Source organism: Danio aesculapii, chromosome 23 (assembly GCF_903798145.1).
Source record: "Danio aesculapii chromosome 23, fDanAes4.1, whole genome shotgun sequence".
Classification (NCBI taxonomy): domain Eukaryota; kingdom Metazoa; phylum Chordata; class Actinopteri; order Cypriniformes; family Danionidae; genus Danio; species Danio aesculapii.
This window is the reverse complement of record NC_079457.1, coordinates 49,271,043-49,496,529: the sequence shown is the minus strand read 5'-3', so window position 1 is coordinate 49,496,529 and position 225,487 is coordinate 49,271,043. Positions and strand designations below refer to the sequence as shown.

Sequence of the window (225,487 nt, the reverse complement as noted above, 5' to 3'; positions counted from 1 at the left end):
ACGACTATATAGAACAACTCCATATAGAATGACTATATAGACGACTCTATAATACCAACGACTATTACTATACGACTATATAGAACGACTCCATATGGAATGACTATATAGAACGACTCCATATGGAATGACTATATAGAACGACTCCATATGGAATGACTATATAGAACGACTCCATATAGAATGACTATATAGAACGACTCCATATAGAATGACTATATAGACGACTCTATAATACCAATGACTATTACTATACGACTATATAGAACGACTCCATATGGAATGACTATATAGAACGACTCCATATGGAATGACTATATAGAACGACTCCATATGGAATGACTATATAGAACGACTCCATATAGAATAACTTTATAGAACGACTCCATATAGTATGACTTTATAGAACGACTCCATATAGAATAACTTTATAGATGACTCTATAATGCCAATGACTATTACTATACGACTATATAGAACGACTCCATATAGAATAACTTTACAGACGACTCTATAATACCAATGACTATGACTATACGACTATATAGAACAACTCCATATAGAATAACTTTATAGACCCACTCTATAATACCAACGACTATACGACTATATAGAACGACTCCATATAGAATAACTTTACAGACGACTCTATAATACCAATGACTATGACTATACGACTATATAGAACAACTCCATATAGAATAACTTTATAGACCCACTCTATAATACCAACGACTATACGACTATATAGAACGACTCCATATAGAATGACTTTATAGACCCACTCTATAATACCAACGACTATGACTATACGACTATATAGAACAACTCCATATAGAATGACTTTATAGACCCACTCTATAATACCAACGACTATGACTATACGACTATATAGAACAACTCCATATAGAATGACTTTATAGACCCACTCTATAATACCAACGACTATGACTATACGACTATATAGAACAACTCCATATAGAATGACTTTATAGACCCACTCTATAATACCAATGACTATGACTATACGACTATATAGAACAACTCCATATAGAATGACTATATAGACGACTCTATAATACCAATGACTATGATTAACTACATGACTATATAGAACAACTCCATATAGAATAACTTTATAGATGACTCTATAATACCAATGACTATTACTATACGACTATATAGAACGACTCCATATAGAATGACTATATAGACGACTCTATAATACCAATGACTATTACTATACGACTATATAGAACGACTCCATATAGAATGACTATATAGACGACTCTATAATACCAATGACTATGATTAACTACATGACTATATAGAACGACTCCATATAGAATGACTTTATAGACCGACTCTATAATACCAATGACTATGACTAACTATACGACTATACGATATAGAACGACTTTATAGAACGACTCTATATAGAATGACTTTATAGAACGACTCTATATAGAACGACTATTTTAGAATGACTCTTTATAGAACAACTATTATAGAACGACTATATAGAATGACAATTATAGAATGATTTATAGAATGACTCTTATAGAACAACTATTATAGAATGACTCTATATAGAATGATTATTATAGAACAATTCTATATAGAACGACTCTATACAGAAAGACTATATAGAACGACTCTATACAGAAAGACTATATAGAACGACTCTATACAGAAAGACTATATAGAATGACTCTATACAGAAAGACTATATAGAATGACTCTATACAGAAAGACTATATAGAATGACTCTATACAGAAAGACTATATAGAATGACTCTATACAGAAAGACTATATAGAATGACTCTATACAGAAAGACTATATAGAATGACTCTATACAGAAAGACTATATAGAATGACTCTATACAGAAAGACTATAAAGAATGACTCTATACAGAAAGACTATATAGAATGACTCTATACAGAAAGACTATATAGAATGACTCTATACAGAATGACTATATAGAATGACTTTATAGAACGACTCCATATAGAATGACTATTTTAGAATGACTCTATATAGAATGATTATTATAGAACAATTCTATATAGAACGACTCTATATAGAATGACTATTATAGAACGACTCTACATAGAATTACTTCATTAAACAACTCCATATAGAATGACTTTATAGAACGACTCCATATAGAATGACTATTTTAGAATGATTATTATAGAACAATTCTATATAGAACGACTCTATACAGAACGACTATATAGAATGACTCTAATTCAGTCTGATTTTACGTCACATACACAGTCATGCACTGTATGACTAATGTACTATAACAGAATGTGATCTGAATGAGCCGCTGCAGGGAAAGAGCATAATCCAATTAGTCCTAAACATGCATCATGCTTTATATTAAGAGCTTGAAATAATGCATGATATGCAGTCCACATGTAAAGCAGACACACGTGCTGTAAATACATTTATTCAGCTTTTACATTAACATCAGTAATATTACTGACTAATCTGCAAGTGTTTATTATTATATGAGAGACTTACTTTGTTTACCAAACAAGCGGATCTAATTGGATTTGTATTGTCAGCCTTAAATGAAAGTTAAATGTTTTGTTTTAATGTTTTATATATTTTTGTTTGACATTTTTAATGACTATACTCACAAAATCACTCATTAATCATTAATACTTTAGCTATAGAATAATACAAGAGTCAATCAGAAACAGCATCCTTCTAATGACAAGCCTTTAATGGACTGAAAAATTATTATTTAATTATTTAATAATTAAATAATCATTATTACAAATATCTGCGCGGTTTTCTGTTCGTTAAATGATCGTCATTGTTAATGATCCTCAAGGAAACCCAAATCCACATCATGATCTCTTCAGTACATAATAATGAATCAACAAAAAAGCAACAGTGAATGATTTTTGGCTGCTGTTTCATTTCCTTTTCAGACATTTGATGCTAAGAGAAATCAGTAGGAGAAGCTGTTAAATGAAAAGCATGATGATGTGTCTGAATAACCCTCAATGCGTCACAGCAGGAGAATAAATGCATGAAAGTCTCTTCAAATTATGCAAAACGAGAGACAAACGCTGTCGGCTTTCCTCTGGGGAAATCTCAGACAATACAAAGCAACCCTGAGTGATAATAATGAGCCCGGTACAGGTGCACATGAATATTCAGATGCATTTACTCACATATAAATAAATAAATAAATAAACAACAGCTTTAGAAAAGGACGGTCAGTGAAAACAAAGAATGCTGTAAACACCATTAACAAAGCAAATCACCAAACCGCATTTATGCAGGGCTATAGATGTGTTTCTTAAAGGTTACAGAGCTACTGTTTACATGTATTATTAATGATTATAACTCAGTGTGTGTGAAACATCCTATTATCCTCATGTTTGCAGTCATATCCTAGTATAATGTTAGCTTATTAGTGTGAAAAAAGAAAGACGGTGGTTATGACTGTTCGTTAACAGTTCATTACATGTTTCTAAACACCTAGAATGACTTTGTAACTCAATTAAAATGTATTTGTATTGATGTTAAGTACATCTATATATGTCATTTTTCCATATTCCTACTGTCAATAATATAAAATATTAATATAAAATATGAAATATAACGAGCACTATCTAATATAGCAGAATGTAACATGTTTTATTATAACATTTAAGATCATATTTTAATATAACATTATATATATATATATTTAAAATGTATTAGTAAGAAAGTTACAGTTTGTAAACGTAAAATATTAAATGACAAATCTATACTCTATTATAGAACGACTCAATATAGAAAGACTGTTAGAGAATGACTATATAGGACAACTATATAAAACGACTCAATTTAGAATGACTATAATAGAACGGCTCAATATATAATGACTCTATAGAGAACGACTCTATAGTATGACTATCAGAGAACAAATATTATAGAACGACAATTACAGAACAACTATTAAAGAACAACTCTATATAAAACGACTCTACGTAAAAAGACAATTATAGAACGACTATACAGATCAACTATTATAGAATGACCATTATAGAACAACTGTCATAGTATGACTTTATATAGAATGACGATTAAAGAACGACTCTATATAGAACAACTAATATATAACGACTCTACATAGTATGACCATAATAGAACAACTATTATAGAACGACTATCATAAAACGACTCTATATAAAACTATTAAAAAAGGACTATATAGAACAACTTTATATAGAACGACTATTAACGAACGACTATCATAGAACGACTCTATATAGAACAACTTTTATAGAACGACTATCATAAAACGACTCTATATAAAATTATTAAAGAAGGACTATATAGAACAACATTATATAGAACGACTATCAAAGAACGACTCCATATAGAACTATTAAAGAACGACTATAGAACAACTTTATATAGAACGTCTATTAAAGAATGACTATTATAGAATTACTGTAAATAGAACGATTCTATACAGAACGACTCTACATAGTATGACTATTATAGAATTACTATATAGAACGACTCTATATAGAACGACTACTATAGAAAGACTCTATATAGAACGATTCCATATAGAACGACTCTACATAGTATGACTATTATAGAATGACTATATAGAACGACTCTATATAGAACGACTATCATAGAACGACTACATAGAATGACTACATAGAATGACTACATAGAATGACTATTAAAGGACTATTAGATTTGATTCTATAAAGGTCTGAAAACATTTCTTCTAAATTTTAATTACATTATTTATTTATTTAAAGTGAATTTTATTTTAACTTAACTTTATTTTAACTTAATGTAAGTACACTATAATAACAAAACAGAAATCTGTAACCAAACATTGCAAACACAATTGAAAAATACAACAGCATGCAGCGTTTCTCAATTCAACTGTTCTGCCTACTGTAATTCAGTCTGTAGTTTCTATTCATGCTGAATGAAGCATGCTAAATCCCCACACCAGAAAAACACTTTGCATTTCCATCCAAATTTACATTAAAACCCAGTTATTCATCAGCAGTTATTGATTACGTCTGTGAATGTGGTTAATCTGCAACACACACACACACACACACACACACTGCTGTACTGATTCACTAAACACACTCTCTGCTCAACATTAACCCAGCGCAGACCATCTGAAACACTCTAAGACATGTTATGGGTTAAAAACGGCAGCTATGAAATCTGACAGTCACTGAACTCATGTGTAGCTTTAGAGTGTAAATGAGAGCAGTGTGAAGAAGAGGAAGCAACTGTTCGACTGATAAACTGCTGCTATTCTGGAGATGAGTCAAAAGAAACAACATTGAAACTACAGACTTTACACACACGCACGCACACACGCACACACGCTCCCTCACTAGTCAACGTCCTGCAGAGCTCCACTGCTGATCTCAGAGAGGGTCAGTAACCGCAGTATCTACAGTAGAGATGGACAGCAGCTGTATTCTGACTCTCAGACTCAAAACACTGCAGACAGGACATATTAACATATTAAAATAGCTGCAGATTGCATGTTTTAACAGTAAAACCACAACATTACAGCAGTGAAGGCTTCACAAGTGGTCAGTGATGAACAAACAGTTCATTACTGCTGTCAAACCATTGCTCAATTTGTGAGTTGTTTTTCTATTCGCGTGCATTCAAGCATTTTTAATCAACAGCAACACTCCAGAATGCATGATTATCTGCTGTCATGGCTTGGCAAGCAATAAATGTGTTTATAATGGAAGTCAATGGGGTAAAAACAGCCCCAAACATCACCAAAGGGGAGTCAGTCTGAGTGTGTTGCTGAGTTCATACAAACTTTCAAAGCATTTTCCCAAAATATGCATAAAAATAAGAGTTGTCAGCTAAAATCATCACATCTGCTGAAACACAGAGAAAGCTGAGGTCAAATTAAGACTCAAAATCAGCCCAGAGTGGATGAAAACGACCCAACAGCACACAAGGGTTAATGTTAAGTCTGAAGCACACTGTAGATTAATTCTGTCGGTTTATGCAGGGCTAGTAGTACACAAATGTTTCTACAGATACACACACACACACACACAGGTGTGGGTTCAGGACTGTGTGTGTGTGTGTGAGTGTCAGACCTGTTCGTTGAGTTTAGGGTGCGATGGCCCCTGATGGATGAGCATTTTGACGATGCGCTGGTCTCCTTTCCAGGCCGCCAGATGCAGAGGGAAGCAGCCTTTATTATCAGCGATGTTCGTCAGAGCTTCATTACGCAGAAGCAGCTCCACAACCTCACTGACACACACAGATGAAGACACAATTATTATTATTAATTCTTCTTCAGATATTCCCCAGATGATGTTTCTCAGATTGAGGAATTTCTCAGTATTTCCTCTAATATTTGTTCTTCTGGAGAAAGTCTTATTTGTTTTATTTCAGCTAGAATAAAAGCAGTTTTTAATAGTTTTAAAGCCATTTTAAGCTCAATATTATTAGCCCCCTTCAGCAATATTAGAGTTGGATTGTCTCCAGAATAAACCACTGTTATACAATGACTTGCCTAATTACCCTAACTTTACCCTAATTACCCTAGTTGATGTTTTAAATTGACTTTACACCCTGTACAGTTGTCTGCACAACAAAAATAGATGTTTCATTTCCCCTATAAAGTAATCACAAAGCATTGTGCTTATAATAATGTTTTACAGGGTGCATATACAATAATCTTAAAGCCAAATAAGATATACAGCTTACGTTTCTGTAAATAACAATATTTATTAAATAAAATATGGTGTATTTTTATGGTGATGAATATGGTGATGCTTTTTAGTCGACGTAACCTCGATGAACTTGCATATAGCGCTGGATTTGAAGACTAGAATCTCAAAGATCTTCAAACTCAGGGCATCTGGTAGTACCCAGAATAGCAAAGTCCACTAAAGGATTCTCATTTATGGCTCCTAAACACTGGAATAGCCTTCTTGATGATGTCTGAGGCTCAGACACACTCTCTCAGTTCAAATCTAGATTAAAGATTACAGCACATAACAGTATGATGAGTGTGTGTGCTCCATGCAGGTGAGTGGGCTTGACAAACCACCCGTAGGACACACTCCTCCTGTCTTAATGCAGCAGACATTCTGTTAGAAACACTCCTGTGCTTTACATGTTTGTTTATATAACTTCTATTCCTCTAGAGATGTGCAGCACCATTGACGTGATTCAAAATCTTTGAAGAGATGATGCCAACCATAGAGGACTTCTAGAGGTCTCCATAATCCTGGACCAGGCCGTATCCTGAGCAGATGCTGTGGTGGTCATGGAGGAGTGGGGAGCATGAGATTTCTGAAAGCCCCCAGTGACAGACGAGTCTCTGCATTGATCCTGTGGGTCAGCCTGGACACTCGCCGGTGACCTACTCACACCAGCAGCTTCTCCATGATGGACGTCCAGCGCTCTCCAGCCTCCGGTACCAAGACTGCAGCCCTGCACAGGTAGTTTAGCCAGAGGAGAAATGGTGGTGTCCAACTGAGCCTGGTCTCTCTCCAGATTTCTCTCCTTCACTTTGGTCAATCGGTGAAGTTTGTTCCTCCACTGGCTTGTTTGGTTTGGGCCTTGTGGAGCTGCACATGGATGGATTTGCTCTTCAGTGTTTGGACTTTCAGCAGTGAAGATTAAACCACTCTGAACTGAACTGAACACTGGACTGAAACCGCTTCAGTTTACTAGAACTTCAGTGTTCAGCTGCTGACACACAACCTACAGTGTAGAGGCACTAGAGAAATACAGATGAACTGAACTGAATGTGGTCAAGTGTAAATGGATCAGCAATCAGAGAACTAACCAATCAGGAAAAACACATCAGGTGAGCAGGTGGAGACAGGTAAAAGGGAATCAGCTGTCTTTGAGTCTCACCTGTGTCCGTTTAGAGCCGCGTGGTGTAGAGGAGTGTATCCAGTGCTGTCCACGCAGTTCACATTCGGGCCCCTCCAGATACTGCAAAACAAACAGCACAGTGTGTGTGGATTACAAGATGCACAATGCATATACTTAGAGCACTATAGCTGTGTGTAAATCTAAAGATGCTAATTAAATTATTGAGCAAAACTGGAATATCGCATAATATATTCTCGAATAAATCAACAGAAACTACAGCACTGGAGCACACACACTGATGAAGCTCAGACTTTACTCACTACAGCAGAGCTTGTGTGCATTTTTTATTGGATAAATAGTTTATACACTGTTGTGTGTATACTGTATGTTTATGATGCGCATTTTCAAAACGTTTGCACATCTTAGCATTTTCCTTCTGCATTTTGTCATGCAATATTACAAATCGTGCATAAGAATAAGTGGATGGACACACAGCTCTCTCTTCAGCACTGAAGCAAACACTACAGACCACACTACGACACAACAGCTGTTATTTACACAACTCTACAATCAAACCTAGAGTCACCGGCTTTACTTCAGGACTACAGCAAGTGTCTGAGCTCACAGAAGGAAAGGATGTAAACATGTTGTGCTGCTGATAACAGAGCTTGAATAAACTTGCATGAGTTTTTGGAATATCTGTATATATATAGTCAAATAAATAAATAAATAAATAAATATAGTTACATTGAAGGACGCACAATGTCAAGTTGAGATTATAGATGATGAGTTTGAAACTCATGAAATTTGTAGATTAACTGCAGAGTTTAGCCATTATGGAGTTCATAATGTGCATGTGCTTTTTTCCTGTTAGAGAGAACAGTATTTATTAGCTTTAACAATGATGCATTGCATTTTACTCACATACTAAAGACTGTGAAGTGTTATTTTTACTGTTGATGTTTCAATATCTGACTATTAAGACTCCACATCAAATATAAAGCTCTTTTTTCTATGTTGTATCATTGTTTAAATCTGCTTATTATATTTTATACAGATTCACTGTACTACAAAAATCGCTCACACTTTATTTTGATGATCTGTTTGTTGAGTTTAAGTTACACTGCATCTACATGCCAACTAATTCTCATCAGATTATAAGTAGACTGTTGGGGTTAGTGACATGTTGACAAGTACTGTGACAAGTTGACATGTACTTGCACAGTCTCTTCTAGTCAGTGAAATGTCTGTTGAAGGAGCAGTATAAGCAGATGTTAAGCAGACAGTCTACTAATACTCAAATAGACCATCTAAAATAAAGCGTTACTCAAAAAAATCCCTGCAGATATAATGAACTCTTGACGAGCTTTTCAAGCCAGCTGGTGAAAAAGATTTCATATCGCACTATATAAATCACAGAAAAGCACATGTTCAAAGTGTCAGGCCTATCTGATCAAATCAGCACTGTTAACTGTTTTACTGGAGTGCAGGGTGGGCAGACTTGGCTCATGGTCTGTTTTGACATGAAGAATACATACAAAAAATGCTGGATATATTGAAACTTAAGCTACAGCTGTCAAAATACTTTCTCTGTGAGAAAAAAAGAAAGAATTTAAGTAACACACCCACTGAACATGATGTTTTTAGCTAATACTGACCTGTGTAAGAACACATGGGGCTACACAGACGCTGTTTGATAAGTTAGACTAGTAAATATTGCAGCATTAAAAATAAATCATCTTTTTAATCTCGACATGAACATATTCTGTTTGAAAACTCTCCTGAGCTACACTAATGTGGATAAGTCTGAAATCAACACAGTCATTTTAAGACGCGATGCTTTTATCTAGTCTTGTTTTTTCAATATTTATTTACTTGAACTGTTTAATTCATTAAATCCCTTCTGCACACTTACTAATTAAAGAAATGTTACTGATCAGACTCTGAAAGCTTTGAGGGTTAAAACATGATGCTATTTTCACTTAAACATTGCAAGTTTGATAGATAGAGAGATATAAATCTGAGATAGAGAGAGATAGACAGAAAGAGAGATGGACAGATCAAATGATGAACGATAAAATGAATGAATGAATGAACGGACAAACGATAAAGAGAATAAACGAATGAAGGATAGATAAAACGAACAAATGATGAACAGAATGATGGGATAGAACGATTGATGGATAGAACTAACGATAGATGTGAAACAAATGAATGAGTGGATAATAGACTGAAGAAGTGATAGATAGAACGACAGAATGAATGATAGAATGAACTAACGAATTATAGATATATACAGTAGATACAGTCGATAGATAGAACAAACGAACAATCGAACGATAGAAGGAATCCAACACTAATATTGCTGAAGGGGGCTAATAATATTGAGCTTAAAATGGCTTTAAAACTATTAAAAACTGCTTTTATTCTAGCTGAAATAAAACAAATAAGACTTTCTCCAGAAGAACAAATATTAGAGGAAATACTGAGAGAAATTCCTCAATCTGAGAAACATCATTTATCAGCTGTATTCCTCCATATAATAGTGAAGTTATCCTTTAAGATTTTCCTGTACGAGATTGAAGACTCATTCCCACAGGGAGTTATTTTCAACTCAATTACTTGTCGTCAGCCACATCCACTCAAATCTAATTCCAGCAGGAACATTCACAACTCACTCTGAATGCTAGAATATTTACTAAACTGACACACACACACACACACACAAACACACACAAACACAGAGGAAAACACACATGAGGAGCAGTGATGAGGAAAGGAGACAGCAGCTGAAAAAGAAAAGCAGGAGCACATGCTCACCATCAAGACAGACACACAAATGAGTCTGTATAACATCAGCATCTAAAATTCTTAATATTTAAATAAATAATTAAATAATCTATGCACATATTATATCATTTTTGTAAATGTCATGTGTATTTATATAGTGCATTTATTGTGTATAGCCATACACCCAAAGCCCTTCACAATCATGAGGGGGGTCTCTCCACACCACCACCAGTGTGCAGCTCCACTTGGATGCAGCCACAGGACAACGGCGCCAGTGCTTCACCACACACCAGCTACAGGTGGAGTGGAGAGACCGTGATAGAGCCGATTAGGTGGATGGGGCTGATTGGGAGGCCATGATGGGTAAGGGCTGATGGAGGGAATTTGGCCAGGAGACTGGGGCTACACCCCTACTCTTTACCAGAAGTGCCATGGGATTATTAATAGGCACAGAGTCAGGAGCTTAGTTTAATGTCTCACCAGAAAGACTGCGCTCACTGACAGTATAGTGTCCCCTTCACAATAGTGGGGCATTAGAACTCACACAGACCGCAGGTTGAGCGCCCCCTGCTGGCCTCATGAACACCACTGCCAACAGCAGCCTAGTTTTTTCCCATGTGGTCTCCCATCCAGGTACTGACCAGTCTCAGCCCTGCTCAGCTTCAGTGAGGGACCGCTCCTGGGCTGCAGGGTGATATGGCTGTGGCTTGTTTGTAGTTTATTAACACATGGCTCATGTTAGAGGAAGTGTTCGTCTCCTTTAAAACTGAGCAGTTAAAGTGTTGCATTGTTATTGCAGAAGTGGGCAAACCCCTGAGATGAACTGCCAACCAAAACTTGCCACAAAGAGGGTTTTTAACTAACTAATGTTTCCTATTCTTTTAATCTGAGTTTCCACAGCCTTAGCTGGAGAATGACAAGTCAAATATATTTACCCAAACCAATTTACTACTGTTACCCTAAATGGGAGAATATTAATATCTTAGAAGGGGAATATAGGGCATCACGGTGGCGCAGTGAGCAACACGATCGCCTCACAGCAAGAAGGTCTCTGGTTTGAGTCTCGGCTGGGTCAGTTGGTGTTTCTGTGTGGAGTTTGCATGTTCTCTCCGTGTTGGTGTGGGTTTCCTCCGGGTGCTCCAGTTTCCCCCACAGTCCAAACACATGCGCTATAGGGGAATTGATCAACTAAACTGGCTGTAGTGTGTGTGTGTGTGTGTGTGTGTGTGTGTGTGTGTGTGTGTGTGTGTGTGTGTGTGTGTGTGTGTGTGTGTGGGTGTGTGTGTGTGTGTGTGAGTGAATGAGTGTGTATGGGTGTTTTCCAGTGATGGGTTGCAGCTGGAAGGGCATCCAATGCGTAAAATATAAGCCGGATAAGTTGGCGGTTCATTCTGCTGTGGTGACCCCTGATAAATAAAGGGACTAAGCCGGAGGAAAATGAATGAATGAAAATAAAATAAAATAATATGTACTTGATGTGTTGGTTAACAATTCCATCACAAATAATATTATATAAAAGTGAATAGAAATTAATCTGTAATTAATGTGTTAGTTAACAAAACAATCACCAGTGACACAATATATAAACTAAGTTAAGTTAAGTTAAGATAAGATAAGAGATAAGACATAAGTTAAGATAAGATAAGTCAAGTCAAGTTAAGAGATGAGTTAAGATAAGGTAAGAGATAAGACGTAAGTTAAGATAAGATAAGTCAAGTCAAGTTAAGAGATGAGTTAAGATAAGGTAAGAGATAAGACATAAGTTAAGATAAGATAAGTCAAGTCAAGTTAAGAGATGAGTTAAGATAAGGTAAGATAAGATAAGACATAAGTTAAGATAAGATAAGTCAAGTCAAGTTAAGAGATGAGTTAAGATAAGGTAAGAGATAAGACGTAAGTTAAGATAAGATAAGTCAAGTCAAGTTAAGAGATGAGTTAAGATAAGGTAAGAGATAAGACATAAGTTAAGATAAGATAAGTCAAGTCAAGTTAAGAGATGAGTTAAGATAAGGTAAGATAAGATAAGACATAAGTTAAGTTACTAATTAATAAAATAAAATAAATGCATGACTGTATAGTTGATGTGTTAGCTAACAACTCAATTGCAAATAAAATAAAAATGTATATAAATTAATATAAATTAAATTGTAATTAATGTGTTCGTTAACAAAATGTTATCACCAGAGATGCAATAGAATAAAATAAAATGTACTTGATGTGTTGGTCAACAATTCCTTTGCAATTGAAATATAAATGAATATAAACTAATATATATATTAAACTGTAATTGATGTCACCAGAGATGCAATCTAAAAAATAAAATAAATGTTAAATCGATTGAAATAACATTCTTATAAACTTATTTACTTATTTAATTCTTATCAAGCATATATTAAACATCACACATTAAACTCAAACCTTTCAGTGTTCAGGGTTTCATCTGATTATGCAGGTTCAGGACCTCATAATATGAAGATAAAGAAATATCCTTCAATTAAATCTGACATCATGTCCACCATACGGGCATCTCCGGCCCGCTGTGCTCTATTGAGCAGGCGCCATGGCAACCGCAGAGCGGAAACGGCTTATTCTCCTGTTTGATTCTGCTTTTGAATTGATTATGGGATCTTGATCTTTACTCCAGCAACTTTCAACTGTGAAAGAAGTGTGAAAAGACTTATTTCTCTACATATTATCTCTGATATTATTTATAATGACTAAAATGTCAGTAAAAGTCTCTTTATTAAACTGTAGAGTTGAATATTCATCATCAGAAGCAGAGACCAACATCCCATAATGCAGTTCACCACCACAAATACATACACAATACAGAAGAAACTGCTCATTTACAATGTATAATGGCTTTCAGAGCTGAAAACAGCAGATAAATAGCATCCGCTCTTATTAACAATGCCTGTCCGAGCCCTAGAAACGGCCAGGGAGGAACAGAGATGTCTACCCAGCATGCTGTGCTGTTAAATTGAATTCTTGGAGTAGTTTTGGAAACGGTTGGAAATGTTGAAGGGCTGAAGAAAGAAGAGATGGTGGAATATTTCTCACATCAGATCATTAAATATAATAAATAATCAGTGGTGGAAAGTAGCTAATTATAAATACTCAGATTACTGTAATTGAGTAGTTTTTCTCAGGAGTTGTACTTTACTCAGTAGTTTAAAAATGAGCTCTCTTACTCTCCCTTGAGCACATGTTTAGTGCAGTATCGGTACTTTTACTCCACTACTGTCCTTCAACCTGCATCACTGCTTTATGTTATCTTGTCTATGGGGATTAGAAGAATCAGTCCTGTGATTACTAAATCTCACATAGAAGGTAAATCACATCATACTGATCTACCTCAACACATGGGTGATTTATAATCACAGCAAACTGTTTGGAAGCATTAAAAGTGTCCAAGAAGATCTCCAAAATCTTCACACACATTGACCCAGAGACTGTGTAGATGCAGGTCACTGATGAGAAGATGATGGATGTTTACTGTATGATGACCGAACTGACCTTACACACCCAGCAGGCACAAGACGTCAACATGACGTCAGATTGACGTTAGACCCCAGCGTCGTAGGGACGTTGCATTTTGTTTGGAAATGAAAATCGAGTTGACGTCAGAACCCAACGTCCAACCTAAAATCACCGTCTAATGACATTGCCTGACGTTGTGTGGATGTTAACACGATGACGTCTATCAGACATTGGATTTTGGTTGTCATACCTGACAAATAAATGTCAGAATTTGAGGTCAATATGACGCTAGTTTAAGATCTTATTCTGACGTTGGATTTTGGAAACTTTCCAACACAAGCTAAAAATCACCCAAATATCAACGGCACTTGATGTTGTTATTGGACATCAAAATAACGTTGTTCTTACACGCTGACTACATATTGAATTTTGGTCGCTTGACATCACGACCTAAAGCTAACCTATTATTACGGTCTTATGATGTTGTGTGCCTGCTGGGCAATAACTAAATGCACTACAGAATGTTACGTTTACACACATGCACAGATTAGATGTAAAAGCATCAGCTTTACACAGCGTAATACTCACTACTCTTGAGTACTTTAGAAAGGTCTACTCTTTACTCATACTCTGAGTAATATTCACAACAGACACTTTAACTCTACTTGCATAACATTTTTAGGTAAGTAACAGTACTTTTACTTAAGTTTGATGTTTTTAGTACTCTTTCCACCCCTGTAAATAAGAAACTACAGCATTTTAAAAGGGGTTTCCAAATGGAGAATAAAAACTAGGAATACAATACACAAATAAACACTTGCACATTTTCAAAACTGTGCTAACGCTGTAAACACTATCTGCTAATGAATTAGATCTGTGGAAAAAACTTCATCAAAGGCTTTATTTTCTGCATAGGTTAAGGTTTTAAAGTCTTTATAAGACTTTTATTTATTTATTTTATTTAATCAGTCCGTATGTAGCATGTGTTTGTGCATACTTCGAAAGCTTTCATGAGTGAACGTGAAATATGAGTGAAATATGCTGTTTTGAGATATTATTGGCTGATCTGGCAGTGGGCGGAGTTAAAGAGACCAAAACAAAGACAGATGTTCCAGTAAAGCCGAATATCTGACTTCAGCATTGTTTCTCAGACAAACAAGAATGTTCAGAGCATGTTTCTAAATATCTGCAAACATACTACGATATTTATATACTTTAGAAGAGTCCAAATCTGACATACAGCAGCTTTACCATGTAAATCACTGGCCCTTCATCTGCGTCTGGTGTGAACGCACCAAAAGTCAACAGCAGAATTAAGAAACCCTCCGATGTTGAAGGAAAAAAGGCTTATTTGGCCTGAAGTCACATCTCTGACTGGAAGCCAGCAGGGAAACACATCCATTCAGCACCCGGATTAAAATAATGAACAGACAGAGAGAGCCACCTTACATAAGAGCTCTCATAATGTCAACATTTAAGCCATTACTGGGGGGAAAACAGCTCTGCATGTGGGAAAACCGCAGATGCTGGTGCAGTGCTGGGAAAAGTGCACATCCACTCATCACTTAAAGTGGCCAAGATCAGCTTCAGTCAAGAAAATACAAGTTCTTTTAGGAGGACATCATAATAATTTAATGTAAGAAACAGTTCACAGCATGAACTGCTGGCTTCACTAGCCTGTTATTAAGATATGAGCTGTATATTAGCACTTATAGTTTTTAAATCGCATGTGTGATCTTTTATATTAGCACAGTATGACCTTTTTTACATGCCCAATACTATGCAAAACCTAAACCCAACTACTAACTATTAATAAACAGCTAATTAGTAGTTTATTAAGCGAGTAGTTTTAGTTAACTGTTTGTCAGTCGTGTGAATTATCCATACAGTGATGAGCATAAATCCCTCAACCTTCTCTTTAATATTCAGATTTCCTATAGGATGCCTTATGATATTATATTTGTGCATTCACATTAGATTATTCAGTACCAAAGACAAAACTGATGAACTTATTGAACAAAAAAAACCCTAAGAACACAGTCCAAATATTAGCACTTATATTTAGACGTATATTTATATATATACATATTTATTTGCGTAAATAAAAATCTGCTTGTTGACTAACTAAACACTGCTTCCTGCGTCCTGTGTGAAAGCCTGAACACATACATCCTTGTGTGCATTTGGATAAATATCAATTAAACAGCTTTATTTTATTCTTATATATAGGCCTAGATACATTTTGCAGCACTATTACAGATAATTTGATGCATGTTTAAACATACAATAACACTCCCCGAATGGAGAAAGGCCTTATAATAGGCTTGGAGCACAATGAGAAGATGAAAATCTCGCTAAAAGAAACGAAGGAGACAAAATGTTCCATCAAATGAATCTGTGAGTCCTTCAATCAGAATTAATGAGATATCCCACGGGGAGATATGAAGCTTCAAACACTTGAGGAGTCTGGAAGACCTTAATAAAGTGTCATAATAATAAGCCTCAACTCAAGGGTGTGCGTCACCAGCACTGGAGGATCATCTTCATCCTCTTACGCTGCTGCCAACATGCACTCGACACTACAGAAATTAACACGAGGATCAAGCGAATGGGCTTTTAAAGGAGGGATGTGGGAATGGCCAGTAGTTGGACTATATTTAAGACTCTGGCGGTAATAGCTAATCCTTCATTTCCTATTAAGCCTCAAATGTTTGAAAATAATCATAAAAAATAGAGCAGTACAGCGCAATTTGGTGTTACTTAAACCAATGGAGGTGAAGTACTGATGGAAAGAGGAATTAAAGGAAGGAGATGACTAGGGCTGAATAATTAATCAACAACAAAAAATCATATAAAACCAAATGTGCCCTAAAAACACAGGAAATACCAGTCTATAGGAAATCCTCATAGCGTTTGTAGGATAACAGAGCATTAAACTGCTTTCAATTATTAAAAGTTTGAAAATAATAAACAAAAAAAGACTTGTTCAATACGATTGGTGTAATTCAAACCAATGGAGGTGAAGTACAGATGGAAAGAGGAATTAAAGGAAGGAGATGACTAGGGCTGAACGATAAATCAACGTTTAATCAACATTAAACCAAATACACACAGAAGAAACCCAGTAAACATCACTTTATAGGAAATCCTCATAGCGTTTGTAGGATAAACAGAAGATTAAACTGCTTTTGTTACTCTAAAGTTTTAAAACAATTAGAAATACACTAGTTTGGTACAATTTGGTGGAAAATAAACCAGGATTAGGGCTGAACGATAAACTGACATTAAATTCCTATAAAACCAAATGTGCCCTAAAGAAACACCAGTCTATAGGAAATCCTCATAGCGTTTGTAGGATAAACAGAGGGTTAAACTACTCTTAATTATCAAAGTTTTGAAAATAATTATAAGAAAAGGCTTGTTCACAGCAATCTGGTGTAATTTAAACCAATAGAGGTGAGATACTTATGGAAAGAGGAATTAAAGAAAGTAATGACTATAGCTGGATGATAAATGACAGTATACTGACATAACACCAAACATGCCTGAAGAAACCCATCAGTCTTCGGGAAACCCTTACAGCATTTGTAGGATAAACAGAAGATTTTAAACTACTTTAGTTTCTCAAAAGTTTAACATAATCATAAAATAGAGCAGTTCAGCACAATTTGGTGTAACTTAAACCAATGAAGGTGAAGCACTGATGGAAAGAGGAAATAAAGGAAGGAGATGACTAGGGCTGAACGATAAATCAACATTAAATCAAAATAAAACCAAATATTCCCTAAAGAAATCCAGTAAACATCAATCTATAGGAAATCCTTGTAGAGTTTGTAGGATAAACAGCAGATTAAACTGCTTTCGTTACTCAAAAGTTAAAAATAATCATAAAAATAGACTAGTTGAGTAATTCAGTTCCTCCTGTAGGAGCGCGCTTCTGTTATACAACACTCACAGGACATTAATTTGGACAACTATGCGGATATTTTAAATAGTGCACACAAAAATACACAACTTTGACTTCACGCCTAGTTTATGAATGAACAGACTTGCATGTACTAGTTGCAGACGTGATCATGAGGCTGTTTTTGCACTGAGTTTGAAGTAATCAACCAGTGAACAGGAGAAAGTGCATTACTTTGATCATTTTAATATAGCATATTATTAATGTAATCCACAAATTACAGTATAATATTGAGAGTTCATTTTCTCTCAGCCCACCTGCAGGATCGCTGAGGCCCTATAGTATAGTGCTGTAATGCACTCTTCATTCAAAAATCTCTCACTTGTAATGTGTGAGCATATTTACTGTACAAAACCTGTCAGTGAGGGTAAACAATAAATAAATCAATAATCGTTCATTAATTGTGAGTCAATTAATCAAGATTTTGACTTTATGCCAAATTGCTCAGCTCTAATACTGCATATTTGTCCCGTATCATGCAGCACTAATGTACACCAATAATATAAAGACAATACAAGAAAGGGAACAGGTGAAGACATGTTTAGCACAGAAATGGATATCTTCTTGAGCCAATCAGTGTAGTGGTGAACACTGTACAGGGGATTATCCATATCCCACGGCACAGCGCCAAACGGAGAGATACACGCTGCCCACTGCCAGGCCATTGGAGTTTAATTAAGTGTACAGAACCCAGTGCCAAAAGCAGAAGCATCCCTGGCACACGCTCATCAGAACTCCCTTCATCATGCAGTCTCTGTGTGCTGTGCACAGATTAACCAGAGGAGCATTGGCTTAATAGGATTGGAGAATGGCGGGAGAAGATTATTAATACGATAGCACACCGAGACATATAGCTGAGGGCAAAAATATTAACCCCCGCATATGCAATATTTATGCTTCTTCTCAAGTGATATTTCACATATTTCTCACAGTATTTCCTCTAATATTTGTTCTTCTGGAGAAAGTCTGATTAGTTTTATTTCAGCTAGAATAAAAGCAGTTTTTAATAGTTTTAAAGCCATTTTAAGCTCAATATTATTAGAAATTTGTTGTCAGCGAATGCAGTTATTGGTTTGCTGGACTGCTCATGTGACGACAAGAAACACAGCTGTTCCTGCAATGGAGGATACAGAACTGGTGTTGTTGAATTCAGCTTCCCCTGTGTTTAATGTTAAATAAAAAAAACTAAAGTGTAAAACACTGAGCCTAAATCAAATGAAAAACAGCATGCAACTGTTAAAAACAACTTTTATGCATAAATAATAAACAGATTTAGTTTTATACAGCTATAATAAGCAAAACAGCAAAGAAAGAATTTCGTTTTTATCCATTTAATCGATAAAATAATCATCTTATAATCAATTATTCATTTATTGCAGATCAATAAACTCGATACGTGTCTCTTGTATATTTTTAAAGTATACTTTAATGAATAAATAATACCGTGATTTATGGTTTTATACAGTTATATTAAGCAAAACACCAACAAACTCTTTTGTTTTCATCCGATTAATCAATAAAATAATTGCCCCACTAATCGATTATTGATTAAATAAGTTTCATTTGTGGCTTTTGTATTTTTAGGTATACTTTTATACATAAATATTACTCAGATTTACAGTTTAATACAGCTTTAATAAGCAAAATCCCTAAATAGTGTTTTGTTTTCATCCAATCAAATAATACAATAATCACCCAACTAATCAATTAACAAATGAATTAAAAATCAATAAAGTCGATACGTGGCTTTTGTATTTTCAAGTATACTTTTAGACATAAATAATACCCTGATTTGGTTCTATACAATAAGCAAAAACACCAAGTATAGTGTTTTTTTCTGATTATTCGATACAATAATTGTCCAACTAATCAATTATTATTTTAATTACAGATCAATAAACTCGATATGTGGCTCTTGTATTTTTTAAGTATACTTTTAGACATAAATAATACCCTGATTTATAGATTCTATACAGATATACGCAAAACACTAAATAATATTTAGTTTTCATCCCATTAATCGATTAAAATAATCGATTATTAAATTAATTAAAAGGTCATTAACCATTTGTGGCTTTTGTATTTTTTAATATACTTTATACATAAATAATACCCAGATATATAGTTTTATACAGTTATAATAAGCTAATAACCAAATTAAGTGTTTTGTTTTCATCTGATTAACCGATAAAATAATCACCCAACTTACCGATAATTCAATGAATTAAAGATCAATAAAGTCGATACGTGGCTTTTGTATTTTTGAAGTATTTTTGAAGTATACTTTATACATAATTAATACCCTGATTCATGGTTTTATACAGTTCTAATAAGCAAAATGTCAAATAATAAATTGTTTAATCCAATTGATCCAATTAATGATTAAAAATCATACAATAATCGTTAGTAGCAGCTCTAATTAGCAGATTGCGAAGTCAAATTTCAGTGGTTTTTAAGTTTATTTCAGTATGTTAATGTACTGAATAATGAGTAGGGGCGGGGTTTTCTTTATGCACATCATTCACTGGTAGTAAACTAAAGGTAAGAGGGGCGTGGCTAAGAATATTGTGGGTGGAACTATTAAACTAACCCCTTCACAGAAGGAGCCAATCCAAATGCAGAAGCAGATGCTTGGACTATTATTGAGCATTAATTAAAGAATACATTTTATTAAGTGGATTAACTTTGTTCACCTAAAGAACAACAATGCTGGCAAAATAAACATTACAAATGCAAACGATACGGTATACTCTGTAAACCAATACTGGCACGATGAAAAACAGCGCACGAATATGCAAAAGGGGAAGCACCTTTGGAGAATTGAGTATCAGTGGCAGACTTGCAAACACATGTCTAGTGTTAACCGAATTATTAAAAGCACTAATGGGTTATTATGAGCCCAACAGCATCTGTGAGTGTGAAATAGGCCACGGGTGACAGTTTTAGTAGTGCTCGAGCCAGAAAATAGATAGAGTGACAATTCCAGAGAGAGATACAAACAGCCAAAACACTGGCATTAATATTGTTGAGCAAGCCAGAGCACATTCACTCAACAGACCTCACAACTGATGCCAAGTATTACTCTTTCCACAATGTTAGCTTATAAATCAGCAAGCTTTAGTGATCTAAACTAATCCATTGGTATTAATCAAACGTGTGTTGTTTTGAAGGTGTAGAGCACATGTTATATCATAAGAGATATCCCAATACTCAACAACATGCAGCGCTTATATCCCACCATACTCACTACATCTCCTTTCCTTTCTTTATTATATTTGGAGTGACCACAGGTGAGAGTATGACCGTCAGGATATTTGTAAGAATAAAGCGACCCACTTCTCTCCTCTGGAAATAGAAAGCTTCTGTTCCAGTTTACAGGCTACAGCTAGTCCAGGTTTCAGGTTTTAGTGCCGAGAGACTCGAACTAAGTGTTACACGCAGACTAAAGTTGACCTCCGAGTCCTCAGACGAGCACTGACACAATTCAACAAGCGGCAAACCAAGAGCCAAACAAGATGAAACAAATATGAGCAAACAAACATGACGTTTATTTTAGCAGATATCAACAGAGATGGCAGGAATACACACATCCCTTACTCAAGGAGAAGTCCAGATACTCTGCTGAAAGCTGAAGTACTGATTTTATTCAATATTATTCAATATTATTAGCCCCCTTCAGCAATATTAGTGTTGGATTGTCTCCAGAATAAACCACTGTTATACAATGACTTGCCTAATTACCCTAACTTTACCCTAATTACCCTAGTGAAGCCTTTAAATGTGACTTTAAGCTGAATACTAGTGTCTTGAAGAATATCTAGTCTAATATTATGTGCTGTCATCATGATGAAGAGAAAAGACATCAGTTATTAGAGATGAGTTATTAACACTGTTATGATTAGAGATGTGCTGGAGAAATCTGCTCTCTGATAAACAGAAACTGAGGAATAAATATACAGGAGGGTGAATAATCTTGAAGAAATGAACGTGTTACTCAAATATTTGAGGTGTATTGCATTACCGCTCTGGAAAGTCCATTCAGAGAACAGTGTTTTCACAACTGTTTCACAAAATCCGACACTGAGGATGGCTTTCCAGGAGCTCAACTAAACTAGAACGTCCTCTTTTTCTTTCTAGGAGTGAGAAAACAGGAGATTTTACAGAAAAACAAAACCTTTAACACACATGGCTCTGCCTGATGAATAAATCTGAAACCAGCTGACTAATCTTGTGAGTCAAATGTGGAGAAATTAGTTAATAAGAAGTCTTCAGAGTCTGAGACTATATATATTTTAACTTCTCTTTCTGCTTTCAGTATAAAAACAGCATGTTGATAACCGATGTTGTGCAGATCAGAAAGCAAACCACTTACATACACTCAATTAACTGTGTTTTAACAAGCAGACATATGAGAAAAGTGCACTGTGACCATACACACTCACCGGCCACTTTATTAGGTACACCTTACTAGTACCGGGTTGGACCCTCTTTAGCCTTCAGAACTGCCTTAATCCTCCGTGTTCTAGATTCAACAAGCTACTGGAAATATTCCTCAGAGATTTTGCTCCATATTGATCATGATAGCATCACACAGTTGCTGCAGATTTGTCGGCTGCACATCCATGATGCCAATCTCCCGTTCCACCACATCCCAAAGGCGCTCTATTGGATTGAGCTCTGGTGACTGTGGAGGCCATTTGAGTACAGTGAACTCATTGTCATGTTCAAGAAACCAGTCTGAGATGATTGGAGCTTTATGACATGGTGCGTTATCCTGCTGGAAGTAGCCATCAGAAGATGGAGACACTGTGCTCATAAAGGGATGGACATGGTCAGAACAATACTCAGGTAGGCTGTGGTGTTGACACCATGCTCAATTGGTACTAATGGACCCAAAGAAAATCTCCCCCACACCATTACACCACCACCAGCAGCCTGAACCGCTGATACAAGGCAGGATGGATCCATGCTTTCATGTTGTTGAGGTCAAATAACGAGTGCTTATTTGAGTTACTGTTGCCTTTCTATCAGCTGGAACCAGTCTGGCCATTCTCCTCTGACCTCTGGCATCAACAAGGCATTTGCGCCCACAGAACTGCCGCTCACTGGATATTTCCTCTTTGTCGGACCATTCTCTGTAAACCCTAGAGATGGTTGTGCGTGAAAATCCCAGTAGATCAGCAGTTTCTGAAATACTCAGAGCAGCCCGTCTGGCAGCAACAACCATGCCACGTTCAGCGTCACTTAAATCCCCTTTCTTCCCCATTCTGATGCTCGCTTTGACCTGCAGCAGATGCTCTTGACCATGTCTACATGTCTACATGCAGTGAGCTGCTGCCGTGTGATTGGCTGATTAGAAATTTGTATTAACAAGCAGATGGACAGGTGTACCTAATAAAGTGGCCAGTAATTGTACTTCTACCTTGATATGTACAAGGCAAAATGACCATGTCAGAAAAGTTGAACACACTGTGAAAAATCACATGACAAAACTTTACGTTACTTTAACAAGTCAATCAGGTTTCAACTAAATGTTTAACTTGTTAAAACAAGACTGTTTTACAGTGCATATGGAGATATATTGGTGACACAAACGCATTCAGCTACAGTGTTTATTCTGGAGTTGTGTGAAGAACTGCACCACACAATAATGCTTTATTAGTCCATAATATGTTCCTGTAAATATCACTCATGTAAAAAGGAAACGGTTGTGTACGTCACAGCGCCCCCTACTGTTCAATTCTCCCAGAAACGGCAGTCACAGTGTGTTTTTGTTGGGTGATGTAGGCTGCAGAATTTCCTATAAGCCTGTGTTAAAGTTACTGACTCAAATCTGCAGCGTTCTGTGAAATGTATTTTAGAAATGGGGAACTTTATAAATGATGTGTTCAGATTCTCTGAAAATCAGTTTCTGTCCTGTTGGTCTAATATAAGCGCTTGAGTTTTATTCTGACAGGAGCTTTTCATTCTTCATCCGTCATTACTTTATAAATGTGACAGGGAGGGTTCAGGGTTCAGATTTAAACTAACAACACACCTCAGGCATGTGAGATGCTGCATAACTGGTCCATTTTCTCCAGAATTAAATCAATGGTTTTATTTTCTGATTCACTAATGCAATACTTTGCTCCTCTTTATACATTCCCATTGTAATGTCCACCCATGCATTGAAGAGTAAGTAGCAGTAGTAGTAAACTGTATGTGTTATGGGCATCATCATATTGCTCCATTAAAAGAAACAATAAAAACAATACAAAACACAATCATTATTATGCTAATTAAGATAAACTCTTGTTAAATGAACCCACTGAAACAGGCACAAAGGATTTCTGATATCAGTTTAACCTACACTAGGGACTCTATATCTCCTGCCAGAGGGAGGACAGTTGAAATGAGCTGGATCATTCAGAATCCTCTCCACCTGACTGAGGACGCAATGCAGATATAAAACTGGAGGATTACAATATTCATCGTGCCCAACACTTCTCCATCCTGTCTTTAAGAGATGCATCAGCTAGCATATCTAACAAAGCTTTCAAGAACAGCATCATAGGCATCTTGTTAACTCCAGAAACCTCTGTAAAACACATTCTCTGATGTAAACGAGAGCAAGAGCAGTGTGCTAAAGGACATTTATTTTATGCATTGGTTATCTAAATCTGACCAATCGGATGGGGCCTTGCTATCTTTAACCCAGTAGCTGGTGTTCTGTTATTGGCTGGAAGCTGAACCAGGAGCTGAAAATAAACACTAGTGGGCGGAGTCGAGATGAGAGAGGAAAATGACAACAGCCAATGAGAGTCAGAATATCTGCATATCAGGTTTACTCTCATTCAGAGCGTTTTAAAGACTCAATATCTGACAGTTTTATAGTCGGAGTTAGAATTAAATACATCTGAAGAACATCTTTACCTGCTTATTTAAATATTATTGTGTAAATATATGATTTAGCAATTTAAAATGGCGTTTTTCTAGAGAATTGTCAACTTGGTAGCTATATCGTTATCATAATACTCAACAATAATATTGCATATTAGTCCAGCAGCATCACGGTGGCACAGTGGGTAGCACGATTGCCTCACAGCAAGAAGGTTGCTGGTCTGAGCCCTGGCTGGGTCAGTTGGTGTTTCTGTGTGGAGTTTGCATGTTCTCCCCGTGTTGGCGTGGGTTTCCAGGTGCTCCGGTTTCCCCCACAGTCCAAACACATGTGCTATAGGGGAACTGATCAACTAAACTGGCCGTAGTGTGTGAGTGTGTGTGTGAATGAGTGTGTATAGGAAGGGCATCCGCTGCATAAAACATAAGCTGGATAAGTTGGCGGTTCATTCCACTGTGGCGCCCCCAATATAATAAAGGGAATTTGTCCAGTATCATACAGCAGCACAGCTTTAGACATCATGATGGGCTGCTAAACCCAGTTTAATCACAGATGAGCTGATCTGACTGTCAACTCCAAACACACTTACAGGGAAAACTCACGCCTAGCTTCAATTTATGTGTTCAGTTCCTGATAAACCAGATTCCAGTGTGTGTGAGAGACAAGAGAGGGCAGAAGTGATTCAACAGGGTCAGTTCAGTCACGCCCAGTGCATTCTGGGTCACCACTGACAGTCAAACGAGTAGAGATAACACAACGTCCTATAATGATCTTATCTTAATGCTTTACAGGAGGCCTGTTATGCAGAAATCACTTCTGACATAGACTGACAGAAGACTGAACACACACTCACACTGAAGCACACATGCACACCTGACAACACACACTGCTGTTTTACATCTGTTGCACAGCCGTCTGTAGCTCCGCCCTCCCTTGAATCTCATTTGCATTTAAAGCGACAGTCACCAAAACACCACGATTAGGATGAGAGCCTGAAAGGGTCAGTTTCAGAGAGCTGGAGAACATTATCTGTGTGTTATTCTCAGCTCAAACACACACACACACACACACACACACACACACACACTAAAGATAGCAGAAGAGGTGTTTTACAGCTTGTTAACAGGGCCATAATAGGTCCCCTTTAAGATGCATTTAAACACAGATGAATAAATGAGAGCGGAGAGCTTTAACTGTGAGAGAGAGGAAACTGAAAATGACTCAAGAGTGTGAAGAGTGTCAAAAGTAGAGTGTGGGAACCCTCAAGCAGAAATCACCCTCATTTAGCCTAGACAAGTCAATTTAATATAAGAAAAATGACCAAAAAAAGACCAAAATCATTTCACAAGGCAATTTATTTAATTCCATATTAAATCAAGATGCCTTTGTTCATATTCTAATACATTAATATTAGGTGTGAGTTATAACCAGTGTCAATTTCACCAGTTTTGGCATAGATTGAATGAATGAAAGGCACTGATAGATACAAAATCTAATAGCGTAATCAATGGAGTGTGAACCTGTTAAAGCACAGAAGGCCTAATTAAACATGAGCTCAGTGTGTCTGTGTGGATTAGAGCTGGGCCAGTCATTCAAAAGAAAATCAGCTGAGATTCACATCTCATCAGGGAAAGAAGTAGTAAACCTGATGCGTACTGTTCATATTTTCACCAGGCAAGTTATGGACTTACATTTTCAACAATTATGTGTGCAAAAGATCATGCTTTTAGCATGCACACTGCCTTGTTGCAGGAACATTAACAATCCTGTGCACAAAATATCATATCTTAAGCATGCAAAATGGTTTCTTGCATGCGAATTAACAATTCTGTGTAAAATATCATGTTTTGAGCACACAAAATGCTTTGTCGGGCGTGCATTAATTCTGTATGCAAAAAAAGAAATTGTTTATAGCGTGCAAAAGGCCTTTATGCATGCGCATTAACAATCCTGTGCTCAAAAGATCTTGCTTTGAGTGCAGAAAATGGTTTGTTGCATGCACATTACCAACTCTGCATGGAAAAGATCATGTTTTGAGTGTGCCAAAGGGCTACTTGCATGGGCATTAACAATTCTGTGTGTAAAATATCATGTTTAGAGCGTGGAAAATGGCTAGTTGCATGCACATTAACAATTCTGCATGCAAAAGATCATGTTTTGAGCAAGCATTAATTCTATATGCAAAAGAAAGACAACTGAGCATGCAAAATGCCTTGTTGCATGTGCATTACCAATTTTGTGCTCAAAAGATCTTGGTTTGAGTGTGGAACGCGGTTTGTTGCATGAGCATTAACTATTATTTATGGAAACGATCATGTTTAAAGCGTGCAAAATGCCTTGTTGCATGCACATTAACAATTATGTGTGCAAAATAACATGTTTTAATCATGCAAAACAGCTAGTCACATGTGCAATTTAGAATGCAAAAGATCATGTTTTAAGCATGCAAAATGGCTAACTGCATGTGCGCTAACAATTCTGTGTAAAATATCATGTTGAGAGTGCAGAAAATGGCTTGTTGCATATGCATTAACCATTATGTAGGCAAAAGATCATGTTGAGCATGCGAAATGCTTTGCTGCATTCACATTAATTTACACAATAAAAACTAATCATGTTTAGAGTGTGGAAAATGCCTTGTTGCGTGCAAAATAACAATTCTGTGTGTAAAATATCACGTTTTAAACCTGCAAAACAGCTAGCTGCATCCACATTAACAATTCAGCATGGAAAAGATCTTGGTTTGAGTGTGGGAATTGGCTTGTTGACTGCACATTAACAATTATGTAAGGAAAAGGTCATGTTTTGCGTCCACAGAATGCCTTGTTTAAAGCATGTTAACAATTCTGTGATGAAAAGATCTTGGTTTGATTAGCATTACATGAACAGAGCATGCAGAGTTACACACATTATTAAAACAAACTAATCAGGCATCAAACACACCCGGGTGTGTATCAGAAGTGCTACTGTGAAAGCCCCTGAAGAAACAAAGAGACACCAAAGGGTTCCTGAACTGGTAAAACTGGAGCATCAAGCTGATGAATATCAATAAAAAGGAAGAGCTGTCGTTTCTGAACAATGAACCACAGAGGAGAGAAGAGGGAAAGCAGGAGTGGGTAAATGTCCAACACATGACCAAACTTAATCCAGAGGAGGTGCACTTTCAGGCCAAACACACACACACACACATAACACACACATAACACACACATAACACACACATAACACACACATAACACACACATAACACACACACACACATAACACACACACACACACACACACACACACACACACACACACACACACACACACACACACACACACACACACACACACACACACACACACACACACACACACACACACACACACACACACACACACACACACACACACACACACACACACACACACACTTGTTGGAATCAGTCCAAAGCAGGTCAGGGGAACTTCCCTTCACTCCAACACACATTTTAACCTACTTTTACCTCACACTTACTTTGTTGAATACAGTTCCCGTGGGTTATTAAAGGGATAGTTCACACTAAAATGACGGTTCTGTCATCATTTACTCACCCTTCACTTGTTTTAATCTAGCTGGAGTACAAAAAAATGATGTCTTGAAGAATGTAGGAAACCGGTAACCATTGACTTCCATAGTAGGAAAAACAAATACTGTGGAGGTCAGTGGTTACAGGTTTCCAACATTCTTCAAAATATCATTTTTTGACAAAAAAAAAGAAATAATGATAATAATAATAATAATAATAATATATTAATAATAATAATAATAATAATAATAATAATAATAATAATAATAATAATAACAATATAATGATAATAATAATAATAATAAAATAATAATAACAATAATAATAATAAAATAATAATAATAATAAAATAATAATAATGATAATAATAATAATAATAATAATAATAATAACAATATAATGATAATAATAATAATAATAAAATAATAATAACAATAATAATAATAAAATAATAATAATAATAAAATAATAATAATAATAATAATAATAATAATATATTAATAATAATAATAATAATAAAATAATAATAATAATAATAATAATAATAACAATATAATGATACTAATAATAATAATAAAATAATAATAATATAATAATAATAATAATAATATAGTAAAATTATAATAATAATAAAATAATAATAATAATAATATTAATAATAATAATAATAATAATAATAATAATAATAATAATAAAATAATAATAATAACAATATAATGATAATAATAATAATAATAAAATAATAATAACAATAATAATAATAAAATAATAATAATAATAAAATAATAATAATAATAATAATAATAATAATAATAATAATAATAAAATAATAATAATAACAATATAATGATAATAATAATAATAATAAAATAATAATAATATAATAATAATAATAATAATATAGTAAAATTATAATAATAATAAAATAATAATAATAATAATAATAATAATATAATAATAATAATAATAATAATAATAATAAAATAATAAAATAATAATAAATAATAAAATAATAATAATAAAATAATAATGATAATAAACTCAGGCTGGTTTGGGAAAAAGGGAAGAGTGAATAAATAGCAGAATTTTCATTTTTGGGTGAACTAACCCTCATTCAAATCTACAATTGGGTTATAACCAGGGCCAGACAGAACCTGCGGACATTTTTCATTATATCTGCAGAGAATTTTGTCAAACATCTGCAGAAATAAGTGTGTAGAATAACAGAACATGTGCTGCAGTTTATTACAAGCTTTCTGTAGTCTAATATACAACACCAACACACACACTATACAGCAGAACACACACTTCTACTGTCACTTTTTTATTAACTGAACAATAAAAGTTTACAAAACTAAAAGTTGTATAAAAGAATCCCATAATGCAACTAGGCATGGGACGATAACCAGTTTCAAGGTTTACCGCGGTTTGGAAAAGTCGGGTTTTCTGTTATACAGATCCTCTGGTATATGTACAGTAGTGTTTTTTAGGGGTTCGAGTAAGAAGCACTGAAACCCTCTTGTTTTTGTTAGGATTTTTATTATTATTATTATTATTTTACTTCTGCTATAATTGCTATTGCCCAGGCCAAACTGTAAGGCCTAGAGGCTTCAAAATTTGTCAGACGGTAGCGGGCCTTACTGCTTCTCACATCCAAAGACTCATCCAAATCAGCCCATAGGTGGCGCTACAGCACTAAAAACAAACTAATGTTAGTATTATGGCCCACACTCGTACACCGTTTCTCGTAGACTCAATATACATATTAGCAGTCCTTGGGTCAGCCTGAACAAATGAGGAGCACACGTGCAGATTTTGAACCGTTTTTCCGCTACACCAATCTTTGTCTGAAACATACTTTAGCCAGCTAGTGCTAGTTTTACATGTTTTGTTTACATGTTTTTTAGGGCAACCGTATCCCCAGCAGAAAAAGACCCTCCACATCTAAAACTTAAGATCAAATATATTGTGTTCAATGGGGGAAAAGCTGTTGTTTCTCTACCCAGACATTAAAGTAGAATATATTGATCACAGTACCGCCCAAGGTTATCATACCATCACAATCTGATACCGGCCCATGCCTAAATACAGCTCAGAAGCAGAAATAAATAAATAACTAATAATAATAATCACAAAATATGGAAAACTGCTAATTTACAGCTATTATTACAGTGTACCTGTGAGCAGACCCCCTCATGACTACATATATTTGACCCAAAATAACCTAGCTAGTCTGTGAAACGAAATCAGGAAGTGATAGAGATGGGTCACACAGTTCACACTGTAAAGCAGCCACATCAAACAGAGCCGTGTGTGTGTGTGTGTGTGTGTGTGTGTGTGTGTGTGGTGTTATTCAAACAACACGAAAGCAGAAAACAGAAGCTAACCTCTATAAAGCCTCGATTATCCTCGCCAAAACCCAAAACATGCTCTGTTCTCCAAACACTTCATGCTTAATGGACTACTTTGCAGTGATTTGAGCAGTTGGGAGTGGATAAATGTTTCCAGATGGAGCTTACCATGACTGAAGCTACTTTAAGACGCATTACACTATTATTTGATGATGATGGAGGAATATTTGGAGAATGTGTGTAGTCAGTAGGCCTGTCGCAATAATCAATATATCCACTACATTCACTCATTCATTTTCTTTTGCTTAGTCCCTTTATTAATCTGGGGTCGCCACAGCAGAATGAACCGCCAATTTATCCAGCATATGTCTTACGCAGTGGATGCCCTTCTAGCTGCAACCCAACACAGGAAATTACACACACTTATTCACTAGACAATTTAGCTTACCCAATTCCCCTATAGTGCATGTGTTTGGACTGTGGGGGAAACCGGAGCACCCGGAGGAAACCCACACCAACACGGGGAGAACATGCAAACTCCACACAGAAACACACACTGACCCAGCCGGGACTCGAACCAGTGACCTTCTTGCTGTGTAACCACAGTGCTGCTTATTAAGAATTACTATTTTTTAAAATTATATATGCAATAATGACCCTGTTATTTTACATTTGATTGTTCAATTTCTGTAGTTGAATACTGTTTATTTATTAAATTTAGCTTGTAATTTATTATGATTTATGCATAGAAAAAGGCTTGATCATCCCAGTCGATCTAAAGGAATGAAGCTGTTCAAATCATCTGGTGAATTTAGATTCATATTGATATATATCACAGATAAACTAAATATCCCAGTGTCAGATTTTTCCAACATCTAATTAAAATGTGCTCACTGTTTACTCTCCCTCAAGTGGTTTTAAACCTTTATCCGTTTTTATGTTGAACAGAAAAGCAGATGTTTTGAAGAATGTTGGAAACCTGTGACCATTGACATCCATTGGAAGCAAAATAAATACTGTGGAAGTCAATGGTTACAGGTTTCCAGCATTCTTCAAAATATCTCCTTTTGTGTGTGTTCAGCAGAATGAATGAAGTCAAACAGGTTTGGAATAAGTACACGATGATGTAATTTTCATTTTTGGGTGAACTGCCCCTTTAAGCTGTAATTAGGTTTAAAACGTGTTGTTATGTTATTTAAAACATGTACTTTAAATGGCACAGTTCACCCCAAAATGAAAACTCTGCAGTTTACGTACTGTTAAACACAAAAGAAGATATTTTAAAGAATGCTGAATACCAGTAACCATTGACTTACACAGGATTTGTTTTTCTTATACTATGGACGTCAATGGTTTCCAGCATTCTTCAAAATATCTTCTTTTGTGTTCAACAGAATAAAGAAACTTAAAGGATTAAACCCCTTGAGGAAGAGGAATAAGTGAGTGAATATACATTTTTAGGTGAACTATCTCTTTAATTTTCCCTTGACTGCTTGGCCTGTTGGGATAAAGATATATAAGATATATATATAGCAAGAAGGTCGCTGGTTCGAGTCCCGGCTGGGTCAGTTGGTGTTTCTGTGTGGAGTTTGCATGTTCTCCCCGTGTTGGTGTGGGTTTCCTCCGGGTGCTCCGGTTTCCCCCACAGTCCAAACACATGTGCTATAGGGGAACTGATCAACTAAATTGGCCATAGTGTATGAGAGTGTGTGTGAATGTGAGAGTGTATGGGTGTTTCCCAGTACTGGGTTGCGGCTGGAAGGGCATTCACTATGTAAAGCATATGCTGGAATAGTTGGTGGTTCATTCCGCTGTGGTGAGCCTAGATTATTAAGAGGGACTGAGCGGAAAAGAAAATGAAGGAATGAAATAAACAGAGCTGTATAGTTTTTATAGTGTCTAACAGTAGTGAGGTACAGTAAACGAATAATAAAAATAAAGATAATTCAATGGATCGTCATTATAGTTTCAACAGGACCGTTCCCTACGCCTGAGTGCTGTTAAAATCCTCATACAGTCACAGGCCTCAAAAACACATCATCATACACACGCTACATTGCAGATCCTGTGATGTGACTATTGGGAATGAACACACGGCGAGATCGAGACTGCAAACACATGATGTACAGCACTAATAAGCAGAAGAGCAGACTTTAGCATGCAGATACAGCAGCATGTCTAAATCTGCAGACGGCGCCATGTTCAAACAACATTCCTTCAGAGAGAGAGAGAGAGAGAGAGAGAGAGAGAGAGAGACAGAGAGAGAGAGAGAGAGAGAGAGAGAGAGAGAGAGAGAGAGAGAGACAGAGAGAGAGAGAGAGAGACAGAGAGAGAAACAGAGAGAGAGAGAGAGAGAGAGAGAGAGAGAGAGAGAGAGAGAGAGAGAGAGAGAGAGAGAGAGAGACAGAGAGACAGAGAGAGAGAGAGAGAGAGAGAGACAGAGAGAGAGAGAGAGAGAGAGACAGAGAGAGAGAGAGAGAGAGAGAGAGAGAGAGAGAGAGAGAGAGAGAGACAGAAACTCTCAGACTCTCAAAACAACATGACATGTCTCAACATGACGCCACGTTCCACCCAGCAAAGACAGAAAAACACATTTCTTGTGTTTCTCTTCAGTTTACAAGCATGCGGAAACCTTCTGGAGGTGTCACTGTCCTGGTGTTATTATATTATTATTATATTAATCTCATATTAATCTTCCATCACAGCACCGCTATGTTCACCTCACAGCTGTAACAGCTGAATTCCTCCAAAAGCCTGACCATTCTCCCTCATTTAATCATCTCTTTCAGTCAATCAGTCAATGTTTCCAGACAGAATCTGTTTTTCATACTCTGTATCGTCCAAAACTCAAGTTTATTTGATGTGTTGGTAAATATATTTAGTCATATTCTGTACAGACCTTTATTCTGAGATTAAAATAGGTCAAAAACTCATTTCATATTACAGTTTTCCATATTTTGTGCTTCATGTCTTTATTTTCCCTCATTTATTTCTGCTTCTGAATGTCATTATGGGATCTCGATCTTTCATTCAACAACGTTTAACCTTGAAAACGTGTGTTCTGCACATGTATAGTCGTCTGCAGTGCTGTATTGTGTGTGTCGGTGCTTCATATTACGCTACAGAAACCTTGTAATGAACTGCCAGTTTTGGGTAGTGAGTTCATCAACTCCTCCAGAAGCTGAGACTGGATATGACTGGACTGCACATGCTGATGTTTACATACTTGTGTACATATATACAGTTGAAGTCAGGATTATTAGCCCTCCTGAATATTAGAATTTCTCCAGCACATCTCTGATCATAACAGTGTTAATAACACTTCACCATGATGACAGCACATAATATTAGACTAGATATTCTTCAAGACACTAGTATTCAGCTTAAAGTGACATTTAAAGGCTTAACTAGGGTAATTAGGGTAAAGTTAGGGTAATTAGGCAAGTCATTGTATAACAGTGGTTTATTCTGGAGACAATCCAACACTAATATTGCTGAAATACTGTGAGAAATTCCTGAATCTGTTCAACATAATTTGGGGAATATTTGATAAAGAAAACAAAAATCCACAGGAGTGTGAATAATTGTGAAGTCATCTGTACACTCGCGCAGAGTAAGTCACACTCGCAGCACAAAAGACTATTGACATGTTCATTAGAGAGCTGCATGCAAACACAGCACTCCCCTTAACACCTGCCAATAACTCAGACTCTGCTGAGTAAATACAGATTGATGCTCTTAAAGATCTCTGGACGAGGACAGACAGAGCTCTCTTTTCTTCTTCTCTTCCTCCTGCTGCTGGCAGCATTTCCAGCCGATCATCCGTTTATATTCCTCCTCCGACACACACACACACACACACACACACACACACACACACTGATCTGCTCTGCCAGACACACACACACATAGATGCAGCGAACACAAAGACATCTGACTGAAGAAAAGCTGGGCAGGATGAGTCAATGGCATGATATCTGGACTCCAAATGGGGATTTATTAAGCCCAAGGTATAAAAACTATCCAGTGCAGATTAATATTTTACACTGTATAACACCATTTTCATAAAAAATGATAATAATAATAAAGAAGTAATGATATACATATATATAAATATGTAATAAAATAACAATAATAATAAATAAATAAATAATATATAATATAAGAGAGAATAAATACTTGATGAAAAACTGCATGTGTTTATATATATATATATATATATATGTTAGGGATGTGCTGTTTGGGGAAAATATCTAATTGTGATGTTTTTTTGATAGATATTGTAATTGTGATTTGATTTATGAATTAATTCAAGCTTCAAGCTGATTTTAATTTAATTCAAGCTTCAGCTCAATAATCTGTGTCAACAATTCAGCGACGCTCTTAAAAATGCCCGATTTTTGTTTGGTGTCTGTGACTTCGAAACCAACAATATTCCTATATTACGAATGCTGTTTTTCTTAATTCGTCTATTAATGCTTGTGAATCAGCAGATGTCATCATCACACTTGTCAGCACTTTCCTGTGTGTTTTCTGTTGTTATTGTGAGTAATTCAGTTGTGCGATTCTGATTGGGCAGAATGAAAGTGTGCTCACTCAGTAGGTTAGTTATAAAGCCGAGGTCAGATCACATGATTTCAGGCATAGGGTGTCGTGGGGAGTCGTAAACGACAAATGGGCATCGTGACACAAGATTCAATTGTTTCTTCTCGTGTAATGGCATAGTTCAATTAAATTGTATTAGGGCTGGGCGGTATATCGAGCTCTGGGGTTATATTGATATGATTCCCCAACACGGTATTATCTAATATCGTTCATATCGATATGGTTTAAGGCCACATGTGCGCATTCTGACCACTCCAATATAGCACGCGAGCTCCTCTTGCACAAATGTGCGCAAAGACTGATTCACTCCAAGAGTCATACAAAAGATTTGTTCAAAATGAACGAATCGTTCAAGAATGACCCATCACTACACGCGACATGGAGGAACATTCAGTGCTGGTGTGGTGAGAAATCTCTCTGACTTCCCGGACAAATTTGACTCCCCTTCACGTGCAGCACGTCACACAGCGCCTGCAGCTGTCACAGCGGTTTATCAGTAACCTTTTATCGATAACTTCTTCCGCAATTGACAGCAAGAACGAACGTAGAAGCCTTGTCAAACTGACAAGCAGCACCTGAATGTGTTCACAAGAATTAAAAGCGCAAAAATGGGAGGAATTTATATCGCATTTCAACAGTGAAACCAGCTGATATTCACTGATAATGAGTTCAGTATTTATTACACGACGCTCTCTTCTTTACATTTACTCTATAACACTCTATAACAGCTCTGCCTTCTGCTCTGTTATAATGACTGTTTACATTTATATACTGAACCAACACTTCATCACAGCACTCTGAAACGGTTTCATTACATCTCATATCTACAGTCTATTCGCTTTCATCTCCTTATTTAATATTCAGTAAAGCAAGTTTAGTCAAAACTAAAGAAAAAGTGCAGGATTTTATTACATGGAGGGAAAGACTGATCTTTAGATATCTTCAATATGTGCACTGTTTAATTATTGTGCACAATACACACATGTAAATGTGTAACTAATAATACATACAGCTGATTTAATTGCTTATAAATCACATATTATCATTCGAATGTTGTGCGACAGCTTTAAGCAGGAGAAAAACCTGTACTGTATTTATTTAATCAAAGATGTAAGCAGCTGTTCATTTCTGTGCAGATGTTTACTTGTAAACAGAGAGGGAAAGCCCTGTGTTTGAGTTATATTTTGCTCAAAAATGTTTAATAAAGTTTTAATAAAGGCTTTAACAATCAATTAACCATTTATGGAAAATACTGGATAAAGATCGTATACCGTCATTCCTCCTAAAAATACCGGGGTATGATATTATGCCCATATCGCTCAGCCCTAAATTGTCTATACATTTGTTTGCTTCTCTTGATTTTTCCTCCTTTTTAAATCCTGTATTTTTCTATAGCGTATACATTTAACTGTACTAGTTTTTGGACCGTTATTTTAAGTTATTTTGTTAGATGAGCTCCAGATTTGGCTTCAGTACTGACTAATCTAATGTATATGCACTAATATAATACTGTAGAGCTTCCTATTAAACATTAATTTAAAAGAGAGATTTGTGGGGGGTGTACCTATATATGCTGAGCACTGTTCATATATATGCATATATAAGGTCACGAGCACTTTTATAAGCATTTTACTACACATGTGTGACTGTTTATGTGACAAATGACATTTTAATTTCCATTTAAAATAAACTATTCTTTCCAAAAACACATCCTACTGAGCTCAAAGCTTGAAACACAGATACTACACCTACTAGAAAACTGACAATACTTCTACATATCAAGCCAGACCGCCAACTCTCAACACACACCACCCAAACGTCTGTATAACTCTTCAGATCAGACATGAAAACACACACTCAGCGGACAGCTCAGTTACTCTGAGATCTGTTATTCACACTGCACTTTTTGATATGCAAAATAAATCAGCAGTCATCAAGCGCGCGCAGATGTGATCAGCTGTCCATACACACACTGAGAAAAATCTACATTTACACACACACACACACACACACACACACACACACACACACACACACACACACACACACAGATTACACTTCTAAATGGCTGTGTAAATCACATGCAGCAGGAATGTACAGTGTGTGAGTGTTACGACACTGCTGTATTTTGCTTTGTAGCAGCAGAGATGATGGCGCAGTTACTCATGCTTTCATGATATAAAGAGGAACATCGTCATGTTTACGTTGAGAAAAACACACTTCCTTATGCTTTTTTAATAAAATACATGCATTTACACAGAGTTTTTAATTCCACAGGGTTTAGTAATGATGAAATCTGTTCTCCACACTAACATTTTTATTTCATCATAAGAAACTAACACATTCTGGATGAACATTTGAGTCACACTAGCTGTGTTTAAATCAGCCTGTGTGGATGTGCATTTCCTAGTATCGCATGAGAAACGAGTGATGGAGATGACTGAATTCAGATAAATTAAATTAAAAATATCATTAGAGTTGGAACTAAACTGTGCAGAGCTGTGGCCCTCCAGGAACTGTTTGAGACACCCCTGGCGTAAAGTGAAAATCCCTTAACGTGGCTTAATATACCTAAAAATCTACCAGAGAAGCACGAATGCTTAACATAACAGTTCTGATTTTATTTTCTGAAATTCATGTTTATTTGAAAGGTTTTTGACAGGTAAAATGTGAACATTCAAACAGTTTCTCTGGATAGGGGGAATTATTTTTTGCAGTTCTCTAATTTGATGATATACAACCCTTTTGAGAAGTAAATAGTAGCAGAGTCGATTTCTTATAGCTGTCAGCTGAGTAAAATAGTGGCAGAGTAAACTTGTAGTTCCTCTGAACAGAGTTAAAACATTTGCAGAGTCGTATTCGTATAGCTCTAAATGGAGTAAAACAGTACGAGAGTAAATTTCAAAAACTCAAAATAGAGTCAAATATTACATGAAAGAGTCAAATATTTCCTCAAAATTGAGTAAAATTAACTTTTAATAGAGTAAAATGACTCTATTAACAGAGTAAGTTTCACTCTCTCTAGAGAGGGACCAAATGTTATCTTTTATAGAGTCACATTTTCTTCAATTTGAGTCAATTTCACTGTGTACTGTTCCTTTAGCTGTGGAAGCAGGGCTCATTCTTTTGATAGTAGTGTTAATTACAAGTAAAATTTGATAGAAATTGGGGTTTCCCTGCTTCCTGTTAAGGTACATTAAGACATGTTAAGCTTTCTTCTCAAAATAGACTTCAATGTGGGAGTAAATACCTAAAGTCTGACACCGCTTTTTTTTTTCCATATTGTGACGCAGTTCCTATAGAAATGGAATATTAAGTGAGTAAACAGTGGGCGTGGGAGTACTGCGAGCTGATTGGATGTAGTAAAGTAGGCGTGTCATTCAGAAAGATGGGGAAAAGGGTTTTGGGTAGAGTTATTACAACCTAACAGACTCCTCCTCCTGCACACCGTTTCTGTTTGATGTCATAGCGATGACAGCTGGAGGGGTGTGGTTAAGTGTGTTAGCCCCGCCCTATACCTCAGCCACACCTAATAAAGGGTAAACTATTGTTTAGTTAATGACCTGCACAGATGAACTGTTCAACACAACACTGTGAGCTCACAGCATCACTATGGTCACTTTTCATGTCTACTTTATTGTGGTATTGTTGACTTTATAGAATAGGGTCTCCTTCTTTTTACAGTAGTTAGTGTTCATTACTAGTCAAGTATGACAGAAATTTGCGTTTCTCTGGTTGATGTTTAGATACATTAAGCTAATCACGTTAATGCTTCCCATTCACTTTGAATGGATTGACTGCATTGCGGATCTGTTGGCGCCGCTTCAGTGGCGTTGCTTGCTGCAGAAGTTGGGAATTTCTCAACTTTTCACGTGCAGCTGACACGTCAGCCAATCCGATCGCTTTATGCAAATACCCCAGCTCAGACAGTAGCCAATTGCGGACTAATTTCATTGGCTGGCGCTGCTATGACGATCACGTCAGCCCCAACTTCAGACACACCCTCTGTCAAGCGTTGACGCTGAAGCCCCGTGTGAATTGATCGTAAGCGTTTTAGGGGCCGTTCACACAGAATGCATTTTTCCTCTCCATCGCACTACTTTTCTATTGTTTCTCAATATAAACACGTGCTGACATGTGTGACCATTACGCTCGTGTCTTTTAAAGCAGCATACACATAAGTGCTGTGTCAAATTAAAAGATCTTAACTTTCACACGCAGCACAGCTCACAGTAGTGGACCAATCAGAAGAGCTTGGAGGCGGGGCAACCGCTGTGAGCTTCTGTTTAAAGTAGAAAGTTGGCATGACAACCGTATTATTTACCGTTATATCATGGCGGAGGAGGCGCTCATTGTGGCTTTGTCCAGAATATCTTGAGCATTTTGGAGAGGATAAACACATTCTGTGTACCTTTCCGTGATATTGTTGTATCCTGCGAAGTGTCCCATTTTTGGCACTGTTCACACTCCATAATTTGCATCCATGCATAAAAAACATGCTAAATTGATTAAATAGTATTCTGACAGTCCAAACAGGTTAATCTAAAACCAACGTACACCACAATGTACACCTACAGTTATTGTTGTGAATTAATCTTCACAATAAACAGCCTTCTGTGAAAACAATCCCTGCTACAGAAAAACACCGCGTTTTAAACCCTTCCGTGATGTCGTATCGTGCGAAACGTCCATTTTTGGCACAGTTGGCACTCCATAATTTGCGTCCACACATTAAAAACAGGCTAATTTCTTTAAATACCGCTGTGGAGGGAAGCGTGTGGGTCTCCAGCACAGGGTTTCTCTTACCTGAGCAGACTGGAGAGCGTATGGGAAGAGCTGTGTCCGCCAGTACCCACATTCCCGGAGGATCCCGCTCCACCGGCGGAGCCCGAGCCGGCCGATTGCCGCTTCCCGGACAGGAGCTTCTCAACGGCGGCCAGATTCCCAGTGCGCGCCGCCTCCAGCAGCTCCTGCTCCTTCCCCATCCCTCGGCGGAGAGGCAGACGATCACACGGACACACGGATCCACCGCAGCCCCAAACCACATCCACCCGCCGCTCGACGCGTTTTTTCGGCTGGTGAGCTCCGGTGCAGCAGCGGCGGCTCCGTCTGGATTCTTCCCGCTCCAAGCGTCTCAGCTCCGGGGAAACTTTCTCTCCCTGCGCCCGCACAAACTTCCTCTGGCTCTCCTCGACACGTCACTTCCTGACGGGCGCGCTCCTTGGTGACGTCGCGCGAGAATTATAATTATTATGCACGATCATTTAATTACACTAATGACGGCGGAGGAGCATTTAGGGGATTGAAATCGATGGACGGCGGCCGTATGTGGGGAAGTCTAGAAGGGATACAGCTGCGGATACTCACTTCAATACAGCACTGTACAACAATGATATTTTTACATTACTGTGAGGAAGATGTTAATAAAATACAATTTAATGTAAAATTTACTATATAATATGAATAATACTCTGCATATTTCTTGTTTTTACATTACTGTAAGTGTTGGGGTAGGAGTAGATGTTAATAAAATACAATTTAATGTGTTATTTCATCAACAATAGGTATAATATTCTGCATAATTACTGTTTTTACATTACTGTGAGGGTTGGGGTCAGTGTAGATGTTAAAAAAATACAGTTTATTGCTTCATTTAATAAATAAAATGAATAATACTCAGTATAATTACTGTTTTACATCACTGTGAGGGTTGGGTTTAGGGTTGGCGTAGGGGTAGGCATTAATAAAATACAAATAATAGATAATTTCATAAATAATATCAATAATTCTGGGCCACATAGCTTCCAGCCACAGCCGTATCAAAATATGGAGTTTGCATGTTCTCCCCGTGTTGGCGTGTGTTTCCTCCGGGTGCTCCAGTTTCTCCCACAGTCCAAACACATGCACTATAGGGGAATTGATCAAGTAAACTGGTCGTAGTGTATGAATGTGAATGAGTGTGTGTGGGTGTTTCCCACTACTGAGATGCAGCTGGAAGGGCATTCGCTGTATAAAACATATGCTGGAATAGTTGGTGGTTCATTCCGCTGTGGCGACCCCAGATTAATAAAGGGACTGAGCTGAAAAGAAAGTGAATGAATATTAAGTGTGGGCCTGGTGTAAGCAGCATGATAGCCCCTCTATTGGTGATTGGGTAAATTGTGAAAGAAAGAAGCATTGTGGAGGAATCTACTTTACTTTTGAGGTGTATCAGACTTATTTCTGAATCATGAATGGATTGATTACTGCAATGTTAACAACTGTTGAATGCACTGAATCTGGAACAATGTAAACCCCCAATATAACAATGTAAAACAATGTAAACTAATTTATTTTTGTTTTTATTTGTTATTTAATGTTGAATATTGTAAAAGTTATTTTTGAATGTAAAATATTCTGTGCAAAATGTCAACAAAGAGCCTAAAGAAACAAAATAATCTTTATTTGTAAAACTTTATGTCAGTTTTAGGGTTTTGTAGTTGGTGTGCATGCCTCATGAGAGTAATATTGGGAGATCTGTGGCATCTACAGTACATATTGAAATGATGCTATAGATGGATAGTGCATGACCGGATGATAAAAGCAGTACCTGACCTTTGGGTCTTGAGTGCATTGGTCAGGAGATATAATGTTGTGATTGATTTTGATGAAGCTTTTATGATGCTGGAGTACCTGGATCACCTCTGAACACTGATTCATCTCTAAAATATGATATGACAGATCAAGTTAAACTACAGGAGGAAACATGCACCTTTAAATTGATTCATGTTTTGCCTAAATGTTTTAAAGATTTACTATTATTATTATTATTATTATTATTATTATTATTATTATTATTAGTGGCTAAAAATAGGGTTTTAAGTAGTCAAAAACATTTTAATAAATTTCATAATAAAAGAAACAAACCAATAAATAAAATTTTTATTTCAAATTATTTAATTGTGTTAAATCAATACAAATATGCATGATTATATGTAATATAATTAATTTAATATTAAAATAAAACAATTAAATAATTAATATTTGATATGAATACATAAATTGGCATTATATTCAAACAAACAAAAAAACAAACAAATCAGTATAAAATTCATAATAAAAAAATAGATTTAATCAAGAAAAAAAATGTAAAAGTAAGCAAAAAATAGATTTAATCAAGAAAAAAAATGTAAAAGTAAGCAAAAATATTTTTTAAAGTTTTAATTAAAATTGGATCATTTGAAATTAATTAATTAGCCTATATTATTTAAAACTAAGCATCAAAATGTAATTATTGTATAAGGGGTAAATTTAAATGTGATTTAATCATTTGAGAATATCAATCAAATAAATACATAATTATGAATAAATAAAGGGTTACTGCAATTAAACTAAAAGCTCGAGTGAGTTGTAATGGATTAAATCAGAGTTATTAGTCCAGTTGAGGCGTATTCTATAGTCTTTTTTATTCTTAGTATCGTGCGCCACCAAGTGTTTAAAACTAAGACACTGCTTTCTATGGCTGTAGACTCTTGTGCGGACTCTTATTTTGTAGTTGACCGGATATGCTCATGTTTACAGTGTCGGTCTGATGCGCTCGTCAGATAACACTCCTTGGACATCGTGTTTATAAACACTATTTTTTACGGGGTTTTCGGTCTTAGGTATGTTTTGAATCATTTCTTTATGAATATTCGACTTTATTTGGTCTAAAACGTGTCAAATTCCTAAAGCTGCACAGCATCGTATGACTGTTACCGTTTTCACCTGAGTAAAGCGTCATTACACATGACCGAGTGTAACGTTAATACAGCCTCTGTACGTTAGATGGACTCCTGTTTAATCGCGTTTTTCACGATCAATAATAATGATTTATAGAAGACACCCACTAAAATGTCAACAATGACTATGTTAAGCAACAGTTCACCCTAAAATGAAAATTCCCCCACCGTTAACTCTTCCTTGTTTCAAACCTTCATGAGTTTCTTTCTTCTGTTGAAGACTAAGGTAGATATTTTGAAGAATGCTAAAAACCGGTAACCGCTGACTTCTGTAGAGTTTGTTTTTCCTATTACAAGTCAATGGTTACCTGTTTTCACATGTTTTCCCTTAAATGTTCCCTAATTTTTTTTCTTAATGGTATAAACCAATAAAAAATTCCAATGTTTGTTTGTTTTTCAAAGATTGTAATTAAATATTAAACTCAAATTAATAAATAATCATTTGATTAGAATAATAAATAAACGGGCATTATATTCAAACAATGAAATCAGCTGAAAATTAATAATATATCATTATCGTGAGTAGAAAATGAATATGTAAAAATATTTTTATAATATTTAAATAATGTTGTGTAATGTTTGCTCTCTTTTTTGTAATATAACAAGTTGTTCTTCATAATTGATTTTTGTATAGAGGGAAAGTTGGTTTTATATTGAGATATTCAGACTTTCTCCTTAATAATATAATGTCAGAAGTATTATTTGCAAATTCTAAATAGGGGAATCATAGCAGCAAATGACTATCAAAGTACAGCATTCACAGTGAATTAGACAGTGTTAATGTTGTTTAGAAGTCATAATTACATGCTAATTCAGACCGAATATTCAAAGTAACATGGTAAACAATATAGAGACGGCTAAATGAACGAATGTGCGAATATAAAACCAACTTTACCTCTATTATATTGTAATTTGCCAGGGTTTTTTTTACATTCAATCATGTTCATCCAGAATAATTCTTGCATAATTATATATATATATATATATATTCCAATCATGAAACACAAGCATAGAAACTCTGTTAAACTCTGGTTAAAATGTAAAGTTCCAAAGATGAAAAATATGGAAAATGTAGGTTAAGAATTGATTTGGAGTCAGATTGTGACTCCACTACACTGCAAACAAGATTATTAGTCTTGTTTCTAGTCTAAATATCTTCAAATCAAAAAGCATTCTCTTGACCAGCACTAAATATAGTGTTGTTTTCAGAAATACTGAGTCAAAATGAAGAGAGTTTCTCAATAAAACAAGCAGAATAATCTGACAATGGAGGAAGAGAAATGATCTTATGTCAAAAGGAAAAGCTAGATTATTCTGCTTCATTTCATTGTAGATTGTATTTTGCTATTGTCAGATTATTCTGCTTGTTTTAATGAGAAACTCTTTTCATTTTGACTCATTATTTCTGAAAACAACACTATATTTAGTGCTGGTCTAGAAAAGGCTTCGTTAGACATTTGGACTAGGAACAAGACACAAACTCTAAGTAAGTAAAGCATTATAGCAGTGCTCAATTGGAATCAGATCAGAGACTCACTCATCACAGAAAAACAGAATACATCAATGTCAATAATTTCCATATTCCATATTCCTTTCTACTTTTGATCCATCAGCTGAAAGCATGGCAGACCCGGCCCGCGTGAAACCTGAAACGGGCACATCAGTGGACAGACCCAAACCGGACGAGGGGTCCTGTGAGGGTCCGGAGGGCAGCAGTAAGACCTCTGACTCTGCTGTAAAAGAGGAGGACAAGATGGTCAATCAGGTTTCTGGCTCTCCCTGCACATTATGAACTGTCTGTTGTATATCATTAATTTAATTCACATGCAAATAACTCAACCATGCCTCACTGTGTTCTTCAGAGGTCTGCTGAAGATGCTGCCGCTGGTGAAGAAGAGGAGGAGGGATCTTCATCTCTTCATCCTCCTCCTGCCAAAAAACTCAAAGTGGAGCCGCACGACAAGAAGAAGGAGAAACGGCAGAAAGTGGATGAAGATGAAATCCAGAAGATGCAGTAAGCTTTGTGTACATGCTCTACTGCAGTGTTTCCCAACCCTGTTCCTGGAGGCACACCAACACTACATATTTTGGATGTCTCCCTTTTCTGAGCCATTAACTTCAGGTGTTGGAGTCTCTCCTGATGTCCTGATGAGTTGACTCAGGTGTGTTTGATTAGGGAGAGGTGGAAAATGTGTACTGTTGGTGTGCCTTCAGGAACAGGGTTGGGAAACACTGCTCTATTGTGTGTGTTATCATAATAACATTAATAATCGATCGTGTTCCAGAGTTTTAGTGTCATCGTTCTCTGAAGAGCAGCTCAACCGCTATGAGATGTACAGGCGCTCGGCCTTCCCAAAGGCAGCCATTAAAAGAGTAAGTCTTGAACATAACAGGCTCTTAAAAAGAATTAAAAGTTGATTCATCAATTTAGAGAGAGGGTTATAAAGTCTGGTACAGGGTGGTCATTTTTGATTAGTCAGTGTCTACTTAAGTTTGCCTGAATTTAATCTGAGAATATTGAGCTGCTGTGTAGTCCTGCGGGTGACGCGGTGGCGCAGTGGGTAGCACAATCGCCTCACAGGAATTTTAAATGTGGTCAAAATTACTGATTAAAACAAATCAATTCTTAAATTAAGAAGCGTTTTCAAGACAAGAATCAAATATAGTGTTGTTTTCAGCAATAATGAGTCAAAACGAAGAGAGTTTCTCCTTAAACAGGCTAAATGTTCAGCTCACTCCATTCATTGTCAGATTATTTCACTTGTTTTAAGGAAAACTCTCTTCATTTTGACTCATTTGTTTATATAAGACACTACTAGAATGCACTACTTACACTAATATACTACACAATACCATAGAATAGTGCATGAGTACAGTTATTTCTGTCTTCCAGCTGATTCAGTCCATCACAGGATCATCGGTCTCTCAAAACGTGGTCATCGCCATGTCAGGGATCGCCAAAGTGTTTGCTGGAGAGATAGTTGAAGAAGGTTGGTGAGACGCTCCACTGCTGAAACTCTTTCTTATCTTGAGTTTTTGTCTTGTTTCTAGTCCAGATGTCTAAAGCTAAGACTCTTTAGCTCAGTCAGAGTTTAATTCAGTAAAGGTTAAATGTGCTCAGTGTTCCCGTTGAAAACAAATGTCTAAACTTTCTAAAATCGAGAATAAAACGTCTTGTTTTCAGAACTAATGAGTCAAAGTTAAGTGAGTTTTTCCTTAAAGAAGACCTATTACACGTCTCTGATGTCTCTAGAGTGTGTGTTGAAGATTGAGCTCAAGATAGCAAGGCAGGTTTATTTCTATAGCACATTTCATACACAGTGGGAATTCAAAGTGCTTTACATAAACAGGAGTAAAAGAGAGAAGAAAATCAAAACTACCAAAAAAAATGATTAAAAACAGATGAAAATGTGTTAAACAGGTTATAAAAGAATGAAAGAGAACAGAGAGACACACTAGTGTGTGTGTGTGTGCCGCAGCACAGTGCTCATTCAGTAAAGGCACAGCTAAACTGATGTGTGTTCAGTCTTGATTTGAATGTGCCTAATGTTGGAGCACATCTGATCATTTCTGGAAGCTGATTCCAGCAGCAGGGGGCGCTGTTAGTAGCTGATTCCCCCTGCTCTGACTGAACTCTTGGAGATTCTATATGATCCTAAAGATCTGAGTGACCTGTTAGGTTTGTGTTCAGTGAGTATATCTGTAATGTATTGAGGCCATTCAGTGAATTATAGAGCAGTAATAATACTTTAAAATCTATTCTGAATGTAACTGAGAGTCAGTGTAGAGACCTGAGGACAGCTGTGATGTGCTCTGATCTTCTCCATAATGTATTTCTTTCTTGTTGGTCTTCAGCTCTGGATGTGTGTGAGAAGTGGGGGGACACTCCGCCTCTGCAGCCCAAACACATGAGAGAAGCTGTGCGGAGACTGAAGAGCCGAGAGCAGATTCCCAGCTCCAAACACAAACACATCCTCTTCCACTGAACACCATGTCGGAGAATCTAATGGAGACATGGCTGAGCAGCTGATGTGGTGATCGTCATGAGCTTTAGATTTGGTCTGCTCTGTTATCTGCATCATACGGTGGCCACGAGAGATTGAAACTGAAGTAAACGCGTTGAACTACAAATAACAGCAGCAGATTAAGATTTGATCCTCTTGGGTCTGACAGAAAATTCTCATAATGTAAACACAGGAAGAAAATGCAATGTCACGATGCGAACAAATGAAGAATCCGCAATGCAAATAAATTGTGCATTGTGAGGACTTGCTGTCAAACCCATGAGGATCTCGTCTTAATCTGCTGCTGGGTTTGTAATTGCAGCACCACTGGAGGATCAAACTGAAGTGAATGTGTTATACATGCTGAGCTAAGATTAATCACATCCCCAATAAGAGAATTTAAGTGTGTGTGGGCTGTCTGTTTATTATCTATATATAAATACACACATGGATATGAGAAAATCTTGATATTTAGATATAAAATGTGTGTGTTTATTATATGAATTGAATTACCTTTGTTTCTATGTGTGCGTGTGTCTCACATATACTAATTAAATATAAATAAATATATATATATAATACACACGCACATATATATTGTGTATGTCAACACAAACTTTTATTTTGGATGTGATTAAGCATTGCCCAGCACTGATATCTACAATTAATGCATGCTAGTGAAGACATTACATGCAGTATATTTCACATCTCCTCGCTGTAAAATATAGAAATGAGGACTCTTTTTTTATTATGAAATATTTTGTAGCCTGATGTTGCTTTAATTCTGAAATCAGTGTGTGTGATGCCAGTTTTGATGCCGTGTGTGTATTGGAAATGTTTAGATTAGATTAAAATTAAATATTTGTACAAAACCCTGCAGTTTTTCATTCTTATTAGATGATTATTTCATTCTCAGGACTGGGTGAAACTAACTAAAAGGCATCAAACTTAAAGACATCAGGCAAAACAGAGTCGGATGAAAAGGAATCAGACGTCAGGTGGAGTGACGTGTCCCACCATACTTGACGTCCTGCAACTCAGAACAAGCAGCAGTGTAATACAGTGGTGAAAGGGGGGGAGGGGGGGGGGGTCAGCTGGTGATTTAAAGAAGTCAAAGAAATGTTATGAAACTATTAGGATGACCATATTTTACCCCTAACCTACAGAAGATAAAAAGAGTAGATTTTAATAGTAAAACAACAACATGCAAGTGAAAAGCCATCAGCCTTTACATTATTTTCACAGGATCTGTGGGTTTACATTAGATTAACAGCACCACAGTAGCAGCAGATGGAGCAGACTGATCTGAAAGCAGCAGGTTAAACTTCCTGACACCTTTATGGCACTCAAATACATTCAAAATAACCACAGGCCACAACTGAACACTGAGAATGATCCTGAACATTCATATAATTCCCATTCTCCTGCTCAGCTCTCTAGAAAGGTGTTTTATTCATGTCTATTTAATATTCAAATGAAATGAAGTAGAATAACACTGTTGTATAGGAATCTTAATAATCATCATGAGGGAATGATGATTATAAATAAAAGCCACACCCCCTACTTAATATTCAATCTCACCTGGAAGCACATCAACATACTGAAATAAAAGTCTCTGCAACTTCTGGGTCACAGCGATGACTTCTTTATATTTACAGTAGGAATATCACAGTAATGTTCAAACACAGAAAAATAAAAATGATCAGCATTCATTCATTATCTTTCGGCTTAGTCCCTTATTTATCAGGGGTCACCACAGTGGAATGAACTCTCAACTATTCCAGCATGTTTTACACAGTGGTTGCTTGTGCAGCTGCAACCCAGTACTGGGAAACACCCATACACACTCATTCAGTCACACACTCTTACCTTCGGCCAATGTAGTTGATCAGTTCCCCTATAGCGCATGTGTTTGGACTGTGGGGGAAACCGGAGCACCCGGAGGAAACCCACAGCAACACGGGGAGAACATGCAAACTCCACACAGAAACACCAACTGACCCAGCTGAGACTCAAACCAGCGACCTTCTTACTGTGAGGCCACAGTGTTAATGTGCATTATATGTCATTATATGTCATAGATCTTGTGCAAGATGTAAATGTACGGTTTATAAATGAAGAATTCCTCTGGTTTTCTGTTCATTTTCTGAAAGCAGCACAGCACAGTTGTTGAAATAACACCACACACTTTAAATTCAAGCACCTCTGTTTGTTTTCAACTACTTTCCAGGCCTTGAATTCATATGTCTGAAACTCAAGCACTTTTAAGACGCGTGTAAACCCTAAACACTTAGTTTTATTAAAACATGCAAGTGTTGTTTGATAAAAGAAATGCAGTTTTAACCTTTAAGAAACATTTTATTGATGATAATCATTGATCTTGACATATTTTCACACAGTTATGGTTCACAGAACCAACAAAATATCAGTTTTGTTTGAATGTTTTGTTCCAGGACTTCAATAGTGGTGATATAAAGCATGAGAGAACACTGAAACACTGTAATGAAGCAATCACAGGTCAAAATAAACCTCAGAGAAGCAAAACCATGAGGACAATCCCTTCAGAATCAACTCAGACTTACAGAAAACGCCCTGTAATCCTACAATCCCACACTGATCTGGGTGACAATCCACATTGACTTCATCTCAGATGTTTCTCTAGAAACTCAGTTTAATAGCTGTGTTTCCATCCAAATATGCAAATTAGATGCAAATTATGCACAAAACTGCAATATTGCTTAAATATTCGCAAAAATATTTTATCTGTTAAAAACCGAATCACTTTCCCAGAGATGGGTTGCAGCTGGAAGAGCATCCGCTGTGTTAAACATGTGCTGGATAAGTTGGCGGTTCATTCCGCTGTGGCGCCCCCAGATTAATAAAGGGACTAAGCCGAAAATAAAATGAATGAAAACCCCAATCACATCACACACACTGATGAAGCCCAGAGTTCATTCACTAAATGTGTTTACGGCAGACTTTATGCGCATTTATTCTTCTCAAATGAAACCTTTTATCCTACTAGTTGTGCACATATGTTTTATATGAATGTTTTCCAAATGTATGGACATCTCAACATCTAGATGAAGCCATTTGTACGCAATAAACATGCTGGATGGAAGCACAGCTACTGCAGATTCACATTAGTTGATGAATCTGATGTGAAATCTTCTCATTGGTATTGGAATGACAGACTTTGGTATCTAATCTGAGCTGATATTGTTTCTGATCTGTTCTGAAACATTCAATTACTGTGAGCATTACTGAGAAATATCCACAAAACAATCATCCAACAAACCATTCAGTTCATCTGCGCGCACACACGCACACACACACGTCATAGTTTAGTACCAAACACACACCTACAAACCGCAGTTAGTCAAATCAGAACAAAGCACACTCAGTCTGACCACTCATCTACAGTTAAAGTCATTAAATAAAGCGTCGACATTAATGATGATGATGATGAGGATGCACTTGTGAAAGAATTCAAGTAAACTCATGCATAAACACCGAGGTTGTTTTCTTCCATGCACTGAATGAAGTTGTTTTGGTATTAATTCTACACTAACATCTACTGACATGTCTTCATACGACTGTAACCTGTTTCCCACAGGATTCTGGAAGACAGAGGAGTCTAAATACACCAACAGAGAGAGGGAGAGAGTAGTGTATCTGAACGCTACACATTTGACTGAGAGCTGAAGCACAGACACGCTCCAGGTCTTAAACACCTTCAAAATAAAAGTACCTTCACATTTATAGCTATTATTTTCTCACATTTGGATGTTTGCTGATAGATCAGTCCAGATGTGCACCGCAAACAAAAAACTCATACATCAAGAAGCATTTAGACATGAATAAAATACTGTGCTGTTTTCAGAAATAATGAGTTCAAATGAAGAGAGGATTTCAGTAAATTAAGCAAAATAATCTGACATTCGAGTGAGCAGAATAATATTTTCCTTTTAACAAAAACGTATGAAAAAATAATATTTAAATTAAAACTAAAATAGAATAAAAAACTAAATTAAGTAAAATAAAAAAGGAAAATAAAAATACTATATAATAAATTAAATGTCCATTTCTGACACTGAGGAAACACATCATGCTTTAGTAAATCGAAAACTGAGAAACAATCAAGTCTTACAAATAAAATCACAATGTAAAAATGATAATAAAATAATTAAAAACTGGCAAAGGTTATTGCAACAATTATTTGAGTTAAAATAAAAGAATAGGATGTGGACACTCACCGGCCACTTTATTAGGTACACCTGTCCAACTGTTTGCTAACGCAAATGTCTAATCAGCCAATCATATGGCAGCAGCTCACTGCATTTAGGCATGTAGACATGGTCAAGACGATCTGCTGCAGGTCAAAGCGAGCATCAGAATGGGGAAGAAAGGGGATTTAAGTGACGCTGAACGTGGCATGGTTGTTGCTGCCAGACGGGCTGCTCTGAGTATTTCAGAAACTGCTGATCTACTGGGATTTTCACGCACAACCATCTCTAGGGTTTACAGAGAATGGTCCGACAAAGAGGAAATATCCAGTGAGCGGCAGTTCTGTGGGCGCAAATGCCTTGTTGATGCCAGAGGTCAGAGGAGAATGGCCAGACTGGTTCCAGCTGATAGAAAGGCAACAGTAACTCAAATAAGCACTCGGTATTTGACCTCAACAATATGAAATGATCGATCCATCCTGCCTTATATCAGCGGTTCAGGCTGGTGGTGGTGGTGTAATGGTGTGGGAGAGATTTTCTTGGCACACTTTGGGTCCATTAGTGAGTTCATTAGTACAATGAGTTCACTGTACTCAAATGGCCTCCACAGTCACTAGATCTCAATCCAATAGAGCACCTTTGGGATGTGGTGGAACGGGAGACTGGCATCATGGATGTGCAGCCGACAAATCTGCAGCAACTGTGTGATCCTATCATGTTAATATGGAGCAAAATCTCCAGTAGCTTGTTGAATCTCTGACATGAAGGATTAAGGCAGTTCTGAGTGCAAAATGGGGTCGACCCGGGACTAGTAAGGCGTACCTAATAAAGTGGCCAGTAAGTGTATATTAAGAAGAAATTATTACATTAAAGTCAAAACTATAAATTAAGTCAAGTTTCAGTCAAGATGAGCTAGAAGACGTACAAGCTAATATTAAATCAAGTCAACTTTTGGCAATTTCAACATCAAAAGCAGCTGAAATGAGAAGTAAACGAGGATGTTAATTATTAATTCATTAATTAAATCATCTCGACTCAGTGTCTCCGCTGTTATGTTTGACTTCTCTTAATTCATTGATGATTTACTAAAGTGTGATGTATTTTCCTGCACTGTGGAGATGGACATCCGTGATGCTCAATCATGACTAGCTTTCAATTTATAAAGTCCAATCAATAAAATTAACCTTCTGATATGGGTTATCTTCCAAAACAAGCAACTGAAAAACTCTAAACAGCATTATCTCCAACATTTCCTAGTAAAAACATTAAAACACATCGCCTCAGAGCAAATTAATATGAACACACACTAGTTTTCCTCTACACACCAGTCTCAGAGTTGATGACTGCAGGAATACTGTAAATGAAAGAGTACAACACAACACATCTGGAGTCGTGTGTGCGACGGTAATACTGAAGAAATGTGCGCAGCGGCTCATATGGCACTGATGTTCAGAGATCTGTACACAAGCAGAGTTTAACCACTGACGGGGGAGTTACCGCGGTAAAACCGGTTACTAGACTATAGTACCACAGTAAAAGCTCAGAGGACGGCTGATCTTCACCACTGAGACAGTGCAGTAACAGCAAAGAGCTTCTGTTCAGCTCAATTCAGGAACACACACACACACATGCATACACACACACATACACACACATTCGGTTGCGTAAACAAACACGCACTCATGCACACACGCATGCACACAAACACATGTACACACGCGCTCGCACACACAAACACGCAGGCACACTAGCACAAATGCATACACGCGCACATGTACACATGCTCACACACACACCAGCATGTGCAATCAAACGCATGCACACACTCTCGCACACAAACACACGTATACACACACTCGCACAAATGCAGGAACACTGTGATGTGTTGATCTTCAGGCATGTCTGGACTATGGTGCAGTCACTACATCCACAGCTCTCTCCTAAAGCCTGTCTGCTGCTGCTGCCCTCCACCGGCCCTGCTTGACCCAGAGTCACTGGGCTTCAGAACACAGCCCGTACGTCCAGCAGCACTACACAGACAACACTCACACACATCTGACAGCACCAGAGTCCTGAGAACAAGAACCAGTAATGTGCGCGAAGCTCACTGATCAGAAGTGAAGATCCGCCGGGCAGTGTGTGTGTGTGTGTGTGTGTGTGTGTGTGTGTGTGTGTGTGTGTGTGTGTGTGTGTGTGTGTGTGTGTGTTTCACTGCTGACCTCAGATCAGATCTGTCACAATGAAAGTCTACTATACAGGAAGACTGAAGAGGATCATTAAAGGAACACTGCAGTTTCTGGGGTGAGATCGGCTCATTATACAGAGTTAATTACCCCATTACACACTGATGATCAGGCGAGGAGTTCATCTTTACACTGATGTTAGTTTGTGGAATAATTAAGAAACAAATAACGTCTAATTAACTAATAAAAGGTTTAATAAAGTCAATGTTTTGAGGGATGTTTAGTGTATTCTGACCTGCGGTCTCCTCTGAGTAGTTATTTCAGAGGTTACTCTACACTCTTCAATATATATATCCATATCCATTCAGTATTTTGCTATTCATATTTTAATTTTTCCTCATTTACGATGTCGATTCAAGAGTTCTGTCCCGGGAGAGAACCCTGAGCTCGGAGATGATTGATCCCAGAGCTCCCGCCTGGTCGATGAGCATGTAAGGGGAGTACGAGATCAGGTAGTTCTCGAGAGCTCCCCCTGGTAAAGGAGGAGATGGGGTGGATGGGGGGTTCTTCACAAAACGAAGATAAGGGAGGAATGATAGAGGGGCTATTATAGTAAGTTTGAAATGATCCGATCGGCTTCCTAAAGATTACAGATGAGAGACCAGCCGCGATCAATAATATCACCTCTTCAGATTAGTTTGTGAAACTTCACCTTAAGATTTTTTTTCGTTGCACAAACTAATTGGTACGATCATGTATTCACAATGGTATGAACCCTTATGGGGTGGTCGTATATATATTATCTATTACTTTCATTGTTAACATTATTATTTATTAATAATATTAAAATTAAGGTACAGCTCAGAGAAAATCATTCCTCACTATTAAAGAGCTGACCCCTCCATAAAACTAGTTTTGACGTCCTTCAGGGGGATCAACCATTAATTTAACCCCCCTGTAATTCACATATAATTAAATGTGACCATTTTTAATCCATTCAGCTGATCTCTTGATTTGCTCAGAGCACTTTTAGCTTAGCTTAGCATAAATCATTGAATCGGATTAGACCATTAGCATCTCTCTCAAAAACATAATTAAGTGATTTGTAAAATGAGCCTCTAGTGTCTAAAAACTCTAGTGTTCCTTTAAGGCACTGTTTCCCAACCCTGTTCCTGGAGGCACACCGACAGTATTGAAGATATCTCGCTGATCTGACCCATTAACTTCAGGTTTTGGAGTCCTGATGAGTTGATTCAGGTGTGTTTGATTAGGGAGTGGTTGAAAATGTGTACTGTTGGTGTGCCTTCGGGAACAGGGTTGGGAAACACAGGTTTAGACAATCTAAAGAAACAACATGGTAAAGTTCATGTGCATCCCATGTTTAGATGATCTAAATCATGCTGTTGGTGTGCCTTTAGGAACAAGGTTGGGAAACACTGCTTTAAGATGCAAGAAAGGATAGATGATAACTTTTGGGCCAGCAAATGCTCCTTTAAGGCAGTATTTCCCAGCCCTTTTTCTGGGGACACACCAACAGTAGATATTTTGGATGTTTCCTTCATCTGACCCATTAACTTCAGGTTCTGGAGTCTCCTCTGATGTCCTGATGAGTTGACTCAGGTGTGTTTGCTTAGGGAGAGGTGGAAAATGTGCACTGTTGGTGTGCCTTTAGGAACAGGGTTGGGAAACACTGCTTTAAGGATAGGATGGATGAGAACTTTCTAGCCAGCTAATGCATGTGTGTGTCTTGTTCTTATTTACAAGGTTATTTTCCTCCTGTGTTTTTCCCTTTGTTCATCATCATAAGGTGAAGGACGGGTTGTGTTTTCTGACTTCGTGAAGCAGACGCTCGCGGTCACACACAGCTTTATCCAGAGCCGACTGGACATCAGCGAGTCTGGACTCCAGAGACTGAAACAGAAATTAAAAATACTTGGAAACTTGTGTTCGATTCAATTAAATAAAAAAAATCAGGTGTAAATAAACATAAGAGAAGATATAAACAGCAGGTGCGTTCATGAATAATAAAAGAGGTTTAGGCTTCAGACGTGTAATTAAAATATCCAATGGCACTCAAGAGTCTTCTCATGTTCTTGAGTGAAATCGTAGTTAAAGCACTGGGAAAATCACGATCACGATCACTACACACATGATTTACAGTTGGATTTAATGCTGAATCAGTGTATTGTGCTGCACTAATTCACTTTCTGATCCTCTGACTATAGACTGAGAAAATAAATCTGTCTTGAGAGATTGAGGGAAAGCTGGATTATACATATATCGGACTTTCTCATTCAGTAAAATAGTGAAGCAGGGTTTAATAATACTAATTAATAATAATGTTGTGAGTTATGAGATGATATTGTTGAATATTGTGTCTGAAATCACATGTAAGAATGACTTCAGACAACATCAGCACTGTGTCATTGACTGTCAGCAGTGTTGTGTTCTGACAGTCACTGGCTGATCATGTGATTTACCCGTTTACAGTTTACCAGCAAGACTTTTCATTATATTAAGAAGGTGACATGCGTAAAACCAACTATGATGAGTATGATGAGGTGTTAGCAGGATATATCAGTATTAAACATGCGCATGGATGAATCAGATCATACCTTGTTCTTCTCCCGGTCTCCAAAGCAGGATTGGTCAGCATTTTCTTTCTCAGCTCCTGATTGGTTCTGAGCAGCTGTGAAGCGGAGGGATCAAATATGATGGAGACAAAACTAACAAACAAATGACATTACTGTACACCTGAGGAGAAATGCCAATTAAAGAATGAGCGCAAAAGTACATGACTGACAAAAACAAACACCAATAAGAGACTATTCTGAGAGATGTAAACATCAAACAATGGTCCCAACGTATTTCCTGTTACATTTTTAACTTCTTCAGCTTCTGAGAATTTAAAAAGAGCCACACATTGATAAATAACGCTATAATAGCTGTTTTAACATTAAGTTATGACTGAATTGACTCTTGTTACAGTTCTAATATTGTTTGATAAGCAGGAAATGTAAATGGGCCAATGACATCCCATTGAAATGGTCTCCATGTTGCACTTTCACTGTCACACATGATAATAATGTATATAATTAGTACTGTCATCATTTAAAATGCAGGGAGCAGATCCCACGAGGAATTAGCAAATATTAACTCTGGAATTTCAAGTTGGGGCGGGACCAAACACAACACAAATGCTTGTGCTGACAAATGCTATTGGCTGCTGGCTGGCCAAATCCTGTGCTGATTGGCTGCTGGACGTCTCACAGGCTGTTGATTGACAGTTTTTGGCCTGACCGGATTAACAAACTGGAGGAAGATGAAGAGGTACATTTCCTTTATTTATAAATACCGTGTTAATATCTGTGCTAATGGAAATACTGAATTTAGATTTGCTCATGTGTGTGGGTTCTGCTTGCTGTGTTTGTCCTCACAGTCATGTTTTTGTGCTTGAGTTTGTACATGCATGCACACAGACTTCCGTCAGCCAGACCAAGCACCTCCGGGGAACTGTCCTGACATTATAAACTCCTCATGTTTAAGATCAGATTTCTTTATAAATCACTGATCTTCACAGCCTGATTGATGTACGATATAAAGTGGGTCTCAGAATATACAAGAAGCACTGCATTAAATCACATTGTTCAGCATCATGTCTTTAAAACATGGACGTTTATGTTACCTCAGTATTTTCAATGGAGTTTCTGTGCTCTCCTGACGGTGCTTGCTTGTCTTTCATCTCGTTTTACACTTGAACAACTAAACGAATGCCATAGTCTATTTAACAGATCATATATTAATGACATTACAACATTGATCCCGTAAAAGGAACCGTATGATATAGTCACATTAAGCTTTCTGCATAAGTTTATTGTGCATATTTATTTATGTATTTATTTACTGCCACATCAGCAACTTATGGCTATTTCATGATGGGAATTTCAATAAGAGATGATTCACAAACAAATATATAAGAATAAATAAATAAATAAAATTTACAAAAACTGCATATTTAATGTTAAATATGATTTCTAAATTCACTATTTGATAACTTAACGTCCTGGTGATACCTCTTTAAAAACACCTATTAAAGTGATTTAGGGTTGTCTCGATACTGGAATTCGATACCAGTCGATACAGAAGTTTTAGAAATGTCTATTTCCCGCTTACATTTGAGCGCTGTTGAGCTCGTTATTAAACGCCGCTGATTGTCCATTGTGTTCACATGCTCAACCGAAAAGACTGTGATTGGCTGAGAAGGTCATCAGTTCACCGAACTCACTGCTGTTTACTGAGTGTAACCACAGATAAAGGGACACTGGAGTGTTTTAAGACTGTGATTCATCAGCGGATCGCTCGTATGTAAGCTTATAGACAAACCAGCAGATCGACGTTACTTTGAACCACTCCAGTGTTCCTGTATCTGTGGTTACACTCAGTAAACAGCGGTGAGTTCGGTGAACTGATGACCTTCTCAGCCAATCACTGAGCATCTGAACACAATGGACAATCAGCACCGTTTAATAACGAGCTCAACAGCGCTCAAATGTTAGCGGGAAATGGACGTTAAATTCTGATTGATACTAAATTCCAGCATGCAGTGTTCCAGTGTTTTCAATATAAAAATGTTGTCTAATAGTGAAACTTACACTTCCACATTCTAATTAACTGTGTTCTAGCTGTGCATATAGAGCATTTGCCATTATCTTCAGGTGTCATGTAATGCGTTTGTGTATTTTTGTCCCATATTTGACACCATACTCCAACATGAACATTAGACGTCACAGAAGTCTGTAAGCCACTCACGTCTGAAGCGCAGCACTCCATCATCCAGACGCTCCAACACTACATTATCCAGAGAGAAGAGCACCGGGACGGGCTGAGGAGCGGTCGGGTACACACGAGGACCGTCATCCTGACACAAACACATAACACAGTAATAAACACAAGATAATTACTGCAACATCATTTAAACAGGAAACAATAGCCGAGATGTGATGATGAACAGATGTGATGATGGACTGAGAGTCAGCTGAACATTTAGTCAGATGAGTGATGATAAACATCGCTGGAGATGCCAAACAAATCAAGCCAAATCACATCGGTTGAGGTATTGGGCGGGGCTAACTCACTTAACCACGCCCCTCCAGCTGTCAGTTTAGACGTCAAACAGAAACAGTGAGCAGGAGGAGTGTGTTAGGCTGTAATAACTCTCCACAAACCCTTTTCCCCCATCTTTCTGAATGAAACACCTACTTCTCTACATCCAATCAGCTCGCAGTAGAAAAAACAAGCCACGCCCACTGATTCCACATTTAATATTCATACACTTTGAAGCATAATGGTGTGTTGCATTCACCTTGAGAGTGACAGTGGTGTCCTGCAGGCAGATCCTCATGGGCTGGGGGTCCGCGCTGAACTCGTCCTCCAGGAAGGGCCCCAGTGTGTTTAATGTGGAGGCCAGCAGCTGAGCTCTGCACCCGCTCACACACACCTCCATGAAGCCCAGACTCTCAGACTGAGCACAGTGTCTGCCAGCTGCAGGGCCTGACTCTAGCCGGAGGGACAGCACTGCTGTGGGACAGGAGACAGAGCCAGGTCCTGGAGAACCAGCAGCACTGGGGGACCACAACCCAGCTGAGAGAGAGAGAGACACAGAGACATCTATTATTGCTTAATATTCAGAGAGGGAAAGGAGACTATCAGCACCATGTGTTAAAACTCTTTGGATCCTGATTTACATTTTAGCGCACAGACTAATAGCACGCATTTATGTGTTCACCTGCAGATTTACAATACATTTTCAGTTATGAGCATATTAAACATCCAAACCTTGTGTCAGTGGCAGTCCTGCCAGCAGGTCTGAGATCTTATGGTTTCCATGTTGTTTGGGCTGAATATCCTGTGATTCCAGCGCCAGAACCACATTTTCTCCACGCATCTCCATCAGACAACACATCCGGCTCAGACACACACTCAGCACAGACGCCTGGAACAATTCAAGAGTTTTATTTTAGTCACACATCTCTAATCATAACAGTGTTAATAACTCATCTCTAATCATGACAGTGTTAATAACTCATCTCTAATCATACCAGTGTTAATAACTCATCTCTAATCATAACAGTGTTAATAACTCATCTCTAATCATAACAGTGTTAATAACTCATCTCTAATCATACCAGTGTTAATAACTCATCTCTAATCATAACAGTGTTAATAACTCATCTCTAATCATAACAGTGTTAATAACTCATCTCTAATCATAACAGTGTTAATAACTCATCTCTAATAACTGATGTCTTTTCTCTTCATCATGATGACAGCACATAATATTAGACTAGATATTCTTCAAGACACTAGTATTCAGCTTAAAGTCACATTTAAAGGCTTCACTAGGGTAATTAGGGTAAAGTTAGGGTAATTAGGCAAGTCATTGTATAACAGTGGTTTATTCTGGAGACAATCCAACACTAATATTGCTGAAGGGGCTAATAATATTGAGCTTAAAATGGCTTTAAAACTATTAAAAACTGCTTTTATTCTAGCTGAAATAAAACTAATAAGACTTTCTCCAGTGTGAAACTCACCATATCTTGTGCGATGTCTTCAGTGCTCTGGGACAGAGAGCTGCTGAGTTCTGCTGATGATCCTTCAGTTCCTGCAGCAGGACTAACACACCTGCCCGAAACCACACCTGTACCGTTGGGACGCAGAGACTCCACACCGGACTCTGAATCACAACAACAACAACAACAACAACAACATATGCATGACTTTAAGAGCACCTATAATGCTCCTTTATACAAGCTGTAAACTGCTTCTCTGCTGTGTCTAGAGTGTGTGTGTGTGTGTGTGTGTGTTTGAGCTGAGAATAACACACAGATAATGTTCTCCAGCTCTCTGAAACTGACCCTTTCAGCCTTTGATCCTAATTGTGGTGTTTTGGTGACTGTCGCTTTAAATGCAAATGAGATTGTGCTCTTTATAGAAGAGGGCGGAGTTACAGACAGCTGTCAGAGTGACAGATGTAAAACAGCAGTGTGTGTGTGTTGTCAGTGCTGGTCAGGTGTGTATGTGTGCTTCAGTGTGAGTGTGTGCTTCATGCTTCTGACAGACGGCTGCTTCTCACTCAGGGCTGCTGTTTATGCTAATGAGATGGAGAAATGGGCACTAGTGGGCGGGGCTTTCCCCCTCTGATGACACGTACAAAGAGAGAATGTCAATCAAAGTGTTTCTGCATCAAGAACAAACACAATTAATTACTGTTGACCATTAGAGACTGCTGGAGATACTCACACTGATGACACTGTGATATCTACACAATAGGTGGAAGGTTTAAGTTCATATATACGTGTTTTAAATACAAATATGACGCTGTACCAGAATCCATGAGGATGACGAAGTTTTCACTCATGTCACTGTCAATGGATACACCGTCATCCGCCAAACTGCCCTCTAAAATGGCACTGTCGCAGGAATTCTGGGAAGGCGAGTGTTTCATGGTCTGAAGCCGCAGACTGCCCATGAGAGAAGGACTGGACTCTTCTGAACGCAAACTCTGATCCCTGGAAAAACAAATCAACACCGGTATCATGAGATGAGGTATTAAAGGGTCAGTTCACCCAAAAATTACAATCTACACTATTTACTCTCCCTCAGGAGTTTCTTTAATCCGTTGAACACAAAAGAAGATACTTTGAAAAATGCTTGAAACCGGTAACTATTGACTTACATAGTAGGAAAAACAAATATTGTGGAACTCAATGGTTACATCATTCTTCAAAATATCTTCTTTAGTGTTCAACAGAAGAAAGACTCTTGTAAATGATTGAAGCATGTTAAAAGTGAATAAATGATGATAGAAACTTTATTTCTGGGTGAACTGTGCCTTTAATAAGACTGCAGGAAGATATAATGACCATGACATGATTAAAGGTTACCTCACTTAATGTTAATTTGATGTGTGTTGATCAATGTTTTTTGGGGAATAGAAATGAAAAGGATAAAGCAGCAAACCTTTTACATTAGTGTAATTTGATTACAGGTACTAAAGTCAGAGTAATTGTGTTACATTACAAATCTAATATCTAGAAGAAGAAACATTAATGAGCATGCGCTTCTACATTGCTGGAGAAGGCGAGCTGACAGGGCTGCTGTCGACAGTGGTTAGGGTTATTCTATTCTATTTTCTACTGAATTATGAGGTTTAATTCTGCATTTAGGGACATTTTAAGCATTAGTTTCAGCTGGATCAGCTTGTCGGATGGTCATCATAACCACACTTTCTGATGTACCAAGAATGTTTCCTAAAGATTGATTTAAGATTTGGAATAAAAGTAACCTGTAAAATGTTTTCTCTGTTTAAATACAAAGCAGTAGCGAAAGATGACTTCTCTCACGTCAGTTTGTCAAATGACAATATTTGTTAGCATTGGCCAATACTGATTAGCTGAAGTCACACAGAAGCGACAGACAACAGAAGGTTCTGCTTAATTTTCACTATTTATGATGGCATAGCAGTCAACAGTAGTAGTAGCAGTAGGACAAACCCTAGGAGGACAACCCTGCTCCAACACACTTACCTGTAGGTTTAAAACAAGCCTGAAGGACTCTTGATCAGCTGTGTTAGAATTGAAGCTGAACTCTGCAGAGCTTCGGCCCTCCAGGAACTGAGTTTGACACCTGTGTCATAGGCCATTGACTTCTGCAGGATAGACTGTATAATTGGTCATCTTTTCTGGACGCTGTATTGATTTTAGTCTTACTAATCCAATGTTTCCCAGTTTGTTAGTGTGGGAAATCGTGTCTAATACAGTACTTTTCAATAGGAAGATCCTCAGGGTTCAGTTTTGGGTCCATGTACAGTACTGTACTACCTTGTTATGAATATGCTGGCATTTGGGCAGATTATCATTATGTATAGCTTTGAGTTTCACTGCTATGCGGATAATACTCAGACATACACTACCTGACAAAAGCCCTGTGGTGGATCCCAGCTGTAAGAGCAACACATAATACCTTGACTTCTAGTTGATCATTTGGAAAAGTGTCAGAAGGTGGATTTCTCTGCTGAATCATCTGTTGAACTGCATCCCAAGCGTAATCCAGAGGCCTTTGCCTTTCATATAAGCCACTTCTGATACCAAGTGATCAACTAGAAGTCCAGTTATTATGTGTTTTTCCTAAAACCTGGATAGGCCATAAGACTTTTGTCAGGTGATGTACATGACTAAAGTCCCTCAGGGTTCAGTGTTAAGTCCAACTCTATTCAGTCTTATGTAGTGCAGTGCTTCTCAACCATGTTTCTGGAGGACGCCCAGCTCTGCACATTTTCCCTGTCACCTTAACACAGTGGTTCCCAAACTGGGGGTCGCGACCCCTGCGGGGGTCGCAGAATAATTTCAAGGGGTCGCGAGAGTTATTTAAAAATTGTGTAATTTTCAGTGATTATAATAAATATTTTTCAGTATTAAAAATGAAAGCTAATATTTTCAGATTTTTAAAAAGATATCACTGATAAATTCATAAAGTATTTAGGACACATTCGGGCAGAATGCATCTTTGTACTTGGAACGCAGCGCTCAGGAACAGTTTAAAACTATTGTCATGTCAACTTGCCGCAGTAAACAACGCCTTCAACGCTTGCCCCGCCTTCGCGCTCTTCTTATTGGCCCACTGCTCTAAGAACTGAACACGAATGATTGGTTAAAATCAGCTGTCAATCACTCAGTCAACGCCTCCTGTCTTCAGATGACAGGAGCTACAACCGCGAAAATGTAAAGCGCTGAAGACGAGAGAATGAAAACAACACTGACAGATTTTGTCTTAGAAACACCTAAAGCTACAAATATTGGCACATCTGATTACTGATCATGTGCTGAATGTTAATCCACCAGCTATACTTATTGAAGAGTGGATAAAAGACCTCCATTGGCTTCAAGTCTGCTATGAAAATAACTAGCATTCACTGTAAAGTCTGTGGGAAATCTTTTGGGATATCCGTCCGTGTATCTTTTGGTCACTCAATTATGTTATAAAAATGTCTTTTCTTGTGATAACGGGATTTCATTGAGACATATTTTCCTCACGCATACATATTTATTTTTTTGCTTGTTAGTTTTGATTAGTGTTGATTTTCAAATGCAATAAATCTGTTTATAAAACTTGTAGTAACAGTGCGATAATTGGTGGGAGCCACAAAATTTTGGCTGGTGCGCCTACATTTTTAAAGTTAGAAGCACCAGTGTTACCAAGCAAAAATGTTAATTTCGAGCCCTGTAATCTATAGTAAATATAGTTAAAATATTGTGAACAGCTTAAAAAAAGCTATTTTTATTGTTTGTATATGCTTTGGTAGTGGGGGGTCGCGAGTTCTTGACGATCTTACAATGGGGGTCGCGGGTTTAAAAGTTTGAGAACCACTGCCTTAACACACCTGATTCATCAGCTCATTAACAGAGACTGTAAAACCTGAATTAAGTTTGGTAGAGAAAAGAGACGTCATAAATGTGCAGTACTGATGGTCCTGCATGGTTGAGAAGCACTGCTGTAATGTATATGATGCCTGTTGTGCAGATCATCATGATGTACTGCCTTGAGTTTGACTGCTATGCAGATGAAACTCAAATCTACCCCACTTAAACTCTTCAGGGTTCAGTGTTGGGTCCAAATGTAGATTTGAGTATCATCTCAGTATCGAGTATCATATTAGATAATAATGACACTGCCTCGATCTCGAGGTGCTCTTACTTGTTTTGAGGTGTGAAGAGTTTGTTCATGCCAGACCCTCGGCTCAGCATGCTGAAGGCATCTTTAGTGATGGACAACGCTCCTTTGGTCAAATCCAGGGAGGCACTGAGGGCGTCTTTGGTGACCCCTTTAGTGGCATTCAGAGCACTGGAAAAATCCCCCTCTATGCTGAAAGTAGAGCTGTGTCTGGACAATAACGCCGGGTTCCCAGGAGAAACCGGAGGAGTTGTAGAAGGAGCAACACTTTTATCCTCATCATCATCATGTGTAGCTTGATCCATGGCTTCCTCCACTGCTTCACAGGCCTCCTCTACTGATCCCTCCTGCTCCTCATCTTCTGCATCCTCATTCCCAGGATCAGCACGGTGGGATGGTGAGAAATCAGATTCGGTCAGGCTATTAGTGTCCGTTTCTCCTGGAGAATCAGCTTGCTGTTCTGGCTCACATGTTGCAGGTGGAAGCAGCAGAGAAAGCTCAATGGCCTCCATCAGGATTGAGACACAGACCGATGGCGGATCTGACCGCTTGTTTTCGGATTCACCTTGGGAATCCCTAGTCAAATCTTCGGCGAGCCTGCCAAGGTAGTCCTTCATCCGTAAAAGAGCTATAAACTGATAATGATTGAGCCACATTTTAACCGGAGTAATAGATTGGGCTAAAATATGAATTGATGCTGCTGGAGAATTGATCAGAGATTCTGTCTGCTTGGTTTTATTAGATATAAGGTCATTTGGAGCACGTGAAAACTCCTGGCTAAATCTAGAAGGAGATATTGAATCATCTTCTGAACAATGAGAGTCTTTTCTGAAGGCATCAGGATGGCACATCCATAAAGACATGGAAAAAGGCTCTACGAATGGAAGAGTTTTCCCTCGGAGTCCTCGACGAGCACCGTCAAAACCAAGAGTCACTCGGGACAGACTGACAGACCAGACGTCCTGAGAGCGAGACGGACGCCTGTTCGCTAACAAGGACTCATTTTCTAGGGAGAGTTGAAGAAACGCGGATGGCAGGGGGTGTAGGACGCTCTGATCTCGTGGGAAAGGTTTGCATTGGGTTGGATTGAAGAATGTACGGCTGGAGAAGCTGCTGTAGGTGCTGTTGAGGTCCGAATGGGAGCCGTGCGGAGACTGACGCGTGTTGCTGAGGATAATCTGAGGAAAACCGATGCTCAGAGACTGAGGACGGTCGGGGTGATCCAAAATAGAGGACTCCAGGGGAACGACCAGCTAAAAATGAAGAAAGAAGATTTAGATCAAGCATGCTTAGATGACATTTTAGTTTAGGTCACAATTTACAGAATTAACAAACTCTTAACGAACTCTACTGCACTGTAGGAAAGGCAGGGATCCTTACGATCCCTTCATGTTGTTGCAACACAAATTGATTAAGTTTGCTTATTCGTTTTTATGGATGGATGGATGGATGGATGGATGGATGGATGGATGGATGGATGGATGGATGGATGGATGGATGGATGGATGGATGGATGGATGGATGGATGGATGGATGGATGGATGGATGGATGGATGGATGGATGGATGGATGGATGGATGGATGGATGGATGGATGGATGGATGGATGGATGGATGGATGGATGGATGGATGAGCACACCCTTCAAGTAACCCAACATGTTCTTGGTTTACCTTCAGCTGTGTTGCATCCAGGCGCATATCGATGTGTTCGTCAGTCTTGCTGCTGTCCTGGAGGTGGTAAAAAGCTTTGACCTGATCTAAAGTCCTGTGTAAACCCCGTGTAAACAGAGTCATCCATAAGACACTCGGAGCGTCCACACACAGCTGTAGACCATTGAGCTGCGCGTACAGGTTAGGGGAGGGCACTACAAAGACAAAGAGCATTACAATCTCCATAAAGACAACTCCTCTTCCATCAGGACATCTAATAATCATGCAAGTTAATATCAGCGAGTATGTTTACATGCACACCAATACTCTGATGTTAATGTGATGAAGGCAATATTCTGATTAAGAGTCGGCCATGTAAACAGTGATTAAGATGACCTTAATCCGACTAAAGATATTTGTATATTGCTGTTCATCCTGTGTGTGTTAAGCAGTGTGTAAGCTGCAGAGGTGCATAACTCTGCTGGACTTTAGAGCGGCTTTTAGTTGGTCAATGGTGCTGTTGGTCTATTTCAGTTCCTCAAACACGCCTCCTTAACACTAGACCAGCACACCCCCGAGTCCACAAAGTGGCACAAATGGATTTGCTATTTAAATATTTAGGATATTGATGGATTTTACAGTATGCTTTAATTGTTATTTGTGACTGTATTTAATTTTATAATGTAGTGTCACAGTGTAGCTTTCACCGGGAGCAGAATAATCTGTACTTCACATCAAGGACCACAATGGAAATAAGTTTTGTTTTTAATACATATATATATATATTGTGTATATCCTTAACTAATTAAGTATATTCACTTAATTTCTGTCAAATAAAATGCCTAAATCATATTAAAATCGGAGTATTGGTGTTCCTGGAAACGTACTCAATGACATGCATAGTGATCAAAACATTATAGCTAACGCACCAGGAAGTCCGGGGTTGTCAGGAAAGTAGTATTCGGTGAACTGAAGGTGGATTGCAGGAGTGTTTTCTGGCAGATGCAGGGATTTGCGGTTGCAGGAAAGAAGAGACTGTGTTTTTTTGCTGTGTCGGCCTCCAGTGGACACCTAAAGCAACAGTTGAGCTTTACATTACACTTTAAGGTAATTCAGCTTTGTGTTCAGCCCGTACAGCATGCCATCACTGTGGAGTTTACTGCTTGTTTGTTATTACTGATCTCTAGAAGAGTAATTAGCTGTGTTTCCATCCAAAGATGCTGATTAAATTTATCCACAAAACTGAAATATTGCAACCCAGTACTGGGAAACACCCATACACACTCATACACTACGGCCAGTTTAGTTGATCAGTTCCCCTATAGCGCATGTGTTTGGACTAGGGGGGAAACCGGAGCACCAGGAGGAAACCCACACCATCATCCTCAGTAAAGTGAGCTATTAAATAATTAGATGAAGTGTTAATTCCACATTTTATATGCTTGTTGTACTTGATATTGACAGTTTTCTCTCTTTTGTGCTGCCGAGACCACTGTAAACACAAGAGAGACATGCGTTCCTGACTGAATGATGCATGGCATTAAAAATTAAAGCCTTTATTGTCATGTAGAGCGTACTGTTCTTTAATTTATCCAGCAAACATGATGATTACCATCCACATTATGCATAAGCAAGTCATCAGAGATGCTGGATTTATCTTAATGAAACTCTTTTCATGTTTTGCACACTTTCATCTGTAAACAAAAGCATAACATCAGCACATGCTGCTTTACCCTTGTGATGGACAAAGGGATGACACGTGCAGATTTCCAGGATAATTTTGGACAGAACTGACATGTGTTCTGTGCACATCCATGATGCCAATCTCCCGTTCCACCACATCCCAAAGGTGCTCTATTGGATTGAGATCTGGTGACTGTGGAGGCCATTTGAGTACAGTGAACTCATTGTCATGTTCAAGAAACCGCTGATACAAGGCAGGATGGATCCATGCTTTCATGTTGTTGATGCCAAATTCTGACTGCCAGCAGATCGTCTTGATCATGTCTACATGCCTAAATGTTGTCACCATGTGATTGGCTGATTAGAAAGTTGCATTAAATATACCTACAGGTGTACCTAATAAAGTGGCCTGCGAGTGTATACTAAATGCACTAGGTCTAATAGATATTTGCGTTAATTTTCAGTCGAGTTTCTTAACAAGCTTTACTGGCATCTTATTCGATCTTTACAAATAAAGAAATCCCATATTAATACGATCCAAAGCAGTGGACAAATAAAAAAGCCGACTCAGTGTCAAGACTTTGCATGATATATCAAGTAACATTATACATTTCTGGGACTCAAAATCTCATATAATCTTGGAAATAAAACTAATAAAACAGTAATAATTTCAAATGGATTTTAGAGATGTGATGGGGAAAAGGTTTGATCAGTTTGTCTGTGTATGAGAGGATCAGTGTGTGATTTGTTTATGTTTGTGTGTAACAGATCGTTTATTTACCTGATGGATGTCCAGATCGTCCACACGGATTACCATACAGCTAGAGCGCAGCTTCTTCAGGGCGCATCCTTGAGTCCGCTCGGGGCTGAAACTGGACTGGGATTCCCCGTCTGCTTAAATTAAACACACATTCGCTATTATCAAGTGTTGAAGAGAAAGCTGACTTTAAGATAAACTAGACGAATACATGACAAACGTTTCCATTTCTGAGGAACGAATGCATCAGCGTTAGTGTTAATGTCGTCAATGAAAATAAGAGGGAAAAATGTGTTAGTTAGTTAGTTAGTTAGTATGTGAGTAAGTTAGTTAGTTAGTTACTAAGTTAGTAAGTTATTTACTAAGTTAGTTAGTAAATTAGTTAGTAAGCTAATAAATTAGTTAGTTAGTCAATAAAAATGTTAGTGAGGTAGTTAGAAAGTTAGAAAGTTAGTTAGTTAGTTAGTTAGTTGGTTGGTTGGTTGGTTGGTCAAAACGTATGTTAGTAAGTTAGTTAGAAAGTTAATAAGTTAGTTAGTTAGTATGTTAGTGAGTTAGTTAGTAAGTTAGTTAGAAGGTTAATAGGTTATTATGTAAGTAAGTTAGTTACTAAGCTAGTAGGTTAATATGTTAGTAAGTTAGTTAATTAGTTAGTTAGTTAGTTAGTTAGTTAGTTAGAAAGTTAATTGGTTTTTAGTAAGTTGGTAAGTTAGTAAAATAGTTAGTATGTTAGTAAGTTAGTAATTCAGCAAGTTAATTAGTAAGTTAATAAGTTAGTTAGTTAGTAAGTTGGTATGTTATTCAGTAAGCTAGTTAATAAGTTAATGAGCTAGTAAGTAATTTGGCAATTTAGTAAGTCAGTTAGTAAGTTAGTTAGATAGTAAGCAGGTAAGTTAGTATATTAGTAAGCTAGTTGGTTAGTTAGTAAGTAAGTTAGTAAGTTTGGACCTAGTGGTATGTTTTGAGCAAGTAAATTAAGCACTTGCAAAAAGCGTGGGAGCCATGTAAGAAGGCAGCGCTCCAGGACACACCCACTGATTGAATAATCATCATTAACTAATGGCAGCTCAAAGGTGACCAAAACAAACTCCCTCAAAAGGCTAGCTTTGGTGAGCTGTTTCCAACTGCAGAAACAAGATCTTCATTTTGGCCGGATTTAGTTTAAAATGGCGTCATTTCAGTTCTTTCAATTTAGTCTGAAGTGAACCAGGGTCTTTAGTGTTGGGCAGGAGTGTCCAAACTCGGTCCTGGAGTTTGGGCACTCTTGGTGTAGGAGTTGAGATGGGAGAAAGCGTACCCTTGATTTTTTTGGCTGGAGAGTCTTTAGCCGACACGTTTGCTTCAGACTGAGGTCCAGGGATGCCCAGATCCTCCATCCTTCTCTGGAAGTCCTGCAGGAGTTTTGATGCCCACTGAGCCCGAGAGTCCATCGCCCCGCAGTGACGCTCCCAGTGCTGACAGCCATCACCTGAACACATTTACATTTTAAAGGAGACCTATTATGCAAAAAACGACTTTTATTTGGGGTTTAACACCAGTAGTGTGTGTGTGTGTGTGTGTGTGTGTGTTTGTGTGTGTGTGTGTGTTAGTAGTGTGTGAGTATCTCCAGCAGTCTCTAATGGTGAACAGTAATTAATTGTGTCTGTTCTAATCAGACTTGATGAATGAAACACTTTGATTGACATTCTCTCTTTGTACGTGTCATCAGAGGGGGAAAGCCCCGCCCACTAGTGCCCATCTCATTAGCATAAACAGCAGCCCTGAGTGAGAAGCAGCCAAAATTATATTATACAATATTTCCGCTCTATTTTGCACGATATATATAAAATGAATTATAGGAAAACATACAGGGGGAAATAGCAGACATTGGAAATAATAATAATAATAACAATAACAATAATAATAATAATAATAACATGTAGAGTTGAATTATTTGAGCTGGAATCTGTGACAGAACAGTGAAATGTGACGGCGGTCATGTACTCACCTGGTCTATGAAACGGGTAATAGTCAAAGCCCAGTTTCCTGAAGGTCAGCTGCATTGCACCCTGTGTGCCTGGAAGAGGGGCTTCATCTGTGTGAGAAACACATGCATGCGTCATTATTATGATCATATACTAAATCATAACTAGATAAGCGTGAATGCTTCATCGATAAATGTAAATTCTGATGAATCACACAAAAACTGCATTTATTTGAATGTAGAATTCTTGTTAACCCTTGTGTACTGCTCAAATTTACTAGCCTTCGTTATGTTAATGGCTCTTTTTAGCCCCATTGACTTCCATTATAATCACATCAGGGGAGTCAATCTGCCCAGAGTGTATTGTTGAGTTTCTGAACATTTTCAAAGCATTTTCCCCAAAATATGTGTCAAAATAAGATTTGTCAGAAAAAATCATCCCATTTGCTGAAACACATAAAGTTGTGACCAAATTAATACTCAAAATCAGCCCAGAGTGGATAAAAATGACCCAACTGTACACAAGGGTTTAGTGTCTTAGTTTTGTTTGTTTAATTACTCATTTTGTTTGCATCAAATTGTGAAATGTAAACAATATCAACCATACTTACAGAAAAATGTGTGTGTGTGTGCGTGTGTGTGTGTGTGTGTGTGTGTGTGTGCGTGTGTGTGCGTGTGTGTGTGCGTGTGTGTGTTTGGTTGTTTCCCTGGGTTGAGGCTGGAAAGGCATCCACTGCATAAAACATATGCCTGAATAATTGGCGGTTCATTCCGCTGTGGCGACGGAAAATTAATGAATGATAATATAATATAAATACATATATACATAGATTTTTTTGCGGAGTGCTGTCATGTATAAATGCATTAAATGACAGAACTTAATGTAATCAGGTGTGTCAGATGTAGACTGCTGACCGGGCTCTGAAGAGCTGTCGTTGCAGATGTGCAGGTCGAGGCGGGAGATGAAGGTGTGGTAGGAGGATTCCTTCACATCATGCAGATCGAAATACTGAGCCAGAGTGCAGGAGCCGGACGCCTCGGGAGGAGCAGGAGCATCCGACCACAGAGAGTGTGTGCTGGGAGAGGGAGGAGCAGTCTGACACACACACACACACACACACACAGATAGATAGACTTCAGTCACGCACAGGCTAAGGCAGGCAAATAGAGAACGGAGAATATGCTGCCCGTGGGTAAACTTGGGATTTAATATCTTACAGAGGGCTTTTCACTACCTTCACAGTGTGGAGTTAATGACAGCTGTGCTCAAAAGACACACTAAAACCTTTGCCCAAAGCCTGGAGCATGAGGTCAGAGACAGAAATAGCACAGGCTAAGGAGTTTCACTGTGCGTTCAATCTTTTAACAGCACCAGTACTGGGGCTTTCTCATGGTCACTGAGGAGGCCAAACTGTTTGGTCATCACTAGGCCCTCACAGAGTCTGTGCAGATTTCCACAGAATTTCCGCCCATCATTGAGTCTGTTTATTTACTGTGTACATTTATATTTACTCAGTTTTTAAATTAATGTCAATAATAATATTAAACAATATGAAAGTGCTCATCTGATTTATTTACACCACAGTCATATTTCTGTCATTTATTAGATATATTATATGATAGACTTGATTAGTTTACCAAATAACTGGATCTAGATGGATTTGCATTGTTAACATTAATAAAACACAAAATAAAACACAAACATCAAATAAAAGTTCATATTTTTTATTAAGTTTTTAGTTCCTCCCAAAATTATTCCACATAAATCCACAGATTTTTTACAAAACTCTTCGCAGAAATAGCAAAACATGTCTGCAGATTCTGTCTGTGTTATGAAGCGGACAGGAGACAGAGGTAAGGAAACGTTAGGGTGTTTATTAAATGACAACAAGGAGCACATGAAGGATAGCCAGGAGGATCAGGAATGATGTTGGGGTCTTTTCCTCCGTGGCTGGGTAACAGGAATACACGAGGATGGACAGCACACACCAGATACAGCTGACAGAGGATGACACAGACTTGGAAGGACTGGAAGACAGGACGATTCGGGAGGACCAGGAAGACTAGGAGGAATACAAAGAGAACAGGTAAGTAAATCGTTTGTTTTAGCTGAGGATGACTACGCTGAGTGGTCGCTCAGTTGTCCGCTTTCGTCGAGACGAGCCCGGACAATGAGCGACTGGAGTGCTGTGCTTTTATCTGGTGCTCGTGAATGTGATGCAGCTGTGTGCTCATTAGAAGTCAGGTGATGGTGATCTTCGTGAGTGGGGGTCGTGAGAGCCTGACCAATCCATGACAGTACCCCCCTCCCCAGGGCCCGCTCCTGAGGGCCGACACCTCCGACGCCGTGGTGGTCTCCCTCTGCCTCTAGGCGCTGGGAACTCAGGGTGGCTCTCATGAAACTCCACCATGAGACTAGGATCGAGAATATCAGCTCTGGGAACCCATGTCCTTTCTTCGGGGCCGTACCCTTCCCAGTCCACCAGGTACTCCAACTGGCCACCACGACGTCGGGAACGCAAGATCTCCTTCACTGCGTAGACGGCTCCTTCTTCTAGGAGCAGTGGAGGAGGGGGTTCCTCTTCGTGGTCAGGCTCTGTGGAGGGAAGAACAGGATCGTGATAGGGTTTCAGGAGTGATACGTGGAATGTAGGGTGAATACGGTAGTGAGAGGGTAATTGTAGTTTGTAGGTGACGGGGTTAACCTGTTCCACGATGGTGAAGGGACCAACAAATCGGGGACTTAACTTGCGAGAGGGCAGTCGCATGCGTATGTCCCGGGTGGATAGCCACACCTTTTGTCCGGGTGTGTATCTGGGTTCTTCAGACCTTCTCCTATCGGCGGTTACCTTGCTTCGACGGACTGCCCTCTGCAGATGTTGATGAGCCTCGTCCCAGACTCTCTCGCTCTCCCGGAACCAGTGATCCACTGCGGGGACATCAGATGGTTCGCCATCCCAGGGAAAGAGCGGTGGTTGGAAGCCCAGGACGCACTGGAATGGCGTGAGTCCGGTGGAGGGTTGCCGCAGTGAATTTTGGGCATATTCTGCCCAGCCCAAATACTGGCTCCAGGAGTTCTGGTGACCACTGCAGAAGGTCCTCAGGAACCGTCCCACCTCCTGAATCTTCCTCTCTGTCTGCCCGTTGGTTTGGGGATGATATCCAGAAGAGAGGCTGACGGCCACACCTAGGAGCTTGAAGAAGGCTTTCCATAGACGTGAGATGAACTGTGGACCTCTGTCCGACACAATATCTTCTGGAATACCAAATGACCTGAAGACTTGATTAAAGATATTGTCGGCAGTTTCAAAGGCTGTGGGAAGACCTTTCAGAGGGATTAGTTTGACAAACTTTGAGAATCTATCTACTATGACTAGAATACAGGTATTACCTTCTGACGAAGGGAGGTCAGTGATAAAGTCCACTCCTAGGTGTGACCAGGGACGGTTCGGAATCGGCAAGGGATGGAGCTTTCCAGCGGGTAGATGACGTGGGCTCTTGGATTGGGCACAGTCCTTACAGCCCTGAACATATTGCCTCACATCCCTTGCCATGTTTGGCCACCAGAATCGTTGGGATACTAGCGAGAGAGTATTGTTGATCCCTGGATGTCCAGTGCCTAGCGAGGTATGTAAGGAGTGGATCAGATCTACCCGGTGTTCAGGTGGTATGAACTGCCGATGAGGAGGGCATCCCGGCGGAGCAGGGGCTTCCGGAGTGGCAACGACTGGAGGAGCGTTCCAGGTGATCGGACAAATGGAGATGTGTTCGGGAAGAATCTTCGTTGGGAGTTCTTCATGATCGTGATGCTCGTGTAAACGAGAGAGAGCGTCTGCTCTTAGATTCTTGGGTCCTGGACGATAGGAAATGGAGAAATCAAAACGTGAGAAGAAAAGTGACCATCTGGCTTGACGTGGACATAGTCTCTTGGCCTCTTTGATGTATTGGAGGTTTTTGTGATCTGTGATCACCTGGAACGGATGTTTGGCTCCCTCCAACCAGTGACGCCACTCCTCCAAGGCTAGCTTGATTGCTAGAAGCTCCCTGTCTCCTATGCTGTAATTCTGCTCCGCCGGGCTCAACTTCCGAGAGAAATAGGCACAGGGATGCAGTCGGGGCGGTGTATCATGATGTTGAGATAATACTGCCCCGACGCCGGTGGTGGATGCGTCCACTTCCACCACGAAAGGAAGATTTGGGTCAGGATGAGTCAGGAGTGGGGCCCTTGTGAACTCCTTCTTAAGAAGGCGGAAGGCTGCGGCTGCTTCTTTGGTCCACTCCAGTCCTTTGGGTTTACCCTTGAGGAGATTAGTGAGAGGTGATGTAATCCTGCTGTAGTCCTTGATAAACCGTCTATAAAAGTTAGCAAACCCAAGAAACCTCTGGAGCTCCTTAATGGAAGTGGGTTCTGACCAGGATAGAACAGCCTCAATTTTCTTCCCATCCATACGTATACCGGTTTGGTCAATGATGTATCCCAAGAAATGAATCGACTTCTGGTGGAATGAGCATTTCTCCGCTTTGAGGTAGAGGTGATGTTCTCTCAATGTGTGTAGGACCTCCGCAACGTGTTGGCGATGTTCGGCCTCACTCCGGGAGTAAATGAGGATGTCATCTATGTACACTATTACACAGTGGTGAAGAAACTCCCGGAGGACTTCATGAATGAAGTTTTGGAATACGGAGGGGGCGTTGACCAGACCGTAAGGCATGACCTCATATTCATAGTGGCCAGTAGGGGTCACGAATGCTGTCTTCCATTGGTCCCCCTCACGTATTCTTATCAGATTATACGCGCTGCGGAGGTCCAATTTAGTGAAGACTTTAGCTTCTCGGAGCTGTTCCAAAGCGGCTGGTACCAGAGGAAGGGGATATCGGTATTTTACTGTACCGTTATTTAGGACCCTGTAGTCGATGCATGGACGCAGCCCTCCGTCCTTCTTGGCCACAAAGAAGAAGCTTGAGGCGGCTGGTGATTTTGAGTGACGTATGTACCCCTGACTCAGAGCCTCCCTTATGTAATCTTCCATTGCCTGATTCTCTGGAAGCGAGAGCGGGTAGATCCTACCTCTTGGCAACTGGGCATCTGGAACTAGGTCGATCGCGCAGTCCCATGGCCGATGCGGCGGTAGCTGGGAAGCTCTCTTGGGGCAGAAGACATCATGAAGGAGCTGTACTCCTTAGGAATGTGGATAGACTGCTTCTCAGGAGGGCTCTCGACCGATGTTGCAAACAAAGAAATGGGGTTCCGACCTTGAAGAGGGAGATTTGGAAAACAGGCAGGTGTACATCCAGATCCCCATTTCTTTATCTCTCCTGTGCCCCAAGAGATGATGGGATCGTGCTTCACCAGCCACGGGCGCCCTAGAATGATGTCCATATTTGCACCCTCCAGAACCAGAAATTGAATCCTCTCTTGATGTAACAACCCCACTTGAAGAAGGATGTCTTCGCATTGTCGATGGATACGGGTCGAAGATCGAGTGCACTGGGTTATCGGTTGTATCTGGTATATATGCGAGGACGCCTCAGTACGGAGGTGGAGTTGACGACAGAGGGATTGGGAGATGAAGTTCCCTGCTGACCCGGAGTCGATGAGGGCTGTGACAAGGAGAGAAATAGAGGCAGTAGTTATTTGTACGGTGGTAGTAAGTGGTTTACATTGTTCAATATTCGTACTGAATACACTCACTGAAGTCCGAATGGGACGAAGGGGACACTCCATACGGGTGTGTCCACTGACACCGCAGTATAGACACAGACCCCGGGTCAGCCTCCTCTGTCGTTCCGCTGATGTCAGTCTTCCAGACTCTATTATCATGGGTTCTGGTTCTGGAGAGGCTGTTGACTCAGGCGATTGGAGGAGTGCAGACGAGGGGGTGATGGTGTCCTGTTGATAGGAACGGAGACGATCGGAACATCGGAGAGAATGTTGGATGAATCTCTCCAGACCCATAGTATCATCTAATGTGGCCAGCTGGATTCGGAGAGTGGGTTCCAAGCCGAGCCGGTACGTGGTCAACAACGATCTCTCATTCCATCCACTTGCAGCTGCTAGAGTGCGAAACCGGAGAGCATATTCCTGTGTAGATAGAGTACCTTGCTTTAGATGATACAGCTGCTCTCCAGCGGCTACTTCCCCATCAGAACGTCCAAACACCTCTTTGAAATACTCCGTGAAGGTAGTGATGGAATTCATGACCGGCCCGGCTTGGTTCCAGATCGTCTCAGCCCATTTAAGTGCAGGCCCAGAGAGTAGTGATACGATGTAGGCGATCTTTGACTTATCTGTGGGATATAGAGAAGGTTGCATTTCGAATATGAGGGAACATTGTAACAGAAAACCATTGCACTCCCCCGCTCCGCCTGAGTAGGGCGCTGGTCGGGCCATGGGACTGGAAGGAAGGGCCGAAGAAGAAACTGTGGAGGCGGAAGTGCTCGGTGCTGGTGGTGCGTTGGAAAGTGGAGCTGGTGGCTGTAGAATCCGCTTCAACTGGTCCACCAGCTCTTGAAAGTGATCGGGGGTGCTCATGTTGTCGTCGTTATAGGTCCGGGCTTCTGTTATGAAGCGGACAGGAGACAGAGGTAAGGAAACGTTAGGGTGTTTATTAAATGACAACAAGGAGCACATGAAGGATAGCCAGGAGGATCAGGAATGATGTTGGGGTCTTTTCCTCCGTGGCTGGGTAACAGGAATACACGAGGATGGACAGCACACACCAGATACAGCTGACAGAGGATGACACAGACTTGGAAGGACTGGAAGACAGGACGATTCGGGAGGACCAGGAAGACTAGGAGGAATACAAAGAGAACAGGTAAGTAAATCGTTTGTTTTAGCTGAGGATGACTACGCTGAGTGGTCGCTCAGTTGTCCGCTTTCGTCGAGACGAGCCCGGACAATGAGCGACTGGAGTGCTGTGCTTTTATCTGGTGCTCGTGAATGTGATGCAGCTGTGTGCTCATTAGAAGTCAGGTGATGGTGATCTTCGTGAGTGGGGGTCGTGAGAGCCTGACCAATCCATGACAGTCTGGCCCTCGTCATCACTTCACAGAAGAGAACATACATGAACAAAGGCGAGGAAATGGAGAAAAACCAAGCCTCAATTATTAAATAACACATGATCTGTTTATTTTTATTGTTAATAAGAGATTCAACAATTAATTAAATATTACATCTAGGTAATGTCTTCAAGAACTTATTTGAGCGATGTTAACACAAAGTTATATGAAGGGCTGTTCATAAGCCTTTATAATCATGGTAGGACATGTGACATGATTGTGAATGAGATTTTACACATGACAATTGTCATTAGGTGTCATTAACTCAGTTATAATATTTAAAATGCAAAAATGACATGTTTGTTATGATGACAACCTGTTTTTGTCTATTTCATGACAACTTGACGTTAAAAACACAACAAGACTTGTCATAAATCCATCATAAACATGACTGGATGACCTGTGGGTGAGTAAATCAACTAATTTGGGTGAACTATCCCTCTGAAGGAGACCTATTACGCCTCTTTTCACAAGCTGTGCGTGCGTGTGTGTGTGTGTTAGAGCTGAGAATAACACACAGATAATGTTCTCCAGCTCTCTGAAACTGACCCTTTCAGGCTTTGATCCTAATTAAGGTGTTTTGGAGACTGTCGCTTTAAATGCAAATGAGATTGGGCTCTTTTCAGACGAGGGCGGAGCTACAGACAGATGTAGAACGTGTTGTCAGTGTGTGTGTTGTCAGTGCTGGTCATGTGTGCTTCAGTGTGAGTGTGTGTTCAGTCTTCTGTCAGTCTATGTCGCTGCTTCATCTAAAACTCCACATCTAGAATCCTCTTAGTCTATGCTGACATTATCTTCAGCAGCTCAAACACTCTAATGGCTAATGGACAGACGGCTGCTTCTCACTCAGGGCTGCTGTTTATGCTAATGAGATGGACACTACTGGGCGGGGCTGATTTTTGCTTAATACGCCCTCTTTAAGTGGTCTCAGTGTGTGTGTAGGATAGTGGAGTGTGTGTGTGTGTGTGTGTGTGTGTGTTATACCTGCAGTGTGTCCGCTGCCATGCTCTTTCTCTGCTGTCCAGATTTCTCCATGGCTTCGCTCAGAGATTTGGCGTAGTGTATGATTGCCTTGAGCTGAGAGTCTGTCAGCACCCACAGCAGATCATCCAGAATAAACAGCAGCTTAGAGGCCAACACGTTACAGTCCTTCACCTGAGACCACAAAAAGATTACTGTTAACCCTCCGGTTGACATATGGGTCAAAAATGAGTCAAAACAGCAGATCAGAACACCTAAACACTGATTTTTCTGCTTAATATCGTGTCACAGAAGTGTGTTTCTCAGCATTGAAGTGGTCAAAATTAGTAAACTCAGAGCACAGTGAATGAAAGAGCACAACAAATCACTTCATTACAATCTTATTAGCTGAAATAATGAGAGAGAAACTACAGGATGGTGTTATCAAGACTTTCAGAAAGAGGAAAACACTAGTGTGAGACTGATAACGGCAGATTTACTGTCCTGCACACACACACACACTGCATTACACACACCTCACACAGGGGGTCATTGAATTTTTTCTGTAATTTGATGATTTACACACATAAACACATATAAATGTTCATTATTTTAAATAAAATCTACATATGAAACACTTTGAGGATTTAAGATGCTGAAGAGTGTTAAACACATCATAACAAAAGGGTGAAAAGGGTCATATTCTAACCTTGGGAAGTGTACAGGAGTCTGCAAAACACTCGCTGTTAATATAAAGCGCATCAACACACGTGTGAAGGTGTTGTGAAAGTGAATGTGTAAGCTGTACCCTGCGCTTGAGAGCGATGCGTATCCTGCCTTGGTTAGTAATGAGACGCAGTGGTGTGCTTCCCAGATCCTGATCATCGCTCTCTATAGCGTCCGCCTCGATGCGCAGACTCTGCCAGTTTATCTCCTTAAACGTCAGCACCTGCACGACATAAGACACTTTTAACATTTTCTAAAGGCATTAAACATCTCTAAACTGATTCATCTGTGAGACGTAGGCCCAGAATTGTGAATTTTAAAATGTTATCAGGTTAAATGTAATTCAGAGCATCTGCTGTAGACTTCACCTCATCTACTGACTGCTTCTATATAATATTAGAGAGCATGAGAGGTCATCTGAACGAAACCTCCATCCTACATCTGCTGTACTTGAGGATCTGGCAACCCGCATATCTGTTCATACATCAGAATGACTGGCCTGATTTCATTAGCTAATGCTGGTCTGGGGACATGAGTGTGTGCTTCTGTGAGAGGAAGAAAAGCAAGTGAAAGAGGAACAAGAGCAGGAGAACTGAAGCGGAAAACACTTTGATCTGACAGCTGCTCACGTCTTCACTCTCACACACTCTCGTGGAGCTGTTTATTCACTATTTGGAAAATGTGACGCTTTTACTCCATAATGTGTTCCCTCACACTAATGAAGAGATGGTTATTACTGAAAGGTGTTTTTATCTGGGTTTCAGCACATTAAATCTACTATAACGCCACTTGACCCCTGACATTTGTACAGTTCTTCAGGGCGAAAGCGTTGCACAATCATGTGTGTTTCTGCTGGATGACATCAAACATGACAAATTGTCTGGTCATTTAAGTGCAGTCCACAATGAAGCGCTCACACGCACACACACTATTGCACAGGACTCTTAACACACCCCTGTCCATTAAGCCATGGTTTTACTTTCAACTTGACTGAAAGGGTTGATTCATGAATCCACTCTCTCTAAACCCCGCCTTTCAGAGAGCCTACTCAGCTCTGATTGGTCCGATTACTCTACTCCACTCTGACTGGTCAGGTGACTTTACTCCGCTCTGATTGGTCAGATGACTCTACTCCGCTCTGATTTGCCAGATGACTCTACTCCGCTCTGATTGGTCAGATGACTCTACTCCACTCTGATTGGTCAGATGACTCTACTCCACTCTGATTAGACATATGTTTTTACTCTGCTCTGATTGGCCAGATGACTCTACTACTTTACTCTGATTGGTCAGATGACTCTACTCCACTCTGATTGGTCAGATGACTCTACTCCATTCTGATTGGTCAGATGACTCTACTCCATTCTGATTGGTCAGATGACTCTACTCCATTATAATTGGCCAGATGACTCTACTCCGCTCTGATTGGTCAGATGACTCTACTCTGCTCTGATTGGTCAGATGACTCTACTCCATTATAATTGGCCAGATGACTCTACTCCGCTCTGATTGGTCAGATGACTCTACTCTGCTCTGATTGGTCAGATGACTCTACTCCATTATAATTGGCCAGATGACTCTACTCTGCTCTGATTTGTCAGATGACACTACTCCACTCTGATTGGTCAGATGACTCTACACCGCACTGATTGACCAGATGACTCTACTCCACTCTGATTGGTCAGATGACTCTACTCCACTCTGATTGGTCAGATGACTCTACTCCACTCTGATTGGTCAGATGACTCTACTCTGCACTGATTGGCCAGATCATTCCTGAGTCAGAATATCTGCATATCAGGTTTACACTCATTCATAGCGTTTAAAAGGCTAAATATCTTCCAGTGTTTCAGTCTGAATTAGAATTAATTACATCTGAAGAACCTCTGTTACCTCTTTACTTTAATATCACTGCATACCTTAATGATTTAGCTCATGACAATAGCATTTGTCTAGTGAACTGTTATATCATGAGAAACATCACCAGCGCAATACTCAACAACACCGCACATTTCTCCAACACTGTAAATCAGGTAGTGCTGTGTCTGTGTGTGTGCGCGTATGTATGAGTGCGAGTGTGTGCGGGCTTGTGTGTATGAGTGTGTGTGCCGTACCTCTCCTCGTTTGGGGTGTGTGACGCGTGTGTACCGCAGGTCGCTCTTCTGCCATTTGGGGTTGAGGCTGCAGCCCTGGAGCTGCCAGAGCTGGAAGGAGGCGTGAAACGCTCGCGACTGCACTTTAATGGTGATGGAGTTGATGATCACAGACATGCCCTCCACTACCTTCTCCGCGAACCCATACTCACTGCAGAGGCCAGAAACACACACACACACACACGCACGCGCACGCGCACGCGCACACGCACACGCACACGCACACACACACACAGTATTTCCTAAAATATGTTTTCTTCTGGAGAAAGTCTTATTTGTTTTATTTCAGCTAGAATAAAAGCAGTTTTTAATAGTTTTAAAGCCATTTTAAGCTCAATATTATTAGCCCCCTTCAGCAATATTAGTGTTGGATTGTCTCCAGAACAAACCACTGTTATACAATGACTTGCCTAATTACCCTAACTTTACCCTAATTACCCTAGTGAAGCCTTTAAATGTGACTTTAAGCTGAATACTAGTGTCTTGAAGAATATCTAGTCTAATATTATGTGCTGTCATCATGATGAAGAGAAAAGACATCAGCTATTAGAGATGAGTTATTAACACTAGTATGATCAGAGATGTGCTGGAGAAATCTGCTCTCTGATAAACAGAAATTGGGAGAAAAGAAATATGCAGGGGGGCTAATAATTCTCAACAGCAAGGTCAACGTGCATAATGGAGATGATGCAGGTTTGTAAACCACAGAGCATTTAATACACTAAAAGTAATCATCCTGACCTTTGACCTGCAGTAATTGCAATTGGAGAGGGTCCGTTTGGGGGTCTGGGCTCCTCACACGTCCTCATTTCAACCTCCACTTTATCCAGGAACTGAAAACAAAACACAACCAATCAGAAAATACCCACAGTCTCTAGTTTGATGATGAACTACACTGATAATCCATAAACTAACTACAGAAACACAAATGCTGAGGTGATCTCCAACAGGGAGAGCTGTCAGGGGCCATGAGCTAACATCTACTGCTTAATCCAATATTCATTCATTCATTTTCCTTCAGCTTAGTCTCTATTTCAGAGGTTGCGACGGCGGAATGAACTGCCAACTATTCCAGCATATGTTTTACGCAGTGGATGCCCTTCTAGCTGCAACCCAGTACTGAGAAACACACACACACACACACTCATTCACACTCATACACTACGGCCAATGTAGTTGATCAATTCCCCTATAGCACATGTGTTTGGACTGTGGGGGAAACCGGAGCACCCGGAGGAAACCCACACCAACACGGGGAGAACATGCAAACTCCACACAGAAACACCAACTGACCCAGCCGGGAGTCAAACCAGCGACCTTCTTGCTGTGAGGCCACAGTGCTACCCACTGAACCACCCCAATCAAATATTCATTTATTTATTTATTGAGTTAGTTCACCCAAAAATGAACATTTTCCACTGATTTTCTCCCTCACAACTCATCCCCTTTTTCTTTAGTTGAACATTAAAGCAGATTTGGAGCTGAATCTGTGGTGTTTGGTGCATATAATGGCAATATAACAGTATATTAAATATAGTAAGGCCCCATCTGATATGACTAGACTTAGATAAACAAACAATCCATAAAATAAATGTAATTTATCACATGTAAATTGCACAATATTGGAAAAATCTGATATTTTGTTATATATTGCGATATGAGTCTAAATTCACTAGTGGGAAATATTTAATAAATTTAGGTTGACTGAGGTGATCAAGTAATTTTAAAGCTAATTAAACAGTGCATTGTGGGTTTTCTGGGGAAACTAACAGTATTCGAATGCAATCAATTGTAAAATAACATGGTCATCATTATATAAGTAATTTTATTCAATAATATAAAATACAATTTAATAATATCTTTATCTTTTAATCTTTAATAAACCCTCTAATCTAATCTTGCGCTGTGACTATTGCGATATACTGTATACTATATGAAATATTCTACCTACTCTGGTATATTGCATATACTATTACAGCACTAATGGGAATTGTGCAATATATTACGTAGCTCTAGCTCATAGATAAGCTCTTAAAAGTGTGCAGTCAGTGTCATACTCTGTTGGACACACCATACCCCATTAATGCACTATTGCAGAAGTGAAAAAGCGCAGAAGATCATGTGAACATCAGGGGAGGACAGAATGTGATGCATGATGTAAGACTCATGCAGATGAGGAGATTCTTACCAAGCATATGGGGCTGGTCTTCAACTTTGTCCATTGTATCTGAGGAGGGAAGAAAAGCTGTGGTCATTCCCACTGATCTTGATTTTTCATGCTCATTTCCAGTTGCTGATTATTTGACAAGCCAATACTGACTCCTGATTTATTTATCTTTTTTAATTGATTTATTTATTTTTATTATATTTGGACTGTCATCATACACTCACGGCCACTTTATTAGGTACACCTGTCCAACTGCTCATTAATGCAAATTTCTAATCAGCCAATCACAGGGCAGCAGCTCACTGCATTTAGGCATGCATTTAGGCTTGTTGAATCTACGACACCAAGGATTAATGCAGTTCTGGAGGCTAAAGGGAGTCCAACCCGGTACTAGTAAGGTGTACCTAATAAAGTGGCCTGTGAGTGTATATTGCAAACATTAACAAAATGAAATTATTAATTATACTATTCAACAATATTATCATTAATTGTAAATGTTAAAAACTAAACTGTGTGTGTGCGTGTGTGTGTGTGCGTGTGTGTGTGTGCGTGTGTGTGTGTGTGCGCGTGTGTGTGTGTGCGTGTGTGTGGGACACTTAGGGAGTGTCTGTGTAGGTACACAAGATTTTGAAAAGCATGTGATTTGAGGCTTAGCTCTAATTGGCTCGTTACGAATTGTCCTTGGACCCGCCCAAACTTAGTTGTTAGAGCGAATCAATATAGTTTTTCTATGATTGGCCTTCTGTGATTGGCCCGTTCCGGTCTGTTAACTCACAGAGATTAATTTATGTGGAAATAAGTGCAATTTCTCCAGATGAAAGAAAATCTGCCTTCATCTTTACTAGGATACTCGTTCACAAGGGGTTTGGATGAAGAAATAAAAGAACCAAGGAGCTTGGAGCAGAAAGACTGAGATGACTGACTTTAACCTGAAGCTCATTGAGAAATCCAGAAAGAAAGGAGATCGGGAATGCTACTGGCCAACAATTGTGCGTGTGTGTGTGCGTGTGCGTGTGTGTGTGTGTGTGTGTGCGTGTGTGTGTATATATTTTACCCGTATAGCAGCTTTATTGCAGTATACACGTGTGACGGCCAGCCAGGTGGGCAGCTCCAGCATGTTCTGCAGTACCTCCTCATCTAGCTCCAGGTTGGAGAGCTGACCTTCTCCCTTCAGCGTGCTCAGGTTAATCTTATCTGGAGAGAGGTTCTTGGTGAACCTGCACAGCACAACACAACATGACATGTAGTCAGTATAGAGTATAGCCATGTTTATGTATTATTGCTATTATTAATCCCTCCAGAACCGTCCTGAGCATCTGTCATCTCACGTCTCCAAAAGCCAGCGCATTCACCATCTCACTCTCTCATTACTCTCACTGCAATATTTCACTGTAGTGAGATCAGTAACACTGTAGATTAGATCACAATTCACAGTGTTAACAAATCATTAACTAACACTACTAGCTTAATAGACTACTCATTAGCTGTTTATTAATAGTGAGCAAGGAAGGCAGTATTTGGGTTCAGGTGTTGAGTAGGATTAGCGATGCAGAATAAGATTTATAACCACTAATAAACAGTTCATATCTTAATATTAAGCAGGTAATAAGCCAGTAGTTAATAACATGAATAGTGACCTAAAGTGTTACCGTGTGATCTAAACAAAATAGACGAACACTGACTAAGGCTGCGTCTCAATCTGCACACTAGCTCATGAGGGCGTCCATCAGTAGCTCGTGTGAATGAATTACCACTATTAAGGGCACTGAAGAGCTATCTAGCTGTGAAAAAAATGAATAATTAGCAGATTATTTTTAGAGAACAGTCTCTCGTTTGTTGTTATATTGATGATATAAGTCATAAGATTTATATTTCGCACTTCCAAACTTGTTTTAAGGGTGCATAGTGCGCATCGAAAGGGTGAAATATGAATCACTTCACCCAAATCATCAAACATAATGACAAAGGAGAGACGTTTACCTAAAGAATAATCTGTTATCATTCATTTTTAACATGAACAGACATAGCTAGACAGGAGTGTGTTTATTAAACAACGATGTAACTCGCGGCTGAACTATCATAGTATGATGCATCGTTTGGGATAAGAATGATGTAGTGACGAGTGTTTCCCAAAACCTGTAGTTTCTCTGTCGCAGATCCATCGCTTGAACCACGTTAGTTATAATGTAAAACACCCATAATGATGCTCTAAACTGGCTGGAGGAACTACTTTAGAGAAGAACCCCGTAATTTCTCTTATGCAAATTATATTGTTTTACACAAACAAGCATTTAAAATAAATCCAATATTAGTTTTGGTAAAAACATGCACTGCTGTCCATATTAATAAAAATATAGGTAAATATAGGGCCTGTGTTTGCTTTAATAATATTATTGAGAACATTACATACTTATTATAAAACAGAAAACCACTTACAAAAGCTGACATCTGTTCTAATATCAAATATAAATCAATAAATAATGAGGCGATTTATTAAGAAATGAAATGTATTATTCATTATTTATTAGGAAATGAAAAAATCATACATTAATATTAATATTAATGATGATGATGATGATGATGATTATTATTAGGTAGAATATTGTTTATTTATTTATTTGTTTATTTATTTATTTATTTTGTTGAAAAGTCTACTTTTACATTTTGACACATGTAAACCACTGCAGAACTGTTGTAACCAGCAGGCCCATGTCATATCCAGTACAGATACTTCATAAATAACCCACTATAAATTAAAAGCGTTAACGTATGCTGTGGTTTTTGTTTTCACAAGCTTTGGGGACGTAACATAAATTCTGCTTTTAAATAATAGCTCACCTATAGCTTCCGTCATGAGCCACGGCTGTGTTCAGAATGACATCAGTGTTTTCATAGTGCACTGCGAAGGGAGCGTAATTGTCAAGATCGCTAAATCTGAGCTGTAAAAACAGTTTGAAAGCAAATTACACCTAAGAGAGATGACCTTAATGCTTTTTTTAATAATACCAAGTTTAAATGTTCTAAATGAATAGGGCATAGGGGGATAAGTGGGAATAAAACACAGCCAGGAACTGTGTTTCTAACTACAGCTCCGGAGTTGTAGTTGCGAGTGCTCAAGTTTGCGAGGCAGTTTGCGAATGCTTGTTGTAACGATGGATTTGGGAAACACCAAATCAACAAACTTTGTTTGTAACAACGCAACTTACGACCTTAGAAGGCTAACGATGGTGTTCGGAAACGCACCCCAGGTTATGATCAAATCTCGCAAACAAGTATGAGTGTTGAATGGATGTAGTGTTGCTGGAAAATGAAACTATCAAATTATTTAGCTCAAATTTGCTCTTAATATACTTTTAAAAACTTATTATAAAATGTTAGTTCTGCTGTTGTTTATAAACTTCAGTTTTGATGATGAGTACGTTTTCACACTCAGAGTGCCCCAATGTGCAGTGAACCAAGCTAATCAGTGCCCTAACTAGTGCACAAATTCATAAACACGACCTACACAGTAAAAATATCCCTAAATTAGCAGTTTTGCATATTTTGTGATGCATCTTTTTATTTTTCCACATTTATTTCTGCTTGTGAGTGTCATTATGGGATCTTGATCACTCTTCCAACAACTGTTAACCTTAAACAGTAGTAAAAGGGTGTGTTCTGCACATGTGTAATAGTGTGCAGTGCTATAATGTTGTATATTACACTACAGAAGCCTTGTAGTAAACTGCAGCACATGTTCTGTTATTCTACACACTTATTTCTCTACATATTATCTCTGATATTATCTCAAACCACTAAAATGTCAGTAAAAGTATCTTTATTAAACTGTAGAGTTGAATATTCATCATCTGAAGTGGACAGAGCAGAGGTCAACATCCCATAATGCAGTTCACCACCACAAATACACTTAAATCTGTTCATTGGCAGATATATTTTACAGCACACTGATGAATGGGAGCTAGGAAGCTGATTGAGACACACCCGAATAATTCTGTGTTTAAGACAGCACTTTAAAAGTCTATCTCCCTGATTAGTGCACCAACTACAGCACAAGGGAGCTGATTGAGACGCACCCTTGGCTAATAAGATTACAACAGTAAAACCGCTTTAAGCCCACGGGAGCGTCTCTAACCCCTGCCCTCAAAACATGCAGGAATCACAGACACAGTATTCACTGCAGAGCCTGAATTTACGCATCTTAAGATGAAATGAGCACATTATTCACTACGAACGCAGAGCTTCAAAAGACTGAAGGGTTTCACGCATCTGAATGGGAAATCTCCACTCGTTCAAAGATTAATGAGGCCTCAGAAGAGCACAGAGAGAGAACATGCTGTCAGAAACACTTCGGTCACGCTATAATAATGGCGCAACAGAGGGATTGTGACACTCCCTGATGCTGTTCTTGTGTCATCAAGTGTCTTTCGCTGAAGAAAAAGCACAAATGAGAACATCTGGTGTACAGAACATTGAGAAAACTGACAACAATCTATGGTCAGAAGTAAAGAGCAGTGTGAAGCAGGGCTATTGTGGGTAATTAAAAAGAAAACGGACAATATTACAACCAAACCTTGTTATTAAAATATACAAAATCAAAGAAAATAACACAATTATAAAATCTGAAATAAAAAATGCATCTCAAGATAACAGTACAGAATTATTGAGGATTTCTCAATATGAAGCACGGTGCTGAAATTAAAAACATTTAAATATAATAATAATAATAATAATAATAATAATAATAATAATAATAATAATAATAATAATAATAATAATAATAATAATAATAATAATAATAAATGAAATGATCTTATTGCTAGTTGCTATGACAGTCTCATTATCATTTAGCTCAACACAATGCTCTAAAATCTTAAAGGGTTAGTTCACGCAAAAAAGAAAATGTCCTGTTGATTTACTCACCCACAGGTGATCTAAAATGTAGCGGACTTTCTTTCTTCAAGCTGATTGTGTGGTGTTCGGTGCTTCATCTAATGGCAGTGAATGGCGACAGGATTATTAGATTAAAACAAACACATACACACCAGTCCAATTCAATAGTCTTGGCTCCTGATGACACCCTGAGCTCTTGTGAAGCAGAACCATCGCTCTGTGTAAGAAACTGAATATTATTTAAAATATTATTAGCTTTAATCCACAGCCTGGCCAAACAGTTGCGTGTCCAAACGTACACCAAATGTAGTCCGATAGTAGTGCGCATGATTGTACTTTGATTGTGGACCAAATGTAGTCTGGAAGTAGACTGAATGTAGTTCGATTGTAGTCTGGATGTAGTCCAGATACAGTCTCATTGTAGTTTGATTTTACTTAGATTGTACTTCGATTGTACACCGAATGTAGTCTGGATGTAGACTGATTGTAGTTCAATAGTAGACCGATTGTACTTCGATTGTAGGACAAATGTAGTCTGGATGAAGTCCAATTGCAGCCCAATAGTAGTCCAATAGTAGACCAATTGTACTTCGATTGTAGACCGAATGTAGTCTGGATGTAGTCCGATTGTAGTCTGGATTTAGACCGATTGTAGTCTGATTGTAGTCCACATGGAGAACGATTGTAGTTCGATTGTAGTCTGGACGTAGACTGATTGAAGTTCGATTGTAGACTGAATGTAGTCTGGATGTAGTCCGGATGTAGACTGATTGTACTTCAATTGTAGACCAAACGTAGTCCAGATGTAGACTGATCGTAGTCCGATAGTAGACTGATTGTACTTCGATTGTAGACTGAATGTAGTCTGGATGTAGAACGATTTTAATCCGGATGTAGACTGATTGTAGTCCAATTGCAGCAAGATAGTAGTCCGATGGTAAACGGATTGTACTTTGATTGTAGACCAAATGTAGTCTGGATATAGACCTGATTGTAGACCAGATGTTGAACGATTGTACTTCGATTGTAGTCTGCACGTAGACTGATTTTAGTTTGATTGTACTTAAAATGTACTTCGATAGTAGACTGAATAGTCTGATTGTAGTTTGATAGTAGTTCGGATGCAGACTGATTGTAGTTTGATAGTAGTTCGGATGCAGACTGATTGTAGTCCGATAGTTGTGCTATTGTAGTCCTATTCTAGTCCTTTTGTAGACCGAATGAAGTCCAGTTGCTTTGATGACAACATGAACCAATCATTTCCCTTTGCAAGGCCTCAGCGTGTCATGGCTATTGATTTGGACTGGTTTGTATGTGTTTGTTTTATTCTAATAAACCTGTCACCATTCACTGCCATTATATGAAGCTCCAAACACCACAGATTCAGCTCAACATCTGCTTTAATGTTCTACTGAAGAAAAAAGGATGACCTGTGGGGCAGTAAAGTAACTGGACTTTTTCAGTTTTGGGTTGAACTACCGCTTTAAATGAAACAAAACACTAATTCAAGATATCACGGAGTTAGTAATTTACTATAATAGTGTTAGGATTGTAGAGAGGGTAGAGCTGTGTTAGAAGAGGTTGCTTTTTAAAAGAAGAAAACCTCTTCTCTGAGGGATAACGCTGCGAGAGCAGAGAGGACTGTGGGACAAACAACACACTGACGTCTGGAAACTCAGCATCTTTCTGGTCTCCTGAGAGAGCAGCAGCAGACAGGTGTGTGTGTGTGTGTGTGTGTGTGTGTGTGTGTGTGTGTGTGTGTGCGTGTGCGTGTGCGTGCGTGCGTGCGTGCGTGCGTGCGTGCGTGTGTGCGTGTGTGTGTGTGTGTGTGTGTGTGCGTGGAGAGGGGGGTCTTTCTGTTCTTGCAAGAGGGTTAGATGCTTCAAAGTAGGGCTGGGTGACAACAACAAAATAAATTTAAAAATCATAATATTTTCATAATATACAGCTAAAGTCAAAATTATTATTATTGATTTTTATTCTTTTTCAAATATTTCCCAAATGATGTTTAATCAACCATTATAAAAAATTGTAATCAAAAATTTATTAATGAAAAAAAAAAAAAAATAAATATATATATATATATATTTTAAAATTATTATTATTATTATTATTGTGATCATTATATTACATAAATATATAATAAATTTGTTCTGTTATTGGCTGGAGCTCACAAAGCTAAACCCAGGAGCTCAGAGGAAACGTGAAAATAATTAATATGCAATGAATCTACAATGTGCAAGACAAGGCAAGAAAATGAAAACCAAATAAGACTCATCTCTTTAGATTAAATTAAATCTAAAAATATATGACCAGTCAATTTTAGAATGATCATTGTACAAATCATTTTTACGAATAGCAATCATCAACTCTATTTATCAACAAAAACAAAACCTAAGCCTAGCTAAACTTCAAACAAAAAACAAGTAAACCAAAACCAACTAAATTAAACTAAACCAAAATATAACTAAACTAAACCTAAACTAAACCTAACAAAAATAATAAACTAACTAACGTAAACTAAAACAAAACAAAACCTACCTTAATATTGAAACAAAATACATAAAACCAAAATTAAAACAGTAAAGCAAACCTAAACTAAACTAAACCTAAAACAAAACCTAAAACCAAAACAAAACACAACTACAGCAAACTAAAACCTAACCTAAACATAACCTCAAAACAAAACAAAACTACAGCAAACTAAAACTTACTAAACATAACCTAAAAACAACCAAACTAAACCAAAAATAAATAATAAATAAACTAAACCTAATCTAACTAAACTAAAAACATCTAAACTAGTCTAATCTAATAATAATCTAAACTAACGTAAACTAAAATAAAACCTAAACAAAACAAAACCTAATTAAGTCTAAAACAAAACACAAAGCAAACCTAAACCTTTACTAAACCTAAAACAAAACCTAAAACTAAAACAAACTAAACCAATACATAACTAAACTAAACTTCACCAAACTAAACAAAACCTACAAAACAAAAACACAGACCTAATGCTGCCCACTTCACACAACCAACACAGCACAAAACAGATTCAGCCAAAACAAAGTGGACAAGCTTGATCTTCCTATAAAGTAAAATACTAATTTGGCAAATCCACAAGACTGCAAGTGCACATGAAGTGGTCCCAAGACCAGAAAGAGCCGAGTCAGATAAGAGACACATCCGAAATATCCACTGCTGATATGGCTGGGAAACACTGTCTTATAAATAGAGCTTTAAAAATCAGTGAGCAATTCATGATGTTGAATTATATATCGCAACCAAATCATCCTGAATATTTAATGACATGACCCAGTCTTACTTCAGAGTGCAGTAAATCACTGGAAAGCACACATCTACCCTGTCTTATCCACACAGAATTACACTCCTGTAGCTCCTCCGTTTACATCTATAGACATTACAGTGTGTGATCCAGGGCTGCACGATATCGGAAAAAACTGACATCGCAGTATTTTATTATTCTGTGATACATGTCGAGTATAACTTTAACAGATTAAATGAGCAGCTCTAAATGAAAAGGAAGAATTTATCTTTTTAGATTGATTAAATGATTTTTGTAGTGGAGTGCATCTGCAGATAATGTCATAAATCACACCACAAGCATTGATAAATACAATAAAGCACACATGAAATAAATGCCTTGTGCTTTTTTTTCTAGCAGCACTGAGGTACACTAGTTGTTCCAAAATTAATTAAGTACAAATAGTAAACCAACAGAAAACACTAGTGAATCACAACATACACAAACTGTTCATTAACATTACTTTACAGTGTAGTGTGGTGCAGATTGTTCAGAGCCATTTAATTGGACAGCAATATGAACAGATCCCAGGTCTGTATTATTTATACTCTGTTTTCTAGAAAGAGCAAGACTGTATGCAAGATTACCTTTTTTTCAAGTTTAGACAGCACAAAGGCATTGCTATACACTTCAAAGCTCTCCCAAATATTGGATTAGATGAAACAAGAGTCTCAACACCCTAATAACCAGAGGAATGTTGGTCCAATCTGCAGAGTTTGGTCATCGAAATCATTGAACAGACGAGGCAGACTTAATCTACTTTGGTTTTAGCTATTCAGTTCCACTCGCACGTTGATTAAACTGCAAATCAACAGCTATTGGAAAAAATAAAATAACGAAATGTACAAAACTATAAGCTATGTTTCCAGAGCAATGATGTAAATTGGAGTTTAACTTTCCTAGACACATGCAATACGAGTTAGGGATGCACCAGTCCCAGTACTTGGACAAGAAATTGGTTCAATACTGCGTCTTTTTGCTTTATCAGGTATCGGGTATCTTGCGCATGCGCTATATTCTGTGTAATTTATAAGCTAACAAAAGCCCTGGAGGTAGCCTATTATAAGGCACTAGAAAGTTGTCATGCAGGCCTACTAAATCCAAATGTTCTGAAGCCGTTCTATAGTTTAATGTGAAGCACAGATGAATATTCATGTGCTTAAACTCATGTTCAGCTCAGCGCTTCCCTCCGCTGCACCTGTCAATCTTTCTCCATTCATTCACAGCTCAAACTGTGTGTGGCGTTCATGACAACTCGAAAACTCTCTCCAAGACTATTTCTTCCTGTTAGTTTAAATAATCAGTGGAGAAATGCTTTTAGTTTTGCACTAAATGGCTTCATTTTGACCTGCAGCAGAGTTGATTGCTGTTTCTAAATCATGCTGCGCTGTGTCTGTTAGATCAGCAGATCACATTCACAACACTGGAGTAGAGAGGGTTATTACCTGCTCTTCACACACAAAGTAGGCCTGCCTGAAACTTTAAATGAGAAAAGGCTCAATAATACACTGGAGAGATCCTCAACGCACTGATTTCTTCCCTTTGTGCTGCTCAGTTTTGAAAGTGTCCGCTGATGCCGGAGGGCTGCGCGCTGTGTCTCAGTGAAGCATCAAACGCTTCATTCATGCACCGGCTGCGCAGACGCGACGTGCGCCGCTCTGTAAGATTCTGTAATATTAAATGTTTCTGTTCTTTCATCCTCCCAACTGAGTTTATTCTAGCGAGGGGAATACTTTCAGTGCTGCAAATAGTTTGTAAAGCCTGGCTCATTGTGGTCAAAGTGGTTGATTAAATTAATAAAAGTGAAGCTGACAGGTGCAATATGGATTGTCTTTAACAGTAACTTATTTAGCCTAATATAGGCTACTCTGAAACTGTGGATATTTCACTGTCATTTTATTTTAATTAATATATTATTGAACAGACCAGCTTGTGTTTTGATTAGGGTCAATAGTGGTAGCCTATTACAGATCTTAATATTAAAAAAAGAAACATAAACTGGAGCACAACAGATCAATGTCTTAGTGAATGCTCAAATAATGCAGGCTAGTTTACAGCAGGCGTCATGCTTCAGTTAGATTGTGTCGTCTGTCATATACAGTATGATATTTGTACTAAAGAATATATATTATTTGAGTTTATCACAAGAACTATAGAAACTGTATTATGCTTAAAAAAGATTTGAAATCACAATTGGGATTGTGGATCACAGTATCGGGATCAGATCTGTATCGGTCGATACTCAGGATTTTGGTGTTGGGATCGGATCCAAAAAAATGGTATCAGTGCATCCCTAATAGGAATACAAGAAACAAAAGCTGACAACAGTACAAAAGGAATTTCTAATATTTAATATTTAATTCTAATAAATGAGTAGATATTAATTATGGTAACCCATGTTCAATTGAATATTTTACATGTAACAATGTTGTAGCAACCAAGTCAAGAGCCCAGTCTGATATGCGGGATAATCACAGTGTGTGTGAAAACCAGAGATTGCTGGATTGACTGACTGTCTGGCTTTCAGTCAATTAAATTAATTAATTTACTGTTTAAAGAGACAGGAGGGAAGAAATAAAGTGAACAAATCCATTAATATGTTTGTTTTTATTCTTTTTTTTCTTGAAAGATCAGCAATGATGAAACAGCATTGTAAATATGATTAGTTACTGTAGTAGTGGTAGTAGTAGTAGTAGTCATAGTGCAGTGCCTGTTTTTGAAAAAAAAAAAAAATAGGTTAACAGTCACCAGGCATAGGCAGGTTTAGCAAAAATTTAGTTTCAGGCCCTACAACAACCCAAGACCTTCAGTATGAGCACTAGCAATAGTGACACTTGCCTTAGTAAACACCACTAAGACGAAGGTCCGGGAGTGTTTGACTGTGTGGCTTTTTGTGCGTGTGTGTGTCAACAGAGCACAACATGAAGGCTTTCTGACACAGTAAACAGATGACAGACTGATCTGAATGAGGGAATGTTGGCAGAGCTTCAGCCGTGTCTGAGAACAGCAGAACTAGCATGTGCTTTAACACCCACAGAGAGCCTGCTGGGAAATCACAGCCAAAACAGTGGACTACAAGGCCTTTCCAGCTAAAACAGTGGACTACAAGATCTTTCGTGCTAAAACATTGGACTAGAAGGCCTTTTGGGACTCAAAAAATGGACTACAAGACCTTTTGGGCTTCAAACAGTGGACTACAAGGTCTTTTGAGCTAAAACAGTGGACTATAAGGCCTTTCTTGCTAAAACATTGGACTAGAAGGCCTTTTGGGATTCAAAGAATGGACTAAAAGGCTTTTTGGGCTTCAAACAGTGGACTATAAGGCCTTTATTGCTAAAACAGTGGACTACAAGATCTTTCCAGCTAAAACAGTGGACTATAAAGCCTTTTGAGCTAAAACAGTGGACTATCAGGCCTTTCTTGCTAAAACAGTGGACTATAAGGTCTTTTGAGCTAAAACAGTGGACTATAAGGCCTTTTGAGCTAAAACAGTGGACTATAAGGCCTTTTGAGCTAAAACAGTGGACTATAAGGCCTTTCTTGCTAAAACAGTGGACTATAAGGCCTTTTGAGCTAAAACAGTGGACTATAAGGTCTTTTGAGCTAAAACAGTGGACTATAAGGCCTTTTGGGCTTCAAACAGTGGACTACAAGGTCTTTTGAGCTAAAACAGTGGACTATGAGCCCTTTCTTGCTAAAACAGTTGACTATAAGGTCTTTTGAGCTAAAACAGTGAACTTTAAGACCTTTCTGGCTTCAAAACAGTGGACTACAAGGCCTTTTGGGCTTAAAAACAGTGGTTTTAAGGCCTTTCAGGCTTCAAGTATTGAACTATAAGGCCTTTTGTGCTTCAAATAGTGGACTAAAAGACCTTTCTGGCTTCAAAACAGTGGACTACAAGGACTTTTGGGAATCAAAACAATGAACTACAAGGCCCTTCGGGCTTCAAAAAAAGTGAAATAAGGGATTTCGGGCTTCAAAGCAGTGGACTACAAGACTTTTCAGGCATCAAAACATTGACTATAAGGCTTTTGGGCTTCAAACAGTAGACTAAACTGACTTTCAGTCTTCAAAACAGTGGACTACAAGGCCTTATGGGCTTCGGAGGAAGAAGCAACTACAACTGTTTCCCAGTTGTTGCTAGAAGTGATACAGCTGAGGCCGTGTATTATTTATTAAATATCATTATTGCAATAAATACCAGAAAATATCATTATATCATTTATCTCTCATCCCTATTTGTATCTAATGTAATGAGAGATTGTGTCCCTTCTCCAGTATATGACCGTGTGAACACTACAGGGAAGGACTAAATGTTTTATTTTCTAGGCCAACCTTTGCTCTAAATATGAGTTAGGGGAAAGAGCTTTCAGACCAGCCAAACCTCAGTGAGTGTTTCCTTTAGCAGATGCTTCTGTCATGATAACATCAACATAAACACCCTCAGTAAGAAGACATATATTATGAGCTGTTTTATACATTTATATTAAACATTGAGATATATTAAACCATTATTAACTGCAAGATCAAAGAGAAGCGAATGGTTATTTGTCCATGCGGCAACATTTAGCTCAATCCACAGAAGTTTTAATATCACCGCAACGAGATGTCGGAGTGCAGATTTCCCCACCCATCGAATTGATTGACAGGCATGTATTATAATGTGTCCATAGTAACACATATAAACATGTCCACAGAACAGGGTTTGCTAAGTGTTTTTACAGCAGTATGAACTTTGCTTTTAAAGCTCTGTAATTTACAACCACTGAAATCAGCACATCTGTACACAACAATAAACGAGGACGCTTCAATCACACAACAGGAGTCCTGCGGTATGGAGGATAAATCAGCCTTATTTTCTACAGTAACTGAGCTAGAAGGATCTCTACAGTAGCAGATTCACTGTTTGGTGGCCATCCTGACACATCTGACAAGAGAAGATCAGCAAAAACAGCACAGTGTGCAGGTGTGCATTAAATGTCTCAAGAGTGGGCAGGGAGAGCCAGCTTATTCGCATTATTTGCAAAAAACAGCTATAACTGTGTTTAATCTGATGGGTATTATATATATATATATATATATATATATATATATATATATATATATATATATATATATATATATATATACATACAGTTGAAGTCAGAATTATTAGCCTTCTGTTTTTTTCCCCAATTTCTGTTTAACAGAGAGCAGGTTTGTTCAACACATTTCTAATTATATTAGTTTTAATAACTATTGTGATGTATAAAGCTATTTATTTATTACTTTACCACACATTATGCCATGTTGAGTCTCCCAATATTAACATGACACTGTCAGGCCCAGTGTGTGTGTGTGTGTGTGTGTGTGTGTGTGTGTGTGATGCTGCAGTCCATTAGCCTGTCCGCTAACTCACTCAAATCTGCTTGTATATCCCTGTCAAATAAATAAACCCCTGCTATGTGCTATGTGTGTGTGTTTGTGTATGTAACACGGGCTGTGTGTGTTGTGTGTGTGTTTATTAGCAGTGTGAGCCCCGTGATAGTCCTCTTCTTCTTCTTCATGCAGACAGACACTGACATTACTGAATAAAAGCCGCTTCTCACCGGGACAGATGCTTCAGGATCTGCTTCTTAATTATTCCCGCCATCCCGTCAGATGAGCCTCCTATTCTCCAGCATCTTCAGAAATCTTTCGCTGACACACACACACTCACACACGCACACAAACACACTCTCACACACACACCGCTCACGACTGTCGCTCCTGCAGATGATGATGATGACAACCGGTCTAGCCCCGCCCACAGACCGGCTGCATGTCAAAATCAAAGCCCTCAGAGAGAGGGGATACAGCTGCGGATACGCACATCATTCATTCATTCATTCATTCATTCATTTGTTTAATTTCTTTCGATTTAGTCCCTGATTTATCCACGGTCACCACAGCGGAATGAATCGCCAACTACTCTGACATATGTTTAACACAGTGAATGCCCTTTCAGTATCATGCTAGGAAGGGAAGGACACTTACATCAATATAGCATAATTTTTGTGACACTGTACAACAGTTATTATTACTGTTTTTACATTACTGTGAGGGTTGGCTTTAGGGTTGAGGTAAATGGTGAAAAGGGTGACTTTAATGTGTAATTTAATAAATAATATAATCCATTCAATTATACTGTATTTTTACATTACCCACCGAGGCAATTTTGTGTTTAATAGGCATCTAATAGACAACTAACATGGGTGTTTTTGCTAAAACGAGGCTGTCAGTGAAGAATAACCCAAAATTAGAGTAATCAAATACACAGATTACACAGACTTCACATGTGTAGTTATTTAATGCTGTTTATTTGATGACTTTATGTCTAGTTTTGGGCTGTATTTACAGACTTCTATTAGATTTTCACTGACAGCCCCAATTTAGCCCATTGTTTAGTGGACCAAGTTTAGACATCTATTAGACATCTACGAGGCATCTATTAGATACCTAATAGACATCTATTAGACATCTATTAAACATCTACTAGACATCTATTAGACATCTACGAGGCATCTATTAGATATCTATTATATATCTATAATACATCTACTAGACATCTATTAAACATCTACTAAACATCTATTAGACATTTATTAGACACCTATTAAATATCTACTAGATATCTATTAGACATCTACGAGGCATCTATTAGCTACCTATTAGACATCTATTACACATCTACTAGACATCTATTAAACATCTACTAGACATCTATTAGACATCTACTAGACCTCTATTAGACATCTATTAAAAATCTACTAGAGATCTATTAGACATCTTTGAGACATCTATTAACATCTAATAGACATTTATTAGACATCTATTAAACACCTACTAGATATCTATATATTAGACATCTACTAGATAGCTACTAGACATCTACTAGACATCTATTAGATACCTATTAGACATCTATTACACATCTACTAGACATCTTGTTAAACATCTACTAGACATCTATTATACATCTATTAAACATCTACTAGACATCTATTAGACATCTACTAGATATCTTTTAGACATCTACAAGACATCTATTAGACATCTACTAGACCTCTATTAGACATCTATTAGACATCTATTAGACATCTTTTAGACTCAACTCAACTCAATTTATTTCTATAGCACTTTCAACAAACCACAATTGGTACCAAAGTGCTGTACATAAAACACATAAAACGCATGCAAATATACACAAAAACCAAAATACATAAACTCACATCACATGATTAAAAGCTAAAGAAAATAAGTGTGTTTTCGGTGACCTCTGAAAAGACTCAAAAGTTGGAGCTGTTCTTAAGGAGAGTGGAAGATCATTCCAGAGTCTTGGAGCTGCTACCAAGAAAGCTCTATCACCTCGACATTTTACCTAGACATCTATTAAACATCTACTAGATATCTATATATTAGACATCTACTGGACATATACTAGACATCCATTAGACATGTACTAGATATCTATTAGCCATCTACTAGACATCCATTAGGCATGTACTAGACATCTATTAGACATCTATTAGACATCTATTAGACTTCTATTAGACATCTATCGTGTGTGTCTGTTTTTTAAGGTTTAATAAAGGAGAAAGAAAAAAAGTGGATTTTGACAGAAAAAAATACAGAGCTAGAACTAACAATTCAATTATCTATTCCTAAATAATTAATTAATTAAAGAACAAACATAAAAAAATTTAATTGATATTTCAGTTTACCCACTCGATAATTGTTCATATGTGACTTATTTACTTGCTTGATTCAAATAAAGTGAAGTGTGATGACATTTTGAATTACTTGATATTTATATCATTTAATACTTTCAGTTTATGTTTCAGGTTTTTTTGTAATTTTGTCATTTTATTTAATGTTTTAGTGAATTATGAAATTTTGAACAATATTCATATTAGTGTTAGTATAGGTTAATTGTTTAATGTGTGTTTCTCTATTGTTTTATTTGCAACACAATTTATTATGCAACAGGATAGCAATTGTTTTCATGCACCAAAAATAAAACTTTATAATGTTTTATTTTATAACAATTTAAATATTAATTAGAAGATAAATATTTTATTGTTCAGTTTTGTGATTGTTTTAAAATATCCTAATTTACTATAACAGTGGTGCAGTTATGATGCATAGACGCATGCCATGCAATATGTGCCAAAGAATTTAATACATGCAGTTTATCCACGTTTTCATGATTTATTGCTGATAAAGTATTTACATAAACGTCAGTGCCATCATAAAAGAACCATGATAAAAATGTTCAACGAGACTTTTATTTGAACTCTCACAACGTGTTGTGAAAGGAAGTAAATGACGGAATTTGATTCTGACTTCGCGCTTTCTGTTTGACATAAACAGAGTAATCATTGATGCTGTCTAACATTAATGTTCATTTTTAATCATTATGTTGCTGTTTAGAAAGTGATACAGAAGGTATGTTACGTTTATTGACGTTATGAGTGCTAAAAGCGTATTTATTTTAATAAAGCGAGTACAAGCGAAGCAAAAGTATAGTAATGTTTAATGTATTTTATCCTGACCTGTAGATTGAAAGTGGAATATTACTGTACCACTATATCTAATTATAGGCTGTATTTATATTAAAATGTATTCTGATTGTTATTAATGATTGTCATATGCTCATTAACATTGTTTTGATAGGGCTGGTTTAATGTGTGTGTTACTGTACTGTCAGACTGACCTTTATTATGACATGCAGTGTTTGTTATGATTAGGAGACGTCATTAAAACTATTAATTATTTCACAGAGACTCAGAAAAGACTATATTGGGCTTGTTAAAGGCATAGTTTACCAAAAAAATCTACATTATCTCATCATTTACTCTTCCTCAAGCGGTTTTAAACCATTATGAGATTCTTTCTTCTGTTGAACACAAAAGAAGATACTTTAAAGAATGCTGGGTAGTTGGAAAAACAAATACTATGGACGTCAATGAGGATGTTTTTCTAAATATGTTGTTTTGTGTTTAATAGAAGAGAGAAACTCACAATGGTTTAAAACCACACGAGGGAGAGCAAATAATGAGGTAAAGTTCTTTTTTTTTTGGTTAGCTATGCCTTTAACAAACTCAGTATAGTCTTTTCTGAATCCCTGTGAAATAATTTAATAGTTATAATGACGTCTCCTAATCATGACAAACACTGCACATCATAATAAAGGCCAGTCTAACTCAAGTGAGGAGTGAGTAAACGATGACTGAATGTTCATTATTGGATGAACTCTCTCTTTAAGATTGTGTTTCTCTGCTGTTTTCTTTTGTAACGGACCTCTGAAGAACCCAGAAAATGCCTTACTTTGGTTCGGAGGAGACGGTAAAGGAGCTTAAACGTGCTCTGTCCAATCCCAATGTTCAAGCAGACCGTCTCCGCTACAAGAGCTACATCACTAAAGTCATCAGGTCTGTGAAGGGATCATTAGGGGATTATTAGTAGGGCTGCATGATATCGGCCAAATCTGACGTTGCCATATTTAGTTTTACTGTGATTCATATTGCGATATGAGTATAATGTCACCAAATTATTTAAAGAGCTCTATTAGGAAAGATTTCCTTATTTTAGATCGACTGGGATGATTCTATGCCATTGATCTGCATAAAGTATAATAAATTACAAGCAAAAACAAATAAATAGAGAGCTTTATGGTTTTCTGGGAAGTCTAACAGGATTCAAGTACAGAAGTTTAACAATCAAATATAAAATAACATGGTCATCATAGTTTAAATAATACAAAAATAATCATTTTTAACAATATCTGCATCTTTTAATCTTTGTTAAATAATCTAATCCTGCAGTGTGACTCCTGTAGAGACACACATTGCGATATCGATGCTCAAGTGATATATTGTTCAGCCCTAATGATTATCATCTGCTCACTCTCATATGTTTTATAACTCTCTGAAACTGACCCATTTAGGCTTTGATCCAAATTGCATTTGTTGCATAATAAATCCTGTTTAAAGGGTTATTATCATCTACTTACATGTCATTCATTCATTCATTCGTTTTCTTCTCAGCTTAGTCCCTTTATTAATCTGGGGTCGCCACAGCGGCCACAGTGGTTAGGGTAATTAGGTAAGTTATTGTATAACAGTGGTTTGTTCTGGAGACAATCCAACACTAATATTGCTGAAGGGGGCTAATAATATTGACCTTAAAATGGCTTTAAAACTATTAAAAACTGCTTTTATTCTAGCCCAAATAAAACAAATAAGACTTTCTCCAGAAGAAAAAATATTATCAGACATACTGTGAACATTTTCTTGCTCTGTTCAACATCATTTGGGAAATATTTACCAAAGAAAAAAAAATCAAAGATATATACACACACAGTGCTCAGCATAGATGAGAACACCCTCTTTTGAAAATTAATATTGTTATCTGTTTCTCTGTGAATCATTTTAAAGTTTCTCTTGATTTAATTTAATATAAATGTAATGTAATTTACCCCTAACATATTAATTTGTGCATAGTAATGTTTGTACTGTGATCTTCAGCGTTTTTGTTTGATTAGTTGATCAGTTTTGACTTTAGTACTGACTAATCTAATGTATCTGCACTAATATATGACTGTAAAGCATCCTGTAGACAATACTAGTGTAAAGAGAGATCTGTGAGGGGTGTAGCGTGTGTGTGTGTGTATATATACATGTGTGTACGTCTGTATATACAGCTGAAGTCAGAATTATTAGCTCTCCTTTTATTTATTATTTTAAATACTTCCCAAATGATTCAGGATTTTCTCACAGTATTTCCTCTAATATTTGTTGTTCAGGAGAAAGTCTTATTTGTTTTATTTCAGCTAGAATAAAAGCAGTTTTTAATAGTTTTAAAGCCATGTTAAGCTCAATATTATTAGCCCCCTTCAGCAATATTAGTGTTGGATTGTCTCCAGAATAAACCACTGTTATACAATGACTTGCCTAATTACCCTAACTTTACCCTAATTACCCTAGTGAAGCCTTTAAATGTGACTTTAAGCTGAATACTAGTGTCTTGAAGAATATCTAGTCTAATATTATGTGCTGTCATCATGATGAAGAGAAAAGACATCAGTTATTAGAGATGAGTTATTAAAGCTATTATGATTAGAGATGTGCTGGAGAAATCTGCTCTCTAATAAACAGATAAATAAATAAACAAATAAATAAACAGGGGGTGAATAATTCTGACTTAAATAATAAAGTGATTTCCATGTAATGTTATTTGTTTATATCCTCATAGGTACATGACGCAGGGTCTGGATGTCTCTGCTTTATTCATGGACATGGTGAAAGCCAGTGCCACGGTGGATATCGTTCAGAAGAAACTTGTATATCTGTACATGTGCACTTATGCCAGCGATAAGCCTGACCTGGCTCTGCTGGCCATCAACACACTGCGGAAAGACTGTGCTGATCCCAATCCCATGGTGCGCGGCCTGGCCCTGAGAAATATGTGCAACTTCAGGTGTGTATTGTCTGACTCTTTCATTGTTTTGACCTATGCTGCGTCCCAATTCACCTACATATACTACACTCTGGCAATCACCTAGTAACACTCCTAACAACCTGGATCAACCTGACAACCTTGAGAACAAAACAACAGCCCAGCAACCATCTAAGACACACTGGCAATCACCTAGTAACGCCCCCTGACTTCCTGGAATACAGCTACATCCAAGCAATGACCTTGAAGACTACCAGTTGCCCTTGAAACACTCTAATAAGTAACACCTTAGCGACTACTAAGAAGAACATCTTATAAATCACTTAGCAACACCCTAGCAACTATTACAAACACAGCTGCCTAGCAACCGTCCTAGACATCATAGTAATCATCTCCGGAACAACACTACTACAACATTAAAGCAATGACTCTGAACAGTCTAACTGCTGGCCTTACAACACTCTAAACAAAGCAACACCCTAGTAACCATCTAATATACACTGTCAATCACCTAGTAACGCTCCTGACAACCTGGAACACAACCACAACATTCAAGCATTGACCTCTAACACTCCACCAGTTGCCATTGAAACACTCTAATAAGTAACACCTTAGCAACTACCCAGAAGAACATCTTATAAATCACTTAGCAACACCCTAGCAACTATTACAAACACAGCTGCCTAGCAACCGTCCTAGACATCATAGTAATCATCTCCGGAACAACACTACTACAACATTAAAGCTATGACTCTGAACAGTGTAAATGCTGGCCTTACAACACTCTAAACAAAGCAACACCCTAGCAACCGTTACTCAACTAGCAACGCCCCTGACAACCTGGAACACCACAACAACATCCAAGCAATGACCTTTAACCCTGCAAGTTGCAATTGAACTTGCTGCAGGTCAGATTTGACACCACATAAGGAGTGCTTATTAACTCTAAACATTCATATGTTTGCTTATTATTACTGTTTTAAGTTTGTTTGTTGTTTATGTTAGTTTCGTTTATGTATTTATTTCATTTCTTGTGATTTAAAAAAATAAATTGTTACAATAATTATTTCAGTAAACAAATTTGTTCTTTGCCCCATAAGTTGTAGTCTTAGTTTTGGTTTTTGTTTACTGAAATAGCAAATTAAGATAATACAGAGCAAGTTTTATGTTTAAATAGAAAAGACTGAAGCGTTTGGCGCCATCTACTGCCCCAGCTCAGATTTCACACCACAGAATGAGTGCTTATTAACTCTGAAAGACATTAGTTTTGCTAATTATTATTTTATTTCACTTAATTTTTTGGCTCTTGATGATTTTTAAATTAGTTTGAGTTTTTCACTTATTGTGATTAAAATAAAATGAGTTAACGTAAATGTTTTTGGACCAATCGTTTTTAGTCTTCATTTGGATTTTCGTTTACTGAAATAACCTTTTTGGCAAATTAAGAAAATATAGAACAGGTTTTCTGTTTTTATAATGAAGATGTCTATATAATCCTGCTCTTTTATCATGTGTTTGGCGCCATCTACTGGTTTTTCTAAACAGCCGCAGCTCATATTTTACACCACAGAATGATTTTTTTGCTTATTTTTTTGTTAATTCCAGTTAGTTTTTTCATGTTAGTTTAGTTTTAGTTTTTTTATCTCCATGAAATACTGTAATATTACAGTGTTTATAAACAAACATATTCTCATGATGTTAACTGATATTATGGCAGTGAGATTTGCATCAGCATTTTGTTTTCAACAACATATTCTAACCATATTAAAATCAAGGTAATGCACATGCCCACAGTGTTTCTGTCTTCTTTAATAAACACTGACAGATCTGCGTGTCCTGTGTTTACACTCGATTTTTGGCTTGTTTTTCCAGAATGCCAGGAATGACAGAGTACATAGAGCAGCCCATTGTTGCTGGTCTGCGGGACAAAGCCAGCTACGTGAGGAGAGTCGCTGTGCTTGGTTGTGCCAAAATGCACAGTCTACAGCCCAACACGGAGATAGGTGAATTGTACCCCATATTATGATGTGATAATTATTAGTTAATCATTTTTAATCAATGACAAGACACACGAATAATGCAGCATTTAGTTTCTCAACAAGGAATGGTGTGGGCTCAGCAGCATTCCATTGATTCTGACCTAAATATATCTTTCTTTCAACGTCGTGTTTTGGTGAATTCAAACATTTTATCATCAGTCAAAACAAAGACTACTCTGTTTGTTCTATTAATACTGAGGTATTTCCTGTCCTAGGGACTTTACATGGCCTTCCAATTAATCTTTCCCTAGCGTTTCTGCATTGTTTTACAGTATGAGAGGCCCTTCCGGTTTGAGGAAGTTTTATTAAAGAGACAGGAACACATATTCTCTTATCATGTGGTTGAGCTACATAACTCTGATGGTGAAACAGTATTAGAATATCTATATAAAGAGCTCAGACTGCACTGTTTTCAGACTGCTTTAGTCTTTTCTTACTGGTTATCTTCAGTTTTCAATCGTATTCTTGTGTAACAACATGAAAAAGACTATCTGACACACAATAATAGCCTAAGCACACTAACAGTCACTTAGCAACACACACACAAACTCCACAAAACCACAACAGCATCCATGCAATGACCTTTAACACTCTACCAGTTACCACTGAAAGTAACACCTCCGCAACTAGTAAGAAGAACACCTTGTAGTATTATCATGAGTAGTTTCATCCTAAAATAGAGACTCTAGAGACTTTAGTAATCACTAAGCAACACAACAACCTTGAAATCATTCAAGATACCTTAACAGTCTCTTAGCGATGTCCTGACAACCATTCAGAACAAAGCGACAACTGTTGTGCAACACCCTGGCAATCTCATGGCAACACTCTTGCAACCATTTACAATACAAGCAGCAGTATAGCAATTACACAGAACACCTTACAGTTGCCTAGCAACACATTACAACCACTCACAACACAAAAAAGCAGCCTAGCAACACCCAATCAAGCAACAGCCTTGCAGTCACAAAGCATTCCTTTAGCAACGCTTGGAAAAAGCAACCTAGCAACCCATCAGAACACAAATAAAAACATCTTAGCGACACTCTAACAGCCTAGCAACAACCACACAATCACCCAGGACACCCTAGCATCCCTTAGCAGTGCCCTAGCATCCACTCTAAACACAAAACTACAGCCTAGCAACACCCTAACAAGCAAAAGCCTAGTAACAACCCCACAATCACCCAGGGCACCCTAGTATCACTTAGCAGTGCCTTAGCAACCACTCTGAACACAAAACTACAGCCTAGCAACAACCCCACAATCACACAGGATACCTTAGCAGCACCTAACAGTGTCTTAGCAACCACTCTGAACGCAATACAACAGCCTAGCAACACTTGAACAAGCAAGAGCCTAGCAACAACCCCACAATCACCCAGGACACACTAGCATCACTTGTCAGTGCCCTAGCAACCACTCTAAACACAGAAGTGCAGCCTAGCAACACCCTAACAAGCAAAAGCCCTGTAAAAACCCCAGAATCACCCAGTGGTTGCTAGGCTATTGACACTCTAACCAGCAAAAGCCTTGCAACAGCCTAGCAACAACCCCACAATCACCCATGACACATTAGCATCACTTAGCAATGCCCTAGCAACCACTTTGAGCATGAAACAACAGCCTAGCAACACTCTAACAAGTAACAGTCCAGCAGTAATACAGCACAGAGCAGGAAGAGTGTATGCAGTGTGGTGACTGACTGTACAGTGTGTGTGTGTGTTTCAGATGGCAGTCTAGTGAACGAGCTGTATGCCCTACTGAGGGACCCAGATCCAGTGGTGGTGGTGAATTGTCTGCGGGCCCTGGAGGACATCCTGAAGAATGAGGGTGGAGTGGTTATTAATAAACCCATCGCTCACCACCTGCTCAACAGGTCAGACGTTTCCCCTCACAGACACTCATGCTGTTTAGGAAATGTGAAAAATCTACACTGTAAATAATATCTGTTAATGAAGCAGAGCCATATTTCAGGATTTAGTGTGTTCTGTGTTTATTTACGGTGGTGAACTGCATTATGGGATGTTGATCTCTGCAGAAATAAACAAATAAAATAAACATGAATCAGAAAATAGGGAAAATTGATCATTTAGGGTTATTTTTGACTGTGCAGTTCATGCCAGGGAATCTTTTTTATGTTGTTTACATCTTTGTTTTGAATATGTGTAAGGGTACAGATGGTGATTGTTTCATACGTCTATCAGATATCACTGTGTAAAGTTTCACCAGTGCTGTTATTTAGTATCTGTATTACTATCTGTGCACTGTAATGCTATTAATATTGTTTATATTAATAATGATAAAAGCACATAATAATGACTAACTCTTCATATTAAAATGACACCATAAAATAATACAAATATTAAACATTTATACATGTTATTAAATTATATATATGAAATTATTACTCTAGTCATTATTGCTTTTATTACTATTACCATTAATAGTAATAGTTCATTCTTTCATTTTCTTTTCGGCTTAGTCCCTTTATTAATCAGGGGTCATCACAGCGGAATGAACCGCCAACTTATCCAGCACATGTTTTATGCAGCGGATGCCCTTCCAGTTGCATCCCAAAACTGGGAAACACCCATTCACTCTTGCACACACTCACATACACTATGGACAATTTAGCTTGTTCAATTCCCCTATAGCGCATGTGTTTGGACTGTAGGGGGAAACCGGAGCACCCGGAGGACTCGAAACAGCGACTTTCTTGCTGTGAGGCGATTGTGCTACACGCTGCGCCACCGTGCTGCCCTAATAGTAATAATCATAATAATAAATAATAATATTAGAGTGATTTCTGAAGGGGGCGTCACGGTGGTGCAGTGGGTAGCACGATCGCCTCACAGCAAGAAGGTCGCTAGTTCGAGTCCTGGCTGGGTCAGTTGGTGTTTCTGTGTGGAGTTTGCATGTTCTCCCCGTGTTGGCGTGGGTTTCCTCCAGGTGCTCCGGTTTCCCCCACAGTCCAAACACATGCGGTGTAGGGGAATTAAATAAGCTAATTTGTCCACAGTGTATGTGTGTGAAGGAGAGTGTATGGGTGTTTCCCAGTGTTGGGAAGGCTGGAAGGGCATCCGCTGCGTGAAACGTATGTTGGCGGTTCATTCCGCTGTGGCGACCCCTGCTTAAAAATGGGACTAAGCTGAAAAGAAAATGAATGAATAAATGAATGAATGACTACAAGGGTAAACATGAACTAGTCGAACCCTCAAACAGCCCCACACCCCACCCATCCCCTAAAAGGAGAATAAAACTAAGTGGTGCATAAAAACATAAATAAATAAGCCTGATATCATGAAAATAAAACTTAAAAACAGGTGTTTGGACGCATATTGAATGCTGTTCTGCTGTTTTCTACACTCAGACTAAAGGATCTGGACAGCTGGGCTCAGAGTGAAGTCTTGACGTTCCTGCTCCGCTACTGTCCTCGAAATGACGACGAGCTTTTCGACATCCTCAGCCTGCTAGACCCCTTTCTCCAGAGCGGCCAATCACATGTGGCCATCTCCACGCTCCGCCTCTTTCTCCATCTGGCCGCCACCCACCCCGCAGTCCAGGCCGACGCCCTGCTGTGCTCCAGTGCGCCCCTGCTGGCCACGTGTGGCGCTGCGTCCCGGGAGCTGCGCTTTGCTGGACTGTGCCACATTCAGCAGGTGATGCGCAGCCAGCCTGCGTTATTCAACACACACTACAAGCGCTTCTTCTGCGGGTACTCAGAGCCCAGTTACATTAAATTCAGGAAGATGGAGATCCTGGTGGCGCTGGTGAACGATGAGAACGTGGCGTTAGTGTTGGAGGAGATGAAGAGCTACTGTACTGATGTGTCTGCTGAACTGGCCCAGGCTGCCATCGCCGCTATTGGTAAAAATACACCTCACTGTTACAGCGAATACATGACTAGGATGCATCAGAGACACTTCTTTAGCTGTTACAAGATGTCATTATTATTATTATCACAGCGGAATGAACTGCCAACTATTCCAGTGCATGTTTTACACTGCGGATGCCCTTCCAGCTGCAACCCAGTACTGGGAAACACCCATACACACTTATTCACACTCATACAATACGGCCAGTTTGTTGATTAATTCCCCTATAGCGCATGTGTTTGGACTGTGGGGGAAACCGGAGCACCCGGAGGAAACCCACACCAACACGGGGAAAACATGCAAACTCCGCACAGAAACACCAACTGACCCAACTGGGACTCGAACCAGAGATCTTCTTGCTTTGAGGACACAGTGCTAACCACTAAGCCACCCTGTTGAAGTTGTTATCAGTTCATCTGCTGGCTTTCTGTTTCTCCTAAGTGTGTTTTATGAACTGCACATGTTTCTTTCTGGTGTCCAGGGCGTATAGGGCGAACATACAGCGAGAAGTGTCTGGATATCCTGACCGGCCTGCTGGCACTAAAGCAGGACCACATCACATCCGGTACGAGAACAGACACACCTCTGCATGATTTTATCTAATAGTTAGAGGGACAGTTCACCCAAAGATCATCATGTACTCTCCTTTTACTTGTATTAAACCTTTATGAGTTTCTTTCATCTGTTCAACACAAATGAAGATATTTTGAAGAATGTTGGAAACCGGTAAACAGATGAAAATGTGTTAAACAGGTTATAAAAGAATGAAAGAGAACAGAGAGACACACTAGTGTGATGTGTGTGCCCCAGCACAGTGCTCATTCAGTAAAGGCACAGCTAAACTGATGTGTGTTCAGTCTACATGTGAATGTGTCTAATGTTGGAGCACATCTGATCATTTCTGGAAGCTGATTCCAGCAGCAGGGGGCGCTGTTAGTAGCTGATTCCCCCTGCTCTGACTGAACTCTTGGAGATTCTATATGATCCTAAAGATCTGTTGGGTTTGTGTTCAGTCAGCATATCTGTAATATATTGAGCTCCTTTAGTGAATTATAGAGCAGTAATAATACTGTAAACTCTATTCTGAATGTAACTGTTAGTCAGTGTAGAGACCTGAGGACAGGTGTGATGTGCTCTGATGTCCTGCTTCTGGTCAGAATCCTGGCCGCAGCGTTCTGGATGAGCTGCAACTGTCTGACTTTATAGGTAGGCCAGTGAGGAGTAGTCCGTTACAGTAATCCACCCTGCTGCTGATAAAAGCATCAACAAGTTTCTCTGAGTCGTCACTGGAAACAAAGCATCTGATTCCTACTATAGAATTTTTCCTATTATAGTTATCCTACAATGCAAGTTAATGGTTACTCTGGTTTTCAGCATTCTTCAAAATATCTTCTTTAATGTTCAACTGAAAAAAGAAACTCATTAAAGGTTTGAAACCACTTTAATGAGAGTAAATAAAGAGTAATTTAAACAGTTTTGGTGAACTATTCCTTTATTAAATTACAAAATAAGTGACAGATCGGTCCAGTTAATAATATTTCAGTATTTTCTTCTTGTTTTTCTCATGGGAGGATGTACTCTTAGTGTTACTGGGTAACCATTTACCTCCACAGTATTCGTTTTTCCTATTATGGAAGTCAATGGTTACCGGTTTACAGCGTCATTCAAAATAACTTCACTTGTGTTTAACAAAAAAGAAAAAAACTCATAAAGGTTTAAAAACACTTGAGAGAGAGTAAATAGAGAGTAATTTTTCATTTGTGGGTGAACTGACCCTTTATTAAGTAAAAATAAGTGACAGAACCGTTCACTTAATAACATTTCAGTTTTTTTCAGGAAGAAGGACGAACTGTGTGTGTTACTGGGTAACCATTGACTTCCACAATATTTGTTTTTCCTACAATGGAAGTTAATGGTTACCGGATTTCAGCATTCTTCAAAATATCTCAAAATATCATTTGTATTTAACAAAAAAAAGAAACTCATAGACGTTTAAAACCACTTGAGGGAGAGTAAATAGAGAGTCAATTTTCATTTTTAGGTGAACTGACCCTTTAATAAGTTACAGAATAAAGGACAAAATAGTAATGTGTGTTACTGGGTAACCATTGTCTTCCACAGTATTTATTTTTCCTACTATAGAAGTCAATGGTTACCGGTTTCCAACATTCTTCAGAATATCTTCCGTAGTGTTTAACAGGTGAAAGAAACCCTTAAAGGTTTAAAACCACTCATAGAAGCGTATATAAGGAGTGCATTTTTACTTTTGGGTGAACTGACCCTTTATTATATTACAAAACAAGTAACTAAACAGTTCACTTAATAACATTTCAGCTTTTTCTTCTTCTTCCTGAGGGACGTACTGTATGTGTGCTTTACGGTTTGCTTTCCAGAGATATTTTAACAGGCTCTTTCTGCCTGGATGCAGGCTTTGTTTGCTAACAGACATTATCAGTTGACAGTATGGTCTGCTGCTTCCCTCTCGCTCTGTGTGTGTGTGTGTGTGTGTGCGTGTGTGTGTGTGTGTGTGTGTGTGTGTGTGTGTGCGTGTGTGTGTGTGTGTTTAGCTGTGATCCAGACCTTCAGGGATCTGGTGTGGTTCTGTCCTCAGTGTACAGCCGCTGTGTGTCTGACTGTCGAGTCCTGTGTGGATTATCCTCAGGATAGTGAGGTGAGGACATCATTTATTATCATACAGATGATTTTATTTTACTCTACAACAACAGCACATTTTCCTTTCACACTTTCTATTCAAACAGTCAAGCCTGAAATTATTCATTCCTCTGGTAAAATCTGATTTAAAGTCACTTTTATACAGCCAGCAGGGTTTTTTACCATAAATGACACACAGAAAATAAGACGATGTACAAGAGGCATCACTGTGGATATTAAAAAAATAATATTTCTAATAACTGATGTCTTTTCTCTTCACCATGATGACAGCACATAATATTAGACTAGATATTCTTCAAGACACTAGTATTCAGCTTAAAGTGACATTTAAAGGCTTCACTAGGGTAATTAGGGTAAAGTTAGGGTAATTAGGCAAGTCATTGTATAACAGTGGTTTATTCTGGAGACAATCCAACACTAATATTGCTGAAGGGGGCTAATAATATTGAGCTTAAAATGGTTTTAAAACTATTAAAAACTGCTTTTATTCTAGCTGAAATAAAACAAATAAGACTTTCTCCAGAAGAACAAATATTAGAGGAAATACTGTGAGAAATACTATGTTTATATAGTAATGTTTATATTTTAATAAATTATATGCAGTAATAAACATGTAAACGCTGCAAAATATTTCCCCACAAACTCAACTGACAGGCACACAATAAAAAAACACACATAAATAATGTAAATAAAAGTAATTAATAACACTAATATGCTTTTAATCAATGATTGCACTTCATCTGTCAGTATTTTAGTCTGTCTATCTACAGTGTTTGCATTTTTAAGTATGCTATGCTTCACACTAATATGGTCGCATTATGTTTAAATGTATGAATTTTAAATATAGTCTACAGTAATTTAGACAAAAGTTTGCTTTTGCCAAACATTTATAATAAAAAAAAGGTCAAATGTGGAGAATGCAAACATGATTTATTAATTTAATTACATATATCTGACTTTTAGCATCAGTTTATACAATAAACGTGTCGTAAAAATAAAAGTTTATCCATTTGTGAAAGTCTGGTCAGAATTCACAGTTCTTTATTTTTATGATTCAATTTTTATTTTCTTTTTCTTCAATAATTTCACAATACAATCAGTTTACACATTTTACCTCCTTTTAACATCCCCTTATCCCTCCCCTCCCCTACAGCGGCAGTGCTGTCATTAAATATTGCCATCATTAACGCAGTAAACACAAATACATATTTTAGACTCCATAGGTACAGTAACAATACAATAAAACATAAATAAATAAATAAATAAAACATAAATAAATAAATAAATAAAACATAAATAAATAAATAAATAAATAAATAAAACATAAATAAAACATAAATAAATAAATAAATAAATAAATAAATAAATAAATAAATAAATAAATAAATAAATAAATAAATAAATAGATAAATAAATAAATAAAACATAAATAAATAAATAAATAGATAAATAAATAAATAAATAAAACATAAATAAATAAATAAATAAATAAAACATAAATAAATAAATAAAACATAAATAAATAAATAAAACATAAATAAATAAATAAATAAAACATAAATAAATAAATAAAACATAAATAAATAAATAAATAGATAAATAAATAAATAAATAAACATAAATAAATAAATAAATAAATAAAACATAAATAAATAAATAAATAAATAAATAAATAGATAAATAAATAAATAAAACATAAATAAATAAATAAATAGATAAATAAATAAATAAATAAAACATAAATAAATAAATAAATAAATAAAACATAAATAAATAAATAAAACATAAATAAATAAATAAAACATAAATAAATAAATAAATAAAACATAAATAAATAAATAAATAAAACATAAATAAATAAATAAATAAAACATAAATAAATAAATAAATAAATAAAACATAAATAAATAAATAAAACATAAATAAATAAATAAAACATAAATAAATAAAACAAATAAATAAATAAATAAAATAAATAAATAAATAAATAAAAATAAAATAAAATAAAATAAAATAAAATAAAATAAAATAAAATAAAATAAAATGAAAATAAAAAGATAATTATATTTTTGGTATGCCATTGGTTAAGCCATTCTTGAAATGATGGTGGACCTACTGAACGCACAGTTCTGTATGTTTAAATAAAGTGTACTCACTCAGGACTGGAGACCATAAGCATTCACAATAAGCATTCATCTATTTACTGACATGAAGTAATTTTGAACAGTTCTTGTACAGCATTTATTAATCATAGATCAACATTTACTTATGCATTATTAACACCCAAATTCATGCTTGTCAGCATTAGTTAATGCACCATGAGTTAACATGAACTAACAAGGAAAGACTGTGTTTTCATTACCTAACATGATCAAATACTGCAGTAAATGTATTGTTGATTGTTTGTTGATGTTTGTAAATGCATTAAAAGAATACAACCTTATTGTAAAGTGTTACCTAATAATGAAATCACATTGATGTAGTTTGCATGGAGATGGTACAGTACGGTATGGTTTAAAAAAGCATGCTCTTTCATACCTGTTTACAAAGCTTTGTGTTTTCCACACCCTCAAAACACACCAGAGTCATGCACAGTAAATAATCTGCTAAATTACATGTAAAATACACAGTTGTGTAGATGTAAATGGTGTAAATGTCCCCTTCACACCTCATCGAAACACACATCTATCACTCAGAGTCTTCAGTAGATTATCAGGTCAGAGTCTGCACATGGAGCTTAATCAACTTCCGCCAGAGAGAAACAGATGCCTCAAATTAGCTTCACAGAGCAGAAAGAGCAGCAAGCACAGAGCAGCCTGTCATACATGTCTTCAGAATATTCATTTAGGCCAAAACCCAAACCCAAGCATGTCTAATTGAGTAAATGTCCACCAAATTAATCTAATCTGACCATACATGCGCTGCAGAACACTTCAGGTCATTAGAGAGTAGCAGTGTATGAATGCTGTGATAAGTCTAAGGTGCTAAATAAGAGTTATTATTGTAGTCTAATAGAAATGCAGTTGTTGTTACCCTTTACTCATCATTATAATCATGCAGGTTTACTGTGTGCTCTTATGACAGCTTATATAAACAAATAGTGGAGCATTATAATCTAAATCTGCTCCGTAAAGCACTAAAATCAGGAAAAGTTCATTCATTTTCCTTTGGCTTAGTCTCTTAATTATCAGGAATCACCACAGCGGAATGAATCGTTAACTATTCCAGCATGTGTTTTACTTCCAGCCACAACCCAGTACTGGGAAACACCCATTCACACTCATTCACACTCATACACTACGGCCAATTTAGTTGATCAGTTCCCCTATAGCGCATGTGTTTGGACTGTGGGGGAAACCGGAGCACCCGGAGGAAACCCACACCAACACAGGGAGAACATGCAAACTCCACACAGAAACACCAACTGATCCAGCCGGGACTCAAACCAGCGACCTTCTTGCTGTGAGGCCACAGTGCTAACCACTGAGCCACTGTGCCGCCCCTGGAGAAATCTACATAGAAAATAATGTCACTTCTAAAGACTTCCTAGGAGAAAATGAACCCCTGAACCACATAATAAACGAACATTACTAGCTTAATAAACTCCTCATTAGTATTCATGAGTACTTTAATAATCGGCAGTAGTTCAGAGCATGAGCTGTGAGCTAATCTAAAGTGTCCCGGTGAGGGTAAGATGTGTTGTGTTTCTCAGGGAAAGCAGGCTCTGTTGTGGCTGCTGGGCGAGCATGCGGATCAGATCAGCAGCGCCCCCTATCTGCTGGAGGTCTACATCGACGGGCTGAAGACGGAGCTGTCTGCGGCGCTGAAGACGGAGATACTGACCGCAGCACTCAAGATGTTCCTGAGACGCCCTGCTGAGACTCAAGACATGCTGGGCCGTCTGCTGCACTACTGCATAGGTGATAGAGGAGGACATGTCTGCCTGTCTGTGTGTATGATGATCTGTCTGTCTGTTGTTCTGTCTCTCTGTGCACATTGATTCATAAAGCCACTTTCTATCTAATTTGACCCACACACTGAAGTGTCTTCTGAGAAATGACCCTGAGATCCCCTCATTTCCTCTTCCTCTCACATATTTAGTCAAGAGCTTCTTGCGCCTGTGATTGATTTACTGTGAGTGTGTGTGTGTGTCTTCAGAGGAGGAGAGCGACATGTGTGTGCGGGATCGGGCTCTGCTGTACTACAGGCTTCTTCAGCGTGGAATTGAAGAGACAAGGAAGGTTGTGACGGGCCCTAAATCAGACCCATCTCTGAGTGTCCTTACTAGTGCACACGAGGAACCCGTCAGTCAGTGGGTCTCGACGTTCAACACACTCGGCCCTCTGTCTGCAGCAGACCTACAGCTTCACAACACTGCTGTATCAGCACCTGAACACGCTGACGACACTGCAGACACAGAGCTGCTCACAGGTACAGTGCAGAATCGGACATTCTCCCTTTGTACATGTCATCAGAGGGGGAAAGCCCCGCCCACTAGTCTCCATCTCATTAGCATAATCAGCAGCCCTGAGTGAGAAGCAGCCGTCTGTCCATTAGCCATTAGAGTGTTTGAGCTGCTGAAGATAATGTCAGCATAGACTAAGAGGATTCTAGATGTGGACTTTTAGATAAACAGAGACAGGAACGACATAGACTGACAGAAGACTGAACACACACTCACACTGAAGCACACATGCACAGCACTGACAACACACACACTGCTGTTCTACATCTATCACTAATGCTTGTAGCTCCGCCCTCTTCTGAAAAGAGCACAATCTCATTTGCATTTAAAGCGACAGTCACCAAAACACCACTATTAGGATGAGAGCCTGAAAGGGTCAGTTTCAGAGAGCTGGAGAACATTATCTGTGTGTATTCTCTGCTCAAACTCACACATACACACACACACACACACACACACACTCGAGAGACATCAGAGACGCCGTTTACATTCTCAATCCACCCTAATCATTCCTCATCAATCTTTCATCTCTAGTTTTGTGAAGTTCTGAATAAAACCGTAACGCTGCTCTCCACCATTGTGTCTCCGCCTGCCAGAACACGTCCCCGTCTCCATGTTGGACATCTCAGAAGCGGGTGTCAGCCTGTGTGCGGGTGCTGCTGTGTCCCCCGAGGCCTTTGAGCAGATGTGGCAGCAGCTGGAGGTCCTGCAGCGTCAGACAGTGTGTTTCTCTGGATGCGCGGCGGACACACTCCAGAGCGCCCTGCAGACGATGCACATCCAGACTCTGGCCTTCAGCCCGGCCCGCGCACTGCCCTGGAGGGCCTACATCTACAGCAGGGGCTCCGGGACGCTCATCCTGGCAGAACTGCTGCATGATGACCCGGAGGCGCTGATGGTGACTGTAAAACAGCAGCCAGAACACCAGCAGACCGTCACTGCATTCATCAGTGTGGTGCAGAGCGTCCTGCAGACTCTCAATACAGGACACACATGAGGATGCACAAGTGTTTAAGTGATGAGTTGTTTATTTGCTAAGAGGCGACTCTAATAAAAGAAGTAAACCTTTGGATCAACTTTAAAAAACTTGTTACTGTAACAGAGGAATGGGGGGGGGGGGAACTGGAGCATACAGGTAATCCAAAGAGTAGTAAGATAACCAGGTGAATGGTCAGGACAGGCGGCAAAACAACATGAACAATAAACTAAACTAGGATCAAAAACACAGACAGACAGGAAAAATGCTTAAGTAATGCTCTACTAGGAAACAAGACTCAGCAAAGATGTGTGTGCTGGGTTTAAAGTGCAGGCAATCAGACATCATGAGACTCAGCTGTGTGAGAGTAATCAGGGGTGATCTGGAACTGGTGTGTGTGTGAGGTGCATGATGGGATATGTAGTTTAGTTCAGTGGCAATTTTGTAGTTGAGAGTGTATTCCAGCAATCTGCAAAGGCTAATCATTTTTTCATTCATTCATTCATTTAGTTGATCAGTTCCCCTATAGCGCATGTGTTTGGACTGTGGGGGAAACCGGAGCACCTGGAGGAAACCCACACCAACACGGGGAGAACATGCAAACTCCACACAGAGACACCAACTGATCCAGCCGGGACTCAAACCAGTGACCTTCTTGCTCTGAGGTGTTAATGCTACCCACTGCGCCACCGTGATGCCACTTCATTATTATTATTATTATTAATAATGTTAAAATTCTTCCCAAAAGCTAGCACAGCATCCCAGCATTCATCTGTGTGCTGCAGAGCATCCTGCAGACTCTCAACACGAGATGAAGATCCACAGGCATTCAAATGCTGTATTGTTTATTTAGATCATCTAAAACATATGCTGGATAAGTTGGCGGTTCATTCCGCTGTGGCGACCCTAGATAAATAAGCCGAAAAGAAAATGAATGAATGAATAAACATGGGACGCATATGAAGTTTACTATATTGTTTATGTAGATAGTTTAATCTATTGAGCGCCCATGAGGAGACATAATCGCTCCGCTATTGAATTGCTTACTTAGACCAGGGGTGCCTGATCAAACTTGGAGGGCTGGTGTCCTGCATAGTTTACTTCCAACCTCAATCAGACACACCTGAACCAGCTAATCAAGCTCTTACTAGGTATGCTAGAAACTTTCAGGCAGTTGTGTTGAAGGAAGTTGAGGTAAACTGTGCAGTTTGGACATCCCTGACTTAGATTGTCTAAACTAAGAGACGCCCTTGAAGATACACAAGTGTTCAGCTGTGGTGTTGTTTGCTTAGATCGTCTAATGGTGTTTCAACAAAAACATTTGAACATGTGCAGTAAAGAAAACAGGGATGGAATAGGATCAACTTAAAAAATCTAATTAATATTAAAAAATCTGTCCTGCAGACTCTCAATACGGGACACATGTGAAGATACACAAGCTGTAACTGTTGTATTGTTTTTTTTAGATCGTCTAGACACAGGACACCCATGAAGTTTACCATATTGTTTACTTAAACTGTCTAAAAGCGTCTCAACCAAAACAAACACACACACACACCACTGGAAGACTGGAACTGGAAGACTAGTCAGGATAGAGGGAAAGATGAATGACAGCTGTGATAAGCATACATAAAATCTCCTTCATCTTCACGACACGTGTCATATCATGATTATAAAGGTGTCATGACAGTCTTATGAACACCCCTGCAATTAAAGTGTTACCAACATGTCCAGTTGATCTCTTCAGTGTGTTTATTAATGAATAATTCCGATAATAAACATGTGCAGGCTTTCATTTAGCATCTAATGCATTGCTTGCCTGTTCAGTGATTGCATCTTTTTCCATGTGGATATGATGTGTCACTTCAACACATTATGTCATGTCAACATGCGGTCGTGTCATAGATATGATCATTTTGAGATGATGTGAAGTTGTTTACTTGTTCTGAAATGTTTGTTTGTGTCTCGTTGCCCTAAAGGTGCGCTCTCAGCATTTCATCAGAATTACTGGAATTACAAGACTCTGACTGGATTCTGACTAGAGTTGTCAGCTCTGGTGTCATTAGTCTGTTTTTGGTAACACTACAGTTACTAGAGTTCGTTGTGTAAGGAAGAATTGGGTTGCTGCTAGAAGGGATACAGCTGTGGCTGGAAGTTAAAGAGAATTATATAAATATTCTTTCATTCATTTTCCTTCGGCTTAGTCACTTTATTCATCTGGGATTGCCACAGTGCAATGAACTGCCAACTTATCTAGCATATGTTTTACACAGCGGATGCACTTCCAGCTGCAACCCATCACTGGTGCACTTCCAGCTGCAACCCATCACTGGGAAACACCCATACACACTCATTCACTCATACACTGTGCCCAATTTACTTCATCAATTCCCCTTTATATTCACACTTTATAACTCAGAATTACGACTTTAACTCAGAATTACGACTTTATAACTCAGAATTACGACTTTATAATTCAGAATTACGACTTTATAACTCAGAATTACGACTTTATAACTCAGCATTACGACTTTATAACTCAGAATTACGACTTTAACTCAGAATTACGACTTTAACTCAGAATTACGACTTTAACTCAGAATTACGACTTTATAACTCAGAATTACGACTTTATAACTCAGAATTACGACTTTATAACTCAGAATTACGACTTTATAACTCAGCATTACGACTTTAACTCAGAATTACGAATATAACTCAGAATTACGACTTTATAACTCAGAATTACGACTTTATAACTCAGAATTATGACTTTATAACTCAGAATTACGACTATAATTCAGAATTACGACTTTATAACTCAGATTTACGACTATAACTCAGAATTACGACTTTATAACTCAGATTTACGACTATAACTCAGAATTACGACTTTATAACTCAGATTTACGACTATAATTCAGAATTACGACTTTATAACTCAGAATTACGACTTTATAACTCAGCATTACGACTATAACTCAGAATTACGACTTTATAACTCAGCATTACGACTATAACTCAGAATTACGACTTTATAACTCAGCATTACGACTATAACTCAGAATTACGACTTTATAACTCAGCATTACGACTTTATAACTCAGAATTACGACTTTATAACTCAGAATTATGACTTTATAACTCAGAATTATGACTTTATAACTCAGCATTACGACTTTATAACTCAGAATTACGACTTTATAACTCAGAATTATGACTTTATAACTCAGCATTACGACTTTATAACTCAGAATTACGACTTTATAACTCAGAATTATGACTTTATAACTCAGAATTACGACTTTATAACTCAGAATTACGACTTTATAACTCAGAATTACGACTTTATAACTCAGAATTACGACTTTATAACTCAGAATTATGACTTTATAACTCAGCATTACGACTTTATAACTCAGAATTACGACTTTATAACTCAGAATTACGACTTTATAACTCAGCATTACGACTTTATAACTCAGAATTATGACTTTATAACTCAGCATTACGACTTTATAACTCAGAATTATGACTTTATAACTCAGCATTACGACTTTATAACTCAGCATTACGACTTTATAACTCAGAATTATGACTTTATAACTCAGCATTACGACTTTATAACTCAGAATTACGACTTTATAACTCAGCATTACGACTATAACTCAGAATTACGACTTTATAACTCAGCATTACGACTATAACTCAGAATTACGACTTTATAACTCAGCATTACGACTTTATAACTCAGCATTACGACTATAACTCAGAATTACGACTTTATAACTCAGCATTACGACTATAACTCAGAATTACGACTTTATAACTCAGCATTACGACTTTATAACTCAGAATTACGACTTTATAACTCAGCATTACGACTTTATAACTCAGCATTACGACTTTATAACTCAGAATTACGACTTTATAACTCAGCATTACGACTTTATAACTCAGCATTACGACTTTATAACTCAGAATTACGACTATAACTCAGAATTACGACTATAACTCAGAATTACGACTTTATAACTCAGAGTTACGACTTTATAACTCAGCATTATGACTTTATAACTCAGAATTACGACTTTATAACTCAGAATTACGACTTTATAACTCAGCATTATGACTTTATAACTCAGAATTACGACTATAACTCAGAATTACGACTTTATAACTCAGAATTACGACTTTACAACTCAGCATTACGACTATAACTCAGAATTATGACTTTATAACTCAGAATTACGACTATAACTCAGCATTACGACTATAACTCAGAATTACGACTTTATAACTCAGCATTACGACTATAACTCAGAATTACGACTTTATAACTCAGAATTACGACTTTATAACTCAGCATTGCGACTATAACTCAGAATTATGACTTTATAACTCAGAATTACGACTATAACTCAGCATTACGACTATAACTCAGAATTAAGACTTTATAACTCAGCATTACGACTTTATAACTCAGAATTACGACTTTATAACTCAGCATTGCGACTATAACTCAGAATTACGACTTTATAACTCAGAATTACGACTTTATAACTCAGCATTACGACTTTATAACTCAGCATTACGACTTTATAACTCAGAATTACGACTTTATAACTCAAAATTACGACTATAACTCAGAATTACGACTTTATAACTCAGAGTTACGACTTTATAACTCAGCATTACGACTTTATAACTCAGCATTACGACTTTATAACTCAGCATTACGACTTTATAACTCAGAATTACGACTTTATAACTCAGAATTACGACTATAACTCAGAATTACGACTATAACTCAGAATTACGACTTTATAACTCAGAGTTACGACTTTATAACTCAGCATTATGACTTTATAACTCAGAATTACGACTTTATAACTCAGAATTACGACTTTATAACTCAGCATTATGACTTTATAACTCAGAATTACGACTATAACTCAGAATTACGACTTTATAACTCAGAATTACGACTTTACAACTCAGCATTACGACTATAACTCAGAATTATGACTTTATAACTCAGCATTACGACTATAACTCAGCATTACGACTATAACTCAGCATTACGACTATAACTCAGAATTACGACTTTATAACTCAGAATTACGACTATAACTCAGAATTACGACTTTACAACTCAGAATTACGACTATAACTCAGAATTGCGACTTAATAACTGAGAAATATGACTTAATATCTCAGAATTCTGACTTTCTAATTTTTTATTATTATTTATATATATATATATATATATATATATATATATATATATATATATATATATATATATATATATATATATATATATATATATATATATATATATATATATATATATATATATATATATATATTGGATTTACCAGTCCCCACCAATATCAAGTGCTAACCTAAGCCCTTGAGATAGATACATACATCTTGTATTTCTGTCATTGTGGTTTTCAGTTTAAGTGCTCGCCCAAAGATGTGTGCCCTCACACACACAGACACACATTGGTCTACTAAACCCACACCCGTTTGAAACCTGTATCATTCATTTAGCGATTACAGCCTGCGCTTGATAAGGAAATCACTCTCCCCACAGTCCAACCTTTGCTCGGCTAGCATATAAACTTCCTGCAGAGCAGAAGTGTTTAAAGAGGAACATCACTGCAGTAAACAGCTCAAATCTCCTGAAGGACAGCAGACAGTGAAGTACAGCCGCCAGACACGCGCGTCGGTGTCTCTCTCTTCAGTCCGCTGTGAATGTGGACCGCACACGGCTACAGCTGATACCAAGGTAAGCCGGATTCATGCATTACTGTCAACTGTGTGTGGAAATCCACTCATATATCCCATTTCCAGCCGGTTAGTTCTCGAAAATAGGCTATATGTGTACTTTTTAATATCTGTAAAGCGAGTCTAAAATGTTTAAATGGAAAACATGGGCTTATTCTGTTCACCACACACTCCTAAAGTAGCATTTCCAGCGCGAATTTTCCATTTGTGGTAGTTTTATACAGACAAACAAATCAAATCTATGTGAAATAAGCACTTACTAGTGTTCAGAGACACTCTTTCGGGAAAGCAGCCACACTTGATATACCTGTGGATGTTTCATATCAGATATGTAGTCACTCATTCATTTTCTTTTCAGCTTAGTCCTTTTATTAATCTGGAGGCGCCACAGTGGAATGAACCGCCAACTTATCCAGCATATGTTTTACACAGCGGATGGCCCTCTAGCTGAAACCCAGATTATATCAATATTTTCTCAATTTTACTCTCCCTCAAGTGATTCCAAACCTTTATGAGCACAAAAGAAGATATTTTGAACAATGTTGAAAACCAGTAACCATTGACTTACATTGTGGGAAAAATAAATATGTCGATTATATTCAGATATTCATATATATCAGATGTTTATTTATTCATTAATAAAAAATTTTCTTAGTCCTTTTATTAGTCTGGGGTCACCACAGTGGAATGAACCAGCAACTTATTCAGCACATGTTTTACGCAGCGGATGCCCTTCCAGCTGCAACCCAGTACTGGGAAATCAGATATTTATATATTATATCAAGATTTTCTCAGGTATATGCATACCTGTCTATTTATAAATACATAATAAGTACACACAGTACACACACATATATTATGCCAATACACACTTTTATTTTATATATAATTTGTCATAGTGTTGACTTTGTTTCTGTAAACATTGTAATGTATTTTCAGAGCTCTTTAAGGGTTAGTTCACCCAAATATTCAAAGTTGTAACCAGTATCAACCATTGACCTCTATTGTAGGAAAATAAATACGTCAATCAGGTTTTCAACATTTTTCAAAATATCTTTTTTTTCCCCGTTCAGCACAAATAAGAAACACTTTAGGGTTCGGCAGGGTGAGTAAATGCTGATAGAATTTTGTGGTTGAACTATCACTTTAACAGCCGTAGATAACGTTGGAAAGATTACATGTCAAGTTTTATCACAGCTGTCAGTGTGTGGAGACGGTTGCTGGACTAAACCTTTATCACAGCACTGCAGTACAACATCAACACAGCAGAACATTTATATATATATGTGTGTGTGTTCTATATAATTGTACACACACACACACACATATATATTTGTATTTCTAGATGTACACTTAATAATATATTCCAAATGTTTGTTTAAACTCATTAATAATTATAATAGGCGGCACGGTGGCTCAGTGGTTAGCACTGTGGCCTCACAGCAAGAAGGTCACTGGTTCAAGTCCCAGCTGGGTCAGTTGGTGTTTCTGTATGGAGTTTGCATGTTCTCCCCGTGTTGGTGTGGGTTTCCTCCAGGTGCTCCAGTATCCCCCACAGTCCAAACACATGCGCTATAGGGGAACTGATCAACTAAACTGGCCGCAGTGTATGAGTGTGTGTGTGAATGAGTGTGTATGGGTGTTTCCCAGTACTGGTTTGCGGCTTGAAGGGCATCCGCTGTTTAAAAAATATGCTGGAATAGTTGGTGGTTCATTTCACTGTGGTGACCCCGGATAAATAAGGCACTGACCTGAAGGAAAATGAATGAATGTTATTGTTATTATTATTATAATTATATTTTTACTAGTTTATATAAATATATTTATACAATATATTATTATTAAAATACATTATCTCACACTTTAAATGTCACTCATACAATAAAAAGCCACAGAATAATGTTAAAGAGTTACTTGATTAAGTTTGCTGTGTCTCTATTGAAGTGTTGTGTGTGTCTATTGAAGTATAAACAGACCATATATTAAATATCAGCGTTTGCTTTCTAATTCAAACAGTAATGAGAAAGCCCTGCGTTAAACACAATGCAAACGTTCACTTTAAATGATCCTAAAGAATAATATTCTGTATATTTTAGTTTCGTCAAACAATGGTCAGGTTAAAACAAATGTCCCTTTCACCCTGCAAAACCTTATAGAGGCTTATAAACAAAACCACCTCCACAACCTGTTTGAATAGCAAATGTACTTCATTTAAAGCAGCATTTTAAGGTCTCTCTCACACACACACACACACACACACTGACATATCCTGCTAAACTGAAACCCGTTTGCCCAGCTTACGCTCTCATTCTATGATTTGTTTACTTAAGCTGAAGCCATTCAGAAATATGATGTATCTTTAACCAGGTGTGTTTTCATGCAGCGCAAACAGAGGCAAAGTTCAGCTCACGAGGAAACTCTCCACGCTGTCTAGCTTTTCAGACCCGCTGCTGTTAACACACAGTGACCAACGGCTATTCTCCGCTGGACATTTAATGATTGCAGCACGACCAGCTGACTCTCTTACATCACATTTCTGTTTTAAGGAACTTTCAAAGATTGTGTTGTGTTTTTTTGCACATGATGAACTGTGTGATACTCTAAATCTGGGTTAAACTGAAATATAGGCTTTTAGATTAAACAGAGTCTTGGAATTAGCTTAGAATTTGATTTCTTAAATATATATATATGAGCAATATCACACTCATAGCAGTGCAATGTGGCTGTATATCAGCACTGATGGGAGGCGTGTATATAAGCAGCACAATCATATGTATAAAAAAGAAAATCAAACACAGAGAGTCTCAAAAACCCCTTTGTATGAGGACTTTCTTCTGCCATTCATTCACATCTGCAGCTGACGTCATAATATGGAGCTAATAATATGCCAAAACAATCTGAATTTGAATTGTGTTCATTTGAATTATTGACGATTGTAATTTAATAAAGCTGAATATCCATATGGTATTAAAATGTTTTGAATTTCTAAATTTGAACTAGAATGTCATAACTTGAATATTGAATATCTGAAATTTAAGACTGTGATATTTTCAGACTTCAGATTGAGTGTGCTCTGAATTCACAGACTGCAGATATCCAGTTTGTAATTGGACAATTTCAAGTTTTATGAACTTTAAGTAATGAAATTTTAATTCAAATTAAGTAATTCAAATTCAAAACAATTTTTTTTTTAATCCATTAAAAATTTCAGCTTTATTAAAGTACAATTGTCAATAATTCAAATGAACACAATTCAAATTCAGATTGTTTTTGGCATATTATTAGCTCCATATCAGAACAGCAGAAACCGCTGCTCATTCACTAACGTCACTGTAGAGCTAGTGTTTGAATGATTCTCTAGCGTAATGTCTAAAGTGATGACAGAACAGCTGATTTTGCTCACATTTTAAGATTATAAGGCTGAACAGCATGAAATGCCATCAGTCTACAGAGATTTCCCAGTGTTTCTCTGCTGTAATCAGGAGATCACAATAATTAACCCTGAACAAGCCAAAGCAAAGCAAACACTAGCAGATTACTGTTGTGTTTGCCATAAGGAAAAAAGCCAAACACATGCGGGCATTTCTTCTGTCTTTCTGTTTACTGACCTAGTCTGCAGTATAGCGAAAACAGGAAACGCATGGCCAACCAAAAAGTAACTCAGGGTTATACAAAGAGTGGCTAACACAAAATACACACATTCCTGTTATGTGAGTCCCATCTCACACTCAATACACTACAATTATTAAATTAGATTAGATTAGATTAGATTAGATTACCATATACCATTAGAAAATACACAGTTTTGGTCCTCTAAGGGCTTATTATGTGGTCTCTGTTGCCATCTTGTGGATGAACGTCAACCATCTTTTATCTACTCAGACAGGCTGATGGCCGCTGACGCACTGACTCTTAGAATCGATAAATATTTAAAATAGGCACCTCCTCGTGTTGATGTGGGTTTCCTCCCGGTGTTCCCAGTGATGGGATAAACATATGCTGGATAAGTTGGCGGTTCATTCCGCTGTGGCGACCCCTGAATAATAAAGGGACTAAGCCGAATAGAAATTGAATGAATAAATATGGGCACTATCCTTATAAATAAACTGCATAGTTGCATATATATATATATATATATATATATATATATATATAGTTTAATTAAACACTATATATATTAACACTATAGTTAAACAGTTTAGTTTAATTAAATTCAATCAGTGATGACATATGCATATTCACATCAGCATCATTCATTCATTCATTCATTCATTCATTTCTTTTTGGCTTAGTCCCTTTATTAATCCGGGGTCGCCACAGCGGAATGAACCGCCAACTTATGCAGCACGTTTTACACAGCGCATGTCCTTGACATCAGCATTTAGTTAATAATATCACATTGTATAATTTAAACAGATAAATTTCACAATCCCCAGCGATGTAGTCCATACAGATCACTGGAGAACTACAAATCTGCCACCAAAGGGACTACAAATCCTGTCATGCACTCCACACACACACCTGTTCCAGTTCTCCTTTGATTACACACACAGCTGGGAGCAGCTCAAGGACTGATTATATAGATTATACAGCACAGTCTTGTTTATCTGTACAGTGATCACTGTGATGTGTTGCTGTGTTTTGACCCTCGCTCTATTTTGTTTGTTGACGTTGTCTGCTGCCCGTACTGACCATTCGCCTGTTTATTGACCACGACTCTGGGTTGCGCGTATACACCTGTTTGGTCCTGTGTTGACTGTTTGCCTGACCATTCTCTTGTAATAAACCTGCATTTGGATCCGCACTTCTTTGTTCAGCGTCCGTCACATCAGAATAAAAGTCCAATAATCGCCTAAATTTGAGCTATAATGACAATGACCTGAATATAAATGTCAGATCCATGCAGTCTTATTGTGTGTGGAACAGTGCTGTTTACAGAATGTATATTATGTTGGACACCAGGAGTTTGTGTTCAGATATACAGGTTTATTTATTTATTTATTTGTTTATTCATTTAACAAAGAGATACCCCAGCCACTGGCCTGGCGTGAAGCATATACAGCCTTTTCCTTCTTTGTCAGAGTTCTGTGTATACAAATATTGTAGCCTGTATGCAAAACTTTTCAAACCTCAATGCAAAAGCTCTTGGATTTTAAGAGCACCGTGATCTTGTAAACATTATACAAACAGTGTGTCTGTGTGTGTGTCTGTGTGTGTGAGATGCTTTCAGTTTGTTTTAACAATTGTCTTTTACATCAACATATGTTTTGAAATGTTAACTAAACTCAGCTTTTTAAAGGCAATTAATACAAATTCAGAATATAGACATTAAAAACGAACGTTTTCAAGATTAAAAACAAACGCTAGATCAAATTCAGGGAAGATCAATGATCTTCCATATAGCAGTGTGGTACAAATCTTCCTCCTTAAACCTCCCAACATTGTCCATCACTCTATAATAATTAAATTATGGGTGTATTATAGCTTTAATTATGCGTAAAAAACAACACAACTTCCGGATTGGGGCGGCACAGTGGCTGAGTGGTCAGCACTGTAGACTCACAGCAAGAAGATTGCTGGTTTGAGTCCCGGCTGGGTCAGTTGGTGTTTCTGTGTGGAGTTTGCATGTTCTCCCCGTGTTGGTGTGGGTTTCCTCCGGGTGCTCTGGTTTCCCCCACAGTCCAAACACATGCGCTATAGGGGAACTGATCAACTAAACTGGCTGTAGTGTGTGTGTTTCCCAGTAGTTGGTTGCATCAGGAAGGGTATCCACTGAGTAAAACATATGCTGGAATAGTTGGCGATTCATTCTGCTGTGGCTTGACTTTTTGTCTTAGTGTATCTTACTAATCAGCGTTTCTCCTGTCCTGCTTGTGTAAATACAGAAATCCCATGATTCAGGAGGATCTTGTTTTGACTGATAATAAAAGCAGCTTCACCAGAAAAACTATTTAGACAGCATTACACACTCTTTAAAAGGGTGTGTTAAAAACAACCCAGCATGTGTTATTTCTTATTACGCTCATGTGTTGAATTAGGGACAACACATTCTGTAATACTATTATTATTATTATTATTATTATTATTATTATTATTATTATTATTATTATTATTATTATTTCCTTTATTTAGCCAGGAGATCACTTTGAGACAGAACTGTCTCTTCTTCCAGTGAGATCTGGTCAAGACGGCAGACAGTACATAAAGTTTCACATAAAAATCACAATAAAACAATACCCAATATTACAAAATCTCCATTCATAAAAAACAATTACAAGTATCCTTTAAGACGTGTTACAGATGTTTAAAACTCCTCTACTTTTAACTCAACTAGTGTGTTATTTTAACACAAATATGTTTAAAGTGTTAAACTATTTGAATTCCACTAGAACTGGAAATGCGCAGTAATACTGATCCTCTAATATTAATCTATCCTTTAGCTTTAACTTATTTTAATTGGGTTTCAGTTTAATTGTTATTCAAAGTTTACCGTAATAAGTTGAGATAACTAGAAAAGTCAATTGATTGAGCCATTTGAGGAGACAAATGTCATCTGCTTTCCATTAATTACAGAAACAGCACTGCAAGAGACTTTTAGTCTTAACAAACAGAACTGAGAAGCTGTAATTTATTAAAAATAAGATGAAGAAATAATGAGCTGAATAAAGATAAACTGTAGAATATTCAGCGCTGTGATAAACCCACTGTACTGCTGCTGTTGCTGATAACACTACATGTAGAAATCTAACATTAGCATTATTATAAACCCATGTTTATTTTAGTCTCATCTTCAATAAATCATTCAGTTCCTCTCATTCATCTTCATCTTTCATTGCTGGATGATCATTTCTCAAGAATTATTCACTGGCAGATTTCTGATGGCTGGTGTCGCCACCTACTGGTGAAATCATGTAATTGCTGCCTACAACTTTCATTTTTGAGTGTTGTTAAATGCATACGACGGTGATTTTAATCTTCACCATAAACATCAGTGGTGTTATCTGAACTATAAACTGTTCTCCCAGTACTGCTGTGTTATTTGACTGTTTTTAGACTAAAGACTCAATCTCTTTCTCGATTGTTGCACTTTCACATTTGAATGCAGCGATTGGACAGATTAATAAACATATGCAAATCACCATCATTTATAGTTTATGTTGCATGGTTGTTTAATGGTTAATCGTGCACCTTACACTGAATGCATTGATGCAGGCTAAACAAGTATTGACAGAAAACACCTTTAATAACCTGAGTAACCCAGCACATCTCCAATAACCCACCACAACTTCCTCATTCATCATTATATTTTACTGAAACCCTAAATGCTTTCATACATGTGATCTGAATGACACGTGAGGCGATCTCTCTGTGATCGTTACACATTTGGGATTAATCCACAAGTAACCATGTATTCATATGAGGGTCACGTATGTTCCGAATCATGGGTTGTGATTCGCATGAGATCAGCCGTGTTCTGTTACACCCCTACAACTAATGATGGATTCTGAACACTTTTGCTGAAGTGCTGTGTTTATTAATCACTGCTGCGTCTTGACCATAACTAAAAAAGTGCAATATTGCATCATTTGAAGATGCTGAGTTACATATTATAATGTGTGAGAAGTTCTTCAGCATTTATATAATCAGCACACTACAGATAGAAATATATACAGTTAAAGTCTGAATTATTCCTCCTGTAAATTTCCTCCTCAATTTCTGTTTATCAGAGAGCAGATTTCCCCAGCACATCTCTAATCATAACAGTGTTAATAACTCATCTCTAATAACTGATGTCTTTTCTCTTCATCATGATGACAGCACATAATATTAGACTAGATATTCTTCAAGACACTAGTATTCAGCTTAAAGTCACATTGTATAACAGTGGTTTATTCTGGAGACAATCCAACACTAATATTGCTGAAGGGGCTAATAATATTGAGCTTTCCCAATTAAAAACTGCTTTTATTCGTAATATTAGAGGAAATACTGTGAAAAATGTCACTTTCTTCTGTCCCGCCTACTGCTGTTCCTGGTTGGCTGTTTCACTCTACGCTGCTCAACCAATCCCATCACTGCTTTATCCTGATTGGTTCCAGCTCTACAACTCTGTTCCAGTTTCAGCCAATCCCCTCACTCCAGCTCACCTTTAAAAGCTCTTCCTCAGCAGTCTTCAGGATCCCTGCTTTTGTGTTTGGTAACTCTGATAGTTTTGGTATCTCTGTTTGATGTTGTTTGTCCATGTCTGATTTACGCTGTGTGTTTGTTTGATTTTGGTTGCTGTCTGTTCTTATCCTTATGTTTGTCACTGAGGTTAGAAAGCCTGGTAGGTAAGTCACATGGCATGCATCTTAACACTAAGAATTAGTCCAGAGCAGGGGTGCCCTAACTATTTCTTACGAAGTGCCAAAAACCAAACTTGATTGAGGCTAGTGGACCGAAGGTAAATAGGTGCCATGTGGGTGATTTCCTAGTCTGATAAATAAAGGGACTAAGCTGAAGGAAAATGAATGAAAGTTCCCAAACATGTTAATCTCCACCTCCCTTGCACATTTCCCCTGCATTACTAATAAGTGCTGATCTGCAGCTCTAAATGACTGACAAGATGAACGTGTCGGCTGAATGCTTCATAATCGGCCATCAATTATTCATACTGGGTCATGTGAATAATTGAAGAACTCCACTACTGATTGAACACAATCAAACATATGGGAAAGAGCAGTGTTTGGAGCTACAGGCGAGACTTATTGTGTGTTTAATGTGTTGTGTTTTGACAGATAAAGGTGTGTGATGAGATGCCATCTGAAAAAATGGGTCGGGGTGGCAGCTGGACTCTCCATCCTGACCAGCCTCTACGTCTACATGCAAAGAGCACAATCTGGCAACCTCAAGGTAAAAGCAGATTATTACAGTGGAAATAGTCATGAACAGATTAGTTTCTTGGGCATATTGTGGTAGTTTCTGCTGGTGAGTGGTGCTGAAAAGCATGTTGTTTCCTCAAAACACAGATAAAAGGTCATTTTCACCACTAGAGGGCGCGTGTTCACAATAAACAAAGGTGTAGCTGTCGTGTGCAAGGTTTTAGTTTTTAATTTTTGTTGTTGTTTGTTATATCTTGTCAGGTAAAAGAGAAAAGCTTGATTTATTTTTTTAATAAGTGTACTGTGTTGGAAAAGACATAAAAATGCAGGCAGATTTAAAATGTAAACGTTGCCAAAAAACTTGTGGTGTTGACACCATGCTCAATTGGTACTAATGGACCCAAAGTGTGCAGAGAAAATCTCCCCCACACCATTACACCACCACCACCAGCCTGAACCGCTGATACAAGGCAGGATGGATCCATGCTTACATGTTGTTGAGGCCAAATTGTGAGCCGAGCATCCGAATGTGGCAGCAGAAATGGAGACTCATCAGACCAGGCAACGTTTCTCCAATCTTCTATTGTCCAGTTTTGGTGAGCCTGTGTGAATTGTAGCCTCAGTTTCCTGTTCTTAGCTGACAGGAGCGGCACCCGGTGTGGTCTTCTGCTGCTGTAGCCCATCCGCCTCAAGGCTGGACGTGTTGTGTGTTCAGAGATGCTCTTCTGCAGACCTCGGTTGTAACGAGTGTTTATTTGAGTTACTGTTGCCTTTCTATCAGCTGGAACCAGTCTGGCCATTCTCCTCTGGCATCAGCAAGGCATTGCCCATCGTCTTGACCATGGCTAATTGCATTGAGTTGCTGCCATGTGATTGGCTGATAAGAAACTTGCGTTACAGAGTAGTATCTCCTCAATGTTAGCCATTTAGCAAAGAAGCTAGATTCACCGGGCAGACAGAAGCCCTGGCCACGAAGCCACCTCTTGTGAAGTGAATTTCACACACAAATGAAGTGCGTCAATGTTCACATGTCTATTTATGCGTGAATATGGTGCTTTATTCATGCATGCTGAGTCTGGTGGGAACACAACATAAAAATGGCTAGTTTTCTCCTTTTGAGAGTAGTGTTTACACTTTTACTCGCACGTCATTTTCATATTTCATAGTATTTTTGCTTGAGTTTGACTTCATTGCTCTTTCCACTGCTTTTGTCTGGGCCAGTTTGTTTCAGCTAGTAAACACCTTTAAACTATCATTATAAATATCTAACCACCATTATCCACTTCTTATTTTAGTCTACTTTAAAGCTCTGTTAATGAATTCATTCTGACATCTCATGTGGTGCTTCACATATAGCAAGAATAAAACAATAGCGTCAAGTGTGAGGAAATATTCTGGGGTCTAGTATGTGACTGGTATGTGTAGGCCTTCAACCTAATTCTTATCAGCAGAGTTTAATGAGGGCTGACTGGAAATGCACGACTGCCTGCATTTCTGAAAATCCTGACATCAGTTGCTTCATCTGCAGTTCACAGCACCTTCATTTGTACTGTTTTAAAGATGACGCATCCACAAGAAACGTTTAACAGCTGTATATTTCCCACGTGATATTTCTCAGATTGATGAATTTCTCACAGTATTTCCTCTAATATTTGTTCTTCTGGAGAAAGTCTTATTTGTTTTATTTAGGCTAGAATAAAAGCAGTTTTTAATAGTTTTAAAGCCATTTTAAGCTCAATATTAAAGCTGTATCGTTATCCTCCAGTGTAGATGGAACAAGCACAGCATCATGATCAATTTACAGTATGGTTGCACATTTATTGTTGTGTTGGTTGTAGCCAAATGTCAGGACCTATTCTCTGAAACATGTTAAATAGGCCAAAGTGTTTGTGGTTGTGTGCATCATTTCAGGTGGGCGGTGCTAAAAGAGAAACGCTTGACTTTTTCCACACACCAAACACAAGTGTACTGTGTTGGAAAAGCCATAAAAATGCAGGCAGATTTCTGATGCAGACTTTAAAATGTTTAGTTAACAAATAATACTCTATGGTAAAAGCATAGTATGCTGAAAAAAGTTATTCAAAGATGATTCTTTGGATTTACTCAATTTTTTTTTACGTCAAGTGGTTGTAAACATTTTATTTGGGCTCAATTTAAACAAACAAATGAAGTTGAACATTGCTCAATTTAATTTGTTTGTTTAAATTCAACACAAATAAATAGTTTGCACGTTTTGCATGCAGCTCTTTTTTTTCAGTGTACCATGCAGAAATGCGTGCTGGTTAACTGATAATGTGCCATTTTAAGAAGAATCATGAGTTTGTTGTTTTAATGCTTGTAGTGTTCACTTAATCTGACATCTGCAGCGACGTACACTTCTACATTAGACAATTCCACACAATGCCTTCGTGTCCCTTCATCACAACAACTTGATCGCTAACTTAAGGGTTTTTTTTCCCCACATAAAATAAGGCATCATGGTGGCGCAGTGGGTAGCACGATCGCCTCATAGCAAGAAGGTCGCTGGTTCAAGCCCCGGCTGGACCAGTTAGTGTTTCTGTGTGGAGTTTGCATGTTCTCCCCGTGTTGGTGTGGGTTTCCTCCGGGTGCTCCGGTTTCCCCCACAGTCCAAACACATGCGCTATAGAGGAACTGATCAACTAAATTGGCCGTAGTGTATGAGTGTGTATGGGTGCTTCCCAATGCTGGGTTTTGGCTGGAAGGGCATCTGCTGTGTAAAACATATGCTGCAATAATTGTCGGTTCATACTGCTGCGGTGACCTCTGACAAACAAGGGACTAACCTAAGGAAAATGAATGAATGAATGAAATAAATTAAAAAAACATTTATAAACAAGATATGTTTGAAAAAATAAAAATCATAGATAGATAGATAGATAGATAGATAGATAGATAGATAGATAGATAGATAGATAGATAGATAGATAGATAGATAGATAGATAGATAGATAGATAGATAGATAGATAGATAGATAGATAGATAGATAGATAGATAGATAGATAGATAGAGAGCTAGATTTTTGTAATCATCCTACTGTAAGACAAGAATGGGTGTTGATCAACAGATTTAGGACATCTTTGATAATGTTTTTGGTCCATTTCAAATGTTGATTACTGTATATTTTAATATATTTGAATATATATGTACATATTTGTAATTGCAATGGTTAAAATAAAATATACAGCCTTACTATATTTTGAACTGAATGTTGCATGTATGACTTTTATATATGTGAAATTGTAAGTCATATTTCACATATTTCCATTTATTATTTCTTTATGGGAATTTTCCTTTGCAAGTTCAACTTATACAGTATCTAATTCAGATCATCAGGTGAAAATAATAAGTAATTGGTATTTTGAAAGCTGCAGCAGTTTGTAACTTAGAGATGATCAGACAAGTTGAAAATCTATGGACATAATAAATGATTCTTTGATTAAACATTAAGATCAGCTGAATTAAATGCCTGATTAAAGTGACTGATGAGGCATGCACATCAATAGTTTGATAGTGATATAGCTTTATATGAAAGGCAGTAACTGTGAATGAAGCATTTGTTTAGGTGAAACACTTATATTTTGTGTAGTGATGCAGAGATTTTGTGATTGTGTTAAATGTACTAAGATGCTGGAATGTTTGAAAGAAGTGCACTTGATGATCTGTTGTGATATAAGGACTAAGAGTATTAAACCTGCATCAACTGATTGTGAAACTTGTGCCAAACCAATTAGGAAACTGTAAGGAGTGTAGGTAGAGGCACTTTCATTTTGAAGCGACTGCTAGCCACTATAAAGATTTTATCATGATTACTTGCCTTTATCTTTGTCTTTGTGAAACCGAAGAGTAATGTTGACAACCACACAGATAGCATCGACTTGCATTACCTTTTAATTCAGTTTGACAGAAGACGGAGAGTTAGTGGAACAGGTTTGAGATCAGTTAGCAGTGGCAGAATGACCTTTTACACGTTATTCATTGTTTCTTGTCTTCAGACTTCTGCTTGTATTATGTCAAAGTGCGGCACACCACAAGCTCCACAATAAGCTCGACTTCCTGCCAAAGCACAATGTGTTTGCGTAGTTTCCTGTATGTTTGAGTCGCATGTAGTTTTACATTCATACAAGCATGATTTAAAACAGATGATTGCAGGATGTTTTTACACTAAATATTTCCCAAAGTGAAGAGTGTTGTGTGTTTGTCCAAGATATGTGTGTAATAGACATCTACACATACTCTGTGAAAACAATCTGTTAATCAACTTTTTCCATATGTATGTGTTTATTTGTGGTGGTGAATTGCATTATGGGATGTTGACCTCTGCTCTGTCCACTTCTGATGATGAATATTCAACTCTACAGTTTAATAAAGAGACTTTTACTGACATTTTAGTGGTTTGAGATAATATCAGAGATAATATGTAGAGAAATAAGTGTGTAGAATAACAGAACATGTGCTGCAGTTTATTACAAGCTTTCTGTAGTGTAATATACAACATCTAACAGATGTCTATAAATAGCCTTTAAATAGATGTAAAGTCATTCATTCTTAGTGGACTATTCCTAGACGTCTATTAGATATTCACTGACAGCCTAAATTTAACTTAACCCAAGACATCTACATCTAGACGTCTATTAGACATCTAATATACATCTTTTAAACTCTCGCTGGTAGATCTATACAAGATATAACCCATTTTAATCTCCACTCTACATGACTTACCTTGCTAATGGAGTGGTTATGAATTATGACGCATGTAACATTAATAAGGGCTGCACAATATATCTCAAAACTATTATTATTGTGATAATAGTATCGCAGAGGTGATGCATACATTTATTTTACAGTATGTGTTGGATCTATCTAAATTTGACCAATCAGATGGGGGAGTATTATCTTAAGCCCCACCCCCTTTAGCAGCTGCTGTTCTACTATTGGCTGGAAGCTAAGATGAGAGCTGAAAATAAACACTAGTGGACGAGTCGAGACGAGAGATGGGGCCCTAAATGTTTGACGTTAGTTGGAATAATTACACCTGAACAATATCTTTTACCTGTTTATTTTAATATAAGTACATAAATAAATGATTTAGTTAATAAAAATAGCATTTGTAGGGCATCACGGTAGCGCCGTGGGTAGCATGATCACCTCACAGCAAGAAGGCCGCTGGTTCGAGTCCTGGCTGGGTAGGTTGGTGTTTCTGTGTGGAGTTTGCATGTTTCTGGAAGGGCATCCGCTGTGTAAAACATATGCTGGATAAGTTGGTGGTTCATTCCGCTGTGGCGATCCCAGATTAATAAAGGAACTAAAATAAAGGAAATAAAAGTTTATTTTTATACATAATAAAAGTTGAAATGAAAATAGCATTTAATTGTTGTTTCATTACTGCGATACTCAAGAACATCATCGCGTACTTGCTCCACTATCATACAGCCTTAACATCTAAATCATATAAATGCCTGAAAACACCTCGTGATAAGATATGAACAGAGTATTTACACTTGATTCTGTGTTTATATCTCTCCACAGGGGTCAGTGGTCTGGACCTGGGATCGTGAATCTTGGATGGAGGATATTAAAAGCCATTACCTGCATTTCAACATCTCCATCAATGTTCTGGGAGGAGTTTTACAGCCGTCCAAGAGTGAGTTTATTTCTTTACCACCAGCAGAGAATATATCCCTATAGATCTAGATCAGCAGACGAAGCAAGAAGATTACTCAAGGAATTGCATTTCATTCATTTTCCTTCGGCTTAGTCCCTTATTTATCAGAGATCGCCACAGCGGAATGAACCGCCAACTATTCCAGGATAAGTTTTACACAGCGGATGCCCTTCCAGCTGCAACCCATCACTGGGAAACACCCATACACACTCATTCTCATGCGCACACACACACACACACTCATACACTTTGGCCAATCTAGTTCATCAGTTCCCCTATAGCACATGTGTTTTGGATGATTTATATTAGATGTAGTCAAAGTAATGACTATTTTAGTGCTGTGCTGGCGTGTGTATTATTAGTGCTTCTGTCCACATGAATCCTCTGCAAATGTGTTGAAATGATGCTTGATGTTTGTGCTTTCGATTAGACTCAAGTCTCGGTTCTTAGAAAAACCCAAAGTTCCTGTCATGCCGTCTTTCTTGAGGGCTTTTCTCGTAAGGATCAATCTTGTCTGAATGCCTTGCAAAACCTGTAAGTTTTGTTTACCAGTAGAAGTGCCTACTGTAACTGGAGCAGATTACCTCAGAACATACTGTATACTGTATCCTAGTCAGGCACGAAATGATTTACACCCCTGGCAAATTAAATGTGAATAAAAGCTGAGAAATGAGGCCTCTGTTAAATGTTCTGTTTAATGAAGAGAATGCATCTCTAATCATAACAGTGTTAATAACTCATCTCTAATAACTGATGTCTTTTCTCTTCATCATGATGACAGCACATAATATTAGACTAGATATTCTTCAAGACACTAGTATTCAGCTTAAAGTCACATTTAAAGGCTTCACTAGGGTAATTAGGGTAAAGTTAGGGTAATTAGGCAAGTCATTGTATAACAGTGGTTTATTCTGGAGACAATCCAACACTAATATTGCTGAAGGGGGCTAATAATATTGAGCTTAAAATGGCTTTAAAACTATTAAAAACTGCTTTTATTCTAGCTGAAATAAAACTAATCAGACTTTCTCCAGAAGAACAAATATTAGAGGAAATACTGTGGGAAATAGTTTTCAATATAGATGATAACGGTCATATATGTTTGAGTTATTTCAGTTGTTAAACACCTCAAACTGAAGATGCTGAAAATTCTGCTTTTAATCTTAATAACAAAACCCACAAGAAGTAAACACGCACACCTGCGCCATCTTGTGCACCTAGCCCATTGGTGAGGAAAACAAATCAAAAACTCTTCAAAATAGGATTCAAGAGTTAAACAACAAGCCTTTTATTATTGTAGGGAAAACACTGCCCTCTAGAGCTGATGACTTTAAAGTACAGCCCCATGATTCAATGACGGAAAAGAGCAGAACACTAGCTTACATTGAACAAACCACACACACTCACTCAAATGAGTTTAATTTTGTGCAGTAATCAGGGGGAAATGTTAAAGGAGACCCATTCTGCCCCTTTATACAAGCTGTAAACGCATCTCTGCTGTCTCTAGAGAGTGTGTGTGTGAGTTTGAGCTGGGAATAACACACAGATAATGTTCTCCAGCTCTCTGAAACTGACCCTTTCAGGCTTTGATCCTAATTGTGGTGTTTTGGTGACTGACTTTAAATGCAAATGAGATTGTGCTCTTTTTTAGAAGAGGGCGGAGCTACAGACTAGGGGTTGAAGGACTCTAGATTTTTGGAGTCGATTTTTATCTAATGAAAGTTGAGTCGACGTTGACTAGTCACATCATCAATAAAACACAAGACGCTAATATTTTACACGCCACAATTTTAACTACCAAGACCTGTTAATGTATAAGTCATCATGACTTTACTTGAAGCGGCACTACTGTATTATTAAGCAAAATAAGTATTCTGGATCTCAGTAATCCCTCTGTGTGTTGTTTTTATTCAGAGTACCTCACGGTGGGCTTGTCGTCGGTGAAAAGAGAAAAGGGTTTTTATCTCCATGACACTCTCCAATCCATCTTCTCGGAGTCCTCAGAGGAAGAGCTGGATCAGATGGTGGTGGTGGTTCTCCTGGCAGACTTCGACCTGCTCTGGATCCAGCAAACCATGGACCAAATCAGCCGAGAATTCGCCGTTCAGCTCTCTAAAGGCCGTCTGCTGGTCATCCAAGCAAATAAAGAGCAATATCCTCCGCTGGCCGGTCTAAAGAGGAATTTTAACGACGCTCCAGACCGCGTATCCTTCCGCTCCAAACAAAACGTGGATTATTCCTTCTTGCTGCACTTCAGCAGCGACCTCTCGCAGTACTACATCATGCTGGAGGATGATGTGGGATGCTCCAGAAACTTTCTTTCAAGCATTCAACAACACATTCGCTCCATGACGGACTCCAAATGGGTGACGTTGGAGTTTTCCAAACTAGGCTACATCGGGAAACTCTACCAATCCAAAGATCTGCCCACTCTGGCTCGATTCCTTTATAACTTCTACCAGGAGATGCCATGTGACTTTCTGCTGTCGCATTTCCGCAGATTGCTAATGCAGGATAAAGTCATCCGCTTCCGGCCGTCGTTGTTTCAACACATGGGCACTTATTCGTCATTTCGGGGAACGTACAATCGCTTAAAAGATGAAGACTTTGTTCAGGAGCTTGCTGATAATCCTCCAGCGGATGTCAGAACTAACATTCAGGTATTTAAGACGTACGTACCGGAGAAAGCGTACAGTCAGGATGTGGAGTACTTCTGGGGCGTATCCCCAATTGGGACTGAAAGCTTCTTCTTGGTGGTGTTTCGAGAGGCGGTGCGCATCTCTCGGGTGCAGATACACACTGGATTGGATGGGAAAGACGAGCTGGCGTCTGCTGATGTGGAATTAGGAAGGGTTTTGGTGAAAGGAGAGCCTGCGGTGGATTGTTCTGGATTTAAGACGCTGGGTTCTCTTCAGCACGGTCAGTTTAATGAAGAGGGAGTTCAGAAGCTGCTGCCGGACGCTGTGGTGTGTTTAAGGGTCAGAGTCACCGCTGCTCAACCTGAGTGGGTTATTATTAGCCGGATCCAGGTCTGGACTGTTAAAGATGACAAAACCATCTGAAATATTTCAGGAAAAAATGAGTGTTTGGTCTCGTTTATGGTTTAAATATCTAAGAGTTCTTACATCAAGAAGTATTTTTGTAGACAAGCGAATAATATTGTCTTGATTTCAGAAATAATGAGTCAAATTTAAGTGAGTTAAGTGACTTAAATCAAGCTAAATAATCTGACAATGGCGTAAAATAATCTTGTTTTCACTTTAAATGAAGATTATTTAGCTTCTTCCCCCATTCTCAGATTATTTTCCTTGCTTTAAGGGCAAATTCACTTCATTTGGACTCATTATTTCTGAAAACAAGACGATATTTGATGCTTGAAATGCTTCTCAACTTAAGAATTTGGAGATATTTGGACTAGAAATCAGACAGAAACTTTAAGTAAGAACAGTATGCCGGGAATGAAGTGTCTGTTGTGGGTTAGCAAGCCTTGAGTCTTTAAAACAGACTAATTAAGTAATCTGTGTGTGGGGATTATTATTATTATTATGTACTTTTTCCATGGTTTTTTTAACATAATACCTCATGAAAACAGGGTGTTGTGAGATAATTATATATGGAATATAATATATGCTATGGAATCTAATATTTGCAGTTGCATTTTGTTTTTATCCTACACACACACACACACACACGTATAATTATAGTTATTACTTGAACATGATGTACATATTTGTAATTGTAATGGTTAACTATGTACATGCCTATTTTTGCATTATCTTTTGAAATATTTTGCATATATGACTTGCATATATGGCATATATTGATATATGGTGATATTTTTATATATGTGAAATCCAAACCCAAATTAGTGTCATGTGTGATTTGCATACCCAAATATCAGGTGTGTGTGTGGGTCGAAAGGTGTTTTTGAAGTAATTTTAAAGAAAATATAGCCATTTATAAATTAAAATTATATATATGTATATATCCATTCATTTTCTTTTGGCTTAGTGCCTTATTTATCGGGGGTCGCCACAGCGGAATGAACCGCCAACTATTCCAGCATATGTTATACACAGCGGATGCCCTCCGAGCCACTACCCAATATTAGGTAAACATACACACATTCATACACTACGGCCAGTTTAGTTGATCAATTCCCCTATAGCGCATGTGTTTGGACTGTGGGGGAAACCGGAGCACCCAGAAACCCACGCCAACACGGCAACTGACCCAGCCGGGACTTGAACCAGCAACTTTCTTGCTGTGAGGCTGCTGTGCTAACACTTTAACAGGCATCATAAACACCTGGTTGACCCTTGATCCATAGGTTATCATTATGATTTTATTTGCTTATTACTATTTATCAGAGTTGTGTCAGTATATTATTCAATACGGGATGTGAGCCAAAAACTTTCTTTTCATGAAGTGCACCTTAAAGGGCTAACCACTGAGCCACCGTGCTGCCCTATATATGCTTAAATATATATGTGTATAAAGTTTTACTGTTTTTGTAGTTTTTATTTTACTTCATCCTAAAACTAAAGACAATTATAAATGTTAGAGTTATTAAAATGATTTGACTGGTATGAAAGTAATAGTTAACACACACACACACACACACACACACACACACACACACACACACACACACAATCAAACAAATATGAATATTATTATATATAAATGTATGAATAGCTGAGCTTTGAATTCCCAAATTAAACTTGAACACTGTTTTTAGTGAAAATACTGCCCTCTGGTGCTGATGACTTTAAAATACAGCCCCATGAGGAAGAACCAATGAGAGAAAAGAGCAGAATACTAGTTTACATGCACACAGCCGCTGTAACAGCCAGGCCAGGTTCTCCCCACTCACCCAGTCACCTTGTTTCTGATCAGCCCCATAACACCCAGCACCACGGTCCACTCAGTGTCTAACCGAGTTGCTACTTGAAGGACTGGACTCTCCTCACAGGTGGTCCCTCTTCTGGTTGTTGTTGATCTCCCAGAGTTTGTCCATCTGTGTTTCCTAGTTCTCTCATATCTTCCAGTACATCCGGTTTCACCTGGCCATCTCCATGTTCCTGAAATATCCATCTCCCTTGTGCATTGTTTACCATTCTGCCATCCATTCAATGAACTGTCATCTAACTTACATCTGCTATCCGTGTCCTTCTAGAATTAATCTAATTTTGTACAGTATTTTGGGATAAAGATTAAGACTCGTTTGATACCAAAGAGAGCTGTTGTGTTGCCTCATTTGGACAATCCTGTTATTAGAGTGTGTGATTGATCTCACACACACACACACACACACACAGTGTTGAATGCTGTGTTTTCTCTTCTTCAGGGATGGAAAGAGCAACTCTTTATGCACATGCTGAACTGTTCTGAAATTTGTTGCACAAATACGTAACATCACCAACTGTTTCCATGTTAGACATGTTTGCATGATGGCGCCAAACTCAACTGTTGTCTGTGACAGCCAATTAAACAGATGAAATCTTTCTCAAATCAATGATGTCATGTTTGTTTATGTGCTGATTGTTAAGTGGTGAGGTTGATAGGCATTCATTTCAATTCAGTTCAGTTTTAGTTTTATTTATAATGCACTTTAAAACAACACAGTTGACCAAAGGGCTAACAATAAAGGATAAAACAAAGCATAACACATACTTTAACATAAATAGAGAGCAAAATAAGTACTAAGAAATAATAAAATAAGAAGCATTTTCTAGACAAGTAAAGATATAGTGTTGTTTTCAGAAATAAAGTCAAAATGAAGAGTTTTACATTAACACAAGCTAAATATTCTGAAGATAGGGTGAGCAGAATAATCTGGTTTTTCTTTTTGACATTAGATGATGTTGTTAGATTAAGTCTTTAATCTCATTTCAACTCATTATTTTTGAAAACAAGGCCATATAGTTTACTTGTCTGGAAAATGCTTCTTGATTTAGGAATGAATTTGTATAAGTATGTCAATCTTAATTCTAGTTTTGTGGTCCAGAGTAACTGCTGTTTCTGCTCTGACCTCTCGTATTAACATCATAAAAGTGATGTATTTCAGGTATTAAGCGTGGTCAGTCTTCATCCGCACTGTAAAATACATCCCTACATTATCAGTTTTCTGTTTATTTCATATTAAAAGTTGTAAAAGTGACTTGTGAACATTTTTAACAGTGTGCAGTGCTGTATAGTGTGTGTGTTGGTGTTGTATATCACGCTACAGAAGCCTTGTAATAAACTGCAGCACATTTTCTGTTATTTTACAGACTTATTTCTCTGTATAGTGATTTCTAAATTGACTTTGTCTTGTATTTCATTGCAGTAAATACAACAGACAGTATTTAATATGTCCATCATGATTGTTATTGTTTGTTTTTAAATAAACACATTCCAGTTTTGGTTCTTGCAACACATTTCAAGAAAAGTGTTTACCACTGTGTAATGTTTCCGCTCCTTTTCACAACACTTAAAAGATGTTTAGGGACTGAAGACACCAAGTGATGAAGAGTTTCAGGTGTCATGTCCCATTCTACCTGCAAACAAGTCTTAAGGTGGGCAACAGTACGGGGTCTTCGTTGTCACATTTAGTGCTTCAAAATGCGCCACACATTCTCTATTGGAGACAGGTCGGGACTGCAGGCAGGCCATTCCAGTACCTGTATCCTCTTCCTCCTCTGCAGCAGGACTCTGTAATGTGTGCAGAATGTGGTTCTGCATTGTCTTGTTGAGCTCTGCATGGGTGTCCCTGGGGATGAAGGCAGCATATTGAGCTCCAGAATCTCTCTGTGCTTTTCAGCATTAATGGAGCATCACAGAAGTGCAGGTTACCTTTACCAAGAGCACTGACACAACCCCATACCATGACAGAGCCTGGCTTTTGGACTTGTTGCTGGTAACAGTCTGGATGATCCTTTTCTTCTTTGGTCTGGAGCACACGGCGTCCATTTCTCCCAAAACATACCTGAAATACTGATTCATCTGATGGTCCATCCCAGATGCCTCCAAGCCCAGAGAAGTGGATGGAACTTCTGGACACTGTTAACATAGGGCTTCCTTTTGGCACAGTACAGTTTTCACTGGCATTAGTGGATGTAACTCTGTATTGTGGTACTTGACAAAGGTTTACCGCAGTAGTCCTGAGCCCATGTGGTGATCTGGCTTATAGATGAATGAGGATTCTTGATGCAGCGCCCCCTGAGGAATCAGAGATCACGGTTGTTCAGCTCTTAACGCAATTCACAACCGCGAATAAACCCAAAACTCTTAAAACACTGAAACAGATATTGTTCCCAGTGCACCTTTGACCTTTCACATGTGCTCTACTCTTCAGATTATGCCTTCCTAAAAAATGATGAGGGGTCAGGTATCTCTCTGACCCAGTTTATCACGTTGTCCTGCAGAATTAAGGTCCATGTTTCTGGCTCAACGTGAGAGACTGTGAATATAACTGATTGCACAACCGTATACTGTCCTGCTGGTGATCTTCAGCTATAAAGTGCTCAGATATCATCCTAATTATATAAACTCTGCTCATCCCCACACTGATTATTGAGGCTTTGAGAGCACTAAACATAGACTGATTCAGTTACAGTCAACGCTCTGGTCAAGCGCAGGCTTTATCCCACGGTCACACACTGCAAACAATGCCTTTATTACTTGGAGTTTTAGTCTTGTTTCTAGTCCAAATACCTAAAAACTCTTAAATCAAGAAGCATTTTCTAGACCAGCATCAAATATAGTCTTGTTTTCAGAAACAATGAGTCTAAATGAAGAGAGACTTTCTTTAAAACAAGCAAGATAGAGAACACTTACATGCTTCCTAAAATAAAATAAATAATAATGTCTTAAATGTATTTGTATTTCTGACTGTTAATCATCACATCTCACCTGTGTCTGACCTATATAATGGTTTGCTGTATGAATTGATCATTGACCGACTGCGTTTAACATGTTTTCTGTCAGGTGTCTTGCTGAATTATGCAAGGTAAACATGTACAGCTCTAATAACAGGAGACTCAGAGTTCAGTAGTTCATTTAAGGACTTTATTAATATTTAAAAACATTTAAGATTTTTTCAATGTAACAAAACACAGACATTTTAACTTTATATACTACTACAAGTAATATTTGCTGTACAACCAGAAAACAAAAGTGTAACACACAGTTGCTGCTTTAAGGAATTAATTTGAATGTTAAAAAGAAATGTTGTTACTGTTGTCGTTATTATTATTATGACTCTTCATCTTCTTCTTATTATAGTATTGTAATCACATTATAATGTTTTGAGTTTTGAATAAAACAAGCACATTATTTTAACAGTTTATCAATTAAATTTTGCATTTTGAAGTTTGCATTTTGCAACAGTAGCCTATTCTCTCGCAAAATACTCTTCAGTAATTTTATATTTTATTTTATTTGATAGTTTGGCATGTTTAGTATGATGTATGGAGGTTTATATATATATATATATATATATATAGTCTAATTTAATTTAATCAAGTTTAATTTTGAATCTTTTATTGTTCAATTATTTCCCAAATGATGTTGAACAGCTTCAGTAATTTCTCTCAGTATTTCCTCTAATATTTGTTCTTCTGAAGAAAGTCTTATTTGTTTTATTTCAGCTAGAATAAAAGCAGTTTTTAATAGTTTTAAAGCCATTTTAAGGTCAATATTATTAGCCCCTTCAGCAATATTAGTGTTGGATTGTCTCCAGAATAAACCACTGTTATACAATGACTTGCCTAATTACCCTAACTTTACCCTAATTACCCTAGTGAAGCCTTTAAATGTCACTTTAAGCTGAATACTAGTGTCTTGAAGAATAAATATGTGCTGTCATCATGACAAAGAGAAAAGACATTAGTAGAAAATAGTGTTGAAAACAAATCTCTTCGGTACACGGAAATTGGGGAAAATATTAAAGAATTAAAATGTACACTGTATATAAATAATAAATACTTTATAAATATAAAAATGTCTACTGTATATTGCTGTAAGGCTGATATAAGTTGTGTGATTGGCGGGCGGTGTGTGTGTGTATGTGTGTGTGGTTACATTATATGGCGGCGGCGGCGGCAGCACATGTTGATGTCCCTGCGGCGGAGAGACGAGCTTTACCGGGGATTAAAGACGCAAAAACAGCGTCCAGGTGAACCGCAGAACACGTGAAACACCGCGGCTTTTCCCACACACACTCATTTATCTGGGACATTCATCCAAACCAGCACACAGACGAGCAGTTCACATCCACACAACACGGTCTGCTGTATAAGCTATATAATGCTATCCTAAAAGTTGTTTACCGAATTTAACGCTTAGATATGTTGGCGGAGGCTAATATTGAGTGATGTTTTATAGTCCAATAATTTTGGTCAAAGCCAACAGTTGGCTCTCAAAATGTAATTTAAGTGTAATACCAAAAAATAACCCAAAGTTATTACTGTTAATAATGCAGTGCAGTACTGAAGGCAACTTGATATAAGCTACACACCAAAATATAAATGATAATGCTGTGTTGTTGTAACCCAATAGAACTTTTGTTTAACAAGCAAATAATTAATTGAAACGTTCACTTGCTAGTTTAGTTGTTTCACTTCATGGTTTGTGTAATTTATTAGCAATTTCTGAATGAAAGTTGTCTTGTGTGTGTGTATCTGTTTGTTGTAAATAGTTGGTTCAGAATAGGCTGAATATTATGTTTACTTACAATTTCAATATACAACAACTTCACTATTTATTTTATCATAATACATGTTTGAGTATTATATATGACAATAATTGGTTTCAAACTTGTAAAGAAATCTATTATTGCAACATATAAACCATATATACAATCTCTCTCTCTCTCTCTCTCTCTCTCTCTCTCTCTCTCTCTCTCTCTCTCTATACTGTATATATATATATATATATATATATATATATATATATATATATATATATATATATATATATATAATGAAAACAAACTTGTGAAAATCAGAAATTGCTTTCGAATTATTCATAAAGGCAAATCAATAAAATAGATATAGTACTAATTAACTACTAATTATATTTAGTAAGGCAGTAGTTGGGTTAAGGTATCGAATAAGATGTAAAATAAGATCATACTTTATAAGTGCTAATAAACAGTTCTTATCTTAATAACAGGCAGGTAATAAGCCAGTAGTAAATAGTGTGAATTGTTATTTATATATATATATATATATATATATATATATATATATATATATATATATATATATATATATAATAAAGAGACTAAGCTGAAGGAAAATGAATGAATATGATAAATATAATGGTTATAATCCAGATAATAGGAACTTTTAAAATAATTTAGTGTGTTTGACTTATTTATTTCACAGCCATGCATAGTTAGAAACTACATAACTGATTTAACCTTGATGTTTACTATAATTAATTAATTAATAAAAGCTTGTCTTGTGACTCTCTAATATTTCTTGTTATCCATCAAATTTCAGCGTTAATGAATGTATTCCTCTGATCTTGATTCGCAGGCATGTGTGTAAGTGTTAAATAGCGATGCAGAATCCCAGACAGAAGCGCTGCTGTTACATGAAGATGCTGCCATTGGTGCTGCTCTCACGTTGAGTTCAGTCTGGAGGATCAGCATGAAGACACTCCTCCTCAAAAACTCCATAAGAGCCGCAGATCCGCTCAGATCAGACTACAAACAACCAGCAGACAAACACAGCACACGGGACCATTACATGTAAGTCTTTTCTCTCTTTATATATATATTTATACACGCTGCTTGTTCAAACAACTTAATTAAAATGAGCTGAGACACGTTTTTTAGAGAGACAACTCTATTGCTTCATGTGTAATCCACTTAAATTTGAATAAAGAATTAAGTTAACTGAATTGACTTGTGTCAGTGTAGTTCAAATGACGTATTTAACCTTATTTAAATAACTCTTGTGTTGTTTTGGGACAACTTAATTGTTTTGTGTTCAGTCCACTTAAATTTGTTAAAACGATTGAAGTAACTTAATTGATTTGTGTTGGGACAACATGAAGGAATTGTGTGGAATTCTGCATTTTGTACAGTTTTTTCTGCTTGTTCAAATCGCTTAGTTAACATTTGAAGCTGAAACAACACAATTCTTGAGGTTTTTGGAGGACAACTTAATGGTTTCATGTGTAATCCACTTAAATATGTAAAACATAATGAGGTAACTTAATCGACTTTTAGGTTCTGCTTGTTCAAATGACATATTTATACTTATTTCAAGAGTTCACACTCAGCTGATGATTGATTATAAAGCTCGTTTGGCATGCTGTCCCAGGAGAGAGCCCTGAGCTCAGAAGATCCTCGAGCCCGGGGCTCCCTCCCGTTGCAGGGGAGTTTGAGCTCAGGTAGATCTGGAGAACTCCCCTGCTGTAGTAGCTAATGAACAGATAGTGATCGCTCTTAAGAGATAACTACTTACTAGCAGCATGTCTATGGTGCTGATTTGGATTAGTCAATTAACTTAAGCTGCATGTTTTTGGACGGTGGGAGGAAACCAGGGAACCCGGGGGAAACCCACATGAGCACGGTAAGAACGTGTAAACTCTGCACAGAAACGTCAATTGGCTTGGTAAGGACTAGATCCAGTGACGTTCTTGCTGTGAGGCAACAGTGCTAACCACTGAGCCACCGTGTCACCCATATAGGAATGGAGGAGGAGTAGGGGCGGAAGGGGGGATTCTTCTAAATGAAGATGGCTGTGATATGGAGGTGAGGGTGTATATAGTGGCTTAGGAGTTGTCTGATTGGTGAATCATGGATTGGGTAATGTATGTCCAGCTGTGTTCCATCATTTCCATCGTTTAGACTTTTACACACCTGAAACTTGTCTATAGCACTTGTTCACTGCTGCTCTTATAGTTGTGTAAATTGCTTCCTTGTCCTCATTTGTAAGTCGCTTTGGATAAAAGCGTCTGCTAAATGACTAAATGTAAATGTAAATCATAAGCACGTGATCCTCTCAAAATTAGTTTATAAATAAACCACACTTATACTATTCTTGTGGGTTTTTTAAGTGTTTTATGTTCAGTCCACCTAAATTTGTAAGAATGATTGAGGTAACTTAATTATTTTGTGTTGGGATAGCATCAGTGGAATCGTCTGGAACTCAAGTTTTTTTACAGCGTACACTCAACAAAGGATTTTTGCTGCTTGCTCAAATTATTTGTTTAAAATAAACCGAAACAACACAATTCTTGAGTTATTTGGGGGCAACTCAATTATTTTATGTTCAATTCACCTACATTTGCAAAAACAATAAAATTAACTTAATCTACTAGTGTTGAGACAACATGAAGGAATTGTGTGGAGACCTGGAGCACAACACTGTAAATAATTAAGTGAACTTAATCGTTTTTACAAATTTAAGTGGATTAAACAGTTATATTATCCCAAAAACCGTAAGAATTGTGTTGTTTCAGCTCAGTTTAATTAAGTACTTTGAACAAGCAGCATAAGTCGTGTTTTGAATGAACTCATTTGTTTTATCTTCAACAGTTAACGTGAATGAATTGTGTGGACTTGTTTTACAGTGTCCACATAAGCTGTTTGTCAGGATGCGGGTGTTGCTGTGCAGTTTTCTGCTCCTGCTGGGAGGAGATGTTTTCCTGGCCTGCTCCCTGAAGAATTATACTCTGTATGTGGAGAAACACGAGTGCGGACACTGCATGGCCATCAACACCACCGTCTGCAGCGGCATGTGCTTCACACGGGTCAGAATCACACACACACACACATTATTCTTGTTCAGGTATTCCCCAGATGATGTTGAACAGATTCAGGAATTTCTCTCAGTATTTCCTCTAATATTTGTTCTTCTTGAGAAAGTCTTATTTGTTTTATTTCAGCTAGAATAAAAGCAGTTTTTAATAGTTTTAAAGCCATTTTAAGCTCAATATTATTAGCCCTCTTCAGCAATATTAGTTTTGGATTGTCTCCAGAACAAACGATTATGTTTATAAATGTGTTGAACAAAATCTGCTCTCCGTCATTTAACAGGAGAGCGACTACACTTTCAGAAAGTCAGAGATGTGAAGCTCACCTGTTGAATGATGTCCTCTAATTCATTTCTTATTAGTGCAGTGGTGCATTATTATTAATATTAGTTATTTCTTTGAATATTTGTTTATATATTACATTTTATTTAGTGCTGGGCAAAAATTAAGTGCATCCAAAATAAAAGTTTGCTTTGACATAATGAAACAAAATATAAAATATTATTCAGTTGAAGTCAAATTTCTAAGTTCAGAAAGCTAAAAAATTAAATATTTCTTTAAGTTTATGAAAATAATTAAAGAATGAATGCTTATTTTGCAAATTTTACATAAAATATGGATTTTACAAACCTGTTTTAGTTCAAATTTGACACTAAATCTAAGTGAAATATCTGAACAAATTATATTCCAAATATAAAGTTGATATCTCAAAAGATCTTTTCAGCAAGATTTTATTTGGTTGTAGTCCAGTACATTGATGACATTCAGTTTACATCGGTGACCATACCATACTGTGTTTATTGTATGCTTTTGTCAATATTTGTAAAGTAATCATTAAATTCTTAAGTACTGTGTGCAGTCTGGTGGTGTTTGATTGGTATTTAGCCTCAAAAAAGCATCAAGAATCATTTACATGTGAATTGCTGTAGCAAAGTAATGTTTTTACCACTCTGCTGAGTGTCTTTGTTGCAAATGAATAAATAACTGTTGCTCAGTAATAGCTATCAATAATCATTCACCAGATATGGACACTAAAACTTTTAAGCTATGTAACGATATATATAGTTTGTCATGATTGCTTTTATTTTAGACTATAATATTAAATGGTTTAAAAATGTAATCGTGAACGCTTTACAGGTCGTAGGGTGACAGCAAATGGATTTTCATCTCTTACTCTTCCTATATAGCAATAAAATAAATAAATTAATACAGAAATAAGTATGAGTGTGCAGTGCAGCACTGCTGTATTTGCCATCTTGATGAATAATTCAGCCAAAAAAAAGGAAAATTCTGTCGTCATCAACTCACACTTGACTATTTCAAACCTTTCTGAGTTTCTTTCTTCAGTTGAACACTAAAGAAGATATTTTGAAGAATGTTAGAAACCGGTAGCCATTGACCTCCATAGTATTTGTTTTACCTCCTATGCAAGTCAATGGTTACCAGTTTTCAACATTCTTCAAAATATCTTCTTTTGTGTTCATAAAGGTTTAAAACAACTTGAGGGAGAGTAAATAGTGTTAGTACATTTTTATTTTTGGGTGAAGTTTAAGTGAGTGTGTGTGTGTGTGTGTGTGTGTGTGTGTGTTTGTCTGTAGGACACAAATGTTCGAGGGTTTGTGGGCAAGCGTTTCCTGCTCCAGCAGAGCTGTATGCACCGCTCTCTGGTGTACCGCTCTGCCAGGATGCCCGGCTGCCCCGACCACATCGACCCGCTCTTCTTCTACCCGGTGGCCCGGCGATGCAACTGCACCAAATGCAACACCAGCCGGAATGAGTGTGTGTTCAGACACACACATACACACAACAGATGCTCCGAGCAGCTGCGCACGGTCTGAACACCCATATTTTAAGTGTTTCCTATTTATTTCTGGTGGTGAACGGCATTATGGGATGTTGATCTCTGCTCTGTCCACTTCTGATGATGAATATTCAACTCTACAGTTTAATAAAGAGACTTTTATTGACATTTTAGTGGTTTGAGATAATATCAGAGATAATATGTAGAGAAATAAGTGTGTAGAATAACAGAACATGTGCTGCAGTTTATTACAAGCTTTCTGTAGTGTAATATACAACACCAACACACACTATACAGCACTGCACACTATTACACATGAGCAGAACACACACTATACAGCACTGCACACTATTACACATGAGCAGAACACACACTATACAGCACTACACACTATTACACATGAGCAGAACACACACTATACAGCACTGCACACTATTACACATGAGCAGAACACACACTATACAGCACTGCACACTATTACACATGAGCAGAACACACACTATACAGCACTACACACTATTACACATGAGCAGAACACACACTATACAGCACTGCAGACTATTACACATGAGCAGAACACACACTATACAGCACTGCACACTATTACACATGTGCAGAACACACACTATACAGCACTGCACACTATTACACATGTGCAGAACACACACTATACAGCACTGCACACTATTACACATGAGCAGAACACACACTATACAGCACTGCACACTATTACACATGAGCAGAACACACACTATACAGCACTGCATACTATTACACATGAGCAGAACACACACTATACAGCACTGCACACTATTACACATGAGCAGAACACACACTATACAGCACTGCACACTATTACACATGAGCAGAACACACACTATACAGCACTGCACACTATTACACATGAGCAGAACACACACTATACAGCACTGCACACTATTACACATGAGCAGAACACACACTATACAGCACTGCACACTATTACACATGTGCAGAACACACACTATACAGCACTGCACACTATTACACATGTGCAGAACACACACTATACAGCACTGCACACTATTACACATGAGCAGAACACACACTATACAGCACTGCACACTATTACACATGAGCAGAACACACACTTTATACAACTGCTCCAGATTAAAGGTTGCTGGAGGAATGATCAAGATCCTATGATGACATTCAGAAATAGAAATAAATGGGGGAAAATAAAAACATGCGTCGCTAAATACAGAAAACTGCTCAATTAGGGGTATTTTTACAGTGTACTTATTTAACTGAGCTAAAACAACACAAATCAATGAGTTTTGTTGAGCACAACTGAATTGTTTTAGTGCTAAATCCTCTTAAATTTGTTAAAACTAATACGTTAACTTAATTCCGTCATGTTGTCCCAACACAAATGGATTGTGGGAACCCAGCATTTCTACAGTGTGAGAAAACTGAACAGCTAGTTTTTGCAAATGTTCAGCAGTAATTGAATGAGAGAATGAGAGTCTGCTTTTTATTACCTTTCTTTATTATTATTATTATTATTATTATTATTATTATTATTATTATTATTATTTCTGGGAAAAGATTAACTGTAATTAATCACATCCAAAACATGTACACTACCTGACAAAAGTCTTGTGGTGGATCTCAGTTGTAAGAGCAGCAAATAATAACTGGACTTCTAGTTGATCATGTGTAAAAGTGTCAGAAGGTGGATTCCTCTGCTGAATCATCTGTTGATCTGCATCAATCATCACCAATACTGCAGAAGACCTACTGGAACCAGCATGGAGACAAGATTCTCCCAGATATCAGTCAAGTTTGGTGAAGGAGTCATCATGGTTTGGGGTTTCATCATTCAGTATGGGGGCGTGCGAGAGATCTGCAGAGTGGATGATCAACATCAACAGCCTGAGGTATCAAGACATTTGTGCTGCCCATTACATTACAAACCACAGGAGAGGGACAATTCTCCAGCAGGAGAGCGCTCCTCCTCATACTTCAGCCTCCACATCAAAGCTCCTGAAAGCAGAGGAGGTCAAGGTGCTCCAGGATTGGCCAGCCCAGTCACCAGACATAAACATTATTGAGCACGTCTGGGGTAAGATGAAGGAGGAGGTGTTGAAGATGAACACAAAGACTCTTGATGAACTCTGGGAGTCCTGCAAGAAGGCTTTCTTCACCATTCCAGATGACTTTATTAATCAGTGATTTGAGTCATGTCAGAGATGTATGGATGCAGTCCTCCAAGCTCATGATGGAGTCAGACACAATATTCATTCTGTTTCCACTGCAGCATGAGCACATATTCTATACTGGACATTATTGAAGGTTCAGTGAGCAGACTTTAGTCTAAGCAGAGTCAGACCTTACTGTCCTAATCAAATCATTAATAATCAAGGCATGATCAGATTTTATTGTGCTCAAATAAGCTTCATCTAGAGGCCTTTACCTTTCATATAAGACACTTCTGATACCAAATCATCAACTAGAAGTCCAGTTATTATTAGCTGTTCCTTAAACTTGAATAAGCGACAAGACTTCTGTCAGGGAGTTTACACACATAATTTGACCTGCAAAGTGTATTAATTGCACAGATTGATAATTACATATGTTTGCTTAAGTCCTTAAAATCCATATTTAATGACAAAGATTTGTGAACATATTATGAAATACACTAAATAAATAAACTATGTGACTACTGATGTTTTTCCATGAAGCATTGACTCCACTATTTCTATTTTTCATCTCATGCTCTGAAGTTTTTGATATGTTAAATAAATATTTATTCATGTTTTGTGGGTTTTACAACGTCCTCTTGATGCTCCACTTCACAAATCCTTTAATAATTGAATACCCCACATGCTTTTACAATAGTTATCTATTAAAAACATCTTTTATTATTGGAAAACAGTCCATGTATTGATTAATGTATTGTCAATATTTTGCGCAGTTAATGCAGTGATGTATTAGGCGAATGTATTTCTGCTGTGTTTTACGTCCAGTTTTGTATATGATTGATTGTATTATTAAATGTGTCCATCTTGTTTCAGTTGTTGTGAGTTTTAATTTAGCTAATAAACAAAATATATAATCATCTTAAATTAAAAAAATTAAATGTGTTCAGTCAATATTTATAAAAGTGACAATCAAGTTTAGGTAGTGACTATACAATTATTATTATTTATTGTTATCTTTATAGCTTCAATTTAATGTTGTTTTAAGCCTATAGGGAAAATAGTGTCGCAACTGGTCAAATGACATTGCCAAACTCACATTTAATCATTTATTGATATTTGTTCAGCAACTATTTACAGATGTACTTATTAAATGTTTATTAGTAAATATATATTTTATAAACTGAATTAAAATGAGTTGAAGTAACGCAACTAATCACTGTTTTGGGGAGTAACTCAATATTGTAATGCTTTACTTTCAACAAAAGTGCACACAGTGTTGCGTGCATGTGTGCGTGCGTGTGCGCGCGTTGTCTGTATGTGCGTGCATGTGCGCGCGCGTGTGTGTGTGTTTGCTGGGCGGGGCGACTGACTGTATAAAAGCCCGCTGTTCGGCTCTGACAGCGCCTGCTCCTCTGTACACCTCAGACCAAACTACAACCCAACTACAACCAAAACTCAAGAATGACCCAACAACCGATCAGGTATGAAACCTTAAGGACAGCCGAATTCAATCAAATGAACCTTAATTATGCTGCAGTTTACTCTGATTACTGTAAACTAATGAGGTAAAGTAAGTTTATTTCTTCCTAATATAATGAAAAGTCTTGCTGTTAAACTGTAAACAGGTAAATCATATGATCAGCCAATGACTATCAGAACACAACACTGCTGACAGTCAATGACACAGTGCTGATGTTGTCTGAAGTCATGCGATTCACACACATTATTCAACAATATCATAACTCAAAACAATACCACATTATCATTATTATTATTATTATTAATCTCTGTTCGTCTTTTTAATTCCTGCTGTACTGTTTTATTGAACACTAAATCTGGATGTGTGAATGGAACTAACTAATATGTCTACCATGGAAGTGGTTGCATCTGAAGGATCTTGTGTCAGCCTGACATTGACTTTTACCTTCAAACTCTTAATGGTTTTAGACATTATTTATTTAGTTTTACGCCTTGATTTAGTGTCAAAATGTATGAATGTGTTAGGACTAAATGCATGCATTTTAATAGGATAAATATGCGTTTATGAGTTGTATGAAAGAAAAAAACACTTGGCAATTTTCAGTTCCTCTGGATTTATTAGGTTAATAAATGTTAATATTTGTTTTATTCTATAAAGGTCACACAATCTTAATAAGGTCATAAAGGAAAAACATCTCTTCCAAATTTCAAATCAAATAATAATAATAAAAGGGAAATAATAAATAGGATTACCTTACCTAGGATTACCTTTTGACACCTTAGAATTTTAAGGTTCTATCTGTTTGTCAAAATTGAGTTATTGACATATTCCTATTAAATGGCAGCTTATTTACATTATGGGATGTTTTATTTGATAAGTTGTTTACATTTTAAGACTTTTTATTTAAAAATCAAATGTTACACACACACTGTTTGCTATATGGAATGGAAAAACTTTGAAGCTCAGTATCTCAAAATCATTCAGAACGCAGACAGAACCTTATAATTACAAGGTGATGATTTATTTTTAATTTGCTGTAAATGAAAAACTGAGTTCCGAAGTTAAAACATTGCTGTCATGTTGTCTAGAAGTAAAATAAGCTAGTCTAAAAACATTGCATCCTTTTTTAATCTTCATTAAAATATTGAATTCATTCATTCATTTTACGTTCGGCTTAGTGCCTGGTTTATCAAGGGTTGCCACAGCGGAATGAACCACCTACTAAAATGTCTTTTAATCAGCGTTATTATTTGAAATAGTAAAATAACATCATGGATGGCATGGTGGCTCAGTGGTTAGCACTGTAGCCTCACAGCAAGAAGGCTGCTGGTTTGAGCCTCGGCTGGGTCAGTTGGTGTTTCTGTATGGAGGTTGCATGTTCTCCACGAGTTTCCTCCGGGTGCTCCGGTTTCCCCCACAGTCCAAACACGTGCACTACGTAGGGGAACTGATGAACTAAATTGGCTGTAATGTATGAGTGTGCATGTGAATGAGTGTGTATGGGTGTTTCCCAGTACTGGGTTGCAGCTGGAAGGGCATCCGCTCTGTAAAACATATGCTGGAATAGTTGGTGGTTCATTCCACTGTGGTGACCCCTGATGAATAAAGGGACCAAGCTGAAGGAAAATGAATGAATGCTCAGTTTACAGAATGAAACAATAATGACATTTTACACAAAGACATAAGTATAAATTGTGAATCCAGAGAAACAGAGAACTCTCAGATGCTCTCTCTTATATTTTTCCATAATTATACATGTATTTTCTCTCTCTCTCTTGTGTGTTTTTCATAAGCCTCCCTGCCAAGCTCATCAATGGCGGAGTTGCGGGACTGGTGGGTGTCACCTGCGTCTTTCCCATTGATCTGGCCAAAACCAGACTGCAGAACCAAAGAGGAAGCCAACGGCTGTACAGAAACATGTACGTCTGCATTCGTCATTTACTTCAATCAAAGGTGTTTTTGGCTCCATTTCAAATCCCGATAAAAGAGACTTAAACTGCGCTAAAGAGTTCGCCCAGCGCTAAAGAGGAGAGGAGTTTCCTTGAAAGACAGTTCCTGAGGGAATGTGAGATAATGAAACCTGTTGTTCTTTCTAGGACGGTGTGCATGAGTGACAGGGGTGCGGCGCTGTGTAGGGTTCACACTTGTGGTTTTAGGTCACATTTTATTTTAAGGTAGAGTTCTCACTGGTAACCAGCCATTATTTATGAGTTTTGCCTAATTAAACTGGTAATTTGCTGCTTGTTATTAATTATTAAAGGGGTGTAGAATATGATTATGCAGAATATGTGGTTTATGTGTACTAATAAACAGACTATATCATAAATGAATGCTTATAAGTAGAGCTAGACTGAATCTGCGGACATTTCTGTGCAGAATATTGTAAAAAATCTGTGCATTTCTGCTAGTTTTGGGGTTTAACTGAAAACTTAATATGTTAAATAAATAAATACATTTTTACCTTTTATTTGTTTACAATGCAAATTATATTACATCTACTTAGTAAACAAAGCAAGTCTCTCATAGATCTACTATATATCTACAAAAAAAATTAAATTATTACTTTACAAACTGTATTATAAATAAATCATGTGAACATTTTCATAAATAGTCAATAAAATTAATTTAAAAACTGAATAAATATAAATTTACACACAACTAAATATATAGAGCTGATGGGCAAAACATCTGCAGATTTCTGCATTCACAGATTCCGTGTGGACCTAGTTATAAATCATTATTAATAATGTGAGAACTGGACCTTAAAGTGTTACCATGAAAGGAAGCCCCGATTTCTTAGATTTCATTTTTACTTCATCCTGAGTATGCAGAAGTCGAGGTTTTTATTATATATATATATATATATATATATATATATATATATATGAGCAATATCACACGAGTAACAGTGCGATGTGGCTGTATATCAGCACTGGTGGGAGGCGTGCGTTGGTTTGAGGCCACAGGCTGAGTGTCCTACTGATTTAGTGTCCTACCAGTGCTGATATACAACCATATAGCACTGCTACTAGTGTGATATTGTGTTTATACAACAGTTCAACGGCACAGGCGTGTATATATAAAAAAAATCAAACACAGAGAGTCTAAAAACTCTTTTGTATGAGGAACTACTTTCTTCCACCATTCATTCACATTACTAACTCACCAACGACACTGTAGAGCTAGTGTTTGAATGATTCTCTAGCGTAATGTCTAAAGTGATGACAGAACAGCTGATTTGGCTCCTATTTTAAGATTATAAGGCTGAACGTGACATGAAATCAGGCTACAGATATATTTCCCTACAGTATTACAGTCTCTTACAGTCTACAGTATTTCTCTGTTGCAATCAAGATATCACAATAATTAACCCAGAAAAAAGCAGCTCAATCACCTCCAGATTGCTGTTATGTTAGCAATAAGGATAAACGCTAAACACTTCTTCTTTCTTTCTTTGTGCCAACACAACACACATTCCTGATATGCGAGTCTAATCTCACACTCAAAACACTACAATTATATAATAAAATTCAGCACTACAACAAACAAATAAGAGAGATCAACACAGAATAACACTTACCAGTTTAATAATGATTTGATCAGGTTAGAAATTACGCTGTTTTAATCTTCTAAGGGCTTATTATGCGGTCCTGTCGCCTTCTTGTGGATAGACAACATCAACCATTTTTGGTCTACTCAGTACAGTAGGCTATTGGCCACCAATGCGCAAAATTATAAACGTCTCTCACAAAATATAAATATTTAAAATAGGCACTATCCTTATCAATAAACTGCATAGCTGCAATCTAAACAACTACGTTCTCACCTTAAAAAAAGCCTCAGCAGTACATGATGTTGTCCAACAGCTGCAATATTTGCCAGACTGTAGAGTGTCCTCTGCTTGTTGCTGTATGTGGGCTGAGTAATACACAAGGGTGAAGGGTTAAGAGGTGGTATGAGTGCTGTTATTGGCAGAATATCACACGGCTATCAGCCAATCAGATTCAAGAACCAGACAGAACTGTTGTACAACTGTATATATATATATATATATATATATATATATATATATATATATATATATATATATATATATATATATATATATATATAAAGAAAGTCCTTATTTCTTAGCGTTTACACTGTTGTTTTTACTGCAACTGAAGTCTACATACAAAAGAAGTAGAGGCTTTTATGCTATATTTTTTGCTATATTTTGCTGCTTATTACTACTTGTTATTAAGGTTGAAGTTAGGGTCAGGTATTAGGATTAGGGGAGGAGAATATGTAGCTCTGTAGACCTCAATAACACCTTTTATTTTGATTAGGATGGACTGTCTGATAAAGACTGTTCGGTCTGAAGGATACTTTGGAATGTACAGAGGTAAGTAGTTCACTTGAACATCTTCTATTCCTAAAAGGAAACATAACTTGTGTTACATAACATGTCAGCACTTTATGCCATAAAATTAACCTGCTAATCTAGATCATCAGGATCACAAGAAACTTCCTGATAGCTGTGCTAAACTAGGACTGGATACATCAATATTCGCTCGTTGTTTCTAAGTTAGAGGTGCTTGATACCACTTTTTACAAGTACAAATGTCATTATTTATACTGAGATTATAGATTTTGGGGTGGCACGGTGGCTCAGTGGTTAGCACTGTGGCCTCACGGCAAGAAGGTCACTAGTTTGAGTCCCGGTTGGATCAGTTGGTGTTTCTGTGTGGAGTTTGCATGTTCTCCCCGTGTTGGTGTGGGTTTCCTCCGGGTGCTCCGGTTTCCCCCACAGTCCAAACACATGCGCTATAGGGGAACTGATCAACTAAACTGGCCGTAGTGTATGAGTGTGTGTGTGTGGGAATGAGTGTGTATAGGTGTTTCCCAGAACTGGGTTGTGGCTGGATGAGCATCTGCTGCATGAAATATTAATACTAATATAAATATTAAGGATTCCAAAAATATTAAGGACACACAAATAAAAATAGACAATAATACTGGACACTACATTCAGGAATAGTGCTGTTATCATGCAGTGGTAGGCTAGCATAGAGTCAGCATAAGAGTCAGGGCAGAAAAAAGTCAAAGTAAAATTACAATTATTCCTCAGCAAGTACTGCATGTATTGCAGATAAATATGATAAAAGGGTTGCCAAATATCAGAGAGTTCCTCAAAGAACCTCTAATTAAATATTTAAGTGTATATGAAATATCAGCTCTTTAGCCAGTTTAATGCTTTAGGTGGATTTGTAGATTTCCAGATGTGTAGATGTGTCTGTGTGCCAGTAAAGATGATAAGGTGATAATGTTTTGTTGTCTTTGAGTCCGACTTGATCCATCAAGTGGAATGCCAATGGCTTGAGCTGTATTGTGAGGTACTTGGTACCACATATTTAAGCCTGTGATTATATACAGTAAATTGGTTTAAAAAGTCTTTGTCTCAACCATAGATTAATCAAGAGAATTGGGCTTGAATGGGTTATATTTACAGCGATGTTTACTTTGCGTCAACAGACGATGCCATCGTCCATCACTGATAGCGATAGATATCACGATGCTGAGCTGGCATCACAATCCTCCGCCCCGGCCCATCGCAAACCCGAAAAATACACACTCCGGCCCTGTTTACTCTATTACGTCTTATTTTTGAAATGAGATTTTAGAAAGAAAACGATCCACGTCCACACTGGTGTTTCATCTAGCATTTCTGAACAGCTCTCAGTCCACACTATACCACTGAAAACACACATCACGTGACCACACACACTGTCATGCGCACGTCTGAGCTCCAGACAGTCAGCGGGTGCTTTGAGCACAAAACCCAGAGAGCAGCGCACGTGGGACAGTTTATCAAGGATGTAGCGCTGGACGGCGTCTCACTATAGTTGTTCAATGTGATATTTAATTCATCTCGTCTCTATTTAACGACTCTTCGGACTGTGACACGTGTCACATCATCAGTACACTGCTTCAGTCTTTCGCTTTCACGCTTGTACTCAGGAAATTTAGTGAAACCTCAGATACTGCTGGTTGGTTCCTGTTGGTTATGCACCTTTTTTACCAACCAAGTGTGTGGACGCCATTATAAGGACACAGATCACTCTGCCTATTCATGCCAGAGTCCTGCGGAATATGATTGACAGGTGGTCATTTGATTGACAGGTGGTCATTTGTGTGTAACTTATATTAATTTATTTATGATTTGGTTATGGGTAAAATAAAGAGCATGCGGGTTGGGTAGTTGAAACAGTGGGCTACAAATAATTAATTCATTATGACTTAATTAATTATTCATAAATAATTAATTTACCGCTGCCTATGATGACTATTCCATTATCCATTGAAATGTTTCACATCAGACATCGTACGATGCCATCGCCCAACCCTAGTGTTTACAAACCTTTACTTATTACTCACATTTAGATATTTGACTCTTGTGTAGAAATTCTACATGTGCAAACAATGCTTAGAAATGCTATTGAGGTATTGATTCATTATGGACACTAAAGGCAGGAATTCCCTTCAAACTCAAAATACTGTACATCGACTGTGTGAACTGGTTAATACTCTTCATAGATCAGCTTTTCTCTTGACAGGTGCAGCAGTTAACCTGACACTGGTGACTCCTGAAAAGGCCATCAAACTGGCCGCCAATGATTTCTTCCGACAGCAGCTCAGCAGGGGAGAGTACGTACCTTTATCAAGAAACTGTACAACACTCATTAACAGATCAATGAAACGAGAGTAAATGATGCACTCCTGTGTTTCAGCCTCAAGCTGAGCGTGTTCCAGGAAATGTTGGCTGGTTGCGGGGCAGGGATGTGTCAGGTTATTGTCACAACCCCAATGGAAATGCTCAAGATTCAGCTTCAGGATGCAGGACGACTTGGTGAGGCATAAACACTGACAATTCAGTGATTAAATCAGTCCATATTTCCTCCAGTGCTTCACATCTTGTGGTCCTCAACGCTCTCCCAAACAGCTTCGTGTCATGTAAAAGACTTGACTTAAAAATGTGCTGTATGAAGACACATATTTGTTCATGTTTTGCATCCAGTGGCCCAGCAGAGGAACGTACCGATCCTCCATACTGTGAAACTGGGGGCGGCCAGTCCAGTCCTCAACTATTCCTACAGTGTGGGTCCCGTGTCTTCCATTAGAAAAGTATCTGCCATTCAGATTGCCCAAGAACTACTTCGCACCAAAGGCATCCAGGGACTTTACAAAGGCCTAGGAGCGACACTCATGAGGTGAGACTCCATCTATAAAGATAATAAAAAGCTAATCCTAATCTACTGGAGCTGCACCAGCTGTTTGCAACTTGCTTAAACTGGAACTTAAGTCCTCACTAGAGACTTAGTAACTACTAGCTAGTTTGAAACTAAATGCAGCACAGGATCGTAGTTAGTAGGTTGTGAGCTCTCTGTAAAGTAATGCGTAGTCACATTGAATGATGTAATCCTCAATAAGAAGCACTGCTGGTGCATCTGGCCCCTGGGAACTGACATTGGGGCAAAGGTAAACGAAGTCACCAAACTCTGTGATGAAAGTCTGGTGTCCTGCAGAGCTTTGCTCCAATCCTAATCCTAATTCCCAGAGTTTTGCTCCAATCCTTATCAACATGCCTCAACATGCTAATTAAGCTTTTTCTACATGTACTTGAACCTTTCAACAGGTGTGTTGGAGAAAGTTAAGCTAAACTCTGCAAGACACTGGCCCTCCAGGACTACTCACAGTGACCACTGATATAAATAGACTAAACAAACACGAGTTTATATATTGATGGCACATTTCGGTGTATCAAAAGGGTGTCCAATCCCCTGTAAAGTTTCCTAACACAGCTGCCTGAAGGTTTCTAGTTCACATGTGATTAATTAGAGCAGGAGCTAAACTTTGAAATTGGCCCACCGAAAGAGGACTGAACTAATATTTCAGTTCAGCTCACTCAAAGATCAATCCCCTTGTTGATACTGGAATAACATTGCCAATTTCAGTTTTAAATCTTGACAGAATAAGAATCTTCAACATCTTTCTTACGGCTTGTTTCCACAAAGCGGTACGATATGCAGTACAATATGATTCAGTACAGATCATCCTGATCAGGCTTGCATTTCCACTGCCAATAGTTCCCTTACTTGGTAGGCATGAGGTATGCCTTACAGTAGTGATTAGAAGTCATTCTTGCACAAAGAAGACAGCTGTAAACAACAATGGAGGACAAATCTCAGATTCCGTTCTTGGTTCTTTTGATTTCTTACCATGACATCCAGCTTCTTCAGTGATGGTCCATTGCTTCATGGTTCATTGCTGGGTACCGTCATTGTATTATTACGGTGTTGTGTTTTAGCGGTATATTTAAGAGATGATTCTCTGTAAACCAATCAGAGTTCTGCAGTCTAGCTCCACTCTTTTGGAATCGTATGACTGTGCCCTTATGAAAGGATCCCAAAAATGTGGTACAGTACTATTCACTGTTTTGGTACCAACTCCTGATAGTGTAAAATAACTGTGTTGACCTTATTCTGTGATTGTTTCAGAACTTCAGAGTCAGGGAGAAATATCTAGGAATAATAAACGGCAGAAAACAATCAAACTACTCGCTCTACAAACAAGTGTGTTCATGACTATACATAAAGAGAAGCATAATGTCATAAGAAAACATCAGTTTGCTACATCAAGCCGCAGATCGAGCTGTTTTTAACGTTTAGAAATCAATGGAAGAGAAGCAGAGTGGAAGTCTCGAGCCAAAAAAGATTTCAATGGCTGTGTCCACCAGTATGAGAACAATAAGGTCAATAATACTGTACCAAACCATAAGGCTCAGTGGAAACAAGGCATTAGTAGCCCCTCAGTCATACCAAATCTTAGGGGTAGGTTGGGGTTGAGGCTTTAATTATGTGCTAGATACAGTATACATGAAAATCAAGAAAGGTTGAGATATTAGTTCTACAGACCTTGGTTCTTCTTCTTACAGGGACATCCCCTTTTCTGTGGTTTACTTTCCATTGTTTGCCCACATCAATCAGTTGGGCAAGACCTCTGAGGACAGCGATGTGCCTTTTTACTGGTCGTTTATTTCGGGCTGTGTGGCTGGATGTACCGCGGCTGTGGCCGTAAGTCCATGTGACGGTGAGTGTTTACGTCTGGCTCCATAACACAAGCAGATGTTAGCGTTTGTGCAGAGTTTAAGGGTGCTTTCACATGGTTCCTAGACGTTTGTTTTGAAAACCTGGCGAATTTGCCCCCTTATCTCGGGTCATTTGACATAGATTCAATAGATAGATTTTTTACATCCCTTGACAACTGGCATGAGGCCATGTATGAGAAAATCTTACCTCTGATTTATATTTGGTGACGATGTTTGTGGGTGTCACCATTCAAAATAAAGCACAGATGTTCGCTTATCATGTCTTATTGCACATGATCATAAATTAAAATAACGGCTAATCACAGTTGAGCAGAACCCGTGGGACCAAACCTTGACCAAGGTGAGTTTACTTGCACTGGACTTGATTTAATCATTTTGGTTCATTTAGAAACTTTGCCGTGTGAAAATAAAATCGCACCAAGAACAAAAAGCAGCAACACTACAACACTTTTAATCCCAGGTTCAGAACTAAACAGTCAATCTACAGGTGGGGAAGCACCCTAAGACTCTATAACACAAGCAGTTGTTAGCATATGTGCAGAGTTTAAGCTTGGTCATCTCTGTCTTCGCAGTTGTGAAAACCCGGCTGCAGTCGCTTAATAAAAGTGCAAACGAGGATACTTACAATGGCGTGGTGGACTGCATCAGGTACAGTAACAAAACCTTCATCTGGGGAAGAGAATCAGTAGGCATTAGCTCCTTTCACACATACAGACTTTTCTGGAAAATCACAAGCAAAGAGAGCATGTGTGAAGTAAATTTGTTCCGGAAAGAGAAGTCGTAATATTACCAGTAACCGACATCCCAAGTTCTGTGAGTCTCCCGCTAATGCATAGAGACTCCCGGATGCCCGCAAACGAATGATAATCTCCTAGAAGGTGCACGTCTCCCGTCTGGTCCTCAACTACGTTGTCCACCCCCACTCCTCACATGATGAGTAGGGGTGGTATTGTTGAGGATGAAGTTAACTGAGGTGAGAAACTCTAGTTTAGGAATCTTCCGATCGGTGATGTGTTAGCTAATGCAGGACCAGCTGTGGTCAATCATAAGCACATGATCCTCTCGAAATTAGTTTATAAATAAACCACACTGCTCGTTAAAGTCCTTCCAGAATTGTTTTGAAATATTTACCGGCACTATTGGTGAAAGGATAGTATTTTGAGATGTTGTGCGATCGGTGCTTTTCCAGAAAATTTCCGAGACGTCCTTGCCTGTGTGAACAGTGCTTATTTTTAAATTTACCAGTAAAGTCATTCTGGAAGGTGGCTTAGTGGTTAGCACTGTGGCCTCACAGCAAGAAGGTCACTGGTTTGAGTTCCGAGTGGGTCTGTTGGTGTTTCTGTGTGGAGTTTGCATGTTCTCCCCGTGTTGGTGTGGGTTTCCTTCGGGTGCTCCAGTTTCCCTCACAGTCCAAACACATGCACTATAGGGGAATTGATCAACTAAACTGGCCGTAGTGTATGAGTGTTTCCCAGTACTGAGTTGCAGCTGGAAGGGCATCCGCTGTGTAAAACATATGCTGGAATAGTTGGCGGTTCACTCCACCCTGATGAATAAGGGACTAAGTCAAAGGAAAATGTCATTCTGGAAATTTTCCGTATGTGAAAGGGGTTAAGGATGCACTTTTGGTTCCTCTTCTCTTGTAATGATGCACCTTTGGTTCCTCTGTTGTAACGATGCCTGTTTTGTCCTCCTACAGAAAGATAATGCGTAAAGAAGGTCCAAGTGCGTTCCTGAAGGGAGCCGGCTGCAGGGCGCTGGTCATTGCTCCGCTCTTCGGGATTGCTCAAGTGGTTTACTTCATCGGTGTGGGAGAGTTCCTCCTCGGACAAACCCCATTCAACCTTTACTCTGTCTAAACCTCTTCACACCACCTGAATTAAACTTTAAAGACCAACTCGGCAATGATGCAGCTATATATATGAGATCCAACGTGATCTCACCACCGTGTAACAAATTCTACAAGATGAGTTCAATCGATAAAGTCGATTCAAATTAGAGAGTCATTTTGCACAAATTATATATGTATGTTGTCATGAGAGTGTACTGAGACATGTATTTTTGGAAACACTATGCTACATATGCTAGCTTTAGCATATACAATTGGCTTATTCATGAAGCCTAATCATTGCACAAGGTTACATTGCTTTTCTTTTGGAAGTGTATGGTCAGAGATGGTCAGAATTATCCTCAGTGAGGGTTGATTTGAAAACACACGGCCATGATTCATGCACGTCAAGGGCCAGAAAATCATGTGGTATCTGTTTCTATACATATGTCCTCCATTAACAGTCATACCTGTCGTGTGATGTTTTGTAAATATTGTGGAGGCACTGCTGAATAATGTGGACATGATCTCTGAGGACATTGTTATACATGTTACATGACTCTGAAGTGACGACAGAAGCAGGATATTTGGCTCCTGCTGAAGAGAAGCTAGGGTTTTACATTTACAGAATTAAAAGGCATTCTGTTCAATCTAACCTTGTTAAACTGTCATATTTAGATCCTGAAATAAGTGTGAACACAATATGCTTTAACTGCAGGCTGTCAGCTTTAATTTGAGGGTATTTACATACAAATCAGGTGAACGCTGTAGGAATTACAACCGTTTGCATCTGTGCCTCCCACTTGTTAAGGGTCCAAAAATAAGTATTATTCAGTATTCTTCTATTATTATTCCCTCCTTCCCTGTCTTGAGCATCTCTCTGCACTCCCGTCTCCAAAAGCCACCGCGTTCATTGCGTTTAGTCTTGGTATTCTAAGCCGCAGCTCATTTATTAGAGAAGAAACAGCACAGTGGAGAATCCCAACAGTGCAGCAGACTCCACTTCTCTCAGTGATATCTGTGCAGGAGCTGAGAAGGTGATGCTCTAATGTTTCTCACTGACTGAAATGCTAATTTATTCACCTTTTATGTGATATTACAGTTTTAAACATACGTTAATCTGCATCTTTAGATGGAAACACAGCTCATGTAATGTGAAAAGGACAGACATGTGGTGTGCATGGTGAGTGTTAGCTCAGTTCCCATCAGTGTTGGTGAAAGTGCACACTGTGCATCAGCGCTGAAACTTTAGCCTGTGAGATTCTGTCCAAGTGCTTCCAGCATACATTTCATTCTAGAAAGACAAGAGCAAATGAAGCCCGCTGTACAGCTACAATGCGTGGTTACACATTTAAAATGGTATTTAAGGGCTTAAAGGGATAGTTCAGGGGAAAAAAAGAGAAAATTCTGTCATCATTTATTCTCTCTATACTTGTTTCTCCTGTTAAACAAAAAAAGGAAGATATTTTGAAAAATGTTGGTAACCATTGTCTCCCACAGTATTTGTTTTTCATACTATGGAAGTCAATGGTTACCGGTTTTTAGCATTCTACAAAATATCTAATTTTGTGTTCATCAGAATAAAGAAACTCTTGAACCACTCGAGAGAGAGTAAATAGTGTACACATTTTCATTTTAGGGTGAACTATCCCTTTCATTAACTATTTGTTTATTAGGATAATATTTATTCAACAGAAGTCGGCGCCAACAGGCTAATGGTATTGTGCACCGACGTGCTCACGGCGACCTGAGTTCGATTCCTGGCTTGAGGTCTTTTGCTGATCCTTCCCCTCTCTCTGCTCCCAATGCTTTCCTGTCTGAAATCTCTACTGTAATATCATAATAAGGGTGAAAAACCCCTAAAATATTAGTATATAAAATAAATGTATGCAACAGAAGCAGCACTTCAGCCTGATGCAGAAAATAATATAAATAGTACCTAAAGTGTCCTTACATTTCATTCAATGTTATTCCTAATATATACATTACTCATTTAAATAAAATACTTCTTTATAATTGTTTTAAAGCTATTTTGCACAGAAATATACCAATATTAAATCAAAGACTGCACTTATTGTTTAAATTGTGCCTTTTGTGAGGAATTAAATTCACTGAGGCATTGGCAAACTTGCTGGGACTGATCTATATTTAGGATAAATAGGGCAGTAGAAGCACTGCACACTGCCAAGCTGAGGCTAAAATCACACTCAGTGCACACACACACACACACTCTCTCTCTCTTACACACACACTATAACCTGATATGACTCAAGCACTTGTCATTTGATCTGAGTGGTTTGAAGATGCTGAAATTTCACTTCCAGTCCTCTGCATTGCAATCATTTAAAAGATTATGTCATGTGATGAGGTGGCCTCACTAAGGTCCTGTGGATTAGTTTACCAGCCATGCAGGACTCGATACAAATCTAGATTTGAACAGAAAAGCACACACACGAGAGTCAGAAACTTCACTGTTTATTAGTTGTCATGCTACAATGTTCCTGAGCTTTGAATTCTGCTGAAAATAAATTAAACACACACATTCTGATCACTAACATCAAAAACTGCAGTGTTGTTTTACAGTACGAAAGAATAGATATATACACACAAACTGTAGGAAAACACACTGACAAAACCTCGATTTCAAAGCCACGCTACATGCTTTACACTAGTCGCTGTACAGTCTGATCAACCACAGCAGGGTTGTGTTTGTGTATGAGGACGGATCTACATCGATATTTTATCCTTAAGACTACACTGTGCGTATCCTAATCAATCAGTTTTAATCAATAAGCTTGGTAAGCAGCCGCTTAGGGCCCTAGGTAATTTGGGGGCCCTAATAAATGCCCAAGTATAAATTATAAATATGAAACAAACACTCACCGGCCACTTTATTAGGTACACCTTACTAGTACCGGGTTGGACCCTCTTTTGCCTTCAGAACTGCCTTAATCCTTCGTGGCAGAGATTCAACAAGCTACTGGAAATATTCCTCAGAGATTGGAGCGTTATCCTGCTGGAAGTAGCCATCAGAAGATGGAGACACTGTGCTCATAAAGGGATGGACATGGTCAGCAATAATACTCAGGTAGGCTGTGGCGTTGACACCATGCTCAATTGGTACTAATGGACCCAAAGAAAATCTCCCCCACACCATTACACCACCACCACCACCAGCCTGAACCGCTGATAGGCAGGATGGATCCATGCTTACATGTTGTTGAGGCCAAATTGTGAGCCGAGCATCCGAATGTGGCAGCAGAAATGGAGACTCATCAGACCAGGCAACGTTTCTCCAATCTTCTATTGTCCAGTTTTGGTGAGCCTGTGTGAATTGTAGCCTCAGTTTCCTGTTCTTAGCTGACAGGAGCGGCACCCGGTGTGGTCTTCTGCTGCTGTAGCCCATCCGCCTCAAGGTTGGACGTGTTGTGTGTTCAGAGATGCTCTTCTGCAGACCTCGGTTGTAACGAGTGCTTATTTGAGTTACTGTTGCCTTTTTATCAGCTGGAACCAGTCTGGCCATTCTCCTCTGACCTCTGGCATGAGGTGTACCTAATAAAGTGGCCGGTGAGTGTAGTTTTCTGTTGTATTTTGCATTGTGAGCGTCTAACAAATAAAACTGTATTGTAGTTATTAAATCTGTGCAATTTTGTTCCAAATCAGATGAAGATTTAATAGTAAACCAAACAATTGCTTATTTTTAGTTGTTTTTTTATATTAAGAAAAAATGTTAAAGTAAAGATTGAGTGAAATAAGAAAAAGACTGGAAAATACATAAACAAAAGAAAAACAAGCAAATAAATAAACACAAGGGTGCATATATTAGGGCTTTCAGGCCCTGTGGCTAAATTGCTTAGAGCTTTTAAATCACTGAATCTGTCCCTGCTGATCAATACTCTAATGCCATTTTAGCTTGAGGAGCTTCAGCAGTGACGCACCAGCAGAAACACATCTGACCAACCAACAACTGCACCATTATAAATAACAACACAAAACAGAAAACCCACCCCTTTACAATCCCTTCATGCTAAATCAAAACCAAACATTAAGCTGTGTCTTTGTATAAGCTAAAAAAGGCACCTTAAAGGGACAGTTCACCCAAAATTGCATGAAATTGGGGTGACACTTTAGTTAGGCCACAAGTCATGCTATTTACTACTGACTATAATTCATACCTGCCTATTATTAAGATATGAACTGTTCATTAGTAGCATCCCTAATACCTAAACTTCTACCTTACTAACTAATAAAGACTGTAAAAAACTAACGGTGAAAACCGATACATGAAATAAGTTAGTTTAACTTAGTAACTTAAAGTTACTTTGACTTGATTAAAAGGAGTTATGGTAAGTAATAAAGTGATTATATTATGCAGAACTCAAGCTTAATGAGTTATGAATAATTTAATTCTGTTGTTTGTGCTAACCCTAATGCTAGAAACAATACCAAACACCATTTGAGTAGCAGTTTATAGTTGTTTGGACTTAATTTGTTCTATTAACTAAACTTCTGTCTGGTTGTTGAATCTGATTGGCTGATAGCAGTGCGATATTCTGCAATAAAAGTACAGCCTCTTCACTCTTGTGTATTACTCCGCCCACACAGAGTGACAGCAGATCAATAAACTCACTACAGTCTGACAAATATTGCAGCTGTTGGACAACATCATGTACTGTTGAGGCTTTTTTAGGTGAGAATGTAGCTGTTTAGATTGCAGCTCTGCAGTTTATAAGGATAGTGCCTATTTTAAATATATATAATTCTGCAGATTCAGCATGTCTGCATCCATCAGCCTGTCATACTGAGTAGAACAAAGACGACTGACGCTCCGCTACAAGATGGAGACAGAGAGCGCATAATAAGTGCTTAGAGGAGGAAAAACTTAGCGTAATTTCAATCTACAACAGATCAAATCATTACAGAACAGGTGAGTGACTTTCTAAGTCGATCTCTCTCTTTTGTGTGTAGTGCTGTATTTATACCACAGTAATCTGCTAGTGTTTGCTTTGGCTTTGGCTTTTTCAGGGTTAATTATTGTGATCTCCTGATTACAGCAGAGAAACACTGGGAAATCTCTGATGGCATTTCCTGCTGTTCAGCCTTATAATCTTAAAATGTGAGCAAAATCAGCTGTTCTGTCATCACTTTAGACATTACGCTAGAGAATCACTCAAACACTAGCTCTACAGTGATGTTAGTGAATGAGCAGCGGTTTCTGCTGTTCTGACGTCAGCTGCAGATGTAAATGAATGGCAGAAGAAAGTAGTTCCTCATACAAAAGGGTTTTGAGACTCTCTGTGTTTGATTTTCTTTTTTATAGACACGATTATGCTGTCGAACTGTTGTATAAACACAATACCACATGAGTAGCAGTATATCAGCACTGCTAGGGCACTAAGGCGCTCGGCCTATGGTCTTGTCAACACATGCCTTTCACCGGTGCCAATATACAGCCATATCGCACTGCTACTTGTGTAATATTGCTTAAATATGTATATATAAGCATATTTATAAGTTAACAGTACTCAAATCATTTGGTTTAAAGACTTAAATGGTTTGTGGCAAACAGTTAGATTAACTTAACCTTCTCAGGTTTTACAGTCTAGTCTATTTAGTGTTAGTTTGTTATTACCGTAAATTGGCAAAATTTCTTCACCATTTACTTTCATCTGCTTCTTTCCTCTGTTGAACACAAACCAAGATATCCTGCAGAATCCATAGTAGGAATATAAAATACAACTGAAGTCTATGGGCTGTTTGTAATGAACATTTTTCAGCATATCTTCATACTAGCCTAGCTCACTAGGTTTAGAACAAGCGAGGGTTTGGGAAATGATCATCTTAGTTTTTGGGTGTACTGTCACTTTAATACTCGAATGCAAAATGCATGAAACAGACGTCGCTGTACACTGGCCAAAAACTGCCTCTATACACACTGAAATAATAGTTCACCCCAAAAAATGAAAGTTCCATCATGAATTACTCGATCCAACACTGTTTGAGTTTCCTTTCTCTGTTGAACACTGAAGAAGATATTTTGAAGAATGCTGAAAACCTCTAGCCACTGACTTCTATAGTATTTGTTTTTCCTACAATGTAAGTCAATGGTTACCGCTTTTCAGCATTCTTCAAAATATCTTCTTTAGTGTTCAACATGGGAAAGAAACTCATAAAGGTGTATAACCACATAGTGTGTAAATGTTAATTTTTGGGTGAACTGCCCCGGTAAACACACAATACAGGCCTTCACCATCGCTACAACTACGATGAGGACACAGATATGTACACAACACATATTTTTGTCAGTTTTTTGTGTGATTTTTCACTCATATTGAAGAATCTGACCTAATGAAAGCTGCTTGTACTGAAAGTGGAACAGTTTGGTCAGAAATCCTCACTGAAATACAGTATATCAAGAAAGCGGAGCTGGAAATATGTCTATGTGTGTGTGTGTCTTTCCAGAAGTGGAAGTACAAGTCAATTCAATGATATGAAGATCTCCGACGTGTGTTTTGTGCATGCATTAATTCTGCTCCTTCGTGAATGTTTGAGATCTCTCTCTGTGACGTGAAGTCTACTCCGCTTGTGTACAATCGTAAAAGGCAAAAGAAGCCCCTGGCGTCACGTTACACAATATTTATATCTGGCATGTGAAGACACGCAGCAACAGACGAGAATAGCCTGAGTATATATCTGACTGGAGGAGCCGCATGTCAGGATATATTAATAGAGATTTGAGGAAACGACAGAGAGGATCCAGCACCGAACCAGCAGGCGTTCAATTAAGGAGATCCAGCGATTGGACGGAGTTTAAACAACAGGGTTGAGTTTGGGAATGTTACTGTTGTGTGTATGCAGCGAGTCCAGCAGAGGTGAAAGGTCGTGTTTTGGGAGAGGAAGAGCTCTGTTAGATCACCTCCCGGCTGTTTCGGATGGCACAACAGAGGACCATACTGAAGATCATGCCTATAATCTGAAAATAATGATACAATACAAATAAATTTAGGAGATGTTATGAGCACACTGTACAAAATATCCAGAAATGTGCATTTTTACAGAGTTTATGATTGATTTTTTTATTTATCCCCTGTTTATTTCTACTTTTGAGTGTCATTATGGGATCTTAATCTTTCCTCCAGCAACTTTTAACCTTGAAAGTTGTGAAAAAGTGACTTTTCTGAACATTTTTAATAGTTTAAAGTGCTATATTGTCTGTGTTTATATTGTATTTTATGCTACAAAAACCTTTTCTACATTTTCTGCTATTGTACAGACTTATTCCCCTAGATATTATTCTTTATACATTACATTATGTCAATAAAAGTCACATTGTTAAACTGTAGAGTTGAATTTTCAACACCAAAAGTGGACAGAGCAGAGATCAACATCCCATAATGTAACTCATTCACTCTCCTTCAGCTTAGTCCCTGATTAAATCAGGGATCGCCACAGCGGAATGAACCGACAACTATTCCAGCATATGTTTTACACAGCGTATTCCCTTCCAGCTGCAACCCATCACTGGGACACACCCATACACACTCATTCACACACACACTCATACACTACGGCCAATTTAGTTCATCAATTCCCCTATAGCGCATGTGTTTGGACTGTGGGGAAACTGGAGCACCCGGAAGGGGGAGAACATGCAAACTCCACACAGAAACGCCAACTGAGATTGATGTCAGATGAACTAGCTTGATGTCAAAACGACACCAGATTGACCATTCAACATCGACAAACATGTCAAAATTTTATTACAGGATATTCTAAACCCAGAGTAAGTTGGTAATTTGGAAGTGCACTGCAACAAAAGCTTCTGCTACTTGAGTTTTTGTCCTGTTTTAGTCCAAATATCTAAAATTTCTTACATAATATAGTGTTGTTTACAGAAGTAAAGAGCCAAAATGAAGTCAGTTTCTCCTTAAAACAAGCACCATAATGTGGTGAGCATCTTGTTTTACTTTGACATAAGCGGTGTGAATAATTTCGAGCTTGACTCTATATACTCTGTGAGAACAACCACCCAGATGGACATTATCCTAAAGAGCTGACATGTTAAGACTGCATTCATTGAAAAAAAAGGTTCATTTACCATGACTCCAGCGATTCCTATTCCCACGTAACCCACGATGAACAGCTTACTGTTGAAAAACTCTTCAATAGCTACGTCACATGTCTGCAGACACACACACACACACACACACACACACACACACACAGATCAATGCTTATACACACTTCACTGCATGTCAAACACTGCTATTAAAGACACTACATCTACCATTTTCATTTATCTTTTCGTGAAACGTTGACTAACGTACTTGCAAATGCTTTTACGATTATAGAGTTTATTTCGCTAATGAAGTCACACACCCTTGATTTACGGGTTGTTTTTACTATAAATCAGTGAAACAGTGGTGAGTCTTTAACATGTTGCATGTGTTATCACTCACACACTCAGAGAGTCATCAAAATATGCCTTTGTTTGTTGTGAATAGATGCCCTCTAGTGACCAAAATCCCATCCTGTGCCTTTAAACAAAGCCTTCTGCTAATTTAGGCTGCACAACATATCGGGGAATTATCGATATCGGTATATCCTTATGGCAGAGAAGTGAAATAAATGAGCTTTTTTTAAAGGAATGCACCAAAGTGGAAAATCTAGACCAAATTTGTGATGCCCAAAGCACAATGTTGGCATATAGCCCCTGGGTTAAGTCTAGAAGGGATACAGCTGTGGATACTCACACCAATATAGCATCATTTTTATGACACCGTACAGCAATAATTCATATTTCACATTACTGTGAGGGTTGGGTTTAGAGGAGATAATTATAAAATACAATTTAGTGGTTCATTTATTAAATAATATGAATAGTACTCTGTATAATTACTGTTTTTACATTACTGTGATGGTTGGGGTAGGGGTAGATGTTAATAAAATACAATTTAATGGGTAATTTAATAAATAATATGAATAATATTCAGTAAAATTGCTGTTTTTACATTACAGTGAGGGTTGCGTCGTAGGGGTAGATGTTAATAAAATACAATTAATGGATAATGTAATGAACAGTATGAATAATTCTTGTTAACTTCCGACCACAGCTGTATCCCTTCTAGCAATAACTCTACACATGAGGCTATCAGTTTATCCAAATTTGACCAATCAGATGGGGTGATACTAACTTTAGCCCCGCCTACCCAGTAGATGATGTTCTGCTTTTGGCTGGAAGCTGAACTCAGAGCTGAATATAAACAATAGTGGGCGGAGTCGAGATGAGAGCAGAAAATGACAACAGCCAATCAGAGTCAGAATATCTGCATATCAGGTTTACACTCATTCAGAGTGTCTAAATGTTTGCACTTTGACAGTTTATTAGATTATTAATAGATAATTTCCTGTATATGTTAGTATGATAATTACATGAACACTGTAAATACCTTTTATGGGAAATATTATATCATAAGAAATATCGTTTGCGCAATACTCAACAACAACATCGCAGGTTTTCCCAGTATCGTGCAGAATAGCATAAATAGAGTTTTTATCTTTATTTTATTTAGGAGCAGGAGTTCTTACCTGGTTAAATACCATGTTTTTACACAACTGTGGCGTCATTGTAGATGAACCACAGCAACTCAACTGCAGATGAGATGGGTTAAAATTCAATTACAGCCAGTCTTTTATAACAACATCACACATACATAATTAAACATACAGTACATACAGTTGATGGCAAAATTATTCACCCTCCTGTGCGATATTTATCAGTTATTAGAGATGAGTTATTAAGTCGATTATGTGTTGAAGCACTGAAAAACAAATAAACAATATAAAAGAATTAAAAATGAAACAGGAGGGTGAATAATTCAACTACACATGCATATAGTTATAATGTACTGATTGAGTCACATTTAACACTCCACATTTAAATCCGCAGAGGTGTAGTAGAGTAATAAAATAAGTGTAAACTCACTACGATGTGGTACGACTGCACGGTTGCATTATTGTTGTTGATTCCAGCAGATTCATCATAGAAGTGTTTTATTTCCTGAATGATCTAAGATGAAAAATGAAGGGAACTTGAGCTGTAAAAAGCTGACTTATTCAAATAAAGAGCTTTGAATCAACATGTTTCATGTCATTTCCACTATATTAATAATAATAATAATAAAAATAATAATAATATAATAACAATAATAATAATAATTATAATAATAATAATAATAATAATACCTTGTCTTTGTTGATGAAGCCAAAAACTCCTGCTGCAACCTCAGCTCCAAAGATGACCAGAAGGCAGGCAAAAAACTGTAAACGAGACATAAATAATGTAATAAACTCATTACAGTTTGACAGTATTGCAGCTGTTGGACAACATAATGTACTTTTGAGACTTTTTTAGGTGAGAATGTAGTTCTCGGAGATATGGAGTACGGAGATTCAGCGTGTCGGCATCCATTAGCCTGTCTATGAGCAGAGCAAAGACATTTGACGCTCCGCCACAAGATGGTGACAGAGACTGTATAATAAGCCCTTAGAGGGAGAAAAACTCTGCGTAAATTCAAACTATAGCTGATCTAATCATTATTAATCAGGTAAGTGACACTCTAAGTCAATCTCCTTGTGTGTTGTGCTGTATTTATACCATCTGCTAGTGTTTGCTTTGGCTTTTTCAGGGTTAATTATTGTGATCTCCTGATTGCAGCAGAGAAACACTGGGAAATCTCTGTAGACTGATGGCGTTTCATGCTGTTCAGCCTTATAATCTTAAAATGTGAGCAAAATCAGCTGTTCTGTCATCACTTTAGACATTACGCTAGAGAATCATTCAAACACTAGCTCTACAGTGACGTTGGTGAATGAGCAGTGGTTTCTGCTGTTCTGACGTCAGCTGCAGATGTCAATGAGCGGTGGAAGACAGTAGTTCCTCATACAAAAGGGTTTTGAGACTCTCCATGTTTGATTTTCTTTGTTATATACACGATTATGCCGTCAAACCATTGTATAAACACAATATTACACTCGCAGCAGTGCGATGTGGCTGTATATCGGCACTGATGGGGCACTAAGACGCTCGGCCTGCTGACTCGAGTCAACACACACCAGTACGGATATACAGCCACACATATACATATATATATATATATATATATATATATATATATATATATATATATATATATATATATATATATATATATATATATATAAACATTATAAGCCTTAAGTGTTTATGTATGTATTTGATAAATTGTGGTAAAGTTTTGTGGTATTCCCAGATTTGCCTCAATTTAATGGTTTTTATATGACAGCGATGTACTAAAGATTTGGAGTGTTCTCTTCACATTTAATATCTCTGCATTTTCAATAGCAGGCGAGTAATTGGCAAATATAAAAACTATTTAGGCATTTTAAGTGGTTAACCTGTTTTCAAAGGCTGCTGTTTTTAGCCCCTGAAAATATAATAAAAAGTGTTGGATTTGCTTTTGAAATCCAAATCCTCTAAAGGATTGTTGGGCTGCATTAACTAGGGTGACCGGAGCCGGGAACACTTCCCAGAAGACATTAGAATATGAACATGTTTATGGTGGTCTGTTCCTCCTTATCATGAGGTCTCCATAATCCTGGACCAGGCCGTATCCTGAGCAGATGCTGTGGTAGTCATGAAGGAGTGGAGAGCGTGAGACTGATTCCTGAAACACTCCAGTGACAGACGAGTCTCTGCATTGATCCTGTGGGCCAGCCTAAACACCAGCCGGTGACCTACTCACATCTGCAGCTTCTCCACGATGGACGTCCAGCGCTTTCCAGCTCACAACATCAGAGTTCAATTCGTACTGCTCATATTCATACTGTATAGTTTGTTCTTTTCTAATGGTTGAGTAGTATATTTAATATTAAATGCAGTACCTACTGAGTAGTAGGCGATTTCGTACGCAGCCAATGTTACCTGGTGGTCATGTCTAGTACTGCAGCCAAACCAAATCTCACTGAAAGCTTATTTTTGAGATATCAACTTCAAATTTGGAACATAATTTGTTCAGATATTTAGCTTTGATTTTCTGTCAAATTTAGCCTAAACATGTTTTTTAAATACATATTTTCTGTAATATAAAGTTTATAAAGTTGATGTTTTTTTTGTTTACATAAACATAAAGGCACATAAGTTTTTATTAACTTTTTTTCCACTTCAGCCACAATCTGACAAGTGTCTTCTTTAAACTGAGACCAAGTTTAAGTCTGTGCACCAAAGCGTTGAAGTCTGACAATCATTTAAGCTGAACATGTCTGAGTTGGAAATGTGGAGCCGGCAGCTTGTAGATTAATATAGTGTTGTGTACAGTAAACAAAAGAATGCATCCTGTTTTAGAATGACATAACTAGTGTTACCGCATCAAGTGATTTTTCATTTTTATTTCCTTGTTTATTTTGTAATCTTAATTCCTGTTTTCTTGCATAACAAGCAGGAAATGTGAAGACAGCAGCAGAGATGCAAATGCAGCGGTTAAATCAGTGCAAACTAAATATAGAGGCAAATACAAAAGAGCAATCCAGAACACAGGCTACAGTCAAACATCTAAAATACAAAGAATAGCCCGAGGTCAAACACCGGCACCAAAAACAAGGAACAAGGAAAATAATTCATCTGAAAAGGAAATTATCTGCTTGGAAATGTCAATAACATGGAGGCAAGACTGACCACACTGTAAAAAACATCCGTAAATCAACAGTTTTCCATATTTTGTGATTCATGCTTTTTTTTCCTCCATATATTCATGCTTTTAATTGCATTATGGGATTTTTTAAGCTTAAAAAGGGTGTTTTCTGCACATGTGTAATAGTGTGCAGTGCTATAATGTTGTATATTACACTACAGAAAGCTTGTAATAAACTGCAGCACATGTTCTGTTATTCTACACACTTATTTCTCTACATATTATCTCTGATATTATCTCAAACCAATAAAATGTCAGTAAAAGTCTCTTTATTAAACTGTAGAGTTGAATATTCATCATCAGAAGTGGACAGAGCAGAGGTCAACATCCCATAATGCAGTTCACCACCACAAATAAACCTGTTCATTAGCAGGTACTGCTTCCAGTGTGTTGCAGCTCTACTGTCGTCCTTATGAATTATCAGCATTTATCAGTGAGCAATGCTTTGGCGTAACGCAGAAATAAATAAATGTAACTCTCACCAATCCTAGAAGACACTGCGACTCCCGCACGGCTCCACAGCAGCCGAAAAACCCCACCAGCATCACCAGACCACCGGCAGCGATGAGGATATACACGCCTGTGCAGGACACACACACACAGACACACACACACACACACACACACACACACACACACACACACACACACACACACACACACAGATATACATTATTTAAGCTCAGTTTGGCACAAAACATTGGGAAAATGTTAGCGAATGTTAATTAAACATGCTTATTGGCTAACTGTTATTGGCAGCTACACTGTCAACAATATCTGTTGATGATCAGCTTCTGTGTTTTAGGTGTATTTACGGTGGTGAACGGCATTATGGGATGTGGATCTCTGCTCTGTCCACTTCTGATGATGAATATTCAACTCTACAGTTTAATGAAGAGACTTTTACTGACATTTTAGTGGTTTGAGATAATATCAGAGATAATATGTAGAGAAATAAGTGTGTAGAATAACAGAACATGTGCTGCAGTTTATTACAAGCTTTCTGTAGTCTAATATACAACACCAACACACACTATACAGCACTGCACACTATTACACATCTAATTTATGGATGTTTTTTTTACAATGTAGAACATTATTTGTGTATGTAAACACACAAGCACACCTTTAGCTCAAGAAGTAGAATCAAACATTATACAACATATTAAAACACAAATATTAAATATTTGGACTGCATCAAATGATCATCACGATGATTGCATCACATGACATCAATGTATTTTAACTAAAATATGCTAATAAAATCTTTATGTTTTTGTTGCAATTACTATTACTTTGAAATTGTCTATACTACATGATATACTACATTAAACTGCATCAAATGATCAAGCCCTTGACATTACATGACAACAGTAATGTTTATAATAAAATAACCTTTTATAAAAGTTTTTAGCGTTACATTTAGACAACTAAAACTGATTGATGTGAATAGAATTAGAGATTTTACAGCAATCTGGAAGTACAGTTTATTTTAATCAGATGTAATATGATCATATCACCAGCAGAGGGAAGCACAATCACATGTCAGTCTCTTGCAATACACTGTATAAGATAATAATGAACATATAAACACAATAACAGAAAAGGAGCACATTAATAAAATAAATCAATCAATAAATCAATCAATAAATCAATAATAATAATAATAAAGACATGACAAGTCCATTTTCAAATTTAGTTGTTTTTATAATGTAGGTTTAATAAGGTTTAAAATAATGTAGGTTTAATAAGGTTTCAAATAATGTAGGTTTTGGTTTTGCTTCAATATTTCTTGTCTTTGTTGGAGTATAAAGGCAGCGACTAATTTCTAAGTTAACTAGTTAAGTAAAACAGGGTGGGGGGTAAAGAATTGTCCATACAATTCATTCATTTTCCTTCGGCTTCCCTTTATTATCAGTGGTCACCACAGCAGAATGAACCGCCAACTATTCCAACATATGTTTTACACAGTGGAGCGCTTCCAGCTGCTACCCAGTACTATGAAACATCCACACACACATTCACACACACACTCATACACTACGGCCAGTTTAGTTGATCAGTTCCCCTATAGCGCATGTGTTTGGACTGTGGGGGAAACCGGAGCACCCGGAGGAAACCCACACCAACACGGGGAGAACATGCAAACTCCACACAGAAACACCAACTGACCCAGCCGGGACTCAAACCAGCAACCTTCTTGCTGTAAGGCCACAGTGCTAACCACTGAGCCACCGTGCTGCCCACTATTGTCCATATAACAATATAATCCAATATATATATATTATTCATTCATTCATTTCCCTTCAGCTTAGTCCCTTATTTATCTGGGGCCGCTACAGGGGAATGAACCGCCAACTATATATTAATATATATAAATATTATATCAGATCCCTCAGGGGGCGCTGCATCAAGAATCCTCATTCATCTATAAGCCATATCACCACATGGGCTCAGGACTACTGCGGTAAACCTTTATCGAGTTCCACAATACAGAGTTTTAGAAGAACCAAAACTGGAATACGTGTTTAATTAAAAAACAATCACGAGGAGCACATTAAATCATGTCTGTTGTATTGTCTGCAATGAAATACAAGTGAAAGTGAATTTAGAAATCACTACTTTCTGTTTTTATTTGCGTTTTCCATACTGCCCTGACTTTCTGATTTGGGGTTGTGATAAACACATCATATGGTTTAATGAGATTAAATACTTTTTATTTTCCCTGTAGTATTTTTTATTTTATTTTACCTTTAAGTTCAACAAATGAAATAATAACTGTATAAAACAGCACATGGGGATGGAAATAAGTGAGTAAATGTGAGTCAGGGCTATAAATAAAAGATGTGGGCAGTGTGTGTGTGTGTGTGTGTGTGTCTAACTACAGCAGGCAGGTTGTAATGTCTATAAATGATCCTGCTGTTTTTACACTGTGAGCTCAAATGAAGAGGACAAAAAAGAGAGTAAACAATATTTACAGAGAAGACACGACTAGACCGAATGTGAACGTGTGAATGTGCTGTTCACTGAGGGACAAACGTGATATGTAGATGTGCAGAGCTGATGTGTGTGTAATGTGTTGTTAGATGTGTGTGTGTAATGTGGAATATGGCTTGGGGATAATATCTGGTAGTTTTGGTGCTCAGTTTTATTTTATTATATTTGTTTCTGATTTATTTTCCCCAATCTGTAAGTGTAATGTTTAAAAGTGTGCATTAATCCACACACAGTTTAACACAAACTATTCAACCTCCTGTAGCAGATTGAGGAATTTCTCACAGTATTTCCTCTAATATTTGTTCTTCTGGAGAAAGTCTTATTTGTTTTATTTCAGCTAGAATAAAAGCAGTTTTTAATAGTTTTAAAGCCATTTTAAGCTCAATATGATTATGATCATGGTTATGATTAGAGATGTGCTGGAGAAATCTGCTCTCTGATAAACAGAAATTGGGGGAAACAATAAAAAGGGGGGGAATAATTCTGACTTCAACTGTATGTTTTTTTCTGCACAGAAATAGCCAAACATATCTACAGGTTCAGTCTCTGGTTAGCAGGTAGAGCGGCTGCAGGATTGTGGTTTCCTGTATGAAGGCATGATCTGAAATGTCACGTCCTGTTTTGAGAAACACCCACCCAAGTGACTGTGCATGGAAACTCTGCCGCCTCATGTTTCCATCCAGCACTAATAAACACTGCTCTGTGTCTGCCGCTCCTTCATTTATTTCTGCTTAAAGAGTTAAGCTGGGTCTACACCTCTGAAAACACCTAAATAAAACCCTTTCATTGGATACCTTTCAGCAAGAAGGTCGCTGGTTTGAGCCTCAGCTGGGTTTTTTCAAATATTTCCCAAGTGATATTTCCTCTAATATTTCTGGAGAAAGTCTTATTTGATTTACAGAATTGGGAAAACAGAAATTTGGAAAAAAAATATAAAATAATTAAAATTTAACAGGAGGGATAATAATTCTGACATATACACAGTTAGGTCTATAAATATTGGGCCATCTACACAATTCATACACAGTGACAGCTTAAGAGATGTTCTGATAGTGACAACTCTTTGGATCTCACCTTGAGAGTTGACAGTAACAGATTCCAAATGCACACAGCACACTTGAAATGAACTCTGGACCTTTCATCTGCTCATTGTAATTGGGATAATGAGGGAATAACACACACCTGGCCATGAAACAGCTACGAAGCCAATTGTCCGATTACTTTTGGATCCTTAACAAGTGGGAGGCACATATGCAAACTGTTGTAATTCCTACAGCGTTCACCTGATTAGGATGTAAAAACCCTCAAATTAAAGCTGACAGCCTGCAGTTAAAGCACATCTTGTTCATTTCAAATCCATTGTGTTGGTGTATAGAGCCAAAAATGTTAGAATTGTGTCCATGTCCAAATATTTATTGACCTAACTGTATACATAACTGTATATATATATATATATAATGTTATCATGTTTAAATATACAACAATTCTGTCTGGTTGTTGAATCTGATTGGCTGACAGCAATGCAATATTTTGCAATAAAAGTACAGCCTCATCACCCTTGTGTATTACTCCACGCCCACACAGAGTGACAGCAGATCAGTAAACTCATTACTGTTTAACAAATATTGCAGCTGTTGGACAACATCATGTATTTTGAGGCTTTTTTAGGCAAGAATGTAGTTGTTTAGATTGCAGATATGCAGTTTATAAGGATAGTGCCTTTAAATATTAGTTATTATTCAGTTAAATATTAGATCCATATTCAGTGTGTCTGCATCCATCAGCCTGTCATACTGAGCAGAGCAAAGACGGTTGACGCTCCGCTACAGGATGGTGACAGAGACCACATAATAAGTGCTTAGAGGAGGAAAAACTCTCAAACTACAGCTGATCAAATCCTTATTAATCAGGTGAGTGACTTTCTAAGTCGATCTCTCTCTTGTGTATGTTGTAGTGCTGTATTTATACCACAGTAATCTGCTAGTGTTCGCTTTGCTTTGGCTTTTTCAGGGTTAATTATTGTGATCTCCTGATTACAGCAGAGAAACACTGGGAAATCTCTGTAGACTGATGGCGTTTCATGCTGTTCAGCCTTATAATCTTAAAATGTGAGCAAAATCAGCTGTTCTGTCATCACTTTAGACATTACGCTAGAGAATCATTCAAACACTAGCTCTACAGTGACGTTGGTGAATGAGCAGCGGTTTCTGCTGTCCTGACGTCAGCTGCAGATGTCAATGAGCGGTGGAAGAAAGTAGTTCCTCATACAAAAGGCTTTTTAGACTCTCTGTGTTTTATTTTCTTTTGTGCCGTCGAACTGTTGTATAAACGCAATATCACACGGGTAGCAGTGTCATATGGCTGTATATAGGCACTGGTGGGGCACTAAGGCACTCGGCCTGCAGCCTCGAGCCAATGCACAGCTCCCACCAGTGCCGATATATACCCACATCGCACTGCTACTCATGTGATATGGCTCATATACAGTATATAATCAATAAAATAATACAAATAAATTGGATAACATAGAAAAAAATAATAATAATCTATTACTATTTTCTTATAATAACTTATTTCTTATTAAACACATTTTTGTCATTATTCAACTGCAATAAGAGCACTATTAAATAGGACCAAAGCTCTAAAAACACTAATTTTTAAACTAAACTAAAGCATAATTTCTGTAACAAATTCACCATATTTAAACAATCAAGCTGTCACAAATGTACATGTAGGCTTTGAATCAGCTGGTTTAAATGTGCTCTATATCAATATTTCCTCAGTTGTGAAGAAGAAGGCTCGGTCTCACTTTATCTTGATGGTCTGTTTGTTGAGTTTAAGTTACACTGCATCTACATGCCAACTAATTCTCATTGTATTATAAGTAGACTGTTGGGTTGGGATTAGGGTTAGTGTAAATTGACATGTACTTTTTAAAGTTTCTTATAGTCAGGAACAGAACCAGCAGATATTAAGCAGACAGTCTACTAATACTCAAATGGACCATCAAAATAAAGTGTTACCCAAGACTCTGCCATCTGTAATAATGCAAAACTGAAACTTATCTGTGTGACTATGGAAATTCAGTCATAAAATATATTCAACTAACTGCTCACCGATGAAGAAGGTATCAGGTCCGTCTTCTCCTAAAAGAGACACAGTGTTTGGATCCAGTCGGAGCCAGAGACCTACTGCCAGAACCAGAGAGCCCATCAACTGCAGGAAAAACACAGAGAGGACATCAATATTAAAGTCTCTGATGATGTGTGTGTTTGAGCTGAGAATAACACACAGATAATGTTCTCCAGCTCTCTGAAACTGACCCTTTCAGGCTCTCATCCTAATCGTGGTGTTTTGGTGACTGTCGCTTTAAATGCAAATGAGATTGTGCTCTTTTCAGAAGAGGGCGGAGCTACAGACAGATGTAAAACAGCAGTGTGTGTGTTGTCAGTGCTGTGCAGGTGTGCTTCAGTGTGAGTGTGTGTTCAGTCTTCTGTCAGTCTATGTCGCTCCTGTCTCTGTTCATCTAAAACTCCACATCTAGAATCCTCTTAGTCTATGCTGACATTATCTTCAGCAGCTCAAACACTGTAATGGCTAATGGACAGACGGCTGCTTCTCACTCAGGGCTGCTGTTTATGCTAATGAGATGGAGAGATGGGCCCTAATGGGCGGGGCTTTCCCTCTCTGATGACACGTATAAAGAGAGAATGTCAATCAAAGTGTTTCTGCATCAAGTCTGATTAGAACAAACACAATTAATTACTGTTCACCATTAGAGACTGCTGGAGATACTCACATAACTACCAAACATCAACAGATGCTAAATTACTTCAAGATTAATTCAACTAAACTAAAACTATCTATGGCTGAAACAGTCTGTGCTCTCCGTCTTGTGTTGTTTCTGCAGTTATGGAGAGGTGGCACAGATATTTTCCACTCTGGCAGGATCCTTCAGCTCTTAAATCTGGGAAACGACGGCTGAAGGCCAAGCCATGAAAGGAAAAGCAGGCTGTAGGATTCAGCCTCCGTCACTCTTAAATAAACTCTAATTACAGCTAACAAAGAAAGCAGACACTCATCTGTCAGAGCTCGTCCAGAAGACCATCCGTCTGAGTATACCGCCAGATTAGATGGGACGGTTCACCCAAAACTGAAGATTCTGCCATCATTTACTCACCAGTCAGCTGTTTCAAATGCTTCTGAGTTTCTTTATTGTATTTGGAAGAAGATATTTTGAAGAATGTTGAATTATTGTAACCATTGACTTTCATAAGATTTGTTTTTCCTACTATGGAAGTCAATGGCTTTCTACTGAATATCTTCTTTTGTGTTTGTGAATTGGGAGCTGGAAGGGGATCAACTGGGTAAAACATATGCCAGAATAGTTGGGGGTTCATTCCGCTGTGGCGACCTCTGAAATAGAGACTAAGCTGAAGGAAAATGAATGACTGAATATTTCATGTAGTGTGTATATCTGTTTATGTGTGCATATGTTTCAATGTGCAGGTAAATAGAACTGCCTACAATGAGAGACGTGGTCATTAATAGAGTCCTACTTCATGCACAAATCTACATAGTCTTGTAATAAATGTGCATAATGTCCTTGTGCGTTCACTGGCTGATGGTGTACTGTGTTTACTTTGGCCATCAGATGGAAAAGTTAGTGTTCTGACCAATCACAGCAGAGTAGAGTCATCTGACCCAATCAGAGCAGAACAAAGCCATCTGGCCAATGACAGCAGACTACAGCCATCTGACCAATCTGATAATAGAGTCATCTGACAAATCAGAAAAGTGTAAACCCAACAGTCCAATCAGATAAGAGTAGAGCCATCTGACCAATCAGAGTAGAGTAGAGCCATCTGACCAATCAGAGTAGAGTAGAGCCATCTGACCAATCAGAGTAGAATAGAGCCATCTGACCAATCAGTTAAGAGTAGAGCCTTCTGACCAATCAGTTAAGAGTAGAGCCATCTGGCCAATCAGATAAGAGTAGAGCCATCTGACCAATCAGAGTAGAGCCATCTGACCAATCAGTTAAGAGTAGAGCCATCTGACCAATCAGATAAGAGTAGAGCCATCTGACCAATCAGAGTAGAGCCATATGACCAATCAGTTAAGAGTAGAGCCATCTGGCCAATCAGTGAAGAGTAGAGCCATCTGACCAATCAGAGTAGAGGAATCTGACCAATCAGAGTAGAGCCATCTGACCAATCAGTTAAGAATAGAGCCATCTGGCCAATCAGATAAGAGTAGAGCCATCTGACCAATCAGAGTAGAGGCATCTGACCAATCAGAGTAGAATAGAGCCATCTGACCAATCAGAGTAGAGCCATCTGACCAATCATACAGAAGTAGAGCCATCTGACCAATAAGAGCAGACTAGAGCCATCTGACCCAATCAGAGCAGAACAAAGCCATCTGGCCAATCAGAGCAGACTACAGCCATCTGACTATTCTGATAATAGAGTCATCTGACCAATCAGAAAAGCATAAACCCAACAGTCCAATGAGATAAGATTAGAGTCATCTGACCAATCGGTTAAGAGTAGAACCATCTGGCCAATCAGATAAGAGTAGGGCCATCTGACCAATCAGAGTAGAATAGAGCCATCTGACCAATCGGTTAAGAGTAGAGCCATCTGGCCAATTAGATAAGAGTGGTGCCATCTGACCAATCAGAGTAGAATAGAGCCATCTGACCAATTGGTTAAGAGTAGAACCTTCTGGCCAATCAGATAAGAGTAGAGCCATCCAGCTAATCAGATAAGAGTAGAGCCATCTGACCAATCAGATAAGAGTAAGGCCATGTGACCAATCAGAACAAAGTAGAGCTGGGTGATATGACAAAAAAAAACTCATTTCCCAACAGAAGTAATCTCTTCTCCTGCTAGTGACATACATCATGACCATTTCTGTAGATGCAATCAGTTAATCATGTATGTATATATTGACTATATGTACCAGACTATTCCTATTTCTTTGGAAATCAATATTTTTATGCATTTCTCAGTGAATATATAGACACTATATTCTGGTGCATTTAAGCACAACAGCTTTATTAAACAGATATATTTATTAAAATAAGAGTTTGCAGCAGAACATCTTCAGGAATAGACAGATAATACATTTACACTCAAACTAGGTATTGCACAAAATAAATCACCAACTACAACATTACAAGTAAATCTTATATATCTGCAATATTTCTCTTGATCTCTCCTGTTTATTAAAATGTTATTAATATATTAAAGTGTGCTTATAGTTATCCTGATCTTCAGTGTTGTTGTTAGATGAGTTGATCAGTGTTGTCTTAGCTACTGATTAATCTTCTGCATCTGCACAGATATATGACCTGTGGGACATTTTAATATAAGAGTTATCTGTGAGGGGTCAACTCTTTAAGATAACCTCAAAATAACCTATTTTTAACATATTCAAACCTTTAATCACCTAGGGGATCACTGTAACATTAATGACAGCTCTCATGTCTGAAGTGCTGAGGTGTAAAATCAGATTATATGTCTGTTTAAAAGCAAATCCATGAGGCTGATGCAAGACAAGCTGCACTTTCCTCAGCCTCTCCTCCAGCTGTCATACACATATAACACACACACGCATGCACACACACACCCCACGGGACACACAGACCCTCAAAACACTCAGTAACCCCAATGCAGTGTAACATCATCCGGCCTGACATCAGCTCTGCCACACCCAGCTCACACACACACACACACACACATACACACACCTCCTCTGGGCATTAGGCTTTATCTAGGGGACAAAGGACCAACTGTCTGTCTCACACATACACACACTCGCTAGACAAGACAATGGACGAGTGTGTGTGTGTGTGTGTGTGTGTGTGTGTGTGTGTGTGTGTGTGTGTGTGTGTGTGTGTGTATCTGCATGCCTGTTCAACTTGTATGATACTATTCTATCGGCTTAGTCCCTTGTTCAACAGGGGTCGCCACAGCGGAATGAACCGACAACTATTCTGGCATGTGTTTTACACAGCAGATGCCCTTCCAGCCGCAATCCAGTACTGGGAAACACCCATACACACTCATTCACACACACACTCATAGACTACGGCCAACTGAGTTCATCAATTCCCCTATAGCACATGTGTTTGGACTGTGGGGGAAACCGGAGCACCCGGAGGAAACCCACAGCAACACAGGGAGAACATGCAAACTCCACAACAGGGACTCGAACCAGCAAATTTCTTGCTGTGAGGCCACAGTGCTAACCACTGAGCCATCGTAAATGTGATGTTAGCCTGCCTATTGTGTGTTTTTATAGTTTAATTCACACGCATGGAAAACAGATCAGCTTTTTCATGTTTATTAAAGGTTTTATAGTGTCTTAAGTCAAAATCAAAGCAGATTTTATTGCAATTTCCATTCATCTTGGTAACAAGTGAAGTTTTCCTTTGCACTGAGGAAAGAAGTGGCCTGAATAGTCTTTGTTGTTTCACGCTCAGAGTGTTGAACACAATATAAACAGCAGATCATGCGTCTCTAACCAAGAGCTTACTGCAGTTATTTGCTGGAAAAGAGGGTGGAACACTTTAAACTGAGACTTTATGAAGACAAACAGAAAGAGGGGGGAAATAATGAGAGAACTGGTCAAGTCAAACTCAGGAAAAGCTGATTACATCTCCTGCTGGCTGCACAAAAGCCCTTACAAAACCATTAGTTAGAAGAGTAAGGAAACCCTTAGTGAAACTTGGGTCGCATGAAAAAACTAAGGGTCAATTTAGGGATTTTAAAGGGTCAGTTCACTTAAAAATGAATATTTTGTTATTATTTACTTGTTCCATATCTGTTCGAGTTTTTGTGCTCTGTTCAGCACTAAAGAAGATATTTTGAAGAATGTTAAAAACCGGTAACCGTTGACTTCCATTGTAGGAAAAGCAAATACTATAGAAGTCAATGGATACCGGTTTCCAACATTCCTCAAAATATCTTCTTTTGTGAAAAAAAATCTAACTGATATGTGTAATAATGCATTTAAAGTACACATGAAATCAAATCTAGCCATATTGATGTTGTGAGCTCACATTGCTAGTGTTGTGCTGAACAATTCATCTGCGCATGTCATTAAAAACAAAACAGTTCGCTCTTGTAATCTTTAATTGAAATCTGCATATCCACCTGTTTGTGTTCAATTCAATTCTCAGATTAGGTCTGTCTGATGTAGTGGGCGGGGCTAATACACTTAACCACGCCCCTCCAGCTGTCAATTTTGTCATCAAACAGAAATGGGGAGCAGGAGGAGGAGTCTGGAGGAGGACACGCCTACTTTACTACATCCAATCAGCTCGCAGTAAAAAAGCCACGCCCACTATTTTGTTAGTACAAATAAAATTAGTAACTATGTCACAATACTAAAACAAAACAGTCGCAGCTTCCGGTTCATGCAGACTTTAAGGGTTGGATCCAATGGTAGCTTTTATTTAGAATGGTCTGACAGAATCAATATGATGCTATAGCATGTATCATAACACAGCTAAGAGGAAATGTTCTTTTAATCATTCCGTAACGTTCTTTAAACGTTGTGTACATGTTAGCAGATAACGTTTTTTAAAATAACGTTTTGGAACATTAATAGACGCTAATAGAAAACATTCTTAGAACAATGATGTGGATGGAAGGTTATAATAACGTAAGATTCTGAGAAGATTCATGCAACATGAAACAACGAAAATATCAATAACGACAATATTGATAATGTAATATTAATAACGTTATTATAACCAAAAAATAACGTCAATAGAACATTGAAAAACTAGATGTTTTGAACATTATAAGAACTTTGAATACATGATATACAGCGCGACGTGACTATAAAGGAAAGCTAACATCGTTAGCCGCACTGTAAAAATAAAAAACAGTAAGAAAACGGTAATAACATTTTCTGTTAAATTACTAGCCTATGCAGATCACTGGAAAACTACAATTCTACCACTTAACGGAACTACAACTACCATGATGCTTAGCACCAATCAACACCAGCTACAGCTGCAAACTATCTGGATTACCCTTACGATACTGTTTGTACCTGTTTGACCGTTGCCCGCCTGAGCATTCTCTGTTTAATAAACTGCACATGGATCACCAACTCCGTTGTACCCTGACTCTGTTACAAATAGACTTTATGGTAAAATAAATAATTAAATTACAGTATTTTAATACAGTTGATCATTTATTTATTTATTGACTATAAAAAAACTGATGGAGTATATCATATTACACAGAAAAACATACACACTTCACGTTAATCACCTTAAATATAGGGTTTTAAGTATAAAACAAAAGTATTATAATTATAATAAATATTATATCGTTATAAATCATATAATTTATCAAATCTGTGCATAGGTAAACAGGTAAACTCCCTCAGTCAAAACAGTTCAGATAAACTCATAAGTACAGTTAATGTACCTGCTATGGACGTTCATCTATACGCCTGTCATGATTATGAAATTTGACTGACGATGCATCATAATCATAAATAATAGTGATTATGTAGATTAACTGTCTGTTATAAATAATCTGTCTTATTATGAACGCACACACTGGTATTGTGTAATTATATTATTTGAACTGTTTCCTGATGTTTATTATTCCTTAAAGATCCCAGAAAATAATAAAGATTAGACTGATAGATTGTAATGTTTACATGATGTTTAAAGAAAGAAGCTCTGCTTATAAGAGATCAGTGTGTGGAAATGACCATACCGCGAGACTCGGACAACCCTGTTTCACTTCACAAAACACAGACACACACACACACACACACCACACACACCACATCTCCGAAGACCTGAAGTCTTTTAAACGCCTAATGGTGTTCACCACAAAGCCGCTCCTGTCCTGCCGGCATCAGTTACAGCAGCAGCATCATCATAACTCATCATCATGACTCCTGCTCCTCTTCCTCCGCTAATGTGCTTTTCTCTGCAGATACACTCCACACACTGCTGCTGATTAACAGAGACTGTTTGAGCCTGGTCAACTTCTTTATTGACTAGATTTTAACAGATTTAAAGGGTCTGTTCACTCAAAAATGTTATTCTGTCATTATTTACTCATTATTCTCTTGCTGCGAAACAATTTACACTGCAAAATGCTTTTTTATTAGAGTTTTAGTCTTGTTTCTAGTCCAAAAATCAACAAATTCTTAAACCAAGAAGCATTTTCTAGACAAGTAATAAATATAGTCTTGTTTTCAGAAATAATGAGTCAAAATTAAATTAGTTTTTTCATTAAAACAAGCTGAATAATCTGACAATGGAGGAATTTAAATAATGTAGTCTTTCTTTTTGACATTAGATTACTCTGCTCACCCCATTGTCAGGTTATTTTGCTTGTTTTAAGGACAAAAGAAGAGACCTGACTTGAACACAAAAGAAGAGACCTGACAAAAGTCAAGAGAGCAAATAATAACTTGACTTCTAGTTGCTCATGTGTAAAAGTGTCCTTCTCATACTTCAGCCTCCACATCAAAGCTCCTGAAAGCAAAGGTGCTCCAGGATTGGCCAGCCCAGTCACCAGACATGAACATTATTGAGCACGTCTGGGGTAAGATGAAGGAGGAGGCGTTGAAGATGAACACAAAGAGTCTTGATGAACTCTGGGAGTCCTGCAAGAAGGCTTTCTTCACCATTCCAGATGACTTTATTAATCAGTGATTTGAGTCATGTCAGAGATGTATGGATGCAGTCCTCCAAGCTCATGATGGAGTCAGACACAATATTCATTCTGTTTCCACTGCAGCATGAGCACATGAGCAGACTTTAGTATAAGCAGAGTCAGACCTTACTGTCCTAATCAAATCAGTCAACATCATGACATGATCAGATTATATTGTGCTCAAATAAGCCTCATCTAGAGGCCTTTACCTTTCATATAAGACACTTCTGATACCAAATCATCAACTAGAAGTCCAGTTATTATTTGTGTTCCTTACTCTTGGATAGGCCACAAGACTTCTGTCAGGTAGTGTATATGAAGAATGCTAAAACCGGTAACCATTGACTTCCATTTGTTTGTTTTTTTCTACTATGAAAGTCAATGGTTACCGGTTTTCTGCATTCTTCAAACTATCTTCTTTTGTGTTCAACAGCTTCTAACCACTTGAGGGAGAGTAAATAATGAGTAGATTGAAATGTTTCGTGTGAACTGCCCCTTTTTAAGGAACCTAACCGCTTACTAATAATAGCACGCAGCAGCTGTAGAGCCAAAAATAATAAATCTGTTTCCCTTTTTCTGTCTGAGGCTCAACAGCCGGATTATTTCCGTCACAGAGCAGCGCAGGATTTTAGTTTGTTGCGCTGTGTGTGTGTGTGTGTGTGTGTGTGTGTGTGTGTGTGTGTGTGTGTTTTGTGTTATTGGAGACACTTTTTATCTCACTCGCTTCTGCTTTCCGGTTCTTGGTTTCATCTGACAGTCTACAGATGTACAATCTGACAGTGCTGTTAATAATTGATTAAATCAGTTCAGCACTCATCTGAGGAATATGATTTATGATATCCTGTCTGGATTTATATGTAGTGCTGCATACACAGATAGCAAAGAACAAATAAATGTTTGTCTACTTTTCAGCAGGAAGATGTGGAAGGATACATTTTCAGTGTGTGTGTGTGTGTGTGTGTGTGTGCGTGTGTGTGTGTGTGTGTGCGTGTGTGTGTGTGTGTGTGTGTTTGAGCTGAGAATAGCAGCATACAGCACATAAGTTGTTGGGGGGGAAGATCAAGGTTATCTAAATGCAATTAAAAACATAAATAAATAAAAATAATAATAAAAATAAATAAATAAATAGTTAATTTAAGGATTTTACAGTGCATGAAAGAAAACTGCATATCTGTAATATTTAACTGAACTCAGACTATTCCTTACTGACAGTCACTGGATATAATTCACCAACAGTCAACAAGCTAACAAACAAACAAACAGCCCATGCTGTTAGTGATCATGAGCGATAGCATCAGCCAGATTAAAGCCGCTCTAAACAGCTCAGAGATCAGTTTCCGCAGTCATTTCCACTCTCCGTCCCGTTCTGTCTAGTCGGACTGTGCCCGTTTTCCATGGCTGAGCTGCCAGCTTGACAGCCAGAGGTTTTAGGCTGGAAAAAGAGGCACTGCTTAGGTTTTTGTGTCAAACAGAAGAAAGCAGAGCTCCCGTGCAGAGATTTCCCTCAAATTAATCAAGCTCTTCTAGCCACATCTGGAGGAGATCTGTTAATCCAAGATTCAATACATATATATATATATATATATAATATAGAGCGTTTTGTTTTTGTGAGAGTATGTTATACACACAATAATGTAAAGTTCTGAACGATGTCTAAATGACAAAAACCGATGCTTCATTTCACCTATAGAGTAATCACAGAGCATTGTGTGCTTATTATAATGTTTTACAGCCTGCATATCAAATCATTTAAGAGCCAAATAAGAAATATTAGCTTAGATTTCTATAAAGAATATATTAATTGAATTAAATCTGGTATATCTATTCGACGAAACGCTGGATTTGAAGATCAGAATCATTTAATGAAGACGCATCTCTGTGCTCAAGTGTAAATGGAAATGTTTTGAGGAATCATACAGCGGTCAGAGGAATGTCTGTTGTCTAGTCCCTCCCATCACTCTCTCCTATTGGTATTTATTCCTCCAGTGTTGTAGCTGATTGGTTTTCTGTCATTCCCTGTGTGTTGCTGACCAGTCTTGCTTAGCTTAGCTGTTTAACAGTTTGTTTAAGAGTTAGTAAAGTCTGAGCTGTTTTGTTTTCTCTTTATTTAAACTGAACTCTTTTGGTTCCTGCATTTAGTTCCTCGTCACAAACCCGACAGACTGGTTCTTTCACAAATGTTTGTATGAGCGTCTGCATGCGGAGATGCTGGATATTATACACCTGTGGCCACGGAAAGGACTGGAACACCTGATTTAAGCTTGTTCTTTTCACCAGTGTTTCTATTTTCACGCTCAATTATATTAAATAAATGAGACTAAAGCTAAAGCAGTGGTCTTCTGGATGGACTGCTGGGGAAGAATGCGTCTTGTGTTGCCACCAGAGCTTTGGCATTTGTGTTGGAAAGTTGTGGAATTCCTTCACAGAGCACTGAAGCAGATCGCAGATGGAAATACTAAAACAGGAGCTTCCCTTGACTGAAGTGTGCATGTTTGGGATGACTGTTTGGATAAATGAATGCTTGGAATGAAATACTTGAGAACTGAAGAAAATCTGCAGCAGGATTTATTTTGCACTCAGACACTGGTACTGAAGGTCATGAGTAACTAAAGAAACTGCAGGTAATAATTACATTACTTAAAAGCAAACAAACAAAAAGTAAATGAATATTTAAATATTTTTTATATTTATTTTTATATATTTTTACATTTTTATATTTATAAATATTTACATACATACATATATAAATATGTTTAAATACTGTTATATTCATAATTTATAGTCAATAATTCATTTTCTTTTAGGAGGAGAACATGCAAACTCCACACAGAAACGCCAACTGACCCAGCCGAGGCTCGAACCAGCGACGTACATGATATTGATTATGATTTTGTGAGCTAAATATAACAGAGGCTCCGTTTGGAGAGGTTTAGCTTTCAACAAAAGCATGGCATGTATAGTTTGTCCTCATTTAGACATAAAGATACACACACGTGTGACAAACTGAAGCTCCACATGATCAGCCATTCAGCAGAAACTGAAATAAGCCAGCCCTATTGTGCAAAACAGATGTTAAATGTGTGAAACTGTGGACGGAGTGGAGAATATGGTCATGACATATAGAAGGCAGTAATAAAGCTTTACCAGAGTTCTGTTATGGTGGAAAGAGTAAGCACTCCTACAGTTCACTCTATAATGGGGATCCAGGCGTTTCTGCGCAGCGCTCACATTCATAACACACACTCACTGTCATTCAAGCAAAAGCTTGACACACACACACACACGCAGAACACACACAGGTCTCACACACACAGAGCACACAAACACTCTGACCAATGAACTTCCATACTGGGAAAGGCTTATAGACATAGAGGATTGAGAAAATCTGTCTGTCTGTCTGTCTATCTATCTATACATCTATCAATACATCTATCTATCTATCTATCTATCTATCTATCTATCTATCTATCTATCTATCTATCTATCTATCTATCTATCTATCTATCTATCTATCAACACAAATTAAATAAATCCTGACAGCACATGTTGATCTATAAAGCAGCTGTGTGTGTGTGTGTTCCTGTAGTGTGTGTGTTGTAGATGTTCGCAGTGCTCGTGCTGTCCGTCAACCCGATGTAGATCTTGTCCATTAATGTGCTGCTGTTTCTCTCTGTTTCCACGTGTCTTCTTAAACTGCAGCGCGTTAAACTCTCTCAGCCACCGTAGTAATAATCAATGAACGAGTGAAAGCAGTGAATAAACGGTGCTTTCAGAGAGGAGAATGATAATACAAAGACCCAGCGCAGTGTCCGCGGCTGCTGCCCGCCAAACAAACACATGCTCCGGGGAAAAAGGGGCGGATTTTCCCCTGTGGAAAATCTGATTTGAGTCGTACAAACACTGAGTCCCAGACTCCCTCTGATACAGGCTTTAAACCCCAGCAGTAAACACACACACACACACACACACACTGAGCAAATACATGACCTGTAGGTGCACGCAGAACTGACCACAGATAACGCGATGCTTTATTAACACCTACAATACTAACAGATGCTACGATATATTCACACTTCTTAATATAGTGAAAAGTGTTAAACTGTAAACAGGTAAATCACATGATCAGCCACTGACTATCAGAACACAACACTGCTGACAGTCAATGACACAGTGCTGGTGTTGTTTTCAAGTCATGCGATTCACACACATTATTCAAAGTAGCGTAAACAATATCATAACTCATAACACTTCCTCATTATTATTAATCTGTATTCGCCTTTTTAAATTCATTAACGTTAGTTTTATTGAGCGCTAAAGTCTGAATAAAATGTAAAGCAGTCGCGCACTGCAGTCTGCAGGACTCACCCAGAATATAAAGTTGAAGATAAAGAGCAGGAACTTGACACATTTCATTCCTCCCTCGACTTTACCCATGATGACTGAAGAAGAAGAAGGATTATTGAAGAAGATTCCGGTTAGAGAGTGTAAGTGTCTGTGTCTGTGTGTGTGCAGGAGATGCTGTGGAACTGCACGGGCTCTGTCAACATCTGCACAAGCCACGCCCACTTCAACGCCTCCAAACTGTGGGCGGGGCTCGAGGGGGGTTTGGGAGGGACAATATCACACACACACACACACACACACACACACAAAAACACACGTACACTCAGGCATCTTTCACAGCCGAAGCAGAGACTTTTACTTTTAAGGGCTGTTTTATTTAAACACTCCTGTTGAACAATGACCTGGGCACCATTTTAACGGCAGAAATAAACAAAACTTAACAAAACCTAACCTAAAACAACCATTTTATCTTCAAGTTTGGCGACTTTTTCTGAAATGAGGCCATCATTTGAAGAAATAAATCCTTTTCTGTTCATGAATACTGAACACATTTAGGGCACAATGGTTTCTAAATGGTCATTCATGACACATACAGTGATTGTTTTGCCTATTGCCAAAAATATACCCATGCAACAACATAAGACTGTGATCCAGTGTGATAGTCATTCATTCATTCATTTTGCATGCCCTTCCAGCTGCAATCCATCACTGGGAAACATCCACACACTCACTCATTCACACTCATACACTATGGACAATTCAGCCTACCCAATTCCCCTATAGCGCATGTCTTTGGACTTGTGGGGGAAACCGGAGCACCCGGAGGAAACCCACACCAACATAGGGAGAACATGCAAACTCCACACAGAAACACCAACTGACCCAGCCGAGGCTCGAACCAACGAACTTCTTGCTGTGAGGCGACAGCACGACCTACTGCACCACTGCATCACCGACAGTCATTCAAATAATAGCAATGATGATATTTATATTACTACTACTACTAATAATAATAACAGGTGGCGTGGTGGCACAGTGGGTAGCGATGTCATCTCACACCAAGACTGGTTCAAGTCCTGGCTGAGTTTGTGTTGTGTTGGTGTGGGTTTCCTCCGGGTGATCCGGTTTCCCCCACAGTCCAAACACATGCGCTATAGGGGAATTGATCAACTAAACTGGCTGTAGTGTATGAGTGTGTGTGAATGAGTGTGTATGGGTGTTTCCCAGTACTGGGTTGCAGCTGGAAGGGCACCCGCTGTGTAAAACATATGCTGGAATAGTTGTCGGTTCATTCCGCTGTGGCGACCCCTGATAAATAAGGGACTCAGCTGAAGGAAAGTGAATGAATGAGCTGCATGTATAAAGCAGTGAGTTATGGGGTCTGTGCTATTGTGTAAGGTCCTTCTTAAATTACAGTCACATCCTATTGATTGCAGCGATGGTGTAAGAACTGAATGTGCACACACTGCAAGACACTGATTACACCACAGCAGCTTCCATTACACTCACTAACAGAATCTCTGCACAGACAACAGTCGGAGCTTCTGTATTCTGAGCATTAAATAATAGTATTGTAATAGTAATAGTGTATACAGCAGTGTTGGGGGAAGTTACCTCTGAAAGTAATGCAGTCCAATATTGAGTTACTCTCCAAAACAGTGACCAGTTGAGGTGCGTTAGCCGGTTTTTATGGTCAGTAATGTGTTACGTTGCTTTTGAGCTACTTTTCCTCACCTGACTAAGGCTTGATCTCTTTCACAACTTGTTTTTTTTTTAATAGAGGAGTTCTGCAATGATCAACACACCGAATAACCTTCATTTACCTTTAAACACACGCTCAATGCTCTTCCTAGAGCTCAGCTGTAACGAGTGCCTATTTGAGTTACTGTTGCCTTTCTATCAGCTGGAACCAGTCTGGCCATTCTCCTCTGACCTCTGGCATCAACAAGGCATTTGCGCTCACAGAACTGCCGCTCACTGGATATTTCCTCTTTGTCAGACCATTCTCTGTAAACCCTAGAGATGGTTGTGCGTGAAAATCCCAGTAGATCAGCAGTTTCTGAAATACTCAGAGCAGCCCGTCTGGCACCAACAACCATGCCACGTTCAGAGTCTCTTAAATCCCCTTTCTTCCCCATTCTGATGCTCGCTTTGACCTGCAGCAGATCCTCTTGACCATGTCTACATGCCTACATGCAGTGAGCTGCTGCCATGTGATTGGCTGACACTGACAGAACTTAATACTAGCATGGTTTGTGTTGAAATTAGCCATCTGTGTCTCTCTCTCCCCTGACGGAGAAGGTGGGTGTTTCCAGTTTCAGATTAATGGAGGATACTGCAGCGTTCATTTGATTATATGCTTTATCAGATTAGTGTGTGTGTGACATGTTCATGCTATTTTTGATCAGAGCAGCAGGGTCCTGCACTGAGTCTCGCTTAATTTACTTTCATTAGCAAACGATCCGAGCAGCCTCTTAATCCAATCACACAGCAGCTGTAATTCATCTTCAGAGGCTCGAATGTCTCTGTCCTTCTGTCTAAAACAACACAGATTTCACAATACAGACATCAACATATAACACACGTCAAAAGCTCATTTCTTTCAACCACTCGAGTCGATCATTGGAACCGAATACACGAGTCTGATCTCAGCTGTTGAAACTTCGGTCATCTAATAGACTGATGTAGGAGAAACGATATTATTTGGTCTGCTTGGCCAGTTGTATGTACATTTTATTGGATAGTCTTTTCATGTATATACCACTGAAGTCTAAACTATTCGATTTCAGCACATCTCTAATCATAACAGTGTTAATAACTCATCTCTAATAACTGATGTCTTTTCTCTTCACCATGATGACAGCACATAATATTAGACTAGATATTCTTCAAGACACTAGTATTCAGCTTAAAGTCACATTTAAAGGCTTCACTAGGGTAATTAGGGTAAAGTTAGGGTAATTAGGCAAGTCATTGTATAACAGTGGTTTATTCTGGAGACAATCCAACACTAATATTGCTGAAGGGGGCTAATAATATTGACCTTAAAATGGCTTTAAAACTATTAAAAACTGCTTTTATTTTAGCTGAAATAAAACTAATAAGACTTTCTCCAGAAGAAACAAATAAATGAATGGGTAAAATGAATGCTACAGGGCAGAATGACCCAGACAAGACTAAATTCCACGTATGTGCATATTTTATCAGATGCTATATTATACAGGTGTCAAAATGCTTTTGTAGAAAGTTGCTGATTTGAAAACCACAACACACTGCTAAGCCTCATAAGACCAATGCTGTAGACCTATCCCAAACACAGACGCTGTTTTCAGTTGTCATTGGCATAAAAATACAGCGGGAAAAATAAGTATTGAACACGTTGTCATGTTTTTTTCTGGGAATAGTATTGCTAAAGGAGCTGTTAACATGGAACTGAAGCAGACTTTAGTAAAAACCCAAACAACACACACATAAAAATAAAACCAAAAAATCTGAAACATGGGTTATCTCTAATGAGAATGTAATGGCAGAATGAGAAAGAGCTGAACTACTGACATGTGTTTAATACTCTATATAAAGGCTTTTTTGAGTGCTGCAGATTAAAGACGCCTCTCATATGGAGAATGAAGTCTCATGCACTGCTCAGGTGTGAGTTTCTCACAGACTTCAACAGAGTGTCAATATCTTGATCCTTCTGTGGGTCTCGTCTATCAAATCTGAGCTTTATTCTGTATTCTCTATTGGATTTGGGTCAGGTGATTGGTTAGGCCATTCTACTGTTTTGGATCATTGTCCTGCTGAAATGTCCACCCTGGGTTCATCTTCATCCTCCTGCTAATGTAGATGTTGGACTGAAGCAGCTGATGTTCATTTACATTGAGGAAGGGCAGAGGGTTGCTGAAGAACTACTGAGAGATTTCAGCTGCTGTCTGGGCTTTCACTGCCCAAATACACCTCCCTTTCTTCATGTGTTCAACACTTTACCCTGCATAATTTCATTGTATTACACAGAACTTCATTTGTAAACTGTTTGTTTTTACTTTGCATATATGGATTTCTTTGGTTGTTACCAACATCTGGTGAAAATTTCAAGTCAACAGCACCTTTGGAAACATATTTTCTGAGAAAAATGCTGACGCGTTCAATTCTTATTCTCCCCGCTGTACATCTCTTCTGCAAAATGAAAGCCCAGTGGGACACAAATTAGATGTGAATTGTTGTAATAACAGCGTGTACAGTCACTCATTTACATGAGATCTCAATTCAAACAAGAGGGGTCTGGATGTAACCTGGTGCAGTGCAATCTGTGCTGCATCCAATGCTTTTTAATGGGCTCACCTAACCCCACCCCTAACCCTACCCCTCACAGTGACGTCACTCGCTCTATTGAGTGCACTGTGTCTGACATTGCATCGCTGAGTGATGCAATCGCAGCTTTGAGTGATGCAATCGCAGATACTATTGATTCAAACACACAGCTTACATTTGAGAAACGTCTCCGAGTTTTTATTTTGACTATACAACAGCAGTCAATGAGATGTTGTTTGGGAAGCACCGTTTTTTTGTTGTGTAGAAGAAGAATAAAAGTGCAGGTTTGGAAACACATGAGCGTCAGTAAACAATAACTAAACTTCCATGTTTAGGTAGTGTATCAGAAACACACACAGTTCATGAATACGGGTCAGTGTGTGTGTGTGTGATTAACTTCTTTACTAAAGGAAATCAGTGGAAAAAAGTCAGCTTTCCGTCTTTTGTGATTCAGAGTTACTTACAAACGCACATTTACAAAAGTACTTAAAACTCCATCAACATAAATGCATGTTTACAGCTCAGCAGAACATTTTTACAGGAGATTAATAAAACAAAAACAACATTCAAACTGTGTCAGTAGTTTAAATGACCAGATCTTTCTTTCTTACACACAAAAACTAAACAATGTTTTGAAGTAAACAATTACACTGATAAGGCAGAACCGTCAGCCTTCCCAGAACAATCAAACACTGCTTTACTTTCCAGAACAATCCATTCGGACAGTTCACAAACAAGCTATTTAGCATTTAATAGACATCTAAAAGATAGACCTCTCATAGTCCAAAACTGAAATACATTGATTATACATATGTAGTTAATAATTTCAGTCTATTTGATGACTAGTCTAGTTTTGGACTGTCAGTGAACATCTAATAGACGTCCAAGAAGAGCCCAGAAGCAGACTAGTCATCAAATATACAAATTAGACAAATGTAGTCAATCATTTAAGTGCATTTGATGACTAGGCTAGTTTTGGTCTGTTCTTAGACGTCTATTAGATGTTTACCGACAGCACAAAACTAGACTAGTCATCAAATACACTTAAATGATTGACTACATTTGTGTAATCTATGTTTTTGATGACTAGTCTAGCTATGGACTGTTCTTAAATGTCTTTTAGATGTTCACTGACAGCCCAAATCTAGACTAGTCATCAAATACACTAAAATTACGGACTACATTAGTCTATTCTATGTATTTGATGACTAGTCTAGTTTTGGGCTGTCAGTAAACATCTAATAGACATCTAAGAACAGTCCATAGCTAGACTAGTCATCAAAAACCTAGATTACAAGAATGTAGTCAATCATTTCAGTGTATTTGATGACTAGTCTAGATTTGGGCTGTTCTTAGACGTCTATTAGATGTTCACTGACAGCCCAATTTTAGCCTTTGTTTTTGTTTAGATGTCTATTAGACATTGTCAGACGTCTATTAGACTATAAGTGCAAAAAAGCTTGTTGGGTTTCTGTCAATGTCTTATAACAAGATCTTCCTCATCTAAACCCTTTAAAGAGGGTTTTATCCTTTGAACATCAAACTTTGAACATCTGCACCAACATAGGTTAAATCTCAGCTTCGTCAAACATTGCAAGACTTCTGCATCCACCTGCTCTTGCTTTCCCTTCATAACCAACATTGTTGTCTTTTGTTTATTCATCTCTAAATGTTTGACCTGTCTTCCTTCTCTACAGCTGAAACTTTATGGATGTTCATGATGGTCCACAACTGCTGAACAATCGGTTCTCCTTGTCTGAACGCCATCGACTCCCTGACGGAAAGTGATGTTTGTTAGCACTTCATTAATTCACTGATATCGACATATCCAGGTCTTACGGCAGATATTCCCTGTGTCCTTCATTGGGAGAGTTACATCGCTGTACTCTGGAAATGTTGACCGGTCCTCCAGGTGGAGTGGGCAGCAGTGGACCTGACCGCCGTAAAGGCCTTGTCCTCATCAGTCTGTGACCATGCAGGAACATTTTGCGTGGTTGCCCTAAATTTTGAACCTCACATTGATTCAGATGCGTCTTTTTAAACCGAGTAGCAGCGTTGGGGGGAAATCTAGGTGCATGTGCTTCATTATGACTGACAAGACTGTGATGATTTGGAGGTCTCGATGCCTCTACATCAGCAGGCGGTTCTCCTCTTTGGCCCAAAAACTGCTGTGGAGATTCAAAGCGGGGTTGTGCGTTCATTTTAGGACCCCTTCCTAAAAACCTCCCTCTAACACCCCTTCTTAATCCTCGAAGTTGAGACCTTTGCAGGCCTCTTTGTGTGTATTGCTGTGCTTCAAATGGTCTATGCGTCGACCCACACTTTGGGTCTCTCGAGTGTGTGGGAGCTTGTCTGGAAAAACAAGGTTGTATTGTGTCCGTTTCATCCTCTTCAAATGTCTGGTTGCAGCTTTGTGTTTCAGAGGTGTATTGTGGGGACATGTGTGCACTCGAGGCTTTAGTCCTAAAGGAAGGCTCTCTCTGTGGTTTCCACTCATCGAACAATGAATGCTGGAAGTACTCTTTAGTATTAGGACGTCTGAAGAGATTCTTGCGCCCTAATAATAACTTACCTTGCGGAAACTGACCAGATTCATCCTGATCAATGTTTTCTTCCGGCATGCAAGACAAACTGCTTTGTTCGTGATGTGAGGTTGCTTGGAAATTGCTTTCATGTAAGTGACTGGGTCTGGGTTGTTGACTCCGTTCTGTGTGTTCCAGTAAAAACCTTCTACGGATCCTTCTGGGTAAACCATCCTGCTTACGAGCTACGCAAGACTGGCCATGTTCAGCATCATTATTAAAATCCTGAGGCATCTCTCTGCTGTAGAGTTGATCAGAGTCACGTTGAGGCAGATTTCTATACTGCGAATGAAAAGGGTAATCTCCTGAAGGTGACTGGTGTGTTAGGTCATAACTCAGCCTCTGAGCTGATGCAATGCCTCTCTTATGATCAATCTGAGCAGGCTCAGGAAAAACTGTTTGATTGTGTGTAGATGGACTCGGGGAGTCATAATGAAAGGCATCAGGCTGAATTGTGTGTGGCTTCAATGCTGATGAAACTCCGAGTGAAGAATCCTCATGTGCAATGTTCCCAAGTGGTCCTTGTGTAGAAGACACATCAGTTTTGCATGGCATCAACTGAGCTTGAGTTTTGTCAAATAACTTGTTTGACTGCGGCTGTGAAGAGTTCTGGGATGTCTGAAGTGCCTGGTTTTGCTCAGCCTCGTGTTGTGCAGTTAAAACCCCATCTTGCTGATCTTCTTCCACTTGCTTGTCTTTAGGTTTAGTAGTCTCACTTTGCACTTTAACACTTGCATAAGGAGGTTGCACAGTCAGACAGTCAGAGACTTGCTCAGATTGAGTGCTATTCTCCAGCAATGCTCCAGACTCCTGCTGTTCGATCTTTCCTGACTGCTCAGTGTCGTTCTGTGCAGATTTATCTCTCTGTTTTGAGTGCGAATTCGATGAGGAATGGCTTCTCCTGCTATACCGTGAGGGCGAAGAGGAATCTCTGTGATGGTGACGATGAGAACTTTTCCTTGAAGATGATGATGATGATGATACTCTCTTTCTGTCTCCGTAACTTCCCCTAGAGAGCCGCTCTGTAGTCGTTCTCCTTCTGTAGTGTTTGTCCGAGATGTCTTTTGAGGCTCTGCCTGTATGTGACGCTCTTGGAGATGATTTCTCATGATGGTGTGACCTGTGCTCGTGCCGTGATTTCATCCGTGAGCTCAGTGTGGACCGTCTACGGTCTCCTTTTTTCTCTGAATGTGAAGATTTACTGTTCTGTTGATGCGATTCCTCTTCTAGCGTCTCTTTCTTTGGGATTGCCGATTTATTTGATGCCACGTTTTTAGTCTCTTCAATGATTAATTGCTTCTGCGCACTTTCTTGTTCAATTCCCTCACACTCTGCGTCATTAACAGACACATCTTGACTTGCTTTTCGACAGATTCGTGGATCCTTATTGTGAATATTCATAGAAAAATAGGCTGTTGTCTCCGTTTCGGTTTCATCTCTGCCAAACTGCGTCGGTGGTGACATGAGAGCGTCAGAAACAGAGAAATGTGCCATGGAGAGTCCGATGGCTTCCTTCTGAAGGCGTAGGGTTTCCGTCTGCTCTTCGAGCTGCCTTTTCTGCTCCTCGATCTGCCTATTCAGCTCCTCGAGAATCTTCTGCTGCTCAGAGAGAGTCGCCGTTGAGATGTCGTCCTTGTATTTGGAAAGGCAGACTGTGGGTTTGTGAGGTATTGCGTTATTTGTGAGGTAATTCTGCATCTCTTCAAACACCGTCTCATCTTCTGGATCATAGGCGATATCAGTGTTAGCTATGGGGGGGTTTTCAACACTTTTAGCTTCTGACACTTTGGGTAAATTACTTCTGAGAGTTTCGCCGTGATCAATCGCGCAGTACTCCTCTTCTGGGTCATACGGTCTATCATCGTCTTCATTATTAATAGCTGAAGGTGGTACTTTAGGTTCCACAACCTTGGGTGGACTCAAAGTAACCATTGCTTCATTAGAAACAGCAGGATCATAGTCTTCAGGATCATAAGGCATATCATCAACACACTTCACTGCGTCCTCCTGCTGAACATCATCTGCTTTCTTACCCTCCGTCACATCAGAAAGTGGTTTCTTTTGACCGAATAATGTGTTCAGTATGGTCTGAAGCGGGGTGGTGGAGTCTTTGGATGTCCCCATGTTGACAGACGTGCTTGGTTTTGACACGGGTACAGAAGATGAAGATGGAGGTCCGCTTGAATTTGAGTTGAGGAAAACATCAACATCACAAGCCTTCGTGTGATACGGTCCAAGATCATTTATTGAGGTAGGAGTGCTGTAAATCAAAGACTTGGGTTTCTTCTCAGCAGCATCTTGCGGCGGTCCGTTGGGGGTCTTCAGTTTCTGACAGACTGCTAACCCTATTATGAGATTAGGGTGATCCTGTTCGAGCCCTAAGAGAAGGCATAGCACACGGTTAAAATCATCACCTTTTGAAATGATTACACCTAAACATGAAGTTAAATATTTGGGTTGCATCTTGGATAGTATTTTGACAGGTGAGAAGATGGCTGGTATCCGCTTGTGAAGTCGTGATGTATGCAGTACTGTTTCAGAGTCCAAGCCGCTAGTCTTTTGAATTGAGATAATATTCGTTTATGACCAATTTATAGTCATAATCACACATTAAAGTGAATTTAACATAAAGTCATGGTGTACACAACCGTCTCTGGACCTGCTGAATCACAGACACCAACATCTATCAATTTATAACAAATGAATCCGGCCATCTGATATTAGGCTTGGATATATACTGGATAATGCGATTGTGATTTCCAAAAGCATTACATCGCTTTGTAAACATTTATTATTACCATTTGTTGAGTCTCCCCATACAGTTTGATATAGCGATTGGACCTGGAAGCTGCTTCGCGAGACATTAAACTTAACAAGCGGATAGTCCGTTCAAAGATTTATTCTAAAATAAATTTAGCAAAACAAGCAGCGCTCTTGGATAGCCAAACTTTAAAAATATTAGCTAGCGCATTAGCGCAGCCCTACTTTGACTACGCTGCAGCCTTTTGGTATACTTGCACATGGAGTCTAATGCATATTAATTAATCTGCTGTGAAATAATTCGCAAAACAATACAAAAAGGAGTCTTTGAGTAGTGAAGATGATTTTCTCTGCTTAAAAGAAAAACAAAGAGGGAATATTGGGTCCATCCTATCCTTATCAAAGCGTTGCAGGACTATCCATACACATTCAGAGTTTACTTCAGGATGTCCGAGGCTCAGTTTGATGCTTCCCTCGTGATTCTGGAACCATACATTAAAAAGAAGATCTTATATGCACCAATTTCTGTCAACCAAATGATCCTGAACATAGACTGGCAGTTTGTCTAAAGCAGAGATGCCCAAACTGGGGCCCGTGGGGCAATTTGGCCCACCATCGCATCTGAGAGGAGAAGCAGAATGATGGGGATGTGACTGAAGGAAATGCCTTTGACAGAGATCGTCATTTCTTATTTACCAAATGAAACGTTAGTTTTTTATGAAAAGCAAGCTCTCTATCAAGTTTAGTTGTTGGCACTTCATAATAAAAGTTTGGCCACCCCTGGTGTATAAGTACAGACACACATCGTCAAACTAGCATACACCTAACCACAGAACGTTTGTATTATATATTAGTCTCTCCAAGGCCATTCTGCATTTCGCCATTCACTTGTACAGTGGCTCTGAATGGTCAAAACACGTCTCAAAATGGCTTTTCGAATGCAAAAAAAATCTACAAAATTATATTTTATGATAGACAAAAGCTTGTGAGGCAGCGTGTCAATGCAGCCAACACAACGTGAGGACGAATTGACTTATTAACTTGTGAAAATTATGGATATGGAAGTTTCAGCATCAGTGTGCAATAACCTTTAGTGTGTGACATACATATCTGCATGGCATACCTGGTCCCTCAATAGGAAGAAGAGCTGCAGGGATGGACTGTTTAGTGCACAGTGGAATGAGGTAAAGATCCTTGATGTGTTTGCAAATATTAGACACAACCCCAAATCTCCTACGACTATTGAAATATGAAAACAGAGACACGTATGCCACCTCCTCTTCATCAGACGCCGGATGGAAGCGTATTAAGGACAGCTCCTGCATTTAATGACACACAGCAAATGCATTTCACTTATGGCATTTACAGAAGTAATGGCTTAGTATTTTCAATAATTCATCTGAGGTTGTGGATTACCTTTGCCTCTGATGTCTTTATCAAGTCAACATATTCCCATACGGTCTGAGGTAATATTCTGCCTCCAATGTGTATGGTGTCTGGTAACTCCTAAACAGAGAAAACAGAACGTGATAACCATCGGTTAGATTTATATCAAATACACCATCACTTATAGCTGGTCATATATTGTGTAGGTCTGAGTGTGCTCTATGCAGGTGAGTGGGTTTGACAAACCACCTGTAGGATACACTCTTTCCTTGTGCACCAGGCACATTATTAGAAACCCTTCTGATTTTGGCTTGGTTTGTTTGTATAACTAAGATTTTTAAATGTTTTGCTCTATTTTCTATAGCTGTGCTCTTCATACACTCACCGGCCACTTTATTAGGTACATCTGCTCGTTAATGCAAATTTCTACATCACATGGCAGCAGCTCACTGCATTTCAAGAGGATCTGCTGCAGGTCAAAGCGAGCATCAGAATGGGGAAGAAAGGGGATTTAAGTGACTTTGAACGTGGCATGGTTGTTGGTGCCAGACGGGCTGCTCTGAGTATTTCAGAAACTGCTGATCTACTGGGATTGTCACGCACAACCATCTCTAGGGTTTACAGAGAATGGTCCGACAAAGAGGAAATATCCAGTGAGCGGCAGTTCTGTGGGCGCAAATGCCTTGTTGATGCCAGAGGTCAGAGGAGAATGGCCAGACTGGTTCCAGCTAATAGAAAGGCAACAGTAACTCAAATAAGCACTCGTTACAAGCGAGGTCTGCAGAAGAGCATCTCTGAACACACAACATGTCCAACCTTGAGGCGGATGGGCTACAGCAGCAGAAGACCACACCGGGTGCCGCTCCTGTCAGCTAAGAACAGGAAACTGAGGCTACAATTCACACAGGCTCACCAAAACTGGACAATAGAAGATTGGAGAAACGTTGCCTGGTCTGATGAGTCTCCATTTCTGCTGACACATTCGGATGCTCGGCTCACAATTTGGCCTCAACAACATGAAAGCATGGATCCATCCTGCCTTGTATCAGCGGTTCAGGCTGGTGGTGTAATGGTGTGGGGGAGATTTTCTTGGTACACACAGGCGTATCTCAATATTGTAATGCATTACTTTCAAAAGTAACTTTCCCCAACACTGATATAGCTTCTATTTCTTTATCTAAAATGATCTGTTTTTATATCAATGTAGATTCTTATTGACACTAGTTTTGATTTAAAGTCTGTATGACTGTGTATGTGACCAAAAAAAAAATTAAATACACGTACAAACAAAGTGACCTAAAAGACCAACCTCTTTCAGGATGTCAGGAGAGCCAGAAATTAAATATCCTTTTGTTACGAACTTGGCCACAGTGGGCATGTTGAGAAAACCTTTCCATAAAATGCTCTGCTTAGCTAGAAACTGTCTGGTTCCTTTATCACAATCTGCCAGCCTTAAAAGAGACAGAAAGAGAGAGAGAGCGCCGCATGATTACAAAGAATAAAATAACATAAATAAAACAGCATATTAACAGTGCTGGGGGAAATTAATCGCATCCAAAATAAATGTTTGTTTTGACATAATATATATGTGTGTGTGCTGTGTTTATTTCTGATGTATATATAAACACATGCATCATTTCACCATGATGACAGCACATAATATTAGACTAGATATTCTTCAAGACACTAGTATTCAGCTTAAAGTCACATTTAAAGGCTTCACTAGGGTAATTAGGGTAAAGTTAGGGTAATTAGGCAAGTCATTGTATAACAGTGGTTTATTCTGGAGACAATCCAACACTAATATTGCTGAAGGGGGCTAATAATATTGAGCTTAAAATGGCTTTAAAACTATTAAAAACTGCTTTTATTCTAGCCCAAATAAAACAAATAAGACTTTCTCCAGAAGGAAAAATATTAGAGGAAATACTGTGAGAAACTCCTCAATCTGTTCAACATCATTTAGGAAATATCTGAAAAATACACTATATTCCCAGAAGGGCGAATAATTGTGACTTTAATTATATAATGTGTCATTACACAAACTTTTGGATGCGATTAAACAAATGAATTGTGCTTTATTTTAGGATTTTAAAACACTAACCTTGTATTTGACGCATATGAAGTGTGCAGAGATGATGGTGAGGGCTTCATGAGGATAGATTTAGGCAGACGCACAGACACCGGCGTGGGCTGCGTCTCATTTACAGCTTCAGCTGTGTTTCTTGCTGGATTAGGATGCTGCAGCGATGTGGAGACGGACTCTGGTCCGGAAGATGACGCCGTTTTGTGATACTGTGCTGTCCGAGGGTCTCTCCCAGAGATAGACACCAGGGGAACTGCAGGAATGACGACCGGGGAGTAGTCTACAGTGTGTGTCTTTGAATCGACATCCTCTGCGCTGGGAGAAGCAGGAGACTCCAGTACACTACAGTCTAGAGCTTCATCTGTCGGCTGAACTACACATAAAGAGCTCTCCTTTTCTACACTTTCGGTCTTCATCTGGGGTTTCTTGATGTCACAGTCACCGTCAGTGGATGATTGACCTGCAGTTTGAAAACATGACACCAATATACTGAGGTGAGGATATGGTGTATAACTTCACCTGTAACTAACGCCAATCTCCACAATTATTTTCCATATAACCAAAAATACCCATAGTTAGTGAGCTCACACTGCTAGTTTTGTGCTGAACTATTCATCTGTGCATGTTATTAAAAACAAAAACAATGGTTTGTCCTTGTAATCTAATATTGAATGCACTTCATCCTCCTATATTAGTCTCCCATACTTATAATATTTCCAGAAAAACAGATGTGACTTGTTAAATGTGTGTGTAAAGACCATACCTGTGCATATCCTGCATTTGAGGTCAAAGACATGCAGCTTGTGTTCTGCTGTAGTGTCTTTCAGCATGCTGCCGATCACGTCTGGAGAGTCTGAGCTTATGTTCCTCTCCTCAGTCTGCTTCAGTGGAGACAGAGAGGATTTCTCTTCCTGAAAAACAGACACAACGGTTTTGAACAAAGCTAGGCTCTAGAACAGAGCTTCTCAAAGTCTGGACTAGCTTCATTTCATACTTTAAGACCTCTAAAGCCTGGCTTATACTTCTGCGTCGAGTGATCGGCGTGACCCACAGCATTTATACTTGTGTGTGCTGTATGTGTAAGCACTTCTGAAGCGCTAGCTGGCAGCAGGTGTTCATGTTCCTCTGTGTTGAGTTGCTTCGCTGGTGTTTTGCTGTTTCTGAATGCTACCTTAGTGTACAAGCAGCTCAAACTCGCTCATTTTGAGGTGGGAACCGGCGGACGTGCAACAACTTTAATCACAAGGTGAACACAAAACAACAGTCTCCATCTGGAGATCCATCACAGGACTCGCTCCATCGGGCTCGCGTGGTTCTCACTTCCGCCCACACTCCCCATAACTACCAATCACAGAGCTTGTGCTACGTGTATTCAGAATTGGACACTTTTGTGTAAACTGTCTCTTTAAAAAAACTCACTGTGTGTGTATCTGTGTTCATGGACTCTACAGCGTTCACACTCTCAGCAGGAGGAGAAGAAGGTGTGGGTTCTTCCATATCTACAGAAGGAAAGGACGATTCTTCCTTCAAAGAAATCTGAGGTTCAGGGTCTGCAGAGGCCTCCTGTCAAACAACAAAAAAAGGGATGAAAAGCAAGAATTTAAAGGACACATGAAATCAAGACTAGCCATATTGATGTCATTAGCTCACATTGCTAGCTTAGTGCTGAACAGTTCATCTGTGCATGTCATTAAGACAAAAACAATAGTTTGCTCTTGTAATCTTTAACTGAAATCTGAAAATGCACGTCCTGTATGTGTTCAGTTTAATTCTCAGATTAGATCTGATGTATTGGGCACCTAACCACGCCTCTCTGGTGAAATGGTGAGCAGGAGGAGGAGTCTGTTAGGCTGTAATAACTCTACCCAAACCCTTTTCCCCATCTTTCTGAATGACACGCCTACTTTATTACATCCAATCAGCTCACAGTGGAGAAAACAAGCCACACCCACTGGTTTCTCTTTTAATATTCAGCTTCTATAGGAACTGTCACCACAGCTTCCAGTTCATGCGGACTTTAAGGGGACAGTTCACACACACACACACACACACACACACACACACACACACACACACACACACACACACACACACACACACACACACACACACACGCGCAAGTATAAATTTACTCATTACACACTCTGCCTCCAGTGGTTATAAACCTATGAGTTTCATTGTTGAACACAAAAGAAGATATTTTGAAGAATGCTGAAAACCGGTATCCATTGACTTTCATTGTATGTGTTTTTCCTACTATGGAAGTCAATGATTACAGGTTTTCAGCATTCTTCAACAGCTTCAGTGTTCATCAGAGTCTAATGTTTTAAACAAGGGTGAGTAAATGCTGACAGAACTTTCATTTTTAGGATGAACGATCTCCTTAATGGATTATTTTTTAGTTGACAGCGTAAATTACCTCAACGGCTGCCATGTCCTGCTGACTGACAGAGATGAGTCTGGATACAGGAAGATTCCCTCTCAAAACCTGAAGACACAGCTCCTGAAAACAGTCAAATCAGTGGAATAAACATTTCAAAACTCTGAATGAAGTAGCTTTGTTTAGACGGCAAGCTAACAGCATAACTCACCTTGTTTTTGGGATTTTCAAGGCTGAGGCTGAGGTCCTGGCATTTACTCCTGTACTCCTGGTCTGTGGTGTAGCACATGCTGAACATCTCCTTCTCCAGATCCACAGCAAACTTCTCAATCTCGTTCTCTGAGAAGATCAATCCATCACTCTGATTTAACCTGACAAAAGAGGACAGTGGGAGAATTATAAAGAAAAACAAATAAACAGAGCAGCTGCAAGCCAAATAGCATAAATATTTAATAAAATATTATATTTATTGACATACAGGGTAAAAATTAATATATGCCTGAATAAGGTGATGTATAAACGTTAAATTGAAGAGTTTATTAATCACTTACCTGTGCATTCAGAATAATCTTAAAACGTTCAAGACTTTACAGATGTGTGTGTGTGTGTGTTGAGCTTCAGTTAAGTCACCGTTAGCAGCTGTCAGCTTTAATTGTGGATAAACGGTTTAAAATCATTATTGGGGCGGATCATAATCATTGACCTATTGCGAATCGGCTAGTGGAGTGATGATGTGTCGGTTTCTCATTATTATTCATAGCGGAGTTTTCTTATCCTATGAGAAGAGCCTGCTCCTTAATTATTCATGATGGCACGTGCTTTCTGAATGCAAGGCAGACCTGCCAAGCTGTGTGACCCGATGACTGGGCGAGACCACGTACGGCAAGCAGTATGACGTTCACGAAGGCTCGTAACGCTGTGTGTTTGTTTTCATGATTCACTGGGTTAGTTGCATGTGTTTCCCTGTGCCTGCCAAGGGAGGTGTTCCAGACTTGTCCCACCAGGAGGAGGCCCCAGGAGACCCAGGACATGCTGGAGGAACTACTGTATGTCTCTCAGCTCGCCTGGGAATGCCTTGGGATCCCCTGGAGGAAGTGTCTGGGGAGAGGGAAGTCTGGGGTTCTGCTGAGACGGCTGCCCCCGCGACCCCGCCCCAGATAAGCAAAAGAAAATGATTGAACGAATAAATTAATTAATTAATATCTAAATATAATAAATAAATATTTTGGTTTTGCGTTTTTTACATTTTACACATTTTTAATTTATATACACAATATTTATACACCGTGAGTGCACACAAGTAAAAATAAAATGCAAATATATAAATATATTAGATCTGCAATATAATTTTAGTGTTGGATGTGATTAACTGGTTAATTTAAACACATTCACTAAAGTAAATGAACAGACTGAATCTGTGTAAATCTGTGTGTGCAGATTCAGTGTGCGCCCAGGCATGTCTTATGACAAGGTTCCGTTTTCTAACCTTTTGAGCATAATCTTGGTCAGCAAGCAGCGGACGCTTTGTCTGATCAGAAGAGGGCTGCAGTGAGGGTGCCAGATGGACACTTCTGGGGATCTACTGGACACTTCTGGGACTCCGCTGGAGACTTCTGGGACTCCGCTGGATACTTCTGGGACTCTGCTGGAGACTTCTGGGGATCTGCTGGACACTTCTGGGACTCCGCTGGACACCTCTGGGACTCCGCTGGACACTTCTGGGGATCTGCTGGACACCTCTGGGACTCCGCTGGACATTTCTGAGGCTCTGACGGACACTTCCAGGGCACTGACAGGGACTTTTAGGGCACTACTGGATATCTCTGGGGCTCTGACGGACACTTCTGGGGCTCTGCTGGATACTTCTGGGGTACTGACAGGGACTTCAGTGGATTTGCTGGATATCTCTGGGGCTCTGACGGACACTTCTGGGGCTCTGCTGGATACTTCCAGGGCACTGACGGGGATTTCAGGGGCTTTGCTGGATATCTCAGGGACTCTGATGGGCACCTCTGGGGGTCCGCTGGATACTTCAGGAGCTCTAGCAGACACTTCCGGGGTTCTACTAGAGTCGCTGGGTTTTTTGAGGGAAGCTAAAGGGCTTTTACTGAGAGCCCCTCTCAAAAGCTCCAGTCGTGGCGAGCCGGGCATGGTCTTCTTTGCTCGTGCCGGAGTGGATTTCTTCAGTACCGGAGCTGCAGGAGCCTTTTCAGAACTGGGAGCATCCTGCGGCAAACTTGAAGGTGGACTCTTCAAACACAGCAGCGCTGGCTCAACTTCACTACTGTCTTTAACAACTGAAAGAAACACAATACATGCATTAAAGTGACAAACAAAAACCTTCTGACAATACATTGTTCAGGCAACATTCCTTTAAAGAGCCCATATTATAGATGAAATAGGGTCATATTTAGGTGGTGAGGGTCTCCAACAACAGTCTAATATGCATGCAAGGTCAAACAACACTGTCATGGTCTTATAATCTGCATTTATTTTTACCTAATTATCCCAGCGACTCCCATATGAATCGTTCAGCGATTCATTTGTTCCCAAACCCCTCCTCAGCACGAAGCTAATTTGCGCTGATTGGACCGATGATAGCCTGCTGCGATTGGTCGACAACACTGACAGGCTTCAACGAGAGACAGAGTGAAATGCCCAGCAGATAATCAACAATATAAAAGTAGTCAGTTAAGTAGTCCGCGTCCTCAGTTACATCCGCGATTACAATAGTTTTAAACACTGTACACTTACAGATTTAAGCCTTAGCTGGATATTTCACTTCACTTAGAGCTGTGTTACACACTACATGGAAGGGCATTTTCAAAAACCCATAATATGGGCTCTTTAATCAATAATTATCTAAACAGCGGAGACTAATAGCATTTGAGAGATGTTTTAAAGCACATCATATTGGCAGTTAGTGTATTTGAAAACTTACTGTATAACAGCAGATTATATCATTGTTATAATGCTAAGGCAACCGTGTGCTGTTTGTTCCTTGTCAACATTTGTTACTGTGTGGATTAATACTGAATGAGTGTAGCTGGGTTATAGTTAAGAATAGAGAATATGCTGGTGTTTAACTGCATTGCTTTAATGATTCTCTGCATTGGGCTCACACATATACGCTGTACTCTGGCTACTTCATTGTTGATAAGCCGTGGTGGGCGTCACTCTGAACACAGACCACAGTCAATCAATTACTGCATAGTGGGTCAGTGGACCAATCACACCAGACTGGGTCATCAGACCAATCACAGCAGACTGGGTCATCGGACCAATCACAGCAGTCTGGGTCTTCGGACCAATCACAGCAGTCTGGGTCAACGGGCCAATCACAACAGAGTGGGCCATTGGACCATTACTAACAGAGTGGATCATCAGACTAATCACTGCAGACCAATCACTGCAGACTGGGTCATTAGACCAATACCAACAGAGTGGGTCATCAGACCCATCACAGCAGTCTGGGTCAACGGGCCAATCACAACAGAGTGGGTCATTGGACCATTACCAACAGAGTGGATCGTCAGACCCATCACTGCAGACTGGGTCATCGGACCAATACCAACAGAGTGGGTCATCGGACCAATCACAGCAGTCTGGGTCAATGGGCCAATCACAACAGAGTGGATCATCAGACTAATCACTGCAGACTGGGTCATCGGACTAATAACAACAGAGTGGGTCATCGGACCAATCACTGCAGAATGGGTCATTAAACCAATCACTGGGTCATTGGACCAATCACACAGAACTGGGTCTTTGGACCAATCACATCGGACTGGGTCATCGGACTAATCACATCAAACTGAGTGATCAGACCAATGACATCAGATTGGGTCATCAGACCAATCACACAAGTATAAGTCATCGGACCAATCACACCAGTCTGGGTCATCGAACCAATCACTGCGGACTGGGTCATCGGACCAATCACTTCAGACTGGGTCATCGGACCAATCACTGCAGACAGGGTCATAGGACCAATCACAACAGACTGGGTCAATAGACTAATCACAACATGCTGGGTCATTGGACCAATCACAACAGATTCACGTAAAGAAGGGGTTTGAAATCAAATTAATCGTCGCTGAATGGATCATACGGGAGTCGTTGGGATAATCAGGTAAAAATAAATGCCTTTTACAAGACAATGAGTGTTTTTGATCCTGCATGCAGATCAGCCTGTTGCTGGAAACCCCCAATACCAAAATATGACCCAAACATCCCAAACAGTACTTCAGCTATTCTGAGATACTACACTGCTGAGTGTGAAAATAGTCCATGATACATACGGAGTTTGTGATGTTCAGGTGGAGCGGTTGTGGTTGTTTGTGCTGGGTCAGCGTCTGCAGATGAACAGACCGACTCTTCACTCTTTTCTTCCGCTTTAACCTCCTGCTCTCTCTCTGCTGGACTCTTGTTGACCTTCACCTTGAAAAGCTTCGCAAGAAATGATCGTTTCTCGCTCTGAAAGGTGAAAGCATGAGAATGAAACACCAGCGCTGTCAAAATGATCAAATTAAAAGTTCTTATTTACAATATATATATATATATATATATATATATATGTGTGTGTGTGTGTGTGTGTGTGTGTGTGTGTGTGTGTGTGTGTGTACATAAATATATGCATACGTTTATATTGTATGGAATAAAAGTCACTTGGTTAAACAGTCGAGCTGAATTTTCAACATCAGCTTTGGACAGAGCAGAGATCAACATCCCATAATGCAGTTCACAAAAACAGAAGCTGATCATTAACAGATATTGTTTACAGTGTGTATGTGATTAATTATTGACAGCACTAATGAAGAATTAAAGTAAAGCACACCATTTAACCTCTGTAAAGCCTGCATTATGATTTCCACCACATGATTCACCTTGAGAGACGGTACAACAGCAGATTTGGCTTCAGGTTTGGGTTCAGAGAGAGTCTTGATGGCGACGGCTGCGTGCTGAACGATACAGCGATGGCCGCAGTACACCGACTCCGGCAGGGCATCACTGCTGCAGCCCGGACCGATGCATTTAGGAGAAACCTCCACCACATTCTGCTCCACCTTTATCATCTGCTCCACATCCACCTGAGATTGACACAGCCTAGATTAAGAAGAGCTGTCCTGACCTATCACTTCATTTTCTCTACTAATCAAAATCAGATCAGAAAGAGCTTTATTGCCAGGTATGTTCACACATATGAGGAATTTGTTTTGGTGACAGAGCTTCTACAGTGCAACAGGATTACAGAGACAGGACAAAAAACAGATAATAAATATATTTAAAAAAATAATAAATAAATAAAAATAAATAAATAAATAAAAAAAAAAATAGAAAAAAAGAAAAAGAAAAAATAAATAAATAAATAGAAAAAATAGAAAAAAAATAGAAAAAATAGAAAAAAAAGAAAAAATAGAAAAAGAAATATAGAAAAAAATAGAAAAATTGAAAAAAATAGAAAAATAAAAAAAAAAAAAAAAAAAATAGAAAAAAAGAAAATAAAAATAGAAAAAAATTGAAAAAAAATAGAAAAAAAAGAAAAAAATAGAAAAAAAGAAAATAAAAACAGAAAAAAATAGAAAAATAGAAAAAAAAGAAAAAAAAGAAAAAATAAACAAATAAATAGAAAAAATAGAAAAAAAAGAAAAAAAATAGAAAAAATAGAAAAAAATAGAAAAAAAGAAAATAAAAATAGAAAAAATAGAAAAATAGAAAAAATAGAAAAAAAAGAAAAAAAATAGAAAAAAGAAAATAAAAATAGAAAAAAATAGAAAAATAGAAAAAATAGAAAAATAGAAAAAATAGAAAAAAAAGAAAAAAAATAGAAAAAAGAAAATAAAAATAGAAAAAAATAGAAAAATAGAAAAAAATAGAAAAATAGAAAAAATAGAAAAAAAATAGAAAAAAAAGAAAAAAAATAGAAAAAAGAAAATAAAAATAGAAAAAATAGAAAAATAGAAAAAAAATAGAAAAAATAGAAAAAAATAGAAAAAAAGAAAATAAAAATAGAAAAAAAATTGAAAAATAGAAAAAATAGAAAAATAGAAAAAATAGAAAAAAATAGAAAAAAAATAGAAAAAAAAGAAAAAAAATAGAAAAAAGAAAATAAAAATAGAAAAAAATAGAAAAATAGAAAAAAATAGAAAAATAGAAAAAAAAGAAAAAAAATAGAAAAAAAGAAAATAAAAATAGAAAAAAATTGAAAAAAATAGAAAAAAAGAAAAAAATAGAAAAAAAGAAAATAAAAACAGAAAAAAATAGAAAAATAGAAAAAAAAAAGAAAAAAAAAGAAAAAAAAAGAAAAAATAAACAAATAAATAGAAAAAATAGAAAAAAAAGAAAAAAATAGAAAAAAAGAAAATAAAAATAGAAAAAAATTGAAAAAAAATTAGAAAAAAAAGAAAAAAATAGAAGAAAATAAAAACAGAAAAAATAGAAAAATAGAAAAAAAAGAAAAAAAAGAAAAAAAAAAGAAAAAATAAACAAATAAATAGAAAAAATAGAAAAAAAAGAAAAAAAATAGAAATAGAAAAAAATAGAAAAAAAAATAAAAATTTAAAAAAAATTGAAAAATAGAAAAAATAGAAAAATAGAAAAAAAAAGAAAAAAATAGAAAAAATAGAAAAAAAGAAAAAAAAGAAAAAAGAAACAAATAAATAGAAAAAATAGAAAAAAAATAAAAAAAATAGAAAAAAATAGAAAAATAGAAAAAAAGAAAAAAAATAGAAAAAAGAAAATAAAAATAGAAAAAAAAATAGAAAAATAGAAAAAAAATAGAAAAAAATTGAAAAAAAGAAAATAAAAATAGAAAAAAAGAAAATAAAAATAGAAAAAAAATAGAAAAATAGAAAAAAAAATAGAAAAAAATTGAAAAAAAAAGAAAATAAAAATAGAAAAAAAGAAAATAAAAATAGAAAAAAATAGAAAAATAGAAAAAAAATAGAAAAATAGAAAAAAAAGAAAAAAAAATAGAAAAAAATAGAAAAAAAAGAAAAAAAAAAGAAAAAAAATAGAAAAATAGAAAAAAATAGAAAAAAAAAAATAGAAAAAAACGAATGTTTAACTAATGTTTAGTAGTTGCCAGGGGGGTTTATTAAGAGCAATTTTGTCCGAATGCACTGAATTACTCCATTTATTACTCTACAAAGACGATCATTTCTGTTAGAAATGCACTTTCCTGACAATATGACAGGTTTAGATGCAGAATTACCATATTGATGGAGCTGATCTCTTGTTTTATGCACAGATCGTCAGTCTTCTGGTTCCTCCATGCCAGTTTGCGGTTCTCAGTGCATGATGGACAAATATACTCCTCATTTTTCCAAGTCTCCAAGATGCCGACACAGTCAACATGACGAAACGCTCCACAGGATTTACAGCTGATCATCAACCTGACAGATGGAGACAGCATTCAATTTGGTAGAGGGACACTGTACACTAAACTGAGCATAGTCTAACTGAGGATAGTCTAATGACTTGTATTAAAAATGTTGATAGAGGTTTGTAATATAGGAATTACAGTGGAGCTTCACCATAAAACTGCTTAACCCCATCACTGCGGTTGACATCTCATTATGGCAGTAATGTGGTGACGTGGTTATCGTCACACCACTACACACACACACACACTCGATTCTCACCTGTTACTATCCCTCTGTCCACATGTGCCACACACAGGGTCCTGATTATCCTCCTCATGTTTATTAGAGATGCAGTTTTCCTCCTGATCCTCAGAGTGACTCTTCAGTCTGTTATTCCTCTCTTCTCCAGCAATATTCAGAGTATCTGCAGCTTCTCTCTCAGTCAATAAACCCTGCTTTTCTCCTTCTGCTGCGCTCTCCGTGTCGTCAGACTGCTCTACACACTCCTGCTCCTCCAGTCCATCATTTCCCTCTCCGTCTGTGATTTCTCTCATCCGCCGTGCCAGCGCTCGCCTCCGCATCTCCTGCAGGTTGAGATCGTCGCTGTCTTCAGCTCGGTCTGATGTGGCTCCTCCTGTGTTGTGTTCGCTGCTGGACTCGTCTGCATGTACCCACGCGCGCCCTCGACCCCTACGCCCTCGTTTAGCTGCCGTAAACCCCACGCCAGCATCGGCAGCACGTTTCCCGCGACCCCTGCCGCGACCTCTGCCTCGACCCCGGCCACGACCCCTGTGCGTCTGGAGGTCAGGATCACCGCTGCTCTCGTCCACTGAACACACCGCCTTTATGAACTCTCGTTTGGCTATCGTGCTGCGCCGGAAGCCCCAGCTCTTGCCCATCAGATCAGTGCCGGAGGCATCCGCATCCATCTGACCCCAGAACAGAGGAGATATAGAGAAAGTTTAGAGCTGAACGAGAAGACAAAAGTCTCATATCACAATAGTGCTGCAGTACATATAGTTTCAGCATGGATACCACACACATAATCTTATTCATTATAAATATTCATTAGATACTAGTGCTTTTTTAAATATACTAGTGCTCACTCATTAGACACTAGTACTTCTGTATTAGATACTAGTACCTATTAAATATTTATTTTTTTATATCGACTGGTAACTATTCTAGTAACACATTAAATATTTTTCCATTGATTTCTATGGGATCTGTCATTGAGATATCAACTATTCAGTTTTGATTAGCATGTATTCCAGCTGGGACTAGTACATATTTTAATGTACTAGTAGTTAATCATTAGGTACTGGTACTTATTAATTAGATACTAGTACCTAATTAATAGATACTAGTACTTATGTATTAGATACTAGTACTTATTAAACAGATACTAGTATCTAATTAATTGATTCCAGTAACTATTAAATAGATACAAGTAGTTATTCATTAGTACTAGTATCTTTTACAAGTATTACTAATAACAATTCTTATTTTACTAGTCAGTTCTGCTTTTTTACTCATCTTCTGTTGTGACTAGTCCAAATGAAAGAGTAGAGTACAATTCAATATTTTACTAGTAAAATAAAATAAAGTTACTAGTAACATTTCAAACAAATACTAGTATTTAATAAATGTGTACTAGTATCTTTTAAATAGTTGCTGTATCTATTTAATATAATAGAGGTAAAGTTGGTTTTATATTCGCACATTTGTTCATTTAGCCGTCTCTATATTGTTTACCATGCTACTTTGAATATTCGGTCTGAATTAGCATGTAATTATGACTTCTAAACAATATTAACACTGTCTAATTCACTGTGAACGCTGTATTTTGATAATCATTTGCTGCTATGATTCCCCTATTTAGAATTTGCAGAGAATATTTCTGACATTATATTATTAAGGAGAAAGTCTGAATATCCCAATATTAAACCAACTTTACCTCTACTTTAATAAGTACTAGTGTCTATTAAATAGACACTATCTAATGAATAGGTACATTGAGGTAAACTTGGTTTATAGTAACACATTTGGACTTTAATAATATAATTTTTTAAAAGTTTTATTAATATTGGAATCATATTAGCAACCAATGAGCAATCAAAGTAGGCTACAACATTGTTCATAGTCAATTCAATAGTGCTGATGTTGTTCTGAAGTCATATGATTTCAGTACTAATATTCAAAGTACCATAGTAAATAATAGGGAGTGTGTCGTAAGTTGTCACTGAACGAATGTACGAACATACAACCAACTTTACATCAATAATAAGTACTAGTAGCTATTAAAAAGATTCAGTTCTGAACTAGTAAACAGTTTAACCTTAATGATAATTTCGACAGATCTCGTCTTTAAACCACATTCACCCTACACAATACTGTAAATGAATGGTCTTAATGTTATTAATAATGTAAATACTCCGTAATACTATTTTCATGCTTCAGCATTTCACATCTCATCAAACTAAAGACCACAATGACATTATTTACTCAGAAATGATCAAATAATACAAATGACTTTGTCTAATTAATAATGGCGAACTTCAAATAGCGATCAGTGTTTAACTTCAAAATGATGTATGAAACACAGACTGCGAAGTAAAGAGAGATTGCGAAACATGTGTTTGATGCGCTGCTAAACTGAGCATCTCATTTAGACCATCACACATCTGCAAATAAATAATGATGCATGTGAGGTAAACCGAAGACACCAGGCGTCACATAGCACTCACAAGCCACCGCGGACTCACCTTATACAGTACAACGGGTGTGTGTCTGCGTTTACATGCAGTTATAGCTCAATGGAAGAAAGATTATTGTTGATTATTAATGTTAAACAAACTCAATCAAATAAACGCACAGCAATGCCTCCATTTTGACCGTGATAGGGGCGTGACACTCGGTATAAAGAGGATCCAGAACCGCCACGAGACTCAGCACCGGAACCGGACAGCGACATCTGCGGGCTGGATGACAAATTTACGAAATTGTGTCAGTACTCAAATATAAAAAAGTACAAAATAATTAACATGAAATCAACGCATACTTACTTAAATAACACTAAAGGGTGCGTACTCTACAGCCAAATCTCGTTAAAGACATAATACACCCACAAATTAAAAATGTCCCTGCTGAAAAATCCAGCTTAAACCTGCCTAGGCTGGTTGACTGGATTTAGCTGGTTGACCAGCCTGGTTTTAGAGGGGTTTTGGCCATTTCCAGGTTGGTTTACAGCCATTTTCAACCTGGTCTTAAACTAGCTTGACCAGCCGGGTTTAGGCTGGACTTAGCTGGTTTTGGCTGGGCTCCCAGCCTGGCTAGGCTGGTCAAGCTGGTTTTAGCTGGTCATTATCCAGCCTGACAAGCTAAGACCAGGTTGAAAATGGTTGTAAACCAGCCTGGAAATGGCCAAAACCCCTCTAAAACCAGGCTGGTCAACCAGCTAAATCCAGCCAACCAGCCTAGGCTGGTTTAAGCTGTTTTTTCAGTAGGGGTAGGCCTCAATGAACTACTCTTGCCTCAGTTTGTATTTATAAACCATTTATTACCACATTTATTGATAGTTATAAAGCTTTACGAGTTATTTTCTTCTGGCAAACTCAAAAGAAGATAATCTGGAGAAAGCAGGAAACCTGTAACCATTGACTTCCATTGTGAGGAAAGCAAATACTGTGGAAGTCAATGGCTGAAGGTTTCCAACATCAAAATAGCTTGTTTTGTGTTTAACAAGAAACACTCATGAGGGTTTGAAACAAGTAAAGCGTGAGTAAATGGTGACTGAACTTTAACTTTAGGGTGAACTATCTCTAATGTGATTAGTACATCATCTGTCATATTCATCTGTTATTATCATGCAACAACTTAAATTGTAGGCCTCAATTTAGAAACGTTTTACTCTCTTTAAAAGAAATAACCACTTTTTACCACATTTGGTTGCAGTTAGGGGTGTCACAGTGGCGCAGGGGGTAGCACGATCGCCTTACATCAAGAAGGACGCTGGTTCGAACCTCAGCTGGGTCAGTTGGTGTTTCTGTGTGGAGTTTGCATGTTCTCCTCGTGTTGGTGTGGGTTTCCTCCGGGTGCTCCGGTTTCCCCCACAGTCCAAACACATGCGCTATAGGGAAATTGGGTAAGCTAAATTGGCCGTAGTGCTTGTGTGTGAATGAGTGTGTTGGGTGTTTCCCAGTGTTGGGTTGCAGATGGAAGGGCATCCGCTGCATGAAACTGGATAAGTTGGCGGTTCATTTCGCTGTGTCGACCTTGGAAACCTGTAACCATTGACTTCCATTGTGGGAAAAACAAATAGCCTACTGTGGAAGTCAATGGTTGAAGGTTTCCAACATCAAAATATTTTGTTTTCAGATTAACAAGAAACGCTCATAAGGGTTTGACACAAGTGAGAGTAAATGATGACAGATTTTTTATTTATTTTTGTTGGGTGAACTACCTCTTTAATGAGATTAGTACATCATCTGCCGTGTTTGTTATTATAGCAGAACAACTTAAAAATGTAGGCCTTAATTTCAGCACTATTTGCTCTCCCTCAAATTAACTACTTATTGCCACATTTATTTATAAACTTTATGAGTTATGTTTAAGTTATCATGAGTTATATTCATATATAAATGTTTATGAAGCTTGCTGATTTAGCTGATCTTTATGGTGAATTTTGTTTAGCTTTTCTTGCCAATGTTTAAAGTAGTAAGCGTATTACGAAAAAAAAAAAAACAATCGTCTGAAAATGCCATTGAATTCTTTATTATATCTGTATAATTTCTCAACCATACACAAAACCTAAATCTCCTTTAATTGTCTTGATTAGTCAGAGATATTTAATGTGCCTTCTTTGTAAGGGGTCTGGATGCAGACCTGGTGCAAATGCAATCTGAGCTGCATGCAATGCTTTTTAACCCTTTACTGCCCCACCAAGAAAAATATTTTTGGATTTCTGAACTCCTAACGTCGCTAGCTAACACACTCAATGCAATTTTTTCCCAACACATCCCATAATTTCTAAAATATCAACCTCTACCAAATGATTAATATGTCAGTTTATGG

At 38.1% G+C, this 225,487-nt stretch overlaps 9 protein-coding genes across 13 annotated transcripts in view; 5 read left to right on the top strand and 4 right to left on the bottom strand.

Annotated features, from left to right (window-relative positions):
* LOC130217711 (ankyrin repeat and SAM domain-containing protein 1A) overlaps window positions 1-40,708 on the bottom strand; it is a 128,281-nt gene extending 87,573 nt beyond the window's left edge. For all 5 annotated transcript variants that reach the window (XM_056449889.1, XM_056449888.1, XM_056449890.1 and 2 more), the window contains exons 1-3: window positions 40,294-40,708; window positions 7,906-7,986; window positions 6,129-6,285 (exon numbers count right to left, since the gene is read on the bottom strand). In XM_056449889.1, coding sequence (XP_056305864.1) covers window positions 6,129-6,285; window positions 7,906-7,986; window positions 40,294-40,472 — 417 coding nt within the window. In that variant the 5' untranslated portion in view covers window positions 40,473-40,708. The remainder of the gene's footprint in view (window positions 1-6,128; window positions 6,286-7,905; window positions 7,987-40,293) is intronic.
* A 2,324-nt stretch (window positions 40,709-43,032) lies between these two features.
* taf11 (TAF11 RNA polymerase II, TATA box binding protein (TBP)-associated factor) lies at window positions 43,033-48,089 on the top strand. The gene is made up of 6 exons (XM_056450013.1): window positions 43,033-43,130; window positions 44,861-45,012; window positions 45,110-45,261; window positions 45,533-45,620; window positions 46,141-46,237; window positions 47,103-48,089. Exons 2-6 carry the CDS (start codon window positions 44,869-44,871, stop codon window positions 47,231-47,233), a joined length of 612 nt encoding a protein of 203 aa, XP_056305988.1. The 5' UTR covers window positions 43,033-43,130; window positions 44,861-44,868; the 3' UTR covers window positions 47,234-48,089.
* A 5,557-nt stretch (window positions 48,090-53,646) lies between these two features.
* Window positions 53,647-97,485, bottom strand: bltp3a (bridge-like lipid transfer protein family member 3A). The gene is made up of 21 exons (XM_056448957.1): window positions 97,316-97,485; window positions 84,567-84,729; window positions 83,534-83,572; window positions 82,087-82,178; window positions 81,307-81,496; window positions 79,275-79,415; window positions 78,491-78,661; window positions 71,360-71,540; window positions 70,469-70,555; window positions 69,779-69,949; window positions 68,506-68,615; window positions 66,971-67,112; window positions 66,063-66,256; window positions 64,416-65,644; window positions 61,047-61,231; window positions 60,254-60,396; window positions 59,496-59,652; window positions 59,023-59,300; window positions 58,470-58,578; window positions 56,276-56,349; window positions 53,647-55,571 (listed from the first exon to the last, which is right to left on the bottom strand). The coding sequence occupies exons 1-21, from the start codon at window positions 97,357-97,359 to the stop codon at window positions 55,461-55,463; spliced, it is 4,011 nt and encodes a 1,336-aa protein (XP_056304932.1). The 5' UTR covers window positions 97,360-97,485; the 3' UTR covers window positions 53,647-55,460.
* Window positions 97,486-100,100: 2,615 nt separating this feature from the next.
* Window positions 100,101-119,237, top strand: ap4b1 (adaptor related protein complex 4 subunit beta 1). Its single transcript, XM_056449647.1, has 11 exons — window positions 100,101-100,193; window positions 101,057-101,179; window positions 103,002-103,226; window positions 105,078-105,208; window positions 106,976-107,123; window positions 108,618-109,114; window positions 109,604-109,687; window positions 111,690-111,793; window positions 115,508-115,715; window positions 115,954-116,226; window positions 116,857-119,237. Exons 2-11 carry the CDS (start codon window positions 101,067-101,069, stop codon window positions 117,255-117,257), a joined length of 2,184 nt encoding a protein of 727 aa, XP_056305622.1. The 5' UTR covers window positions 100,101-100,193; window positions 101,057-101,066; the 3' UTR covers window positions 117,258-119,237.
* Window positions 119,238-122,783: 3,546 nt separating this feature from the next.
* Window positions 122,784-142,242, top strand: zgc:101663 (alpha-1,3-mannosyl-glycoprotein 4-beta-N-acetylglucosaminyltransferase C). The gene is made up of 4 exons (XM_056449619.1): window positions 122,784-123,033; window positions 131,810-131,924; window positions 137,442-137,556; window positions 139,492-142,242. Exons 2-4 carry the CDS (start codon window positions 131,823-131,825, stop codon window positions 140,637-140,639), a joined length of 1,365 nt encoding a protein of 454 aa, XP_056305594.1. The 5' UTR covers window positions 122,784-123,033; window positions 131,810-131,822; the 3' UTR covers window positions 140,640-142,242.
* Window positions 142,243-146,648: 4,406 nt separating this feature from the next.
* LOC130216849 (thyrotropin subunit beta) lies at window positions 146,649-152,664 on the top strand. The gene is made up of 4 exons (XM_056448727.1): window positions 146,649-146,737; window positions 148,168-148,318; window positions 150,151-150,330; window positions 151,932-152,664. Exons 1-4 carry the CDS (start codon window positions 146,649-146,651, stop codon window positions 152,169-152,171), a joined length of 660 nt encoding a protein of 219 aa, XP_056304702.1. The 3' UTR covers window positions 152,172-152,664.
* A 3,051-nt stretch (window positions 152,665-155,715) lies between these two features.
* On the top strand, window positions 155,716-167,428 carry slc25a55b (solute carrier family 25 member 55b). The gene is made up of 9 exons (XM_056449897.1): window positions 155,716-155,798; window positions 157,591-157,716; window positions 160,126-160,181; window positions 162,394-162,484; window positions 162,568-162,686; window positions 162,855-163,047; window positions 164,772-164,926; window positions 165,518-165,593; window positions 166,645-167,428. Exons 1-9 carry the CDS (start codon window positions 155,779-155,781, stop codon window positions 166,802-166,804), a joined length of 996 nt encoding a protein of 331 aa, XP_056305872.1. The 5' UTR covers window positions 155,716-155,778; the 3' UTR covers window positions 166,805-167,428.
* Window positions 167,429-169,232: 1,804 nt separating this feature from the next.
* On the bottom strand, window positions 169,233-197,705 carry tspan2b (tetraspanin 2b). The gene is made up of 8 exons (XM_056449367.1): window positions 197,570-197,705; window positions 185,615-185,714; window positions 179,984-180,081; window positions 177,019-177,093; window positions 176,759-176,842; window positions 176,362-176,424; window positions 174,872-174,955; window positions 169,233-173,746 (listed from the first exon to the last, which is right to left on the bottom strand). The coding sequence occupies exons 1-8, from the start codon at window positions 197,636-197,638 to the stop codon at window positions 173,681-173,683; spliced, it is 639 nt and encodes a 212-aa protein (XP_056305342.1). The 5' UTR covers window positions 197,639-197,705; the 3' UTR covers window positions 169,233-173,680.
* Window positions 197,706-203,146: 5,441 nt separating this feature from the next.
* si:ch73-181d5.4 (death-inducer obliterator 1) lies at window positions 203,147-223,313 on the bottom strand. The gene is made up of 15 exons (XM_056449424.1): window positions 223,180-223,313; window positions 220,694-221,343; window positions 220,264-220,444; window positions 217,937-218,140; window positions 217,352-217,526; window positions 214,537-215,347; window positions 213,262-213,421; window positions 213,090-213,173; window positions 212,090-212,233; window positions 211,434-211,581; window positions 210,689-211,130; window positions 209,894-210,035; window positions 208,615-208,704; window positions 208,322-208,517; window positions 203,147-206,816 (listed from the first exon to the last, which is right to left on the bottom strand). Exons 2-15 carry the CDS (start codon window positions 221,341-221,343, stop codon window positions 203,692-203,694), a joined length of 6,552 nt encoding a protein of 2,183 aa, XP_056305399.1. The 5' UTR covers window positions 223,180-223,313; the 3' UTR covers window positions 203,147-203,691.
* Window positions 223,314-225,487: the final 2,174 nt, after the last annotated feature.

Bases quoted from the DNA above. Each gene is read 5' to 3' on its own strand.
- ap4b1 (XM_056449647.1), top strand. From the start codon at position 101,067: ATGCCTTACTTTGGTTCGGAGGAGACGGTAAAGGAGCTTAAACGTGCT. The intron at 105,209-106,975 runs GTGAATTGTACC...TGTGTGTTTCAG, and splicing joins ACAGCCCAACACGGAGATAG to ATGGCAGTCTAGTGAACGAG. The intron at 116,227-116,856 runs GTACAGTGCAGA...TCCGCCTGCCAG, and splicing joins AGACACAGAGCTGCTCACAG to AACACGTCCCCGTCTCCATG.
- taf11 (XM_056450013.1), top strand. From the start codon at position 44,869: ATGGCAGACCCGGCCCGCGTGAAACCTGAAACGGGCACATCAGTGGAC. The intron at 45,013-45,109 runs GTTTCTGGCTCT...TGTGTTCTTCAG, and splicing joins AGGACAAGATGGTCAATCAG to AGGTCTGCTGAAGATGCTGC. The intron at 45,621-46,140 runs GTAAGTCTTGAA...TCTGTCTTCCAG, and splicing joins CAAAGGCAGCCATTAAAAGA to CTGATTCAGTCCATCACAGG.
- slc25a55b (XM_056449897.1), top strand. From the start codon at position 155,779: ATGACCCAACAACCGATCAG. The intron at 163,048-164,771 runs GTGAGACTCCAT...TTCTTCTTACAG, and splicing joins CTAGGAGCGACACTCATGAG to GGACATCCCCTTTTCTGTGG. The intron at 165,594-166,644 runs GTACAGTAACAA...GTCCTCCTACAG, and splicing joins GGCGTGGTGGACTGCATCAG to AAAGATAATGCGTAAAGAAG.
- LOC130216849 (XM_056448727.1), top strand. From the start codon at position 146,649: ATGGCGGCGGCGGCGGCAGCACATGTTGATGTCCCTGCGGCGGAGAGA. The intron at 148,319-150,150 runs GTAAGTCTTTTC...CTTGTTTTACAG, and splicing joins AGCACACGGGACCATTACAT to TGTCCACATAAGCTGTTTGT. The intron at 150,331-151,931 runs GTCAGAATCACA...GTTTGTCTGTAG, and splicing joins GCGGCATGTGCTTCACACGG to GACACAAATGTTCGAGGGTT.
- zgc:101663 (XM_056449619.1), top strand. From the start codon at position 131,823: ATGAGATGCCATCTGAAAAAATGGGTCGGGGTGGCAGCTGGACTCTCC. The intron at 131,925-137,441 runs GTAAAAGCAGAT...ATCTCTCCACAG, and splicing joins CACAATCTGGCAACCTCAAG to GGGTCAGTGGTCTGGACCTG. The intron at 137,557-139,491 runs GTGAGTTTATTT...GTTTTTATTCAG, and splicing joins AGTTTTACAGCCGTCCAAGA to AGTACCTCACGGTGGGCTTG.
- bltp3a (XM_056448957.1), bottom strand. From the start codon at position 97,359: ATGGCGGGAATAATTAAGAAGCAGATCCTGAAGCATCTGTCCCG. The intron at 71,541-78,490 runs GTATAACACACA...TGTGTGTGTCAG, and splicing joins TGGCAGCGGACACACTGCAG to ACTGCTCCTCCCTCTCCCAG. The intron at 65,645-66,062 runs GTAAACCAAGAA...CTTCATTTTTAG, and splicing joins TGGATGCAACACAGCTGAAG to CTGGTCGTTCCCCTGGAGTC.
- si:ch73-181d5.4 (XM_056449424.1), bottom strand. From the start codon at position 221,343: ATGGATGCGGATGCCTCCGGCACTGATCTGATGGGCAAGAGCTGGGGC. The intron at 218,141-220,263 runs GTAATTCTGCAT...TGTCAATCTCAG, and splicing joins AGATCAGCTCCATCAATATG to GTGGATGTGGAGCAGATGAT. The intron at 211,582-212,089 runs GTGAGTTTTTTT...TCTGTTTTTCAG, and splicing joins TGAACACAGATACACACACA to GAAGAGAAATCCTCTCTGTC.
- tspan2b (XM_056449367.1), bottom strand. From the start codon at position 197,638: ATGGGTAAAGTCGAGGGAGGAATGAAATGTGTCAAGTTCCTGCTCTTT. The intron at 180,082-185,614 runs GTGAGCAGTTAG...TGTCCTGCACAG, and splicing joins ACCTGATACCTTCTTCATCG to GCGTGTATATCCTCATCGCT. The intron at 176,425-176,758 runs GTGAGTTTACAC...TCTCATCTGCAG, and splicing joins TGCAGTCGTACCACATCGTA to TTGAGTTGCTGTGGTTCATC.